Here is a 288358-nt window from a genome sequence, read left to right as displayed (position 1 = left end):
CAACAAATTATGTATTTTTAGCTTTTAAAATAATATTGAACACATAAATTCCAAGCTAATTCAAAGACAAATGCTTCTAAAAACATACTTCTGGTTCTTTTAATGTCATTCTTTTCCATCTTGTGTTTAAGAAAAAATTTAAGAATAGTACATTATTTAGCTCTTTATTTACATTTTAGCCACTATTAAGAGCCGCTGTAGGGGGTCCAAAGAGCCGTATGTGGCTCTAGAGCCGCAGGTTGCAGACCCCTGGCCTATACTATGTAAAGGAGCACAACACATTTGACATTTAGAAGATGAAAAAAAGATTTATCCTGTTTTAAAAAAGAAAAACAGTCCATCTTGCTGTTCCTTGCATGACAATGAGCTACCCCTGGAGAAGGTTTTTATAGCTAAGGAGGACACTACAAATTACCGGGGACTTATCTCAGCAATTCAAGTTTCAGGTGTCAAACCATAGCTGGTTTTGTGAAGATGTTTGTTATTCCATAAGCCATAAAATTAATTTTGGACATTGAGGACCAATGTCAAGGCCTGTTAACTTTAAACATTGATGAAGGAAGATGGAGTTTGCTCTGCTGCACCCTTCTCTCTAACTGCTGCCAATCCCACTTTTACAAGACCAGCATAAGACACTTCCAGATCGTCATGGTTTTGGTTCTGTTTAAGTTTTTTCTTTGAGTTTTCATCGGTTTTATTTCCATTTTTTGTTATTCTTGCAGTTTTTGATTGTATTTGAGCTCTTATGTACTTCTTGTTTACCCTCTATTTTCCTGTTGTGACAGTCTCCTTCCCCTTGCTCCCTTCTTGATTCTCCTTTCCACACCTGCTCCCAATCTGCTGCTAATCTGCTGAGTAGCCTAGTCTTTTTTCAGTCTTCCATTTATACTCCTCCACTTCTGTTGCTGGTTCCTCATCGTTTCTTTGCTCCTAATGTGCGTTTTTCCTGACCTCTCCTCGTTTTCTGTATTTTGTTATATTTGGATATTTTCATCAGTTGCCACATTTTTTATACTAAATCTGCAAGAAAACCACCTCAACTTCTGTCTCTGCATTTGGGTCCTCTTCAAATTTCCACTCAACCTGACACAAGCAATCCTGGCCCTCACCATGCTTGGAGACCAAACAGTTGCTTATTTTATGTCTCAACCTCAAAACAGATTCAGTTATTTGGCCCTAATATCTAGGGTTATGTCCCGAAAGTCAAGTAGAGCCTTTTCATCCAGCACGGTGGGGGTAGCTGAGGATCTGTTTTTTTCAGATTTGCCCTGCGTGGATGGGGAAAAAAATGAAAGTAGTAGAAGTATGACTTCTTTACCGTCATCCTAAATCAACAGAAAATTTGTTGAAAGTAGGACATTATTTAAAACTTCAAATCAATCAGCCAAATGAGATTGATGATAAGGATTTAACTTCTGAGCAGCACTGTAAAGATGGATCTGAAAATGAATAGATTCTTAAATTAATAAGTCAATGATTTTACTCCTTCAGTCATGGTCCTTACATAAGTAGAGACCTAAATTAAATACCGCAATGCAGACATCTAATTACAAACATGACAGTCATTATTAAAAACAACTACACCACCTTTTTCAGTTCCCTCTGCTTTAAATGACCAGTTTGATTTAATAAGCAGTAAGCAATGAATAAACAGATAATTAACAACTAGGTAACTCTGGATGACCCTGCCAACCCCCAGGAGTGCACTGAGACTGAGATTACATTAACATTGATCTAAATGAATACTCCCTGCTCTTAGTGTGCCAGACTTGGCTTGCTAAGCTTTTTTTCCCTACCATCTGATCTGCCACAGAGAGAAGGCTCAATATCAAATGTTAATTATTCCACAGGCTCAGACTCAGGTTTGATTAATCAGCAGTCCGGGGACATAGGGATGCTGTTGCTTGAGTGGCAAATGCCAATATTCACCGTGTTTGTAAAAGCAAAAGGCCGGCGCGACTGTGGATCTACGGGCCGATGCGGAAGAACTGATTCATCATCCTGTCAACCAATGGCCAGAGGGTAAACTGCAGCATTTTCTGATGGGAGGCAGCAATACAACGGTTAGGAGGGTCAACAAGCTTACACCTCTCTGATGAATGCGTAAGCATTCTAACAACTGCCACTTCCAGCTTTTTAATTACAACAGATAAGTAGAGGTGAGGGAGCTGCATTGTTACCACCATTCAAACTGCTGATGTGAATAATGTTTCTCCATAAGTAGTCAGAGGTTTATCACTCTGTAACTGTCCATTTCTTTGTCAAGTTTTTGCCAAGGCAGACTGTTAATGGGTTAATTTTTGTAAAACAAAAATAAATAAACTGTTACAAAACATAAATGCCTTCATATAATACTATATAATAATCTATTACTTTTGTTTAAATAATAAGTGAGTAAAGGTTCCCTGAGTTTTTAATCTTTAAAAGGATTGTGTACATGTTCAAAATTTTTGACTCAGTATAACAAAAAATGGCAACATTGTAGAGAGACATAAATTATAACCCTCTTTCCTCAAAACAAATGCGCTTAGTTCTATTCCAGCTTCCCACACTCCCCTTGCATAGCATTTACAGAGAGCTTTTAACAGATTGCATTATTTAAAAAGCCAACCCACAACACACAAAAGCAATTTGAGAGAATAACAATTGTAAAATATAGCTTTCAGTCATGAGCATGCAAATGGTTTGTATGCCTTTCTTTCCTCTAGCTGCTTATGTCCTCTAGTCAGACATGGCAGCCACCAACCCCCCTCCCTCTGATGGCCACCCCCGCCCGGTTATAGAGAGCATCACAAGTGTTACTGCTGCACTACAATGCAATTGATTTTCCATCAGGTACACTTCATTTTAATATTTCCACCCAATTCATACCTAGTTTGAGTCCTCTCTGAAATTAGGGACTCTTTCTTATTGTGGGATCACAGAGAAAAGATGGAGATACAGTGCTTACCGTACCTATTTACACCACTGGTAAAAATCTCATTGTGTATTCCAGGTATATCTATGAAGCCAGGAAAAGATTTTTTATAGGATGCTTAAAAGAAATAAAAGAAAAATAACAGAGGGACAATTCCTACTTGGCTGTTAATACTTTGTCAAACCCTCCATTTGCTTGCAGGATAACTCTGACAGTACTGTATACTTTTTTTTCTTTCCTATCTCTTTTCAACGTCCAGCAGGGATTTTACTAAAAATATATTTTTTTAAAGTAGGGATGAGACTTATTTTTTTCCACTTCATTTTTTCTTCATTTTTTATTTTCAGTTTTAGAATAAACCAATAAAAGATGGCTTTGTTGTAAAGCCTTTACATTTCTTAATGAGGGTGCAAAAAATTTGGGCACCCTCATGGCATTTTTATATTCAAGTTTCTGTAAATAGGAAATGGAGCTTACTACAAGTGATAGCCAAATAAAAAATAAAAAATAAAAAAAAACACTTTTATGTGGTCTAATCCATTCAGGAGGTTTAAAAAAGAAGTGGGACTCTGAAAATAATTAAAATGCTGAAGTGGTGTAACCTTCAGAGATTCCATGTGTAAGCATGACTTGCTTTGGGTCTATGAGAAAATGGAAAATTGAATCAGGTTTCAACACTGACACTGAGAGACAAGTTCAATATATATGATTTATCTACTTAGACAAATGCAATCACTGTCAGCTTATTCCTACGAAAAGGTTTCGGTGTCTCCTCCTTGTGAGCAAATACAATTTGTACTGAATTTGATTTAGTCAAAAACGTTTTTCTCTTCTCCACAGTGGCCCCAGAAAATACCTTTAAGAGGATTCAGTTTTGTTTTTGTATAGTGAATAACAAAAACTGTGGCTTACAGCAAGAGAAACATTTAAATGTGTCTTTACAAGGACAAAAATATTGGATGAGTGGTCAAAATAAGATGTGCGGCATCTACTCATCTCATTAAAGGAAAGTGTTATTTTGCCATGAATTACAGGAAGAACCTTTTTAAAATACTAAACAAGAAAAAGGCTTATGAAGAAAATCATGAAGAGCTCAGAGACATTTCGTTTGGAGCTGTAACATTCTGAAACATCAGTTAAGTCATTTATTGTAAATGTATTATTAAATTATATATCTTTTTTGCATATACATTATGACAGCCTCCACTAATATTTTCACAAATATTTCAAGTAACTCAATCTTCCTCTTTCAAATTAAACTTTTCGTAGAATGATATAAACTGAAGAAAGTTGGTTAAAATTCAAGCCTGCAATAACTTAAAGGCCTTATTACAACAAAACAGACATATTTCGAAAGCTTTCTGTGTTTTTTCTGTAAGTATAACATTTCCACCCTTGTTGCTACTTGGCAAACATCCACCTAGTCAACAGTTGGCTGTGTAGCAAAGGAAATTTAGGCCTGTTGGTAAAAAAACGCACCATAAGAGCTTCCTTTGGTAATGAAAAGGAGAATTATAGTAAAAAAAAAACTGCCAGCTTCCAGCATGTTTATCCATGTAACATTGATTTATGGCACAGCTCATAGTTATTACAAAATCCTCACTAAAAACAGTGGCATGCAGCTTTGGCATTAGGAGATCTGGCAGCTAGTTCTTGGTTCTTGTATATTTCCACCATCCTTTAAAGTTGCTGCAATACCTCAGCAGCATTTAGCAGATCACAGAAATTACCTATTGGTTAAATGCTCATTTAAAAATGATCTACATCAAATCAACCTGCCCAGGTGCTTTAGATGTTATCAGCCTTTTAAATTACTGTTAATAGCAGTTTTTAGTCCAATAATATAGCTTCACATTGTGCCTCTTACCTCCTCAAAGACTGTTCAAAGTATCAAATGTATCCTAACACAATGGTATTTCACTTTTTGCTTGCAGAATTAATTTATGTATGTAATATCTGAACATAATTTTATTAGTTCTTCATATATAGTATAAAAATTGATCCACATGTCGCTCATATTGAACAAACCAAAATAAATCAAGTCCTGTCAACTGAGTTGTTTTTAATCATCACTGATAGAAACATCTGGAATTCATTCAAATTAAAGCTTTAAACTGTTTTAACATGGCAGAAGCAGCTATTATCAACAATAAGCTGCATATTATCAGCCATAAGAGGTCTGCTAGAAGGTAGAGGAGGCAAAGTCTGATGACCTTATATGAAACTCATAACCGCTAATAACGAACATCTGATGGCTGATCACATCCAAAACAGGTGTGCTGCTAAAGCAAAGTAGGTTTTTACACTGCAGGGTTATTACCTATGTATGGGAGGAATTAAGGGTGTGCACTATGATAAAAAAAATGGCATAAATTTGTTTCTTTAATGTAAAGTATTTATTAAGATAATATTATAGCTAAATTATAAAAAATGATATCTGATAAAAAAATTAACTGATAAACGTGAGTTACTGATAATCAAGGGTGTTTTCATTGATATCTACTGTAGGTCCGAGTTAGATTCTCTCCTTATAATTGGCTGTAATATTTTTCTGATTAAAAATAGAAAAATGAATTTTTCATGTTTTTTAAATGGCTTTGGATATTTTTGAATTGATAGCCTAACTGTAATAGTTTTAAAAAAGAGCAGACGTTCTTGATTAATTGAAAACAAAAGCAGATAAATAAACAAAAGCAGGACTGTAGTCTTTGTCTCCTGCTGTCATCCAAAATACAAACGGTGCACCCCGCATCATGATCAGCTTGGACACACAATGCTATTGAAATAAAACAGAACAGGTAAAGAATTTTAATGAAATATAATGGGATCCATGTCCAAAGACAAGGAGATGCAGCAACAGTAAATATTTCGGAAAGTTTTATAACTGGGCAAGGACAGTAAAAGACAAGTCTCATGAGCTTTTTATGAAGTTTGTCAACGGTATTTTGCTATTTAAAGGGGAGCATTATTAAAAGTGAAACTGTAAAGGGGAATTACTAAAGAAACATCCCTCATAAGCATCATTCTTGTCCAACTTTTGCCTCTGATGTCCTCTGATAGCCTTTTCTTTTAGATGCAGTATAAGTTTTGGTGGCCCAGGGCCCAAAAAGTGCTACAGAGGTCCTTTCAGTTTTTTCTCTGCTGACATCTTCTGCACATATTGATCATATCTGCACCTTGCGGTTGCAAATTGCAGATGCCTTTGGGATGTGCAAAAATACTGATAAACTAGAAATGAGGGCATTCATTTGTAGGTTTAGTAGAATGCATCTTTGAAAAAAGACGGAAAGAGAGAGAAAGAGATCAGTCACAGCATTTAAAGCTGAGGATGGGCAGCCAAGGTGAGTGTCTAGTAGAACCTGATACCTTTACATTTTCAATGATTTTGTCAAACACTTAATTTTGCATAAAAGAAAAAATTGGGAATTGGACTTGCTGAAGGTGCTGAAGCTGTGCAGGAACAAAAGTTTAAAAAACAATATTTAGGCTAACTCATGCACATGTAGTTTACTGCTTTTTAAACCTATGTTTTGTCAATTAAATAAAATGTTAATGTAAAATGAATAGGGTGATATTTTCATCTCATACATGCATATAGTGCCATGTCTGATTAAGGTTTTTTAAAAGCACGTTTTATTAAAAGGTTGTTAACATTTTAATTTCACTACTTAGTTGTAGTACAGTTTCTGTTTTACATCCCATAATAATAAAATATTACAGAACTAACACATATTGAGTATATATCTCAGCAAGTACTATTTTGATGAAATGCAAGATGCAAACCAGTGGTAATCAATGAATGAGGAGTTCAGTGACTAACAGTATAGCCTGGAAGACATCACAAAAAAAGATTGCAGAATAGATTAATGATAAGAAGAATCTAATTTCATTTAGTAATGCATGACAAAAGTGTAGTTAAAAATCTGTGTTATTATTGAGACTGTAGCTTGGAAACAGTAGAGCTAATGATTTAACATGAATCATCTACACCCCTTAAAATAAAATTGGTGTTCCTGCTCCTCCAATAAAAAGGTAATAAACAGATACAATAGTCAGTGCACAGAATAAACTAATGCACATGATTGTACCATCTGTTGTCCTTTAGTAATGTGAAAAGCTCTTAAGAAAAATCACAAGAAAAGAAAATCTATGCAGAAAAGCAGAGCTTCTGCAAGAAATGCCCTATAACCAAATCAAGCATTAATTTCATATCTAAGCCTTGGAGTAGTGAATTGGAAAATCCAGTAACCACACCATTGAGGATGTGCTCCTTGAAAACAGCATGTACATTCACCACCTGTTTTTTTCATAAGGGAGTCATAGAATTCTGGCATCAGAGCTTACATTTATTCACAAAGGCCTCATCTCAATGCAGGTGAGGAAGGCATCCAAGCATTCCAAAAGTGTAACTTATATGTTTTCTTCTTCTGGAAGTTTACATTGCTTTTCCAGTTTGGAGTGAAACACATTTTCAGCCATATCCTATATGTCTGTGCTGCATTTTTCTTATTTACCTCCTTCAGTGCCTCTATTGGAACTCATTTTTATTTTTTTATTTTTATGATTGTGCTTAATGGGCTGGGGATAGTAAACCCTGCAAAAACGACCTTTTATAAACAACATCGATTTTTTTACAGTTAGGAATGCAGTATTTTCAATTAGTGTAAGTTTGTATAACACCTTCTACATTGCACAATACTTTTAAAAATTGAATATTTTGAACTTGGCTGTGGTCCTGAGTGGTGAGACCTGGATTTAATTGTTCTACTGTGTACCTTTTATGTATGTTGCATGGAAATAATTATGTTTTAATTACAGTTGCACTGTATATAAATACCAAGTTCTAAAACATCTAGTTTATTTTATTTTAAGATATATTTTACTATAAACACTGAAAATGTAAAAACTAGAGACACTGTGGACCTGAGAATTAAACCAGACACAAATGTGAGCGCTTAAAAGAGTTAAATCCTCTGGATAAAAGGACGTTCCCAGTGACAGGGACAAGAACTACATGGGAGGGAAAGGCAGGTTAGTGGCTGGGATGTGTTTAAACATTTTAAGAACACTCAGAGAACCACCAACCTTCTAAGGATTCTGATGGAGATGTGAATTCTTTGCTTTGGTTCCTTGGCGGGATCTGACAGCATGAATGCATTTAATGAATAGCCTTCACTGAATACATTAATATTTCTTGTGAATGATAAACTGAACTGATTATTACTGAAGGTGTCATAGAAACAGGACAGATGGACACAGTGTTCAAGGCGAGACAGACAGTGGGAAAGTTCAAAATGTTTAAAACAAGACATAAATATGAGAGAAGTGCGGAGCTATGGATCTGCAAACTGAAGTAGCTGCAGGGGGGAGGGAGGGAAAAACACAGGTACGTATCCAAGATCATTTGAAAGGAGATGATTAACCGTGTGAGTCACTTACCTGGTTTAACAGTTCAGTCCATCCTCTCCAAGGAAGGCAGGATCCAGCCGATGGACCACCAAACGAGCTGTGGTGCAGAGCCGCCCAGAGTGTCCCTGACACAGAAACCTCAGTGAGCAGGTAGGAATCCGATCTAGGTCAGGGATACAGATCAGGCACGAACAGATCTGGAATGCAGTAGTCCGCAGCCCGATCAGGGTTTCTGATTCACACAGGACCAGACAGATCGAGGGTTCCAGGAGTCCACAGAGCCTGAAGGCAGGTTCAGAGTTCAATGTGTCAAGCAATGAGCTCACACAGAAATGCACAGATACAGACAGGCAGGCTCAGTGGATGGGGGCCAGACACAATACATGGTACCAGGATAATTGCAGAGCTTTAAACTGGTCTCCACGTACGGGACAGGCTTAAGGAACTTAAAACTGTACTACTACCTTGGAGCCAGAACACGATCAGGAGACAAGACAAACACTAAAATCCTCTCAACCCACTGGCCACCAGTGACAGGGACACGACATGAAAAGTAACAAAACAAACATACAACAAACAATGATCTTGTTGGGATCTGGAGATCTGCCACCTGTCTCCAGCAGAGAGCGCTGTGGGTCTCCTGGGCTGGAGCCTCCAGCACACCAGAGGATCATCAGCCCATCAGCAGACCTCCTACGTAAGCAGCAGCCAGACCTGTCTTCGGCGCCGGAGTGTTGACCAGTTTTTGTTAGCGGAACCTGAGCCTCTGTTTACTTGAGAATCTCTGTCTGCTCTAGAGAGTAACTAGATTCTAACCAGCCTCTGTCTTCTCTGCTCACAGGAAAGCCCGACTGAAGTCTGTAGCTCTGGAGGAGCTTTGCTTGGAAACCTGCCTGCCTGCCCAAGGAAGCCAAACCTGAAAACTATCAGTCTGAATTCCCCAGCCAGCTCTCTAGGGAGAGCTAGGACATCAACTCAAGGTCTGAACCTCTTTAGCCTGAAGCTAGACGCTGCTGCTGCTGAGCTCTCTGCTAAACCCACGTTCTCTGGACCCAACCGGTTCCCCCTCTCCATCGATCAGTCTGAACCTCATCAAGGTACAAACCAGAATCAAACCCCTGACAAGTCATCACCGTTGCCTGGCTAACCAAACTATCCATTTCTGCAGATATCCAGTGATTCCAGTCCCGGACCAGTACCAGAACCTGCTCAATAATATCTTGTGTGCATCTTTATAATAAACTGTTAAACTTTAACTCCGTTTCCTGTGGTGTTCTGCATGTGGGTTTAAACACTAAAGACCCATCATGACAGATCTGGCCCTGAAAGCTGGTTTGAGCCGAATATAATGCAAGACACAGGTGGGTAAGGTGAATGGTAATTAGGAACCGGCAGAGTTAGGCAGGTGAATTAAGTGAATATTTAAGGTCCGCTATCAGGGCAGATCATGACAGAAGGTGAACAAGAGCGATGTTCACTATGAGAATAATGAGCGGCACACACAGCTCACGTTTGTGTTCAATTGATAGCAACACTTTTCATTCTATAACGTCAGTTTTTACGGTACTTATTACGGCCTAACAACATAACAGACCAGCATGTCTACTGCTAGTACTTGTCGGCACAATTCAGTTTTGCATATTGCATGGCATATTTTTATGAATTAACAAAGGAGGACTATGACAAAAATGGAATTATCAACTCATACTTTTTGGAGAAGTGACAAGGGACTATGAGTAGGTACTTTTTTTTTTATTTAAAGGCACAATATATAACTATTGACCACTATCACCGCTAGACCTGTAACTGCCTATATTTTGCTTTTACTAAAAACTGAAAATAATAACAAGGATATATGACTGTACACTAGAAGCAAGGTGTAGTAATGTGAATGTTGCACTGTTTTCATTCAGGCATTTTAGATAGGGCCACCAGGGGTCCTCAGGGTCAAGTATAAATAGATAGCAGGTATGCTGCCAGTGTGTGTAATGAGGGATGCAGCAATTGTTCAATAAAGTGAAACCTGCAAAGGTGGCTAAATGGCACTTTATTAAACAAGGTGTTAAAGGTATAGAGGACAATCTTTTATTTCGGTCAGGATCATCTAAATAAGTGGTCCTCCTGATTGCCAATCATTATGGTGATATGTTTACGTAAGCCTGTCCTAAATGCTTGTTCCGTTAGCTATCTTTTTCTGCGCATGCGCACATTCAGGCGTTTATCTGTGGTGAGCTACATTTTCAGACAATCATTTCAGCTCTCTTTTCTCACAGCATGTTCTTTGAAAATGGCTGAAGGTCATAAGAGAAAATGTTTCTACGAAGTGTATGAGAAGAAAAGAAAGGCATCAGAAGAGGCAGATATATCCCAGAATTCTTTGCTCGGAGAGCTCTCCAAGCAAAGCATTCTGGGATATATCCGCTGGATATAGCTGGATATATCTGCTGGATATATCTGGATATATGCTTTGCTCCTTATGGAATTTGCTGCCACAGCTGCACGCTGTCATCTTCGGCTGTCGCTACCTGACAGCAGAGACTAGTAACAAAGATGGCGCAAGTACCGCGCAGTGGAGGAGGAATGATCATCTGTCCAAACAGTAAGTTAACTGAGTTTACTATAAAGTCCACTATATAGTCCCTGCTTTATATAGTGATTGAAGGATTTAAGGGTTAGGGTGGATCCTCGGGTACAATAAGCCTGTACGAGCTATGACAACAGCAACTTTTAAACTGGGGATGCACAAGGAGAAAAGGGCTGGTGGATGCTCTCGCACGCATTTAATAGGCCTACCCTCTCGGGAGCAGGTACAGGGTTTTGAATGTGCACTGTTTTTTTTTAAAGTGGAAAGGGCAGGTCTTTTAAAAAAATTGCAAAAATTCTGGACAACACCTTTAACTAACCAAGCTAAAGTTGAGAACAGCATATAGGTTTTACAACCTTCTTCTTTGTAGCCTGTGCCTACGAAATCTTTCCAGGATCGCCTCTTGTTTTCCCTCAGGCACATTTTTCACATTTTCTCTTTTTAGCCTCCTCAGAAGGTTTAAACCTTTCCGTGCCTCAGCCATGTCCAGTAGTCAAGTAGGAAGAAAAATAGCAGAGCAAAATCCTTAACTCTATGATTATATAACAACCTGGGGCCTTGAAGCCATATGTTCTTCCAGGTCACATGACCTGGTCAACGACAGTGCGTCTTTTCCTAACCTATGTAGGTGGTATTTCAAGAGGGGAGCCCTGCTTGTAGCATTGATAGTGTCAAACACTATATTGGCTTGAGGAATCAATTAAAAGAACTTATTTCCATCAACTCTTTATTTATTTACATAACACAATTTAAAACAAGTCATCTCAAGGCCCTGTACACATACATTTCAATCAAATCAGTGTCAGATAGGTAAAACTTTGTCTAAGGAATACACCTGAGGGCATGAAGTTATTGATTTTGCAGAATTCGTTCCTCCCGTATGACCATGTGGCGTCAGTAGATATTTGTTGGCCTTGTTTTGCCGACTCTATAGAAATATCAGTAAATATATTACATGCAAGTCCAAAGGGCAGAAATAATTCATTTCTTTTGAACACTTCTGCATACATTAAGAAAACTTCTGTCTGTGTCAATGTTAGTAAACTAACTTATACCAGGGCTTTAGATTAATGTTTTACACACAGAAAAAAAAACAAAAAAATATATATTTGCACTGGAAAGAACTACATTTTTTTTGCAATAACCTTCAGCACTATAAGAACATTTTTGTTCCTTGTCAAGACTTTCATATTAAAAAACGTTATTGTTTGCATTTGAATGCAGGTATGACTTATTTTTATATAGATTTAAGAAAAAAAGAATCATTTTGCAGATGTGCTTTTTTTGAGCCTTAAAGAGAATATAATACCAGTACTGATGGGTTTTTTCCTAATCGGTCCAGTTCCTTCTTTTTCGGTGAGTAAAGTTAAATGACAAATCTAGTAACACTAAACCCCCCCCCCCCACACACACACACACACACACACTTCAAATCGTGATTAGGAAACTCTTTAGCCCACAGATAGGATTTACTTTAGATAATAATTGTAATTAGCCTCCTGTGCATGCAAAGCTGAACGTGTGTCTGGAAGCTACTGTAATACTTAATTATCTGTTAATCATTGCTAAGCATTGCACTCCTTTTCTAATATACTGATAGTTACTTCAGGAGAATTAAAAGATGAAATGTTATACCAGGTCAACACTTTACAAGGAGGATGGCTATTTATCGTAACGACCTTAAACAACTTGGAAACAAACATAGGGGTGAACCATTAACATCCACATGGATTTAATGTAATAAATACTGTATGAAGACTTACTGGTGCAACATGGTAATCAGAGCCAGACCAATTAATCGGCGGGCCAATTTATATGGCCGATTTTAACGCCAGGCTCATTAATATACATCGGCCAAAATGCATCCGAAATAAAATTCAAATTTTGCTGCAAACAGCGGAAAGAAACTTCAGCCGTGCTGATTCTGCTCCTCCCTTCCTGAGCGCTGAGTGCTCCCTTTCTAATCCCTGCATCGCCCCTCCCCACAAACACACAAACTCATAGCTGCTACTACCATAAGCATGGAGTTAAACAGAGGAGAAAGTATGCAGTTTACTCAACTGTAAGCTGAGATTTTGTAAAACTAAACTTTAGTGACCTGCAACAACAATCATCCTCATTGGAACACTATTAGCGCGCATTACGGAGAGCGGATGAATTCCATATGCCCTAGTTATTGCAAAAGTATTAGCGTTATAGCTCTGTGTAAGTTGCTCTTTGTGAAATAAACATAATTTCACAGTCGGAAAGCAGTTGAAAGCAGTCAGATAAAAAGTCATACGTAGAGATACAGAAATGTATATGACAATAAAGAAGAGAATCTCAATATATTTTTGTTTATTGTATTTTAAATAAGCATATAGGCTGACTATTTGGTAAGGTGACCAGATTTCTGAATTCCAATCTGGGGGCATTTGCAGCTCTTAGATAAAAATAGATACATATCATCAAAATTAAAATAGGAAACGGTAACAGTAATCCATTTTTACATATTTAAAAAACAAAAATAATGAAATAAAATATAATCCAGGAATGTGTCTCTACTATTTCTTAAGTCTAATAAAATTAATCAGTGGATATTGTTTATTAGTTCCGTCTGGTCCTTCAGTCTTCTTCCCTCTCCATCTTCTTTTCTTTCAAGCTCTCCTCTGCCTGCTCTTTGTTTAACCCTTCTAAGTAGATTTTTCTTCCTTCTCTTAAAATGATCCATCAGTGTTCCTATTTTAGCTTGGTTTTTGTTACTTTTCTGGTCCTCATCTTTAGTAAAACAAACACATCAAAACCCTTTCTTTTATTAACCTAGACCCGAACCAAACATTTATCACAATGAACAGCCCAATTCAAATCAAATTAACCGATTAACACAGAGTAGCTGCGCAGTTGTGATAATGAACTTCCTTGTCTGTTTTAAAAGTGCTGTGCTCTGCTCTTCATCTTTACTTAGGGTGACCAGACGTCCTATTTTTCTCGTATATGTCCTACTTTTCATACCTACAAAAACGTCAGAGGGGAATTTCAAAATCGTCCAGGATTTTGGGTGACTACAGTGCAGCAGAACTGAGCCGTCATCTCCCGGACTAGCCCGGGAACTCTGGTGGACAGGAGAGGGAGCCAGCGGGGGACGGAGCAACCAAACCCGACCCGGTGGTAGTAGCCGTGGCCCCGTGCTTCCTCACGTAAAGACGCACATAAGGCAGGTGGTTCACCTGTTCGGGTTCGGCCGCTCCATCCCTAGCTGGCTCCAGTCACACAACCCCCCGCCCAAAAAAAGTGTCCTCCAAATTTTGTCACCTTATCTTTACGTTAATGCTATGTTCAACCGCAAGTGGCTCAGGCAGCAAAAGCAGCTAGTTTACATGCAAAGCCAATGGTTGGCGCGCATCTTTGCGCAGCAAAAGGTCCCGCAATGCATAATGAGAAGCAGGAGCAGTGCGTCTGAGCAGATGAAGCAGTGCATCAGGAGATCTGAGAATCTGATGCAAGCGATGCGCTTCAAAAGCATCAGCTGCTGGAGTTGGAAAAACATTAACCAATCAAATAGGCTGATCTGGGAGCTGGCAGGGAGACAGACACAGCACTGATGTTGCAGAGCGCTATGATCACTCCTCTTAAAACTGTTTAATAACGCCTAAATTAACTTAAAATGTCAAAACCATATAAATACATAATAAAATATGTATTCTATTATTCTGGTGCCCGCAGTTTGGATTACATACGTGAAAAATGCGTTCCAGCCGCCGCGAACGGTAGCGGAAAACTGCAAACAGGCGAAAGAGCCAGAAGCTGCTATTGAACGGGATTCCCAGTGACAGAGCACCGTTGGTGTACAAGGATCTGAGTGGCTCCGACAGCGTAACAATATTTAAAGGCAGGATCATAATCTTTATGAACTTACTGCACACAGGAAGTTTTCAGGTTTACTTTCTACTATTTTTTACCCACTGATCACAGCAAATATAGCTGCCATAGTTACAGGCAACGAAAGGATAGGGCAGCTCCGCCCAACGCACATCAGACCCACTTTTCGACCACACAGTTGGAGCAGCAAAGATGCTTCAGCTGCACATCAGAACTAAACTTGTACAAGCATCATTAATGGGGCAGCACGTGCATTTTTGCTGCTCCTGTTTCAGCTCGCAGCATGCTCACACGCTCTTACTACTGTAATAACAGCCAACACCCAAAATTTACACCTTTATTAATACAACCGTAAAATCTGGGACATTTCTGGGGCGGCTTAAGGTGGTCCAAAATGGGCACTCTCCCCAGAAATCGGGGGCTTTTGGTAACCGTAGCTCTTAGGTCTTTAGTCCAAAATTACTTCCAGCTGCCCTGTTCAAGAGCATCCTTGATGCTCCTGAAGCGCATCCAGCAAAGTCTGTACAAATCCATCTGATGCTTCTGCTGCTCCTGTGTTCAATGGCATAGAGTGGCTTTGCTATATTTTCCGTGATAAGTGGGTGGAAAGTAGTTTTAATGTTTTGAAGTGAGAAAGTACATCCCAAAATATCGTATTATCAGGAATACGATCCTGCCTTAAAATATTATTTCGTCAGAGCTGCACAGACCCCCACATACCGGCGTTGCAGTGTCACTGGAAATTCCCAGCAGCAAGTGCCTCAGGCCGAGTCACCGCTTGGGGGCTTTCCCCTAATGTTCGTGGTGGCTGAAAGTAGACGTTAGCATTTTTTAGGTATGTGTTACAAACTTCAGGCGCCAGGATAATAAAAGCGAACATATTTTGCCGGCAGGTTTCAACATTTCAAGCTAATTTAAGCATTAATAAACAGTTTCAGTGGAGTGATCATAGCTCTGTGCATCAGCAGAGCCAGTTCTATCCCCCTTGCAGCTTCTAGCTCAACTTCTCTGATTGGCTGATGTTGGGCATCAAGCAGCAAAAATTCAATTTTTAACTCCTGCATCTGCTGCCTGTGAATAAACAGTTGAACACAGGGCAGATACTCAAAAGCTTCAGTTTCGTCGAGATGCGCTGCAGGATGTTGCAGGACCTTTTGATGCACCTTGATGATGAAGCCTTTCCATATAAATTGGCTGCTTCTGCTGCTCAAATCGTGTTCGGTGTGAATGTAGCTTATTTAAGAAATAAACTCATAATGCTATCATGATCACAACGTAATCAGATACAATTTTGATATGTTTGAGTTTTACTGAACATGTATTTCTGATATCTGAAAAAAAAAAAAAAATCCTTGTCAAAATGACCATTTCAAACAAAAAAAATAATCATTCTGGATGTCTTGAAATTAATTTCAGATCTCTATATTTCTTTTGTTAGTTGACAAAATTTTTATTATTTGAGGTAATGTATTTCAGATATGAAATATACATATTGAGTTAAGTTGATAAATGTCAGAACATCCACTTAAAACGTGTAAATATTTCCAGATATGAAAAACTTTTTTTCTTACTAGTATCATTTAGTTTTTTGTTTTTTTTTCTGAAATTCAGTTTCTGCTGCAAAATGTAATTAAGAAAACACATTTATACAGTTAGGTCCATGAGTGTTATTTTTTTTATCATCTTATTTCAGTGATCTACAGATGGAACAACAAAGAGGAGAGTGCTTTTAATAAATATAAGAACGGCCTGCCAAAGTACACTTCATATAAACTCACACATCAACTCGAGCAGCAATCTTCTCCTTTGCCATCCTCCTCTCCTTTGCAGCTGTAGCTGTAGATGTTCATTATTTTTCTTTTCAATCCTTTATTAAAATCTCTAGTTTCAGTGGGATGAAATAGGCACTTCCTGTTGCTTGTTCTCATGGTGTCTCATCTATTCAGGAATGACTTTTTAAAACTTGTCACACACGCGCTCAATTCTGAGTTACGGAAGTCCTGAAAGGCATTATTTTTATTTTATGCCCTGAAATTCTGTTTGTTCTTATAATTCTTTACTGACGTAGTAAGACAGACAGACAGTAACTCACAGTTGTATTCTTCAACTGTGTAGTCCAGGATATACATATACATATATACAAAAACAAACAGTAAAATGAGCTGGGGAAAAAATAAAATAAATTACTCTCTTGCAGCGCTTGAAAAAAAAAAAAAAAAGACTTAGACATTTCAACCAGGATTTTTTTACTAACGTTGGGTCTATGGAGAAAAAAAAGACTTAAATTTCATCCAAGGTTTTTTTTTTTTTGTGGAGAAAAAAACAATTTAAACAGGATATTTATTTTTTTCTGACGTCGTGTTTATGGAGAAAACAAATCTGAGTTTGTTGATCCTGAAACGGACCACCGGACAGCTTGGTCTAAAGAGTAATGGGCCAGAGTTTAAAGTAAAGTGTGCAATTCTAAAGACGGGTCCAAGTTTCCAGTTCAAACCCCACAGAGCCACACTGGATCATGGAGCAAGACCCTCAGCCCCCAGGTGCTGCAAGCTGCCCACTGCACTCTTAAGGGACGGGTTAAATGCAGTAGACAAATGTTGTTGTTATGTACTTTTACAATCATCATTAAATTGTATTATCTTCATAGAAGCCACTTTCTACTCTGACTGTCAGATCCATCTCCTTTTTTTGATGATTTAATTTGCTCTTTTATAATTAGAAAAAAGCTGCACTAATAACGTGTCAATATTAAAGCCACTCCACTGCCACGGATGTCAGTTAAAATGTTCTTTATGAGTTCAGCATACAGTCTGAGCATATTGGTTTCTGTCCACTTATATTTATGAACAAGTATTAACTGAATGTTGCCAAAAAGTCTGATCAACTTAATGAGGTAAAAAAAAAAGAGAATCTCTCTACTCTAAAGAATGACAAATTTATTCAAGACTTTGAAGGCGCCCCTCCCTTGGGTGCAAATAATTTTGGCAAACTGCATGGACCCCTCCTGTAGCCATTATCATTCCTTTAAATCTGTGAAAACTGTGTGAACGGATCAAGAAACAGAACAAGATAGACTCCAAAATCGACTTAAAATTAATATTTAACTTTAACTTTTTTGTACATTTTTACACATTTGCTCAGTTATTTAAATTCATTATCAAAGTAGTAGCAGCTGTAGATGTAACATACAGTATGTGGCATAATAGGGTGTGATAATTTTTTTTTTTTTTTACATTTTTGTTTTATTTAAAAGTTGATTCCTCATTTTTTATGATAATAAATAAAAATTTGTAAAACACTAACATTTTGAGGGATGTTTATATTGGCTTTCCAGTATCCTCTTAACTGTTTCCAATCTTAGAAGGTTGTGGTCTTAAGCTGGTATGATAATAAACTCCTACACTGCCCCCTGTTGCTGAAATATGCACATAGAAGGCACAAGGCTACTCAGAAAAGAGGAAACAGTTTTTATATGACACATTTTAAGAACAGAATGTCAGAGTGACCTTGAAATGGAGTGAAATTTATAAAAAAAAAAAATAGATGTCAAAATGGATGGACATTAGCGTGTGTAGAACTGGAGCATAAATCAAATGGTAAATGCTTAAACTTTTAAAATATGTTTGCACTACCTTTAATCTTTAAGAGAGTACTGACATATTTACATAAAAAAAAAAATTGTTTTCGATATAATTTAGAGGTATTTAAACTCAGAGCCAACAATACAGATTGAATGATGGATCCTTGTAAGCAGATATGGTTTTACTAGCTCCTCAGCACAGCCTCAGCCTGATGCCCTTCAATAAACAGTGCACTGATTAAGTAATATATACAAAAGGAGCTCTAACCAAGTATGTAATTTTTATACTTTACAGAAAAAAGTTGATATTTTGACTTACTTTAGACTTAATAAAACAAAATTTGGTGACATGGTTTCCAAAATCATATACACTGTGAATATTTTATACCCAAGCTTTTACTTTCACAATAAGATTCAGAAACTTTCTCTGCAGAAAACACACCATGCTTATAGTAATCACCTTTTCTTGCTTACCGTTTTAGTAGAGGGGGTCACTTGCTGGCTGAACAACTGTCAAGACTGGACTGTTGACCATTACTCTGTAGGTTTAACAATAAGCACAAAGATTTTTTTGTATTTTGGGTTAACATGAATTAATTATTTAGAGCGTTGTGTGCACTGTATTGTTTCACTCTGTCTGAAGAGTGAATAAGGCAAACTATTAACTTGAGAACACGACTGACCAGATGGATGGAAAAGCCCCACACACTGTAAAACACACTACAATTTCTGGTACAAAAATCCCACTTAAGAGAAAATCAGTGATGTGGCACTGCACTGTGACAGCTCCTTGTTAGTGACTTTGGCTAAAGAACTATACTACTATTGCATCTGGCTAGTCCTGTTAGGGGGTGAGCTGTGGGAAAATTAATAAAAGGAGATTTAGAATAAGTCAGCAAAGAGGATAGTTTAGGATGAGGAGGAAAGAAGGAGAGAGAGAGCTGTGTGTGTGTGTGTATGAGCTATGGATCACTGGACCTCTCTAGTTCAAGGAAAGTTCAATGGAAGTCTTGCTCAGATTCATGTCATCTGTTTAGCTGTTCATTTCTCCCTGGAGTACATCTTGCTGCCTTTACATTCTGCTCAAACTGACAAAAGGGCAGGAGGCTTATCAAACCTTCAGCAGCCGAGAACAGATTCCCAGTCCAAGTTAGAGATTTAAAATAAAAATATACAATATCAATTATGCATCTCTTGGATTGGACAAAGTGGCCCCTGGCAAATATAGGCATCTGATGGTTTAGATGCTTCTGAGAGATAAAAAAAGAAAAAACAAAAAAACAAATAGCAATTTGGCAGACAGTAATAGTGGTCTAATTGCAAACACTGCCCATGATAGTGAGCAAGTAGTTATGCAGAAAAGCATGAAAAATGACTCCCTCTGTCTTTGTCCAGATGACTGAAAAGCACAGGGGATAAAAGTGAGTCACATGTAATTGCTACACCAAATGCCAAAATGGCAAATAGTTGTTGTCAAAGGAGACAGTACTATGCATGCACAAGAAGAGGAAACTGGGCAGTAGACAGCTAAAGACAAAACATGGAGCGAAAGAGTGCCTGAAAGTTAAAGTATTAATTAGAAAGTTTCCAAAAATGGATACATAGCAAGAGCAACGAAAACTAACTTCCTCTGTTTACAGCTCGAAACCACAACAACAGACGGAGGAAAGATACCAGCATCTAATTTAGCTCATAATGGGTTTGGAAAGCAGCAGTACAAATGGATACCATTGGCTTTTATTAAGCTCCAGAATAACCTTTTTGATGGTAGTTTTCAGGAAAACTTTAAGGCAACTCATTACAAATACATCTGTAAAAAATTTAAACTAAGCAGAATAGTTATTAAAAGGTTCATTTTTTTTTGCTCTGAACAACTATACATTTTATAAAACATTTACTGATTGGTAAAGTTTGAGAAAAACAAACAGCAGAAAATTTGAGGAAAACGAATTGCTTCTTAATGTCATGAATAACACAATTACATTAAGACACAGCATTACAAACAGCAGAATAGTCCAGAATAAAAGAGTTTGAATTATGAATAAATATAATAGCTAAAGCAATCCTTCATAGTTATCTGCATTTCACTGACATGACTGCATGAAAAGTGAGATTTTCGTCCCCGTAAACCCCCGTAAACTCCCGCAGATCTGCCTGATTTTCGTCAGTTTCCGACAATTTGCAAGCCGTGCTTGTCCGCGTTTGTCGTGCCACAAATTGTCGGAAACGGACTCTGACGTATGTAGAGAGCGATCAGCTGTACTAATGGCCCTAATTAGCATATGAATGCAGCAAACCCGCGCGGCTGGCCAGGTCTGGCTTGAATAACCTACTCAGTATTGGCTGAAACCACTATTCTCAAACAAATGAAATCGCTCGTGATTGGCAGCAAAACCACACGTGGCCACGCCAGGCTTTAATTTTCTTACTGAGTATTGGACGGAACCACTTCTTTTTAAACAAGTAAAGTCGCTCGTGATTGGTTGGCATATATATATATTTACATATAAATTTACATATATATATTTATTCATATATATATATATATTTATTCATTCATATATTTATTCATTCATATGGTGTGTATTTATGTTATCCTACACTACTACACAATTATTATGCTACCATCAAGGACATGAATGAATTTATACAGGGAATGAACATTTGCCAGGAAGCTGTTTATGCTTTATTGAAACACACACACACACACAACTATATACAACGCAGTGGCGGCTGGTGAAAAATATTTTTGGTGGGGCTGATATAGCCTAGTGTATGTCTCCAACTAATCCGGAATAAGAATTCAAATAAACAATTGCAAATGAAATACAATTTAACAGTAATGATTTAATTTACTATATAATAACAATAACAGTGATGATTTGGGTCACTGTGACGGGGTTCTTTGGCCTCCAAGAATCCAGGCTCAGTCGGGTTACCGGTGTTCGTGATTTATTGTGCTCAAAAACTCAAAACAGGGTGCAAAAGAAACTAAACATGTACAAGATACTCTGGGCCTCAGCCTCCCTCCAGTTACCAGCAATGGAACAAAGAAACAGAAAACAAAAATTGCCGATTTTCTTCCCACAGCCCTCATTAAATAGTTTAAGCCCCTACAGGCTCTCTTATTTCTGATTTCTTCTCATTAATCAGTTTTGTCCATATATTACCTCCACAAACAATTGATGTACAAAAACAAATAATTTTTACAACTTAATTCTTTTACACAGATTCATTGACTTATTCAATTACACCAAACTGGGTTTGAACCCAGCAAAGACGCAGCCAGACTGAAGATGACAAGTCCCCGTAGCATAAACACGTACACACCCACACACGGCTAACCCCACTGAAATATTAAGTGTGCACCCTCAATACGCCAGCAGGTAACCAGGACAGCTTGTGTGTTTTAAGTTCATGGAGCTACCGGGCTCAGCGCGAGCGTATTGGTCCTCACTAGTGTTAATTTTTAAATTTAGTTTTAGTCTTAGTCCAGTTTCAGCATCGTTTGTTAGTTTTTATCACATTTAGTCGACATCATCGCATTTTTATTTAGTCTAGTTTTAGTCGACTATAGGTCAAGCATTTTAGTCTTTATTTTAGTCCAAGAAAACATAATTTTATTAGTTTAGTTTTAGTCAACAAAAACTGTCAACATTTTAGTCTAGTTTTAGTCAGGACATAATTTTAACCTTTTACTTTTTTGTCAGCAGATAACGTTTAAGATTTTCTAAAATTATTTCAACATTTTCTCTCATCTTTTTGATAAAAACACAATTTTAAGGAACACATGCAGACATGGAAGATGTTCTGACAATATTTGCATTTTATTTTGAACATTGTTAAGGTTCAAAGACACAAACACAAATGCTTGCATTAAAACAAATAAAACACACCTGGCAAAGGAAACAAATAAATAAAATAAAGTGTCTTATGAACTTTACACAAGTGCTGGCTGTTTAAAGCTAGTTCACATAGAATAATAAAATTAATAGATTTGAGGTCAATGTTGTTAAAAAAACAAACAAAACTCCAACTGATACAACAAAAGTGCTTTCCTTCCAGCTTTAGCTGGCCTGTCATTGTTTCTGGGTGGCTGGTAGGTTGTTGTTGTTGTTGGTGTATCTTTAATCTGGAACAGAAATTAATAAAATGTCAGGATAGATGCACAGCATAACAGGAATTCCAAGTGTATAAGTAGCATATAGGTCTGTTTTTTTCCTTAACAAAAACTAAGTCTCTGTAAAAACTACATTTGACCATCCATTTCAAACTCATACAAACAACCTAACTATCATTTTATGCAGGAATAAATTGCAGACATTTTTATGTGTGCAAGCATTTTGGTTGTATTAATATTGATGCCAATTCAAATCAAATGTCCTTGTAATAGTAATATGCAGATAAACAGAGCAGCATTTTATGTCACCAAATAAAGACATCCCTGCAGTGGTTCCCCTAGCAATGGCTATTTTGTGTATGAAAATCTAGGTTAAAGTTGTTCTGAATTATATGTGGCATATTATTTTTATTTTGTCTTATCCTGATAAATAGTTTCAGTTCTTTTTAGCATTTAGCATACATGTGTAGCTGCCGAGTTGTTATGTGTTTAACTATAGTTCACTTGCAGCTCCTAGATTACTTAAAGCGTCTGTCTGCTTTAATCAAACTTGCAATTTAACTGAAACTATAGTTGCCCGGCCAGTATAACATATCTAAGTTAGCATAAATTTAACTTCACATACAATGCTATCAACAAGTGGCTACAGTCGCTACGTGCTAACAAGCTAACGTAACGTAGCCAGCCTGGATGCTAAATGCTATGAAAGTTAGCCAACATCAGTTAGTTTATCATTGGGACATTATAGCCGTTGATTTAATGTTACATTATAAACAACCACCACCAATCTTTCTGTTAACTTACCGTAATGTCTTTGTGGTGAACTGCGACGCGTCTCTTCAGGTTTGTTGTGTTTTTTCCAGCTATCATGTGGCCACATTCCTTCCCTTCCACTGAAATCAAGCATTTGGGTTTGTTCTCCACTTAAATGAAGCGAAAATGTGTCCATAGATCACGTCTCCTCTTTCTCCCGAGCCCCAGAGTAGGCTACTCTGTGCCGCCCGCTCCAGGTTTGAAAGTGGGTGTGTGGGAGCTGACGAGGAGGAGACGGAGGAGGAGACGAGACAGGATTTGAAAAAAACATAAAATAATAATATATATTTTTCGTCTCGTCTTTGTTCGTGAACTAAAATGTCCATAGATTTTAGTCCAGTCTTTATTTACCGAACTGCATTTTCGTCTCGTCTTTATTAGTCCACGAATATTATTTCTGATTTAGTCCCAGTTATTGTTTATTAGTGGGGATTTTCGTCTCGTCTCGTCTAGTTTTCGTTAGGTGAAAAATGTGCGTTGACGAAAATATTTTCGTTTAGTTTTCGTTAACGAAATTAACACTAGTCCTCACAAGCACAGTATAACAGGAATGTGTGTGTGGCGCGCAAAGTTAGAGAGGTTGTTTTAAGCGACGAGGTGGATTCGTCACAGTCACAATAACCATGACATGAAATGTTCATATCCTACAACAGGGATGTTCTTCTGGCAAACGGGTAGATAAATAAGGATCTCACCGAATTTGGTGGAAGCTGCATCTCGTTCGTTACATTCGCCATCTTCCCTCTAACTGTCTGCACCTGCGCTTGGGTTCAGAAGCCTGTTAAAGCGCAGTATTTTCAGCGCCCCAAGACCATAAAGTTCCGAGACGCTGATTGGCCATTAAATTCACCTAGCAATAATACATGATTGACAGATTCTCTGCAAATGTGGGGCTGTCTGATCACAGCCCCCTGAACAGAGACGGTAGGAGTCTGTCTGTGGAAATCCACAAATGAATGACAGTAGATAGGGAAATGTAGTTTATATAATTTGTTTTGCTTATAGGTACACACTCTAGAGAGTAAAACTGACATTTATGAGTTAATTTCTAAAAATATATTTTACGTTTCTCTCTTCTTATCAGGGAGGGCGGTGCCCCAGCGCCCCCTATGGGCCGGCCGCCACTGATACAACGCGTATCCAAACACATGCGTTTCAAAAAATTAAAAGTCCGTGAACGGTCCGTTTGCTTCCTCGGGGTTGGAGGTAACTGGCAGCATTCCCTCCGAGGCAGGTCCGATGTGCAGACGCCTACTGTGCGTGGCCCTGTACTTCGGCATCACTTCTAACCGGGACTGCAGCTTAACACAGAGTTCAGTGAGATCCGGCCTACAAAATGGCGGCGGCCGTACAATCCATCCAGAGACACCACTGACGACGGCGGACTTCCAGAGTTCCACTTCCTCATCTGCTAGCACACTCTGCCTCGCTTTCAGCAGCTGAAAAAAAAACAATGAATCAGCGCACTGCGTATGGACACAACACATCTATCAATGCACCTGAAAAATAGTCACCAAATAAAGTCTTACCCTCTTTCTTCTGGCCCGACTCCGAGCAGAAAGCCTGGCAGCCTCCGCACGCAGCGTGTTGGCTGGCTGCGTATATCTGAAGCTCCTGCGTACCGTCTGAAAATACGTCTTACAGGCAGCTGGAAAACAATTAAATGAGAGTGGTATGAATAAAAAATCAAACGCAAGTCACAGTAACAAGGAAGGAGAAAACATTAAAACAAGTCACTTACACACAATGTCGTCTTTATCAACATCATGCAAATCTGGACTTGCTGATATGGCTCCGAGCAAATAGGAGGTCACCGCCTCATTGTGAGGCGACAGTAGTCTGTGAAAACAAAATGATGCTATGCTATGATCGGTATCTATCAGTGACGTGCGGTCAGGGGAGGCAGGTGAGGCAGTGCCTCACCAGCCATCATGGAAAGAAAGAAAATATATAATCATAAAGTAATTTAAATTGTTATATTCATCCGGTGGTTTGTACTAAAAAATATTCATTTTTCATGTAGCTTCACCAATTTCGATTTTTATTTGTTCAAAATCGCTGAATTTTCTTATTTTCCCATTCAAATGCTTGGAAGCGATGCCGGTGAGGCAGCAGCGAGCTCTGCCTCACCTTGGATTGCGCAACCCCTGGCTCTGCGCTGGCTGCAAAGCGGAGAGAGCATGTTGCTGTACGGCGTCAATAAAATGGTTTAAACAAATGTAATATGTGAACTTATTTCTAATAATTTGGCTTATGTATATAATGTACAGAGCTTTTTGTCACCAACTGTGTTTGTGTAACGTGTTTCGTGTAATGAGCGATTATAAACGGCAGAGAACAAGTTTGAGGTGAGGCAGGCAGTTCTCTTGCCTCATGGCAGGGGGTGCTCAAGAGACTGAAAACATAAGGCAGGAACAGGACGGATCAAGGAAGGCTTTCTTCCCTGGCAGTGATCTCCATTGAGACAGAGAGACTTTTAAAACTGAAGGAAGATAAGGAGGACTTCTATTCATTTATAAGTAAAGGTAAGACAGTAATAACGTTTATTTTGTTTTGTTTTTTAAGGAAATGTGTGTTTTGTGAGCTACAGTTTGTATGTGTAAGGATGCAGAAGTGAAACATAACCTGTAAACTGCTGTCAATCTATGCATCTATTTGCAAATCTGATTCTGATGACGTCAGTGCCTCACCAGCTATGAACCTCACCGCACGTCACTGGTATCTATCCGTATCCATTGCCTTTTACCGCAGAATGAAAGCATATTCTTTAAATCTTACCCTTGCTCCGGTTCATAGCGCCTGCAATTAGTCTCCGAGTTGTGAAGACGGCGTACTGCTTCCTGTGAATCACAAAAAATACACTTTAATAAAGCTTGCTCTTGCAAGGCTACTATTAGGGGTAGCTTTAGGCTAGGCTGCTATTAGCCGTAGCTTAGGCTAGGCTGCTTTTAGCCTAGCAGGCAGTAATCGAACATATATTTACCGCTAGCATCTCTTCTTTGAGTTCGTCTTGTTCGATACAGAGTCGCCATCGCGTCCAAGAGGAGTTTTACCCCGAAATCCAGACGCTCCAGACCGCCTGCACAAAGCAAAGCATACATCCTCCACTGTGGCTGCACACCGCGCCGCTCTTCTTCTTCTTCTTCTTTTTTTTTTTTAATGGCGGTTGGCAAACAACTTATAGGTGCATTACCGCCACCTTCCAGAATGGAGTATGGATCAGACAAACTATTATATTCTCCCTAAAATACCCGTTCTTCTTAGAAAATTAAAAATACTCCCAAAAACTACATCCCCAGATGACCTTTGAAACAATTCCCTTATATCTAGTTTACTTTTATTCCTGTCTAACTCTCTACACAACATTTCTCTTTCCTGAGTATATTTATTACATTCTAAAAATATGTGTTGGACAGTTTCTAATTTCCCACAAATACAACACCCTGTATTATGCTTATTCATTATTTTAAGAGTACTATTTAATCCTGTATGTCCAAACCTTATTCTAGATATAACATCTTCTTCTTTTTTAATTCTATTACATTTTCTTAATTCTCCAACCTTTTTTGAATACTATAATAAAATCTAGCATTCCCTCCTTTATCCCACTGTTCTTGCCATTTCTTCTTGAAATACATTTTTATAATATTCTTTAACTCATTTTTACTAATGTTAATGTTTAAATCAATATCCTTTTTTACAGCACTCTTAGCAAAACTGTCAGCTAACTCATTACCGATAACACAAATATGAGCAGGAATCCATACAAATTTAACAACAGAACCACCATTTTTAATCCTAAAAATTGAGTGAAGAATATCCAATATAATATGTTGTCTCGACTCTGAATTAAATTCTAGAATACTTATTAATGCACTACTTGAATCTGAACAAATTAAAACCTCCCTGTCTTTTGTTTCCTCAATCCATTCTAAAGCCATTAAGATAGCCATTAATTCACCTGTATACACTGCCAATTTATCTGTTATTCTTTTATTCCTCATAATATTTAAATCTGGGATTACAAATGCTATACCTACTTTTTCATTTAATGTTTTAGAAGCATCTGTATAAATTTGTATATACTCTGAATATTCTTTTTTAATATAATTTTCCACCGCGCCGCTCTGAGTTTCTTGGAGATCGTAAAGAGCATGCGCGAGATGAACCAGGGTTTCCGCGGATCAATAAAAATAATTAAAAAATCATTCATTTTTTTTTAAATCAAGGCCTTAATTGGCACTAAAATTATTTAAATATGTTTATCGAAGTATTTATAATTCTTTAATAAAAAATGCTTATAAAAACAATTTCGTCAGATATATTATATCGCTCCAGGCGGAGAAAAAGCTAGAGGATATATATATACGTATATGTGTGTGTGTGTGTGTTTACATACATACAGGAGTCATGGAACTGTGCTTGCAGCTCCTTCATATTTCATGTACACTAATAACTTGTGTACATGGTTCTTGTTGATGGCATTAAAATCATTTCAAATAGCATTAAATTAGAGTCACTCATTCCTGTATGAACCCTGTGAGCGCTTAATTTAATATGACATATTAAAAAAATCCCACCATCATCCAGCATATGTTCAGTTTCTGCCCAAATATATATTTATATTTTTGTAGATTTTTGTAACGGGGATAAGGATAATTCAAAACTGCTTTTTTTGAATGAACTTGTTCTCTTCTCCCAAACATCTCTTTTCATTCCTGTAATAAGAAGTTTCTTTTGAATGGATTTGATTAAAGTTTAAGTCCCTCGGTATAAAATAAATATTTTGATGGAGATGAGAAATCTGCTTCCTCGTTGGTGAATAACCAATAGTTTGGATCCAATCATTTAAATAAACGGTGTTAGTTTTTTTTTTTTTTATATAAGAATTGTGCTATAATTTCTAGTCACCGATCTGTTGCTGCTATATTTTAATTTGACGAACCGGAATTTGTCGATGTTCTTTTTCCTGTTTGGTGCGATTGCAATTGCGGATCTTGACCTAGCCGGACCTTATGACCACAGTGTACCAATCTTCTGATGGCTACTTCCAACAGGATAATGCGCCATGTTATAAAGTGAATCATCTCAGACTCATTTCTTGAAACTTTTCCACTTAAGTTATTATGAATTGAGCATATTGACATTTTTTATCTTAAATGCAATTTTTTTTTTTTTATAATTACTGCTCTAAATGTATTGCTCTGTCAGCTAAAGATCTGTTTTGGTCTCTATACTTTAATTAAATAAATCAATTCAAGCTAAAATGTAAGAGGCTATACTGAGCCTGATCTCTTTGTATCAGAGATTTTCTTACCTTTTAGAAAAATGTCACTTGGAGTAAAACCCCCCCTGCAACCCTGATTTGCATTTGTATAGCTCACAGCATGTTCATTTACATGTTAAAGCCTCCCCTAGAATTCCATGGGGGGGAGGCATGGGGGGAACACTGCCTAACAAAGTCCACGTCAATTTCTGACAATTTACGGGAGTTTTTGGCGAAGCCTGCAAATTGTCGTAAACTGCCGCTAACCTGAAGTTCCACGACAATCTACAGTGCCGCATATTGACGAAAATCCCACTTTTCATGCAGTGGAAAACACATGAGTCATTTTATATGAGGCTTCAACCTATACATCCAGCTCAAAAGACTAAATGACACACAATTTTGGGTTCAGGGGTTGTACAATAACACTAGGAAAACTAGCAATTAAATTAAACAACCAATTAGCATTTATTTACTGTTATCTGACGCTGTTTTAAAAGTCACTTAATTAATTTATTATTGATTGATTAATTGACTTTATCAAAGTGTAAGGCATCATGGTACCCAGTTTCCATGGACCTCTCCCCATACAAAACAGAACAAAACAGGATGGCCACATATAGATCATAATCAACAAAGCAACATCATTGTGATTTTTTTCTTTTAATTCAATTAGGATTCAACACTTGCTTTACTCTCTCCTTGGCTTTTCAAATAAATAAAATTTCTTATCAGACATCTACAGTATTTTAGGATTCTATCTTTGGATATCCAAGCCATCCATCTGTGTTGCCCCTATGCATACATTCAAATAAAAGGGGTCTTAAATTAGAGCATGGGACAGTAACGAACGCAGTAATACTTATTCTCCACTGCATATATAAAAAAAAAAAAAAAATATATATATATATATATATATATATATATATATATACATATATATATATGTATATATCTTCTTGAGTAACACCTTTATAACTTTCTACTTTAACTGCTAGAGATAGGCCACCTGATCTGATCTGGGCTCATAGGACCACAGTTTTCAGGATAATTTTGTTTTTGTCAGATACTTTTCCTTAAAATGATCATCATTCATAGATTACATTTTTCTACAAACCTCCTGCTTCAACTGTTTTTTTTTTTTTAGTTATTAAAAAATAAATTGCATTGCAGTTTGCTGATATAAACATAGTTTAAATCAGAAAATAATTTAACAGTTTCTTTAGCCCAGGGGTAGTTATTTACCCAATCCAAAATAGAAATCTTCTTGGTCAGCCTGTTATCTGGCAGCTGTTAGGCGGTTCCATCTCCACTCTGTTAAATAAGGCAGAGCTGCCATCCCATGCCCCTCTGATTCATCAATTTAGTAGTGAACTTGTAAATACTTAATATGCATCTGACAGCTCCATTCTGAAGAACACCATGTTTAATTTCCTCCTGTGTTGAAATAAAACAGAATGTTTCTTGGTCAATTAAAGTCAGCCTTGCAAAATGCCAGCTGACTGCTGTCAGCTGGACTTTGTCTGGAAAAATAGGACTAACATTTTAGGTTAAGCTCCATGATATAATGTAGTTTGACTTTTGGTACCGCATTGGTGTACTGGAGAGTATTACTTTGAAGTAAGGGAGACATTTTAAAACTACTGTGTTGTGCTGACAGTCAGCCACTTTTTATTGGGCTGGCTATACTCAGCTTCAAAATCTTTGGGAAAGAAGCCTCCAGCACATTTAAAGCCATTTCTGTGGAAGTGTTTAGTTAAACTGCAGACAAGAACTGAAAAAAAAAAATCTGACTACAAAAATGTATCTGAATGTAAGTAAATATTTTTTGCATTAAGTAAATTCAATTCAGTTTATTCATGTAGCCCCAATTCACAACACATGTCATCTCAAGGCACTTTACAGTTCACCAGAGCATACAGTCAAATTGATTCAAAGTTTTCTAAGGAAAACTAGTTGATTGCATCCACTTATTGACTTGAATGCAATCTCTCACACTAAGGATGCTTGTAACGATAGCGGAGAGGAAAAACTCTCTTTTAAGAGGGAGAAACCTCCAGCAGAACCAGGCTCAGTGAGAGCGGCCATCTGCCGAGTCCGACTGGGTTTCAAGTAGTGTTGCACTGATACCGATACCAGTATCGGACGGGGTCCCGATACTGCCCTAAAATGATGGTATCGGTATCGGCGAGTACCAACAAATAGGGCACCGATACCATTTTGTGAGCCATAAGTTTATTCAACTATTGCCACCCACTCCTGGTAGGCAATAAAAAGTTCTACTGGTTTCACTTTGTATTAGATTTTTTCCTGCTTCACAAAGGTAGGCAGCAGCTTGACAAAGCCATGATGGCAATTATTTTACATTATTATGGTATCGGTATCGGCTGATACTGCAAAGCCAGGTATTGGGTATCGGTATCAGGGCCAAAAAATGGCATCGGCGCAACACTAGTTTCAAGGAGACAGAAACAGAGATACTAAAAGCAACTGCAAAAGGCGGCCCGTCCAGGCAAAAAAACACAGCCATGTAGACAAGCTCTGAGCCAACTCCCATGTCAGAGGACAAAGAGAACACATCCAGCCAGTCACGGTCAGAGAAACAGGACTACACTGGAAAAACAGGCCGATCTCCAAAACCCATAAAATAAGGTGTCGATGGCAGAAGCACAGCAATTTATTTCTCTCCAGGATGGTGTCACAGTGCATAACAATAGAGATTGAACTAACAGATTCTGCAGAGTGGGAGAATAGAGATAGAATCAAGCAGAATGATAATATAGGGGTCCCTATGTCCTCTGGAAGTCTAAGCCTATAGCAGCATAACTATAGAGATAGCTCAAGTTAACCTGAGCCACTCTAACAATAAGCTTTATCAAAAATAGTGCATTTGATCATTTTAACTGTAAAACAACTGTACTAACATAGCACTAACCATTCCGTGTTTTTGCAGAGTTTTTATATTAAAAGGTTTAAATGCATACATGTTGGGGTGTGAGCTTCACTCAGCTTAGCTGAGCTTGTGGTCACTTTATTGTGCGTGTGGGATGTAGTGTAAAATGCACAAGTTCCAGTGTTATATAAGTCTGTGGTGAATAATAATAGCTCAACCTCATGCTCCCATGGAGCATAACATACGCTCATGGTTAACTTTTTTCTTAATCCTGACTCTATACAAGTCACTTTACATGGGGTAGCAGCATCAGTTCAAATGACTTGAAGTTTAACAAGGCACTAAAGAAGGCGGTCTCTGTTCTCGTACCTCATCTGAAGCCTCTGAAGATGACTTTTCATAAAATGAAGAAGAACATTATGGAAAACACTGAGTAACCTCTAAAAAAGACAAATCACTACAGAAGAAACCTTCTGTCTAGAGCAATTAACAATTTTCAACAACTCAGACAGAGTTACTGCAATATTTAATTTCCCTTTGGGATCAATAAAATACTAGGAGTAATAGAAACTGAATTACATGTATAATTATATGTGTGGGCAAGTAAGTTGCATAAATAACTCTGTTCAGACTAAGTTGAATAAGTAAGCCAGGTCGCTGAAATGACATTGTAATTTTCTATGGTACACTTTCTCTCAGACACTGTTACACCAGCTGCATTCCATTTAGGCATAATCAGGGCTTTAAAAAAGTCGGAGCAAAAGATAGATATGACCAGAATTCAAAGTCAAAATAAAATAATGCTAACTGAAACAGGAAATAGAAACAAGAAATAAGTAGGCAACAACTCAATTATATAAAAATAAGATTGTCTGAGGCGTGGAGTAGGTTTCAGAATTCCATATTGTTCAAAATTCAAATAAGTATGGGCTTTGTGTTTATAGTGATGCTTCCACTGCACACATAACAATTTTTGCATTGCATGGAAAAAGCTTGCTGTAGGGGCAAATGTTAGACTACTACTCATTGAGTGTAAGTGCAGCATGTGGTCTTATGGCTCTATTACATTTTTAACCACCTGTACATTTGTAGCTCTTCAAGATGTAGTAGTGCATTCTTTACTGAGTAAATATAATTATTTTTATTTTTAGCTATTTTTTTTTTTTTTGCTTCAAGTTTTTCAAATAAATTCCTTCAGAATGCAGTCAGACGCATCCACATATGGTTACATGCAAATGAAAAACAGACAATAGTTATATGCCTTTAGGTTTAAGAAAACGTGGAACAATTAGAATCCTTCTTTTGGGATGTTATTCAACTTAATTTATGCCCTAATGTGATTAAAATGACAGAAACCAAGCACATAATTCTCCATAGTGTCTGTGTATACTAGCTTTAATGCTTAATCTGGGGCCTAATTCAAGCAGAAAAACAATACAAGCCTTTAAAATACATATTTTGCTTATTCTTGTTTTTTGCATGAGCTATTTTCTTGAACTGAAAGCCTATACATTTTGTGGTTTGTATTTTCATCAAAAAAAAAAATCTATTAATGATATAAGTCTTTTAATTAACTTACAAAAGACTTTCAATTTTCTGTCTGTTAAAACTAATATTGTCAGCTGTAAAACACTCCAAATGCCACCTATCTTTATGTTTGTGGGGGACCAGATCTACCATTTAAAAATAAATACCAAAATAAATAAATGCTCAATAAATAAATAAGCATACAATTAATTGCCCCCAAAATACAATAAAAAAAATAAATGTAGGTAGAAATTAAATAATACAGTGAGACAAAAATGTATGTATCTCTTTTAATTTGCTTTTTTATTTATTCGGCTTTGTAATAATTGCCTTATTCATTTATTGTCAGTTATAATCTTCAACTTTATTTATTAATTACTTATTTTTTAAACTATTTATTTATGTGCATGTTATAATGTTTTTGTCTATTTTATTCTTTCTTTGTATTTTTTTTACCCTATGTATTTCTGCCTGTTGTTTTTACATTTCTGCATGCATTTCTGCCTCACTATGTAAATGAGGAGGGGCTGTGTCTTAGAGAGTCAACTTCTGCCCATTGGTTGGTTAGCATTTTAGTCCAGAGTAAGAGGAAAGCTGGAATTCATGTTGATGCCCTTATAATGGACAAGGCAGTGGAGAAAAAAAAAACTGACAATATAGTCTGTTTGGTCTGAAAATGAAATTTTTGCACGGCATGACAAGACCATGTCAAGAGGAGGAAGCATGATGTATGGACACCTGAGATGGATTCAAGACTGGTTCTTCGAAGACAAGGACTGGGACCAAGACTAAACCTTCCAAGACCAAAACTGAGGCAGGGTGTTTTTTTTATTTGTTTTTGTCAGGTATTTTGAAAGAGAACAGTGTTAGACTAGCATTGGTTTATTGGTTTTACCCAACTATTAATTAATTTTTTTATTTATCTGTTTGATGTTAAAATTGGGTGTTATTCATGTCTTTTGATTTCAGTTTTTCACAACAGATAAAACACTGCTATGGTAAATGGCCTGTACTTAAATAGCACTTTTTCAAGTAAGAAGACATGAGCATAGTGCTTTACACTACATTCAGTCATTTACTTACACTCTGATTAGTGGAAGCTATGTTGTAGCCCAGCTGCCCAGGTGTTCACTGACAGAAGCGAAGCTGTTTTACACAGGCACGACTGGGCCCTCTGACCACCATAAGTAGACAATGTAGGTGACGTGTTTTGCCCAAGGACACAACGACCCTGACAGCCAGGGCCAAGGCTTGAATCGGCAATCCTTCTGTTACAATAGGGTGACCAGATGTCCTCTTTTTTTCCTGGACATGTCCTATTTTTCATACCTAATAAAATGTCCGGGGGGAATTTTAAAATTGTCTGGGATTTTGGTCGACTACAGTGCAGCAAAACTGATCCGTCATTATCGCAGTGAAGCATCTCTCAGCTGCTCCCTCCACCCACACGCAGTGGTGCAGTTATGGACTGTCAACAAATCCTCGAACTAAGCACTCTTGAGAAACAAAAATCAATAAATTCCTTATCTTATGACCAGCTAAGATGAAACTAATATAAAATCATGCCAATAGATAACAGATGTAAGGCACACTTGCTTAAATGCAATTTTAAGCTATTTTCAATTTTTAAGATATTTTAAAGACAAACGTTGGGACTTTTCTTCAATAGCTTCCAGGTCATGTGACCTACTGACTTAAATTCTTTGTGAAATAGATTTACTTCATTATTGTGATGAGGCACACTCATTTTCATTACATTTTAAGCCTTTGTTCATTTTTGAAGATTTTTTAAAATAAACAAATGTGATATTTCTTCAATAGCTTCCAGGTCATGTGACCCACTGACTCAAATTCTTTGTGAAATCTTTTTACCACATTAGCCTGATGAGGCACACTCATTTGTATTCCATTTTAAGCCTTTGTATATTTTTCAACATTTTTTATTATAAAAATAATAGGAACCCCCCCGCATCAAACACCCTGGTGTAATCCGATTTTTTTAGCAACACAAAGTTCCCAAGCACACAGCTCTCGGTTAAATACAAACATACATTTTCCATTGACCCATCAAGGTCATGCAGGGGCTGGTGCCTATCTCCAGCGGTTTATGAGGGAAAGGTGGGAAAAAACCTTGAATACCTTGAAAGAACCCAAATATTCACTGGGAGAACATTTAAATTCCATGGAGAAAGATTGGGAATCAAACTCATGACCTTCAGCTGCAATGTAACAGTGCTACAAACTGTACAATAAGACAGAAAGCAAAAAACAAAAGAAAAAAACACAGCCAATCTTGCAGCTTCTATTTTCTCTGAGAAAATAGAAATATTGCCCATGTTAATCGCCAAAATTGAATCCAACAGAAAAGTAATCCAGACAGCTAAAAATTCTCTAGAAATAATTTTATATATTTCAATATGTTCAGCTTTATCACCAACTTCATTCATCGTAATGCCTGTGCATAATGTTTGCACAATGTCTAACACAAATAGATAAATGTCCATTAAACAAACTTTAAAAACACTGCATAGACTCCAGAACAAGAATCACTTTTTTTTTTTTTTTTTTTACTGTAGCCACAAGTTTCTTTAGTGCCCCATTCAAAACAGTCCATAAAAGTAATTACACCTATCATGGATTTTAACAAAATGCAATGATGCCATCATCACTATCAAGGGCCCAGCTGATACCCATCTCACACCAGCTCAGCCCCCTAATGTCTCTTTGGCATCCCCCTAGAAACACATGGGTCTCAGCGCAGTCTGGGAATACTGCTGAACATCATCAGGTTTTAATGAGGTGACAGCACATTGTATCAAAAGCCAGCATGGGGTCCGCTGCTGCCTTCTACTCTCCACTCATTTGAAGACTTTTAATGGACTCTAAGAAGGATCCACCCCCTATAGCTGGTAATAACTAGTTGAATTCTTGTTTAGGCTGTCAAGGAAAATTATTTAACTTGCCATTCAGTGCTGAAATATTGATTTGAGTAAAGTTCAAGGGAGTTGGTATCTGGCATTCGCCTAATGGCAATGTATCTGTAGGGCTTGTGGCTTTCACAATGTCAAAGACGATGGGAAATGCTGAGCCGATTTTTAAATTTGGATATTTTATATTTTTTAGTTGTTTAAAATAAACACTGGGAGTAGTTTAAAAATGCACTGGTGATCACCAACCAACATACAGTACTTAAAGGTATAGTGGAGGATATTATTTTCCGGGTGGATCAGCAAAATACGTGGTCCTTCTAATTGTCAATCATTCTGGTGATATGTTTACATAAGGCTGTCTATGTGCTAGTCCCCCTTTTCACTTACCTGTGGTGAGTCTGACATGGTGGAAAAACTGCAAGTCTTCTTTTGGAAAGTAAGCTTACAGTATATGACCTATTCAATTCAATTCAGTTTATTTATATAGCAGCAATTCACAACACATGTCATCTCGAGGCACTTTACAGAGACAATTCAACCAGATCACACAGTAAAATTTATTCAAAGTTTTCTATCTAAGGAAAACCAGTTTATGGCATCAGCTCATTGTCTCGAAGGCAATTCCTCACACCAAACATGCTTATAGCAAGAGTGGAGAGGAAAAACTCTCCCTCCAGCAGAACCAGGCTCAGTGTGAGCAGCCATTAGCCGAGACGGACTGGGGTTCAAGGAGACACAAGCAGACATACAGAAACAAGCAGAGATATAAAGGAAACAAAGTAGTTGATGGCATCAGCATAGCTGATATTTCTCTCCAGGATGGTCTCACAGCAAAACAGGAACAAGCCAGATGAAGCTACTATGAGAAAAAGCATATAGAGCATAATGTTAGAGACTGAACTAACAAATTGAACTAACAAATTCTGCAGAGGAAGAATAGATATAGAATGAAGCAGAATGATAAAAAAAAAGGGGTTCCTATGTCCTCCAGCAGTCTAAGCCTGTAGCAGCATAACTATAGATGTAGCTCAGGAAAACCTGAGCCTCTCTAACTATAAGCTTTATCAAAAAGGAAAGTTTTACGCCTACCCTTAAAAGTAGACAGGGTGTCTGCCTCACAGACCAAACCTTGCAGTTGGTTCCACAGGAGAGGAGTCTGATAACTAAAAGATCTGCCTCCCATTCTACGTTTAGAAATTCTAGGAACCAGAGTAAACCTGCAGATTGAGAGCAAAGTGCTAAAAATTCAGATTAAGGACAATAAAAAATTACAGAAAGAAGAGATTTTCTTGGTTTCCAGTTTGGATGAGGGAAACAAAGGTTTAAATGTTCAAAAGAGTTGTTATTATTAACTGCCTTTGGAGTAATCAGTAAGTCAGGCTGAAAGATCGTTGTTACTACTTGCCCAGAATTTCTGGGTATGTTTCTGTAAGGCAACATAAATCAATGTGATTATCAGAAATCAAGTCATTAACTAGCAGACTTTTTTAAGAAAGAGATCTTATGTTAAACAAACCACATTTAATCGTTTTAACTTTTTGCCCAATTGGAGTTATTTTAATTTTAATTATATTATCATGATTTAATCCTTCGGATATCTTTGCTTCATTATTAGATTTTGGTCGTGGACAAGACATTGTCTGGATGGACAAAAGAGTGGGTAACAGTAGAGAAGCTGCAGAGAGGTGTGTTAAACTATGACTCTGCTTCCTGGTCTGCACCCTGGGTTGTCAGTGTTTTGGGATGGATGCCGTCTCTCCTATTTAGACCAGGCTTCCCCAAAAGGATTGCCGATTATTAATGTAGCCCACATTGTTTTCAGGACACCACCTAGACAACCAGCCGATGCATGATGACATGCGGCTAAACATGTCATCACTGGTTACAGTAGATCAGGGAGGCAACCAGAGAAAATTACGGAGTCCGACATTGGTTGGGCAATTTTACACACCAAAGTAACACTAATTTTAGTAACCTCCAATCATAACCGGGTGTCATTACTGCCAGCGTGAATAACAATGTTACTGTTACTGTTACTATAGTCTCTCCAGCGTGTCCTGGGTCGTCCCCTGGGCCTCCTCCCAGTGGGACGTGCCTGGAACACCTCCCGAGGGAGGCGTCCAGGGAGCATCCGAAGAAGATGTACGAGCCACCTCAACTGACTCCTCTCGATGTGGAGGAGAACCGGCTCTACACTCAGCCTCTCCCGAATGACTGAGCTCCTCACCCTATCTCTAAGCGAGTGCCCAGCCACCCTGCGGAGAAAGCTAATTTCAGCCGCTTGTATCCGGGATCTCGTTCTTTCGGTCAGGATCCAGATTTCATGACCATAGGTGAGGGTAGGAACGTAGACTGACCAGTAAATTGAGAGCTTTGCCTTTTCGCTCAGCTCTCTCTTCACCACAACAGACAGGTAATGCGTCCGCATTATTGCAGCAGCCGCACCGATCCGTCTATCGATCTCCCGCTCCATTCTTCCCTAACTCCTGAACAGGACCCTAAGATACTTGAACTCCTCCACATGAAGCATGGACTCTCCTGCAACGTGAAGGGGACAAGCCACCTTTTTCCGGTCAAGAACCATGGCCTCGGACTTGGAGGAGCTGATTCTCATCCCGGCCGCTTCACACTCGGCTGCGAACCGCCCCAGCGCATGCTGTAGGTCTTGGCAGGAGGGAGCCAGCAGGACTACGTCATCCACAAAAAGCAGGGACGAGATCCGCTGGTCCCCAAACCAGACCCTCCGGTCCTTGGCTGTGCCTAGAAATCCTATCCATAAAAGTTATGAACAGGACCGGTGACAGAGGGCAGCCCTGTCGGAGTCCAACATGCACTGGGAACAGGTCCGACTTAATGCCTGCAATGCCAACCAGACTCCTGCTCCGCTTGTACAGATAACGGATGGCCCCTAATGAAGGGCCCCGACTCCATACTCCTGGAGCAACCCTCACAGGGCAGCATGAGGGATACCGTCGAATACCTTCTCCAAGTCCACAAAACAAATGTGGACTGGTTGGGCAAACTCCCAAGAACCCTCAAGCACCCTGCAGAGGGTGTAGAGCTGGTCCACTGTTCCACGGCCAGGACGAAAACCACACTGCTCCTCCTGCAGCCGAGGTTCGACAATCAGCCGGACTCTCCTCTCCATCACCCTGGCATAGGCCTTTCCGCGGAGGCTGAGAAGTATGATTCCCCCATAGTTGGAACACACCCTCCGGTCCCCCTTCTTATGGAGGGGAACCACCACCCCAGTAGTGTTAATTTCGTTAACGAAAACTAAACGAAAATATTTTCGTCAATGCACATTTTTCACCGAACGAAAACTAGACGAGACGAGACAAAAATCCCCACTAATAAACAATAACTGGGAGTAAATCAGAAATAATTTTCGTGGACTAATAAAGACGAGACGAAAATGCAGTTCGGTAAATAAAGACTGGACTAAAATCTATGGACATTTTAGTTCACGAACAAAGACGAGACGAAAATTATATATTATTATTTTATGTTTTTTTCAAATCCTGTCTCCTCTCCTCCTCCGCCTCCTCCTTGTCAGCTCCCACACACCCACTTTCAAACCTGGAGCGGGCGGCCCAGAGTAGCCTACTCTGGGGCTCGGGAGAAAGGAGACGTGATATATGGACACATTTTCACTTCATTGAAGTGGAGAACAAACCCAAATGCTTGATTTTAGTGGAAGGGAAGGAATATGGCCACATGATAGCTGGAAAAAACACAACAAACCTGAAGAGACACGTCGCAGTTCACCACAAAGACATTACGGTAAGTTAACAGAAAGATTGGTGGTGGTTGTTTATAATGTAACATTAAATCAACGGCTATAATGTCCCAATGATAAACTAACTGATGTTGGCTAACTTTCATAGCATTTAGTATCCAGGTTGGCTACGTTACGTTAGCTTGTTAGCACGTAGCGACCGTAGCCACTTGTTGATAGAATTGTATGTGAAGTTAAATTTATGCTAACTTAGATATGTTATACTGGCCGGGCAACTATAGTTTCAGTTAAATTGCAAGTTTGATTAAAGCAGACAGACGTGTTAGGTAATCTAGGAGCTGCAAGTGAACTATAGTTAACACAGAACAACTCGGCAGCTACACATGTATGCTAAATGCTAAAACGAACTGAAACTATTCATCAGGATAAGACAAAATAAAAATAATATGCCACACATAATTCAGAGCAACTTTAACCTAGATTTTCATATACAAAATAGTCATTGCTAGGGGAACCACTGCAGGGATGTCTTTATTTGGTGACATAAAATGCTGCTCTGTTTTATTACTATTACAAGGACATTTGATTTGAATTGGCATCAATATTAATACAACAAAAATGCTTGCACACATAAAAATGTCTGCAATTTATTCCTGCATAAAATAATAGTTAGGTTGTTGGTATGAGTTTGAAATGTTGGTGGTGATGGTCAAATGTAGTTTTTATAGAGACTTAGTGTTTGTTAAGGAAAAAAAAGAGACCTATATGCTACTTATACACTTAGAATTCCTGTTATGCTGTGCATCTATCCTGACATTGTATTAATTTCTGTTCCAGATTAAAGATACACCACCACCAACAAAAACAACCTACCAGCCACCCAGAAACAATGACAGGCCAGCTAAAGCTGGAAGGAAAGCACTTTTGTTGTATCAGTTGGAGTTTTTTTTTTTTTTTTTTTTTTTTACATTGACCTAAAATCTATTTATTTTATTATTCTATGTGAACTAGCTTTAAACAGCCAGCACTTGTGTTGAGTTCATAAGACACTTTATTTTATTTATTTGTTTCCTTTGTCAGGTGTATTTTATTTGTTTTAATGCAATCATTTGTGTTTGTGTCTTTGAACCTTAACAATGTTCAAAATAAATATGCAAATATTGTCAGAACATCTTCCATGTCTGCATGTGTTCCTTAAAATTGTGTTTTTTATCAAAAAGATGAGAGAAAATGTTGAAATAATTTTAGGAAATCTTAAACGTTATCTGCTGACAAAAAAGTAAAAGGTTAAAATTATGTCCTGACTAAAACTAGACTAAAATGTTGACAGTTTTTGTTGACTAAAACTAAACTAATAAAATTATGTTTTCTTGGACTAAAATAAAGACTAAAATGCTCTGACTTAAGTCGACTAAAACTAGACTAAATAAAAATGCGGTGATGTCGACTAAATGTGATAAAAACTAACAAACGATGCTGAAACTGGACTAAGACTAAAACTAAATTTAAAAATGGCTGCTAAAATTAACACTACACCCCAGTCTGCCATTTCAGGGCAACTGTCCCTGACCTCCACGCAATGTTGAAGAGACGTATTAACAATGACAGCCCGACAACATCCAGAGCTTTAAGATACTCAGGACGGATCTTGTCCAACCCCGAAGCCTTGCCACCGTGGAGTTTTTTGACTACCTCGGTGACTTCATTCTGGGTGATAAATGAATCCAGCCCCAAGCACCCCGTCTCTTCTTCCCCCACGGAAGGCGTATCTGTCGGGTTGAGGAGATCCTCAAAGTATTTCTTCCACTGCCCGACAATATCCTCCTTCAAGGTCGGACTCCATGTCTCCAACCACCCTCAGAACCTGAGAGAAGCTCAGAAGGTGGGAGTTGAACACGTCCCTGACCGAGGGTTCCACCAGACGTTCCCAGCAGACCCTCACTACACGTTTGGGCCTGCCGAGTCTTTCAGGTTTCCTCCTCTTCCAGCGTATCCAGCTCACCACCAGGTGGTGGTCGGTGGACAGCTCCGCCCCTCTCTTCACCCGAGTGTTCAAGACATGCAGCCGAAGATCAGAAGATACGACTACAAAGTTGATCATCGACCTTCGGCCTAGGGTGTCCTGGTGCCAGGTGTACCGATGGACATCCTTATGCCTGAACATGGTGTTCATTATGGACAATCCATGACTTGCACAGAAGTCCAATAATGAGACACCACTCGGGTTCAGAGCTGGGGCCCCGTTCCTCCCGATCACGCCCCTCCAGGTGTCACTGTCGTTTCCCATGTGGGCATTGAAGTCTCCCAGCAGAATGATGGAATCCCCGGGAGGGGCGCTTTCTAACACCCTCCCCAAGGATGCTAAGAAGGCCTGGTACTCTGTACTGCCGTTCGGCCCATAGGCCGAAACAACTGTCAGAGTCCTCCCTTCAACCCGAAGGCGAAGGGATGCAACCCTCTCCACTACCGGGGTGAACTCCAACACAAGACGGCTCAGCTGTGGGGAGACAAGCAGCCCCACCCCCGCCCTCCGCCTCTCCCCACGAGTTACTCCAGAGTAGAAGAGAGTCCAGCCTCTCTCAAGTAGCTGGGTTCCAGAGCCCTGGCTGTGCGTAGAGGCGAGCCCAACTATTTCTAGCCGGTATCGCTCCACCTCCCGCACAAGCTTGGGCTCCTTCCCCAGCAGTGAGGTGAAATTCCACGTCCCCAGAGCCAGTTTAAGCGCCCGCGGATCAGGTCGCCGAGGTCTCCGCCTCTGGCTGCCGCCCAATCCCCTATGCACCGGTCCCTCATGGTTCCCCCTACAGGTGGTGGGCCCACTGGGGGATGGCCTCGCATCGCTCCTTCGGGCTGGGCACGGTCGGGTCCCGCGAGGAAAAACCCGACCACCAGGTGCTCGCCGACAAACCCCAACCCCAGGCCTGGCTCCAGGGTGGGGTCCCGGCTCCGCCGTACCGGGAGACGTCACGTGCCTTGCTGTAGTCCTCGTCATAAGGGTTTTTGAACCGCTCTTCGTCTGACCTGTCACCCAGAGCCTGTTTGCCTTGGGAGACCCTACCAGGGGCATTTAGCCCCCGACAACATAGCCTCTGGGATCACCCAGGCACTGAAACCCCTCCACCACGTTAAGGTGGCGGTTCAAGGAGGGACTTTTGGTGTAATGTTACCCAATTGTCTGGCTGCTCAGGCACATTCGGAGGAACACAACGTGGGGGTGTCCCTGTTCTTGGTGGCTTAACAGGTGGGCCTACTTCAACAGCAAAAAGTCATGATTGTAACTCTGACATCCTCGCCCCCAAAGCTAAAAAAATACTACACTTATTACTAGGGGTGGAAATAATAATCGTTTTGTATCGATCAACAGCCGACGATCCGATGCATCCACACGTCCACAAGAGAATCGATTCATGTTTTTTTTTTCCTCTGGTCTATTTTTATCCATTTGCTCCTGGACGTAAAAGTAAGCCAAGGCGGCGATGAAGTGGGGGCGAGTTTAGTCCGACGACGGAGGGACATGAGGGCCAAAAAGGGTGGAGATCCAGGTGGAAAAAGGGTCCCATAGTTCTTGCGCACCTTGCTCTTCTAGCGGGTCAAACTTCACGAGTTGACCTCCTGTCTGCGGCACTGTTTGCGGTGAGCTACAATTTGGGAGAGGTGCAGCAGAGTGTCTGTGGAGGGGGCAGGGACTTCTGGAGCCGAGGTATTGAATTGCACTCTTTGCACTGATTAGGTGCAGTATTTTTGCAGTATTTTTTGATGCAAATTTTCTACTTCTGTTATTTGCTGTTGTTTCTAAAAAAAAAAAAAAAATGCATAACGATATTGCAGCTTTCATTGATCTATTTCAAACTTGAAACTTTGTTTAACCTGTAAGGTGTAAAAAAAAACAAAAACAAAAAAAAAAAAATATTAACCGATTAATCGAATCAAATCGTGGTGTATTCTTGAGCATCGAAAATAATCGAATCGTTGGGTCAGGAAGTCGATACTGAATCGAATCGCTATGATGGATGTGATTTACACCCCTACTTATTACACATACCATTATCACTAAAGGAGGCAGAGGAATAACTGAACATCTCTACACAGAGCAGGAAAGAGGAGCTAAGCTAGCACGAGCCTAAGCTAGCTACTTCTTACTACCAGAAATAAAACAGTGTAAAAGCAATAAGTGCTCAGTAGAAAAGTAGAAAAGTGCAGAAGGGGACACTGAGTTTTAAAGTGGTTCTGGAGAGTTTGAGTTACTAAGTTACAGAGATATCGCAGAAAGAAGTACTTAATTTAGACGGAAATAGCCTGAACAGCAATGCAGCTCAGCAGTCAAAACAGAAAGTGACCACAATACGTCTCACTAGCAGCAGCAGTAGCACCCTCTAGTGGCAAAAAGAACAAGGAACACACCAGCTATGCAAACACATCAACTTTTAAACAGAGCCTGCACAAGGAGAAATGGGCCCCTGTATGCTCTAGCACAAATTTAATAGGCAATGCCTCTTGAGAGCAGGTAAAGGCTTCTGCATGTTCGTTTTTATTTAAGTAGGCAGGGCGGGTATTTTAAAAAATTAACAAAAATCCTTCACTATAATTTTAAATCACAGCTGTGTAGAGTTTGATTAGCATGATATATTTAATTCAGCATAGATTATGTGTCTTTAAGAAAAATGGCTGCACTTACATGCAGACCGATTAATGTATTCTATAGGACCATATGCTTAAGAGGAACTCCATCAGCAACTGCACAAGCCGATTTTCATTATCTGCTTGGCACTTTTGAAGTTCAAATCTCGAACACAAGCCTGGAGTAAAAGTATATGCATATATTTTTATTTCATGTGACCGTGAGTGGAAATCTAGCATAAACAGACAGCATGTGCCCCTTATTTTTTCTTCTTTTTCTTTTTTTTTTTTAAAGCAATTATAATACCAAGCACTTACCTTTACATTTTAGAAAAGGTCAAACAACTTGTACTGTGCAAAACTCAATCTGTTAGTTTATGTCATTGCAGTGGTGAAAGAGAAGAAAGTGACTCCCTGAAAATTTAAGACAAAGCCAAAAGGTATATAAATTACTGCCACGATATGCAACAGCACATGCTTCACCTCTGTTGTATGGTGGTTTAAGACAAATTCAGTATAAGACTAAACAAAAAGTTTGCCTGTGCCTTTAAAAGCCTAATAAAGTGAATAAAAAAGTTTTAAACTTTATTGTACAACATGCATGAAAAAAAAGAAACAAAGTGTAAACGGTCAGGTCACGCAATACAGTATAAGAGTTGGCAAAGCTGAGGGGTATTATCAGGAGCATCAGTTACCTATGTTTGTTTACTGATTGAACCATTGTGCCAGTAAAATTCCCTCAGATCTGCTGAGGGGAATATGCTTTACAAACATGGCAGCTTAAAACAAAATTAACTTGTTTTGCATTTTCGGGGGTTTGTAAATTTCAATTAAACTTGAACATATGTTCTTATGGAAATCAAGTTCAGTGTTTATGACATATTAACATTTTTTCGTTTTGTTTTGTAAAACAAAACGTTATCACCAATAATAAAGGTAACATTTAGAAGCTTGCCCGCATAGAATAGTTTTTGTCAAAAAACTGCTGCTGTTCAGAGAACAGCAAAGTGACTATTGGAGAAAGAAGGAGTGAAGGATGCAGGACGATGACTGAGAGTTTGAACAGTGGTTTTGTTATAGACAGCTGCTGAAGTTTTTATGGATTAAGAGACAGCTATACCTTTATATTGCGTTGCAGCTTTTCGCTTCATCCAACATTATGATGCTGTCTTATTTGAGTCTCCTAAAAATCCTGAGCTTGTTTTCAAAGTGGGTGAGGAAGTCAGGCAAGATCAGGAGAAGTCTGAGCACTCCACGTAGTCTCTTCTGTGCTTGGAACATTTTGAGAAGGATGTTCTTTTTATTTTGTTGCCACATTGAAAGAGTTGCTTGGTTGTTCAGTAAAACACTAACATGAGAAATTCTGCAAATACTCAGTAAAGAAGTGAAGGCTGATGTGGAGCTTAAATCATAGATTGCTGTTGTCTCAGATGATCCAAGGCCAATTATTATTAGCTTTTTCAACAGTCAGAGCCGAACTTCATGATAACAATGCTGTTCTGTGTGGTTTTGCGTTCAATTCTTTCATAGGTTAATGGTTTTAACTATATGTTCCACTAAAGCATGTTCAACACTGATCACGTTAGGATTGCATCACTGGACTATAGTAGTTTATAGGCTTTAAACAGAACAATAAATCGGCAAAGTGTTATCAGTTCTCATAGCATCTCCTTTGCCTGCTATTCATTAATTCACCATACATTTTGTTTCTTCTTTTATATGTATTAATCTTTCAATTTAATGGTCAAATGGCTGTTGATTAACTGTATCAGCAAAATATGTATCAAATAACTGTCCAGGAAATGCGATCCAAAGTCTGCACATATTAGCCTAGTAAACTAGCCCCACCCACCAGCGGCCAAAATCATTTTTGCCTGCAAGTTTTGTCTAGCCTCGATCAATGCCCCAGGCCCTAGAACTGGCAGGCCAATCACAACGCAGAGATGTGTTTTGAATTTCTGGATGCAAAGCGGGTGGGGTTTTGAGGGCGTGACGACAAAGCTGAACGACGCTGAAGAAAGCACAACAAGGAAGATGGTAACAACTATTGAACAGTTCTCATTTGACTCAGCTTTGGAATCAGTTTTGGAAGGATTAGAGTTGGGGTTTCCATTGAAACGTGAGCAGGAAGAGGCTCTACTCTCTTTCATTTTTAAGAAGGACGTATTCCTCATGTACCAACAGGCTGTTTGTTTACACTCCCACCAGCTTTCTGTCGCACCTACTACATCACAGTCCGTTTCGCTTATTGGTCAGAGCGTTGGCCAATAGGCACAGACATGGTTTGAAAGACAACGGATAGTTCTCATCAACAATCTTCTGATGTCTCATTGATCGGGGTCAGACTAAATTACACATCTAATCTCACATTTAGTCTGGGGTATCAGGCTGTAGTCTTTTACTTTTAAATTCGACTAAATGTGCTATGACTTTCATCACCTGACTTCCTGCCAGAACTATCTGCTCTGTTCTAGCTCGGTTAACAAACCACTGAGGCCTTCAAAGATCAATTTTTTTTTTTCTTTTAGATAAATTCCACCCTGGTGAACTAAATAGATGGCTTCTGTGTGTTACTGGTTGTTTTTATTTAGCATTGTCAGCATAAAAATGTATAAATACAGGGCATTCCCAGAGTTCAATTTTTATTCTAAAGAAGGTTAGACAAATGCATAGAATTGCCCTCTCCTTTAAAATAAATACACACCTTTATGTCACATAAAACCCAATGAAATAAACTGAGGTGTACAATATTAATGTTACCAGCAATAAAACAACTCTAGGGTACCCTTATTTTTAGAATGTGCTGCACAAATTGCTTGGCCTCTACTCATTTTTAAAGGTAATGCTGAGAGGGAAGAAACTTTGATCAAATTTATGCTGCCATTCCTTTTCCTGTCACTCTGAAATAGAATACGTCAGAGAGGATGACCTCCATGCTTGTCATACCAGTGACAGTCAAGGACACTTCTACCTCTGCAGTGACACTAATCTTAAAAATCAAGGATGAAAAAGTGTTTTGCAGTTGCAGTTACACTGAAAGCGCTTTGTCTGAGAACAAAGTTATCAGAGTGTTTTTTGTTTGTTTGCAAGAATTAAATTCATTTATGATGTGATGCATGCAGTGAAAGTGAGAGACAAACCTAAAATCCCTGAATGATTTCAACGCAGCTGGCTTCTATTATTTTAGGTTGGAAGCCATAACTCATAAAAACAGCGGTTATCCCTGGCAATCTACAAACATATATCATCCAGTAACAAAACATTAATCACCGAAAGTGGGAAAAAAATGAAAAAAGGAGCTGAGGAAGCGACGGTTTACGTAATACCTCTGATTAAATCTGAGGAAGGCGACACAAACGTTACACCCTCCAACAAAATCATTTGTGCTTGGCAAATTAGCAGGGGCAGGTGCTATTATTCTTACATGAACCCTTCGGCTTTGGGAAAGAAATTCATTTTTCAAAAATAGGAGAAAGCAAATCACTGTGAAGTTATTCAATCTGTGCCTACTGATTCAAGTTAAATTACCTTTCTTTGCTTTACATGCAACCACGGGGCTTCGGTGACATTCAGAACAAAGGTAGTGACTGTCAAAAAGGAGTCATTTTGGTATAGAGCACCCAGTGACTGGAAAGAAGGAAAAGGAAAGGGGGAAAAACTTTTGGACTTACTGTGACTGTACATTTTCCCTTTAAAGCTTCATTTGCCATTCACATGAATAACCTATCGCTCCATCGTCTGAGTCCTTCCTTTAACTTGTTATATTTCCAGCAACCTCTGAATGTGTTTAACTGACCCTGCTCTTGCACAAACTGCGACTGAGTGCTGCTGCAATATGAATAAATAAGAAAACATGCGCTCATCTTTGTGCTACCTCACACGTCGTACAGTTCTGAACTCAATTTCACACTCCACTGCCTTCTCAGACAATTTAGACAGGCTGATGCCAACAGCAGAAAGTCAGAGACAATGCATTTATTTATCGACTTTTTGGTAGAACGTGGGGATGTGTATTGGTAGATGGGGTGGGGAGTGGGGGATTTGTCAGACGTGTGCGGGATCTCGACGTGGATGTGCCCATGCAGCTCCAGTATGTATGACAGAAAGGAAGAAGAGGAAAGCAAAACAAGAAATGTGATTCAGTCCCTGAAGAGACGCAGGGAGAGCATGGCATATCCAGGGGAATTGTTTTCTTAGTCGCTCATCCTGTTTTTGTCCCAGCAATCCTGCAACATGTCAGAGGAGGAAATAAAATGCTCCACGTCCTTAGAGAGACACAGTCCATAGTGGGAATACTGACAAATAATGATAATAAATGATAATAAGAAAAGAAAATGACTGCTATGGAATTTAAACACAGCTAGGCCAGTTGTCATGACGAGTCAAATGCAAATGTGAACAACAATATGCTTCTTCCCCATTCAAAAGATGCAATCGGTGTGTAATTTAAGCTCCACACCAGAGCCCCCTCTGAAAAATAGGGACAAATATAAAGACTTTAGTCATTCAACGAATATTGGACAATGTTGGGTTTGTTATTTCTTTTGTTATGGTTTGTTTTTGTATTCTTTGATTTTCTTAAAGAACAATTCAAAGAGTAACACAATAATTTTTTTATATGACTGAACGCCAGATCCTCTTTCCAGCTGCAGCCTTTGGACAAACTCATCCAACTAATGTTGTTGTATCGCAGATTCAGGTTACAATTGTGCATTACACTTTGCACATGATGATTGAACCATTTGCTGCCTTCCATCAATATGTTGGTCTCGCCAAACGGCATAATTGTAAATGCAGGTAATAACATTTCATCAAAATCTATACATTCTGCTTATTGGCATAAGTATTTCCCGTCTCTTTTCTTTTAATATTATCAAGCTTAAAATTTTGGACTTTATGTATAAACCATCTCGAGAGGTCCCCAATTTCATATAGATCATTTAACAGTATGATAAAATGAAATTAACAGATTTCTCTTTATTTTCATTTGCAGAAATAGATAAACTACATTTAGAAATGTGTTCAATCAAAACAAACATAAAAATTATTTTTTAATTTGTTCTCAAGCAAATTCTATCCAGCACCTTTTAAGATGAGCAAGAGGTCATTTAATTTGTTATTGTTTAGCTAATTGGCTTTGAGTTGAGAGAAATGCTACGGTCTTCTGCTCTTTTATAATGTTAAATTTGGTTATACTAAAATATAACAACAATAGGGAGTAATTCAAAGCTGAATTCTTACACTGACAAAATTGCTGATACCCCTCATTTAATGAAAGAAAAGCTACGAAATTTAGGGAATAAACTTGAATAAAAAAATAATGTAATAATAATAAATAAAAGTCTATGACAATAAACAAATCAAAATCAGACATTACCTGTTAACCATGATTCAACAGAACATTTTTGAAAAAAACAACAACAAAAAACTGAAAAAGGCCTGGACAAAAATAATGGTACCCCAAGTGAAAATAGATGTAGAATATTGTGGTAAAAGAGATGTGTTAAATCAAGGTGTACCTCTAATTAGCATCACAGGTTTCTAGAATATTGTAATCAGTCAGTGGAACTATATATATATATATATATATATATATATAGGCCGGTGTTTTTTAAATCCTGGTCCTCAAGGCACCCTGCCCTGCATGTTTTAGTTGTTTCCCAGCTTTCACACGCCTGTTATCAATTGATAGCAGATTATCAGGCTTTGCTGAACGGCAATCATCTGAATCAGGTGTGCTGAACCTCAGAAACATCCAAAACATGCAGAGCAGGGTGCCTTGAGGAGCAGAATTGAAAAACACTGGTATAGGCTACAAGTCCCTGTGCTGTTTGTTGACATGGTGTGTACCACACTCAACATGGACGACAGGAAGTGAAGGAAAGAGTTTTCACAGGAGATTAGAAATAAAATTACAGACATACATGTTAAAGCCAACGACTATAAGACATCTCCAAGCAGCTTGATGTTCCTGTGATGACAGATGCACATATTATTCAGAGTTTTAAAATCCAACCCCCTCCTGGACATGGCTGCAGTAGGAAAATTAACTCCATCTGTTGTTTTGCAATACCACACCTCAGGTATTCACAAAATAATTGAGACTGAGAGATGTTTGGCCCGCAAATTCTGTCAATTGGGTAATGCCCTAACCTGTTAAATATGATTTAATTAACAATCTTCATTAATAATTTCCCTTGGCACTTACCAATAGTTATTCATAGCCAAACCAACTAATTATTGCTGAGCAACAATAGCTTCAGAGCAAGAAAATATGGTAAAAGGTTGATTTTGAATATGTAAGGAAAAACATACATTAGATCAATTAATCGGAGTAGGTTTTATACAAACCAACTTTTAGTCCACTAGGTGGATCAATTTTTTCAATTATTTAAATATTGCAGGCCTCTAAAACATTGATTGTCCTCTGCTAGCTGGAACTACTAATTACTTTTAATTACTTCTACCACTTCTAATTTGCAAGAGTGAATGGTGAACTTCCAATGAGTATGCATAAAAAGAGAGTATTTCTGTTCAACAGTTTCACAAAAAATGGACCTGAATGTTTTATTCATTTCAAGGCCATTTCCTTTTCAACTGTAATTCCCGTAAAATATATCTATACAAATGACCAAGTAATTGAATTTTAAAATAAGGTTAAAGTTTAAGTCTTTTTAATGAAAATGATCTGTAATTACTATCACATTGTTCATATCAGCAGCAATTAATTAAATGCATATCATGATCTGCTGGTGATTTGTTTTTTATTTATTTCTCATTGCTGTAACATTTTATTTATTACATTCAGAAGGTTACGTCCCTTTTTTTCCCCTTGTCTGCACTGTTAAATCTCCCCCAGTCAGAGCCCCAAGTTAATCAGTACATCTTATTTATGTGAGTATCATCTTTTAGACCATTTCCTGCACATGTTGTCTGTTTTTTGTAAGTGCTTTAGTTAGTATTTGTTTGTCAAGGGGAATAAAAACGCATGTACATCATGAGGTAATTTACTGCACATCATCTGCTCACCTGCCATGCCTCTTGCATTGGTATCACAATTCTTGTCAGGGGACAGACAAAGCCTTTAAACAGGGAAGTTATTACTGCCTATAGTTTAGAGGCTGCAGGAGACAGACAGTTACCCCTAGAGATGGCTGGACATGGCTAAATGGTTCTGGGTCCTGGTTGAAAAAATGGGGATTCACAGATTTTTACATGTTGCCACTAGTAAGTAGCACAAACGAATGTTGAGAGAGTCCATCAAAGAACTAAAGCAGGAATCTGACATTTGGGTGCCATCATGGTGCTTGTCCAATGTGAGTGTTTAGGTGGACATGGCTAGACCTCCAGAACCAGAGTTCCAAATCACACTGAATTTCCAAGCATCTTTGACAGCCCTGTGGCTACAAAAACTCAAAGCAAATGTATACATTTTATGCCCAGCCCCATTTGTGCAAGGTCCGGCCTCAATGTCAGGAAGAATGGTTAAGTGTTTTTGTTTTTCAGTTGTTTGATATAAGTTTAGTTTTTTTAGTTGTGGTGGATGCACTTATGATAAAATCGTAGACGAGTACAAAATTGAAGTTGTAATCCATTCTTTTAAGACTAGGAGTAAAGTCTGGTACAGCAGTTCATTAGAAACACAAAGAAAGGGCACATGAAAGTGGCCATTCTGAATGATTTCTCTTGTTCACATTACAGTTTATTTTAATGTGCCCAGAGTCAGGGTGGAAGCAACTGCTTGGACAGATCATAGCAAATATGAGTTTGCTCAGCTCTGTTACACCCTGTGCCTGACCTGCTTGACACTAAGCAGGGGTGAATGAATTCCAGCGTGAATAAAAGTTGTAGTACTGCTTCTTGACTCAGTCAGTTTGTTTGGCCAGCACCACTTCACCGACTCAAGAAATATACCAGCAGGCCGAGGTCAGGTCTGCCTTGATTAAGGTTTCTATAGCGGGAGTGGCGGTCTAGGGTTTAGGGCAGTGGTCTCCAACCCTGGTCCTCAAGATCTACTGTCCTACAGATTTTAGATGCATCCCTGCTTCAACACAGCTGAATCAAATGATTGATTACCTTTTCAAGCCATTCATTTGATTCAGCTGTGTTGAAGCAGGGATGCATCTAAAATCTGTAGGACAGTAGATCTTGAGGACCAGGGTTGGAGACCACTGGTTTAGGGTATAGGGCTTGGAATCCTGAGGTTGTGAGTTCAAATCCCACTACCACCAACTGCCACTCTGGCTTTCTGAGCAAGACTTTTAACCCCACACTGCCCCCCGGGCTAAACAAATGGAGTTGCGCTGTACTTATGAGAGTGTAATTACAATAAAAAAATGCTGGAAAAAAATACTGTACTGCAGACACAACCGGTTATTTTAGAGACAAGGCCTGGCATGGTACCAAGAGTCTATTAAACCCCAAATCCTTTTTTCTTTTTTCTTTTGCAGCTCAAGTTGCCTTTCCCTCTGGACTCTAGGGGGCTGGGGACCTTCTAGGCGCTAGGGAATTGGTCTGTTGACCTGGCAGGATTAGCGTATGTACTGTATGAGGAGTAAGAATGCCTTTAGTGTCTGCTTTTGTGTGTCATGTTGTCGAGTGCCTGTATATGTCTCAGAGGGTGTAAGTGTGAGTTTCTTTGACTGTGACTGGATGCCTCTGAATATGTCTCTGTCTACTTGTCAGGTTGAATGCTTAGCTCCCCACACCTCCTGGATCATCCTAGGCCCCAAGAATTAGTGGGGCATGGCTCCCCTTCTTATGATCCTCTTCCTTAGAGAGGTGCCTCTGTCTGCTGGTGTTTTGGTGGTTCTCTATGTGGAGGGTTGGGTGCTTTGGTACTGCAGTCGCTGTTAAAGGGACACTATGCAACATTTTTCAGTTAATTAATGTGTTCCATAACGTTATGGATGACTAAATGAGTCATTTCAGGTTGAACAAAGGTATTCTCGGCCGCCCTGGTGGTCTGTGGGGGAAATACTGCACTTGCAACTGCAGGAGCACCGACCCGCACCCACAGGCTCAGAAGTCTCGTGAGAGTCAGTCTTGCTTTACGGCGAGAACTGCTACACCCCCCAGTTAAAAGCATTCTCGTTGCTAGCACAGTGGCGATCTTTGTGCAGTTATGCTACGTTCACGCAGCAAAAGCAGCAAAATCGCGTCTGCTGCTTCATTTTTACTGCTTGTACCAGTTAGTTCTGACGCGTGGCTGAAGCAGCTTTGCTGCTCTGGCTGCCCGGTGCAAAAGTGGCTCTGACGCGCGTTGGGCGGAGCTTCACTATCCTTTCTCTGCCTTGCAGCTATATTTGCTGTGATCAGTGGGAATAAAGTAGTTTTAATGTGTTTAAGTGAGAAAATACACCTGAAAACGTAATCAGTGCAGTCAGTTCATTCAGATTATTATCCTGCCTTCCATATTTTTTCTGTCGGAGCCGCTCAGACCCCCACATACCAGCGGGGCGCCGACAGTATGGATCCCTTCATCAGCAGCGGTTCACCGCGGCAGCTGGTAGGTGTTTTTCATCTAAATAATCCAAACTGCATATTCTGCCGGCAGATTTCTGCATTTTAAGTTAATTTAGGCGTCAATAAACTGTTTAAGAGGAGTGATCATCAGCGCTGTGTCTCTCTCCCTGCGTTAAACGCGCCCGATGCGCTGCTTCAGCTTCTCAGACGTGCTGCGCCTGGTGCTCAAAACGCGCCGCGGGACCTTTTGTTGCGCCTTGACGCGCGTCAACCATTGACTTTGCATGTAAACTCGTTGCTTCTGTCGCGCCAGCTACGTCTAGTGTGAACGCAGCATTAGTCATTCGCTGCTAAGCTCAAAACAACCTTGACGGAGAAACCAGGAGAACAGCTGAGCATATTTACGACAGTGCACTTTTACTTTCGCCCTCTGGAGGGAGCCTCACTGGAAAATCAACACCGGTTGCATAGTATACCTTTAACATGCTGTTGGTTTTTGGCCCCTGAGGTCGGCCCCCTGTGGGGTCTGCCATTCTCAGGTGAGTGTGGCTGTAGGAGTTGGCTCTGAAATTGAAGGGATGACTGTTTAAGCCCTGGCTTTCCGTGTTGTTGCGTCCTTGGGCAAGACCCTTCACCACCATTGTGTACTCTTGATGGTTGGAAGGACTGGTGGCGCCAGTGTACGACAGCCTTGCTTACTGTCAGAGAGCCCCAGGGCAGCTGTGGCTACAATGTAGCTCACCACCATCAGTGGCTGAGTGTGTGCGTGAATGTGTGAATGACTGAATGTAGTGTAAAACGCTTTGGTCAAGTCCTCTGACTCCTCTGACTATGTAAGTACTGGCCATTTACTATTTACCATTTACAGATATACTGTATACAACTCTGAGAAATATTATCTAATCATTAGAGGTTTTGTTCTTTTTTTTTCTTGCTGTTTTTTGTTCTGTTTTCTTTCCCTCTTGTTTCATGCAGGTGCAGAAGCAGGCTAGTATATATTTTCTGTGTTATTTGATTTGTTGTGTTTTTTTTCCCTTTTTTTTTCTCTTTTACCCTCCTTTACTTCTTATCCCCTCTCCCTGCGGGCTATCATGTAGCTCTGGGACATAAATTCCCCAGAGCTATATAAGTAAAATAACACATGAAGAAAAGCAGAAAAAATGATAAAAAAAAATAAATACTTTATCACAAATGGGTAGTTATTTCCTGAACTGGCATGGGGACCTATAGTTCCTTAGTGACACTCTGCGGTGCTTGACACGTATAAAACAGATAATAATCCATCATGATCTATCATCTGGACAGAAGGATCTCTGAAAGGACCGTCTGCAATCTTCTATAGATGATGTCCTAATAGTTTGCTTTGCTCCTGCAAATTCTAACAGCACGCAAGAAATTTGGGTATATTGCTGCTCACTTTTATGCAACTACAGATTTTTGCTGCACACATACTCTTGTCTGTGTTTCGGTCTCCCAGACCACTCACGTGTTCTTGTTCAAGCCTACTCTGTACCCAGAGAACCAAACATGGAAGTAGCATTTAGTTCCTATGCTTATCTGGACACTTATCTGGACCAAATTTCCAAGTGACAAAAACCTGAGCTCTTTTAAGTCAAATTTAAAAACTAATTTGTTTATAACTGCTTTTGACTTTTGAAGTTAAACTTTCTCTGAGGTATCATTAGTCTAAGGTTGTGGTGCAACGTATTCGTTTTACTACCTGCTTTTTATTGTGTGTTTATCTTAAGTTGCTTTTATTCTGCTTATGTTTTTCTTCTATTATATTTTTCAACTCATCTAAAGCACTTTAAATTGTCTTTGTACTGAATTGTCTTATACAAATAAACTTGCTTCCCCTTGCCTTATAGATGAGGCACCTGGTCTTTGCCAATTTAACTACTCACAACTATATCTTTGCAAGGTCTGTTCCTACATCACAATCCCCGGCCTGGACATCTTCTTTGCTAATAACACCAGCCCCCAAGGATTCAGCTCTGCTGGTCTCTGGAATTTTGTTTTCTTGGCTTCCCTTAAAGATTTCTGTTGTTGTTGTTTTTTTTTTTGTTTTTTATCATAACAAGTCATGACCTCAGATTACATAGGAATACATTTCTTTTCTATAAAGGAACAGAGAGTTTTCTTGAAACTATGAGAAAAGTAGGTTTTCCGGTGTTTAGACACAACCCTTATGAATCTCACACAATCCTAGCTATTTCTAGGCTAGAAAAGCAGCAAGCCTTTTCTTTAAAGAGTGATGTGAATGCAAAACCTTAGACCCGCAAAGTAGAAAAAAATAAAAGTGCCTTACAAAAGATAAATTTCCACTTGAAATGTATTCAAAGTACAACCTAGTAAAAAATATTCAAGCGCTCCTCAAGTAGAACTGGGGGTTCAGGCCCATTGAGCTGTTTCTTATCACAAAGACTGCGTAATTGGCTCAGACATATCAAGTCAACTTTTTACAGAATTCATAAGTAAGCAGGTATGACATTCTAATGGGCTTCCTAATTAAGTCTTCTGGCAGGGGGTAATGTCTTTGAAATTAATGTGACATTTTTAAAACCACAGAATTTTGGTTTCCCGTTACTTCTCCTGCTTTGTTGCTCACAGCGGAAGTAATTTATGCACAGTGGTGATCTAATTCAAAGCTCAGTTTCCTAAGCTGCTGGAATATGATCATCTGAAACCAAACAACATGTGTGTGGATATATCATCACAGAGAAAATAGCAATGGAATGAGCATAGAGCGCAGTCTTATGTGAACAATGGTTCTCCATGTATGAGGAGTCAGGGGGCAAATAATTTTTGTCTGTAGCGGTTTTTAATTTGTTTGTCTGAATCTGTTTATTTTTATTTTTCTTTGAAGAGGAATTTTAATTTTACATGTCTTCTCCATCCAAGGCCTGGCCGAGGGGATACCAACTTTTGCAGAAGCCCCCAGGACCTCTTTCTCAACAGCTAACTTGTGTTTTAGGTGTTGAAATTGCTTCTGGATCTGTCCCAATGCTTCATCACTATAGGACATGTCAAAAATGCCTATTTAGGAAAGTTCTTCAGTCTATGCTGGTGAAGATTCTCAGTCATCCAGGTCATAGTCATCCAAAACAGTTGTTGAGATCGACCTTGAAATTGAGTTTGATCTCGAACTCAATGCTCTTGGCATTTTGAATTGAAAACGCTTCCTGGATGGAAAAACAAAACTTCTTCGAAATTGTAAACAAAGTCCAGTGGACTGTTTTTCATTTTCTTCAATCGAATGCGGCATGTTACTTTTCATGATCGGTCAGAGCGACGTTTCATAAGTGCAATTTCTGTTTTAGGGAGAGAGATCTTTTGCCGCAGAGGCAGAACGGAAGCTGAGATACAGGCATATGATTGGCTCAGAGGATGTAAAGTGGGCAGGTGTTCAGAATGCAATGGTGACTCACACAAGAAAGACGTGAGGGGATGGCAGATCTGGAGAGTCAATGATAGCGCTTCCAACATGTTTTTTGTTGTTATTTTAGTTGTTATTTTTTTAGCAAGGTAAAGTGTGTTAATGTGCATTCATATTGAATTATATTGCACTTAAACAGCCAGTGTTCTTTATTATTCCTTAAACATAACCAATAAACATCATAATCACATCTACATATATTGTAATTGAGTGTCTTGTCTTACTTGTCGCACCACAAACACCAAAATATTAAAGATCAGTATATATTTTTATATGATGTCTTTTTGATGAAATAATGATATGTTTTGTTAATTGATATTTAACATTTAATACAATACCAGTTGTACTGAAAGTTGTGATGATGGCCATTCAAATTCATCAAGGTTTTTAAATTTTGAAAAGTAATTGCTTAGTTACTTTTCATGGTAACTAGTTACCTTGATTTAGCTAACCCAAATACTTTTATGAGAAATAACTAGTAACTTCAACTAGTTACTCTTTATATAACACTGATTGATTTATTCTCATCCAGGGGGAGCAGATCCTGCAAAGTTAATGACTCGAAGCAGTAAACTGTCTCTCTTTTATTAGAAAATATTTAACAAATCTGACTGCATGAATCGGTTAAATTGTCTCTGTAAAGTCTTGAGATAACATGTGCTGTAAACTGGCTCTATATAAATAAACTGATTTGAATTGAGGTGAATTAAAACTCTGTTAATTAGGCTATCAATACTTGAAGGGAAAAATTATTCGATTTTATATCCTGAAAATTATAGTTTTTACGACATTATAATGGCCTTATATTTACTACCAGCCACTACATATAGAAGAGGAAAATTCTTCATAATTAGCCGGCTTGTTGGAGATATCGCCAGGGATTCCCATTGAAACAACCCACCTGTATGCAGGAATCTGCTGCCTGGAAGAAATGCTATACACAATATCTTTAAAGGTACAATAATAATATTGATAAGCTGACTGCATGGTTGATGATTTGAGGTGTACTGTCTCGCTTAGGAACTCATCACAGCGTATAAAGCAAACGCCCTCTTCTGTCAAGGTACATAAAGATTGTATATACAGGTGCTGGTCATAAAATTAGAATATCATGAAAAAGTAGATTGATTTCAGTAATTCCATTTAAAAAGTGAAACTTGTATATTATATTCATACATTACATACAAACTCATATATTTCAGATGTTTATTTTGTTTAATTTTGATGATTACAAATGACAACAAATGAAAATCTCAAATTCATCATATCAGAAAATTAGAATATTGTGAAAAGGTTCAAAATTGATGGCCCCTGGTGCCACACTCTAATCAGCTAATTAACTCAAACCACCTGCAAAAGCCTTTAAATGGTCTTTCAGTCTAGTTCTATAGGCTACACAATCATGGGGAAGACTGCTGACTTGACAGTTGTCCAAAAGACGACCATCGACACCTTGCACAAGGAGGGCAAGACACAAAAGGTCATCGCTAAAGAGGCTGGCTGTTCACAGAGCTCAGTGTCCAAGCACATTAATAGAGAGGCGAAGGGAAGGAAAAGATGTGGTCGAAAAAAGTGTACAAGCAAGAGAGATAACCGCACCCTGGAGAGGATTGTGAAACAAAACCCCTTCAAAAATGTGGGGGAGATTCACAAAGAGTGGACTGCAGCTGGAGTGAGTGCTTCAAGAACCACCACACACAGACATATGAAAGACATGGGTTTCTGCTGTCGCATTCCTTGTGTCAAGCCACTCTTGAACCACAGACAGCGTCAGAAGCGTCTTGCCTGGGCTAAAGAGAAACAGGACTGGACTGCTGGTGAGTGGTCCAAAGTCATGTTCTCTGATGAAAGTAAATTTTGCATTTCCTTTGGAAATCAAGGTCCCAGAGTCTGGAGGAAAAGAAGAGAGGCACTTCATCCACGTTGCTTGAAGTCCAGTGTAAAGTTTCCACAGTCAGTGATGGTTTGGGGTGCCATGTCATCTGCTGGTGTTGGTCCATTGTGTTTTCTGAGGTCCAGGGTCAACGCAGCCACATACCAGGAAGTTTTAGAGCACTTCATGCTTCCTGCAGCTGACCAACTTTTTGGAGATGCAGATTTCATTTTCCAACAGGACTTGGCACCTGCACACAGTGCCAAAGCTACCAGTACCTGGTTGAAGGACCATGGTATCCCTGTTCTTAATTGGCCAGCAAACTCTCCTGACCTTAACCCCATAGAAAATCTATGGGGTATTGTGAAGAAGAAGATGCAATACACCAGACCCAACAATTCAGAAGAGCTAAAAGCCACTATTAGAGCAACCTGGGCTATCATAACACCTGAGCAGTGCCACAGACTGATCGACTCCATGCCACGCCGCATTGCTGCAGTAATACAGGCCAAAGGAGGCCCAACTAAATACTGAGTGCTGTACATGCTCATACTTTTCATGTTCATACTTTTCAGTTGGCCAACATTTCTATAAATCCTTTGTTTTTATTGGTCTTCAGTAATATTCAAATTTTCTGATATGATGAATTTGAGATTTTCATTTGTTGTCATTTGTAATCATCAAAATTAAACAAAATAAACATCTGAAATATATGAGTTTGTATGTAATGTATGAATATAATATACAAGTTTCACTTTTTAAATGGAATTACTGAAATCAATCTACTTTTTCATGATATTCTAATTTTATGACCAGCACCTGTATACTTTTTGTCGATGCAAGGGCATCAAAAATTTAATCTTGGTGTGCTGTGCTTGCTGTGAGAAAACACACTCTACAAACAAAACTTCTATTCCTGATTTGTATCATTATATATGGGGTCTCTGACTTTTAACTATCATCAGATAATTTTCATAATTTGCTGTGTGAACTAGCCTTTAGAGCCGTACAAAAATAACAGGACTAATATTCATAAATTGATGTTGTGGGCAACACATTTGTGTCTTTAACCCAATTTTTCTTAAATAGTTACTTAATCTCTCTGAGTAGTTACATATAGACATGATTATGCTCAGCATAGTGCTGAAGCTACTGAGCTAAAGCAGCAGAAGATGTACTCTGGCTTCTTTCTTTGCAAAACGAAGGGATTAGTTTCCCCAGTTGAGTTTTATCCAACATTCTGCTCTATTATCATCATTTCCCAGTAAGCAGAAGCTGTGCGGATACTCCCCAGAGAGCAGCACTGAGCTCTTCTAATGCCTTTTGCCATGTTCCCATGGAAACATTTCCATGGCATACCCCATTACAGAAAAAGACACTTACACATCACTTTCACATCACTTTTGGAAAAGCTTTTGGGGACAACTTCAAGACAGTCATAAAAAAAAAAAAAAAAAAAAACCCTGAAGAAATACAAAAATAAATTCACTGCCTATTGGTTTAAACTTCAGACAGGGATTTTTCAGTGCAAGGGTATGCGAAACACTTTTTTGAATTACTTTTTTGCTAAGAAAAAATCTTTTTGTAAAAATACACACTTTTTTATTTTTCATGAAAAGTATATAAAGAAAGGAAAATTATAAATGAATTAGAAAGTGCTTAGAAGCGAAAAACCCACCTAATTAAATATGCAGCTGAATAACTCATAGATAAAAAAAAAAACACCCTCTTAGCAGTTCTCCGCCTCAGAGTATGTCCTTCGTCACCTTCATGAGCTAAAGTGCGAGAGAGGCCGCTGCCCAAATGCTGCCCGCATTCCGCTGTGGGGGGAGCCAATTTTCCAGAGGTCTGCTCGACTCTGATTAAGTCACCTTTTATTATGCTGTCTCTGCACCCATGTAATGAGTCTGGTGTGAGGGTGATAAAGCTTTGATGAAACATGCAACATGGCTGTTATGACTCCTCAAATAGCTGTAATAAATAAACACGCAGCTGTGAATGCTCAGTTTTAACTCTCCAAGATAGGATGTACATCTTTCCGCCCTCCTCTGCAAAAAGCAAACCTGCTACAATCAGGTGTGTGCTTCAATAAAGTCAGCAGGTCTTCAAGCACGGTCATCATTCATACCCAAAGCCCTGATTGCACTTTTATGACATATCATTACCTCTGTGACTAATGAGTCACAGAGGGATATGTTGAGGTGAGGCTATCAATACTCTGGAGCTCTGTAATTGGTGGACCTTTGCAGTGAATAAGGGATGACTAATAATCGATCTTTCGGTTTTCAGATGTTGAAGGGACTCATCACTTCCTTGTGACCTTTAATTGCACAAAATAGTAGTCGATTCATCTTTGGAAGAAAAACTCTTCAAAAACTCAGTTGTGAAGCACTGAGGAGTTCTTCATTCACCTGCTTCTGATTAGTTTGGGTGGGACCATATTAAAATGATTGGCAAAGGTTGATTACTGCTCAAATCACTTCAAACTTACCTTGATTAACGCTTGAGAAATCATCAAGAGTGCTGAACTATTTAGCCTCTGAAAAACAAATAGTTTACCTTCTGAACCTTCTATCAAATGCATGAATATACCCACATACACATCACAAATGTTTTTTGTGAGTGCTATATTCCCTCACCCCAGAGTGATTGTGTTTTGTTTTGTTTATAATGATCACAGATACATCTTCATTTATTAGGATGCTTGAAAGATTTTTCTAAATGATTCAAAATGAAACAAAGTGTCAGATTAGATTTCTTTGTTGTTCAGGAGAACATTTGGATTGGGTACAGGCGCTGGCTACCCTTAAAACCATGTAACTTTCATACTTACATAGTGTTCTTACCTACATAAATGAGTGTCAAAATAATAATCATCATCAAACAATCATTAATACAATAAAAACAATAAAGTACAGTTAATATGTGTACTTTTACCTCTAAAATGGCAATACTAATGCTGCTTAAGGCTAATATGTGTTCAGGAATTCTCAAGAGGTGAACTGAAGGAAAAAACTGATACTCTGTATGAAGGAGGTAAATGGGGTCTGAAATTATTATTTTGGGCTTGACGGAATAATATATAACGGAATATTAACTTTATTGCTCTTTGTATGAGCCAGATAACTTGAACCTTAATTTTGGACAGACAGATTACCAAACAAGGCTTAGATGCTGTACCTGACGATGCTTCATATTATGACGTGGTAGAAAAAAGGTATCAACATCTGCCTAACCCAGGAAGCCCATCAGCCGATGAAAGAAGTGCGGCCCGGTCTGAACCCTGATCCAGACATTGCAAACATGAGCAGTGAAATTGTGATTGTTGTCTTTTTGTATTCTCAATATCTACCAGGGCAATACTTGTGATTGGGAAAGACTTCATGGTTAAATACAACTGACCTTGTCTTTTAGACTTTAAGAATCAGGAACTGTTTCTCACACCACTGGATCTGCTGACTATAGATTAATTAGGCCCAATCCCCATGATTCTCCTATTAATAACTACTAGCCCTCACAACTACCAACACGCGTTTGATTTGAAGCTAGTTAAAGGAGAAGTTCGGTTTTTTACACTTTTAGCCCATTTTCTGTAGTGTCCAGGATGAAATCGAATGATCGACACCAAAATTTTGACAATTGGTCCTGTCTCTGCTTTTTGGCTCATTTAGAATCCACCCCTGGCTGCTTTAGAATGGCTTCCATAGAGCATGTCCGATAATGTCCTTAAAACAACCTTAAACGTTCTTTTTTTTAAATATGCTACTCACCGGGTCGTCAGCGCTGTTCAATGACGTTCCAAAAAAAGTTTCGTAAAGAAAAAACGTTCCTGTAGTGTTTTATTTAGCATTTTGTAAATCCCATTGAGTTCTGTTGGAATAGTCAATATTCCCCTGCCACCGCAAATGGGGCCTGTTTACACAGTTGTAGTCTTTTCGCTTCACTCTGTGTACTCCGACGTCGAGGTGCTAACGTCTCTGTTAAACACTTTAAAAAACTCTGAAAATGGAATACGAAAGGTGGATTCTTGATTCTCGACGTCGGAGTACACAGAGTGAAGCGAAAAGACTACAACTGTGTAAACAGGCCCCATTTCCGTTTCCGGTGGCAGGGGAATATTGACTATTCCAACAGAACTCAATGGGATTTACAAAATGCTAAATAAAACACTACAGGAACGTTTTTTCTTTACGAAACTTTTTTTGGAACGTCATTGAACAGCGCTGACGACCCGGTGAGTAGCATATTTAAAAAAAAAGAACGTTTAAGGTTGTTTTAAGGACATTATCGGACATGCTCTATGGCAGCCATTATGAAGCAGCCAGGGGTGGATTCTAAATGAGCCAAAAAGCAGAGACAGGACCAATTGTCAAAATTTTGGTGTCGATCATTCGATTTCATCCTGGACACTACAGAAAATGGGCTAAAAGTGTTAAAAACCGAACTTCTCCTTTAAAGCTTCATATTTTACCCTAGAAATTCAGACAGCCCTTGCTGCATAGTTTATATTCAGGCACACACTTAACATATACACATATGTAAGATACGCCTCACCATAAGTCTGAGAAAAAGCTTTTTAAATAAAAATGGAAGATTGAGAAGATTATGTTGGCAAAGCATGAAGTGGGGAATGCTGTTAAGAGGTTTATGGATGGCTTTTAGGAAAGTATTTTAAATTTAGCCCTAGAAGGACTGTTTCTTCTTCCTACCTCCAGTGCAGACACCGGCTAGCCACCTTCTCTCCCCCGCTCTGTTGCTCTGTCTGCCCAGCATGCTTCTGTGATCTACCCCTATCCTCTTTCGATCTCCCGGAGTTAGCCTCTAGACCAGGGGTACCCAATTAAAAATCAGCGGGGTCCTAATAAAGAAAATCATCAACCAGTAAAGGTCCGGAGACATTTTTAATTATCTGTTACTTTAAACAGAATTTAACACTGAAATAAAATAAGGCGTTTATGCATTCATGTTATACATTGAATTTTTAAAATAAAAAAAAAAAAAATAGAAAAATTTTCAATTTAAAAAAATCTAAAGAGTTTTTTAAGTAGAGACCAACAATCTTTCAGTTTGGTATATATTTTTAAAACACCTGAACTGACTTTATTTTTTTTTATTTTTTATGGCTTAATGAGAGCAGTGGGCTCTACGCTGCCCCGCAAGGCTTTTAAACCTGGGTTTGAATGGCAACAAAGCCATTCTCAAGTACATATCAAAGTGGTCATTGTTGAGTCTGGATAGATATTTGTTTTTGATCGTGTTCATGGTGGAAAATCCTGCTTCACAGCAGCAGGTTGAGCCCAACATACATGTGCAGGCTCCCCTCCGATCCAGCCAGGTATGCCATCGCACCAAACAGGAAAAAGAAGGGCGAAAAGACACGGTTTGTCAAATTAAAATATAGTAACAACAGATCGGTAACTAAAAATTAGAGCATAATTCTTTTATATTTCAAAAAACTAACACTGTTTATTTAAAAGAGTGGATGCAAACTATTGGTACTTCAACATACCAGGAAGCAGATTTCTCATCTCCATCAGAAACCACACATATACTGGATGCTGCTGGGGATTTTTTTAATATGTCATATTAAATTAAGCGTTAATTTCCTACGAATTTAATGATAATATCGCACATGCTCTCCTCGAACTCCAAGGATAAGTCGGAGCGCAGCAAGAGGGAGGGAACAGCGGAGGCTGTAGGCTTTGCTTTGCGCAGGCTGTCTGCAGCACAGCGGGGCGGAGTGGAGACGGTGGATTTGGGATTTTGGGGTAAAAGGAGAAGCGCCGCAAGTGACGTTTAGACACTGCCATCAGACAACATGTGGTAATTTATAATAGTTTTAAATCAGGTTGGGTCCGGATTAGCCAGCAGGTGGGTCCGGATCGTCTAATCCGTGACCTTGACTCTAGATGCTAGCCAAGGCCAGAGCCATTTCCTCTCCCTGCTCTGTCTTCCTGGCAGGCTTCTCCGCTGTCCTCCTCCCAGCCGCCTACAGCATTCTGTTTGCCTGGCAGGCTTTTCTCATCTACAGCTGTGCTACTCAACTCTTCCTCTGAGTTAGCACTTTCACCCATTCTGGCCAAGCAAGGGTTCAAACATTGACAATACACTGCACAATTTGCATCACGGAAACATCTACATTTATGTTGTAAGCTCAAAATGCAAGGTTGGGATGACAGTCTTAAGTCTTGCTTAAAGCGGAGGCGTAAAAGGATTTGTATTTAGTGTCAGTATTTCTTTATGGTGGTAGTGCATGGAGGTGAAGCTGTAATGTAATAGCTGACCAATGTTGTAGACATTTATCTGTTATCATGAGCTGTGCATTGTCACATAAAGATAAGGAATACAAATAGGAGTAGCAACGGAAATTTTCTTTAAAAAACTGTCAACCATTTACTCTTTCAAGACAATATAAGCATTCAGGAGAGTAAGCTCCTGTTTGAAAAATAGAAATTCAACTTAAACCAAACTTAACTGAAATTCATAAAGGAGGATGGATTATTTTTTCACTAAATTGAATATAGAAAACAGAAGTATGAAGGATATTTCCTGCCAAAAATCAAGCGCACGCGTTTTCAATTTGAGAGCAATATTTCCTTTACTTGCACTTAAAACCTAAATGCTCAAATTTAAAACTTCTGCTTTCTCTAATTTTCTATTTTCTCCTCTCGTTTACATCTTTCTCCTTGCATGCAAACCAGTCTCTGCTTGAGTCAGAGATTTGCTCTGCAATGCTCAAGCAATTTTATTAATGGTAAGCAGTAACAGGCAAGCTCAGGAGTAAAAAAACAAGCACACTCTTTCTGAGGCAGTCATTCAATTGGCTGGAAAGGTTACTAGGCCACGATCCAACTCCAGTCGGAGAGATAGTTATAGAAATCCACATGCAGACCCAACGGCTTTGCCAGAATCTAAATATATATATATATACACTATATTGCCAAAAGTATTTGCTCACCTGCCTTGACTCACATATGAGCTTAAGTGACATCCCGTTCCTAATCCATAGGGTTCAATATGACGTCGGTCCACCCTTTGCAGCTAGAACAGCTTCAACTCTTCTGGGAAGGCTGTCCACAAGGTTTAGGAGTGTGTTTATGGGAATTTTTGACCATTCTTCCAGAAGCGCATTTGTGAGGTCGCACACTGATGTTGGACGAGAAGGCCTGGCTCTCAGTCTCCGCTCTAATTCATCCCAAAGGTGTTCTATCGGGTTGAGGTCAGGACTCTGTGCAGGCCAGTCAAGTTCATCCACACCAGACTCTGTCATCCATGTCTTTATGGACCTTGCTTTGTGCACTGGTGCACAGTCATGTTGGAAGAGGAAGGGGCCAGCTCCAAACTGTTCCCACAAAGTTGGGAGCATGGAATTGTCCAAAATGTCTTGGTATGCTGAAGCATTCAGAGTTCCTTTCACTGGAACTAAGGGGCCAAGCCCAGCTCCTGAAAAACAACCCCACACCATAATCCCCCCTCAACCAAACTTTACACTTGGCACAATGCAGTCAGACAAGTACCGTTCTCCTGGCAACCGCCAAACCCAGACCCGTCCATCAGATTGCCAGATGGAGAAGCGCGATTCGTCACTCCAGAGAACGCGTCTCCACTGCTCTAGAGTCCAGTGGCGGCGTGCTTTACACCACCGCATCCGACGCTTTGCATTGCACTTGGTGATGTATGGCTTGGATGCAGCTGCTCGACCATGGAAACCCATTCCATGAAGCTCTCTGCGCACTGTTCTTGAGCTAATCTGAAGGCCACATGAAGTTTGGAGGTCTGTAGTGATTGACTCTGCAGAAAGTTGGCGACCTCTTCGCACTATGCGCGTCAGCATCCGCTGACCCCGCTCTGTCAGTTTACGTGGCCTACCACTTCGTGGCTGAGTTGCTGTCGTTCCCAAACACTTCCATTTTCTTATAATACAGCTGACAGTTGACTGTGGAATATTTAGGAGCGAGGAAATTTCACGACTGGATTTGTTGCACAGGTGGCATCCTATCACAGTTCCACGCTGGAATTCACTGAGCTCCTGAGAGCGACCCATTCTTTCACAAATGTTTGTAAAAACAGTCTGCATGCCTAGGTGCTTGAATTTATACACCTGTGGCCATGGAAGTGATTGGAACACCTGATTCCAATAATTTGGATGGGTGAGCAAATACTTTTGGCAATATAGTTTATATATATACAGAAGCTTAAAATCAAAGCGATTTTGACACTTGATTGTAAATCATGACTTTTCCCAAGAAAGCAATATACTTTTTTATACTTAAAACACACATCAGGACTGCCACCCTGAGGAAAATTAATTTATGCAAGTACTGAAACGGAAACTCATAAAGCAGTCCCTTCCTGACATTCCCTTTGACAATTACTTATGTAATACAATTGCTTGCCAGCTGGTAGCGTCAGGCAATTGACAGTTTTATCACAGTATGGACAGGAGTAAATAACTCAGTAAAGTCTTGTTTTAGCAGCTACATAAAAGAAATCATCCAAATAAAACATAAGACAACACGAAGATAGCACCCATCTGGGATCTGACATTCCAAAGTTTTCAAGAACCAGCAGGGATTAAGGTTTCCTACTCTGTCGCCCAACATAACTTAGTTTAATGTCAGATAGGGATATTATACAGAGACCTTCACACTTACAGAGGTGCGCATTTCCAGGCCCTGGGGGCCAATATCCCTTTTAGATCCATCCTTGGTCTAACACACCTGAATCAGATGGCTGAGTTAGCTCCTCAGTAAACAGTCAGTTCCTCCAGAGTCCTCTCAAACATCTAATTACTTGATTCAGATGTGTTCAACCAAAGGCACATCAACCAAAGGCACATTATACTGCAGGCATTGATGCTCAATTCCAATTTTTTTGCGAAATCCAATTTTTTTGGGTTACCGTTCACATTTCCAAATATATGCGGAATGTATGTGATCTCCTGTGTAAACTTCATTCATACAGCTTAGGTGTCCCTCATGCGCAGTAGAGGACGCAATGACGTCACAAGCCAGCGTGCTTCGTGTTTACGGAAGTAAACATGGATGTTGTGCTGGAGGGCATCTCGCGATCTTTCCAAACCCTAAGACCTCAATCTTTTCAAGATGGTTAAAAAAAATACTGCTCTCTGCATCATCGTCCGCCATGGTGTTTGTTTTTCTTGCTGCTTCTGTATAGCAAGAAGCAGAATAGTGACTTACGTTTGTTAATAATGGTGTTCAGGTCGGATGAATGCGACCTGGCTGTTAAGACACAGGTCGTATTTGAAAAGATCAGATTCGTATCGGATTCAGGACCACATAGCCAAGTGGCCTGGGTTGCATTGGAAAAAATCGGATCTGTGTTGTTCAGACTGCCATGAAAAGATGTGAAGGTAGGCTAAAAGTCGGAGGATCCTGGCCCTGAGCAAGTGGAATTGTCCATCCTGATAGATACTGTGCCCTGTTAAAAACATTAAAGTTTTTAAAAGAATGAAAATACAAGATGGTACTTTCATGTCCTTATTATGCAGCTTTTTCCATTATAATTTTTTCCTCATGACAGTTCCAAAGTCAGACAATTTTAGTTTTGTTTTTTTCTGAACTGTTGGAATCACTAGACTTTTTTTGTTATCTCTACTGATTAGTTGTGTAAAAATTGAAGACTATAATAGTGGATCTATAGGTATTTTGTTTCAATTATAGCTACCTTTTTTTAATAATTTTTACAAATTTATTTTGTGCTTTGGCGACACAGATTTGAGCTTAATAATTTTCACAGTTTTTATTAAACAGAAAAAACGTACTGGTTTTTATTACTTTAAAAAGGCTCCAATGCATTCAAAATTAGTAAGCGTACTCTGAGAATGCAAATTATTGTATAATTAATGGGAGGGACTTAAGACTTGAAGCTTACATACCTCAATCCAAAAACAAGAACAGAGCCGTGCACAAAAATAAGCCCAGCTACACTATATTGCCAAAAGTATTTGCTCACCCATCCAAATTATTGGAATCAGGTGTTCCAATCACTTCCATGGCCACAGGTGTATAAATTCAAGCACCTAGGCATGCAGACTGTTTTTACAAACATTTGTGAAAGAATGGGTCGCTCTCAGGAGCTCAGTGAATTCCAGCGTGGAACTGTGATAGGATGCCACCTGTGCAACAAATCCAGTCGTGAAATTTCCTCGCTCCTAAATATTCCACAGTCAACTGTCAGCTGTATTATAAGAAAATGGAAGTGTTTGGGAACGACAGCAACTCAGCCACGAAGTGGTAGGCCACGTAAACTGACGGAGCAGGGTCAGCGGATGCTGACGCGCATAGTGCGAAGAGGTCGTCAACTTTCTGCAGAGTCAATCACTACAGACCTCCAAACTTCATGTGGCCTTCAGATTAGCTCAAGAACAGTGCGCAGAGAGCTTCATGGAATGGGTTTCCATGGTCGAGCAGCTGCATCCAAGCCATACATCACCAAGTGCAATGCAAAGCGTCGGATGCGGTGGTGTAAAGCACGCCGCCACTGGACTCTAGAGCAGTGGAGACGCGTTCTCTGGAGTGACGAATCGCGCTTCTCCATCTGGCAATCTGATGGACGGGTCTGGGTTTGGCGGTTGCCAGGAGAACGGTACTTGTCTGACTGCATTGTGCCAAGTGTAAAGTTTGGTGGAGGGGGGATTATGGTGTGAGGTTGTTTTTCAGGAGCTGGGCTTGGCCCCTTAGTTCCAGTGAAAGGAACTCTGAATGCTTCAGCATACCAAGACATTTTGGACAATTCCATGCTCCCAACTTTGTGGGAACAGTTTGGAGCTGGCCCCTTCCTCTTCCAACATGACTGTGCACCAGTGCACAAAGCAAGGTCCATAAAGACATGGATGACAGAGTCTGGTGTGGATGAACTTGACTGGCCTGCACAGAGTCCTGACCTCAACCCGATAGAACACCTTTGGGATGAATTAGAGCGGAGACTGAGAGCCAGGCCTTCTCGTCCAACATCAGTGTGCGACCTCACAAATGCGCTTCTGGAAGAATGGTCAAAAATTCCCATAAACACACTCCTAAACCTTGTGGACAGCCTTCCCAGAAGAGTTGAAGCTGTTCTAGCTGCAAAGGGTGGACCGACGTCATATTGAACCCTATGGATTAGGAACGGGATGTCACTTAAGCTCATATGTGAGTCAAGGCAGGTGAGCAAATACTTTTGGCAATATAGTGTAGCTTTGAGAATCCACCTTTCATGTAACCACTGATGTGTCTGACTTCTTGATATATTGATTAATTGGTTGACTTTATTAATCTCACTGTTGGGATCTGGAGGCTTGTCTAACTTTCTCCACCAGAGGGCGCCTGACATCTTCCTCCTGAGGGCATGGGCTGACTTCGACACCTGTTTCCCATCTGCTCATCAAGAGGCCTACTTAAGGAGGAGGAGGCTGACACTTCCCTGCCAGAGTGTTTGCCAGTAATGGTACCACCAAAACCTGAGCCAGTTCTCTGATCTGATTCTCTGATTTTGTGTACTAGTCTGACCCTGTGTTCTTCTGCCTCTCAGATCCTGACTTATCTGGATTTCAGTCAAACCCTGGAGAAGATCAATCACTGCCTGGAACCTGCCTGTCTGCCCTCCGCTTCAGCCTCCGCCTCTGCCCTCAGCCTGCCGACTAGCCTCTGGATCCACAAGGTTCCCCCCCTGCTGATGTGATTCCCCTCTGAGCAGGTATTAATCCAAGTCATCTGTAAACTGCAAGTTTCCTGGATCCACTCTAACATATCTGTCCTCCTCTAGTGGCTTCCCTCCCGTGACCAGTCTGACGAGCCAAGACCCTGTGCACATTTATTGTAAACTCTGTAAATAAACCATTTAAATTTTCCCCTGTCTCAAGAGTGATTCTGCATGTGGGTTAGACGCTTGGACCCCAACATGACACTCACAGTGGAGAAATTTACTCGTTACATCAGCTCAAATAGTCAAAAAGAGTAGAAGAAAGTACCAAAAGGAAGAGGTTTCCTACAGAGCTTTAACCATCCCTTGCAACACTCCTTTAAGATTTTAGGAATGGAATAACCAGCATTTTACTCCCTAAATGCCCCGGTAGTGTGTTTAATTTTTTTAATTAAAAACTTCTGACCACAATAAATTTATTCAAAAACTCTTTGGAAGGTTAATCATTGTTCAGAGTTTTCCCCATTTGTGGATAATTAGTTCACATTGTGCTTTGCTGCTCTTTCAAAGCCTTGAGAACAGCTTTATGACCCTTTAAGACACTATAAAGTAGGCAGACTTTATTTTTTAGGCACATGCCCTGGTAAACTGAATACTTAATTAAATTTTTATTAGATGTACTTATCCAAAATAAAATTTTCAAAAACATGAGCTTTCAGAATATTTTTGATATTAGAAATGTACCACATTTTAATGAACTGTAAAATGATTGAGGCCATCAGCCACACCAAACAAAAGAAGTAACTGGGCAGCTGCCTCTTATTGTGCAAGTTGTCTTTGCTGTGTCATACTGATTGTTTTTTATACTGGTTTGATTGGATTTTCTTATAGGTTTTCATTAGAAAACTTTGAATCCATCTGACTGTATGATCTTGTCTAATCTTGTTATGTACCTTGAGATGGCATGTAGTGAATCGGCGCTATAAAAATAAACTGAACTAAATTGAATTGTGGGAAGCAATCGTTCCTAACCGATGTGCTTGCATTTTAAATTATTGGTTGGCTGCATGGTGGCACACTTTGTTGCACTGCTGCCTTGCAGCAGGAAGGACCCATTTCATGATCTCCCTGTGCATGCATTAGTTTATCCAGGTTCTCCAACTGTTAGGTTAACTAGCATCTCTAAAAGTGTATGTGTGTGTGCATGGTTGTATGTCTCTGCCATGCACTGGACTGGCGACCTGCCCAGAGTATACCCTGTCTTTCATTCATAGAATATTGGAGATAGGCAACGTCGCCCTGTGACCCTCATGGATAAGCAAAAGGAATTGGATGGATGGCTCACTGATCCAGTTTTTTAGAAGCATCTATTCACTATTTAAATTCAAACTCTGAAACTGTGAGGGGCCGTTGTGATGGCGGGCTTTGGACCCATGAAGAGAGAAGACCTGGAATCTGAAAGTCAGATGTCAGAGGAGTCAGTGGAGAGAAGGAGTTTCCTTCAAATACTTATGCTACACTGGAGTGGAATATCAAATCTCTTTCAGCAGAATTTTAAAGTGTGACTAAAAGAAGTGAATGGTTCCCTGCCAAATGGTACAGACTTACAACAACCCACTTCACTTTTCTTTTTCCCCCAAGGCGAGCTCCTCTAGGCTCTTTTCTCTAACACCAAAGGACAAACGGTACGCCTGGAATCAGTTCATAATAATTCAAAATGTTGTAAAATAAAACAACACCTACATCCTTATGTTTTTCTCTTCCTGAAACCAAGAAACAAGAGGGCCTGAAATAAACATATTCATCAGAAAGGGAGGGGAAATAATGAGCAAAAGGAATTGTTACTGAATTAAACATTTAATCAAAACAAAGTATATTCAACATAAAACATGACTTCCACCTTGGCAAGAAAAACTGTTATGTCTGCAGCTTGAAGAAAATGAAATGTGTCTGATGAGTCATCACTTGTGGAAATCAATTCATTTAGTCATACAGAGGTGCTAAGTTATTTATTGCCTGTCAGGCTCTGCTTTTAGTTCAATTTAATTTCCCCATGCAGAAGAAAACAGTAAAGGTGCAGCATGGAAAGTTGAGGGACTTGACAATAAAATGTAAAACACAAAGCAGATATTAAGAAACTGTTTCTTTGACATAAACCTAATGTGAATATTTATCCTGAGTTATGCTGGACAGTAAAGGAATCCAAATATATTGTTTTTATTTACAAGAAAGCAACTGTGGTTTTTAGACAGCTGTATTGTTGTATTATTCACTGCATGCGACAAAATGAAAACACATTGACCGTAAATTAAAGATAAAGTGAAGATGTTATTTTAGCCCATGTTGCTGATGCTCTGCTGTAACCTTGCATTAAGATGCAACAAATTAGGAGGTACAGACTGAAGCTGAAACTACATTAATTTCAATGCTGACGGATACAGCTGCACTTCATGGGATTGCAGCATTTCTCTTTCACATTATTGTACCATTTTAAAGCTAGACATACAGGTGCTGGTCATAAAATTAGAATATCATGAAAAAGTAGATTGATTTCAGTAATTCCATTTAAAAAGTGAAACTTGTATATTATATTCATACATTACATACAAACTCATATATTTCAGATGTTTATTTTGTTTAATTTTGATGATTACAAATGACAACAAATGAAAATCTCGAATTCATCATATCAGAAAATTAGAATATTGTGAAAAGGTTCAAAATTGATGGCCCCTGGTGCCACACTCTAATCAGCTAATTAACTCAAACCACCTGCAAAAGCCTTTAAATGGTCTTTCAGTCTAGTTCTATAGGCTACACAATCATGGGGAAGACTGCTGACTTGACAGTTGTCCAAAAGACGACCATCGACACCTTGCACAAGGAGGGCAAGACACAAAAGGTCATTGCTAAAGAGGCTGGCTGTTCACAGAGCTCAGTGTCCAAGCACATTAATAGAGAGGCGAAGGGAAGGAAAAGATGTGGTCGAAAAAAGTGTACAAGCAAGAGAGATAACCGCACCCTGGAGAGGATTGTGAAACAAAACCCATTCAAAAATGTGGGGGAGATTCGCAAAGAGTGGACTGCAGCTGGAGTGAGTGCTTCAAGAACCACCACACACAGACGTATGAAAGACATGGGTTTCTGCTGTCGCATTCCTTGTGTCAAGCCACTCTTGAACCACAGACAGCGTCAGAAGCGTCTTGCCTGGGCTAAAGAGAAACAGGACTGGACTGCTGGTGAGTGGTCCAAAGTCATGTTCTCTGATGAAAGTAAATTTTGCATTTCCTTTGGAAATCAAGGTCCCAGAGTCTGGAGGAAAAGAAGAGAGGCACTTCATCCACGTTGCTTGAAGTCCAGTGTAAAGTTTCCACAGTCAGTGATGGTTTGGGGTGCCATGTCATCTGCTGGTGTTGGTCCATTGTGTTTTCTGAGGTCCAGGGTCAACGCAGCCACATACCAGGAAGTTTTAGAGCACTTCATGCTTCCTGCAGCTGACCAACTTTTTGGAGATGCAGATTTCATTTTCCAACAGGACTTGGCACCTGCACACAGTGCCAAAGCTACCAGTACCTGGTTGAAGGACCATGGTATCCCTGTTCTTAATTGGCCAGCAAACTCTCCTGACCTTAACCCCATAGAAAATCTATGGGGTATTGTGAAGAAGAAGATGCAATACACCAGACCCAACAATTCAGAAGAGCTAAAAGCCACTATTAGAGCAACCTGGGCTATCATAACACCTGAGCAGTGCCACAGACTGATCGACTCCATGCCACGCCGCATTGCTGCAGTAATACAGGCCAAAGGAGGCCCAACTAAATACTGAGTGCTGTACATGCTCATACTTTTCATGTTCATACTTTTCAGTTGGCCAACATTTCTATAAATCCTTTGTTTTTATTGGTCTTCAGTAATATTCTAATTTTCTGATATGATGAATTTGAGATTTTCATTTGTTGTCATTTGTAATCATCAAAATTAAACAAAATAAACATCTGAAATATATGAGTTTGTATGTAATGTATGAATATAATATACAAGTTTCACTTTTTAAATGGAATTACTGAAATCAATCTACTTTTTCATGATATTCTAATTTTATGACCAGCACCTGTATATGGTATTCATATTATGCGTATTCATATTCATGCAAATAATTAGAAATGCACAGAATATTTAAGTTTTACAATACTTTGCCCCTACAGCAAATACTGACGAAGGCTGCTGAATGAGTTCTTTTTACCAATTAGAACAAATAGTCATTTTCAAAAGTCTACAAATGCTTTAAACCATAAAAAGAGCTCCTTCCTTGGTGAGTCTTTGTGTCTTTACTGGATGGAGTCATTCCTGTAAAACAAATGATTTGTTTTCAGCTACACCCACATGATTGTCTAGACTAAAACTTAATTTAAAAAACTAAGAAGAGTTCAACAAATACAAGGTGTCTTTACAATGATTTAGCCCCACACAAATATAGTAAAGCACAAGGCATATGCTAACATTTAACTGTGATATTGATTCCAATAAAAACTTGAATTACATGAAATCAGAAACATCAAGGAACTCTAAAAACACTCTCATCACTGGCTAGAGAGAACAAGATAATCTGACCCCTGATAACTGGATTTAAGCTCCTTAAATAGAGGCAGGAGCAGGTGGATCAGATGAGAGGTAATGAGCAACCAGGCAGAGTTAGACAGGTGAATGGAATGAGTAATTAAGCCAGTCATCAGCAGTGATGGGACTAACGGCGTTGAAAGTAACGGCGTTACTAACGAGGTTACCTGGTTTTAGTAACGAGTAATCTAACTAATTACTTTGACTGTAACTATAACGCAGTTACCATTGCAGACACCCTGTTACTGCACGTTACTCAGGTCGCACAATGAACCTTTTTTCATGATAGGACTCGTGCGCGCCTTGTCATGAGAGAGGGGAGGATGAGAATGGCTGATGAATAGTGAGATTCCGTCTGTCAGTTGGGTGGGTGGGTGTTTCTGCTGGCGGGTGTTAACGTACAGCACACACAGAGAGATGGAGAGTGAGGAGGACTCCAGCAGAAAAACAGCGTTTTCCAGATGGAAATACCGGTGTTACGTCGAGCTGCGTTTCCCCATCACATACGGTTTCCCCTGCATCTCCGCACAGCGCAGGCGGCACGTTTCACCGCGCAAGCAACAGGAAACGTGCATGCTCGCTAAAGGCGCGTAACAGTCGCCCTGTGCTCGCGCCACAGGAGAACTATGGAGAACGTTAACGATCAAATGATTAACCTGACAACAGCCAGAAATGATAGCCTATATGGAGAAAGGGAGAAATCTGGATGGATGGATGGATGGATGGATGGATGGATGGATGGATGGATGGATGGATGATGGATGGATGGATACTCTGCCTTTTCAACCTACTGTATTTTTTATTTTAAACATCATTTGATGGCCTTTGTGGCAGGGATGGAGATCCATATTTTATGTCACGCACAGAGTATACATCTAGATAGATAAATGGATAGATAGATGTTGCAGTATCTATAACAACCCAAACACACAGGATTTCAGAATTAGACATCCCCAGTCATTAATTTCACCAGATCTGAATGCCCTGTTAAAAAACTTCACGTCGCGTTCCCCCCTGATGTCATTTATGTTGAGTTGCAATAAATGCAAAACTCTCAGCAGATACTTGTCTTTGTCGTCCGCTCTATTCAGCTTTTGAAACACACGGCGAGGAGGTGGGGGCTGGGTGGTGAGGGTTACGGGGGCGAGAAACACAAAAGTAACGCAATAGTTACTTTTACTAGTAACTAGTTACTTCTATTGTGGAGTAACTCAGTTAGTAACTCAGTTACTTTTTGGGAAAGGTAACTAGTAACTATAACTAATTACTTTTTCAAAGTAACTTGCCCACCACTGGTCATCAGTGCCAAGCTCATGACAGTGATGGGCGGTCAGGGCCTTTAAAGCCTTTACTGCTGCGCTCAACTCAATAAAAAATAAAAAACTAACCTACATTCATAAACTTAACTTTAATCTTCATCTACCAATTGTATTAATTTATTTCAAACCAATTCAATTCACCCAATTTTGGAGCATTTCTCTTGGCTGCACTCCTTCTATTATATTTATGTGGTTTCTATATATTTTTGTCCAATCAGATTTCAGCCTCATTGTGTGTTGCTTTGTTAATCAAAACTTAGACTTTCTGCACAAAGACAGAAGGATTAATTTTTTTTTTGAATAATCAGCATCTCTGATGAGTGTGATATATTTTATTTTCATGCTTCATGCGCTATTTTATCTGGTAATTAGATGCATATTGAATCTGAACAGCTACGGATGATGTAAATGTTGCAGAGCTGTGGTTATAGAGTAGAGGATTGCAGTTGTCTTAACTGGGCTTCTTGCTTATTTGATCTCTGTATTCACTCTCACACTAATCTTCCTCTCGTTTATACCTAAGCTTGTTACATTTTATATTTGAGAACTATTACTTTTTTTTTTTTTTTTTTTTTTTATGTGAAAGTTTATATAAAGTATATTGTATTGGTGGTGTGGAGGCTGTAGCGCCTCAGGCTGGAAGAACGTGAGAAGAGTTGTGTGAACAGCAGAGAGGATCATCGGGGCTCCTCTTCCCTCCATAAAAGACATTTCATCCCAGCACTGCGTGTCCCGAGCTTGTAACATCATCAATGACCCCTCACACCCCCACCATGGACTGTTCTCCCTGCTGCACTCTGGGAAGAGGCTTTGCAGCATCCGATGCAGGTCCAGCAGATTCTGCAACAGCTTCTTCCACACTGCCATCAGACTGTTGAACTGTTGAAAAAAACTCTAAATCATGTAACAAACCCTGCATCACACTGATAACACCAAACCGAAAAAAACTGCACATTTGCCCCATATATATTAATGCTGAACTCCCATCTCAATGTGTTGCGCAATATATATTAAAACTGTACTTCCATATCAATGCATTTTTTGCACCATGTTTTTTTTTTTCTCCCTCACTGTTAACGTTTGATCACTGCTGCAATTTATGGAATGGAAATTTAATTAATTTACTCTCTGAAGGCTGTACTAAAATAAATTTCGTTTTGTATACATTCTTTGTATATAAAATGACAATAAAAGTTGTTTAAGTCTAACTTGCTTCATGTAGGGGAGGAGCTTAAATCGATGACGTCCGAAGCCTCGCTACCGCTATAACAAGTGACCACTTCGAGAAGTGGTTCAGATCACCCGAAAACTTTACAGGCATTTAAACAGCCTCAGTATTCAGTCAAAATGTGGGCGCTTGGAGGAGAGTTGTGGTCAGTTGAGTGTTTGGATAGAGTTTGGATATACTCTAAGAATAGATTGGTTGAGAAAACAACCAATGTAGTTGGTTAAACAATTTTGGTTAGATCAGACAATACAATGCTCAGAAACTGACCAAGTATAGAGTTATTGATTTGAGACCCAGACTTGGCTTTTAAAAGTTGCTATAGTACCTAACTTGTAATTTGGTCAAAATGAACAATTTGTATTGGCTTGCCCTTTTTCCAATATAGATTTTGTAAAAATACTACAAAATTAGACTGGTTGGACACATAACATCCAATAAGATTAAAACCAAAAACTGAAAAAACTATTATTTTTGAATAAAAAAGACTAACACATTTTATTTTTCTCATCATTTCCCAAGTTGCACTTTCACTGTCTGCTTCAGCTTATGTCACTAAAATGAAGCAAAAACAGTTAACCTTAAAACATTATTCTTTTCTAAGAAATCATACACAGAAACGCTTACAAAATATTTCATTATACACACCTATCATGTTTTTTTTTTATGGAAACTCAAATAAGAAAAAAAAATAAATAAATAAAAAAAAGAAAAACAATTGCAAACATCCAAGATAATATTGCTGACTATAGTTATGCACTGTGCCATTAGGTGGTGACACGTTCACTTGAAGATCAATGAACTGAGTGGCTAACTGAAGCAATTTAACCAAACGATTTAATGGCTCTTGAGGCTTCATCTCACCATCACTACCAAAAAGCAATAAGCAACAACAGACGTAGAGGCGCCCAATGATGCCTTGCTAATGACAGCCAACAAGACTGAATTGGCCAAAGTCAAACTCATTAGCAAAACTGATCATTTGCAGCTGACCACTCAAAATATCCTCCAAAAACACCAGGAACACCAAGCAAAGCACATAAAATCTATCCTAACTTTACTGTTCTTTTCATTAAAAGGTATTTGCATCTGAATAAAAGTCAGTTTATGGAATATATCCAACCGATTCAGTTATTTTCAACTAAAAGTTTCTTCTCTCTGTATTAGGGTAAAGCAGCAAACCCATATTTGGAAACTTGATCTGCATATAAATCATAAAGATGTCTACTACCCTTGCCTGTGATTCGCTGGTGCTGTGTCTTATCTCAAATTGCTGCATATCTTTGGATTTTTTTAAATATGACCTTTTCAAAGGCTATGAAACTCCCTGATTGGACAAAGGGTAATTTCAATCTGCCAGTGCTTCCTCTGGCATTTTTTTTTTACTTAAAGATACAGTGGAAAATGTTCTTCGTCTGGGTGGATCATCTAAATAAGTAATCCTTCTATTTGTCAATGATTCTGGTGAAATGTTTACATAAGGCCACCCTACGTGCTCGTTGCCATTTTCAATTACCCGTTCGACATGGTGGAAAAACTGCAAATCTTCTTTTGGAAAGTTGACCTGTATGAGTGATACAAACAGCAACTTTTAAACAGAGCGTGCACGAGGAGAAATGGCCTTGTGCACGCTGTTGCACCCGTTTAATAGGCATTCCCTCCCGTGAGCGGTACAGGGTTGTGCATGTGCATTTTTTTTTTTAAGTGGAAAGGGCGGATCTTTTCGAAAATTCGTCATAATCCTCCACTATACCTTGAAGTTGCTATATAGGGTGAAATCACAGCCTGCAAGTAGAGTGCTGAAAAAAATAAAACTTTTGGTAGGAAAACTTTATTTGTATAATTATTTGTATTTTTGTATTTTCATTTTTAATTTCTCTAAAGTCACTTTGAGTGTCCAGAAATGTGCTGTTAAATAAAAGGTATTATTATTATAACCTGGTATATAATAGCATTCCAAAATTTTAATTTCAAGAATAAATTATAAGTCTCATATACTAAGCCAAACTGCTCCAAAATGGCACAGTAGGAGTTCAGCTGAATTTATTTCAAACTAAATTTCTATAAGCTGCTGGTTTGATGGACACCAAACTTGCTACATATGTAACCAAGTTGTATTTGCAGTTTATTATGTTTATTTCCGTCGTCACAGGAACAGTGAGAAGTTCTGTATGTAAAAATCTGGGATTTTTTTTTTTTTTTTTTTTTTTAGGGCAAACGTTATTTTTTGGGCATTTAAATCTTGTCATGTTTGGCTTTAGGTGCCGCGCCCACATGCAGAAACACACTCGGGAAAACAGTCACAGTCTCAGGGTCTTTATTTACACTTAGTCAAACAGATCACAGAGATTATGTCAACCAAAAACCACTAGAACTGGAGCGCTGCCAAGAAACCGGTCTCGTCTAAGGAGGATAGAGAAGAGGTTAGAACGCGGAGAATCTGGAGGAAGAAAACAACGGATCTGAGCTTACCACAGAGCGCGGACACCGGACTGGGAGGGAGTAGTGAGAACTCGGCGCTGCCTAATGGTGATGTGACAGGCGTGGCGTGACCAGAGAGCGGGGGTATGTGGAGTTGTCCGAGCAGCCTCCGGGAATCCGGGGATCAGAACCAGCGGGAGGAACCAGGGAGAAGCGGGAGGCCAGGGACCCACAGACTGGGTGACCAACCTCGATACTCCTGAGAGGACCTGGAAGGATCCGCCACGAGAGGAGGTGATGATTCACGAGAGAGAACCTGGGAGACACAAACGCAGGAGAATAAGCCAGAGAAAAGGTAGGTTAGGCGAAAGGCCGTGGCCGATCAGGCATACCGCAATGGTAACACTCTGGCGTCCTCCCGCTGTCTGTGCGCTGCTCAAATAGTGCAGGGCCGGTGCTGCTGAACCACTTGCAGGTGTGCGTGCCCCGCCCTCCAGTCAACGACAGACACCTGTGAAGGTAAACAGAAGAGGCCGAGGCCTGACACCACCCCCCCCTCAACGGTCGCCTCCTGGCGAGCGCGAGGAAGACGAGGATGGACGGGAGGACAGGAAGGAGTCGATCAGGGACTGATCCGGGATGGAAGAGCCAGGAAGCCAGGACCGATCCTCAGGACCGCAACCCACCCAGTCGACGAGGTACTGAAAACCTCTGCCTCGGGGACGGGAGGCCACGATCCGTTGGACCTGACGTCCGTGGTGATCCTGGGTTGGCGGAGGGGGTTCAGCCGGAGGGCAGAAAGAACTGGTGACAACGGGCTTGATCTGGGACACGTGGAAGGTGGGATGGACTCTGGAGTGAGATGGAAGACGGAGGCGGACGGTCGAGGGGCTAACTATGGAGATGATCTCATAGGGGCCGGCAAAACGGGGAGACAGTTTCCGACAGGCGGCACGGGAGAGGATGTCTCGTGTGGAGAGCCAGACTCGCTGACCGGGATGGTAACTGGGGGCAGGGCGCCGCCTCCGGTCGGCGAATCGGCGGTTCTGTTCGGCAGTCTGTCTGAGAGCTTGGATGGTTTGGTTCCAGAACTGCCTACAACGAAGGATGTGATGGTTAACAGTAGGGACGGCGATCTGTCTGTTATCCTCGGGGAGTAACGGGGGTTGGTAACCAAGGGAGACCTCGAAGGGGGACCTGCCAGTAGCTGTGGAGATGTGGCTATTGTGAGCGTACTCCACCCAGGGAAGGTACTTGCTCCAATCAGAGGGGTTATTGGACGTGAGACAACGGAGGGCGGTCTCCAGCTCCTGGTTCAATCGCTCTGTCTGACCGTTGGTCTGCGGGTGGTAACCGGAGGTAAGGGTGTACCGGGCCCCCAGGGCCCTGGCAAATTCCTTCCAAACCCGCGAGATGAATTGTGGACCACGGTCAGACAGTATGTCCTGCGGGATGCCGTGCAGACGAAAAACATGTTTAACCAGGAGCTGGGCCGTCTGGAGAGCTGAGGGGAGTTTTCTAAGGGGGATGAGATGGCAGGCCTTGGAAAAACGGTCTACAACAGTGAGGATGGTGGTCATACCTTGTGAAGGAGGGAGGCCGGTCACAAAATCGAGGGCTATGTCAGACCAAGGGCGCTCGGGAACAGGTAAGGGCTGGAGGAGGCCTGCGGGAGGTCTGTTGGAGGACTTGTTCTGGGCACAAACAGGACAAGATTGGACAAATTGTTTGGTGTCTTGGGAGATGGTGGGCCACCAGAAACGTCGGGAGAGAAACTTGAGGGTTCTAAGGATGCCTGGATGAGCAGAGAATTTCTCAGAGTGGGCCCACTGGATGACTCGGGCACGGACAGAGGTGGGGACATAGGTGCGGTTTACCGGGCCATTGCCTGGATCTGGGTCAGAACGTTGAGCTTGTGAGATCATGTCTTGTATCTCCCACTGGAGGGCACCGAAAACACAGGAGGGAGGTAGGATGGGAACTGGTTCCTTATCAGAGTCGGGGGGAGCATAGAGGCGAGACAGGGCGTCAGGTTTCTGGTTCTTTGAGCCAGGGCGGTAGGAGATTGTTAGGTTGAAGCGGGAGAAGAAAAGGGACCAGCGGGCCTGTCTAGGGTTCAAACGTTTGGCAGACTGGAGGTAGGCCAGATTCTTGTGGTTGGTCCAAATTAACACGGGCTGCTCGGACCCCTCTAGCCAATGGCGCCACTCTTCCAGGGCTAGCTTAATGGCCAGGAGCTCCCTGTCCCCAACATCATAGTTACGCTCTGCCGGGGTCAGACGCCGAGAGAAAAAGGCGCAGGGATGAAGCTTCTGGTCCATGTCCGAACACTGGGACAACACCGCCCCTACCCCAGAGTCAGAAGCGTCAATTTCAACGGTGAATTGTTTGGCAGGGTCAGGGTGAATGAGGATGGGTGCTTGCGAGAATCTTCTCTTAAGATCGGCGAAGGCTCTGTTAGCCTCGGGGTTCCAAACGAAGGGGACCTTGACAGAAGTAAGAGCGTGGAGGGGAGCTGCGATCTGACTGTACCCCCTGATAAAGCGCCGGTAAAAGTTAGCAAAACCAAGAAAACGTTGCAACTCCCTCCTGGTCTCAGGTACAGGCCAGCTGAGCACAGCCTTAATCTTCTCGGGGTCCGATCGGACCTGCCCCCCCTCCAGGATGAGTCCGAGAAAGGTGACGGGGTGCTTGGGAAACTCGCACTTCTCTGCCTTGACAAACAACCTGTTCTCCAGAAGCCGTTGGAGGACTAGGCAAACGTGATGTATATGTTCGGAGAGGGTGCAGGAGTAAATGAGGATGTCATCTATGTACACGAAGACAAAGATGTTTAGAAAGTCGCGGAGAACATGATTGACCAGAGCCTGGAAGACAGCAGGAGCGTTGCACAGGCCAAAGGGCATGACCTGATATTCAAAGTGACCAAGGGGTGTCTTGAAGGCCGTCTTCCACTCATCCCCCCGGCGGATCCGCACTAAGTGGTAAGCGCTACGTAAATCTAACTTAGTGAAGAAGGTGGCAGACTGGACCGGCTCGAGGGCGGAGGAGAGGAGCGGGAGAGGGTATTTATTCTTAACAGTTATCGCGTTCAGGCCGCGATAATCAATACACGGACGGAGGGAGCCGTCCTTCTTGGAAACGAAGAAAAACCCCGCACCGAGAGGCGAAGAGGACGGGCGGATAAGTCCAGCTGCGAGAGACTCCTTGATATATTTCTCTACCGCCTGACGTTCGGCCCGAGAAATATTATAGAGGCGGCTCGTCGGCAGCGGTGCACCTGGCAGAAGGTCGATGGCGCAATCGTACGGGCGATGTGGCGGAAGCGAGCAGGCCAGGGTCTTACTGAAAACCTGCTTAAGGTCATGATACTGCTCAGGCACCAGTTTCAAGTTCTCAGGATCAACCTGAGCACAGGACAGTTCAGGAGGTGGACTAGGCGGTTCAGCAGATTGCAGACATTCTGCATGACATCTGGTTGACCAAGAATTAACCCGTCGGTCGACCCAGTTTATCTGCGGGTTATGCATCTGCAACCACGGGAAACCAAGAACGATCGGAGCATGCTTAATAGGAAAAACTAAAAATGTAACTCGTTCTCTATGGTTACCAGAGACCACGAGTTCAAGGGGCTCAGTACGATGGGTTATTCTAGGAAGAACCCCACCGTCCAGGGCGGAAACCTGGAGGGGCGTGCACAAAGGGATCGTCTCGAGACGAGCGCGGAGGACAAAGGTCCGATCGATTAAATTAAAATCGCACCCTGAATCAACGAGGGCGGACAACTTAAAGGTCTGCTGAACAGAAACGATTGCAGCCTGGAGACAGAGCCGCGGAGGTGAAGACAAAAGTAACTGAGATTGGTCCGCCGGTTCCTCCGCTACGACCGACGACCAGTTCTTTTGGGCGCTCAGGGCAATCCCGAATAAAATGATCAGGTGAGGCACAATACAGGCATAATCTAGAGTTCAAGCGCTGCTGTCTTTCCTCTGGGGTGAGCCGCACCCGGCCGAGTTGCATGGGTTCCGGGGGAGAAGGCGGCACTGCAGCGGGTCTGAGGGAGCTTCGATCAGGCTGAGGCAGTAGACTAAAAGGGGCTCTCTCTGGACGACCTCGGCTCCGAGTCCGAAGCCGGTTATCTAAACGAACCGCTAGGGTGATGTAATCATTTAAGGTGGAAGGTTCCTCTAGCCGAGCTAATTCGTCCTTAAGAGACTCGTCAAGAGCCTGGAAAAACACTGACTTAAGAGCGCGTTCCTCCCAACCTGCCGCAGCCGCCAAGGTCCGGAACTCTATGGCAAAATCGGCTACGCGTCTTCCCCGCTGCCGAAGAGCTAAGAGCCGCCGTGAGTCCTGCACCGCATTAGATTCGGCTGCAAAAACCATCTTAAATTCAGACAAAAACTCTTCAAATGTGCAGCCAAAACTCTGGCAGTCGGGGAAGCAGGACTCAGCCCATCTTAGTGCTCTTCCCGTTAACAGCCGTAAAATAAAAGAAATCTTCACATGATCCTGGACATACAAACGTGGGGAACGGTTAAAAACGAGTGAGCACTGGAAAAGGAATCCCCCACAATCTCCGCTGTCACCAGAGAACCTCTCCGGACTGGGCGAGGTGGGCTCGGGGGCGGAGAATGACGTCTCCGCTGACGCGGGGCCGGGGGCGGGGCCCGGGGACGCGGAAGCGGCTGCCTGGGGGCTCGCGCTTAGCACGCTAGTCAGCTGATTGATCTGAGCTGCAAAGCCCTGTAACTGACTCTGCAGCCCTAAAACGGTGGCTTCTAGACCCCGAATCTGGTCCTGTTGAGCGGTTAACGCCCTACCGAGTGCGTTCGCTGGGTCTGTTTGGCCAGAGTGTTCTTCTGTCATGTTTGGCTTTAGGTGCCGCGCCCACATGCAGAAACACACTCGGGAAAACAGTCACAGTCTCAGGGTCTTTATTTACACTTAGTCAAACAGATCACAGAGATTATGTCAACCAAAAACCACTAGAACTGGAGCGCTGCCAAGAAACCGGTCTCGTCTAAGGAGGATAGAGAAGAGGTTAGAACGCGGAGAATCTGGAGGAAGAAAACAACGGATCTGAGCTTACCACAGAGCGCGGACACCGGACCGGGAGGGAGCAGTGAGAACTCGGCGCTGCCTAATGGTGATGTGACAGGCGTGGCGTGACCAGAGAGCGGGGGTATGTGGAGTTGTCCGAGCAGCCTCCGGGAATCCGGGGATCAGAACCAGCGGGAGGAACCAGGGAGAAGCGGGAGGCCAGGGACCCACAGACTGGGTGACCAACCTCGATACTCCTGAGAGGACCTGGAAGGATCCGCCACGAGAGGAGGTGATGATTCACGAGAGAGAATCTGGGAGACACAAACGCAGGAGAATGAGCCAGAGAAAAGGTAGGTTAGGCGAAAGGCCGTGGCCGATCAGGCATACCGCAATGGTAACACTCTGGCGTCCTCCCGCTGTCTGTGCGCTGCTCAAATAGTGCAGGGCCGGTGCTGCTAAACCACTTGCAGGTGTGCGTGCCCCGCCCTCCAGTCAACGACAGACACCTGTGAAGGTAAACAGAAGAGGCCAAGGCCTGACAAATCTAATTTACTCAAGCTCAGAATAATTTACTTAGAAATGTTCACCCTTCTTCGTCTTCATGCTCCAGATTTCTGTCAGTTAATAACAAGATTAGTAGTTTAGGTTGTGTTATTTCAGAAAAGCCATATAAATTAAGAGTATGCCTTTTTGGAATAAAGACCTGCCTTAAGAGGTGCATTCTATATTTCAGATCTGTAAAATTAAACATTTAAATATTGTTGCTGTAGGTTATTCATTCTCTCATTGGTAAAAAAAAAGATCTTCGCTGTCACATTGCTTAGGTCTGAATGCCTCTTTAAACCAAAGGTTAAAACAGATTATAACCTGACCTTGTTTTCACTTTGGAAATGTTGCAGTTCAATATTTGAACTTAGATCATGGGGTTTATTCAATTTAGAAAATATCTGAAACTTGTTTTTAGCCTGTAAGCTTGCTCTGAGGTTGACTTTAACAGATGTTTTATTCATACCAAAGGGATCATAATTGGCCCTCTAATGGTGCTAAAATGACACCAGTCGCAGACACAACAAGCATCTCAGCATCTTCACCAAAAGAGACGTTTTTTTCTTTTTTCTATCAGTAGGGAGCACTAAGACTTTGTATAAATACAGAGAAAATGACACATTAAACCCTCCTACCCTCGCCTCTACCATGAAATAAACCTTTTAAATGCAAATAGCTTGAAAGACGCATCAGGGTTCTTATTGCACATTTCATTGACTGCTGGAGGGGTGGTGGCAGGGTGCAGAGACATGCAGCTTCCCTTATGTAAACACTGAAGGACTGATATTCAAAGCAAATCTAACAAAAAGAAGAAAAAAAAAACTTTGGGATGAAAGAGTTTTTTAGAAGATTGGATTAAACTAAGAGGGGCCACATTTTTAACATATGGTCAGATTTTGGCCTTTAGGTGTTAGGGTTGATTGGTCATAAAACTCAAACTCACTCTTAGAAGACAGCAGTCTGTTTATTTAAGTGTGAAAATGTTCACCAGGGTGTAAATGCTCCAACAGACAGAGCCCTGCTTCATTTGATTCAGCCATTGTTAGTTGGAAGGGTGGCTAAATGGGAGCTGCAGTGCCACTGTAACATGAGCCAGGTAAATCTATACACTGGCAGTCCTCCACAGATCAATGCAACCATTCCTCTAGTGTTCTAGAGGAGGGTGACACTGCCATCTTGTGACCGTAAAGGGTAACATCCTTTCATGTTGATAATCCATACTTCATACTGAAATTTGAGTAATTTACAAGAACTTTTTTTTTAAGTATGAATGTGAAAGTTAACTATATATTGAATAAGAAGGAAATGGAGAAGATGGAAAGAAAGCTAGATATGAAATTATAAAACAAAGGTAAGAAGAGTGGAGAATGTTTAAAGACGGAAAGAATTAAAAATAAAAAAGCAATAGATAAGGACGGGTTAGGGAGGAAAAACTTGACAAGGAATGAGATAACTAATATAAAATAATAAAGAAACAAGCGAAAGAATGAAAGAGGAGAGGAAAGAAGGCAAAGAAAGGAAAAACAAGGAGAAAGGAAAGCAGGGAGAAAGAAGAAAATTGGATTGTATTTAGGACATAAGCTTTGATGGGTGAATTTAAAGTAGAAAAGGAGGAAGGGCTGACAAAATAATAGGAAAAATAAAAAGAATGGAAAGAGGGGGTAAGAGAGAATAAGGAAGAATGAAGCAAAGGAATAATGGCAGAACGAAGGAAATTGCTATAACGTGATGCAAAATAAACACAACAGCACGCAGGATTACAATCTTGAAATACCAGTATTATTCCATACTTAAATTGTCTTTTACCATAAAAATTCAGGCTCATAAAATCTGTGAAACTTATTTCAGACCTTTTTTTCAGGGCTCAGGAACTCTCCTCCCACAAAGTATTTAAAATCAGCACTTTAATGAGCTATAAAACATTCAAATAAGGCGATAACTGCAGTATGCAGACAAATGAAGTTTTAATTACAGTCATCCAAAATTCATCAAATACAAAAAAGAACCTAACAGTGTAGTTGTGACTCAAACATTAACAGAAATACTTAAATAGAACCAAACACTTCATAAAAAATAAGCTAAATGTTTGTCATACAAAGTTTCTTTTTGTCACCAGCCTTCATTAGAGCCTTTATGGCTCTCGCTCTCATCTCCAACTCCAGCAGCTCCAGCTGTTGAACTGATGGCGAACAAACTGTGGCTTCACCTTGAACGGCTGCATCTACACCTGCAGGCTGCATCTTCCCGTCGCTCGGCTCTACAGCTTCCTCTTTCCTTGATGTACAAGACAGGGCTAAGATTTCACTGACGCTTTTGTCTATGTCATTCTGAATGTCCTTCTTTGCATCAGGAGCTGCCAATTCGGAGTTAATGGAGGCTGCGTCAGATCGTTCTTCGCTGCCCTTGGCGGCCACCTCATCAGCTTTGACAGCCTGCTCCTCTTTTGGCCCCTCGATGTCGCTGTCATAAGTGTCTGCGTTTATGCTCAGTACGTCGCTCTCCTCGCCGGAGCCTGCACCTTCTGTTCAAGGGAATTTAAATCACTTTTACAGTTTTTATCTTTAAATGTATGGAGAATATCTTTCCCTGTTAATTCAAAGAAGTTACCTTGCTTTGCCTCATCGGTTTTAGTTGTTTCTTTCAAGCAAGACGTAGAGTCAACAATATTATCCTGTCTGTAAGATTAAAAAAAAAAAGTGGATTAACCATATGCAATGAAGAAAAAGCTCTTTACCTTTAAACTTGTGATTCAAATAGGATAAAGGGCTGCTCACTGGCTCTCTAAAGTCCCTCCATCATTGCTTCCAGCTGTTATTTCTTCCCCTGGAGGAACACAGCTTTGTGCATAATCACAAGGCACCGTACATTTTTACTAATATTTGTTTAATGGGTCTTAAATCTTACCTGCTAAAATTTGAGTGAGGTTTCTTTCTGAGATGGGCTCCAGCTGCTCCCAACAAAGTGTTTTAATTTCTTCTAAACTGCACTCCTATTTATAAAAATGGAGTACAGAATTAAGTCTTGATTTTAAAATTGTTGCATTTCTGTAAACAAAACCTTAAACAAAATCACCTTGAGCTCATCGGGCAGCATCTTCCGCACCTTCTTCTCCCCTAACACATGGAAACACTGCTCCAGCATCTCACGCTTGTTGCTGATGTAGGCCTTGATGGGCTGAAAGGGCACGCTGAGGTCCAGTCCCCCTTCCTCGATGTCACTGCCAACACGGTCCAGCTCAGGGTCAGCGAGTTCATCTTTGGAGTCCTGAAAGATTAAGAAAACTTGTAGAGGATTTACTTATTTTATTATTATTTTTTTTTGCTATGATGGGCTCCAGCTACATCCTGAAGGTTTGATTTGAGTTAGCTCTTTCCAGACATATGGCTCTAAAGGTTACTGACATTTTTATTTTATTTTTATTTTAAGGGTTTAGGTCTTGTTTTAGCAAAATCTTAAAGGGGTAAGTGGTTGGAAACATAAGACATTAGGAAACAGAACAAACAACTTTTTCATTTTATCTCTGTTTTTCTGTTTCTAAAAACTACAGACTGAAGCAAAATGATTAGGGTACTTAAAACTTAAAAAAAAAACTTTCCCTGCCCCTTTGTTTTCTTAACCTAATCCATTTCAATCATAATACTAATGTGAAATTCCCCAGCATGACCGGACATTCATTTATTTGCTATACTAGAGGTGAAACCCATTGATGGGAAAGGGCAATACAAACTCCTGCTTAATGTTTGCCAAAATCCATGTAGGGGAGAAAGCTAACATGCGGAGAACAGACCAGACAAAAATCTAACTTCTTGGCTAGTTTGACTCAAATAACTTTTGAAAAATATTTCACTTCTAGGAGTAGAATTACTGTGTTTTCTTGCTACTCTTCCAACTGTGAGTAAGTTGAGCTAATCAAAGATCAGGCAATTACAAATAAATACATAAATATACAAATTGCCAGTGTAAAGCCTGTAAAGCTTGGTTTCATGAAGTTTATGTTAGACAAAAACTAAATAAGACCAAAAAAAATATTTGGGAAAAGTCATCTTATAAATTTTCTTTCATTTCCACATTACAGTCCTTCTAATGTCATAATCAATGCATCATAACATGATCAAACAATTATTGATTACTCAAGTAGCCTTTGTACGAAATACTTTTAATTCTTACCCATGTCATTTATTTTAATGAATACTTTTACATATATTTCAGTAGTTTTACTCTCACTTGAGTATAGTTTCTTAGTACTGTGCTCACCTGTGGAAACCAAACACTGAAATCAGAAGTAACTCACAATACCCACAGCAAAAACATTGAGGGGGAGTGTTGGCCTAGTGATTATAGCAGTTCTCTTGTGCTCTGAGAAGGTTCTATGTAGATGGTTTGATCCCCACAGCCTGCACTATGGGTTCCTGAGAGAAAAAACCCTTAAACCAACACATTGGCAGCCCACTGCTCCCTAAGGGGATAGGTTACATTTCTCCAATATGACACATATATATATATATATATATATATATATATATATATATATATATATATATATATATATATATATATATAATAAAGGTTGATTATTATTATTGCAATTTAGTTGTAATAACTATACTTATTATTTCAATATGTATAAACAGGAAAGCTGAAAACCCAGGCTACATCTGGAGGCTGGAAAAGACTGACAGTGGATCAGTATTTAGCTTTACAGCTATTGTTACGGCTACTCTTGCATCAAAATAGTTTCCCAAAAAAAAATCAAAAATTGCCAGAGTAGTCTTAGGAGAAAGTTTTTTCGACTCACAAAACAAAAAGCACTCGTAGAGATTTTTCTTGTTTCAAAAAGGGGTGTTTTCTTTACTTATAAAAAATAACAGAAATATTCTCAGAGCTGACTTACAAAATATTCAAGTCTAAACGTTAAGTGATGTGTGTGAAAAAACTGTTGCACTTCTCACTCCTTCAAACAAACAATCAGACCCACCTCATCAGCTGCTTCCAATCTCAGCAGGAGGCAGACTGACAAGGAGGAGGGTCAAAGCAAAACCAATACATAAACAAATAAACAATAGCTCTACCATTCACACAACCTTAGATCTTTAACATTAATAATTTAGCAAAAACAATAAATTAATTAATCTAATTCTTAATAGGCTCCAACAGCTATTTAGCTGGAAATAAAACCTTGCAAAAAAAAAAAAAAAAAAAACACTGAAGTTTTTAGTGGGGATCTGGGCAGCTGTCCCAGGATAGATCCTTGTTTATTTCCCACTGCACTAAACCTTTCCATATTGATGCATTTTTGCACCATTATTTTTAAACTAGTTTCTTTTCTCCTACTGTTTACATTCAGATAACTGCTGCATTCTATAATGGTAAAGTTCATTTCACTGTTGCTAGCTGTAGAGAAGTGAGTTTTGTATACACTCGAACATAATGACAATAAAGTCTACTTAAAGAGGTGTTACATTCAAGACACACGTTAAAGCAGCTTCAGCAGCATTTAAACAGAAATTGATCAGTATGATGTGGATAGAAACAAAGAGACTAGCTGAGCAAACAGAATATAACATGAAACTACCAGCAGACTTTATCCATAGTTGACTGATCATCAGTTTAAGGAGCTAAGCTCAGTGGTTTACCTCTAACTGGGACTCTGAGCTACGGCGCTTGTTGTTGCTGCTCTGTCGCTCCTCAGAGTGCGAGTGTTTCCTTTTCTTCTCCGAACCACTTGCTTTCTTTTTCACCATATTAAAAAAAAAAACAACAAACTAGAGTCTGTGACTGGAAGCTTAATTCTTATGGTTTATGTTGAAAATACATCAGAATGCAGGCTTCTTCTTCTAGTTCCTTTTTAATTCTTCTTCTTCTTTTCCTTCTGGTAGTGTTACTAGTCTCTACTACCTCCTACTGGTGAGAATTGTCTTGTTGCTTTTATTGGCGGTTGGAAAACTTTTCGGTGCTCATTACCGCCATCAACTGGTGAGGAGTTTGGATCAGAATGGCCCTATTCATAAAGATACTTCTATTTATTTATCTATATATCTATATCTATAATATTACTTTAAAAATATTAAATCCTCCTTAATATCCCTGTTATAAAATATTTAAATAAATATTTATATATATATTTTTTTTACTTTTTCTCCAGAATATCTATCAATCAAATTTAACTTTCTCCTTATTTGAGTCTCTAACCAAATTTTTTCTCTCTTCTTCATTCTTCTTAAAACACATCACTACATGCTCTACTACTACTCATCTTATCCACAATATTCACATTTGTCTGACATATGTTTACCTATTTTGAATAGTGTATTTTTTAATCCTGTATGTCCTTGAAATAACTCTTTCCTCTCTTTTAACCCTTCCTTCTGCTATCCTCTGACTTTCCGTTGAATCCTATAAAACCATCTTCCTCTCCTTTCTTCTTCCCATTGTTTTTGCCACCTTTCCTTCATCTTTTGTTTAATCATACTTTTAATTTCTGTCTTACTTAAGTTAATCATCATATCAGTGTTTCTATTTTGTGATGCTTCCTTAGCAATCTTGTCTGCCATTTAATTTCCTTTGATCCCTATATGTGCTGGCACCCAAATAAATATAACACTAATACCTATCATTTGAAATTTATATAAAACTTGCTGTATTTCAATTAAAATGTCTGATCTACTTTCCAAAATCTGATTTTGTATAGTGATTAACGCTGAACTCGGATCTGAACATATAATGGATCTTAATGGTCTCACTTACTCTATCCATTGTAATGCTACCAATATTGCTTACTGGTGTACATAGTGATAATTGTTAATTAAAAAGAAAGAAATATTACAAGAAATGTTAAAAAATAATTACAATCAGTAAAGTTTTTGCCATATGTCTCATATTTAACAAAATATTTTAGTATTTCATACAGCTGACATCTGCTATTGAAGGAACATGTGTAAAATTGATGTAAAACCCCCAGTAAAAACTTAGTATTACAAAATAAAACGGTATTGCAATTTTGGCTTTTGTATATTAAATTTCTCAATTTCCATTGCTGTTTTAATAATCCAACATTTTATTTACTGTACATGTTATATAATCTTACAAACCATGTTTAATTTTTAATGCACACACTTACTAAAAAATAGATAAATAATTGCTACTTAATGACTAGTCATTAAGTAAAAAAAACTTGCTTTTGCTACCCTTTTTCTATTATTTCATCTTCCTAAAATAGCACAAGCTGAAGAACCTGTTTAATTAATCAAGCTTTCTGTTCAGATAGAGCCCAGCATTGGCAGCTCATTGTACATGCCATCATTAGCTAGATCTAAAGCAGTACTACCATATTCCTGTATGATTGATGGGTGGCACATATGAATTTGGTTCTTAGTACAAGGGGCATTCAATAAGTAATGCCCCTGACCCACTTCCAGATGTTTGATCCAGCTGAAATTTAGCATGTCAGGTTATTTAAATCTCTTTGGTTTCTGACTTCCAGGTGTTTGTACTGAGTAAAGTCTGAAATGGAAACTGTTGAGTGTCAAGCAGTGATCAGTTTTTCCTATTGGAAAGGACTCGCACCACGGGAGACTTTTGATGAAATTAAAGTAACTTATGGTGATGATGCCCGTTATATGACCTTGCAAAATGTTTTAAAAGGTTATATTTTGGGACATTAGCACTATAAGTTACTTTCATTTGATCAAAAGTCCCCTGTTGTGTTCGTCCTTTCAAATACAAAAACACAGACTTGACTCAGTTTGAGCACCTGTAAATCAGAAACCAAAATTAGTTCAGAACTGTAGTGGGTCAGGGGCATTACTTATTAAACGCCCCTCGTATTATTCAGTTTGTGATTAATAAAATCAGAAGTTTATTTTTTTCAGCTATATTTCTTCATGCAAAAAAATAGATATGGAGGGAAAGTTAAACTATAAACTATCTTTAACACTTCCTTTCCTATTTCAAGACTAAACTTTTCACAAAGTAAAACAAAAGCTTTGTACATCTATACACTTGATCTACCAGTTAAAGCTTGTTTTCACAAAAAACAAAATTTTTATATAAATATCTTAAAGATATATATATATATATATATATTTTTTTTTTTTTTTGGATTGTGTTCATCATCCTGAAATAAAACTTTATCTAGATTTAAAGCAGGTTAAACAGAATAGTATTTATATGCAATACTGACATTCAAATGCAGATGAAAGGGGATTAGTGAAAAGAGGCTATGTATATCAAAGTTGGTCCTCCAAAAATAGGGACTATATAGCAGTTGCAAGTAAACCATGCATGAATTTTAAAAACCTGCTGACATTTTGTGATCTAATCTTTAGCCTTAAATGCTTTCTTCTTATGTTTACATTTTTAAGACCAAACAGATATTTATATAAGCACATAAAGGAATATATATTCACCCAGGTCATTGATATTAAAATAACGTTTAACCGGACTGCTTCTCTTTTAAATACTAAAAAGAGGGTGAGAGCAAAGATGACCAATTCCTTCCTCAGCCACAATCCAGTTTAAGCATTATATCCATAAAGAAGAATCTTAAACTTTAGTATTTGTAACACACGTATCTGATCTTTGCAGCAGCAGGTTTTTAATTACCTTGAAGCTTTTCAGAGAGCTCCAGCATACTAATGTAAAAATTAGAATTCAGATCTATTTCTGGTTTGTCACTATAAAGTGCTGAGAGGAAAAACAGTAAGTTTCACATTTCATTATGTACTATGAATCTATTTTCATTCCTATTAGTGGATGGATTACTGCTGTTCCTCAAAGTGCCAGGTGCCATGTCCTGTGACTATCATGTACCTTACAGACGAAAGAAGAAAATACAGGACTTTTTCATACATCAGATTCACTCTCTGCTGTCGGAACAGCTAATTAAAAAAAATTTGGTCCTCAACATCTTAACATTTCCTCATATTTGCTTTACATTAGCAATTTTCGGAAATGCAGGATGTCTGATTTGTGTAAATATTTCAAGCATCTCTTGATTCACACTTTATAAAAATGACCATGTTAACAAAAATGTCAAGTACATTGATGCATATGAAAATTCAATATTTAGATTTTAAAAACATGTTTTACAAACAAACTTTAAACTAAGACACATCTCTTCTGATGATCTTCTAACTGCAGTCATATGCTCTGTCTCAAAACAAATATAGCTTTTAAAGATACTATTGTAGTCAGTAAACCTACACAGAATATTAAATAACTTTAAAATGGAAGAAATTCGATATAGGATTATAAAACCATATTAACAAATAAAAATCCCAAGTTATTTCTTTCTACATTACATTTTAAATGCAATTATATCTTTAGGTGTTTTATGGTTCATCTCTGCATTTTTTTTCTCTCACAAAAATAGTCTAAGCACAGTAAAAACGCTATTTCAGGGCTTATGAGCATCAATTTTCAACTCAGCCAGATTCTTAATTAGATTTAAATCCTGTGACCGTCTAAAACAACTTGATCCTTTTTATTTCAGCCAGCATAGGACTCCCATTATGAGACCATAAGTCTCAGTCCAGGTATCTGAGTTTAATTTCATAATTGGAAATTTTCCTGCATGTCTTTCTTCCTTCTCTTATGTCCAATTTCTTGTCTGGTATTGTCAATAAAAAAAATCTAAACTAGAACCACACAAGCAAGTAAATCAGAGTCAAGTTTATTGCCAAGTAGGTTTGCACTTACAAGGAATTTTGACCTGGTGTTCATGGTGCAGACAAATTATATATATATATATATATATATATATATATATATATATATATATATATATATATATATATATATATATATATATATATATATATATATATATATATACAGAATAACAGATGTATAGCTATATACAACATAAAACATGCAATATACTATATACAATATATATTACATAGCTATATACTATATACACAGTAGGCTGTGCCTTAATGTAACACAGGAGGTCTGGAGATGCTACGTTGGTGTATCTTCTAGATCCTGAATGGGGGAGGGAGAGAGGCAGTGTCACAGGGTTCCTCTGCCTTGCTGATAAGGCTGGTAGCGGATGGGAAGAACATGTTCTTGTGGCCTGAGGTTTTGGTAATGATGGATCACAGCCTCCAGAGGGAAGTGTCTGAAATAGTTTGTAGCTGGGTACGAGGGATAGGCCACAATCTTCCCTGCACACCTCAGAGTCCTGGTGGCGTACAGATCCTGGAGAGGTTGAAGATTGCAGCCAATCACCTCCTCTGCAGACTAAATGACACAATGCTTGGTGGTAGCACCAGCCTAGCAAATGATGATGGAGGAAGTGGGGATGGAGTCAATGATGGGAAAGTAGAAGTGCACCATCATTGTCCTTGGCAGGTTAATTTTTTCCAGCTGCCTCAGGAAGTACATCCTCTGCTGGGCTTTCTTGGTGAGGGAGTTGATGTTCAGCTCCCTACTTCTCAGCTCCCAGGTGTTGAGAGATGATAGTTCCCAGGAAGCAAAAAGACTCCACATTGTCAATTGTTTGGTCACAGAGGGTGATGGAGATAGCTGGGGCTGATTTCTTCCTGAAGTCCACAATCATCTCCACAGTTTTTAGAGTGTTGAGTTCCAGGTTGTTCTCCCTGCACCAGGTCGCCAGATGGTCAACCTCCCACCTGTAGGTGGACTTGTCACCATCAGAGATAGGTCCGATGAGAGTGGTCTTGTCTACAAATTTCAGAAGCTTGACAGACTGACGACTGGAAGTAAATGTATGGTTTTATCTAAACAAGTCCACTTTACCTCTAGTTAAATTTTTTAGGCACTTGCCTTGCTTAAAGGTGAACCTTTTCCTTGGGTTTAAGTCTCCTGCAGTCTCTAAAATCTTTTCTCCAAGGAATTACCTGATTTCCTTCCATCTTCTCAACAACTGACAAGGTCTCCAATCACTGCTTAAGAAAACCATCCCCACATCATGATGCAGCCACCAACATTTTTCATTAAATTAAATTCAAAAAAGATTTATGTAGCACCAATTCACGACATATGTCATCACCAGGCACTTTACAGGGATAGTTGAACCAGATCATACAATCAGATTGGTTCAAAGTTTTCTATCTAAGGAAAACCAGTTGATTGCATCGACTCATTGACTCGAAGGCAATCTCTCACACTAAGCATGTTTGTAGAGACAGTTGAGAGGAAAACTCCCTTTTAACAGGATGAAACCTCCAGCAGAACCAGGGTTCAAGGAGACAGAAGGAAACATACAGAAATGAACCAGAGATACAAAAGGCAACTGTCAACCAGCTCCACAGGCGGCCCCGTCCAGGGAAAACATAGCCAGGTAGTCGAACTCCGAGCCAGCTCCAATTTAAGAGGATGAGAGAGAGCACATCCAATTAGTCACAGTCAGAAAAACAGGACTAAACTGAAAAATAGGCCAAGCTCCAACTATCTATTAACAAAGGTGTTGATGGCATCAGCACAGCTGATATTTCTCTCTAGGATGATGTCACAGCCAAACAATGTGGGTGGAGGATTTTTTTACATTTTTTTTTACACATTTTATCATTCGGCATGCAGGTCAAAAAGTTCATTTGTAACCAATTTGAAATGATACTGAATGTTGAATCTAATTGTGAGGAATTGTATAACAAGCTAGAAAGATAGGATGTGGAACTCAAAGTAAAAATGTCATACAACTTTCATCAAGGGATTTTCAGCTTCTTTAAATTGAAATCATAGTTTCCGTTTTATCCTATTTAGAATGAGACAGATTTCGAGGTGCACAAGCAAAGCTGTATATCAGCATAATTGGCTTCCCCGCCTCTGCCTAAAAAAAAAGAAGCAAGGAGCCAATACGATGGCTACCTGGGCGCCATGGCGACAGCTGTCTTTTCATAATGCAGGTTGTTATCCTGATGCCATCCGCCAAATTACGCCATGGATGTGGAGCGAGGTGTGCATCGATCAGGGCCGTGCCTTAGTGTGTTTTCTTTGCAACATCTGCTCCCATGTGTCTGGATATCACCTCATTAAAGGGGCAATAATGGAGCTGGCTCTGTGGACCAGGGTGAGTTAAGGTGGTTCAGTGAGGGTAGCTGTAAAAAGAATCTGAGGTACATCCAAATCTGTGTGTCTGACTAAATCCTGATAACTCTTGCCAAGGCAATTCTCTCTTCTGTGTTGCTATGAGGCAGTTCTGACTAAATCACACATTTCCCACAGTTGCATTGCATTGTGGTCACATAAAACACCACTTTATGCCTCAGTCTCTAACTGTGTGTTCAGGACACAGTTTTAACACCTATTGTCTCGTTATTCATCAAATATTTACCAAACAAAATCACATATATTAGATTCTATTTAATTTGACACAAATAACACTGGCAAAAAGAAGCAATTTGGCTCAATATAATGTGATGGTTATATTTTGCTTGCTTGTTGAGGTAAACTGAGGAGTAAAGTGCATGATCCTTTTGGACATTTCCTACTTTGCAGCCTTTAGCTAAAGCCAGGGCTGCAGAGGCGTGTCGTGACAAAACTGACTAAAGAATCGCATTGCACAAAGTTATCAGCATTAGCAAAATATCAAAGGAAAATCATGACATTATGATTATGGAATAGGATGAGGAAGTGAAAATGAATAGAGATCCATCAGAGAAAAAGCAAGAGGATTTTTTTTAGAAAAACTGACTGCATCTACATGCAAAAAATTGTTGTGGCATATAGGGAGTAGGAAGATCAAAAAGTCTAATGGTTAAAAAAATCTAAGTGTGTAACAATAACATTCAGCGTTACAAAAAAAAACAGCATTAATCTGCAAAATGTGTTCTTGACACCATCGATCAGTGGGGTTCATTTTCTCCAAATAGAACTGAAGATTTTGTCAAAATGAATGGGTTATAAACTCATTCCAATGTCTGCCAGTTTTCACCAAAAACCTTCAGGTGTTTTTCTGAAAGATGAAGACGGACAGAACATTGATGTTTAGTATTATTGTCGAGACAAAGCAAAACCAAAAAATGAATTTAAAAAAATAAATTTAAATTAAGAAAATTACGTTTTGAAATGCCCAAACCAGAGTCCAGCAGCTTATCAGGTAAAATGAGTTTATAATCAATATGTTGGATGATGATTATTTCTGAAGAAAACAAATGCAAGCAGACTAATTTAGCCCTTTCCCAAACAAAACACTGTCACAATACCTAGTCATGTTTTACATCACACAAAGTTCTAAAGTTATGTTATCCCATCCATAATTTTTACAAGGAGGCCATTTTTTAGAAGAAAAACTTTTCTCTGGGAGACTTTTCAAACTCTTTTATTAAGTCCTCTGTTTTTCAGCCAGCCAAACACTTAGATTTGATACTTCCTCACTTCATCGCCTCACATGGTTGCACACACCCCACATGAAGCCGTATGTTGTGAACAGTAAACTTTCCAATCAACACCTGTTTTGAACAAATCAACGCTTACATCAACGGTGAGGGTAGCAAGTTGGCTTGCAGGTGAGGAAGTCCAGCTGTGTGCATGCATCACAGCTAAGATTCTGACTATTTTCTGGCTAACCAAACTCTACATCTGATGCTTAACTTTCAAACCTTTTACCAATATAACTTCTGCATGAAATTGTGATATACAACTCCTAATAATTCCAAAAGCTAAGTGTCTACACATGACTTAAAATTGGTGAAATCTGTTTTCATTAAAAACAATAGTAATGTACAATTGTATTTTGTGACTAATAAATTCAAATGATGGTTTTATACATGAGAAACTAAGAGTTTTTGAGTCCTTCCCTTTAATCTGTCATGTAAATCATTGCAATTATTTTTTATTATTCTTTACTGAAGTCAACTTTTGTATGAGATGATATTCATATATCACGCACTATTTTCAACACAATTCTGAACGTCAATGGGAGTCCTAAATGTGATTTACCGTATTTTCACGACCATAAGGCGCACCGGACTAAAAGGCGCACTCTCAGTTATGTGTCCCATTTCTGTATTTAACACACACATAAGGCGCACCGGACTATAGGGCGCGTTTTTTATATACAGGTACAAGTCCTCTACTACCTTTAAATACCTCTACTGCGTATTTAAAAATACAGCGGGGGCAAAACTGAGTATGACTGTGCTTTATTCATGTATTTATTACAAAGTATTAATCAAACCTGGCAGCTGGCCGTGAGACAGAGACATCGCAGATGACACAGCGCTGTGGTCACTCCTAAATTAACTTAAAATCCTGAAACCTGCTGACGGAATATGTTCGCTTTTATTACCGGTATCCTGGTGCCTGCAGCTAAAATTATTTAGATGAAAAACACCTGCCAGCAGCCGCGGTGAACCCCAGGCTGCCCAGCCTACAGGCTGCTGATGAAGAGATTTCTGCTGTCAGCGCACCGCTGGTATGTGGGGGTCTGAGCGCCTCCGACAGAAATAGATAATCTGGATGAACTGACTGCAATTATTAAGTTTTCAGGTGGACTTTCTCACTTAAAAACATATTAAAACTACTTTATTCCCACTGATCACAGCAAATATAGCTGCAAGATTTAGATTATTTAGATGAAAAAACACCTGCCAGCCACCGCGATGAAGAGGAGGAGACGCGCCGGGGCTGCTGTTGAATTAAGTTTTCAGGGAGAAAAATACAGCGGGAGCAAAACTGAGTATGATTGTGCTTTATTCATGTATTTATTACAAAGTATTAATCAAACCCATCAAAGTCATCATCCTCTGTTTCTGAATAAAACAGCTGCGCTAAATCAGACATGCCAGTTTCCCCTTCTTCGCTGTCAGTCACTTTCCGTGCAGCGCAGCTCCTCAGAAATAATGCCGGCTTTTGCGAAAGCCACAGAGCCAGCAGACACTTTAGTCCAAGCATCTACAATCCATCCGCAAACTGTGGCGTAATCTGCCCGGCGCTGCCTTCCACTTATCCTGAAACTGTGGTCTCCGTCGGTCATCCATCGCTCCCACGCCGCTTGCAGCCTTACTTCGAACGGCTGCTTCACACCGATGTCGAGCGGTTGAAGCTCCTTTGTCAGACCCCCCGGGATAACGGCGAGCACAGCGTTCATTTGATTCACCTTTTTTTCACATCGGCTGTGAGATGGGCACGCAGCGATGGTGATGCGTGGAAAAAACCACCTAGTCTTCTCACATACACCTGCCTCAGCCACGCATCCATCCAGCCTTTTCCATTTGCGTTAATATCATATGTCATCAGAGCGCTGTCTGTCTCGCTGGCAGCTCCCAGATCAGCTTCTCTGATTGGTTGATGCGGCGCGTCCAGCAGCAAAACTTCAATTTTTCCATCTCGAGCAGCAGAAGCGCGGCGCTTCAGATGCTTAAACGCTCCCGACGTGCTGCACCAAAATGCGCTGCGGGACCTTTTGCTGCACCTATATGCGCGTCAACCATTGACTTTGCATGTAAACTCGCTGCTTCTGCTGCACCTGCTGGGTCCGGTTCACACCGATGTCGAGCAGCGTTAATTTGTTTCCCCATGTTTTTCACATCAGCTGTGAGATGGGCACGCATGGAGTTACATATTAACAGCGATGGTGAGGGGTGGAAAAAAAACACCTGGTCTCCTTACATTCAGCCACTCTTTCATCATCTCCTCAATGAGGTGGTCTCAAAAGTCGCAGTTACAACACACATAAGGCGCACCGCACCATAGGGCGCACCGCACATTTTGAGGGAAAAAAAAGACGTTTAAGTGCGCCTTATAGTCGTGAAAATACGGTAGAAAAATTCAACATGTTTTTTTCTTCCCCAGCAAATATAGATGTAAAAAGACAGTGTGTGTAGTTAAGAGCAATTTCCTATTTTTGGAATCAATAAATTCTAATTAACTAACAAACTTGTTTTTTTGGTTTAAGATGGATGGTATGAATCCTCATGCTTAAAACATGTTTTAAGAACTTGAAATTTCAACCTTTAACACTAAAGTATCTGTTCAGATTGCTGAATCTGTGGGAATCTGTGGGAATCTGTGTGAATCTGTATTTGGAGTGAAACTCTGGGACAGTGAGTTCACAACAAAAATAATGCAAAAAAAATTCACATATTTAAAATCCTATTCAAACAGTGGATTTGGTCACAGTATGGAAAGGAGGTATGAAAGGGGGTGAGACACATGTTGCAAAGGACCACAGGTCGGATCGGAACCCCGGGTTGGCCGCTTCGATGACTTAAAGGCCTCCGTACCTGGGTCATGCACGCTAACCACTGCCCCACCTGCATGCCCCATTGTTACATATAATATGACTCCTACGTTTAAATGATGAACAAGTATTTACTTGTACGTTCCTATGTATGTATTTGCCTGAAATGAATGATAATAAACATACACACCATACAGAACTTCTTGCCTGTTAAAGAATAGTGAAAGAATATCTTTCATCACAGTTTGGTTAGTTATAACTGCATACTTAAAATTATTTTTCAAGCCACACCACTTCGCTGATGAGAATAAGTGGATATTTCTTTAAGGCCCTACAGGTGTTTGAAAACTTACCTGTTAATAAAAAGAGATATTTCCGTCACCTTTATGATTCCACTTTCTGAGCTTGGCCCACCAAGCTCGGTCTGAACTCAGAGCTCTCATTTTTGGGTGTAATTGTAATAGCAATGGCATATCTTCATCTTGCACAGTCAAATTTATCTGAAAAGCTTCTCAGACATAGTGTAAGTAGATTTGCTTGACTTGGCATTTACCACTTACTTATACCACTACCTATATTTAAGCTTTCCCTGGATATTCACATGGTTAGTCTTTTCATTGTGAACATCATCACAATTCTGATTTATTTTATTCATAAAGTGGGAGATCAAACAGATTAAAGTGTCAATGACTTCTCCCCATCTGGACTCAACATTTTAGGGACCAATTTAGAGGTGCAATGGGGAATAAAGGGGTTAAGGAGATTGCTAGAACTCAATCTGCCTGCACTCCAGCTGAGAAAGAGGGAAAAAGCAATGAACTTTGAAGTTTCTCTGGAACACAACCAGCAGCTTGCTTGCAATGTTCCCATGAGCTCCGCTTTGTGTGCGTCTGAGTTAAAGTGAGTGAAGAGCCAGGCAGATATAGCCTGTCGAGTTTTGCAGGGTAAGATGAAAACCAGGCGCAGGATGGGATTTGGCCCTCTCTTGCCTTTCATTTAGCAATTTAGGGCTAAAGCAGGAAGGGGAGCTGACAGGATCCTTCCCCCTGGAGGACCAACCCCTGAACTCGAGGAATCCTAAAGCATCAAAACTCAGGCTAGGCTGGCTCCAGACATTTTTCATTTAAAATGAATGGAAAAAGAAAATTGGAGAGCTCGTTGTTATCTGATTGTGCTGGAATTGTCTCAGCCTGTACTTTCCACCCGTTTTCCTGAAGTTAAATTTAGGACCACCTTCTTTGAACAAACCAGTTTGAGCAAGAAGCAGTATGGAGCTTTTTTATAGAAAGCATTTCTTTTTTTCTAAAAACTGTCTACTAGACACCCAAAATTACTGATGGTGGGATCTAAATAAATCACTGCATTTCTATTTTCTTTGTTAAGGTTGTTTAGACTGCATATATAGCTTATATACATGAATAATTTACAAGTTATTAGGATTTCTTATAGCCACTGCAGGCGGAATTTTCATGGTTCAAGTCATTTTAAATTTATTTCAGCAATGGCTGGTCTCAAAAGCTATTATTTAAAAGGCTCACAAACAACTGTCCTTAATAGTAGCTACATGAAAATTATGCGAAAAAAACCTTGAACAAAATCCAGTGTCACAGGTTGATTTTGGAAGCTGTAATTCATGGGATCTTCAGGCTGCTATTTCTATTTTTTATGCATTTAAAGTATTTTTTAACATTAACATTATGAGTATGTCCATGTCTCTGAAATGGGTGTCCTTACAGTACTTGTATAGAAATACTTGCTTCCTAGTAGAACCACAGTAGCTGTACTGTGATGCGGTTTCCAGCTAACCAGCTGTATTAGTTTGCTTTTTGTATCACTTTGGATCAAATGTAAAGTTTCTGCTGGTTGTTTCAAAGATATTGTGGACTTACTCTACCCTAAACATGGAGATAAAGAAAAAAGATAAATACAATATTAACAATTCACTTCCTTACTTTTAAAACATCATTATAACTGATGATGTGAGGATGGCAGGAAGGATCATGATAATTTGATATTTATTAAAAAATGGTTTGAGATATGATCAATGCACTAGAAATGTTGATGGCTGGTATAGTCACAGACAGAGTACAGTACAAAGAAACAGTACGTCTTTTGATGCGCCTATTGGATCCCAACGGGGTAGACAATGCTTATATTTCAGTAAGGGATCAAACTATGTCTGCCATATCGGTCGTATGACAAATTAAAGCTTCATGGGATATGTATTAATGGATGCATAGATGGTTTTTCGAGAAAAATTATCTCGTTAGCATTTAAGACTGATAGTGACCCTCAAATTATTGCTGGCTTTTTCATTGATGCTGTGATGGAGTATAATGGATTTCCACAAAAGATATGAAAGGATCATAGCACACACAACACTTATGTGGCAGCGATATCTCTACAACAATAAATATGAAGATGGTTTTGACTTTGGTATTCTCTGTCCAAGCATAGGAAATCAAAGAATAGTGCGATGGTGGTGCACTTGAAGAAGTTAATTTTTTGATGGACCACTTTGACTAGCTTAAAGCTGATGGCTAGTATCTCATGTATATGTATATATATATATATATATATATATATATATATATATATATATATATATATATATATATATATATATATATATATATATATATATATATTACATAATTCATGATTTTCATTGTGCCATGTTTAGAGGAAGAAATGCCACATATATAAAAAGTCTGACAACCTCTAAGTCTGAATGACAGTTGCAAAACTCTTATTTTTTTCTCAGTTGTTCTCAGTCATTTTCAACAGGAATCGTTCCTGTCATTTAAGCTCTGTGTCATTAATCAAACATTTTAGAGCAGTGTCTCCTCAATATGCTCGACTTAAGAAGAAATTAGGTCAGGTAAACATGTTAAAAAAGTAGCGTAGAATCATACTTTATAAACACACTGCACTATAACTTCACAAAATAATAACATAGAACACATTAATAAACCTATAGTATATTTGTTTGCAATGAATTCAGGCTCTTAGCATTTCTATAGATGGCACTGTTTCATTAACAAAGAAATGAGAAAGCTTTCACCAGCAAAGCTAGGTTCGGTACTAGAGTGGAGTCATGCAGGGAAAATATATTGCAAAATGAAGAAGTAGTTAGACACTTTAAGGGATTTACTTTTTTTAAAGTGTCATCTATAAAATAAATGAAGGATTTGAGCAAAGTTACAGTTTAAGCCATTTAAAATATTCCCACTTTCCTTAATGGGTCTTTGGCTTGTCCCCTACAATTCCTTTTTAAACATTAATCTTTTAACTAAAATATTTTTTTTTATCATGATTTGTGGACATTAAGATCTAAAGAGAAGCATCATCTCCTGGTCAGACCCTGTAATTCAGTGAAAGGGTGGAGTCAGCGTAAAAAAATATGGCTGAAATTTGGAGGGGATTCTGCTGTGAGTTACAGGGAAGTGGGCTACCATTCTGCTAGCATTTGACTGAGAAGGCCCATTTTGAAAGGTTGCTACGGTAACAGTAAGAATGTAAAAAAGGGGGATTTTACTGACATGTCTTGTTCTCCCAATTAAACAAATGTGGATTACAGGTTTCACTTAAATTCTAGCAGTACCAAAATGTTTATATAAAACTAAGTCTTTGTTGAATGCATTAATTTGTTGCCTATCTCTAACTGGTTTCTACAAACAATATATCTATTTTCAGTCGATGCAACTGAGAGTCAATTTGAATTTTCGAAGTGTCAGCTGAAGTTGACGAGATTCTCTGGAGGTTATTAGCATTTTTAGAATTTTAGAAACCTAATGCCTCCTTAAATCTTGAAGAGAATATTTTAAGACTTGTAATAATTCTCTTTTAACCATTTTTTTTCTTTTTTTTTTTTTTTTTTTACAGTTTTTTACAATTTTTTTCAGAGTCAGGGTGCTTTTTGAAATCACAGGTTGTTATGATTTTATAAAATGGGTACAGATTTGATAAAATTTAAAATACCTTCAGGCTTGACTTTTAGCTACACAGTCAGTCTTTAAATTCTTAAAAACAAATGTTTCCCCCTCTTTAAAGGGATAACTTCTACCCAAACTATGACAATTAGGTTTTTTTTTTTTTTCCAACCCCAGTTACTTATCTGGTTTCTACAGGATATAATTAAAAACAGCTAAAACTGAAGTTTGCTCTAGTGCTGAACAATAATAGATCGTATGGTTCTCATAGGCGCCTGCAGTGGCAGTAGTTCAGAGAATTAAACCGATTATTGGAATAGGCAGCTTTGAGACTGTATCCACAAAAAAACATCAATATACTTGGTAAAACAGTACATTTGAGGAAGATTTATGAATTTAACCTCCATACATTAGGCATGCTTTACCCACTGATGTTCTCCCGTCAGTGGTCCACTGAGTACCCTCATTATCAATCACAAGTTTCTGCCTGTCTCTTCTCTTGCTCCTTACACCTGCTCTCCTCGTAAATGAGCTCCCAGGATGGAGTTTGTCTATTCCTCCAGTATAAGCCGTTTCACTCTATTCCACAAGTGTTGTTTCACACAAAATACCTCTCTATCTAAGTCCAGAGCATGAATCGATAACTGGGAAAGAACTGAATGCAAATTTTTTTTATACCATGCTGTTGAGAAGAAAGGCTTCATTAAAGATGGTTTAAATGGAGCTGATATTTAAATATCTCTTAAAATTGCAGCCAGATGTTTGCTTCACTGCCAAATTTTAAAACAAAACGTACTTTTATTTGCTGGCTTTTAACACTGGCAGGACTTGTGTTAAAACTTGTTGTGACCTTGTTCATTTAGCTTAAACAAATTCTTCTTATTGCTTTATTTTATATCTTTATTCTGCATTTTAATATTTTATTGTGTTTTATTATTTTTAGCTATATCTAGCACTGTTTTCAGCTATAGCTGTTTTAAAGCGCTCTACAAATGAAGTTGATGATGATAAATCATCTAAAAAAAAAAAAAAATTAGTTGATCTTTTATCTCTCTTTGGCATTATATAAGACCCAACCAATACTGTCTTTAGGTTAGTCAGGGTCATTAATATGACTTGTCTTTGCTAAATGACTATATAATGAGAGGTGTTATTTTTTTAGAACTCTTTCTAAATTTATGCTAAAACTTAAAAACTGGTGAGACATGTTCACGTTCTTCAACTTTTTACTGGATGTTTGGCCCACCGCATTGGATGAAATAGCAAAACTGTGTCAGATTATAAGCCTACCTAGATCTTACAGACTTTTTCAGCTTCCCCCATAACTTGCTTTCATTTTGTGGTAGATACTCCAAAACATTTACGTTGTGATTGCCGTCAACCTTTTAAGTGATCTGGTAATATGTTAAGTTCACTGTTAATCGGAAGACCTAGCTATGCCCCAGCTCTAACATCTTGGGCATGTCTGTGTTTTGACAAATGATGCTTACTTATGAGGAGATTTGGATTAGAAAAAAAAAAAAGTATAGTTTCACTTTTGATGTTGCTTTTGAAGTAAATGCCTCCTCTTTGGTAATTTGCATTTGACAAACTTCAACTGGGAAAAACAAAAAACAAAAAAAAGGATGTTTATCCTAAAATAATTATTGGTACGTGGCACACTTAAGCATCTGGAAACGGTTTCCAGAGATGAACCAGATTTTTTGACATCCACAATTTACCTTCAAATATCTTACCCAATTTCTTTAGAAACCTATGATGACAGAAAGGGAAGCAAGGTATTAAGGCATTTCCTTAAAATACACCCACTCCACGATTGTTGTGCAGACTGCAGTATCATTCTGTAATATAACTATGCTCCTTATAGAGTAAAACCTTCTCCTGCTCTGAACATCAGAACAGATAATGACACCAGCAGCTTTCAGCTGTCCTCAGCTTTACTATGCAGAAATATGTTCATATCCGGACACAAAACCCATCTTCTGACTAAATTACATGATTGTTCTATATCCATTTAATATATGGAGTAGTTTCGTTGTCTGATGGATTTAGCAAACATTCCATTCAATAAAAGTAAATTGGTGCCTATATTCATATTTTTAATAAAATCACAACTAAGAATTTATTATATACACTATATTGCCAAAAGTATTTGCTCACCTGCCTTGACTCACATATGAGCTTAAGTGACATCCCGTTCCTAATCCATAGGGTTCAATATGACGTCGGTCCACCCTTTGCAGCTAGAACAGCTTCAACTCTTCTGGGAAGGCTGTCCACAAGGTTTAGGAGTGTGTTTATGGGAATTTTTGACCATTCTTCCAGAAGCGCATTTGTGAGGTCGCACACTGATGTTGGACGAGAAGGCCTGGCTCTCAGTCTCCGCTCTAATTCATCCCAAAGGTGTTCTATCGGGTTGAGGTCAGGACTCTGTGCAGGCCAGTCAAGTTCATCCACACCAGACTCTGTCATCCATGTCTTTATGGACCTTGCTTTGTGCACTGGTGCACAGTCATGTTGGAAGAGGAAGGGGCCAGCTCCAAACTGTTCCCACAAAGTTGGGAGCATGGAATTGTCCAAAATGTCTTGGTATGCTGAAGCATTCAGAGTTCCTTTCACTGGAACTAAGGGGCCAAGCCCAGCTCCTGAAAAACAACCTCACACCATAATCCCCCCTCCACCAAACTTTACACTTGGCACAATGCAGTCAGACAAGTACCGTTCTCCTGGCAACCGCCAAACCCAGACCCGTCCATCAGATTGCCAGATGGAGAAGCGCGATTCGTCACTCCAGAGAACGCGTCTCCACTGCTCTAGAGTCCAGTGGCGGCGTGCTTTACACCACCGCATCCGACGCTTTGCATTGCACTTGGTGATGTATGGCTTGGATGCAGCTGCTCGACCATGGAAACCCATTCCATGAAGCTCTCTGCGCACTGTTCTTGAGCTAATCTGAAGGCCACATGAAGTTTGGAGGTCTGTAGTGATTGACTCTGCAGAAAGTTGGCGACCTCTTCGCACTATGCGCGTCAGCATCCGCTGACCCCGCTCCGTCAGTTTACGTGGCCTACCTCTTCGTGGCTGAGTTGCTGTCGTTCCCAAACACTTCCATTTTCTTATAATACAGCTGACAGTTGACTGTGGAATATTTAGGAGCGAGGAAATTTCACGACTGGATTTGTTGCACAGGTGGCATCCTATCACAGTTCCACGCTGGAATTCACTGAGCTCCTGAGAGCGACCCATTCTTTCACAAATGTTTGTAAAAACAGTCTGCATGCCTAGGTGCTTGAATTTATACACCTGTGGCCATGGAAGTGATTGGAACACCTGATTCCAATAATTTGGATGGGTGAGCAAATACTTTTGGCAATATAGTGTATGTTAGTCTAATTGAAAACAAAAAATTATATTCCAGATTATCCAGCAAATCTACATTTCTGTTTTTCTTTAAGACCAAATCAACTCCTTTACTGATGTCACTGCAGTCTTTGTGTCCAGCTTCATACTGCTGGGTGTGTCTTTAGCCCACTAGCACAGCAGATCGTGACTTTGATGGAGCATACTGACCTTTGGCCCCAATCTACACCACTTGGCTCGACCTGCTCATTAACAGGTCTGTGGGTCTGGCCCCACCATCTGTCCCAGTGTCAAGGTTCACCACACACCCCCACTGTGGCCCACTGCACTCTCTGTGGCCCTTCCATGCTGATGGGGGCAAGGAGCAGAAGGTGACATTCCAACTTTCTGTCTCCTGCTTTTAACTCAAGCTCTACTCAGTCCAACATTGGGTTCATTCCAAAAGAGGTTTGATAAAAGAATAACTAGAGCACAAGGTGAGGAGACAGGGAGGTGTTTGTTTAGTTTGTTTACAATAAGAAGGTGGAGCAGGGAAGAAGGTGCCCGCTTGGGAATCTTCAATCGACAGCATCTGGCTTTGAACGATCCATGCAAACATTTGCTTGCATCCACTGGCAGTTTGTGAATGGAGCAGAGTTGAGGCGGGGGGAAGAGGCAGAACAAACAGTTATTTTTTTCCAATCTTTTCATTTTAAGTCTATTTCCAGGGGGCACTGATAGTTGATAGAGAAATGCACGTCTTGCTCAGCATGACAATGTTCACTTGCCTCCCCCGAAAGTCACTGAGAAAAAAGAAGAGGGGAATCGAGAGTGATGGGGGGGTACAACAACTCTCCTGTCAGAGCAAACAGTGTTTCCTGGTGTAGTTGCTCATTCCGTGTTTCATCTAGGCTCAAATCAAGACGGCTCTGACAGTAGAAAATCAGCCCCAGAGCCGGCGCAGCCATAAATGAATCTCTCATCATCTAATCACTTTTAATCTCTCTTTTCTGCAGGTGCATTTTTCTCAGCTGACGACACTTTATGAGAAGTGTAAGTAATGTCTCCAAAGAATAATTTGTCCTGCTCAGTCCATTAGATACACTGAGGATACCAATTTTTTTTTTTTAATCACTGTAATGAAAGATTTGAAGAATGCTCTTTGTGTAACAAAACAAAAATAAGAATCTGTTCTTGTGGTGAGTGTGGATTGTATTTCTACCTCTATAACCTACATTGCATAAATGTATGCTTTACAAAAGTATCCGTACAACTTTAATTTTTCAGTTTTTGTCATTTAAAGTGCCAAACTTTTGAGAATTTTCAGTGATTTTGTGTTGCAAACCAATGTGAACTAGCATTATTAGACCTTTGTTGTTTTCATTTGCATTCAGCTACCTCACTTGCTTAGTGAATGAGGACAAAATACAAAGTGTGGTTAAAAACAAAACAAAAACAAACTAAAAACCCCTCAATTTGAAACATGGAGGTGGCAGCATCATGCTATGGGGAGTATAGGGAGTTAAATCCTGCAGCAAAAGCAGGAAAGGTAATTAAACTTTAAAGCAGGAAAGTTTGGCTTAAGTGCTTTAGAATAGTCTTGTCAAAGCTTCCCAAAGGGACCTGAACTATTCAGATTTGATCAGTTAATTTTATTGCTGTTTTGGTCATTTTGCTTTCAAGTCACTTTGTCTCTATAGCCCTTGATCAAGTCGAAATATTCCAAAGTTCTTCACATCATTCATCCATTCATACACACATTCCCTCACTGATGGCAGTAAGCTGCACTGTAGACTCAGAAGCCATATCAAGCTGCCATACAACTAGCTCTTTATTAGCAGCCAAGGCCATTGAAATGTCTTGCCCAAGGACTCGAATGAGATCGCAGGGGCTTGAACCGGTAACCCAATGGTCGTAGGACAAACCCTTGCTACACGAGCCAGCATCCCTTCATTGATCAGATGACAGCTCCCCAAAATTCCATTTAAGTTTGTGGACAATATGAAAACTAAAAAAAAAAACTCTGGTGTTTTAAAACTCTTTGAAGGCTCTATAGACTTTAAAAACCATAACAGTAAAGCAAACATGTCTCAAGGTTCCTAGCAGAATAACAAAATAAAAAGGAGGACAGCATTTAAGTTCTTAAGCACATAATTTTACCGGCTCTCTACCCTGCAGGGCCGGGTGTTTTTGATACTATACTGTCATTCCAAGTTTGAGCCAGAAGGAGTCAGTATTGGCACATTTGTTGAAGACGTTCAAAGGTTCATGCAACAAGGTTTGTGTATGCTTCTCCAAAAAAATGACATTTCCTAAGTGTTTTTCCTAAAACACAAACAAACAATGACAGGTTGAAGTGTTCTGCTGATAGGTAATTTATTTGAATTTGTTGTCCAGTTCTGTTCATATTCTGGTTTAAAAAAAATGATGCTATTTGTAATGATATTTATTATACGCAGTTGCTGGAAGTAAAAGAAAAACCCTTCCTGATATCTGATATTCAAGACAAGCTCCAAGTAGGAATCCTGCAGGCTGGGTGCTTTAAGGAGAAAGGAAATAAGCCATGGCATTAATGTTGTGCTGCAAACGACGCGCAACCTTTGATGCCTCTCTAGCGAGCTTTCAATGCTGCCACCTCTTTGTCTCTCTATCTCTTCCTCTCCTGTTTTCTCTCTGGTGACAAACTCCAGCCCAAGTCTTATATGAGAAGTTTCTATAGCAACCCTGTTGCCAGCATGATTTCATCAGTTAATTTCCCCACAGACCGTCTGACAAAGTGAGAAAAACAAAAAAGACTTTGGGCACCAGTTTTGACTTCACGTGGGTGATGGTTTTTCTTTTTGTTTGCTTTTTTTTCTTGAGCTCCACTTACATTGTCTAATGTGCTAAATTATTGCCACTGCTGAATCATATACAGGTAGAAGAGGAAAGCTTGGTATTTATCAACCTTATTGTCTAAAATTTAGAACAAGATGGCTGAGTTGCATTTCAGAGCTCTTCTCCTTCCCCCCTGTCTTTTTTAGTCACACAAAATGATGGTTGAAAACACAGAGGAAAGAATATCTAAAAGTCTCTATGTGAGTAGTTTATAATTTTTTTATACATAAATAGATTCAATATTTAAAAGTGTAAATAGTGCATTCAGTAATTGTTGACACTCAAAGTTGTACAAAAAAGCCCTGAAAATAAATCAGAAATAGTTGCCATGGTGGGCTGCCGACCCAAGATGGCAATCTTTGCTGCAGTTCTCACTATGGATGGCTGCAGCAAAACTGCAATCGTTGTCCAGCAACACATTGACTTATAAAACCATCAAATTCTACTGAAAAAAAAAAACAACCAAACATATCTGGAAGGAAATCATAAAGAATTTGGTTGTATTCAATACTACTCTTCTGGTAAAGTTTTGTCATTCACGCTTATCAAGTTTACGTCTGTTTTACGTTTTACGTCTGTTACAGTTACAGTAAATCTGGTGCACTTTCTTATTCATCATCGGCATTTAGATCCCAACACAAAACTGCATATCAGAGGATGAAGTGTGCTGAGCTGATAAAAAGATATGAGGAAGAAACAACCAGTTTCTCATTATTTATTCTAGGGATTTGAAATGCACAAGCTCCTACAGTGAACTTCCAAAATACAGACACCATAATGAGTTTTCTACGAGTCCCACATGACAACTAAATGATAGCTTTAAGACATGTGTATTGTGCTATTACCAGGGTCACTCTAAAATTTCCTGATCAGTAGCTGTTTTATCTTACTCTTACCCACAGTCAGAAATGAAAAAAAAAAAAACTTTTAAGTCTGTGGTTAAGACTGTAAGGACATGGGCAGAGCAGTCAAAGTAAATGTTACCCATCTGCTTTGACCATACAGTTTGGGCCTTTTGCACATAAAATGACAGGGACAAACTGAGTGATCAGATCAGGCCTGCTAAGAGAAGCTACAGCAAAAAAACAGCTTGACGGGACACATTAAAAATCTCCCTTAAATGAGTAGGCTTTAATATTACTACAAAAATACACAAAATTATTTTCTTTATCTGAAAATACTTTTAGTTTTACAGCATAAACACACAAGGCAAAATTGCCTGAGTTGCTGCAGGACACACCCGTGTTACCTTGTAAGCAAAATGAATTGTTGCAAGGTTTGTGAATTCCCAAACTCCCAAAAATGCATCTTGCCAGAAGCCAACAAAGGCATTAGCCTTGATACAAAAAATGTTTTTGACCGATTAAACAAACATGGCTGCGCCGGTTATAGCTGGAATACCTTGTATTTGCTTTTTCTACAGAGCAAAAGGACACTATAGGTGGGTTTGATTTCAGAGGTTGCATCCTCCAAGGACCCAGTCCCCACACCCAAGGCTACATAGGATACACTGGACCTGTCCTTCAAAATGAACAAAAAGAAGGATGCATTAGTCAGCGACATAAGGAGGAGTCTTCCAATCCGAACAGGCACCGCGCTAGGTGATAATCGGCAGACAAATCTGGCTTTTGGAGGACGCAGCCGCTAAATTCGCACTCAGATCATTTGTGCATTTGTGGATGGTTTCTGTCACTCCCTAATCCATCCCGGAAGCACAATTATACCATCAGCTCATTAGCGCATGTGCAACCAGATGTACGTCTGGGGACCCGGACCTCGATTTTGTTTTGTCAAAATGACCTGAATTACGTTTTTCCCTCCCCAAAAATAGTAAGTGTACTAAAATATTATGTGTTAAAGGTTAATAATGTATAAAAATATATGCCTTCAAATCCTTTCTGTTTTATCACTCATCTGTGCCCGATCTGTATGAAAAATGGGATCCTACTCTACTTCCGGGATCTTACTTTTTCGGCTTTGGATTTAAACATAAATCTAGTCTTTTTGGAGTTTCATGTTTTCATTCTTCCAGAGAAAGCTGAGCCAAAAAGCAAAGCTCTCGCTTTACTGGTCAATCTACTTTACTACCCTCATCTATGGTCATGAGTTTTGGGTCATGACCGAAAGAACGAGATCCCGGATACAAGCCGCTGAAATGAGTTGTGTCTGGGCTCTCCCTTAGAGATAGGGTAAGGAGCTCAGTCATCCGGGGAGGACTCAGAATAGAGCCGCTGCTCCTCCACATCGAGAGGAGCCAGTTGATGTGGCACAGGCATCTGGTTAGGATGCCTCCGGGACGTCTCCCTGGTGAGGTGTTCCGGGCACGTCCCACCGGGAGGAGGCCCAGGGGGAGACCCAGGACACACAGTGGCTGGGGAGAGGGACGTCTGGGCCTCCCCACAGAAGCTGCTACCCCTGCGACCCGACCCCGGATAAGCGGAAGAAGATAGATGAATGGATGGATGTTTTCATTCTGTGTTAACATTATGGTATATGGTGCACAACCTAAAGAAAGAAACAACTAAAATGCAGATAAACATGGTTTAATCATATTTTGTCGAACTGCTCCGAGCATGTCCGATGATGACGTCACACAAGTAGTTTAACAGAGAAATGGAAAAAGCATCAAAATTGTATCTCAAAACTCATAAAACATTTTTAAAGATGTGTTTTAGTATTCTTTATTAAGTTAAGGATAGAAATAAGTAATTTTAGAACCACTGCATTACATATGGAAACATGGATATATATGTGGTTACGCATTAGCAAATGAGCTGATGGTACGGATGGTGCTTCCAGGATGGATCAGGTAATGACAGATGGGAAAGATGTCTGCATGTTTTATTTATCAGTGTACTCCACTTGTTGTGAAACAAATAAAAAAAAAAAAATTTATTTTTATTTTTTTTTTATTTAATGTTGTCCCATTAAGTAGTTTCCATGCGTAAAAGAGAATATAAAAGTCATAGTAGTTTTATGCACAGGTCATTTTTTCAGACTGCTCCATACACAGTTGATGATATACAGTGTATTATGACCAAAGCCTATGTCGAATGCAGAAGGAGTCCTGCAATATAAATCAGCACTTTTGTCTGAGCAGAATTATTTTCATGAGGTGGAAAAGTTTAGTCACTTTTGTTAAATTGTGCCAAAATGACAACTAGTACATGACATACCGTCCACTAAAACCTTTGTAGAATAATATGCTTCTCTTATTAAGTCCTGATTAACTGTGGTAATTGTAAAAATGATGATTCATAAATTAAATTTTAATCCAGTTTATCTATATAGCACCAATTCACAACACATATTCTAAAGACACTTTACAGAGACAATTCAATCAGGTCGTATCGTCAGAATGGTTTAAAGTTTTCTTTAAAAGGAAAACCATCTGATTGCATCTATTCTTTCATTTTAAAGGAATAGAATTTTAGGTATCTCTTTGGTATTTAAAGGATTTTCATGATGCTTTGCACTGTTTTGTTTTTCAGAACAACTTCAGGCAAGGCTAAATTGTTTTTGTATTTATTTAAAAATAAATCGAGTATGGTTAGTGTTGTTACATTTCTCCGCCGAAAACATTTTTCATCTTTCCACTCTGCTTTTTCACATAAATACTGTCTCTTAAACTCTCGGTTTTTCTGGTTATGTTGTGTCAAATAAGTCATGTAGCCTACAACAGAAATAGCTTAAGGATAATTGACCACAAGATAAACATAACAAAAACATTAAATAAGAGAATGTTTAAAAAAATTTTAGGGAGAAATTTACTGAGGCAAATATATGTTTAGATAGAGCATCTTGTGGTTTATTGCGAGAACGATTTATAGAGTCATATTCAAAAGGCCAGAAAGTGCAAGCAGTTTAACTTTCTTAACATTTAAGATCTTAAAAACTGATTCTCAGGCATGATAGCAAATGTAGGAGTAGGACTACAGCGCAGGGTCATGGAAGAGTGGGGTTTGAAAGAAAATGGTTGTGGCAACTATCACAGCATGAATAGATCATGTATGTTAGGATTTTTTAAAGGCTGCATCCATCCCCTCATCCCTGCAGGATTACAGAGAAGATAGAGCAAACAATCAACAGGAAACAAAAAGGTGTTGGAGTTCAGCAGATAGGGCAAAAGCTGCCTTGTTAATGCCTCCCTGACTGCAGGGGGTGCCTGGTCGGGTGGGACTCACACCGTCTCAGCATTGATGGGCATGCGAGGGGGCCTTGACACGGCTGGAAATCCGGCAGCTTTTAGGCTCTGGCTGTGGCCCTGGAGGTCTTTGGAAATGTCAATCGTGTGCCCTCAGACCCACATGCTGCTGCCTTGGTTTTACTTAACTTGGCCCTACTATTCTCCTTCAATCCCCCCCAAAAACGGAATTTAAAGTCAACACCCTTCATCTGACAGTTTATGATCCGATTGAGAATAAAAATAACACGCAAATAAAATGTAGAAAACCAGAAAATCTTACAAAATAGAGTTCTGGTAAGGAGTTAACATAATTCCGCATGGCCCTCATTTTGTTTTTTGTGTCTTTCCATGTTAAAATGTTGTATAAATACATGTGATTATTTTCAAACCCAGCAATGGGTGCAATAGTGTTTATTGCATTATTTACCACAGGAAGAGCTCAGAAAACATACATGCAAGTTGCATCAGCACCGCTTTTTTTTGCAATTAACAAGCTTTTATCATTACTTTGACTGGATATTTTACTATCTTCTTTAGCAGAATTTGTGGAGTTCATTTAACCAATGGTAATTTCAGTTTAGTTTTATTTGAGGTGAAATTATTTTCCTTCAGTGGATCTGTTATGTTTAGTTCAAACATTTTCATCATGTTTACCTAAATGTCATACCGTGTTAAAGGCTTTTGGATCTGCCTTTGAGGACATACAGTAGTTCGTTTCATATACCCCACTATGTCTAAGTTTGTCACACAAATCGATAGCGTCATTTTCAGCAATATAGCTAATCGTTTGTCATATGATAATTATCTTCCACTGAAATCTTTGTGATTTCAAAGTACCAAGAAATCCCAGTGTCAGTGTCAAAGAAATCCCTGGGAATTTGCTCTGAAAGCCAGGAGGAAAATGTAAATCAGCCTAATCATATATGGAGGAGCTATGAAGATAACTGCAGAAGGAAAGCCTAGTCATAAAGCTCATGTTTATTCTAAAAATGCATGATTCAGTGAATAAGTTTTGTCAATCTCTCTCTTATGTCTTCCGTTTCTTTTACCTTTTCTCCCTAGTTTTCTTCTCATTTCTCTTTCCTCTTCTACTTTTTCAATGTAGACCCACAAGACATGAATTATTCCATACATAACTCATAATCAAACTATTAACATATATAATATATAATAAAGCGATAATGCTCCATTTGTGAGAGTAAAATCTGTTGGGCTCTTTCAGGCATTAAGACAACAATTTTTAATTCCACATTGCCAGACAGGACACTAGAAAAAAAAAAAGAAAAAAAAAGGAACCGCATAATTAATTTACAAGAACTAATAAACATAGCAAAGGTATTTTTCTTTTAGTCTTATCATCAGGGTTGGGACATCTATCATTATTATATATATATATATATATACACAACCCAATTGAAAACTTCAAAAAGATTTTTGAGACACAAAAAAAACAGAAAAAAAGAAGAAGAAAACAGACAACTAGTCAACAAATTCAGGAAATACCTAAATACCCTAACAGTCTAATCACAAGCTTATAATTATATGACCTAAAAGAGGATTAGGCATAGATGCTGGGAACATTAGGAAAGTGAATCCAAATTTGTTTCTATTTCCATTTTTTATTATTTAAGAGTAATGGAATGACAATGCATTTAAACATATGGCAGTTTATAGAGGTGGTCAGGTGGTGTTACACATTCATTGTGTAACACCACCCGACAAAATGAAAAGAATGAAATAATGAAATGTGAATGTGAAAAGAGAAACCATAAAATGCAAAACAAATCAACAAAAAAATTCGATATACAATTGGACATAAGTGAACAAAGACATTTATAAACACAGTGAAGGCGTACCAGAAAATAATAACCAACGAAAGGGAACCCAAGGTATTACTAATTGCCCTTTAAATTAATCTCATAGCACACCACTGCATTGCTCCAACCACTGCATTCATTTTTATTGCACAGATCCCTATTCGACTACTTTCCATTGCACTCTTTTTTACTGCGCGCTTTCAACAACGTGCTCATGACTGCATAAAAACAGAATGCAACAATGAACCTCTTGTAGGCATTGCTTTAGGTCAGCGGTGCCTATAAGCGGTCTAACAAACATGAATCTGGTCTCACCTGCAGAATTATTGGCATAGAACAAAATAAAAAAAATAAAATACATAAAATGATAGAGTTCACGCTGCATCTAACTAAGACTGAATAAAAAGTAAATCTCTAGAAAAATGTTTATTAAAAAAATCACAACTTATATAGAGATAAAAGTAAGAGTGCTCTGTTTTATAATCAAATTTTTTTTCTGTGAAATTTCAAACATATCTGGACAATTTTTTTATATATCTTGCAGTTATAGACCCCATATATTGAGAACTCCTTCATGTATCTTACTGTCAGCCACAACAAAAAGGTGTGTAACCGGTTGAAGGAATTGTCGAAGAGAATCACCGACATCAGGCTACTGTTAGGAAAGACGTGGCTGAGCTTGCAACCACAACAACCTTTCAGCTAAAAGTTCCGCCATTTTACTTTACTTTACTTAGAAAGTGCTTCAGAACAACGATGACAGTGAAAAAGTACTTACTTAAAAAACACATTTAAACTACATTTTGTGCCAAATTAAAGCTTCTTTAGTTACAGCCGCTACCCACTAGGCCACACTCGCCTGCAAAATCTGCAATAAATACAGGAGGGTAGGTGGCTGAATTTTTTTGGTCACTTTACATGGCGTCTAAAATTTCGTCTAAACACATTTTACTTTCTGGTGAGATATATATTTTTGAGCACAGTGGGTGACCGGGAAAGACTTATTTTGTGACTCCGTGGTCACATCAGACATCTTCTGTGGATGAAGCTGCAGCCTATTTACAGCTGAGAGGAAGCACTTAAATGAGCTCATCAGGAAGGCCAGTTTGAAGTAAATCTAAATATTACGGGAAGGTTATGGATTATTAGATCCTTGCATCGTCTTATAAAATTAGACAGTATTATTTAACAGTCCACAAAGTGTTTCAGCTACAGTCAGAGTGTGCTCACTGTGTACTCTCTGCAAGTGTATGTTTGTATAAGTTGGAAATCAGAAAGTGGGAAATATATATTATCCCCAAGATATTTCCATTTGTGTTATCTAACGAAATCATCACTAATAAGCCTAAACACGGTTACGATTGGGTTCTCTCATTAAACCTAAGGCTCATTTCAACTTTAGAGACATTTGTCATATGATTACAATGACGTCATATAAAACTACCTTCAATGTTTATGACCACAACAACCCTGCCTCTATCCAAGCAAACCTTTAAAAGTCAGCGCTCTAAAAGCATTGACATAAACTCTGTCATAAACTACACTGCTAGATCAGAGAAAAGTGGTTGCCCGGTTTAAATGGACTAATAATCCAAATCCAAATGCAGCCCAGTTTTTTTTTTTACTGGGCAATTGATTCTCTGTCTTTGCTTTTATCTTTTATGAGCTCTCTTTTTCCTGTAAGTTGACGTGCCAAAGCATTCATTTAGTTTCATGCACTCACTCAAACATTTGTTTTCTCATCATATTCAGTCATCATACTGATGACTTAAAAGACTGTCCTCTTTGGATGCGAGCACCTTGGAAACAATCTGCTTAGTCAGTCAAGCAGTAAATCTGCTATGAATTTCATTGATTTGGGGCTTCTTTTTAAGCTTGGACAGTTATAAAACAAGTAACTCCTACATATGAAAAATTGCAAATTTTATTGTGCAAGCTTAAAAATACATATTTGCCAGATCTAACACCTATAGGAATACTCCATAGTAGGTGTAAAGTGCCTGACCAATATTTCAGAGGCCTCGATCCTTGACACAGCTGTCCCAAGATGGAATTGAGGACCTTTGCTGAATTTTATCCCCTCTTCTCTATTCACCCATTCCCTGTTTGTAGACTATTAAAATACAGAATTCTAAAGCCAAATAATAAATAAATAAAATGTATAGAAAGTGACATTTTGATCAGATGGTCATTGTTGCCGTTCACAAACAGTAGGAGTCATGTTGGCTGGTAATTATTTGATTTAAATGGATTGATGGTGGTACATCTGCTTTTATATTTAACAGTCCAGTCGTTTTAGGGCTGCACTCTATGCTATCCTTCAAGCTTAACAGAAACTTTCTTTACCAATTCACAAATCAGTATTGTATTGTTGTATTTGTGTACTGGAAAATGTATCCTGTCGAGTCAGAGCCAGGTCGGACAAATTTGCTAAACTCTCCTGCGATTTTAATTTTTTGCCAACTTTCTTGTCCTTCTTTCTTCTTTTGTCATTTTCTAGTGCTGATTTTAAACTGTCTAATGTTCTATGTTTGGGAAAATTTAGATCCAGCCTCTTTTTTTTTATTTTTATTTTTATTTTTTTTTATTACCAATCAAACGTTGGCTATGAGAAATACTGAAAGCTGTCTAATCACAGATAAAAAATGATGTCACTGAATTTCCAATTAAGCAATATAAATACCATTGTACTATTGGTGTTGGATAAAATCTGTTGAAAGGATCAGATCAGATGTGCTCTGTTCATATCAAAATGTTCCTATACTGTATATGGAATGAGATGCTGTCAGAAACACCAGTCTGCAGGATAAGTCACACCTGAAATTAATCTTGACATTTTATTAAGGGAATTAGAGCATAGGAGTTCAGTGAAGTCGCCGTAATCCAAGGTATCTGTCTTATATTCAAGAAAGTGCTCTCTGTCCATTGACTGCAAAAAAGGCCTAAAATAATCCTGTTTATCCATGACAGCGCTTCAAACCAAACCAAACATATGGAACCAAAGCGGGAATCAAAAATATTACACTTTGAGGGGTAACGAAAGAGACCTTTTGAGCTTTCAGAAAGACTTAATAACGATTTCATCCACAGTCTTGTTGCAGTAGGTCACTCAAGCGTCCTTGTTGTCAACAGTGCATCTTATTAGAAACAAATTTGGATGCGTATCAATTTTAGATAGAGCTTTCACTCAGCGGGCCACTACCTGTCGATCAGTCATTTCAACAACACATTAATGACCCTTATTATGTGCCTTAGCCATATGGCAGCACACTCTCTGTGGTTATGTGTATTCTGCCATCCTGAAAGCAGATTGAACAGGGGAGGAGGGCTTGCTCTTAGTCACCTCCCTTAGAATCTCATTGAGGTAAATGACAGAGGCAATATGTCCAAGAAGAATGGTGTGTGTGTCGGTTAAGACTGTTATGGACACTGCATCTGCTTGGAAATGTCATTCCAGATGTCCTATTCCTTTCCAGTCGGACAACTAGCTGCAGAGGGTTAAACGGGAGCAACACAATGGCTCAGAAGGAGCTGAACCTTTTACCTTCCAAATATTAAAAGTGTCCATCTTTAGAGCTGTCAGTTCTGTCTGAATTGGAGTAAAGCAGACTACCTAAATAAAAACAGCGCAAGGTTTAACCTCTGTGTCATCAGAAGAGATTGAAAAGCTGAAAGATATTTGGAGATGTGTCGAAATAACAGACCTTTGTGGTCTTTTGTATAAACATGCAAATTGTCAGCTCTGCAATGAAACAGAAACTTATTCCCAAACTTCACAGATTATAAGAAGCAACTAACAAAAACGTTTTTGCTGAAGAAACAAATCCAGTATATATTGTTAAGCAAATTATCATCTGCACAAACAAAACCTTATTCTAGATGAGTCATGTCATGTTGAGAGAGAAAGCCTTATGAGCAGATTAAGAATAAGCTATAAATGAAGGGTGATTAACTGGATGCAGGAATCATTGAGGTAATATTAAACATTTAAAACATGGGCCAAAAGAACCCTTTAGGTTTAGTAAATAGGATGTCATTTGCTATTGGTTAACCATTTTACACACAGTGTAGTGGTAACACTGGCGGTGTGAGGAGAAACAATTACAATAACATAGTAAATGGGTAATGACCTAATCCAGAAATATGGCTTTAACAAATCATTACCCTTTTTTCCTGTTGATGTATTACCTACCAACTAGCTTGTAGGTATTTTTGGAAAACTTTGTTGTCATAGAAAGTTGCACAAACAGTTTACAATAAAATGGAAGAAAATAAACAAGATCTTATGAATTCATACAGTGAGATAAATTTCAGCTAAAATATGTTATAGCTTTGTCTTAAAGGATGATCCATCACAACAAACCTCATAGTTATAAGGTGGAAAGTAAATTGAACGGTTTAAATTTTATGTTTTCATTGTTAAACAAATTGTCATGAAGCGCAGGTTTTACTAGCCCAAATGCAGAACTCACAGACACAGAGGGAGGATTAAAAGTCCAATATTTATTGGAACACACTGGGTTCTGCAGGTTCTTGGTTCAGACAGGCATGGTGGCACAGGAAAGACAACAATCCGGCTCAGAGTGGAGCTCTACTCCAGCTTAAATAGGGAGAGCTCTTAATGAACTGATGGAAAACAGCTGTCCATGCTGAGCCCAAGCTCCCCAGGCATGGATCCACAGTGCCCTCTGGTGGGCAAGGCCCCGGATCCTAACACAAATAGAAAGTGTTCCGATGCCCTTGAATGTCACATAAAAAGTAATTAGAATCCATTATTTTTGTGCATAGTATTAACCTTTTAACTGCCTCGTCATCCTCCCGCTTGCATTTTGCTGAACAAACGGTAAACCATTTGAATGACCGGGCAGTTAAACGGTTAATAGAAATAGAGCATCTTTATGTCAATAAAGTGATCAGATAAGCTAGTCAAGGGGCTAGGGCTTGACTCTGGGAATCGATGATTGAGTGGTACAGGTTTTAACCTTTCCATTCTCCTGGAATTGTTCAAATTTTGTTAGTTTTGATTCCTAGGTTCAATGCCAGAAATAGAAACTGCCTAATCTGTTAAAAATAATCTACAGTATGCAACAATCTGTTTGTGTTGCTGCATTCGAAAGTGTGGCTTACAGTAAAGTTAAATAAAGAAATTACCTGTTAACTACTTGCAATACTGGTGATGGGATTATATAATAATCAAAATTTAACACCACCTAACTTGTCCTTAACCTGCTGCATGGTGTTGTAAGGCACTGTAAGTTTCCTGAGGGAATAACTGTAGTTCCTCCTCTAAATTTGTAGAGCACCTTCTACAGTGAGAGCAGAGCTATCCGAGCGAGGACCATTTTTCAAATTTAACCATCAAATTGAGGACCAGTTTTTGCAAAGCGAGAAATTTTGCCGGTCCTCACATGCTATTTTGCCAACGGTTAGGTTTAGGACTAAGGTGTCAATTGGTTAGGGTTAGGTATGCATTGGTAATGGTTAGGGCATAGAAAGGGGCTGAAAATGATTGAAAATCAATGGAAGTCAATGGGAGTCAACACATGGTCCTCACAATGATGGCAGAATGAGTATGATGTGTGTGTGTGTTATTTATTATCTCAATCTTTATATTTGCCTTGCCTTAGAAATTACCATTTTTAATTACATTTGCATTACATGCGCATTTGTGGAGGCAGACATCTTTTGAGATACGGCAGCACATAGCACACAAACTAGTGACTATAGAGATTGTCATTACACACAAATGGGAATCCAGCAATTTAGGGCAATATATACACAGACTAATAAATTTGAATTTATAAAATTATCTGAGTAAACTAGACTTACACAGGGCACAACGGGCAACTGCTGATTTTAAGGATTGCCTTCTTGCACATTGTGATGGCATATGGTAGGAAGGATTTAGTATATCTTTCTCTTTGACAGTGGAGCTGGAGCAGCCTGTGAGAGAAGTGCTTCGCTGTCTGACCACTGTGTGATGGAGAGGGTGCTGATTATTGTCTATGATGGATACAAATTTTTTCAGTGTTTTCCTTTCCACCACAGTCTCAAAAGACTCCAGCATGAGTCCAAGCACAGAGCCAGCCCTCCTGATGATTTTCTTAAGTCTGTTGGTGACGCTTGCTCTGATGCTGCTGCCCCAACACACGACAGCAAAGAAAATGGTGCTGGCAACAACAGACTGGTAAAAGATCTCCAACATCTTGCTCCACACGTTGAAGAATCTCAGCTTCCTCAGGAAATAGAGTCTGCTCATCCCCTTCTTGTACATAGCCTCAGAGTTGAACCTCCAGTCCAGTCTATTGTCAATCATTACTCCAAGTATTTATAGTCCTCCAACTCTTCTACCCCCTCCCCCCAAATCCGTAGTGGCTGCGATGGCATCTTCTCAACTGGTGGGCAAGGTTGTCCACCAGTGTCCTGTAATCCCCCTCCTCTCCCTCTCTTATGCACCCAACAACAGCTTCCTGTGTTACTGAACCACCACATTAGACAGGACACTACCCAAATGAACAAACTGTGGCCTGCCTGTCAAGTAGTCAGTGATCCAGGAGATCCTTGTGTGGTCAACACCCATCACCCAAGGTTTCTCACCCAGTAGCAGAAGCTGAGTGGTGCTGAAAGCACTGGAGAACTCAAAGAAAGTGATCCTCACAGTGCTTTGTCCACCATCCAGATGCAAATAGCAGCGTTGCAGCAGGTATATGACATCATAGTACACTCCTAAATGGGCCTGGTAGGCAAACTGCAAAGGGTCCAGGAACATACTCACCTGTGGCCTCAGCTGGGCTAATAGCAGTCTTCCATGACCTTCATCACATGTGATATCAGGGCGACTGCTCGGTAGTCTGCCGGGTCGGATGGCCTCGGCTTCTTGGGGTCAGGGACCATGCAGGACATCTTCCACAGTAACGGGACTTTGTTGTGGACAGATTATAAGCCACTTTATAACAGGTAACCTGCATTAAAAAATAATTAAAAAGATGGTCACAAGAGACTAAAGAAGCCCTGCAAGGTTGTTTTGAGGCTACAGACTGGGATGCACTGTGTTACCCACTTGGAGAGGACATCAATGCAATGAGTGAGTGTGTGACTGACTACATAAACTTCTGTGTAGACAGCTTATCTCTACCAAATGGTTAAATGCTTCCCAAATAAAAAAACAATGGATCACAAGTGATCTTAAGCAGCTGCTCAAATAGAGAAAAATCAACCCTACATAATACAAAAGAACTTAAGGTCAAGATAAGAGAAAGCAAGGAGGCATACTGGAAGATGCTGGAAGATAAACACAAGCAGAAAAATATCAAAGATATGTGGCCAGGGATGAAAAAGATCACAGGCTTCAAGTAGAGAGATAATCGGACAGATGGAAGTCTGGCCAGAGCCAATGAGCTGAATACATTCTTCAACAGGTCCAGTCCAGGAACAAGCTCAGCATCCTTCTCTCTTGTCCACAGTCATATGGACATCCTGCCCTCCTCCGCCACTATTTCTCCTGCTTCTATGGGTTTGTTTTCTGCCATATCATAAGATGGTCCTGCTAGGAATCAAGTGAAGAGGATACTGGAGAGACTGAATCATAATAAGTCACCAGAATGTGAATTGGTGTCCAACCCCAGGTTTTGTATAAAGCCGTGTTTTTTGTAGTTTTCATTTTGTTTGGAAATTTACCTATTTGGAAAGAGTTACAGTTTCAGAGTCAGTGGTTTAAAAATGGCATCAGTAACTCTTTTGAAATGTGTTATATCCATGTTATCACATTTAGTGGTTCTTTTATTTTTTTACATTTGTTAACAACAGCTTTGATATCTCCCTCTTCCATTGCTGTAATAGTTTGTATTATTTATTTGAGCATCTCATTGCAGCTCTTTGTGTTCCCAGGATCAGGATTTTTTCTGACGATTTTGGGCCAACATTTTTTTTATATTAAATTTATTCTTGACTAGTACTTTTCTATAGGATTCCCGTTTAGATATACCTACATTTTTGGTTACTTTGTTCTTATATCTTATGTATCTAATGAAGTTCAGATGCAAATACAAACTGGAAGAATAATCCCAGCATCACCTGCATTCAACCACCTCATTATGAGCCTCAGCTCCAGCCAGGGTAGTCATTAGCCCTCTTGAGGCAATCATTCTTTAAGGTTCTGCTTAAAGCTCTCCAGTCAAAGAGTAACCTAGTTTTCCACTGAGCTTCAACCCACCTCCAGCCCATCTCCATCATGTTCCCAAGCTCCTTCTGGCTTCCTTCTCCTCTGGGTTTTACCCCACAACCAGTGTTCAGATCCCAGGGAAGACATCCCTAATCCTAATCTTACAATGATCATCCATACTCATCATCATTCGCAGCTTTCATGTTTTCTGTCGGGGTCTGAGCACCAAAGAACTGTCAGATTCATCAATAAATCTCTCAAATTGCCAATTTTCTTTGTAAGTCTCTCATTCTATTCGGTAAGAATTATCTGTGTAGCATTTTTTTAAAGGCATTTTTAATATATCAGAATATTTTTTTTTAGGTATACTTTATCATTGGACAATATTTGTTACATATATCTTTGAAAATGTTTAGGAATATTAAGTAAGCTGTGTATATAGGAAATTAAACCAATCTGACTGTATCTGGTTGAATTGTCTCTGTAAAGTGACTTGAGATGACATGTGTTGTGAATTGGTGCTATATAAATAGAGTTTAGATTGAAAATATATTTTCTTAGAGTATTGAGTATGTGAGTTTTGACTAAGCAGATAATTTCTAAATGCAGCAATTGACTGTTCTCATTCTTTTTTATTTTGTGTTTTTCCTAAGCAGCTCTCCTGTGACAGTTGTCATAAACCACAAACATCTGTAGATAGTCACTGCTATTATTAATAAATAATAAAGTTATTGTGTTATCTATGGGGTTGTAAATGAATTATCTATTAATGTGGCACTGTGAATTGTGATTCTACTGGACCTGGTATTTTTTTAATAAGGCTCAAGCTGTATACTGTACAAGAAGTTTTAATGTGAAAAAGTCTGATTTGGGGGTAATGACTCCTTCAAATTTGGAATTTGTCTAAATGCTATTAGTTCGATATCACACTGTGATATCATATATATGATATCATATCTGTGTGCTCCACTTTTAAGGATGCTTCCATCCTGTTTATTTTAGGATAATACAGCAAACACTCTGTTCATACGTCTTTTTGGCTCTGTGTCTTTTATTCTCCTTCCAGTGAAGCTCTGTCAGTTGAGAGAATTTCAGGCAATCAGTATATTTCAGCTACAGTATAAGACTGCATAGTGGGCTGCAGCCTGGTAATTAGAGCTGCTCCACAATAATATAAACACCTGCAAAATAGTTTAAAAAACTATTTCAAATAAAAAGTTGCCATGCACAACGTGATGTGATTAGGTAAAGTGGCTTGATTAAGTGTTTCAATAGAAAAGGTCTGTCAGGATCGCAGCCCTGTTAGCTGATCTAATTATTCCCTTCATTCACCGGCCGTGCCCTCCCCACTCTCTAATTATTATTGATCTTATTCACCTGCTCCCACTGCTATATATAGGGTTCAGCATAGCTATCGAGACCAGATCATTATTCATAGTTTTTTGTGTAGTTATTCAAGTTTGTTGGTTTTTGAGTTTAGTTAAGAATCAGAATCAGACATACATCCCAGAGGGAAATTACTTAATTAGTTAATTCCCTGGTTCATGTCCTGACACGTGAGGCCAGTGGATTGAGAGGGATTAGTGTTTGTCTCCTGTCTCCTGTCCATGTCATGGCTCTTCTCCGCTGAGCTCTCAGGGTTTTTGCTCAGAGTGCGGGGGAGCTCCATTTTAATTCCTGTGATCCTGGCTCCTGCGAGGAGTCCAGTTTAAAGTTCTGCAGTTATCCTAGTACCATGTCTTGTCTCTGTCCCTCTCAACCACTGAGCCTGCCTGTCTCCATCTGAGCTTGTCTATCTGAGCTCGCTGCTGGACACTTTGAACTCTGAACCTGCCTGTATACCTGGGACCATGGATCTGTCTGTTCCCGTTCAGATCAGAACCCCTGGTCGGGCTACGGTCTCCAGGACCTCAGAATGGTCCTGTTCTGAGCTGTTTTCCTGACGTGGATGGGTCCCCTTCTTACTCACTGGGGTATCTGCATCAGGGACACTCTTGGTGTTTTTGCGACGCAGCTTATTAGGCAGTTCATCGGCTGGATCCTGCCTTCCTCGGAGAGGATGGACTAAACTGTTAAACCAGGTAAGTGACTCACATGGATAATCATCTCCCCTTAGATGATCGTGGAGATGACTTACTTGTGTTTCTCCCTCCAGAGTGTCAGTGATTGGGTGGTGACCTGCCTCCCCCGTGCAGCCACTGCAGGTCCGCTGATCAACAGCAGCCCGCGTTCCTATTCTGTTTATTTATTTTGTCATTAAATGTATTGCGTTTGTCACCAGTGTGCTGCTGCTAATCACAGCTGAGAACACGTCCTCAACCCCAAACCTTCTGCCAGCCGCTGGGCAACAGAGGATTTTAAGCATTATATGTAGGCTGACGTGAAACTGCGGAGTGACATGAATTGAACTTTAAGACTAAGAGAGCTGTGAGGCAAATTTGTAACAGTCTGTAATGGGATTATTGATTGTATTTTTCTCAATAAAAAGGTCTAATCAAAAACAAACTGCAAAACAAAAATGGTAAATGGCAGAGAACCAAAGCGCTTTGAACTATAATCAGTCATTCACCCATTCACCCACACACTGATGGTGGCGAGCTACACTGTAACCACAGCTACACTGGGGCTCACTGACAGAAGCAAGGCTGCTATACACTGGCGGCACCAGTCCCGCAGACAACCATCAGTAGGCAACATCTTGCCCAAGGACACAACGACTCTGAAAGCCAGAGCTAAAAAGCTAAAAAGGGCTTGAACCAACAACAGTCTGGTTGCAGGACCAACTCCTGCATCCGACACCAAAGTAGCACTAAATCACCTGAGCATATTTTAAAAATGAAAAATACATAGGCTAAAAAGGTAATGGTATCAATAATACCTAGTGATGCATGAACAAGAGTGTAGCAGGGCAGAGTTGCAAAAGAAAGGAAATGATTATTATATTTTTTCCCAGGTTTGAAGACGTTTTGCTTCCCATCCAGGAAGCTTTTTCAATTCAAATGTCAGGAATAACATTGAGATCGAGGTTTTATAAAGTAGCACATAAAAACCTTGCTTTTGTTTTGAAAACATGCTAATTGAAATGGAAGAAGGTGTCCACCCCTTTGGAATGGGGTCGTTTGGCTTCTTTTTTTAGCCTGCAATTCCCCATACCAGTCTAAGTGTCTGAAATTGGGTTGTGATAGGGATCTTTTGACCTGGCTGAATAGGCGGGGTCCTCTGCTCTGCTGTACAGGGGCTGGGGCTGCGATCATAGCGGGGAGGGATTAACTCAACTGCTGCATTGTAGGTTTTTGAAAGCTGAAACCAGAGTCCAACCCTTTGTTTAAGGATGGTCTCTCTTTCTTAACATAGATGACTTCCTTCACACTCCTCTCAAACCACCTATTTCCTTTGTCCAAAATGTGAACATTCTGGTCCTCGAAAGAATGTCCTTTGTCCATAAGGTGTAGATTTACTGCAGAGTCTTATCCTGAAGAGCTCGCTCTTCTGTGTTGGGCCATGCGTCTGTGGAGAGATTTTGTCCTTAGGATGCACTGGCCTCTGTCTAAGGGTCTTGTTTTGTTTGAATTGTACTGCGATTTTTTGTTTGGAGAAAATCCTCTTGAGATTTTCAGAGACTCCAGCCACACATGGGATGGTAATGTTTCTGCTTTTAATCTTCTCACCGTTATGTTCTTCTGCGTGTCTTTTGGATTTTCTCACTGATTTGACCAATGCCCAGTTTGGGTATGTGCAGGTGTGAAGAGGATCTTTGTGTTTCTGTTCTTTGTGCTTCCCTTCTCTTTTTGTAGGGACATGCTCAGCACGATCTTGTTACGTCCTGATGACTGAAAGTTTTTGTTCCAGTGGGTGGTAGGATTAAAAAAGAAGATACTGGTCTGTGTTGGTGTTTATGGTTAGCATGTTATACAGGAACTTATCTATTATGGGATAAATACAGGTTTAATTGAGTATTTGAGTGATGTGTCCTTCCTATGACATACCAGCTCAGTTGTCAGTTTTCAACTGACTTTCAAAGCAGCAACTGCCTTAAGCACCCATTAATCATCATCTTGGGCTCTAAGCATTATTCTTAGACATTAAACACTAGGTGCTGATAATCAAAGAGGTAGGCCTACATTGCAGCAAAATCCTGAACCTCCTCTAAATCTGATGTACTTTTATACAATCAAAGAAGGTTTGTATCAGCATGTTTCGTGGTTTGAATAAAAAAAATAAGCATTGTTTGCGGGACTCATTCAGCTGCTCTAGTATCTTAAAGGTCAGCCATATTGCAAACCCTCACCAATTTTTTGCTAATTCAGTGAAGTACACTCATGTTAACAAGCTTATTATTTGGGGCCACCTGGACTTACCTCTTAGGCTATGTTGAACATTTAAATATATTTATGTTATTCAATATTAAACAATATAACTTTCAGTCTGACATATTTTGTCCCATGAAGACATGTCCAAATGGCTGTGGTGACAAAGGAGTGAAAAAAAAGCAAACTGCATACAAATAAATACATTCAAAACAATTTCCTCTTCAATTTATTTACAAAAAGGATTCAACTTGAGGTTAAACATATTAGTTAAAAAGTAGCCCTAAAGCTAATTTAGGACAACTGGAATGTGCTAAAACCAATTCCCGCGCATTAGAACATTACATATTTTTGCTAATTTCAAGTCTGAAAAATTTGGCTGTTCTTCATGACAAATAAGGTAAGGTAGTCCAATTAGGTGAAGCGTATCTGTGAAAAAAAAATTCCCCACATTGTTACACAGATTTTCAACTCATAAGTCTGCATTTAGGCTGGACCATGGCAAAACATCTGTTCTATGTCTCGACACCTTAATCTCACCTCACTACTGCTTTCTTTGACCTGTATGATGCCACTATTTGTTCGCTAACCTTTTCTAAAATTCCTGTGTGAGTTATGGAGTACAAATAGTTTTAAACTTAAAAAATGACAAATATAATGTCTATATACTAACAGGTAACTTAGAAGGTTGATGGTTGCTCAGGTTTTCGCTTAGGATAAAATGCTTTGAAAACAATAAATCAATCAGAACTCATCTCTGCTTCACTCATCTCTGCATTTGGGTCCTCAAGCAACCTCACCACCCATTGTTGACAAGAGTTTTTAATTCTGAGGCATTTTATCATTTCAATCTCAAATAAGAAAACAAAATAATTACGTTGCCTGAAAGTTAGTAAAGAAGTGAAATAAATACAAAATAAAATCATTATTATAAAGCACTTTTTCTAAAACTGGAGCTCCTCTGACTAACTACATTATAATGACAGACCTAATTTATTTTACTTCCTAAGAAATAAAATATTTTCATGTACCCCTTGCAATGGACTCATGAACCTCTAGGGGAATGCGTATCCCTGGTTGGGAATCTCTGCTCTACAGCAGGGGAGGGCAACCCGCGGCTCCAGAGCTGCATGCTGCTCTTTAATGCCTCCATTTTTCAAAAACGTGTGAAAGATGAATTGGTTTGTTTGTTCTAATGCCATATCCATGAGGTCAAACCAGCATTCATTAAGTTTGCCATTGCTGTAAAAATTAGTATAATAAATAAATTTGAATGACAAATTTTAACATTTCTGTCAACAACGATTGTCTTCATAGCCTGCAACACACATTTCAATGCGGCGTGGTGCCAGGCAGGTGGCTGTTGTAAACAAAGTGGCGGGTGTGTCTGGGGCTATGGATCCCAAAAGGAAAAAAAAAAAGAAGATAGCAGATGAGAACATAGGATTCAAAGAAGAATGGACCGAAACATGTGCTTTTATTACCAATGCGAAAGGATTGCCTGCATATCTGTTTTGTAATGAGAAGTTGTTAAATAATTGTTAGGGACCGAGCCAAAAAATCAGAGAAGCACAGGGGAGTAATTGATGAAAAAATGGTAACAAATTTATTTTGCAAAAATAAAGTTTAAAAGTTCAAACAAGACCGGGCCCTACCTAACTGACACACAAGGGAAACACATATATATATATATATATATATACTGGTTGATCAGACCATTTTGAAACAAGAGGGAAGCATAAAATACATTTTCCTAAACAAAACTACAACAAAAGACAAAACTAATCAGCATCATACTAAATTAGCAACCTATGAAGAAGAGGACTTAAATATTAAACTTTCCAAACGTTGTTATAGAAAACAAAACCAAATACAGAAACCTAAACCCTTTCTACACCCCTTCTAAAAGTAAGTGGAAGAGTCCAACTAGGCCTCCATGTCAATGAGGAGATCCTTTGCAGCTGCGGCCTCCTTTCCTTTACTGACTACACTCATGTCAGCCTCCCAGGAACTGGCAACTCAAATGAAAAATATATTAAAGCTACAGTGTGTAATTTTCAGCGACATCTAGCGGTCAGACTACAGACCGCAGCAACATGAACATCTCCCCCCCACCGCTTCTCCCCCCCAACAGTACGGCGAGCGTTACGGGACAAAATTTCTTCTACGACGTCCACATCACCTACCCTCTCAAGTGATGAGGTTTGTTTACATAGATAATTTTACAGATAGTATTTCATTAGTCTGTGTAGGGTATAGATTTCATGTAGACTTAAGATAATAAATATACCCGTTATTTTTTCTACATCGTTGTGACGTCTTGGTGAGCTGCTTTGCATGGTGATATAAACAGACGAAGTAATTGTAGTCATTAGTTTAACAGCGAGATTGTGTTCGCTGGAAGAATATATATTCCCCGTTTACAGAGTCCAAGTCATTTTGGTGGCACGGGGGTTACAACGCGAGGGAGAGGGAGAGGACGAGGGCGAAGGCAGGGAGGCCGTGCAGCTAGGGCCAGGCGAGAGAGGGGAGCCAGCGGGGTGAGAGCAGAGGAGGAAAGGCTTGAAGATCTCCAAAGGAGCCGGAGAGAAGTAACCGAGGTATATATCCAGAAAATTATTTTACAGAAAATTACTGAATCATTACCTGTGAAACGTCAGGGACGTTGCTGAATAAGTATACTGGAGAGTAACAGCATCATCACGCAGCATGTTATTGTTTTAGACAGGTCTGAGCATCCTGTACTCCAAAAACTGCAGTGATATTAGACAATTGTGTGTGTAGGATTAATTACCTGTCCAAGAGAAAACTGGCAACTTGAGCGTCACTTTGAAAACCTTTTTCCTCCATCAGTGACTTCCATCGTGTAAATGCCGTGCCAATGTTGATCCGTGTTTTTTGCCGTTTCTTGTCACGCTTGCGTTTATTCTCGTCGTGTTTCCGCTTCTTAGATGACGGGGGTTCGGTGTCCGCCGCTTTTCGTTGTGATACAGAGTAGGCATGATCCTCCATTCGTCTGATGTTTGGCCACACAGTGCCAAACAGTTTGCAAAGTCACTCACGCCTGCCGCCTTGTTCACCTTTCTTGTTACTGAGGCGCAGTATACCTGCTTCTTCTTCTTCTTTGGTTTCAGGCAGACTAAACGCTTCTCAGGCATAATACTGCCATCTACTGTTCAGTACCGTCTCAGTTAATCTCTCTCAACTTGCCGTAGTTATTTTTGAGCGTCATGGGAGATCTCGCAATCGCTAGTTTGTTGCCTCTGCGCTTGCCGTAGCGCAAAGATGTCAGCCTCCATGGCTGCGAGACCCGCTCCTATGTAATTATAAATAACGAATTCTAAGGCAACGCAAATATTATGGTTAAAAGGCTGAGCTCATAGGTGATGATAAATAACATAGTTATGTATAATATATTAAATTTCTGACTTTATATGCCTGTAATTATTACACACTGTAGCTTTAATGTACAGAAACCAAACAAGCAAGAAATGACTAAATGAGTCAACTTAATGTGTGCACCCAAATAGTTAACCAATGCCAAATCAAAGTAGAACAAAAATTAAATACAGTACAATAAAATAGAAGATTTAATGAAAGAATTACCAGACCATTTGTTGTGTGGTTGCACATGCAGCCATCACAATAATAAAAAGAGTAATTTGGAAAGACATTTCAGGGAAAGCATGCTAAATTTGCAGCTGACCACCAAGTTGGGAGTGAGAGAAAAAATGCAATTGCAGAACTTGTGGATAAATTAAAGGAGAGCAAAAACAGATTTAAGAAGTGGACTGCATCTCCAAACTCAACTACTGCTGCTTGGTAACAGGTAGCGCCCTTATGAAGGTATGTGAACTTTCTTTTTCCAAATCCTCAAAATAAAAATAACACCAACAATCTGATTTCTTTATTGTGTTTCTATAATTTCATCAATGCAACAAAAGCTAATATGGGATTCAAACTTAAGTATGGAGGATGATGTTCATTTTCCGGGGGATCATCAAAATAAGTGGTTCTCCATTTGGCAATCCTTCTGATTATATATTTATGTAAGTCCGTCCTATGTGCTCGTCCATGGCAGCTATCTTTTTCTGTGCATGAGCACATTCAGGTGAGCTACTACTTAGACAACCATTGAAGCTCACCTTTCTCAAAGCGATTCTTTGAAAATGGCAGAGGGAGAAAAAAGAAAAAAACTGTCTACCAAGTGTAAGATAAGAAAAGAAAGGCCTCAGAAGAATGAAACGAGACCAGAGTGTTTTCGGGAGACTCTTTTAAGCGATGGCGTAGACTGAAAGCACAGGTCGGGCTTCCCAGTTGCCTCAGTTGCGAAGTCTACTCGACAGGTAAAATTTTTGTTGTAAATTGGAGAGTTCTTTTCAAATATTAGGGAAAATCCTCATGTACCTTTAAAGCACCAAATATAGCAGAGTAGTCACATAATGTGACATTTGCTCCAGGATAAACAATCATGAATGCGAATTATATATTTAAGCCCACATCTTCCTTTATTATAGTGGGCTTATAAACTTAAGCTTATATAAAGCTTCAAAATTTTTGTAGCTCCAGAAATATTTTTTTGTGGTTCCAATATGGCCCTTTCAACAGTTTGGGTTGCCGACCCCTGCTCTAGAGGTTTGTGCCTCTGTTTGATAACATTTCTATAGCTAATGATTCAAGCATCTGCTAGTCCATCTAAAAAAAAAAAAAAAAAGCCTTGGTGCAGATGTTGGGTAATAAAACCTTGTCTTAGTGAATAATGAGCTGGTTTACCGGCTGGTTCACCAGGTAGGTGACGTACTGAGGGTAAAGCACGCTGGGAGACAGGCGGCTGCGATGCAGTTTGTCATCTGCTGAAGCTGGCTTGTGTGTACAGTGAAGGGTCTGAGCTGTCAGGGAACTGACACCCCCCTCCTCATGATGGCAGATAAACACCGGGAGCAGAGTGGCACACCCTGTTACCAAAACAAACTGAAAAGCACTGGGAGGCATTGGTGGGAAAGAGAGATGAGAAACAGAAGAACCCTAGCTAGTCTGAGTTGTGAACTCTTATCCAGTATTCTTCGCCGTCAGTTTCTCTCCCCTTCCTCTTCCTCCGACTGCTTGTTATAGAAAACCAATGCCTTTCAGCGAGCCATTAGACAGCAAGGTTTTAAAGTGGCAAGAGGCAGGGAGAGCCTGCTTGTTATTTCTCCTCTATTGTCAACGAGAACCCTGTCGTTTCTTTCAAGCGAGTGAATCATTTTACAGACAAGGTTATACACAAAGTTATGACCACTGTTCAGACTTCAAGGTACCCTGTAATGGTCAAAACACTAAAACAAACCTGGCAACATCATAGACCAATACTGGAAAAGAAAACAAAGGAAACATAGTCTCTAGAGGACAATGTGAAACATATTTCACACAATATCAGAAGTCCAGTGTAATTTGAATTTAAATAACAGAAAACAAATAATTTTCCCTAAACAGTTTTCATCTGTTTTTAGTTTTTGCTGTCTTGTTTTCAAATGATGAAACACATTTATGACATCAGATAATGATAATATTATAAATACAAAATGCAGGTTTCAAATGGTGATTTCAATTTGTCATGGGTAAAGCCATACATATGAACACTGCTTTAAGCAAGAAAAAAAAAAAGAAAAAGTAGTCACCATGTTTTAATCATTGTGATCAACCTCTTTTTTGGAAAGCCGAATTCATAATCTATCGAGAGGCAGGGTACACTCTGGACAGGTCGCCAGTCTATCGCAGGGCAACACAGAGACAACAACCATTCACACTCACACCTAAAGACAATTTAGAGAAGCCAATTAACTTAACTGTCATGTTTTTGGATTGTGGGAGGAAGCTGGATTACCCGGAGAGAACCCACGCATGCTCAGGGAGAACAAGCAAACTCCATGCAGAAAGAACCAAGGCCAGGAATCAAACCCAGAACCTTCTTGCTTCAAGGCAACAGTGCTACCCACTATGCCACTGTGGAGATCATGATTTCATAATCACTTGCCATAACGAAGCTTGAATATGAACAGTTATGCATGATCAATTTTTACTTTAAAATGGCTTAGATGACAGCATGAACTATGCTAAACATTGAATAACCAACGAGAAACATTTTTTTTTTTTTACATCTTTCCTTGACAAGATAAATGGGGAAGAACTTAAATGAGTATAATGACTATAGATATTGCCTATTGGTATCATGAAACCAAACTTCCTTACAAAAGATAGCATATTGAATCTGTAAAATCATTAGCTGGAAAAGTTTTAGAAAAAAAATTATATTGACTAGTCAGACTAGTCATAACTTTACATACACAAAGTCTAAATTGCAGGCCTCTTTAATTAACATTGGTGTATTGTCACATAAAGTCTTTCAATACTTACAACCTTTTTCTTGATTGAAGAAGAGTGAGATGTTGCCTTTTGAGACCTCAGTAGGTCCCATGAAACCTACTTGTTTAAGACTTTTCTCAGCTGTGTAAAGGAAACCATCTTATGTTGTATTAAAATCCTTGGTATTTGGGGGGTTTAATGTCTATAGCACAAAATAAACTGTTTTTATTTGCCTTTATTCGTCCCATGAAAGTCTCTGGGAATTATTTTTCCTTTGTAAAATGCATAGTCATATTGGAGAAACCAAACCTCTCCATAGAGGCATGGCTCAACACAGACAAGCTACCTCCTCAGAACAACCCTCTGCTGTCCACCTAAACCTTATGGAGAAAGAACATTCGTTTGAGGACCAGAATATTCACATTTTGGACTAAGAAGACAGGTGGTTTGAAAGGGATGTGAAGGAAGCCCATTTTAAGAGAGAAAAACAACCTTAAACAGAGGGGGGGTCTTTCAGCTATCAAAAACCAACAACGCAGCGATAGAGTTGATTTCTATCATCTTAATCCTCATCTCCATGCAGAGGATCAAAACATCTCACCTTGTCAGCCAGGCAAACAACGACTCTAAGTTATATATTAGTTTTGGTTTAATTTGCAGGGTTATGTTTTCTAAGGTATAACAAGGATTTGTTGGGCTACTCTATAAGCTTGGAACTCAACGCTTATATAAACATTTTGAATAGAGAAAGCTTCCTAGATAGAAAGCGAAACGTCTGAAACTTGCAAAAAAAAGTTCAGTGATTTGTTTCTTAACTTTTTTTTGGAATGACTATGGATGACCGAGAATCTTCACCAGCGTATAGTCATGTACCAATCCAATCAGTCTGTCTTCCCTGTAATAGATAATTGCCATTAATCCAAGCTAATCAACTTTAAGGGCTCATAATGTAAAAAAAAATAGATGAAAGGTTCCTCAGTGATTACAAAGGTCACCCTAAGAAAGTAGAAATATATAAATGGTCTTAATTAGCCAATGCAGAAGTCATTTTGGCTCCCACCCATCTGCAATAAAAAAGGCAGCAATGCCTTGGGTTCAGTCAAAAAATGAGAAGAAAATTGTTCAGAAGGACAGAAAACATCCCTGACTGAGAGGTGTTGCTGCATTCATCGCAGCAGGAGATCCCAAATGATCAGCAATCAAAAGAAAATGGAGGCCCACACATTGAGTTCGAACCCTCATCATCCCTCAGCAGGGAGCCTTGCTAAGGCATGGGACTATCTCTGAGTAAAAAAAAAAATCCTAAATTGCTTTGGATAACAAGTGTGACAATATGTTGTTATCGTAGGCAGTATATTGTCCTGTAAAAGATAAAGCGATTCGATTAAACTGAAACTTGTTATAGATTGCTCAGTCAAACCCTTCTAGACCTCAAAGACCACAGGTCACTTGCTCGGGTGAAAACAGTCTAGAGCTTATAGCTGACTCATATCAGAGCTGCATACTAAATCAGTATGAGCTGCATTTCAGCTGAATAGCTTTGCAGAAATACAGGGGAAAATAAATAAAAAAACTCTCAATCCAGAAAACCATAAATACCAGCAAACACTAAAAAAAAATACTTTGATTAGGAAGTAGTTTAGAAGCTGTACTTCTGTCCTTTTAGAATAGAATAATTTACAACCCTCTTCAGTGGACATAATGTCCAGCACTAAAAACAACAAAATGCTGAAGAAATGAACAGGTTGTAAAGAAAGTTAACAGTGTTATTTATTGTAATTTGAGGAGAGAATTTTTTTTTTTGTTTTTTTTTTAGTTAGAATTTTCCCCCAGCTTCCCACTGGGCTTACCAAAAAACATTGCATGATTTTGACCATTAAATGTAGGGCAACTCACAAAAGGAAGAAGTTCTCTGTCTTGGATAGAAAAAAAATAGAAAGTAATCACAAAGTCAGCAGTGTGCTGAACCACAGATTTAATGGATCTGAGTTAATCTGAATTTGATCCTTTTCACTTGAGTCATTTGACTCAGTGTTGTCAAACTGCTCCCTTAAATAATCAAAACAAAAACAATGGGCCTCATGCAACAGCATTTTTGTATTCTTGTTGTAAATTTTTCTTGCTCCTACAAGTGCTCCACATCAGATTCCACAAACATTCGTCACTTCAGTAAATGATTATAAATTATCATCGTAAATGTGGAGCAGTCTACCTGTGCATAAGTGAGCACACTTTCAAGAGAAATCTAAATCTGCATAATTACCACCCCCATAATTCCATATAAGGCTATGTCTTCCAGTGCCTGTAGATGGTGTTTTATAGAAACGGAACTGCAGAAGAGAGACTTTACCAGTTTAGACATCAAGGTTCTGTCAAGAGCAAGAGAATTAAAGGACCAGTAAAAGTCAAGTAGTGGGGAATAAATCACTACAGCATTAAAGGCAGTAGTTGCACTATTATAAAAGTAAAAATATAATAAAAATTAATAATGAAAATCAATTGATAAACTACCAAGATAAACTACTAATGAAGGCAGGGATGCAACATATAATGGAAAAGCTTAGTATGAGTTCTGCATCAACCAACACAAAACAAAATCTCCTTTTGAATGCACACACATACGTATGTACGGTACATCTGCAGCTGTAGACCACCTCTGTCATCCTGTCATCTTTCTCTTCATCTCTCTCATACGCTTCAACATAAAAATAGTAGTAACAGTAGTAATTTGACAACTTCAGACAAACATTCCACAATGTGAGAATATTTGTCTTTTTTTCCTCTTCTTTTTTTTTTTTTTTTTTTTTTACAGTGTCCTGTCTGGCGATGTGGCAATAAGAATAATTGCCTTGATGCCAAACAGAGCCCAACAGATTTTACTTTCACAAGTGGAGCAGTACGGCTATCGCCATGGTGTTCCGCTTGATTTATGCATATAAACACCTTTATTATAATTCATGCAGGGATACAGATACAGATTTTATACAGCTTTTATGGACACTGCAATGTAACTAGAAAAGGAAAGGAAAGCCTTAAAAAAAAGGAGAAAAGATGAAAGAAAGGGGAGATAAAAGGTAGATAATGATAAAACATCTTCAGTCTGCTTCTTCACCTGCAAAAAGATGTAAAAAGAACAGTGCAACAAACGGATATAGAGATACAATAAAGTAAGTACGGTATTATTTAACATGTATACTGTGGTAGCTGAAGATAAGAATATGGGCTTTCTGTATGGAAGTTAATCTATAAGTACCTAGCGCCAAGCACCTGTAGTTGTTTGTTAGAGTGTACTTGTGCATGTAAAGTTTATCCAAAGGAAAAATGCTCAATAGTGGTTGTGAAGAACCGAAGACGCGCCCGCCAGAGTCCAGAGGACCCTAAGAGCAAAGGCGCCCAGGAGGGGCCAACCCAGGAAGTCCAAACCCCCTACCAAGCGAGGAGGAGAGATGACCCCCGAGGAAATCCCCCAGCCAACGCAGCACCAGAGCCCCCAGGAGCCACGGGGATGAGTCTGTGGGGTTTTTTATATCAGTGATCTGCTGTCTTAAGTGCTAATGGCCCATTCTGTAACTTAAACCTATAGCTAATACTCATGATCAGGATCATTACCATAATCGGGATCATTATCAAATTTTGCTGAATTGTTTCATGGCATGGGGTGTACCCTTGGTAACAGTTTCCTTAAAATCCTTGCATAGGTTTATAAATAAAGCACAGCGTATGTCTGCAGCCTCTGGTGTTTTTTCTGCTCTCACCTCTTTCATTCACTCTGCTATCTTGTTTGATCGGCAGATTTCGGCCAAGGGATGGCTCCCTTTCCCGTTTTTTTGTTTTTGTTTTGAGGATAATGCTTCTGGACTTTTCTGAATCAGATGCTGAAGCTGTCAGTAACTGCTGCCACTCTCTGGTTTAGGGGGAAACTGCTTGTTCTGCCAAATAACATTGAAGAATCCTTTAAAAATATTCCTGCATCCAGATTATGGATATTTCACAAATAATGTAAGATGGTGGTTAAGTTGCTGAGATGAGCCTCCTCCTCTTGCCAGTGTAAATTCTTAGGCTCCCGGGTCATGGAAACCACAAAACAGGCCTAAATTGAAAAAGTGATTTACAATCTGGCAAAAGTTTATTTTAATGTGCAATTAGCACTAATGACTTTAAACTTTCTTGACCTTGTCTGCTTTGTAGTTTTAAAAAAAGTTGGGGACATTGGTCCACTCTTTCTGCCCCCTCTCCATCTCCCCCACTCAATGCGCTAAGAACAGCTGTGACAAGATTTAAAACTTTCAGCAGACACTGCTAGCACCACTCTCCCTGAACACAGGAAAGATGATGGTCCAGAGAAACAACACACAAACCACAAACCTGCGCTATGTTGACAAGTTTCAATTCTGTTGCTTTACTTTTGATCAACTTCTCAAAAGCAGATTAAGTCTTGTACAGGTGCTGGTAATAAAATTAGAATATCATGAAAAAGTAGATTGATTTCAGTAATTCCATTTAAAAAGTGAAACTTGTATATTATATTCATACATTACATACAAACTCAGATATTTCAGATGTTTATTTTGTTTAATTTTGATGATTACAAATGACAACAAATGAAAATCTCAAATTCATCATATCAGAAAATTAGAATATTACTGAAGACCAATAAAAACAAAGGATTTATAGAAATGTTGGCCAACTGAAAAGTATGAACATGAAAAGTATGAGCATGTACAGCACTCAGTATTTAGTTGGGCCTCCTTTGGCCTGTATTACTGCAGCAATGCGGCGTGGCATGGAGTCGATCAGTCTGTGGCACTGCTCAGGTGTTATGATAGCCCAGGTTGCTCTAATAGTGGCTTTTAGCTCTTCTGAATTGTTGGGTCTGGTGTATTGCATCTTCTTCTTCACAATACCCCATAGATTTTCTATGGGGTTAAGGTCAGGAGAGTTTGCTGGCCAATTAAGAACAGGGATACCATGGTCCTTCAACCAGGTACTGGTAGCTTTGGCACTGTGTGCAGGTGCCAAGTCCTGTTGGAAAATGAAATCTGCATCTCCAAAAAGTTGGTCAGCTGCAGGAAGCATGAAGTGCTCTAAAACTTCCTGGTATGTGGCTGCGTTGACCCTGGACCTCAGAAAACACAATGGACCAACACCAGCAGATGACATGGCACCCCAAACCATCACTGACTGTGGAAACTTTACACTGGACTTCAAGCAATGTGGATGAAGTGCCTCTCTTCTTTTCCTCCAGACTCTGGGACCTTGATTTCCAAAGGAAATGCAAAATTTACTTTCATCAGAGAACATGACTTTGGACCACTCACCAGCAGTCCAGTCCTGTTTCTCTTTAGCCCAGGCAAGACGCTTCTGACGCTGTCTGTGGTTCAAGAGTGGCTTGACACAAGGAATGCGACAGCAGAAACCCATGTCTTTCATACGTCTGTGTGTGGTGGTTCTTGAAGCACTCACTCCAGCTGCAGTCCACTCTTTGTGAATCTCCCCCACATTTTTGAATGGGTTTTGTTTCACAATCCTCTCCAGGGTGCGGTTATCTCTCTTGCTTGTACACTTTTTTCGACCACATCTTTTCCTACACCTTCGCCTCTCTATTAATGTGCTTGGACACTGAGCTCTGTGAACAGCCAGCCTCTTTAGCGATGACCTTTTGTGTCTTGCCCTCCTTGTGCAAGGTGTCGATGGTCGTCTTTTGGACAACTGTCAAGTCAGCAGTCTTCCCCATGATTGTGTAGCCTATAGAACTAGACTGAAAGACCATTTAAAGGCTTTTGCAGGTGGTTTGAGTTAATTAGCTGATTAGAGTGTGGCACCAGGGGCCATCAATTTTGAACCTTTTCACAATATTCTAATTTTCTGATATGATGAATTTGAGATTTTCATTTGTTGTCATTTGTAATCATCAAAATTAAACAAAATAAACATCTGAAATATATGAGTTTGTATGTAATGTATGAATATAATATACAAGTTTCACTTTTTAAATGGAATTACTGAAATCAATCTACTTTTTCATGATATTCTAATTTTATGACCAGCACCTGTATTTTAACATCTGTCTGTACAATTTCATCTAATTCAGCCTTATTTTAACCTAAGGACTTAGTAATCCAAATCTTGTGATTTTTCGTGTGAAATTTGACTGCTAACTACCCTAAATTCTATTCAGAAATGTGTTCGCTATGCCCCATTTACAGTACCCTTTTGAAACCATGGTGAGAGTGGTCTGAGCATGGTAACTGAGATAACTGTTGAGTTTAAATGGAACGCAACTGAAGTGGACTTTGCCAAACACAATGCACTAAATCTAGTACTAGTTCAACCCTAGGGCTCGGCACGGTTTAGTTTTGGCTTGGTTCTCTGATAACAAAGAGCTCATGAGCAGACGCGTCATCTCCTACTTATATTCAGCTGACTAATTTTGCCGGTTCCGCAAAGCCGCGAGATGAATCAGCGTTTGTTGATGCATCCTGCGTCAATAAGCACTGATTAGACTGTTGTTTGTCTCATCCACTTCCCAAAAGCCGAGTTTAGTAAAGGATGCCTTCTTCGCCTGACATTTGGGAAAATGATGAAATATCACTACTATAAACAAACATAAGTTCCTGAATATTATGGGTGTGGCCATTTTTGTTTGCATAATTCATGCCTTGAGAGCTGTAGTATCATAAACAACTGATGGGAGGCGAGAAACCGTGCTAGCGGGATGTGTAAATGGTCGTAAGATTCAAGCTCAGCACGGTTAACTGATCCAACCTCAGTCCGAACTCGTCACGGATCGATTTTAGAAGGGTAGTGCAAATGGTTTACTATCAGATAGTTCTTTCACTCAGATTATAATAATAATTTAAAAGAAAATGTTACATTTTGGGGTATTTTGGACACGTTAGCCAAACTTTTCAATTTACTAGAGAGTGCAAAAGATCCAACCTCACATCTCACAATATTTCTTTTAAAGCAATATGAAACTTTGTGAGATCTGGATTCAAAAAAACAACAACATTAAATTGACACATTTGCCTTCTTTATAATACACCTTTGTCGGGCTACAAAGTATGTTTTATACTTATGAAAGACAATGCATATAAACCTTTAGGCCTGTCTTTAATGTGGTGCATGTAGTATTAAGTGGGGCTGCTGGCAACATTACAATAGCTGATTATTGCATCTTTTAAACGCTTTAAAAACATTCACATATAAGTTACCACCTATACTTGACTTTTTACTTCAAAATATGTCATTTGACTCATCTGCTACTAATAACACAGAGACGCAGATCTGTTTGACAGTCTGAGCAAACTAGGACAACTTGTCAGTCCTGACTTAATAGAAAACCTGGATGCTGAGATGGAGGATCATTTATCGTGGAACACCAGTTCTCCTCCTGTCAAGCTGTCTGCTCTGGAGATGACTGTAGGGACTTTTGCTGAAAATACAGGCAACATTTCACTGTTCTTCACTTGAGCTTATAACTTTGTTTCCTTGTTATCATGACTTTTCTTTTGATAGGGAGAAATGTGCAACGCAGAGTCTTTTTGTAAGACTTTTTTTTAGATTTGGTTGGTGATGATGATCATTTTACTTCTACTTAAATGCAAACAAGTGTGCTAAACAGACTTTGCAAGACTAGTAGATAAAACGATGAATGACTATTCGAAGGTTAATTTCATGACTTAAAGAAATTTCTGTAAGGCTAATTAGAGCTTCCTAGCTGATTTATTATGTAAACACACAAAAAGTGTCCATAATGATGCCACCACTGTGACCTATTAGTGTATTCATAGGCATATCTTAGAGGGATAAAAATGAAACAGCTGAACAGATTTAAATCTGAAATGTCTTACGTTTAGTTTGCATTATAAGTTGGCATTTGATCAGATGGCTGTTCAAGTTTAAGCTTGCATCCTTTTAAGGCACACATACACTCACCGGCCACTTTATTAAGTACACCATGCTAGTAACGGGTTGGACCCCCTTTTGCCTTCAGAACTGCCTCAATTCTTCGTGGCATAGATTCACATGGTGCTGGAAGCATTCCTCAGGGAGTTTGGTCCATATTGACATGATGGCATCACACAGTTGCCGCAGATTTGTCGGCTGCACATCCATGATGCCAATCTCCCATTCCACCACATCCCAAAGATGCTCTATTGGATTGAGATCTGGTGACTGTGGAGGCCATTTGAGTACAGTGAACTCATTGTCATGTTTAAGAAACCAGTCTGAGATTATTCCAGCTTTATGACATGGCACAATATCCTGCTGAAAGTAGCCATCAGAAGTTTGGTACATTGTGGTCATAAAGGGATGGACATGGTCAGCAACAATACTCAGGTAGGCTGTGGCATTGCAACGATGCTCAATTGGTACCAAGGGGCCCAAAGAGTGCCAAGAAAATATTCCCCACACCATGACACCACCACCACCAGCCTGAACCGTTGATACAAGGCAGGATGGATCCATGCTTTCATGTTGTAGACTCCAAATTCTGACCCTACCATCCGAATGTTGCAGCAGAAATCGAGACTCATCAGACCAGGCAACGTTTTTCCAATCTTCTATTGTCCAATTTCGATGAGCTTGTGCAAATTGTAGCCTCAGTTTCCTGTTCTTAGCTGAAAGGAGTGGCACCCGGTGTGGTCTTCTGCTGTTGTAGCCCATCTGCCTCAAAGTTCGACGTACTGTGCATTCAGAGATGCTCTTTCGCCCACCTTGGTTGTAACGGGTGGTTATTTGAGTCACTGTTGCCCTTCTATCAGCTCGAACCAGTCTGGCCATTCTCCTCTGACCTCTGGCATCAACAAGGCATTTCCGCCCACAGAACTGCCGCTCACTGGATGTTTTTTCTTTTTCGGACTATTCTCTGTAAACCCTAGAGATGGTTGTGCGTGAAAATCCCAGTAGATCAGCAGTTTCTGAAATACTCAGACCAGCCCTTCTGGCACCAACAATCATGCCACGTTCAAAGTCACTCAAATCACCTTTCTTCCCCATACTGATGCTCGGTTTGAACTGCAGGAGATTGTCTTGACCATGTCTACATACCTAAATGCACTGAGTTGCCGCCATGTGATTGGCTGCTTAGAAATTAAGTGTTAACAAGCAGTTGGACAGTACCTAATAAAGTGGCCGATGAGTGTATAAAAAGGCATCAAAGGACACAGCATATATCTGTGCTCCTTATTAAAGAAAAAAAAAATCCATCTGCTTATCTCCTCTTCGAAGGAGTGACACTGCTTGCAGCTCTCTGGACACAAAGAACTTTATAAAGCATTCAGTGCTGTTTTTAAACATTAAACATAGAACCACTTGATGTGGGTTGAAAAAAATATCCATCATGTAAAAGTATATCAGAATTCTATATAGAAAGTAAAATGTCTCCATCTCAAATCATTTAGATCTGGGGCATTTGTGGGGGAATTGTGTGGGGCATTTGTGAAAATGTTATCCTCTTCTTTGTATCTATAGCATTAAGTAGTGTGGAGGTTTTTAGAGGACTCATATGCATAGACAGAGGCTGATGTGGTTCCTTGCAGGTTTAATCATTAGAGTGGTGGCAACAGAAGCATAAATCCAGAAATAACTAATCAAGGAACACAGGAACCAGAACAAAGGGGAACACAGAGCTTCAGGAGGAAATTATGAGAATCTAACAACTGCAGAGGAGGAATATATATGGCAGACAGAGCAATAAATGGAGTAATCAACTGATTGGGAGCAGGTGTGGACAGAAGTAATTAGAAGGAAAGGAGAGTTGCACAATGGGGCAACAGAAAGTAACCAAGGAATATAACAGGGCTTAATTATAACTAGAAAATAACTTAACTGTCACTAAATGGAAATTAAACTAATGACTTAAAAAGCACAGAATGACATAAACTGAAAACCCAAAGGAAAAATTTGAACAGAACCAAAAATCCAGATCAACAGATCATGACACATAGAGCTTTTTCAAGCAGCACATTGCTGTCACACAAGCTGGGGGGAATGCATGTGTTTTATATTTTAATTTGGTAAGGTGTAAAAATAGATTTTTTTATTGCCTGACAGGATTTTTACTGGCATTGTCAAAAGAAGTCAAGTTTGATGAGCTGTGCATCCGTCAAAAAAAAAAAAAAAGAACATCACAAAGTTAATATTAAAATCTCTGCCTGTTTAAATCCTAAATATGCGACAGCATGAGGCCTGTCGAAACATTAGCATCCCGCTGCGGACACAGACATCTAAATGGATATGTTAAATTACTTAGAGAAAAAACAGTATGTTCAAAATTTGAAAACATCAGGAGAAAGTTATCGCCTCCAAGATTCACAATAGATATATTTGTAAACTTCCAATACAACCAACTAAATTTTAATAATTGCTAGGGAGGTTATTCTTTGAGCAGCCATTTCTGATCATGCTTTTTACACTGCTGTAAGCATGGAGATGTGAAAAACACTTTGTGCAAAAATTAGGTGCTGTCAGGTATACAGATGTAGACATCAACATATCTGTGTAAATTGATACCAAACAGTGTGACAGGAGTCAGGACTTGTCAATTCACAAAATTGGAAAATGTTTAAGATGATTTAAAGCTTCCTTGTTTCTGTTTACCATTCACTAATCAAACCTGAATAAATTTTGTCAGAAAAAAGTTAAAATGATACAATTAGAAAGAGGGAAATACATCGACTGAAATAATTACTCAATCTTTTTATATCCTTTTGTGAAGATTGAACTTTTTTCCAATATTTATTGGAATCAACTCAAATTGGCTCAATTAACATCAAGCTTTGGCTCAGAATATTCATTACAGACGCTGATTGTTTTAATTTACTCAGCATCTAAATCCATGGCCAAAAGCTTAACGCTGTTACTTGTGCTAACAATCGCCAGTATTTATGGGCTTCCAACATGGATACTATCCATTATTACAAGAAGCAAAACTCTCAGAAAAATCCTGCTTATTTAAATTAGATGTTAAAAAAGAAATCCTGTCTGTCTTGCCTGTCCAAAAAAGATGATTAAAGTTTTCTGTTTTTCCCTGTCATGTAAAGTGGCTACTGCCTAGCTCACATACTCTATGACAATTAATAAAAAGGCAGATAGATAGCTTTCTGTAAAGACTAAGAAGAAATTAATATAATGTTGTTCCAATTTTAACATTTGCTTTTTCCAATGAAGGATATAGCAGGAAGTTATTGTAAACATAATGTGAGAACACAAGCTTAACCATAAAAAGTAAGATTCTTTTTTGAAAGTTTAACAAGACTAATAATTTTACAAGTATAACAGAAAGCCAGCAGTTCCTCTTATTACCTTACAATAAATACCCTCAACCAAAATAAGCAGACTTTATGAAGAGAGTAGGATTACACTGTAAAATAAGGCAGGGAGTTTCTGCAACGCTCACTTTTCGAGTGGATCACTGAATTCCATGAAATCTTTGTTAATCTTTCCATCCTGAAAGCATGCTGCATTTTATTGATTAGAAAAATGTTTTGGGTTTGGTGCAAGTGACAAAAATCTCTAATCCACGTTGTGCTCGAGCTGTACAGAAAGCATTCTACAGAGAGAAAGCCCCAGAAAACAACCTAATAGTTACCAATATGTCACCGGTCTCAGGTCTACCTGAGACAAAAAATATTAGTACTATATCTACCAAAGCTGTGTCTAAGGTGACTTAGCATTGGCTAAACAGCTATGTGTTTTGCTAGCTCCATGTCAAGTTGCCCTTTTTGTCAATTTATATCAGTCAGTTTCTTACTGTTTTTACCAATAAACAAACAGTTTAAAATAATTACCTAAAAACTGGAGACTGTTTTTTTCAGACCTTCTTAATCCAGTTCCTGACACATTTTTAAAGAGAAAAATATATTTTTTTAGTTTGCTTAACACTAACTTCTAAACCAATCAGACTTAAACATACTTGTACTGTACTTTGAATCCAAGCAAAGAACCAATGTTGTTTTAAGCATCAAATGTCAACTTAAAGAACTGAATTTAGTTGAAAATTCAACTTTTTCTTTAACAACAAATCAACAAAATGTAATAATTGACCATTTGTTCAGCTAAATTTATGAGGCATACCAAAAATAAGCCAGCTTGTAGCATTAAATGGTATTATTTCCAAAAATGTTTAGTGTTTACATTAGGAACGGTTCACAAAATCCACGGTTCGGTTCGGTTCACGGTTTCGTGGTCACAGTTTTCGATTCGATGTTGATTGTTAGCCTGACATGTTGGGTCATGTTGCTGTTAGCATAAACAAAACGTGTTGCACAATGCTTGCACACTGTTACACTTTTATCCACAACTTTCTTTCCACCGTCATCGTAGGTCACTCTAATGCTGCGTTCACACCGGACGCAGCAGGAGCAGCAAAATCGCGTCTGCTGCTTCCTTTTTGCTGCTTGTACCAGTTTAGTTCTGACGCGTGGCTGAAGCAGCTTTGCTGCTCTGGCTGCGCGGTGCAAAAGTGGGTCTGAGCTACTCTATCCTTTCTTTGCCTTGCAGCTATATTTGCTGTGATCTGTGGGAATAAAGTAGTTTTAATATGTTTTTAAGAGAGAAAATCCACCTGAAAACTTCATCTGTAAAATCAGTTCATCCAGATTACCATCCTGCCTTCCAATATTATTTCAGTCAGAGCCGCTCAGACCCCCAGGTACCGGTGGTGCGCTGTCATGAGGAATCCCATTCAACAGCAGCCTATGGCCCTGTCGCCTCCTCGCGGTTTGCCGCAGCGGCTGGAAGGTGGTTTTCATGTACATAATCCAAACTGCAGGCACCAGGATAATAAAAGCGAACACGCTTTGTCGGCAGGTTTCAGCATTTTAAGTTAATTTAGGCATTCATAAACTGTTTTAGAGGACTGATCATAGCGCTCTGTATCATCAGCGCTGTGTCTCTCTCCCTGCCAGCTCCCAGATCAGCTACTCTGATTGGTTGATGCGGCGCGTCAAGCAGCAAAAGTTCAGTTTTTTCATCTTGAGCAGCAGTGCGTTTGTGGCACGTCGCGTGCGTCAAATGCTTAAACGCTCAGACGTCTGCTGCTCAGATCGCACTGCGGGACCTTTTGCTGCGCCTTGATGCGCGTCATCCATTGACTTTGCATGTAAACTCGCATCCGCGTCCGGTGTGAACGCAGCATGAATGCAAAGTGGTCCCATACAGCAGACCTATAAAGTGCTGCTGGCGCGTCTTCCAACTCCTGTTCTTTCCCACTCGCCATACCCACACAATTCTCCACAACAACTGATTTTTTTCTGCTACACCCGGCTACGCTGCTTCGCTTCTTCTTCTTGTTTACTACTGGTGGTTGGCTTTTGTCGCAGTACCGCCACCTTCTGCTCTGGAGTGTACACGCTTCGCCTATGAGAAAAAGGAGCAGCGCATATACCGATCGCAACACACGCGAATCGAACCGAGACAGTCGAACCGAACGGCTCGGACGGTTTTCATAAACTGTTCCATCCCTAGTTTATATCTATTTTCCAATCTCTTTCACTTAATATTTAAGCACACACTTTGCATAAAATATAGGAATAGCTAGTGTCATGATTGTGCCCTTTGTGGACTTCTGTTTAAGTTTCTTTTTAAGTTCTTGGTTACACTTTGATTTATGTTATTCTGTGTTTTCTTGGTCATTGGTTTCTTTTCCATTTTATATATTTAAGCAGTGTTTACATTTTTAAGTTACTCTCTGTTGTCCCCTTGTGCTAGTCTCCTTTCCCCTAGCTCCTTCTAGTAACATCTGTCTACATTTTCTTCCTATTAGCTAATTAGTACTCCTCTTGTTTTTGTCTCCCATATATACACCTCCTGTTCAGTTACTCTTTACTTCAGTTCAGTTGCTCCTCGTCATTCTTTTGGTTTATTCCTCCAGCGTGTGTCCTAGCTTTTTGGTTATTGACTGTTCTTTGTTGATCAGTTCTGGACTTTGGATTGTGTATTTTGATGTTTTATTACATGTGCATGAAACCCACTCAGCTTCATCTCTCTATTTGAGTCCTCTAAAAACCTCCACACAACCTGTCAAACATTATAAAGGAACAGCTTAAATGTAAAGAAATCGTCACTTTAGATGATGCGACTGTTGTGTAAAAATCACAAAACCTTTGCTCTTTAGTGTGCATTGTTTTGATCATCTGTATCACTTAAAACGTTTGTTGAATTTACATTGCTTTCTTTCAAATATCTTCATATTTTCCCATAGTGTTGTTGTAAAGCCATTTTTGTATTCATGTATAAAAGGTGCTTTATGGACAAAAGTTCAATACCTTTAAATCCCACTTGGTAGGCTTAGGTTTAGAGGACTGATGTGTTTGAAGTTCATATCTCTTATCATTAAATCATCTCAAGGATTAAGCAATCTGTACTTCAAAGACAGAAAAAACAGCTGTTAAATAACAGACACAATATGGCAGCTGTGAGGCATCAGAAGCATTTCTTACTCCCTCCTATGTGGTCAACAGTGATGGGACTAACGGCGTTGAAAGTAACGGCGTTACTAACGCCGTTACCTTGTTTTAGTAACGAGTAATCTAACTAATTACTTTGACTGTAACTATAACGCAGTTACCATTGCAGACACCCCGTTACTGCGCGTTACTCAGGTCGCACAATGAACCTTTTTTCATGATAGGACTCGTGCGCAGCTGCGTGAAGCTAACACCCCACCCACGTCAAAAAACTCTGCAAATAGACTGAATGGTTAGTGCAACGTTAGTGCAGATTTGTGCAGAAAAAAAATATTGTTTGTGCTACTTTTGTTTAAGAGATATTAAAGATTATTTTTTAGGTCATCCAGAGGTGCGCGCCTTGTCATGAGAGAGGGGAGGATGAGAATGGCTGATGTATAGTGAGATTCCGTCTGTCAGTTGGGTAGGTGGGTGTTTCAGCTGGTGGGTGTTAACTTACAGCACACAGAGAGATGGAGAGTGAGGAGGATCCAGCAGCAAACAGTGTTTTCCTGATGGAAATACCGGTGTTACGTCGAACTGCGTTTCCCCATCAGATACGGTTTCCTCTGCATCTCCGCACAGCGCAGGCGGCACGAGTCACCGCGCAAGCGACAGGAAACGCGCATGCTCGCTAAAGGCGCGCACCAGTCGCCCTGTGCTCGCGCCACATGAGAACTATGGAGAGCGTGAACGATCAAATGATAGCCTATATGGAGAAAGGGAGAAATCTGGATGGATGGATGGATACTCTGCCTTCTCAACCTACTGTATTTTTTATTTTAAACATTATTTGATGGCCTTTGTGGCAGGGATGGAGATCCATATTTTATGTCACACACAGAGTATACATCTAGATAGATAGATGTATAGATAGATGTTGCAGTATCTATAACAACCCAAACACACAGGATTTCAGAATTAGACATCCCCAGTTATTAATTTCATATACTCACCAGATCTGAATGCCCTGTTAATAAACTTCACATCGCGTTCCCCCCTGATGTCATTTACATTGAGTTGCAATAAATGCAAAACTCTCTGCAGGTTCTTGTCTTTGTCGTCCGCTCTATTCATCTGGCTTTTGAATCACACCGCGAGAAGGTGGGGGCTGGGTGGTGAGGTTTACGGGGGCGAGAAACGCAAAAGTAACGCAATAGTTACTTTTACTAGTAACTAGTTACTTTTATTGTGGAGTAACTCAGTTAGTAACTCAGTTACTTTTTGAGAGAAGTAACTAGTAACTATAACTAATTACTTTTTCAAAGTAACGTGCCCAACACTGGTGGTCAACTCTTCTTCTGTAATGTAACCTTTACTCATCAATTGACCTGTCAAATTTGGGAAAAAAGGCATGGAAATAATGGTAAAAACTGACAAGTAATCTTAAGACTTGTGGTTCCCAATTGAATGTTCAAGTGGCACTGTGCCACAGAACTCAATGTCCTACATGAATAAAGAAACCGAAGACAAATGATAGGCCGACTTGGCAGAATCCAAAAGATTAACGCCAGGTTCTTAATAACTTTCCCTATCTTAAGATTGAAATATCTTCAGGAATATTCAGAATTCACGTAAAGATGTGGATCTAGTGCAAAAAATGTTCTTGCCCTTTGAACCTGTTCAAATTTTATTATATATCACCAACATTCTTCAGAGTATTTAACCAACAACAACTGTCTCTTTTGTGTGCTGGAGGGCACAAAAACAGCAGTACTGCTAACCACACTAAACTCTCTAGGCAGCTAGAATGGTGTGCAGTTAAAAGTCAGAAACTCGATGACTAGAGAGCAGAAGCTGGCAACCAATCTAGTATTTTTACAACAGCTGTTGTTGATATGAACACAAAGCCCGCCACTCCGAGTCTTACCACAGAGTTCTTACCACAGAAACACGCTGCTGTGGGACTGCGACTGCCAGTGTGGAGCGCAACCCATCACTGATTCTGTATAGAGAAACACAGGTAAGTGACCACGATCATCTGAACAGAAGATGATAATTAGAGTGAGTCACTTACCTGGTTTAACAGTACAGTCCACTCATGAACAGACAGATCTATCCAGATCTATTCCAGGGATCCATCAGAGCACAAAGGCAGGTTCAGAGTCTCGTGCATCGAGCATCCAGCTCAGACAGAAACCTGGCTTAAGAATAAACTCCTGACTGGAAAAGGGACAATAACCCTTGAGCTTACTAAGATTAACAAAACTGACTTTATCTGAGAAACAGATATCAAACAGGGAACAAACAATAAGCAAACAAACAATGATCAGCCCTGATAGGTGGAACTGAGCCCAATATAAGGGAAACTTGCAGGTGGATGAGATGAGTGATAATTGGGAGCTGGAGAGAGTTAAGCAGGTGAAAGGCATGGGTAATTTAGGTGAGCTATTAGGGCAGATCATGACACCTTAAGAGAAAGACGAAAAGTGCAAACCTAAAATTAGCCAGAAGTCTTGCAACTCTGTTTCAGAAAGGCATCTTTCGTGTCTGCTGGCGGAGAGGGAATAAAACAACGTCCCTTTATGCCAGCTGAAAACGTTGGGCTCACCAACCAGCAACTCTCTTAGTTTGCAGTATACTTTCTAAAGTCTTGTGCAAACCCTCTACGACTTTCAACCTCTATGCACACAGGCCGCATGCTTTACTTCATCAGCCATTCTACACATTCGCGAGGGGAAAATTATCCACTCTGAGCAATTTCTCTATCTTCAAATGTATAAAACTCTGCTCACTTCAGAACCAACAACACAGCAAAATGCTTCAGGCTCACCCCCGAACCCTCCTCAAAGTTCTTCCCGTATACCACAAAAAACTTTCAAAGATGAGAAATGAATATACCCATGTGTTCATGCAATATAACACACAAAAACATCTAAAATTATTTTTTGCGTATTTCTGTTAAAATAAAACTAATGAGAAGAAGTGGCTCTGAATCACAGTTAAAGAAGCATTATATAAAACTCCAGAATGCCACATGATGACATCATTATATCATACATGTTTGTAAATGAGGAGACATCCATGGCTCCAGCATTATAAAATATTACACTTTGTTCTTAGATCAAGGATACCGCTCTCATTCCATTCCCAAATCTTTGCCACCCACATATTGAAGATTACTTTTTTCCCTGACAGATGAACCCTGCCAATTAGACAAACTACTTGGGGAAAACAGTTCTGACATGCAACATGCAGGTATTATTAGTGTTAACCAGACTAAAACATCATCAATAAAATCATCCTAACAACCATAAATGCTATACTTGTAGAGTGAACAGTTTATAGCTGTGCTGACATATGCTCCAACATGAGTTGTGTATCTCCTTCAGTTATTGTGAGGCTCTTGCTTGCCTCTCTGGTAGATACCCTCCCTTCTACCAGTTTAGGTGAATAGATATGTCTTGATGATGGATTGAACTGTGCTCTGAGAAATGCTCAATACTTGGGATATTATGTTATAAAACCAAAACCCGCTCTAAGCTTTTCAGTAATCTTTATCGTTAGCGCCTGCTGTGTTCTTTAATCTTTAAGATACTCTTTGTTCACTGATGTTCTTTAACAAACCTGTAAGATCTTTACAGAACCGCCAGGTTTATACTGAGATGAAAATACACTCCAAAGGTCAACTAATTTTTTTCTCAAGTCAGTTTGTTAGACTTCATTTTATTTGGAGTAATCGGGTCAAAGGGGCCTAAACAGCAATGCATCCTACATTCAGATGTTTATTTAACAAAAGGTAAGGACTTTTAGGTATTTTCCTTTCACTTCACAATAATGCATTACTCTATGACCTAACACAGGGGTTCTGAAAATGTGGTGAGTGCACCCCCAGAGGTGCGTGAGCTGCCATTCGGGGGGTCCGCCTGAAATATGTAATAGTGATTGCATTGTTTTTCCTAACACACTAAAGACCAGTTGATAAATATCTCCATCCATCCATCCATTTTCCATCATGCTTATCTCAAGCAAGGTCGCGAGGGGTGCTGGTGCCTACCTACAGCTGTCTAAGGGCAAGAGGTAGGGTACACCTTGGACAGGTCACCAGTCCATCGCAGGTCGATAAATATTTCCCCTGAACAAATTTTTATTCAAACTGTAATTTTGATAAAGTACAATTGTATTTAAAGAAGTCTTTCTCTACACTTTATTTAAATTTGTATTATAGAGGAAGTTGTCCTTCTAGTCTGTGGCATCTACACAAAAAGTAAAGAAACATACTGGTGAAACAGTTAAACAAGAAAATGAAATCAACCTCAGACACCTGGCAGACATAAATATCTCTTCAGCTTTCGGATAAAACTACTCCACCAAAAGTGAAGTCAAATGCTGTGTGCCAATCTACTTCTGGCTATTCTGTTGATTTAGGAAGTAGACTGTACAATCCACAATAAACAGCTCCGATTGAAGGGGGGAAAAAAAATAAAAAAAATCAGGGAAGACAAGTAAATAGAACAGCATGAAGGAAATTAAACTAAATAGACTTTTCAAACTGGGAGCCAAATTAGTCTTTGGACAAATAAAGCTGTGAGCAAACATTCATTCAGAGTCATATTACAATTTGTGCAAATGTTGATTCGCTTGTCTTAGAAAGATATTCAGAAAAAAACAAGTCATTATTGTTTGCAACACAGCCACATGAGGATTCAACACAGAATGCGAGCTATGTTAAGCTCTGCATCTAAACCACAAATTATGCATGGAGGGTTTTGAAGTTTTATTAGGACTCTCAATGTTTTAAGTAAAACAAAGTATGCACAAGAATGTTGTTTAGAACTTAAGAAATGAATTGAATTAATCTTTATGTAATGTGTTGACATTGGAGAGACAGTGAAATGATAGAGAAATTAAACATTGAGCAAAGAAAACAGTGCCTGAAACTGAAAAAAAAAGAGTTATTGTAAGCCAGTATTTTTGCAACTTGAATACATGGAAGAGCATTGACTAGCATGATAGACTCACAAGGGAGCTTCTAAGTGTGTACCTAGACCAAAGGCTGACAAGTCTTTACTGCAGGGATGTCAAACTGGTTACAGAAAGGGCCGTGTGGCTGCAGGTTTTCTTTCCAACCAAGCAATAGCACACCAGTCTACAATAATCTCATCAACTGATTGCAATCTGAACATGATGACTTGATGAGATGAATGGAGACTGTTGTGCTAAAGCTTGGTTGGAAAGAAAACCTGCAGCCAGACGGCCCTTTCTGGAACCAGTTTAAGACCCCTGATCTAAAGAATGATTAAAAGTTTCATAGATACCTTTTTATCCAATCTGTTCAATGTACTTGTACATAAGAAATACTTACTTGTAATATATTACTTTAATAGTATGAGGTTTTAAGGTGAGGTGTTCTAGGATGGTTTAATATTTGCAGTGAGGTGAATATTTGCATAACTATCACCTAGATTGATACTCTGAGCCTCATATATCAGCAAACTGGTAATTATGATGGTAATATGTGTCTTACATCAATTATCTGAAGAACAAGATTAACTGACCCTAGGCTGAGATAAAGATAAAGATTTTGTTTCCATTAAGGTAAATATAAACTCTCACCTGCAGATTCCTCACTAATCTTTATAATTTGGTTTCACATCATCATAAAACTCTCATGGTTCTGCACTTTGTTTAGGTTTCTGTGATTTTGTGTCTTTGCAGTTTTCTGAAAGTGTTGTGTTTTGTGTTACTCTCTCTTGCACCCTTGTGCCAGTCTCCTTTCCCCTGGCTTCTGGCTGGTTCCATCCCCACCTGCTCCATGTCAGCTGATTAGCAGTCTTTGTTGTAGCAGGGGCGACAGTGGCATTGGATGTAGGAGTTTGCCCTGAAATCGAAGGATTGACGGTTCAAGCCCCGACTCCGACTCAGTGTCGTTGTGTCCTTGGGCAAGACACTTCAGCTGCATTGTCTACTGATGGTGGTCAGAGGGCCCGGTGGCGCCAGTGTATGGCAGCCCTGCTTCTGTCAGTGAGCCCCAGGGCAGCTGTAGCTACAATGTAGCTTGCGACCATCAGTCTGTGTGTGAATGGGTGAATGGATGTGGTGTAAAAGCGCTTTGGTCAAGTCTCCTGACCAAAGTCAGGAGACTATATAAGCCTCTGGTAATAGCAGAATTCTGAGCTATCACTGTGAGCTTTGTAGATGACAGACACCAAACACAACTAAACACACTGCTGATGGTGTAAATTATAGTTATTGTATGTTGGCGCTATATAAGTACATGCCATTTACCATTTGTTCAGTGTCCCGTGTATACTCCCCTTGTGCAGTCCCTCATTGCTGGTTTCTTGTTGTTACTTTGCTCCTCATGTGTTTTCCTCAGGTGTGGTTTTCTGTATTTTGTTTTTGGAATTTTGCTTCTGTGCCTTTGCATCTTTATTAAATCAGCAAAAGCTAATCTCCACCTCCTTCTAGTCTCTGTTTGGATCCACAACACATTCACCATCTTTGACAAAAACATGTATGCTCTGCCTATTCTTTGAGATATCATGTGCACCTTTGTTGAACAGAGGGGTTCCAAAACCCAACAATAAGTATTTGATAAAGATGTTTGATCTGCATCTTTATTAAAGGAGTGTGCAAAGCTTTAAAAAGTCAACATAAAAAATGACACGTTATATTAGTTCTAAAGTTCTTTTGGGTTCTGTTCTGAAGAAAATTGAAAACAACTTTGTCAGCAAGTAAATTCACAACATTTGATTCAAATGAGGTACACCTGGCCCTTAAAAACACTGCATTTTTTGTGTGACATCATAAAAAAAAATCAAAAGAAATCTGATGAGATATCAGGCAAAAAAATGTCTACCTCTACATGTCTGGTTCATCCTTGGGAGAAATCGATTTTTTGTCAGATTGCTGACAACTAAATCAATTCTGAAAATCAACACAAAAAAATTCAACAAACTACATCAAAGTATGAACAACATGGCGACATGTATTCATACTGTTTAGGTAGAAGCGGTGTTGTGTTTCCTAGAAATGGCTAAAGATGGAAAAAAAAAAAAAAACTTACTAAAAATCATTATAAAAGGCATAATAATATAATTTGCAGATACACCTGGAGATAAACAGCGTTTTGAGATATTTCCTGTGATCAGATTCAACATACAATAACTATAATCTTGATTTACACCATCAGCAGTGTGTTTAGTTGTGTTTGGTGTCTGTCATCTACAAAGCTCACAGTGATAGCTCAGAATACTGCTATTACCAGAGGCTTATAAAAAGGTTTTTCAATCATTTAAATCTTTGAAACCAGGGCTTGTTCTTTTTCATTGTTTTGTGTGATTACTATTGTTAAGATGGAAGCTCATTGCTGTTTTCTGTTTACATTTTTGAATTTTTTGTCCTTTATTTTGAAATGTTTTACAACCACATGGATGCTTATTTTCACCATTTGGCTTCTTTACAGGTCACTTGTTTGGGTAAGATTATTGCGCAATGCTATGAAATGCTATAAAATCTCCTAAGCATAAGTGTGATGAATGCTGATCATGCTTTTTTATTTTATAAATAAATATGATTTAGTTAAACTAAAACTGAATTATGTTTGTGATTGTATGTTTGCTGCTGTAGATGATTTGAATACAATTTCTTCGTTCGCACAAACTTTCATTTGGGGTCAATTGCCTCATATGACATTAGGCTCCTACAGAAGCTAGACTATGAAAATAAATAATCCAAGTTGATTAAGAGAGTTGGTGATCTCCTTATATTAAGTTTACACAAACCTGTCTAATTTTGAAGTTAAGCATAAAGGGAAAAATATAATTTGGCGAACAGAAGTCAGATTTAACACTAGCTTAGCAAACATTTGTGGTAGCTCCTAATGAACAAAACATTAAAGGTTTCTGTTTATTATCTCAAATAGTATGTTGGTGTAAACTAAGTATATAATGTACATTAATTATTAGTTAAGCAGCAAGTGACCTAGGCTAAAAAAGTATTACAATACAGTTTTAAAACATAGACTTTTCCTATCTATTAAAGTTCTACTTCAATTTATTTGCCAAAACATTGTTAGCCTTGTTCAAAATTGTGAAGAGATTAAAATACATACTTCAAGCATATTCTATCTACAAGAGAGAGGGATGGCTAAACCCATGAATAAAAATGTAGAGGTTCAATTTACTGTGTTATCAGCTTAAAGTCTATATTTTCTGTATTAGGATGGAAGTCAGGACAAGGATACCAAGAACAAGGGTAGAATGAGAGACAGACAGTTTAAATTTTCTGCATAACTTTTTTGTTAAGAAAATCATTGCATGTTGTTTTTCTTTTTTGACTTTTTTTCTTACAGACTCATAAAACAAAAAATCCAAGCTGATCACAGTTAGAGACAAATCAGCTTTTATTTGTACACAAAAACAAATGAGGATAATCTGTCTTACAGATTTGTAAAACTATGATGTTTAAAGCACAAATAATGACAAAATTCATTACAATATATCTCGGCACTAATGTGAAAAGGTCACTAAAGTACCAGTCAGCAAATACAGTGTAAATATAGTGCAGAGCTACAGCTGCTGTCCAGTGCATTTAGGCAATAGTCATCCATTAAAGTGTTTTTACAAAATACAAATAAATGATAATTCTATATTTCAAACTTCTACCTGATGTGCAAGATGCAAGGCATAAAGGATAATCTGGCAACCAGACCAACCCTGAGATAAATACCGATCAGCAACAAATCCTAAAACAAAACGCTGCTGTTTTTTTTTTCAGCTTGTGAACCTTTATAAGATTATATATCCATGGTAAAAAAAAAACTAAAACAAAAAATAAAACAGCAGCAAAAAAGAAAAAGGCAAAACTTCTTTGGCATTATTTAAACATTTTAAAAAAAGACATTTGCTAATTCTACCAACAACTTCTTTAAATTGGGTTAATTTTTTAGAGAGTCCTAGAAAATATTCAAAAATGTATTTGAATGGATATAAATATAAAGAAAGAAGCAGAACATTCACTGAAAGCCCAGATTACTAACCCGGATTTTTTATTTTTAAAGGGACACACTCATTCTTTTCTTTAATAGCAGTAACTGAAGCATCGTTTTGGTTTTGGAAGCAGCATGTTAGTGTGTACTGTACCTTTCAGTAGTACCATCAGCCATCAGTTACCTTTTATTTAAGTAAGTAAAGATGTTTTTTAAGTGAACTTAATTTTTCTACAGTGGAAATTAAACTGATAATACCTTCTAAACAGCCTGAAAATGTCTTTTAAAAAAGGTAACGTTGAGAAACTGTTTCTGACTTATTTTGACTTTTCTATCTAAATTGTCACCTTTAAAGGAGCTAGCAATCAATGTACTGTTAAATCTAATAACTAAATCTTGATGGATGCCCTTCTTGCAAGGTAAAAGTTGGTGAAAAAGACACTAGAGCAGTAGTCACTCTCAGGATCTATAGTGTAAGGAAATCTGTTTAGTTTTTGAGGTTTTTGCTTTTCATTGAATTGGTTCAGTGTATTCTAACTACTTAAAAGTTTGTAGATGGCATATAGTGCTTGCACCATTATAAGTTGTTTGGAAATTTGCCAGTACAGTGACACTGCATGCATCCTGAAGCCATTACACTTCAGTTCTCAAAAATAACCTTTCTCTGTTGGAGAGTTGACATGTGGGATTTCACTGAGTCTGATGGAAATATTACTGTAAAATTGTTGGAATTTAAAATTCACATGGGCCAATAAAATTATTCACACATTGAAAAGTGTTTGCAAATCTGATAAGTAAATGTGGACAAATAAGGTTAGCTTTTATATACGTAAACTGTGAAATGTAGTAAAAATAAATTTGACTTGTTCTATAATTATCTACAAATTGGTTTGATTTTACAGAATAATCTGGATAGTAGCTAAAAAGCCCATTACTGTATTGCTACCAATGAAAATCACACTCATCTAAATTTGTTTGAGATATATTGCTAATCAATACAGACATAATACATTCATTTCTCCATTAAACATTCTCTGCGCCCCGGGAGGTCTTCAGTGACTTCAGCGTCAGCTCATCCGTAATGTCGACTGGATTGTTGTAGGTCTGAGACTCGTCCTCTACATGCTGGAGCTGTGCAAAGTTCACAAAGACCTGAAATACCAAAAGACAAATCAGCAAAATCAAGATTAGTTTAAGGCCTGCAAATACTCCTTTCTCGGTTTCATTTTGCTCTCTCCCCCCTCCTGCTTTGAAAACAGCCAGAAGCAGTGATCAAGTTGGCAGCATTCATGTGATTGAGTTGCCGTACAAAGGCCATGAAGCATCAAGCAAACGTCTGGTCTCACACAGTGAATGTCAGCTTGACATCTTTGACCAGCTGAGAAAGAGAATAAAACAATCATTCTTCTCTCTGTGATGCCAATTTATTATGAGACAAAAATCAATCCTATGGCTTTCATAAAAAGCTGTGTGGATTTGATTGTGCTATAAAAACACTGGACTTGCCGCGGCCAGCTTCAGCGGTAATGGCACGCAAAAACTTTTACTCTGCAGAGCAAAAGCACCAAAGAGGATCGTATAAAATGATAAGAGCATTGCTTTTTCATTAAATGGATTTCAATGGCTGTGTGAAAGTAAAAGCATGTGATTTATGAGCCTGCATTTAAAATGATGGGGATTGGGGAACAAAAAAAAAGAGAAGAAAGCCATCTAGACCAAGTTTATCAGAAACTACTCAGAATTTATGAAATAAATGATTCTTTATCACAAAACAGGCTCTAGTAAGAGACAAATTATATCAACTAGCAGCCCTTAAATGACCAGAAGAACAAAATCAGTATTATACAGACCGAAAAATATTCTTTTATTTAATTAAACCCAGAAGACAGAGAGAGAGATCTGTTTCAGTAAACTAATTAATACAATTGGAAACCTATTGCCTCATTTTTATATTTCTAACGGTATTTGTAACTGAATAAACGTGAATTATAATGAGACATTTCTTTTCTTACAGAGACCATTTTACGAATTTACTTTGCACAAATTAGCAGGCATTTTCCTCTTACTGAGTTTAGAGTTTGTTTTTTTATGGAGAAAGTGCCAGTTCAGTTTGAAAATGTATAGATGCATGTAATGTATTTCATATGTAAATGAAAAATACAAATATTTGTAAAATGAAAGAGCAACTCCAGAAATATGCTGGTGAAGATTCTCAGTCACCCAAGTCAGTCATTCCAAAAAAGTTAAAAAACAAAAGTTGGAAACAAAGTCCAGTGTTTTTTTGTTGTTGTTGTTGTTGTTGTTGTTGTTTTTTACTTTAGTTTTTTTTTTTTACTTTTTTGAACTACAGAAATAGGTAGAGACAAGTTGAGACAAATTGTGTTTCAGTCAATTATTTTCTTGTTGCAAGATTACTTTTCGACAATCCGTTTTATACTGTTGGATAATCTGTTTATTTCTGCCCAAGTATCAACAAAGAAAATATATCAGATTCAAGTGTCTCTGCTCAGTGCTGCCAGCTCAATCTTCGACCATGTGGTATGGGTGTGTTGCATGACCTTGGCTGCTGTGGTGAAGCTGAAGCTCACTACTTCAGGGAACAGTTTGAAACATGGTGCATAGCTCAGACATATATGTTTTATTTGCTCTCTAATGCTTTGCTGAAGTGTAGAGCTCACAAGTTTTAGTTGAGAACTAAAACAAATGTCCTTATATTTTGGACAAAATAACTGGCATGTGCTCGGAAGGAGAAGTACATCAACAAGAAATGTAAGGTTATGTATACACTACTATTACCAGAAGGAGAGGAACGAAGTAGGACAGTATAAGTACAACACACAAGTATTGGATATCACTACCCTGTGTATCCTGCTTAAAAAGTGCTTCACTTTTGTTTGCTTTGTGCTCATCTCGAACCACAAAGCATAGGTAGGCCTATATTTGAACTCAGCGCTTTGCAGGCAGGCACGCTTACCGGCAGGCAGCAGTGGCCAACTCCTACAAGAGCTGTTGAACTAATTTCAAGTAGGCTCACCAAAACAGAGATACCGATACCAGTATTGGGCAAAATCGGTATCGGTGGGTATCGACAAATAGGGCACCGATACCATTTTGAGAGCCAAAAGTTTATTTAACTACTGTCCCCCATTCCAGGTAGGTAATAAAAAGTTCTACTGGATTCACTTTGTATTAGTCTTGCTCCTGCTTTACAAAGGTAGGCAGCATTATTTTACATCCAAGTCTTATGCAGCTCTTCATATATACACAGACACATCAATTTCAAACAGATGGTATCGGTATAGTATCGGCCGATACTGCACAGCCAGGTGCAACACTAGTTCTTAGTGAGGTGAAGAGCAAAAGAACTGATTGATGGCGGTAATAACGGACACATATCGTCTGGGCGGGGCCTGTCTCTTGTCTTTTTTTTTTTTTTTTTTTGTCCTGTCTGGCAATGTGGCAATAAGAATAGTTGTCAAAAAGAGCCCAACAGATTTTACTTTCACAAGTGTAGCAGTATGGCAATTGCCATACTGCTCCACTTGTTTCATGCATATAAATTGCTTTATTGTAATTATGCAGGGAGTTTTACAGTTTATATGGACACTGCAATGTAAATAGAGCAGAAAAACAGAAGAAGAAAAAGGAAAAAAAAAGAGAAAAGATGAAAGAAAGAGGAGATAGGAAGGAGACAATGACAAAACATTTTCAGTCTGCTTCATCACCTGCAACGAGATGAAAAAAGAACAGCACAACTGAAAGACATGGTACAAGATATACAATAAAGCAACACCTTGAAACTATCGCTAAAGTAGTATTATTAAGTCTGACATGTACTCTGTGTTACCTGAAGATATGAATTTGGGCTTTCTGTATGGAAGTGAATCTCTGAGTACCTGGAGCCAATCACCTGTAATTGTTTGTGAGGGTGCACTTGTGTCTTATGCAGTTCTTCATATATACACACACACATGGTACAGATGGTATCGGTATGGCATTGGCCGATACTGCACAGCCAGGTAACTGGGCCAAAAAATGGCATCGGTGCAACACTAGTTCTTAGTGAGGTGAAGAGCAAAAGAACTGATTAATGGCGGTAATGACGGACACATATCATCTGGGTGGGGCCCGTCTGGGCGGGGCCTGTCTCTTGTCATCATCATCTAAGATTACATGTGGCTTCAGCCAGGATATACAGAGGCCTTATATCCCATACTCATGTGTTGTTTTTAACTCCATGTCAGCTGTGTTGCTAAACTTTCATCAATTGAAAACAGTTTGAACCCTCCAAACTAATTTTAACATAGTAGTTTGAGAAAGTTGTCCTTCTCTTCTAACTTCTTTAAAACTAATCAATTGGTCAATCAATAATATTCACATCCCTTGATGTTTTTCATATTTTATCACATTACAAACAGTTTACATAAAGTAGTGGTTTAGCGGGGAAAACATCTATGTGGATTTTAAAATTCTTTTTTAAATATCTGCAACGGGTATCAAGGATGGGGGAGGCATATCCTGCCTTCTTATATGGAAACTGTTTAATAAAAACTAATGCAATTGAGTATTTTCAGAAGAAGCTTAGTATTGCACAAGATCTACCTCTGGATCACATGTAATGTTGCAAATATTACTATGTGTGATATAATTGCCATAAGAAAAAAGTTATATCTTATCTTCTTAAGCCTGGACTAGGACTGATAGCAAACCCCATGGCAGTATTGAACTCATCTGTCATTCAGGTTTTACAATTTCTTTATACTACTACTTTAAGGGTGCATGGTCTGCACCAGGCTATGAGAATAAGCTACATCCACAACTCAAGCACTGTTTGCACCAATAACGTCATCTCAACTGCATTGGCCATCAAGGTCAGGCTTGTCAAAGCATTTTTGTGAGATGACAATGAGTAAGACAGAAGCAACAAAGACCCTCTCTGCCCATCTCTGTGGGCATCTCTGACCCCGCTGTTGGCTGATACCGCTTTGATATGCTGAGGCACGCTCTGAATTTGATATTCACACTCAAGGCTGCCCAGTTATCCAGCAGAATATTCAAGTAGTGTTTGTGTTTAACTTTCCATCAGACCAATAGTTTGAAAGGCCTTGAACAGTGCAGCTCTTTGACTGAGCATTAAAAATAAACAAGCCAAATTCAACTTGTGCTGTAAGGAGTCAATATTGTTCCCTCATGTTCACGTTCTGTATTTAGCCAAGCATCCACGGATGGCAGGAACGTCATGCACCAGTGCTACTGAGTGGCATTTCTGTAATAACAGATGGATACAGGTATTAATTACATTACAGAGGGTAAATTCAGGTGTTGATTTGGAGACCACTGAGGCATAACAAGGAAGGAAGGACATCATTTCCACAATTAACCTCTGTTGCATAACAAAGGACATCTTGCAGTAAGACAAAGAATTATGTTAGAGATGTGTGATCACCCACATAATCTGCCTGTGATGCATTCATATAAAGTTCTAGGTAGATTATTATATGTGTTTTTGTCATATTGTGTGATTTTGTTTGCCAAAACTCTGACAAACTCTGGACAATGAAAAAAAAAACACATTTAACATGCCAGTTTATAAACATCATTGGGTTTATTTTTTATTGTCAGGTTTACCACTAAGTGAGGAAATCAATATGTCACATTAAGTCTAGAACATACACTCATCGGCACAGATATATGCTGTGTCCTTTGATGCCTTTTTATACACTCACCGGCCACTTTATTGGGTACACCCGTCCAACTGCTCGTTAACACTTAATTTCTAAGCAGCCAATCACATGGTGGCAACTCAGTGCATTTAGGCATGTAGACATGGTCAAGACAATCTCCTGCAGTTCAAACCGAGCATCAGTATGGGGAAGAAAGGTGCTTTGAGTGATTTTGAACGTGGCATGATTGTTGGTGCCAGAAGGGCTGGTCTGAGTATTTCAGAAACTGCTGATCTACTGGGATTTTCACGCACAACCATCTCTAGGGTTTACAGAGAATGGTCCGAAAAAGAAAAAACATCCAGTGAGCGGCAGTTCTGTGGGCAGAAATGCCTTGTTGATGCCAGAGGTCAGAGGAGAATGGCCAGACTGGTTCGAGCTGATAGAAGGGCAACAGTGACTCAAATAACCACCCGTTACAACCAAGGTGGGCAGAAGAGCATCTCTGAACGCACAGTACGTCGAACTTTGAGGCAGATGGGCTACAGCAGCAGAAGACCACAGCGGGTGCCACTCCTTTCAGCTAAGAACAGGAAACTGAGGCTACAATTTATACAAGCTCATCGAAATTGGACGGTAGGGTCAGAATTTGGCGTCTACAACATGAAAGCATGGATCCATCCTGCCTTGTATCAACGGTTCAGGCTGGTGGTGGTGGTGTCATGGTGTGGGGAATATTTTCTTGGCACTCTTTGGGCCCCTTGGTACCAATTGAGCATCGTTGCAATGCCACAGCCTTCCTGAGTATTGTTGCTGACCATGTCCATCCCTTTATGACCACAATGTACCCAACTTCTGATGGCTACTTTCAGCAGGATAATGCGCCATGTCATAAAGCTGGAATCCTCTCAGACTGGTTTCTTGAACATGACAATGAGTTCACTGTACTCAAATGGCCTCCACAGTCACCAGATCTCAATCCAATAGAGCATCTTTGGGATGTGGTGGAACGGGAGATTCGCATCATGGATGTGCAGCCGACAAATCTGCGGCAACTGTGTGATGCCATCATGTCAATATGGACCAAACTCCCTGAGGAATGCTTCCAGCAACTTGTTGAATCTATGCCACGAAGAATTGAGGCAGTTCTTAAGGCAAAAGGGGGTCCAACCCGTTACTAGCATGGGGTACCTAATTAAGTGGCCGGTGAGTGTATATGCAATGAAAGAAGAAAATGTCAACTTAAAATGTGATGAAATTCCAATTCAAAAACTGTATTTGTGGTTTGAAACCAATAATTTCACTTTACATGGAATTGAAAATCCCTTATCATGGAAAAAAATGAACTGAAGCAATTAGTTGCTGAGTAAAACTATATTGTCAATGGGGGTTTATCCTTTCACATGCTGTAACTCACGTGAATGTGACCTCATCACCTGACTAATTTAAAATAGGAGTGGCTGGCACTGCAATACCATTAGCAAGGTTTTCTTTACAACTAATGCAGTCTACTTAGTTTCAGAATAGAACTATGAGATATTTCAGTTTCTTTAGCATCTTAAAAATCAATAATCATGTGGTCAATAGATACAGTTGGACCAAATGTCTGTTTATTCTTTGAAATAAATAGAATTTTACATTTTTGTCACTATCATATTCGAGAGTAAATTTATATTTATATGGAATGACAGAGATTTGGTTTTTACTGTATTGAAAAAATAAGTTATGTTATATATTTGGTGTACAAAATTGCAGTCATCTTTTTTTTGGGTTGATCAAAATTATCTTTTTTTCAGTGTGTAAAACTGTTGATGAGAATCATATAATTATTTATTCTCGATTTATCCTGACCGGTGACTGGATCAGTGAAAAAAGCTTATCAAAGTTAAAAAACAAATTGTTCTGTGGGAAAGCTGCTACTGATGGCAGAAGATTTAGAACAAACTAGACATTTTAGTGTTTGTCCATAGTATGAAGTATAGGCTCAAGATCCACCTCAATTTCATTGACGTTGCAAAAGACAAAGAGCAAAACCTCAGCAGGTAACAGAAAACCCTTAGCAAAGCAAAGTGGCTCTCATATAACATTTTAAGACCTCAGCCACTCTGTCATAAAACATGCTGGATCTTTAAATGTAGGCTGGAAATCTAAGAGTTAAGATGAAGGTCTAGGAAAAAAAAAACTGTATAAGTGTTTTGTAACTAGCAGCTAGATCTGGCATTGCGCTAAAATTGGGTAATTTAGCAATTATAAATTTGTTTGTTTAAAATTAATTCGTTAACTGTTTTACAGTGACTGGCACATCACATCCCCCATTGAGTGTGGCACTGCCTCTTCTAACTACATCATATCAGCAAGTACAAGCTTACCAAACATCTAATTATTTTTCTGTATTCGACTAAATTTATAAATAATGAATCCATCATTTTAAATACAGACATATATCATTTGATATAGCTGGAACACTAAAAATTCTATATTTTTAATGTTTTCCCAAGATTAGCAGAAAATCCAGTAATGGTAAGTTCCTCAGATGAAACCACCACTATTAATCAGTCCATCCATTTGATCTTTTACTTAGCTAAGATTGGATCACTCAGATAACAAGCTTTGGAGGCAAACTCCCATCCCACACCTCAGCAAAACTATCCCTGGTTTCCATAGACAATACGTAGTTTCTGGGCCAGAACAGATTCACAGTCCCCTCAGCGATTTCTGGGTCTATCCTGGACCTTTCCCTGAAAATGGACGATGACTGGAAAACCCCAGGGGAAGCAGCCATGTTAATCAGACATCTGTATAACCTCAATTGACTGATTTGAGCTCACCCTAAAAGATCGATTAATGCCGGGACTGCAGAGAAAAGGGACTATAATTTGCATTATGATCTTGCAAAACAAACAATGTTCCTGTTTTTGGTCTCTTCTCTCTCTGTTAATAGCCCCACATTCTTATCTGTCTATGTATCTTAAGTTACAATTGTTTGAAGGTCTAAATATGACTGAAAACAGCAAACTTAGTGTTTACCAGCATTTATCTATGATGCAGATAGAAAAGATGCACTTCTGACTTTGGGGACAAATTTGAAACATTTTCCACACGTTAACATTAAGATGTTTTTAGCCATATTTTCCTTTGAAAGACCAAACAGTCACATTTCTCCTTTCAGATACGCACTGCACCATCCAGACAATCAGTATCAACACCTCAGCTGTAGGCTGTGTTGATCAATATTAATTGTAGTTCAAGATGGGTGTTACACTACAGGTCAAAGCTTTGCTATATAAATCACCAGCTGAAAGGTGACTGTCTGGGTCTCTGCAAAGCTCTCTACCTCAGGCCCCTCCGTGCTTTAATACCCCGACCTGCTAGTTTAAGTATGATTTATTTACTGCCTCTTATCTGGTAAACATTGACTGGTGCAGAAACTGGGGCGGCTGACTCAAACGTTCAGATAAATATTCAAGGTTAGAAGCTAGGCTGAAATTGAAGCGTTATTTGATTCAAACTCATACAGTTTATTAATTACTTTTTTTTTAATCAACAGGTTTAAAATATTTTACTGAGTGAACAAATTAATGCTAAAAAAAAGGGCATTCAATGGCAATAATTCTCTGAAAGATGCCATGCATCCCTAATTACAAGCATATGGGGATCATGTTAACAACACTCATATCGTTAAATCCTTAAATCCTGTATTATCCTTTATATGGTGAATATTAATTGGATTAAAATACTAAAACTTGAACAAATGACTCCCATCTGTCCCTGTTTTTGCTCCTCTCAGCAAGGTGGACTCATGACCTTTCCAGGGCCTACGAGAAGTCTCCCCTACGTTCCAGTCAGGTCATCTGCTGCGAAGCTAATAGAGGGTTTATAAGACCAAACACACCCCAACTCACCACTGACCCTCTGATTGTATTCGACCTCTAGGGGTGCATGAAAAAACACAAGGCGAAGACAGTCTTAATAAAGAAAAAGCTGTTGGGATGAAATAAGAAAAAATAATAAAGTGCACTGCCTACATTTATTGGCAACACAGGTAGTCTCTTCCTGCAGCAACATAAGCTCATGAAGAATAATTTTGAAAAATCACAAAATCAATTCTGATACATTTATTCAGAGAATAAGATTTCCTTACAAATGGCCTCATGGTGAAAATTAATTTCTCTAAGAGTTATTAGACATGACAACTGATTGTCTAGGGCCGATGACAGAAAAAACATTTTCTATGTGACCATTACAGATGTAATGTGACTCTGTACTGCTGTGCAGTTGTTTTCTTCAAAGGCTTAGGAAACCTAATGATATAGTATGGCATCTTAAACTCTTACAAATATTGTATTTCTAGAAAAGGATCCAAAACCTAAAGCCAATAAGCAAATCAATGAGACAAATGTCGTAAAGTGGACCCATGTGTGTGTAGAATCTAAAGAGAATGGGCACAGAATAATGATCAAAGGTGATAAAGTGTTATCCACTTGACCAATGGGAAAAAAAGTATTGTCATCTAGGCCCTTTTAAAACTGTGTGTTTTGTCAGATGAGAGAACAATAATGAATATGTGGGGAAGCAAACTTGGGAGATCAGTCATCCTGTGAGCATGCCTCCCCTGCAAAGAGTCGAAGAACCTTGTTAGACATGTGGCCAAATCAACAATGGAACAATGGTCAACACTGGAATAGTTCCCCAGAAATAAAATCAACCTCCTTCCATGAACAGACCTGAATCACATGGGGAACCTGCTGAGGTGAGTTCAACACAAAAATGTTGATTTGGAAAGACTCTCATAAAAATGGACAAAGATCCATGGTAAAAAAACTTTAAAATATCGCACTGCAATAACAGAGTGGCTAAGCGTATGTGTCCAGAAATTAATTGTACTAAACAAGCTTGGCCATATCTAAATAGTTAAATACCTTAAAGCTCCAAAACTGAACAAACTGGTCTACTGGTCAATTAAACTGAGCTACCATTGAGTCTTTTGGTAAATATCGGTCTATTTCATAAAAATAAACCCCAGAGTTGAAATATTTCTCCTCTGTTACAGAGAAATCAGCTCAAGATCAATATTTTGCTCTCAAGCATGCACACACAGAAAATATTTATCTGTGTTCTCTATTTCTCAACATCATTTATTTTGTCAAAGTATACTTCTTAAAAGAAAGGATAAAATAAATACTGTTATACTCATAAATCAGGGTAATTGAGTACCTTCTTAAAACAAGTTGTTTTTATCTATGCATTTATTCTTGTCTCTAATGGACAAATATGGACAACTAGTGTTTATGATTGAGAACAGAAAATGAACAAAGAAAATAAATACTAGCGTCATTTTGTTTTATCTACCTGACCCATTCAGGCTTAAAGCATGTAGACAAACTAATCAATAGTCATGTAGACAGTATTGCACCTGAGCTATTGTAACATTAAAAAAAGGTAGTAAACATTGGTAGCATACCTTCAAAGATGCATCAACACATTCTATCATTCCATTGTACTTTAACATATTGTTTTTGAAAAAATGTTCTGTGATTTTACAAAAGAGAAAACTTAATTCAAAGATAAGTTGTTTTTTCTCTTACCTGATCGAGAGTTGTTTGGGACACAGAGTAGTCCTCTACACACAACCTGTGCTGATGGCGGGTGAACTGGCTAAAGATTTTAGCCAGTGCTCCCAGTTTGTATGGGAACTGGTAATGGAGTGTATTGTGATGTTTCTCTTTGAGAATGCTGTCTGGGAACTTCTTAAGGACAAAGTCCTCAACTGGCTTTAGAGCAGGAGGGGAACCACCAACACGAATGACCACAGTGTAGCCATCACCAAATCTGGAACACAGAAGAAATTGGGCCTTTGGTATAGATCATTTCTACAATATTTTTTAGAACATGAATATCTGAAAAGTGTGTTAAGCATTTGCCTTAAGCTTCTCCAAGCTGACATTTTTGAGAGCAGGGGTCTTCAACTTAACTCCTCAGAGCCACTGTTTATGTATTCTTTTTCTCATCAATAGCTACATTTACATTCGCAAAATTTCCTTTGAACTGATCTAAACCTTGGTTGATTGGAAATTTAAAATCCATGTTAACATGGACACTAAATAAAACAATCCGATCAAAACATGTGTATACATGTACTAATCGTTTGATTAAATGAAATTGGGTTAGAATCTTCAGTCTAACACATTTGCACAAAACATTTTGATCTTATTAGGCCTTCAGTCTCATAATTTATGACCATGTAAACATAGTTGCTGTATGCAATGACCAAATTAACCAGAGTTCAAGTATTTCCTTTGTTTTAACTTTTAAAATTGTTTTAAAACGTAAAGTATTTTTATGAATGTAAATATGGCAAGTTGATATAGCAGGTATTGTCTAATTTATTTTTGATTGCAAAATCAGTATAACCCTTATTTAAATAGGGTGTTGTCTTATGTTACATTCAAACCAGAAACGGTTTCAGCAGCAAAAAAGCCACTGCTGCTACATTTTTGAAGCTTGTACACAAATGCACCTATGATGCTCCTGATGCGCGTCCAGTAAATTGTGTACAGATGCAACATGCTTTTACTGAATCTGGTCAAGTGGGTAAAAAAGAATTTAAATATATTTCTAAGCGAGTAAGTCCACCAATATTGTGCCTTGAAATATCATTTCGATGTTGGAGCGGCGCAAACCTCCACATACCGGCGGTGCACTGTCACTGGGAATCCCCAGCAGCAGCTGCCTCAGGCCGGGTCGCCTCTTGGGGGTTTCTCCTACTGTTTGTGGTGGCGGGATGTAGATGTTAGAGTTTTTCAAGTATGTGGTACAAACTGCAGGCACCAGAATAATAAAAGCAAACATATTTTGCCGGCAGCTTTCGACATTTTAAGTTAATTTAGACATTGATAAATTGTTTCAGGGGAGATCCAAGATCTGCGGATGCTCGAGTTGGCAAAAAATATAATTTTTGCTGCTGTAATTATGTCTATCTAATCAAAGGCATTAATACCACTGATAATAAAGTGTGAGTCTAAACAGTGACAGTGTTATCATTGGATGGGAAGGATATTATGAACTTTGGTAAAAAAAAAGAAAGAGCTAAATTAAACATACAAACAATTTCTTTTCATCAGCTAAAAACATAAATACACCCCATAAACTGTTTAACATTATATAAAGAAGTGGTAGACATAAATGTCATAAATGAGACTAAACCCTACACTTATTTAGAATTCAGTGTCTTTAAATGAGTGTTATATCTACTGAGCAGCAAATAAAAACTCTGGGCCTTGTTATTTTGTCATTAGTACTCCTATGACCCCTTGTTTTCTGCCTAATTAATTCCCTAACGTTGTATTTACTCTCAGAAATGTCCATTGTGACTTGCACTGAGCTTCATGTAACGAGTGATGCAGGGCCCCCTCAGTGGCAATTAGAGCTTTGCTGGATAAACCAAGCCTGCGTGAGCCCTGAGGGAGGGAAAGAGGAAGTGAAGCACCGCTGCTACTGAAAAATACAATGAGCAGAACTCATAGGTACAGTAGCTTGGATCCTTTAGTTACAATATGAAGATTTAGAGATTAAGATCCAAAATATGAAGTGATCTTGTTCATAACCTTTTCTTATACAAAGTAGCCTTGTCGTTATTCCTCCACTGAATAACACCTTTATTCCACAAACCATAAAAATAGGATTCCATATGGGAAGGTTTCTATCTACATAAAGAATTTGAAATTTTCCAAGCTCCAACTTGGCTGAACTGTTGGCTACTCTTGCCATTACTTTGTTAGTTTTATTTCTAAACGTCTGTAGCTCAAGTTTGACAGATTTCTAAAGACCAATATATCAAACTTTTAAGTAAGACCTGCACCGTCAGGACTCTTCATTGCAGACCTGCACTGTAAGATCTCCTGCTCTCTCAGAACTGTAATTTTTTTTGAAGCCTTTTAAAAGTAAAGGGGAAATAAAATAAAAGCTCTTATATCGGAAATATTTTATGATTATTTCTTGGGTTGTCATTATTCAAATATTTTTGTCTATTCATGTGTTTAATAACTTATTTATATAATCTCTTTCCAGTTCAACTGAATAAGGGTAAAAAGTGCAAGAAAATGTCAAAAGAACAAAATATACTTAGTTATTTTACACAGACATCTGTTATGTGTGTTTGCAAGGATTATATTATATATTCTTTATTTTATTTTAGTATTGTTTGTTTCCTAACTTTGCTGTTGGACCACATAGATATGCCAATGGAGGGTGTGTGATTTCAAATTAACTTAGCTTTGCATTTTCACAGGTAATTACTGAATACCTAGACACATTACCAAAATAGCCAATAACGTTAGGGTTTTTTTAATGCCACAACACTGCAGAAAACAGTAGACACAAAACAAACTTTTAAATGTCTATTTATTTTTATTTCTTGGAGGTGTTTTTTATTGTCAAAACAGCTGTTTTCACAGCATGATGTGTAGCATTTAACTTTTGGTGAAGTGCCAGTGGGAGTCACAATTGAGACATACGTCTGTAAGAGACAGATAATGCTTTAACAAGAAAATCACCCAAAAATTATGATAAAACCTGGTTTTCTTGGTCTTTAAAGGCACACCAGAGACTTTGTGACCTAAAGAGTCAATGTATGTGAGTTGTTTTAAATGATTCTTCAGGCCAATATACAGGGCTTTACGCTGTCAATGCAACAAGTGGGGCTCTCCTCTTCAAATACCACCTATGTAAGTTAGGAGAAGATGCACCATCATTGACCAGGTCCCCTGGAAGACCGTATCGCTTAACGGCCACAGGTTCTTATATAGTCATGGAGCCTAATCTTTTGTTGTACTATTTTTCTGCCTGCTCAACTACTGGTCATGGCTGAGGCAAGGAAAAAGTTTAAACCTTCTACCTGCAAACGATCGTGCCTGAGGTAAAACAAGAGTCGATCTTGGAAAGGAGTTTGTTTGTTGCCGCAGGTTGAAAGAAGAAGCCAGATGTAAAACTGATTCTCATTGCACACAGTCGAATATCTTTGTTATTTTTTTTTATGTTTAGAGGAAGCAAAATAAGGGTAGAGAAAGTTGGCAGGCTACAAACAAAACCTACTAGGGGCACTAGAAGTGAAAGCTAAAGGTCTAAAGCCCAGAGTGGCCAAAAGTTACACTGTGTGACTTTAAGTAGGGGGAAGCACATTTAAGTAAGCACTTACTGCGCAAAAAAACACGTCTTCTTCTAATAAAATCCAACAGCACATACATGCTTCTGTACTTGCTATTCCTAAAGGCCTTGAATAAAATGTCTGGAATAAACATCTGGTCCTGACAGTACAGGAGACCCTGCATTGTGCAGATCTTGAAGGTCTGCAGCCAGACGCCTCTCACTTTTTTTTTTTTGTTTTGGTTTGGATTTCAGGCACCAATTTGAGGGAAATAGTGTTTTATATGCTCATATTTAACTTTTTCTCCAAACCCACCAAAATCCAAGTTCTCTCATCCTGTACACAGTGTATTGGCTCCTTTAAAATAAATCATAGATTGGGGGAAGAAAAATGTAGATATCAGTAAATTAAGCCTGCATTGCAACACATGGTCATGAAGTCTAGTGTTTGAAACAATAAATTAGCTTTTAACCCGTGATTTAAAACTGCATAAATCAAGATCTAAGCAGCTTGGGGGTGAATTTAGCTTGAGAGGAAATAATGAATGGGTTGTATTTACAGTCATGACTGCACATATTGTCATGGCTAATCCTTTCAGAATATTTTACATTTCAGATATGATACAGCAGCTCAACACAGCATGGCAGAACAACTGTAATTTCTGCTGCATGGTCCCCCCTCCTTTCTTCATTTTCATTATTCTGCCTCAATCTTCCTCTCCACCCTGGTATGCGGGAAAGTCGTTCGTCCATGTAATTTAAAACAAACAACAGCTAGACAAAGATAAGGGCATGACAGGCTGAAAAAAATTCTGGTGCCTTCTTTCATATGGGGGTGCCTGGAAAGGTCATCCTTGCTGCTCGCCCAGTTTCAGTGTTTGTGTGCACGGGAGGGAAGGAGTAACTGAAGGGCACGGGGTCATAGTGGGGCTTGGGTGGTCTGGCACTCGATCAAGCAAGGAGTCACACAAGAGCCTCATCAGTTGCCACAGTTGGTGCTTTTAGAGTAGGGGTGTTCCAATCTCACATCATTGAATTCATAGTCATGAAAGTGTTCTATCCATGGCTAGAACCTGATACCAGTGTGGGGGGGCTACATTTTCCCTGCAGTACTCAGCAGTTCCATTTGCAAACACAGATGCTTGAGCTGTCCCCGATTTCAGCAGCTTCCTCATCTCATTGCCATTGGCCGTCAACTTCAGCGGCTTCTTACACCCCTCTTGGCTCGTCAAAACTTCGCTGGCTTCAACACACCCTTGTCTGCCTCCTTGGCAGCCCCTCCCACCTCCACACAGATGAGACATCAATCATTTTTTTCTTCTCTTTTCATTCTCGTTCATTCCCTCATTAAACTGTTCTACCATCCCACTTTATGCCCCATTCCACCCTGCCTCGATCAAATTCAGCTATTGAATTTGCTTTTCCTCACCTTTTACCTCCCCAATTTGAACAGTCAGTCAGTTCACGCAAGAGACTCATTGCCATTTTGGATCATCTCACCCAAAGAGCTTCATAATAAATTTCTATGGGCCAGACTTTCAGTAGTTTTAGCACCTATAGCATGTGACAAACTCAAGGAGGCAATGCGAGGAAGTGGTCATGCAGAGCATTGTAGTATTCTTCTTAGAGTTACAATTTGAATTGTTTTTGAACACACTCCAATCCCTCAAAATCAGTTAAAATCTAAATAGATCTCCTTCCAAACTCTTCAAGAGAAACTTTGGTTCTAGAACATAAATCCATGTCAAACTGTGATGTCATTGCAGAATTTTATTGATAATTTATTGAGTTTTTTACTAAAATATATTCTATTTGAAGTGGAATAATCTTTCTTAAGAATTATTTTTTTTGGATGGAATTTGTGAATTTATGCCATATGTGTGCAGAGTTAACTGTTTGATAAGGATTTGAGCTCAATTCACATTTTCACAGAATGTGTTAGGACAAAGTCTCTGTGTTATTTACTGCCCACCACTGGGATGGGCATTAAATATAACATTATTACATAACAGTAGTAAATTTTTTTTGTTATGATGAACAGTTATGCGGGAACATAATTTAAGCTCATATTTGATTGAATGGAGTAAATGCCTAATAGCTGAGAGAAGAGGAGATGGCATTGTTCATGCCGTAGTGACACAAAACAGCTAGAGCAGGGAGTCAGCTCCCAGACTCTCAAGGATGCTAAAAGTGGTTTGAGCGTTTCATTACTTTCTCCTGCATGTTTATTCACAACAGTTAGCTGTGACAGTGAATCTAAGACAAATGAGAATATCATAAGTATATTACTTTTTCCTTAAGAATTAGCACGGCCCTGACCTATCAAGTATACACTTCATGGTGTTGTAGGGAAATTTAACAGCAGACAGATTTATAAAGACATCATCTACCAAGCCACTCAAGCTTAAGGAGCTGTGACAACTTAATCATGTGCAGCAGTTAAACTTATGATAAAGAAGCATGAGTGTTGACTATACTGTAAAAATCTATCTAGTATGCTGTTTGCAAAATACAGGCTGCATGGATTTCCCAGAGAGATTTTTTAAATACCCTCGTAGGTCCCTAGTTTAAGTCTCTGGTGCTTATGATCTTGTATATTGTTCTGACTTTGACCTAGTCATTGCATAAATTGCAACATAAATACAAAGTTTATAAAATCTATTTAAATCAGAAACTTGGACGAGTACTAGTTTTGTCATGTGTGGAGATTAATCATGCATTAATTAAGGGCAGGTTTTGGCATTTGAAAGTCATCATATGCCAGAAATTCTTAGTTGCCTTCTTGGCTGCCTTGTTCTTGCCTTTTACTTTGAGCATTTTTTAAAGAATATTTGACCAGTTTCAGCCATTGCTTGAGTAAAACTATAGAAAAATTCAAGCCAAGTTACAATTAAAAGCTAAAGACATATATCTATGGCCTTAAATATTATCAACGGAATATAAAGATCTCTGACAACAGATCTTTAGAAAATGGTATAAACAGTAAAACAGTCAAAAAAGTTTGGGTAAGATATTTTTGGTATAATACGGATTTTTTTCAAAGGCTGGGGTCCACAAACAAAAGGAACTAGAAGTCTCTATCACTACACAAAATTTGTTAATATCTATATACAAGTCCTTTTAAAAATATTATGGTGACACAGGAAACGGGCTGCACAGCTGCACATATTGTAACACTGTTGTCTTGCAATAAGAAAGTTCTGGGTTCGATTCCCGGCCTGGATCTTTCCTGATTGAGTTAGCATTTTCTCCCTGTGCATGACTTTGTTCTCTCTGGGTACTCCATGTTCTTCCCACAGTCCAAAAACATGACTGTTAAGTTAATTGGCTTCTCTAAATTGTCCTTAGGTGTGAGGGTGTGTGCCTGGCTGTCTGTCTTTGTTTTTCTCTGTGACAGACTGATGACCTGTCCATCGTGTACCCCGCCTCTCACCAATAGACTACCGGAGATAGGCACCGGCGCCACCGCAACTCTGATGGAATAAGTGGGAAGGAGACAGGAAAGATGGGGTTTCAAAGAAGGTCCGAGGTTAAAAGCACACTGTGATTAGGTTGGATTATAAACAGATGAAAGCCCACAAATTTTTCATGTGGCATGTACTCTGTTAATTCTAAAGCTGCTTGTAGCTCTAACAGCAAACAACAATGCATTTCAGGCATTAACATTTAAAATAAATTAAAGCTTTCCTAAAGCTCTCAAAGCATAAGATGTGCATTCAAAAAGTCAACAGCCCTTGTATATACAGTACACTCGATGCACCATCTGTCTGACAGTGCTGTGTCTTAATTACACCTACGATGTTGGTGCATTGTAAACTGGAAAGAGGATTATTTTGTCATCCATCTTTGCAGTTGACAAGCACTTAAAGGCACTAAAGTATTTACTTAATGGGATACCTGCAGAGCTGACGCACAGCAAGTGGGAAGGAGTTTATTGGACTTCTTCATGTCAACTTCAGGAACTGATCCAAACTTTCAGAGACTACTCTTGTAAAAAAAAAAAAAAAAAACCTCACCAGCATTACCTTAATGCATTAAAGTCACTCTCTGCCCCACTTTCTTTCTATCGTGACGCATTTTGACCATGAAGAGTATAAGACTTCTGGCTGTTGGAAGTGCTTAACTGCAGGTGCTCTATGAAGAGGTAATACGAATGATATCAATCAGTGGAAAATCCTGCAGTTGGCTAGACGGTGTCCTTCCTAACTGACAAGATTATGGGGAAGCTTTGAAGCTGCTTTTTATTGGTTCCTCCACTTCATTTGGGTTTACTTAACACCTGGGAGCTTTCATATGAGCTCGCCACCATACTAAAAACCAATTTACAGCCTCCTGTGCATTTTTTATTTTTGCTTATTTATTCCTCACCATCACAATCCTCTTTCATAAACTCCAGAAATGTGAGTGATTTAAGAGGGCTGTATATGAGAAGGGATAAACAGATGGTTGGGGAAAAAGAAGGTGCTGCCTGCCTACTCAGAAGGGTCTGCCCAAACTTAATCTTCAGCCTTCTTCTCACATGATGACCACCTCACTAGTTGCAGAAATTGGCTCATTTGTTGTTTTACTCTCATAAAAGTTAGCTTATTAAGTAGAAGAACAACATTTCAATGCTATCCAAAAATTTGATGACAAAATAAAGGGGGCAGCACTTGCAAAAACGACTGGAAGTTCAAAAAGCAGTGAAAAGAGACAAATAGAGATGATTCAGATAAAGGTTTTTGAAGAGTGGGGATTCTGGGAGTAAGTGAAGGAATGAAGGGTTGTAAATGTTAACGGGTGAACATGTCTTACATGTTAGCCATGGGGGGTCAAAATGTGAGAGCTGCCCCCAACGGTGAGATGGTGCTCTTGGTTCCAGACTGCTTGTGATATAAAAGGATGGAGGGGCAAGTGTTGAGGGGACAAAGTGGTAACCTCCCGCTTTGCAGGTCAAGACGCTCCCACAGCGTGAAAGTCACATGAAGCCTAAGCCTTCAGCACAGTGCCTCTCCCATTTATAGCAGCTTTACCATCTGCAAACTGGTAACAGCATGTACACTACAGTACCTGTGCAAACCTGCACATTATCTTTTACATTAAGAAGAGATAGCCAGTAGCTATTAAAATATTCAGACTTTATAACTTTATATAGTTTTGTCATGTGACAACAAGCAAATTCTATATGTTTAACTAGCATTTAAAGTGAACAGAAAGGTGCAGCATGCATTTTAACCGGAGACACAAGTCTCAAATAAATACAGTCCAACATCGGTTTATGAAAGAAAATTAGTAAGGAAACAGCATAATGATTGTTTTGTAACACAGTTAACAAGTCAGGGACAAGTTTTGGAGAATTGTGAAGCAGGAATATGTTATTAAAGCTCTGATCATTTCAGTGAGAACTTTTCAATCTTCATCTGAAAATGGAAACGTGATGTCACAAATTAAAAGCACTGTAAAGAGAAATAATCAGAGAAGAAATCCTGCAGAGATCCATTCACAAGGCGGGTGAATCTGTTGGACGATTTGTTGTGTGTCTTCTCATAGCTGCCCTTTATGGTAGAGTAGCAACAAGAAAGTCATGGTTGAAATAAACCGTAGAAGACATTTGCAGTTTGCCACAAGGCATAAAGGGGACACCGTACAATGTGTGAGGAATATCCTCTGTATAAATTTTGATGAGAATGTAACTTATGGGGTAAAACGTGTTATTTGTGGGTGCGCATCCTCCTTAATGCAAGATTTTCAGGCTGAAACATAGTGGTACAGAATCATGCGGCTGAGATGGCAGGGGCAGGGGAGCTGAGGTGATAGACGGAAAAAAATACCGAGGCAACAGGTCCAACAGGGAAACAAAGCTAAAAGCTAAACATAAAGCCAGATTTACAGCACAATTGAATGATGAATAACCTAGTCAAAGTTCAGATATCCAATAGAGAATCAGTTGCAAGGCTTGAAAATTGATATTTGTAGATGCCGTCCATTCAGTCGGACAGAAATTGAACTATGTCATGGAGATGCATCCCACAAGAATTGCAAAGCTATTTTATAAAAAGGGTCCTTCTACAAAGGATTGCCTCAGATGGGCTGTGCAGAAATACATAGGTTTTTTATTTCTGTTGTTTACATAGAAAAAGGCCCCACGTGTGTGATATATATATATATATATATATATATATATATATATATATATATATATATATAAAAATATAAAACTCTCAATATTTTCTTCTACATGCACAGTTATGTACTATTTTGTATTTGGTCTATCATATAAAATCCCAATAAAAAAACATTGATGTTTGTGCAACATGTAGTAATGCAAAAGAGTTCAAGTGGCGCTTTTAACTTTTTTTCTTCTTAGTAAATTTCAGTGGTAGCAGTGTGTGTGTAGACGATGTGCGACAGCACAAACATGTGGCGAGATAGTGACAAGAAAAGAAAACAGAAAAGACATTGCTTAATTGCCTTTTCAGTCATTAACGGGGTCTCACACCTCATGAAACATTAATTACACTGAGCGCTGTGGAGATAGGGAAGCTTAATTAGAAATTATTCACTGCACAGAGAGAGCTGAGCGATAGTATTTCTGCGGCGTGTAAATTGTCCGTGTGAGATCTAAAATAAGTGCAGCGAAAATCTATGTAGACGCTAAGCTTATCTGGTTTCCTCCTCACTTGCTTGTCTTGTGGAGTGAGATTCCCCTTTTTGCCTAATGGCAAGTGGAGTGAAGTAGGACATGTGCTCACCCTCCCGCCCCTCCTCCCCCTGCATACCTTGCATTGTTCTCACCTATCTGATAACTCCCGTTTACTTCATAAATAATTTACACGATCCACCTCGCAGCCTTATACTCGGGGCATAATTGACACAGACAATTTGCCTGTTACCCTAACATCTGGGAGGGACTGATTAGTTCATCCCCTCCCACTTTAGTCCTTCACCTCAATCCTCCCCATCTTTTAATAGCACTCTCTACAGAGCAGCCCACATTTTTCTTCTCTGCGGTGATCTAAAACCTCAGTTTTTCATATGACATTAATGCTTTTGATGGGATATATACCCCTGACACTCCCACCCCCATCACGCTGTTTCACACATTTCCCATAATCCCCTGCACATCTTGACAAATGGCCTGCTCCGCCCCCTCATCTCAGGTGTATTGATCCAACTCTCCAACCAGCAATTGCCACCACGTCATCTGGTCGGGAAGTTAGTGTCTGCATGTGTGTGTGTGTTGGTGGAACACCATTCATCTTACAAGCACAAACAAAGGAAGTGGCAAAGAATGCACCTGAGGTAATAAAGATTTTTATAAATGTAGCATTAATGGATGTCACATACAAAGTTACATACCAATTCAAATTCTATACAAATTAGAAAATGCAAGTTAGTTGTCAGAGTGATGCAACAAAATGCAACATGTAATTCTATAGATGTCTCTGAGATTGAGAGCAGGAGCACCAATAATGCCATTAATTGAGACTATATAGGATTTTCCTCTTAAAAAAATGAGGAAGGAAGATGTGGGATGAGTACAGACTTACAGTAAATAACTATATCACCTCTTTGCCCGACATAGGTAATAGTTAATAGGCTGCAAGAGTAGTAAATATACATTAAATACACTCTTATGTGGGTGTTAACATAAGTATTTGTATGCTGTGTATCAAATGCAGAGCATGTTCCTGCCTAAATCCGGTATTGAATGGAATTTGCTTTTAGCCATTTATTATCATAATACAAAAATCAGGCTACTCCAGCAGAGCTGGTTAATGTGTATTTTCACGACTAGCAGGTAGTGTAATTTTACCTAAAACTGCAAATTTCCATGCTAGATATTTAAACGTATAATTGTTGTTTGAGCTGAATTTAGATGAACAATCTTTAGATGAGCAAAATACTCCTATTTTGCTCTCATCTCCATGAGAGCAAAATTATTGTTAATTTTTACACGTTAGAAAATAAAATCCAACAGCCACAGGTTAAGTGCACCTTTATTATTATTATTTTCATTTTTCTTTGGTATTTTCTGCTGTTTGTATTTATTTATTTATACATTCATACATAAAAATCGCTTGACCATCCTGGCCTGAAAGTTCAATACTCAATCTTTTATACTTTTATCTGCAGAGGTAAACATAATAAAAGCATAGTAAATGTTTGTCAAAAAACTGAAATATTATTTTCATTTCACTAAGATAATCTCAAAGTGAAAGTTTTAGCAAAGTAAAGACTTTAAGTATTTCTATCTGTTAAAAAAAGTCATATTTCAACAGACAATAGTTTTAAATCCAACCATGGTGCAATTGTTGCTTTTCCTGCTGTTAAAAATGTGTACCTATGCAGAACAAATCAGTGTACTTCGGGAATATTGTAAAGGGTCGAGGCAAACAAAGAGCTCTAAAGCCAATTCTCTTTCCACAATCCCCATAGATTATTCTAAGTTCTGATACCCTTTACTTATACTCTCTTCAGCTTCAATGATGACCATGCAGTGAGGTTAATTATGTGTCTCTTTAGTTCTGTTTCAGTCTGCCCATACTTTTCAGTCCACAGTATATTGTGCTGAACGACACAAAATTCCCAATTTTTCTACCACAGTCCTAAAGATTTTTATGTAAATTAGCCAAGTGTTACAAAATTTTCTTTATGTCACGCACAATAGCAAGGCTACTGAGGCCTATTGAGGAGAAACGATCGGTAGCGTCATGCTAACTCTATCATACTATGCAGCAAGCATGAGGTGCTTTATCATACATCTTTTATTTTATTTCAAACCACCATAAGTGGTCAATCTTTACTCCTACTCTCATCTGGCCAAAGAATACAGTCTAAGTTAAAGACCAGGTAGAGCTTAGGAAAGATGATGTGTTTACATTTCTGATGTCGTGAAATATATCTACTGTATACCGTATTTTCACGACTATAAGGCGCACTTAAACGTCTTTTTTTTCCCCTCAAAATGTGCGGTGCGCCCTTTGGTGCGGTGCGCCCTATGTGTGTTGTAACTGCGACTTTTGAGACCACCTCATTGAGGAGATGATGAAAGAGTGGCTGAATGTAAGGAGACCAGGTGTTTTTTTTTCCACTCATCACCATCGCTGTTAATATGTAACTCCATGCATGCCCATCTCACAGCTGATGTGAAAAACATGGTGAAACAAATTAGGCTGTGCTCGCTGTTCAACCGCTCGACATCGGTGTGAACCGGACCCAGCAGGTGCAGCAGAAGCAGCGAGTTTACATGCAAAGTCAATGGTTGACGCGCGTATAGGTGCAGCAAAAGGTCCCGCAGCGCGTTTTGAGCAGCAGGCGCAGCGCGTTGGCGGTGCGTCAGATGCTTAAACGCTCCCGACTGCTCGAGATGGAAAAATTTAAGTTTTGCTGCTGGACGCGCCGCATCAACCAATCAGAGAAGCTGATCTGGGAGCTGACAGCGAGACAGACACAGCGCTCTGATGACATATGATATTAACGCAAATGAAAAAGGCTGGATGGATGAGGAGATGATGAAAGCGTGGCTGAGGCAGGTGTATGTGAGGAGACCAGGTGCTTTTTTCCACGCATCACCATCGCTGCGTGCCCATCTCACAGCCGATGTGAAAAAAAAGGTGAATCAAATGAACGCTGTGCTCGCCGTTATCCCGGGGGGTCTGACAAAGGAACTTCAACCGCTCGACATTGGTGTGAAGCGGCCGTTCAAAGTAAGGCTGCGAGCGGCGTGGGAGCGATGGATGACAGACGGAGACCACAGTTTCACGATAAGTGGAAGGCAGCGCCGGGCAAGTTACGCCACCGTTTGCGGATGGATTGTTGATGCTTGGACTAACGTGTCTGCTGGCACCGTTGTTCAAGCTTTCGCAAAAGCCGGCATTGTTTCTGAGGGAAGCCGCGCTGCACGGAAAGTGACTCTGACAGCGAAGAAGGGGAAATTGGCATGTCTGATTTAGCGCATCTGTTTTATTCAGAAACAGAGGATGATGACTTTGATGGGTTTGATTAATACTTTGTAATAAATACATGAATAAAGCACAATGGTGCTTTATTCATGAAAAACTATGGTGCATTTTTCCTTACATTAACTATAAAACATACTGTAATTCACCTACTCTTAGATTTATATTCAATTTTTTCACATTCCTATGACACAGATTTGGGTTTTAAGGCAAAATAAGAATCCTCACCTATTTTTTAGATGCTGGATGCTTCCAAGGCACTTGAAGCGCCCGTTTACCATGATGGCCATACGAGTGCACAGTGCTTCACACTCCTCCATACTGTTAAAGAAAAAGAGGTGAAGGTTAGCAGGTAAAATAAATAGTATAACTTATTACTTGAGGAAAATTTTACTTTAAACAAATGCATCTAAAGAAAACAACATATTTCCCATTTGGAATGACTTTTTACAGTACATTTGTCTTTAAGCTAAAGCTTTGGTCTGATAACTTTACACATCCACTCTGACACCTTAAACGAAGAACAAATTTGGTAATTAGAGTGAACACAGAGTGCCATCTGTATCCCTATTATTTTTTGGTCCCTTTTATTGTTGGACCTCAGCTTTAGCCAAAAGTAGTTGAAGCAAAACCCGTGACTGCTTTCTGAAGAATAGCACAATTATCATTATGATTTTGTAAAACCCGATGACTTTGCCACCTAACAAAACAGAACCACCTGGTCATGACATGGACAGTTGGACGCAGCTCTGCCACATTGCCTGTGACAACAACAAATGCTTTTATTCCCCCATAAAAGGAGCACGTGTAATGAGGAGGATCTATTCCAAATGAAACAGAGCCGGAGGGAGCAAATGTTTCCATTTGGAGAATGTTGAAAAGAACGATCCAGTAAGTAAACAATTAAAATTTTAAGTTTTTTTTTTTTTTTTTTTTTCAGAAGGCAAAAACTTTGGGAATTTAAGTTTGCTTCAGGAAGTGTTAGACAATAAAAAGACTCCTGCACTGATATTGACATTTTCCCCTTTAAAGGAGGAAGAAAAAAGAAAAAGAAAAAAAAAGCTGCAGCCAGTCGATATACCCTCACGCTTCATGAAAGCTTTATAGCAGCCAGTGTGTTTTTGGCAGCCAATATTAACTACCACTCGGGAAACAATACCTCTCAACAAAAACGACGATTTCAATCAATTATAATTACAATATTTAGAGCTCCTGTTCCTGTACAGAAAACATGATTTCCGTATTTTTCTGCCTGGAGGAGAGTCTAAATATTTTCACTGGGTGAGAGGATATGAGGAGGATCGATGAGAAGAGAAGGCCCCACCTGTGTGATGTAAGAATAACTGAGCGTCCCTCTTTGATGACACTTAGGATGCAGTCCCACAGGAAGCGTCTGGCTTTGGGGTCCATTCCAGTGGTTGGCTCATCCTGCGGTACAATGAAATAAATTAAACAGATATCTTTCTATTTCTTTTGAATTCATCACATTGTTTATAGAATAACTTGCAGAGTGGAGCTGTTTGCCACAAACTGAGATAGAAATGCAATCCAATATAACCTATAAGCTTTGAACTTGGAGAACAACTTAGAATGAATATATTTTTATAAAATCCATTTCCCTATAGCGTTGTCTGTGTGTCAACAGAATGCAGATCCTATTTTATATATTTTGTAAGGTTAATTCAATTTGTGCTGCAGAGACTGACAGGGTTTTTTTCTTTCAACAGCTTCACCCTAAGAAAACTCCTTGTATTTAGCTCCATCAATGTTCCTATCAACTAGCCTTCCTAAAGGGAGAAATGGGTTCCTATGTTGTAGTTTATTATCATAGGCCTAAATTATTCAAACTGGGAGTATCCATGCAAATTTAATGACAATAACAACAGATGAGGTATATTTGCTAATTCATTAAAGCTGCAGTCTGTAACATTGAGGAGAGAGCAGACTTCGACTGAAAATTTGAAGAAAAACAGGTTTCACTCCACTCCCCCACCCTCTCTGCTTCACTCATGCCCCACCTCCAAGCTCCACCCCTCTCACAGCATCTGCGCGGCTACCGCATGCAACCAGAAGGGGGGAGGCGGGATTCAGCGTGTGTGAGCTGTGATTGACACTCCATCAGACGCTCCTCTGGCTGTGATTGGTTGTTTTGACTCGTCCCGAATTATTCTTTCCAGATTGAAATACAGGCAGTATGCGGTACCAATTGAAGCAGTTTTTTTTCACAGGTTACATATCACATGTACTGCTGTCTGGGCATAGGGACAGTTTTAGCCAATATGACAAAAAAGTGATTTTTAAAAACTTACAGACTTCAGCTTTAACTTATAATAATACTGTTAGGCTATTTATCTCTTCCCACTGTTGCTTCCATGAAAACATCAATAAATGCTGAATCTACCTTTTAACAATATTGTAATGCAATTATTAGAAATGGCCTGTAGTTATAATGGAGGAGACTTGACCAAAGCACGTTAGACTACATGCAGTCATTCATGCACAAACTAACAAACTGATGGGGGCAAGCTACATTCTCACCACAGCTGCACTGGGGCTCACTGACAGAAGTGAGGCTGCTGTACACTGGAGCCAGCAGTCCCTCTGAGCACCCTTTTGATATTTGGCACTTTTTTATTATAACTCATTATAACCCATTCCTGAACTCAGTGCAAAGAAAAAAAAATTGCGCTCCATCATAGAGCCACTACCACGTGTCACCTTTCCCAGCATTGTCAGGTTGATGTGGAGTATTAGTTTTCTCTTGAAGACCTTTATGCAAGTCAGGATGTTCCTTTTCAGCCTTGCTGACGTATCATTTTATTTCATCAGGGCTAGTTTATAGTCACAACTTATAGTTGCCCTGGCTAAAGAATCTCCTAACCAAATTGTTGATCTCTGTAGTTCATCCAAAGTTATATAGTGGAGGATGTTATTTTTTTAAGTGGATCATCAAAATAAGTGAACCTCCTAGTAAGCTTGTATGAGCGATACAAACAACAACTTTAAAACAGAGGATGCACGAGAAAAAATGGGCTTGTGCATGCTCTTTCATGCCATTTATAGGCGTTCCCTCTGGAGAGCTGGTACAGGGTTGAACATGTGCATTTTTGTGCAAGTGGAGAGGACAAGTCTTTATAAGAGTTGCAAAAATCCTCCACTATACCTTTTAACTATTTGCAAAAACAAAAGGCAAATTTTTCAGAAATATGAAAAAAATTTTTCAGCCTGGTTAATGATTTCTTTTAGCCTATGATGGCAATTTAAGAACACAAAATATTAAATAATCAGACCCTCTTTTTAGATTAAATTCTTAAATGACAAATAAAAAAAACTGTTTTTGTCTCTTACTAAGGTTTTTTTTTATGCTTTAATTGAATTTCATGGTAAATAGGACAGCAAACTTTAACATCCAAGGAAGACCTGGGGCACCCATTTAACCTTGGTCAAAATACAGCCTGACTTTTCTGATGAGAGGGGACCTGATTTCTGATTGGTCATGCAAAAAACACATTTGTTGTAAGATTGAAAAAAAAAATGAAAATGTATCCATAAAATTAAGGGAATTTTATACATTTCTTAAAAAAAAAGAGACATCTAATTTGGTTGTTTTTTTTGGGGGGGGGGGATTTTTTGCTTGTTAGCTAAAAGTAAAATAAATCTAATCTAATTTCTAATTTACAATAGTGATTTTTGTGACCAATGAGGATTGTACTTTTAACTTGCTGATTTTTTTTCTGTTTGACAAAAAGTTTGGACAGCAACCCCACTGAATTAAGTAATTAGATGATTAAGAGGGCTTTGGAGAAAGTGACTACATACTGAGGAAGTAATTCAGCCATTTGATTCAGGTGTGCTGGACCTAGGATGAATCTGAAAGCTGCATCATTGGCCCTCAGGGGGTGGAATTCCCCATCCATGCGTTAGGCACTCACAGTACCCCTAAAAATACTTGTTTTTCATGTGAAAAAATAAATAAAATGCTTAGGGGGTGTGAATATTTTTCAGATATTTTTCACAAGCACCGCAGATGGCATATGAGAAAAAAAAGAAACAGCGTACAGTAAAAAAAATACCCCACTCTTTTCTTTTGACTAAAGTATTCATACACCTTTATAAGGAATACTTTTTGGAACCATGGAGCGCCATCTGTTCAGCAAAGTCCTGTATCTGGCAAGGTGCACTGCGGTTGTACAATGCACACATAACACAAAGAATAAGAAAAAAAAAGACAGACATCTAAAAACACACAGACAACCAGTGTACAGTGAATTTTTCTTCTGACCATAACACCCCTGTGCACATAATAAGTACAGAGGCTGAAGCCTGAGCAGGCTGAGCTCAGCTCAGCACAACTCAACACCACACACACAGACTGCCGCTGCTGTTTCTTTTTTTTCCTCAGGGCCTCTCTGTTCATACACGATTAGAGTGACAATCCTCAGTCTGACTGGTTTCATTCCAGACTTCCCTCAGAAACTGAATCCTACAAATCCCAAGGGTTTGGTCTGGATGCCCAACGAGAGCCAGTACAAAAAAATAAAAAAATAAAAAAAATAAAGAAAAAGCAAAACCCTATGTGGTGCTGCCTCAAGGCTGACTGGGCTCCCTGGGCTACCACAAAATGCTGAAATTGACACAGATGCCACATTATCCCTTAGCTTCAAAGTGAAGGGTAAACTTGGCTGTGGGGACTAAATAAAGCAGTTTGGGACCGTGTGCACAATTTGATCCCGCCAAAGCTGTAAAGATTATCCTATTACATGTAATTTATTATGGATTATTCATTACTGTGCTTAAGTTATTGGAAGCATAAACTTATGAACTGCTATGCATATATTATAGTGAATGAGCGAAAAAAAAGTTGAATAATTCAGTAAACTAACAGATGTTGTATTGCTACATGAGGAAATTACATATTTGGATTATTTAGATTATTTTATTACCCCTGCTGAGGAAGTATATGGTTACAGTTCATTTTGTGCGCTTGGTAACAGGATGGGTTTATATGAAATTGTGATCATAACTGGTCCTTGGCAGAACATGGGAATGATAATTATTTGATCATAATTTACATTTGGATGTGGATCTGTTTAGTTAGTTTCATCATGGGCCTTTCATAATGTATGATAGCAACAAGAAAAAAACAGAAATACTAATAATAAAACAGCCCTCAATATTGGTTTCCAGTAATAATAAAACTCAGGATGTGGTCTATCTAATTTTTTTGCTTTTAATGTTCTTTTTGTTCATTGTTTCCTACAACAACATTTATACAGATCTAAACCACTCTCTCTTCCCTACTTAACAGAACTCTTATCAGCATACAGTATTTCAGCGTAGAGGGCCATTACGCTGAAAAAGTCCCTGTTATGCTGAAATTAGGCCAAAATGCAAATTTTTAATAATCATAAAGCCCTTTCACTGACATCTGGGCTTCCTCTTACAACATTTCAGCACAGACTTTGACAAACTTTATTGTCAATTTGTATGCACAGAGTGTATAAAAAAAACAAATTTACGTTGCATAAAACTTACAACAGTGTAATGAGATTGCAGTTGGAATAAATAAATATTCCCAATATAAAGTACAGCAGTGATCAGAATGTAACAATGTAGGAGAAAAAAATAAACCACTTTAAATATGGTGCAAAATGGAATTAATATGAAAAAAATCCAGTACAGTGCATAATAAATATGGTGTAAAAATGCAGTAAAAACATTGAGTTGTGTTCTATTTAAAAGGATTAGGAAAGTTCAGCAACATTGGTAGTGCAAAATAATGTGCGTTGGACTAGTTGAACAGTTTGATGGCAGTGGGGAAAAAGCTGTTGCAGAACCTACGGGTCCTGCAGCGGATGATGTGAAGTTTCTTCCCAGAGAGCAGTAGGGAAAACAGTCCATGGTGGGGGTGTAAGGGGTCGCTAATGGTGTTACAGGCTTGGGACACGCAGTGCTAGGAAGAAATGTCTTTAATGGAGGTAAGAGGAGCCCCAATGATCTTTTCTGCTTTTCTTACCACTCTTCTCACATTGGTTATGTTAAAACATTTAGAATTACAATGGAATTATGCTGAGATCCTTACTTTAAATGAGCGTAAGGGCCAGGAAAACACACGCAGAGCACAGCGCTGCGAAAATGTGAAACCCTCGCCATTAAGACAGTCAACTGCTTACCAAGCTAGGTGATACTCTAACCCTTAAAACAGATAACAAGCTTAGAAAAATAAATTAACTACTCCATCCTCCCGATAGGCTCAGAAAAACAAACCATGATATATTTAAACTTTCCTTCCAAAGAAGGACTTATTGGTTTTCTAGAAGGTGTTGATGATAATTCATGTTTCTTAAGGTCAGTGTTTTTATTTTTTTGCCTGCCTTTATAACTTTTTTTTTTCCACTTTACTTTTAAGGAGATAGAAAGTGTAAAACAAAATTAATTAAAAAAGGGCAACAAGGAGTGGGACTGATCTAGTCTAAAATAAGGATTTGGCATTCATTTTGTGTTAGCAGGTCACAACACATAAAAAGTTATTAATTTTGTTTTTTAAGAGTGTTTTGTTTGGATATTCATGGACGGTCTCCATGAGAACCATTGTATGTGGGAAGAGCGAGCAGCCACACAAAATCTCTGAGCCACACAAATATGGTTCAGAGTTGCTCATCTCCGCAGAATGTTCCTTTCTTCCCCCATTCTCTCTGTCTTTAGTGAAGATGTTGTGATAACTCTTCTCACCATATGTTTGGCAATGTCTTTTCTTTAAATAAATACCAGTAACATGTAAAATCACAATTTTCTCATGTAATGGAGGGGAAAAAAAGGGAATGTTAACTTCAAAAATTGGCCTACAAAATCTGTACTTTAAGGCAGTGGTCCCCAACCACCAGGCCGCGGACCGGTACCGGTCCGTGGGTCATTTGGTACCGGGCCGCACAGAAAAAAAAACAAACAAATTTTTTAATATATATATATATATAATTTGTCTAAGTGATGTTTTATTTTGAAAAATTAAAAAAATTAGGGTATTACATTAGTCGGTTAATCTGTGCCCCTTGACACAGGTCAATTCAGGTCACGTGATATGTTAATCCAGTCAAAACACCTAAAGCCAGCAAAAATGAGTAAGAAACAGACCTGTTTGGACAGCTTCTTTGGAAAGGGGAAAAGGCCCAATGAGGAGAAAGAAGAAGAGGCTACAACTACCAAGAAAATGAAAGCTGCATTTAAAAGACTATATCACGAGTCCTACTTAAAATATGGATTTATCGCCCAAGGTGATTCTCACGCGCCGAACCCACTCTGCATAATATGTGGCGACAGGCTAGCAAACGAGGCAATGAAGCCTTCAAAGCTGCTTCGGCACTTGGAGACTAAGCATCCTGCCTTAAAAGACAAACCTTTGGACTTTTTTGAAAGAAAAAAAATGAACAAGAAAGACAGAAGCAAGTACTGATGGCCACCACATCAACAAATGTGAGTGCTCTGAGAGCATCGTTCTTAGTGGCTAACCGTATTGCTAAGGCCAAGAAACCTTTTACTATTGGTGAAGAATTGATACTGCCCGCTGCAAAAGACATTTGCCGTAAACTTCTAGGAGAGGCCGCAGTTAAGAAGATAGCACAGGTTCCTCTTTCGGCTTCAACCGTCACTAGGCGAATAAATGAAAAAGCAGAGGACATTGAGACACAACTGTTGGAGAGGATTAATATATCGCCGTGGTATGCAATCCAGGTTGACGAGTCTACTGATATTGACAACAAGGCAATACTACTTGTTTATGTGCGATATATATATCAGGAGGATGTACATGAGGATATGTTATGTGCACAATGGTTGCCAACCAACACCACAGCCGCAGCACTATTTAAGTCCGTGAATGATTACATCTCAGGTAAACTGAATTGGTCCTTTTGTGTCGGCATATGCACAGATGGAGCTGCTGCTATGACTGGGCGGCTTTCTGGATTAACGGCGCTGGTTAAGGAGGTTGCGCCTGAATGTGAAGCCACGCACTGTCATTCACAGGAAAATGCGCGCTAGCCGAAAAATGTCACCTGAACTAAACAGCGTACTGAATGATGTCGTTAAAGTTATTAACCACGTCAAAGCGCATGCCCTTAACTCGCATCTGTTTGAGTAGCTTTGCGAGGAGATGGGCGCATTGTACAGACGCCTTCTCTTACACACAGAAGTAAGGTGGCTATCTAAAGGGAGGTCATTGGCCAGAGTGTTTGACTTACGGGAGCCGCTGCAGAAAAAAAGTCACCACTGGCAGCACATTTCAGTGACAAGGACTGGGTCGCAAAACTCGCTTACTTATGCGATACATTCAACCTGCTCAATGAACTCAACCTGTCACTTCAAGGGAAAATGACAACTGTATTCAATGCAGCAGATAAAGTAGCTGCATTTAAAGCCAAACTGGAATTGTGGGGACGGCGAGTGAACAGAGGGAAATTTGACATGTTTCAAATATTAGAAGGGATTTTAGAAGAGACTGAGCCTGAACCGCCATTCTCACAGCTGGTGCACAATCACCTGTCAATGCTTTTAAAAGAGTTCGAGCGGTACTTCCCAACCACAAAAGATCCCCGAACTGCAAAAGAATGGATCCGCGATCAACTGCTGGAGATTGAAAATGACGGAGGCCTTAAAACTTAGTTTCAGACAACAACTCTGCCCGCGTTCTGGATTAAAATCAAGGCAGAATATCCCGAGATCGCTACAAAAGCACTGAAAACCCTGCTTCCCTTTCCAACATCCTATCTTTGGGGAGCCGGGATTTTCTGCGGTCACAGCGACCAAAACTAAGCAACGGAGCAGACTGGACATCAGGAGCACACTACGTGTTTCATTGTCTCCGATTACACCCAGATGGGACCGGCTTGTTTCGGAGAAACAAGCTCAGGGCTCCCACTAATTCAGCATAATGGTGAGTTATGTTTTTATGCTATTTGTATTTGATTTTATGCCAGTTGTATCACTGGCATAAAATGGCATCACTATTGGTTCTTTGGACCCTCTACAACGGCTCTTCTTAATAAGGGATAAAAATAGTTTTAAAAATTAGTTGGAGAAGCTTTATTGGTTTTTATAAAGGATGCTTGAATCATTTTAATCCCAACATCATGGAATTAAATGGACCAGAAATATGTTTTAGAGCTATTAGAGCTACTTGTCTTTTTATTAGCGTGGAAATTTTGTATTTTATTTTTTCTTTGTCATCAAAAAATACTCTATTGAATAAAATCAATGCCTAATCTCTCTGAGTCTCTTTCTGAGTTTTATGTTTCTTCTTATTTTAAAAGTTAATATAAATAAGCTGCTGGTTGTTTAAGATGACAGCAGATTTCCTATGGAAAATGCTCATCTAATCTTTTCTGGCTCTAAATGCAGAGATGGCAAAAGTACTCACTTTCCGTACTTGAGTAAAAGTACAGATACTTGTGTTAAAAAATACTCTGGTAAAAGTGGAAGTACTGATTAAACTTCTTTACTCAAGTAAAAGTAACAAAGTACAGGCTTGTAAATTTACTTAAAGTCTAAAAGTAAAAGTAGAAACCACTTTTTTCATGCCGTTGCCTACATTTTAAATGAATGTCTGCCAATAGGACTAGATCTCCGTTGTGTTCATTTTCAATCATCTCGTCGTCCATACTACTATGCTAACGCCATCGCCACCAAGCTGCAATGATTTGCCGCGAATGATTACGCCGAATCTGTCGATTCATCTTGTAGTGGTGCGTCAAATGCAACGTAGATTCCCATCCAATTAGACTGAATTTGGTATTGATGACATGAAAAATAATAACGGTAACTCCATTGAAATGATTCAAAACTAAAGTAACGAGACAATTTTTTAAAATGTAAGGAGTAGAAAGTACAGATATTTCTGTAAAAATGTAAGGAGTAGAAGTAAAAAGTCGCCATAAAAATGAGTAGTAAAGTAAAGTAAAAATATCAGAAAAATCTACTTGAGTACAGTAATGAAGTATTTGTACTTCGTTACTTCCCATCTCTGTCTAAATGACTTTTATTTAGCCAGCCACAATGGCTCTAATGATTTAGGTTGCAGACCTCTGATCTAAGTGGTTCTTGTTTTAGCTCTTTTGAGGTTTTTTTTGTTGTTGTTGTAAAGACATGGCTTTCAGAGACAACACACGTTAATTTCTTTCCTACACCTAAGTAGAGACTCTATGCAATGTACTATTATTGTCACAAATTCTTTACAGCCAAGGCTAGAAATACCACCCACATCGTAGATTCTTCTTATTGTTTATTACTACTGTAAAAAGTCAACACTGTTGTTTTCAGAAACAGAAAAATGCAGGTTTTATAGCAGCGGTTTTATTCCTTAAGAGTATTAAATTCTCACTAACAGTATTTAATGCTATATTTAGTTTCCTTTCTTAACCTATTGAAAGAGATTGTTTTTTTTCTACTTTTGTCAGCTTTTATAATTCTTTTAAAGAAATGTTTTTCACTCTCAGAACCGACACAATAAAAGTTTATCTAAACTTAAGAGATGCAAGTTTTACATTTGTACTCCTTAGGGAAAAGAATCAGGATATGCAGCTTTGATCCATAGCTTTTTTTTTTTTCACCTCTTAGATATAACTTCATATTTCATTACTATTTCCATCTCCAAGTGAATAGAAAGAAAATATTGATCATACTCAATGAACAAATATTGAAATAAAATACCACACGGTAATGTTTTCATAAACATTACAGTGTGGTAATGATAACAAAACTCCATCTTACCAAGAAAACCACAGGTGGACATCCGATGAGGGCCATTGCTGTGGAAAGTTTGCGTTTGTTCCCACCGCTGTAGGTTCCAGCTGACTTGTTGGTGTATTTTACCAGCCCAAGCTTCTGAATCCCCCACTCTGCCACCTTTCAGGAGATGTAAAGTGTTAGAGTTATGGATTTAAAATTGTTAATTGTAAATCTAGGAATCAATAATATTCTGTCCGTGCAAACGCGAGCTTTGTAAGGCTTTAATCACATGCTGCTGAGCGATACCTTTGTAACCTTTCAGACATTATCATTTGCAAGCAACATAAAAGGTCAGTGGGGAACTATTTAAGGAACTCCTCTAGAAACTCTGGAGATGATTTCACAATGGTTAATTCTTCATAAAAAGGAAGAACAGTTTGGATGACTGAGCATCCTCCTCAGAAAACTCTTAAACAATAACAGAGGGTCTTAAGTCACCATTGTGCCTGCAGCTAATAACATCTACAAAACTCATAAAAAAATCCTACTATTACATCTACGTTCCCTTTGGGATCAGTATAATATTTTTTTTATTTAACTTGAGTTAAATAACAAGCAAATAAGTCTGTAACACACACACATTCAAGCGTGGTACAAGGTAAACACTTGTGTCTGAAAGCTTATATTTCCTCTATATTGATTAAATGAAAAACACTCAAGAAAAGGCCACAGTTTTAGTCCTTTTGATAAGAATCTGTGAAATGCAAAGGAAAAATAGGAGTGAGATGTTTCGTCCATAGAATAGTCCAACCCACTTTTGTGTGCTTACTCAATATTATCTGAAGTATTTTCAATATCTGGTCCTGAATTGACCTTACTTTGATAAAAAGAAAGCATCAAGAAATTATTTTCTATTCCCTATTAAGCATTTAATTCTTATTTCTTTAACATTTCATAAATTGTAGTTTATCTATTCCAGCACTGAAAAACAATGTCAAACAAATGATTAAAAGCCCAAAATAATCACATCTATGCTTGAGATCACTGTGTTTAAACGTCGGATTGCATCATACTATCCAAATATTTTTTTTTTTACACAGGTGTTACATGCTGATGATTATGTGACCAGTGGATGCAAATATTTTTACTGACTTAAGTAATTTCTTTTTGCATGTTTAGAGATAAATTTTGTTTGCAAGTTGCAAGTAAAACCCTGTTTGCCTTTAAAATAACATCTCAATGAACTGCTGCAACATTCTCAGTGCTGCTAGCTGACTATGGTCCGTTTGCACTGCAGCTAAGACATCAAAGTCTTGGCTCAGAATCTGTGGTCACTGCCGGCCCCTTTACTCTTTTGATTTTTTTCCTTCTGCTGCAGAGGCAGGCGCTGTAAGAGAAGAGCAGCCAGGGCGCCTTGGGCCTGCCACACCACTGGGCACGTGAATAATGTAGAGCCATAACCAACAGCTGCTGCTTTTGTTCCATGGGCCATTTTTTATTATGCATAGCTTCATGCATCCAGGTTATCTCTAATGTCTGCAAGGATTTTTTTGTTTCTAAACATGTATTCTTGCTGTCATGCAGCTGAGTAAGTATTCTAAACCACAATATATACAGTGCATCTGTATTAAGAGCTTTCTGGCTTAATGTCCTTAAATCTAAACAATGTTAGCAATTAGAATTAACAATTACCATGGCAACCTCTTCTTCTGGTACTCCTCTTAACCTAGCATAAAACTCCAGATGCTCTCGTCCAGTTAGAAGGTTATCAATGGCGTCAAACTGAGGACAGTAACCCATGTTCTGATGAACATGTCTCATTTCTGTTCGAATGCTGGGGAGAAAAGTAAAAAAATACTCTTTTAGTATGAATGAAAATAGTTTTAAAAATAACGACTATAGGGCTGTATGTTTATGTCTCTGGAAGAGTAGTGTTAAAGCTTAAAAAGGCAAACATTTCTGAGAGAATAATCAAATATTCACAATGATTTGAAAAGAAACTCAAAAATCAGAGATATCCCTGTAGAACCAGCAGAATGAAATGTTTTATTCTCTGCATGTTCTCTTTAATAAATGTCACTATACTGAAGCAAAATAGGGGAGAAAACTGCACACATAAGCTGTCTAAATCACTCCGAGGCATAAAGCAGTGAAGTGGATTTTCTTTCATCTCTTCCAAGCTGCTTTGTTTTTTTAAAGATAAAATTGGAAAAGTTTTTCTTTTTTTATGTTGGTTTTTGCTTTCTTTTTTTTTCTTTTTTTAAGATGAATTCTCTGCCTCAGGGAACCTTAGTGTGATTTAACGCTTCCTCGAACAAATAAATTCAAAAAAGGCTCAAGTAAACTGAAAGCATTAGTGACCTAATACCATGTTTTGGTCCGGTTTAGATGGAAACTTCTACATCTGGTTCTAAAACAGCAATTCCAGTTTGAAGAAAATATTTCTTTTCAAGAAATCTGCTAAGGAAAGTTAGCAAACTGTCTACCTGATAGAATATGACCAATAAACTTTGAAACATAATATTTCTCATTGAGTCCTACCAAAACAATCTATTCTGAGACACGGATTGGAATCTAGTTTTACTTCCAAACAGTGTACTCTGAGACTGGAGGCTAAATGGAGTGTTCATCTGCAATCAAAATATCTAATCTAATCTAATCAAAACTAACGTAATCTAATCTGCTCTAACATAATCTAATCTCATTTGATCTAATGTTGTCTGATCTAATATAACCTAATCTTACCTGATTTAATCTGATCTAATCCAACTCAATGTACAGGTGCTGGTCATAAAATTAGAATATCATGAAAAAGTAGATTGATTTCAGTAATTCCATTTAAAAAGTGAAACTTGTATATTATATTCATACATTACATACAAACTCATATATTTCAGATGTTTATTTTGTTTAATTTTGATGATTACAAATGACAACAAATGAAAATCTCAAATTCATCATATCAGAAAATTAGAATATTACTGAAGACCAATAAAAACAAAGGATTTATAGAAATGTTGGCCAACTGAAAAGTATGAACATGAAAAGTATGAGCATGTACAGCACTCAGTATTTAGTTGGGCCTCCTTTGGCCTGTATTACTGCAGCAATGCGGCGTGGCATGGAGTCGATCAGTCTGTGGCACTGCTCAGGTGTTATGATAGCCCAGGTTGCTCTAATAGTGGCTTTTAGCTCTTCTGAATTGTTGGGTCTGGTGTATTGCATCTTCTTCTTCACAATACCCCATAGATTTTCTATGGGGTTAAGGTCAGGAGAGTTTGCTGGCCAATTAAGAACAGGGATTCCATGGTCCTTCAACCAGGTACTGGTAGCTTTGGCACTGTGTGCAGGTGCCAAGTCCTGTTGGAAAATGAAATCTGCATCTCCAAAAAGTTGGTCAGCTGCAGGAAGCATGAAGTGCTCTAAAACTTCCTGGTATGTGGCTGCGTTGACCCTGGACCTCAGAAAACACAATGGACCAACACCAGCAGATGACATGGCACCCCAAACCATCACTGACTGTGGAAACTTTACACTGGACTTCAAGCAACGTGGATGAAGTGCCTCTCTTCTTTTCCTCCAGACTCTGGGACCTTGATTTCCAAAGGAAATGCAAAATTTACTTTCATCAGAGAACATGACTTTGGACCACTCACCAGCAGTCCAGTCCTTTTCTCTTTAGCCCAGGCAAGACGCTTCTGACGCTGTCTGTGGTTCAAGAGTGGCTTGACACAAGGAATGCGACAGCAGAAACCCATGTCTTTCATACGTCTGTGTGTGGTGGTTCTTGAAGCACTCACTCCAGCTGCAGTCCACTCTTTGTGAATCTCCCCCACATTTTTGAATGGGTTTTGTTTCACAATCCTCTCCAGGGTGCGGTTATCTCTCTTGCTTGTACACTTTTTTCGACCACATCTTTTCCTTCCCTTCGCCTCTCTATTAATGTGCTTGGACACTGAGCTCTGTGAACAGCCAGCCTCTTTAGCGATGACCTTTTGTGTCTTGCCCTCCTTGTGCAAGGTGTCGATGGTCGTCTTTTGGACAACTGTCAAGTCAGCAGTCTTCCCCATGATTGTGTAGCCTATAGAACTAGACTGAAAGACCATTTAAAGGCTTTTGCAGGTGGTTTGAGTTAATTAGCTGATTAGAGTGTGGCACCAGGGGCCATCAATTTTGAACCTTTTCACAATATTCTAATTTTCTGATATGATGAATTTGAGATTTTCTTTTGTTGTCATTTGTAATCATCAAAATTAAACAAAATAAACATCTGAAATATATGAGTTTGTATGTAATGTATGAATATAATATACAAGTTTCACTTTTTAAATGGAATTACTGAAATCAATCTACTTTTTCATGATATTCTAATTTTATGACCAGCACCTGTAATAGTATATCATCTGATTTGAACTGATGTAACCCAATCTAACCAAATCTGATATAATCTAAGATATATTTTAGATATATCTTAGATATAATCTAATATTACCTAAACTAATCTGATCTAATCTAGTGTAAGCTAATCTGATGTAATCTAACTGAACCTAATCTAATGTAATGATCTCATCAGATTTGATCTAATCTGACCGCTCCACAAACGCATGGCCCAGCACAGGAGAGCAACCTCCTCGGGACAAGACTCTCATCTACATTTTATGGACAAAGGACATTGTTTTGAGGACCAGAATGTTCACATTATGCAAATAAAAAAAAAAATAGGTGGTTTGAGAGGGGCATGAAGGAAGCCGTCTTTGTTAAGAAACAGAAAAACAACCTTAAACAGAGGGGGTGGACTCAGGTTTCAGTTTACTAAAACCCACAATACAGTAATTGAGTTAATCCCTTCCCGCTATCATCATAGTCTCAGCCCCTGTACAGGAGAGCGGAGGACATTACCTATTCAGCCAGGCCAATAATTCCCTTTCAGACACTTGGATGGGTATAGGGCATTGTAGGGTAAGAAAAGAGGCCAAACGACCCATTCCAAAAGGGTGGAACCCTTCAGCCGTTTCAATTTGCATGTTTTCAAAACAAAAACAAGGTTTTGATGGGCTACTGTATAAAACCTCGAACTCAACACTATTCCTGATATTTTGAATTGAAAGAGCTTCCTGGATGGGAAGCGAAACGTCTTCAAACTTGGAAACAAAGTTCAGTGGATTTTTATTTTCTTTTTTTGGAATTTTAATCAAATGGCCCCTAATCTAATCTAAGCTACTCTATCTAATCTAACCTGATTTTATCTAATCTGATCTCATCTAATCTAACCTGATTTGATCTATTCTGATCTGATCTAATCTAACCGGATGCAACTTACTGTAATCTCACCTGATCTAATTTATACTAATGAAATCTACTCTGCTCGGATCTAATCTGATCTAATATAATCTAATCTGATCTATTCTAAACTAATCTAATCTAATCTAATCTGATCTGATCTGATCTAATCTGATCTGGCAATTATTGTGTTTGTTTCATACTTCTTTAAATTATTGTGTGCACTAAACTACAAAAAATGCTCCATGATCAAAGAAATGAAAAAGAATAAATTAAATCTTCAACAACCAAGAGGCCATTAAATGATACAAATTTAGCAATGCCTCAGGCACCTAACAGCGGCAGGTGAGCTGTCTTTGAAATGTAGCAAATTAAAGTTGTAGGCCATAATTAAGCAGCAGTGCTCCTAACAGGATATTTCATAGTTGGTTAAATGTCACAGTGAAAATCTAGTTATGCTGTAAAGATAAATCACACGTGAGAGTCAGCAATGTTGTAGAAGGAGGAACGTTTCAGCCAAAGGTAGGAAAAATAGACAAAGATCATAGTAGTGATCATAGTGTCTTCAGAACCTTTATAACCGCCAAACCAAGGTGAAATACTTTTTTATTGCTTCTTTAGTTAAAACTTTAGTTTTTGCTTCTTTGGCATTTAAGATATAATGATACTGAATTTTGGCCGATGGGGTTTCCATTTGACCAGAGAGCACCGAGGCAAACCAAAGTAATCTACTTTTTTACTGCTTCCAGGGCTTTCCCAATAATCTATGGTCTCCCCAAACCGATACAAAAATTGTGCATAGGAAACAATTTAGCAGCACTCTGTAATGTTATATTTCATCTATGCTTTCATTATGTAGTCTGGATAGCGAGATTTTGACAGAAAATGCTATGCGGTTGCTAGGGGTAATAGCAGATCCATAACTGATGTATCTGGGAGGCTTATTAAATATTGTAAAACAATAATTCCATCAAATAAATAAGGTAAACATGGCCACTGTATATTCCATGTCAGCACAGGAACTACTGTATGTTATGCAATAACTTAATATTCAGAAACAAGTGCAGCACTAATGTCTGGTCGTACAGCGACATCATTCACCATACTTAAATATTTATAAACATAAAAACTAGTTTAAAACCTAAAGGTTAAAAATTTTTATTTTATTAAAGTAAGTCATGAGTTACTGTGCTTCTTTGCTTTTCTAGATCTCTAATTGGGTCCTTTGTCATTAAATCATCAGTTAATTCTGACTGTGTGGCAATGTCATTTAGTGTGAATCAGACTTAATGTCCTTTAGCTGGCACTGACACTGTGGTTGTACTGAGTTACATGAAGTAGGTGGATTTGAGCTCAGATTGAACTGGATTAGCTTCTGCATAATACTAGTTGTGAAATGAAGCTATGTAAACAAATGGAACCGAACAGAATTTGAAGATGACATTACCTTTTCATAAACTGAGAAAATGGGCTTCTTTTGGCAACAGGAAACACTGCATTTTTGTGCAGTAATGATCCAATGCAACAACAAATGAGGTAATGATTCACTAATTTTCTAATTTCCTCTTGGTCTATTAGAACAAGACATAGCAAATGAGCTAACACCCACATGGAACATGGTTTTCTTTTTCAGCGCCAAGCAGAAAAGGAAGTCGATGAAGGTAGGAATAGCTAATCTTGAATTTACAGATATGAGAGACAACTGCCGGGACAGCAGAAGCATCCATTTAGGGAACTGCTGCCATTTCCTCCTCTGCTGATCATTCCTCTTGCCGATGCACAGAAAGCGAGTATAATGAGATGAAAACAGAAGAGTGGGTGTTGTCTGCTCACATCTGTTTTTTTTCTCTCTTTTCAACTGCTTCCCCTAAAGGTCCCAGAGATTTTTCTTTGATCACTATCACCCACATTAATCAACATTACCCATGCTGTGCAAGCCCCCACTACATATTGCTCTGTTCCCTCGTTGAACATAAAGTCAATTATCAGATGTATCAATGAACTTCTACAGCAACCACTGCTCCACTGTGTGCACCCTCTCTAAGCTGAGCTTGGAGATATATGGAGAAGAATCAAAGCTATCTGTTCTGAAAAAATTAAGTGACAGTAGCCTGCTTTCTCTTAAAGCACCGGGATCAGTGCTTCACTTTTGTCAAGTTATTCTTTTTCCATATGCTGTGTACAGTTATTCTCTATGGCTGATTTTGTGGAAGAAAAAAAAAGTAGAAAATAAAAAAGTAAAGGCGGTACAGGTCAAAAGGAATATATATTTGCAAGAAAGATCACAGCATTCAGAATATAAGAAGGCAAGCCAGAGTTCAAAAGGCCAATATTCTATATTCACATTTTATGTTGCTTTTTTTTTGTAGTCAAAAGCCAAACTTCTTAAATGGATATGATATCAATAAAAATTACTAAATAAAGGGCAGAAACAAAAAGCTTAGTATATGTACAACCCTAAATATGTCGTATTTATCTAAATATATAATATTCTTGAATGGTTAATACTGAAAGAGAAGGAGAAAGAGAAGGAAATAAACTTTTAAAGGCCTACGTCAATCATTCAGTCATGTAAATGCTGGAAATATGTTGTGAATTCCAAGCCAGCTTTAAGAAAAGACAAACATCTCAGCTTTAACAAATTTTCAGCCGTTGGTGAAATAAACTAAAATTTGTCTCTCTTTCTGTGTTTTTTGCAGCACAAAATGGATTGAAAACTCTGGCAAGGTCTTTGATTTGACATAAAACATTCTTTGGATTACTACATATTAGAATATACCTTTAAATTTTATGAGCTTTTATTTTTGAAACAATTAATTAGAGTGATTAAGGAAGTCTGCTTTATGTATTGGATGACGGCCTATTTTGTAATGAAACTACTCCACTAACCAGAATTTTACAAATGGTCCCCAAAACTTCTACACAGAACGTCCTTTATGGAAGTATCAGGGTAGAGGAAATGGTAAAAAGACCATTGTAATTAAGCAACTATTTAGATTTATACAAAATAACAAGTATTTTTACCCTTATAGTATGTGGTTAAGACGCCGCCTCCATGTTAGCCAGTATGAACCTGACTTGGTATCAATAACCCTTTCAATTTTATCCATCTATTTCTATCACGTTTTACCCCTGCTGGGTCATGAGGGGTGGTGGTGGTGCCTATCCCCAGCTTTCTACGGGCGAAAGGCGGGTGCACCCTGGAAATCACCAGTCCATCGCAGGGCAACACAGAGACCACCAGGACAAACAACCATTTAGGCACACACTTACACATAAGGAGAATTTAGAGAAGCCAATTAACCTAACACCTTGTGTGTGGGGGGTATCAGAATACGTATCAGAATTTAAATGCATACTTTTTTAGATGTGTTCAGAAAACCTGGCAATAGAACAGTAATGGTAAAAGAGTGTAATAAAAAAAAAGAAAAAAGATACACAGACTACTACGATATGAAAAAGAGAAAGAGAGAGAGGAGCAGAAGAGCCCGATCCCACCTGAGCAGCTATCTTGGGTGGCTAATTGAGATAAGTTACTCTGTGCAAAAGTGGGACCTGGAGCCTCACCTGTATCCATTTAGAAAGGCCTCTCCGCCGGAGACTGGGATGTCTCCTGTCAGCATCTTGAACGTCGTAGTTTTTCCAGCACCATTGATCCCCAGTAAGCCGAAACACTAGAGCAGAGAGAGGGCCATAAGTTAGGAAAACACTGGAAGTCTCACTGGAAAACTGACAGAGCAACATTCTCACTTGCATTGCTAATAATTTGTATGTTCATTAGCAAGTACAATTTACTGCACATATGGAAAGTGTGCACGTTCATCCAAGGCAGATGATTGAAGCTGCAATTTACAGTGTCTGCATGAGTAGTTTGGTGTCTTACAAAATAACAAATAGACGTATTGTGTGCACAAAGAAAACAGACAATAAATCAACAACACTATGAGAGCCTTGCTAGTCCCTGGGCCTCTTCTCATCTCTGCACACTGCAACAACAAACACCCTCCTCTATCTTTATTTTCCTCCTGACGCTGCCGATAGCACGACTTCCGCATGAAACAAAGTTGTTTCTGCAGACCTCTCTGTTCTTGGTCATGTGACCCCTCCGCCGTTGCTCTTAGCTAGTTTGGCTTTGGCATGAATACTTAATTCCCCTTATCTATTGAGCCCTGCTTGGTTGTGACCTGTGTCCATGAACACGATGAGGAGGGCTAAGCTCCATGTAAATAATGCATGGAAGTTCAGCGTGTGATCAGCAGAGCACCAGGAATCACAATAGTCTTCTGGCATTTACACTGGGCTCTGGGTAAACACCAGCAGGGTCGATGGGGACCAGCGGGAAAGCCCCCTGAGCCCCGATGAGTGTCAGCCTTTCACGCTTTGTTTAAAAGCGTGTATGCAGCAGTTTTTAAGCCATGTGTAATGTATAACATGCTATAAAAAGATTGCTATTAAACAATTTATTTACCCAGTTCCAATTTACAAGGTTGCAACAATAAATCAGATTCACACGCCTTTGCCACTTTCTACTCTTTAATCTTTGTGTGTTTATAGTAGCACACATATATTTAACAGGCATATAAAGCTATGAAACATGAAGACTGGTTGTTCTGTTGGTTTTAATGAGCTGGAGTATTATAAGATTTAACTCAGGTGAAGGGAAGACAAAAACTATAGCTTCAAGTCTTGAAAAGCAAACGCTCTGTTCAGAAGTTCATAGTCAATTTGGCCATTACCATCACAATGATTTTTGTACTAGTTAGACGATATACACCTGATGTGTGCTGATGACTATGTGGTCTTTTGTCCACATAGTGCTGGCCAGTAGCAACTGTTAAGGCTTCACTCACAGTACAGGTTGGATTACAAAATTACATATAATGCAAAAAAGAGTAACATGATTGTCAGGAGCAAAGATGATGCTGAACTATGTTTTCCTAACTTTACTCTGTCTGGCTATATTTTCAGTCAGTACATTATATAACTGGTCATGTGTCTGATGATAGAGATGTTTACAGACAGCATTGTATACGATATGTACAAGACGTTGGAGGTTCTCTCTGTGTTCTGTAGAAAATTTAACTTTAATGGTGCACTTATTAGTTCATTGTACTCAAATGTATACTGCCCACTTGTGATGGTGTAGGTAACAGATCTTTTCGGGGCATCATTATATGGCAACACCATTTGGACAAATTGTACTACACCCGTTTCATAAGAATAAACTTTCTTCTGGAGTCTCAGCATATTACTACCTACATTTGCTATTATTTTATATTCCATTTGCATAAAGTAGCCAAAAGTAGAAAACAATTATTCTCAGTCTTGAAGGAAAGCACTGCCTTCTAAGACAGACAGCTCTACCATTTAACAAAGTGACCAAAAAAAGGATAGAAAAAAGAAAAGGATAGAAACTGAACTTTATTGATCTCACAATGGAGAAATGAACTCTCTGCATTTAATCCATTCCCTTGAGGAGCAGTGGGCTGCCATTGTGTGGCGCCCAAAGAGCAGTGTGGGGTTGAGGGTCTTTGCCCAGAGACCCAAAGTGACAGGATTCCAAGCTCTATGCCCTAACCACTAGGCCGCCACTCCACTATTTAACAAGGTGACTAAAAAAAAAGTCTCAGTCCTTCTTTTTATTCTTTTTATTAGAATCTGAGGGCAGTGGAGGACAAATGGAACATCTGAAAAAATTAAATATCATGGAGAATTTAGACAAACAGAATAACAGTTATTCTACTGAACGTTTGTTGTTGAAAAGGAGTTAAAAGAAGTGTAGCTTACAGTAATATGGCTAACTGACCGAGGTAAATAGGCTAACCTGTTAGTAAACTAGCCACAACACTACCCACCTCTCCCCCTTTATACAGTCTTGGTCTTGCAGTTACTTTGTTCACCATAAATGTGTTTTTTTTTAGCTTTGTCATCAATCAGGTAAAACTTTATCTGTCATTAGACACGTTGTTAGGGCAACTACAATGTTTTATGTTATGTGTAATGTCACTGGCAGGCGCAGGGCAAGAGTAGATCTGACCACAGTGGATCTGGTACCTACAGTGGCATTATAGACAAAGCAGCATGCACAAACTGCATGGGGTATACAATGATGTCATGAGGATGTTGCTCAAGGTGCCATGAAGGAGTACTGCAAGTGTGATGTATGTTAATATAATTGTGTCCACCTGTGCTGCTGTATCGTACTTTATAATCTTTATAATCTCATTTAGGTTATTTTCTTATCAATGACGCCTTAGTTTGTACTGTGGTTGCGCCAATGCCATTTTTTTGGCCCCGATACTTGGCTGTGCACTATTGGCCGATACTGATACCATACCGATACCATCTGTTAGAAATTGATGTGTGTGTGTGTATATGAAGAACTGCATACTACTTGGATGTAAAATAATTGCCATCATGGCTTTGTCAAGCTGCTGTCTACCTTTGTGAAGCAGGAAAAAGACTAATACAAAGTGAATCCAGTGGAATTTTTTATTACCTACATGGAATGAGTGACAATAGTTGAATAAACTTTTGGCTTTCAAAATGGTATCGGTATTTGTCGGTACCCACCAATATGGATACCACCATTTTAATGCTGGATTGGGGCCCCGCCTGATACTGGTATCGGTGTCGGTGCAACACTAATGGTGATGGAAGGATATTCTACTTGTAGTGTGTTTTTTAGTGTTATTCTTTGTTTATCATGGTCCATGTGTCTGAATAAATTTTTTTTTGGATTTATTGGTACAACCTCAATGTTACATCAACATAAAGACTTGAATGAAAATTTAACATTAAACAAAGAGGTTCAAACATAGTGTTGTTCAAAGGTATGTGCCTCTAGCTTTTTGGTCACTATTAAATGTTTTACATAATCAACACAAATTCGAGCGCCTTTTAAGGTATTTAAATGATAAACTCAACATTTACAGAGACACCCACTTAGAGGTTATATATCAAGAAAAAAAATTGTCCTGTAAAAATTGGCAGCTTCAAGCTTGATTTGCAGCTGCTAACATGGACAGGCCAAATGTAGCCATCTTTAAAATACAGTTTTGTACCAATTTTGTTTAATCAAAAGACTAATGATTTTCACTGAGTTGGATATGAAACCATTATTTAGGTAGAAAAGCTACCAGAACAGTGGTCAAAGTGAAAGAATGTTTTTTTGTTACCGTATTATAAATATATGCTGATAATAAAATACATTTGTCTCCATGTCTACTGGAGAAGCCGATACATAAACTTTTAATATGTTAAAAGACAACAAAGCTGATGTCTAATACTTTCCCCTTGCAAAGACATACATATCATGAATGACTGTGTGTACATTTTATTCTACACCTTTGCTAAACATAATCATTCTATCAATGATTTGCTTCAACACCAACCATAACTGAGATTTCTTGAGTGATAACAGAGAAATGCTTTATCCAAATTGGTCATTAAAAAAGCCTTAAGTACAAAAAAGTCCTCCTAATAGACAACAGTTCTTAAAAAACTTTACAGTTAAGTAGTTGCTTGTGTAATCTAGTAGCGTCTGGCTCACCTCTGCAGCAGGCACGCCCACACATAGTCGGTCCACAGCAGGGGTGCTCTTCCCTCGGTAAACCTGCAGCCAACAGACAATACAATGAATCAACCAACCAGCCAGAGAGAAGGCGGGAGGCGGCCTGCAATGGGGAGCAGACGGTGAGGGAGACAGAAGAGGATGGGATGAGAGAATATAACACGACAGACCATAGGAGTAGCTAGGAGAGGAAGGTGGAGAAAGCAGGTGCAAAATGGTAAAAGTCAAGGAAATTTTAAATAGAATGGATCATTTGCAACACTTTGAACATAGCAGATGGGGAAAAGCTGGAGAAATAACTTTGATACTGAGCAGAACATAAGTTGAAATTTCTTTTTTGTGTGTGTGTGTGTGTGTGTGTGTGTGTGTGTGTGTGTGTGTGTGTGTGTGTGTGTGTGTGTGTGTGTGTGTGTGTGTGGTGTGATGGAGCCTGTGAAGGTAATCTGTCCTGACTTTGAGTAGCACTTTATCAGCCTCAATAACCTTCAACACTTACTGGCTGAATGTATTTTATTAATGGGCACCTACTTCAAACACTTCTATTGCTCTCAGTGCGCTTAACTGAAAAACCAAACTGAACAAAATAAATAAACAAAAACAACATTTCAATAAGGCAGGAAAGGAAGTTCTAGGCGGCCAGAGTTAAAATGATGTGGCAGTTATCCGGAAAGTTTTTTTAAAAGGTTGCCAGGACTACACTTAATAACTTTCATATAAATGCTAAAGTATTTTTTTTCACATTTTGTATTAACTTTTGTTATTTCTACTTTGCAAAAATAACATGATATTTATGGTAACTAAATCACACACAGATAGATTCTATTTACCAATTTGTAGAATTTTTAAGACAGTCATCTTTTATATTTTATTGTAACTTTTGTTATTTGTATCATTTCATCATGTTCTGTTTTTATCGCTTTTAAATAAGACTACTTATTAGAAGTGCGCTATAAATAATATTCATATAAATTTAATATTGACAATATTATCTGTTAGATAAATATTGTCATTATTAAATTCAAATCATTGCTTAGAACCTCTTTCTTTAACGCCTCTCTTAAACATATTTTTAAATCCTAGTTTTTATTTTATTTTATTGATAGAAAATTATATATAAAAGAAGGTACCCTACCCAGTCATGTCACAGCGGGACATGTGAATTCTACTGCAATGATATACAGTATGTGTGTACTTTTCAGTGTCAGCCATCTAAAATAAAACAAAAACTTTTTTCAAATGCTAGCGTGGTGGAAAAAAGTATCAGGGTCGTTTTAAAGAGAATGCATAGCAGGGTTTGAAGACTGTCTACACACATATTCATTCATTCATTCATTCAAATTCATTCATATTACCTAAGGGCCAAATGGCCAAAACCATTGGAAAAATGAGTATACACCTATGCTTTGTCACTAAGAGTACCCGTTGATGTTCACCGCCCTTCTTTCATCTCATTTTATAATCTCAAACTGTATCCTGCTAAGGATAATATGATTATTTTCTGTGATCACTTTCTTTTGTTTTTCTTACTATAAGTGTAGCACCTTTTGTGGCAGCAAGGCCTCGGACACCGTGTCCCTCCCATGTGTAATGTTTGTGTACTGTCTTTCTGTTTGTTTTAGTGTTGTTTGACGGGCTTTCCTTTCAGCGATTAATAAAGTACAATTGAATTGAATTGAATATTTTTTTAAGAAAACCAGATAGAGCATTTTTCTAAGAATTTTGATTGGTCTAATTCAAATATGTCAGCTTTTAAAAACAAAAACAATGATTTCACAAAAATGAAAAAACATGAAATTCTACTGTTTTGAGGAAACCTTAATGGTTAACATCTAGACAGTAGTTTGTGGCACTAAATTCAAGGACACTGGAGTAAAGTATCTGAAAAATCATCCATAGAACACCAGAAAACTATCTAAGGAATTGTTCCAAAAATAACCCAAATAAAAGATTTTACAGTAAGTGGGTTTTTCAAAGCTCCAGGCTAAAATAGAGATAGATAGCAATGTAAACCGGAAAATCCTTCAGTGTGGCTGAATTAAAACAATCCTGCTGAAAAAAGCAAGCCAAAATGCCTCCACTGTTTTGTAAATTACTCATTTGCATGCATTTAAAGACCACCATCCTTACCATAGTGCTTAAAATGCTTTTATAATAGTTAAAGAAGCAAATGTGAAATGCCACTTTTTTGAATGATATAATGGTTATTTTCTATATAAGTTCTCTCCGCATGTTATGTATTTTGTGATGATGGTATGATATTTGTAATGACAATAATTATTCTTTGTATGATGCAAGGTTTTTTTAAGTCATCCGAAAAGGCAACAGAAAAGCATCCACATCCTCGGAAATTGTCGAGAGGAGCTGTTCTTGGCCACTGCCTTGGAAACGATATGTAACGATATCGTTTCATATATATATATATATATATATATATATATATATATATATATATATATATATACATACATGAAAGAAGGAAAAAAACAAACAAACAAACAACAAACAATTTAGGTAGTGAAGCATAGGAGACTATCAACATGCCACACATCTCAGCTTGTGAGGACATGTTTTATCCACAGCTTTCATCATGTTCACTTAAAGCTTCTTCGTAAAATGTATTGTGTGACTATTGTGAAACTTTATTATTCTTATTGTTCATTCATATTGAAAAAACACTGATTTTCAGTAGAATTATTTAAATTTTTTCTAAAATACTAAAAAAATCTAGACTTTTCAAGCTTTCTCAGTCATTGTAGGAACCCATTTTTTATTTTTTTTATAAGAGAGCTATGTATAGAAAAAAGAGCATTACGGTATCAGACTCCTACTTCCGCCTTTATGAAAAGATAGTGGAATGTGAGGGCAGAGATAAGACTTTAGCAATGATTCAGTAAGGAACACTTGTCTGATTCGTCCCACTGTCCAAGGGCACATTTTATCACGTTAGCCGAGCTTGAGCAAACAGAGATGCCACTCATCTGTTCATCCTCTGAACTCAAACATCTGTCACAGGGACTCCGAAAAACTTCCCTGTCAACTTAATGAGCGTCTGAGACGCTGAGCTGACAGTGGCGTCCGTAGAAGGGCTCTCAGATGGACAAGCTCCCATTAGAGTCTTAATCGATGACAGTAGAGGCACTAATGCTAAGTGGAGGCTAGCAGATGTGTCCAAACTCTGGGTGTTTGGAGCAGCCTGAAAAAGGAGAGGAAGGGATGGTGGTTTAGAAATCCGACACATGACGGATGGGCTGTCGATCGCCTCAGAGGCATTCCTGGATTTATGACAGGGTGTAGCCCATGGTGTGTGGCCACCAAAGCTGTGTGCTCATTGATCAATTTGTTATCTAAGCCCGCCCCTCAAATGGATGGGCCACAGCTGTTGTGGGAGTCAATGAGGGCACTGCATGAAGAATCCTGATGCCTTCTGCCAACATGCTGCTGTTTTCTCAATAGTGACAGAATATGTGTCATCTGACAAACCGTTATTGGTGAAGGGGTATACAAGCTACTTGCTCTCCATCAACAGCAGAAGAGTTAGGGTTAATCTGTGGCTCTGATAGGACATCATTCCCCAAAAGGTTAAACAAATCCTTCCTGAAGAGGAACAACTATACAATCCTCATTCTTTTCACCTTGAGAGATGATTTGTAATACATTACCCATCCAACTGTTTCAGCCAGCACTTGTTCAGTAATTATCCCTGAGAGCGTGACGCCAACTGTGCGAATGAGCAATAAGCGAAAGATTAAGTACGGTGAGACGGAGGGGACCAAGGGAGCGGAAAAGTAAGGGAAGGTGGTATGAAGCAAAAGGCTTTTAGATCAGCCAACTGTCGGCATCAGAGGTGCTGAGGAAGCTGCCATTGTGACACTTCCTGCTGTAACGCTGCCCGCGGGGAGGGAACATCTGCCAGTGGAGCAAACATTAATTCTGCCGTCTTGTAGATGCACAAACTAGTACTGTGATGAACTGAAGGCCAGAGTTTTAACAATAAAACCAAGATTTGTCACCTCGCTTTTTTTTAACAGCTTGCTTTGTCCCATACTCATTTTCACTTTTCATCTACATATTTTTATATTGTCTGTTGTATTTTTATATTTAATGGCATCCTGCTTTAACACTGCCATTAGCACTCTACATAAGCTGGAACCAGAATTATCCTGAAGGAGTAATCCCAAGATTTCTAAGTCTAAAGAATATCACAGTCAGTCTTTCTATTGTCGCTTACTAAAATGTTCCTATTTAGGGGTTTTTAAAGAGGACCACTGCGGGTGGAAATGAGATTTTTCTGCCATAACCTGGTACACGACATCTCTTCTTTCTTAGACTAATGTTTTTTTGTGCATTGTTCCTGATCAAATAAAGAAAATAATTAATAATAATAAAAAAAAAAAAAACGATTGTGCCATAAGGTCTATAGTTTTTTCCCAAAAAGGAATTTAGCTATTTTGTTGCTCATTTACAGTCTAGCCCAGGGATAACCAATTAAATATCAGCGGGATCCATATTAAGAAAATCATCAATCAGTAAAGGTCCGGAGACATTTTTAATTATAATCTGTTACTTTACACAGAATTTAACACAATAAAATGAGGTGTTTATGCTTCCATGTTATACAATGACTTTTTAAATAAAAAAATTGTTTTCGTGTTTTTTATGGCTTAATGAGAAAGGTGGGCTTTACACTGCCCTTCAAGGCTTCAAACCTGGGTTTGAATGGTGACAAAGCCATTCTAACGCACATATCAAGGTGCTCATTTTGAGCCTGAATCGATATTTATTTTTGATTATGTTCATGGTGGAGAATCCTGCTTCACAGCAGTAGTTTGAGCTAAAAATATTCAAAATGTGCAGGATCATCTTTGAGCACGCCATTTCACTTTTCTGTCACCAGTTCACCGCAGTTCTTCCAGCAGTTGACAAACTTTCTTTCACTTTTTCTCATAGTCTTGTCCTTCTTTCCCATCGCCCGGCTTGCCACAGGTTTGCCTGCTGTGTCTAAAGGTAGCTAGACGCAGCAGCCCTGTTAGGAATCCTGTTTGTGTGGGTTGTGTGTTTGTGTTTTTTCCCTCCATCACCAGGTGGCGCCCGGTTCTCGTTGGCCTTTCCACAAACCTGCGGATGGTTGCCTCATTATCTGAGGACTCTTAAGCTGCTGACTGCCACTACCTTGACGCCAGAGTGTTTGCCAGTTTTGGGTACTCTAGCCAAGCTGAGTTTAGCAGAGTCTAACTCAGTATTTGTCTCCCTGAGCCCTAACCTTGTTGTTTTTGTCTCTGCCTCTCGGCAGGAAGTCATCCTGCAAACTGGATGTTTTGGCCTTCTCCACCTGGAAGGATCGTTTGAGTTTCACACTGAGCAGGGGATGCAAACTGGATGTTGGACCTTCTCCCCCTGAAAGGATAGTTCGAGCTTCACACTGAGCAGGGGATTAACCTCCACACAAACCGTTCAAGTACTTCAGGAAATTTAAGTGGCAGTCAGCTCCATCGCTCCTCAGGAACCAATCAAACCCGAGTAAAACCCTGTAAGCCCTACAACGAGTTAACCAAGTTCTGGAATAACCCACACCGACTGGATTTTGGGAAGGACACCTTTTCCCTGGAAACGTGAGTCCCGTTTCAGTCTCTGTTTTTGCAAGTCGTCGCTCAAGTTTCCCACGGAGCCTGAACTAAACTCTGAACGTCCCTTCTCACTTCCAGTTCCGGTTCTGAGTAACACTGGATCCAACTCATTGTTATTTCAATAAACCTGTTAAACCTTTTCTCTGGTTTTCTGAGAGGTTTTCTGCATGTGGGTCAGATCCCCTTAGAACATCATGACAAGCCCAGACTGACAAAGCACATTGGCTAATGTGTATCACGTGTAGCCTGGTCCCGGACACTCCGGACGGCTTTACCATGTTAACAGGAGAAGCAGCGCAAGTGAAGTTAGACACTGTTGTCGGACAACATGTGGTAATTTATAAATGTTTTAAATCAGGTTGGGTCCGGATTAGCCAGCAGGTGGGTTCGGATCTGGACCACGGTCCGATAATCCGTGACCTCTGGTCTAGCCAATGACTACACTAGACAAAAAAAAAAAAAAACAATTTTATAGTTACATATTAACAGTTAGGGGTGGAAGAGACTGTACAATTAATGAGGATTTTAAAAATATCCTGAATATTTTTTCAAATTGATTAAATCTAACCAAGTAGTGTTATTTTTCTGAAAATAAGAACATAAGAAAGTTATTTTTTAATGCAAGATAATGCTAATGCTATACAAGAAACATTGATTTTAAATCTTTTACCACCTCCTTTTCCAGAGCTGCCAATAAAAGAGGTGGTTGCTGTGTGCCTCGGTGCATGTCAAACATGTAAAATACACTCATTTTTATGTAAGATGAAAAAATCTCACTCCCTGAGCAAGGGCAAACACAAAGCAACATGCAGATGTTTGATTGAAAAGACATAGCCAAGGACTCAAAAATATATATTTGATGATATTCATGAAGAAAAATTACCATACATATTCACGAAATTGTCACATTTGCAGAAAAAATAGCTACCTGGGGATCATCTGCAAGCATTATGTTTTTTCACTCATTAGAATCTTATGGTTCATACATTGACTATGAAGTACGCCAAAGTGTGTTAAAATGGTGCATGGTCTTGCAAACCAGCCCGCGGACTGAATTATCATATAAAAAGACTGAATAACCACAGATTAAAAGGGTATTTGAAAACAAGGCCACAAACCTTTGTGAGGTCACAGATCTTCAACAGGTCATTCTCAGCTTTGCCTTCATACACTCTCTGACGTTCTCGGGCAACGTCAACATCCTCCTCCACTGCAGTCATTGATTTTGCTGAAATAAGCCTAATTGGACAAAAAGTAAAAGGGTTACAATCAATATTGCCTGTCAATATTAAAATAAATTGACCAGAATAATTATTTTAAAGCTTAAATTCAATGAAATAATTCATATTTTACAATCTTTATAAAATGCAGAGGGCTATTTTAAATGAAACACTTTAAGACGGAAACTAAACAGATTTTGCAATTTGGATGGCAAAGAACTAAAATACTCATCACTTGTTAGTTTGAAAGAGCATTTCAATTATAGTGATGTTGATGTGAAATTAACCTCAAACATGTGTATATAAGAAAACCCAACATTTAAACTGAAGTCCTACTGAATGATTAAAAACGGTTGACAATTAGCTATAAAACAGTCTTATTGTAGTGGACTGTTAGCTGTAATTATAGCTTTCTACATGATCCATAACTCTTTAGCAATTGTTTATAATTTCATCCATGAAAAGTTGGAGAGCTGAATACATTTAATTTCTTCCCACATGTTTTGTATGGATATTACCATAATTGTTGCAAAGCAACCAAAGAGTCGTAAAAAAAAAAAAAAATGCTGTTAAATATTTCCTGTCTTTTTTTCATGATTCTTTTCAATAACACATGTTTGCATGCATCAACCAGAGATCATTCAAGTTAAAAAGCCCTCACAGTTTTTTTTTTTTTTTTTTTCTGTTTGTAGGTTTGGAAAATTTTGAAGCTGTCAATAAATAAATAAATAAATCCATCCATCCATCCATCCATCCATCCATCCATCCATCCATCCATCCATCCATCCATCCATCCATCCATCCATCCATCCGGAATGAAGTTTACTTAATTGCTAAATACTCTGCTTTGGTGTTCTGTCCAGTGACCCCTTTTTAAGTCGACTGCATGCTTCTCTGATAATGGCAAGACCAACTAAGAACTAAGTTGACTTTATAGAAGTGTGTAAAGAGGCCTAGGCAAAAACTCAAATTGGAAAACGTATTTTAGCCTCAACCTCTCATTTAATCTCCGGCTGATGCTCGTCTCCACCATAGTCAGTTATCATTCAGGAATCTGCGTTTAAATCCCTTTCATACGTATATAGTTCTCCCTCACTGTCTGCTTCTGTCTCCTTGAACTCCAGTAGACCTGGTTGTGCTGGAGGTTTCTTCCCGTTAAAAGGGAGTTTTTCCTCTCCACTGTCGCTACATGCATGCTCAGTGTGAGAGATTGCTGAAGAGTCAATGAGTCGATGTAGTCAGCTGGTTTTCCTTAGATAGAAAACTTTGAACCAATCTGACTTATGATCTGGTTGAATTATCTCTGTAAAGTGCCTTGAGATGACATGTGTTGTGAATTGGTGCTTTTTATATAAACTAAATTGGACTGAATTGAATTCCAACCAATCTGTAACTCTCCTCCACTCCATCTTCACCATTTTCCTTGTTTTCATCTGGTCCCTTTTTCCTCCTACCTTCATTCCACCACCAGAGTCAGACTCATACATATTCTAATTAATTTGCAAAACAACATCCTCTTTAATTTTCTATGCCTATGTCCCGAACGCCAAAGTCTATATTTTTAATGCCAATACAACTGCCTTATTATAACTCGTCTTCTGTGTGTATCTCTGCAGGTTAAAATGTTGAAACATCATTGATAAAAAGGATCATAACACTCAATTCAATTATGAGAAATTTCACTATGAAAAATACTCCGTGAGTCACCTGGGTTTGCAGAAGAACTTGTACTGGAGGAGAATGGTAAAGGTGAACATCACAATGCCCTGGATAGTCATGGCCAGAAGATTTTTTCCCACCATCCCCCAGCTCAGTGGATCTTCAAAACGATCTTCCCCTAAAAAAAAAAAGACCATCGGAACAGCAATGATCATCATTTCAGGTCAGTTTCTGGGTTACACAAACACACTTACAGAATGTTTTTAAAGTAAAAAGAAAACGGTTGTTTTCTTGTCATGGACAGCTAAATTACAGTATGTGTTTTTGGTAAATGTTGTTGGGTCGTTCAAATGTCTTTGACGTATTATTGATTATGGCCAGCAGTTAAAAAAGCCACTTTGATATCAGACAGAAAAGACAAATAATACAAAATAACCTGTGTAATTTAAGAAATTTTTTGACATCCGGTGTTTTTTTTGTTGTTGTTTTTTTTTGTCAATGGGTGGGTTTTTAATAAATGGAGGCATAAGTAAATCCACACCAACCTTCCCTGTTTCTCAGCCTAATGTGGTGTGAGGCGAGAGGTGGGGGAGCAAAACAAGAGACAAGAAAAACGAAAGGGCTTTCAGTCTCATTCTCTGGTAAATAGCCTCTCTTTACACCAGCCCTTTTAAGTTGTGATTGCTTTTCTCCGTCCCTCTCTCCAACACCACAGCAAATTATTCCTCAGACCGCTATTTCCTGCTCCATCTCTCGACAGATAAGACTCCTCTTCCTCTTTCATGTGCCTCTTTGCCTCTTGACGACCCCCTCAGCTCCAGATCCACCTTCATAGCTAACGTACCACTTGTCTCCCTTTCTCCTGTCTAAATTGAACTCAAATGCAGAGAAGAGCTTTAGTAGAGGTTTGGGAGCCGTGTTACTGGTCAAATGTTTCCCCCCTGGAGAACCAGCTATTTGAAAGAAATAGTATGGTGTCACTTTAAAATGAGGAGTGTGGTTGAATTGAGTGTTTCTCTGGCAAGGATTTGCAGGCATGTGTACTACTTCGCTTTTACTTGGTATTTTGACCACTATAGACCGAAGTCATGCTGATGTAAGCACAATCAGGTGATCTATACTTTAAGCAAAATTCTGAGGCAACCCATATATTTGAAAAAACTATTTTCAAGAATACAATATTTAAGAAAGTAAGATTACACTTTAAATCATAACTATCATTTATAAAGACACCATTTATCAATGATTAACAGATAGTTTAATACGTTTTTATTAATGTATAAGCTGCTTCTAAACCATTTATAACAGGTAGATAAATAATTCATTAAGGCGTTAGAGTAAGGGTAATCCCAATGTGGCATGGCAAGTGAAATTAAAAATAAACGCTTGGTTCTTAAATCCCCTGATGTTAGGGATAAACTACCATTGCAGGGCAATATGATCTATTTACCTTTTATAAATAGTTTGGATGCAGTTTATAAATGATTAAATGATTATCAAACATCCATTTTATTCATTAATAAATGGTCTCTTTAAACTAAAAAACTTTAAAACTAAAAGCTTTAAACTAAAAAAGAAACTTGAAAGTAAGTGATTCTTATACTGAAAAAAAACACACAAACGAAAGAACATATCCGTGCAGATGAAGTCATCCTTTTTATTTATCTTTTATGTCATTACCTTCATATTTTTGAAATAGCAACCACAGCTACCCAGACACCATTATAAATCCCCTGTTTAACAGATTATGGTCATGTGAGAAATAGTGCAACATATTCTATTCTATAAATATTCATGATCTATGAGGTTGAATTGAATAGAACTTTGACAATGCTCCTCTAAGATCTGCAGCATTCAAAACTGTTTGTCATCTTTCCATCAGTGGCTGGGAGATGGAACTGGCTGACAACTACTAAATGCCTAATGGTTTACCATTCAGCTGTTAAAACACAGTTTAAGTAATCCTGAGAATTACCCAAAACCTTCCTCTTCGAGGTAGAGGAAGGTCAAGCACTTGCCTGTAATTACCTTATAATCAGTTGATGCCATAACTCTCACAGCATTCATGCTCCTTCCTTCATGTCTCTCAAGTGATTACCAGAACACCGATCAGTGGCTTCCTTCCTCTTGCCTAATCAGTTATCACATATCTGTTCCTAATGACCCCCTATCTTTTTCCTCCACCAGCATAGATAACAGCTACTGTACAAAACAACTAAACACCTAAACCACCACTAACACCCTCTGTGTTATTTATTTAGAAAAAACATGAAAATGGTCACACCTGAATATGGCTAAGCAGGTGTGGCACAGCAAACAGGCCAAAATGACCCAGCAGAACTCCTCTACACCGCAATTTTTCAAAAATCTTCTGTCATTTTAAACACAAGTCCATCTAAAAATCTTGAAATAAACAGGAATTATCTGACCAGTGGTTTGTTCTACTTACACAATACATTCAAGATAAGTAAGACAAACTTTTTACACCAGTAACTCTCAGCGCAAGCATGTTGCCCGGTCAGTATCTCCAACCACATCTTCCAAGATTTATAGAGTTCATATCTCGAACCAGGCCCGATTTTACTGGTAATCAGTCGTGTTTTAATGTATTTTAAAAAGCTGAACTCAAAAGGAATAAAAAAAAAAAAAACTCTATTCAATAACAGGATGTTACTTTTTTGTGATCCGCTCAGTACAGTGAAATGCTTAAGGACTGAAGTGTCCTTAAAAGTGAGCCCCCCTGTGTCGGGTAGGCATTAGCTTATTTGTCTGAAAGGGTAATTCAAACTTAGAAACTCTGTGACCTCCTATATATACCGGTCCATTTCTAATCTAAGGAGAACACAACTGTCAGTGCACATTGGAAAAAAAATAAAAAAATTTCAAATGTAAAAAGAAATCTAGTAAGGTATTTGTTAGAAGAATAAAAACAGCATGCCCCTCACAAGCCTGGTCTTCATTTAATTCAGTGTTCTTGGCAGACATTGCTGAATTATCTGCTAAAATGACCCCCACCGCTAATTTGCTTGAGGTCCTCCCCTCCAAGCTTTTTGGAAATGTCTTTGACTCAGTCGGACCATGGGTCACCAGACTGTTTAATATGTCCTTGTCTTCTGGTGTGTTCCCCAGCTCCTTTAAACATGCCATAATAGAGCCAAGACTTAAGAAGCCCAGCCTGGACCAGTCAGAACTTAAAAACTATCGGCCAATATCTAAGCTCCCTTTTCTGAGCAAAATACTGGAAAAAGTGGTAGCTAACCAACTGACATCCTTCCTTCAGACCCATAACATCTACGACAAGTTTCAGTCAGGGTTTCGGAAACACCACTCTACTGAAACAGCCCTGCTGAAAGTGTCTAGTGACATCATGATGTCTGCAGACTCCGGAAGCTGTACGGTACTGGTCCTGTTAGACCTGTCTGCAGCCTTTGATACGGTCGACCATTCCATCTTGATAAACCGGCTGCGGGATTGGGTGGGAATGACAGGTCCAGTTTTGGAGTGGTTTACTTCCTACTTAGCTGGTAGGAGCTTTAGTGTGGCAGTCAATGACATGATGTCTGAGCGGGGAGATCTCCAGTATGGTGTTCCACAGGGCTCAGTCCTGGGACCACTTCTCGTCTTACTTTATCTCCTCCCTCTTGGCCAGATTATCCAGCAGCACAGTGATGTGGCATACCATCTTTTTGCTGACGACATACAGCTGTACTGCTCCTTTAAAACCTCAGAGGTCCACAAATTACACTCTCTGATAAACTGTCTGTCCCGGATTCAGCAGTGGTTAAACAACAACTATCTCGCACTGAATACCGAAAAGACTGAGATACTCATTATTGCTCCTGACAGTGCCATCCCTGACATTAAACAGCACCTGGGTGATCTATGTTCCTCAGCCAAATCCAGTCTGCGTAATCTTGGAGTGATTTTCGATGAGGGGATGTCCCTTGCGCTACACTCAAAACAACTGATCAGGAACTGTTACTTCCATCTGCGCAATATCTCCAAGGTAAGGAAAATCCTCTCTCACGATGATTTGGAGAGAATCATCCATGCCTTCGTCTCTTCAAGACTAGATTACTGTAACAGCCTGTTTACCTGTCTGAGCAAGAAGGAGCTGGGTCGCCTACAAATTGTCCAGAACTCTGCTGCAAGACTCCTGACCCGTACAAATAGGACAGCCCATGTAACTCCTCTCTTGAAGTCCCTACATTGGCTTCCTGTTGCTTCCAGGATAAAGTTTAAAATCCTGGTCCTTACTTTCAGGGCCCTTCATGGACAGGCGCCCGGCTACATGACAGGTCTGATCCAGCCGTATACGTCGGTCCGTAGTCTACGGTCTACAGGTCAAAACCTGCTTATGGTTCCTCGGACCCGTTTTAAAACCCGAGGAGACCGGTCCTTTAAAGCGGTGGCACCCCGTCTTTGGAATGAACTCCCCCTGTCCCTGCGCTCTCTGGACTCGGTGGACATCTTTAAAAAACAGCTAAAAACACACATGTTTTCACTAGCCTTCCAAAGCACATAGCCTGTTGTTTTATTCCCTTATTTATTATAGCTTTTATTGCATTTTATCTGTTTTTACTTGTGTTGTTTTTATGTTATCATGTGAAGCACTTTGTGACTTTGTCTGTGAAAAGTGCTATACAAATAAAGTTTACTTACTTACTTACTTATGCCCTCTTGAAATGTATGGATAAATTGTCCTCCAGAAAATTCCTTTTAATCTGTTCTTGTCTCCTTGTAGCTTTCAAAAGGTCTCTCTGATCTCAGCATGTTTGTTGTACTGTTCTCATCAACCTGTTCAGGGTTTGTTGTTTGATACCATTCATCTCTTCTCTCCCTCTAACTCACACTAATTAGTGTCAAGCTTTCCAACACAAAGAGTTTATTCTATTTCTGATCTTGTGAAGTTGCACACCAGGGTTATCTTTTATTGTAATCTTTGTGCTTTTCCAATGAATTAAAATTTGACAAACATCTACATCTGAATTGCAAGAAAAATGTAAATTATGATTTGCAACGAAGAGTATGAAGTAGTACTTGTAATATCTAATCAAAACAATGGTTGTTTCAAAGTAGAACATACGTTTTTACCAAGGTAACACAATGAACAATGGTGTAATTCTGATAAAAATTATGTGCCATATTAATGAGCATGGAGGCAAATATAATTTAAAACCTAATAACTTCTTTAAAATATATCAAATAAAATATTTACAATCTTTATTTGTATTTTTTTAGCCAATGAAAATTAAAAAAATTTCACATGGATATAAATGATATGCTGAAGTGTCACCAGCCACTTCACAGAGGTGGATTTTACTTTTGGATGTAAAGGTTATCAGGTAAAAATCAGGGCTTTTCTTTTACCCTGATTTTTTTCTTTTCTTTTTCATTTTTTTCCCACCTGTCAGTATAACAAAGTGGTTCCCTGTCAGTGGGGTGCACCGCTAGGCATGACAAGGAGAGCACAAGAACAGCTTTGCTGTTTTCTTATCCAGATAATAAAGTGCACATTTTTTTCAGTCCTACAAAGATAAATCCTCCAAAATAGGAAAACAAGACCATGTGCTTTTTAGTCTGTACCTGAAGTCAGTGGGATGAGTAGAGAGGGATTCTGTTTTGTCAAGGCATATGAATATACAGAAGCAGCCATTCAAATGGCCCTTCCCAATCAAATGCCAAGTCAAATGGCAGCCCACTTCCCTGCAATTCCCAGCAAAGTCCCTGCCCTCTTCCAGCCACTGGAGTGACTCCCTCTTTCTCCTGGGTGTGCATATTTTTTTTTTACTCTGACTCCACCTTTTCACAGAATTACAGGGTCTGGCCAGGAGATGACACTTCTGTTTAGATCTTGTCTATAAATTATGACAGAAAGAATATCTTAGTGCAAAGATTAATGTTTAAAAAGGAATTGTAGGGGACCAGCCAAGGGCCGATCAAGGAAAGTGGGGAAACTTTGAATACTGATAAATAATGACTATTTCAGTGACAGAATTCTCATGTGTTCAAATTTGGAGTTATAATTGTATTTTTTGTCCAAAAAAAATAAAAAAATGTCCAATGCTGTGGAAAGTTCATTAAGTCTCCAGACTTGTGCTCTACTGACTTCCTCCTACCTAATAAATAAATGTCCATATAAAATTAAAGATTAGGATAACAAATTTAAATTGTAGATTTCTTATGGCTTTTTTAGGTTTTGCTGTGTTCTCAGTTTCCTTGTGCACACTGTTTGTCTTTCAAATTTTTGAAAGAATGAAAGCAATATGATACATTAAAATGTATTTTAGCATAGCAAAATATAATTAAAGTGATAAATATCCTTCTGTGTCTCATTTTTGTTGTGTGATAAAAGTCCTTACCCAAACTGGCGTAAAGTTTCGCCATCGCCTGGTTCTTGGCCATATCAATTAGCCCTCTGCCCAAACAGAAGTGTGGGAATATCAGCAACACCTGCTTCACTATGTCATTGATTTGGGAGATGTTCTGTTGAGAAAAAGAAAACAACATGAAAAACTTTTTCCATGTTCATAAACCTGGAGAGGGTTTTTGAGCATTAATCTCTAATCAGCATGATGAAAGGATCTATAAGTTCAAGGGAGAGTGCTGATAATTAACAAACACCCTGCACTCCATTGCCATGCTGAGCGCTGTTGTGTTTCAGAGAGCTCCAAATGGCGTCCTTTGAGTGCACAGTGTATGAGGTTTCATCTACCATATCCGACACTGGGGAACATACTGTGTGATCTGTGGAAGACCCGCATACAAGCTAACGGATGAGCTGCTGTATGGGCAAACAGATGTTGATCCGCAAAATCATAACTGAGGAAAAACTGCAACATCTCAAGACCCTGGAGAGAAGGTCTCTGTTTATCTGCCTTGTTTTTAATCCTTTGACAGTGTGATATACTACAGAAACAAAACAGAAATTACAAAAAGAGAGCAAAAGTATACAAACTCACTGGGAAGAAGGGAAAAAAAGCAAAGAATGTTGTATTCTACTATTGTACCTTAAAGGAATAGTACACCCAAAACATGATTAGCCTTCATTTTCTACTCACCCCCATGCTGAACAACACTCTGGAGTACTTTTTTGATATCTCAAATGCATCTGGAGATCTGGGAGGCTTCTTGCTGTCTGCTGACATTCAAATAATGGAGGTTTATGGTGTCCGAGACAGAAAGGTCCATAAAAGTCCACAAAAAACGTGTCAATATTCCTCCATACTGCTCGTCCAATGTATTCCAAGTGTCCTGAGTGGGTAGCATCCAGAATTTACTCGAAACGAAGTCATTTAGAATGTTTTTAGAGCATAAACAGTAGTGTATAGGATTTCCTGAAAGCGCGCACATGCGCGCTCACGACGCTACGGAAGCCGGCAGACCAAACCAGCGCTTTCAGCTCGGCAAAGAACTCATGCTCTTCCTCAACACTGAAGTCCTCAGACATTTTTCTTTCGTTGTTTCTTTCTTTGCACAGGTAAACAGCACATTTCTTCTTCTACGCTTGCATTATTGGCAGAGCAGACGCTGAATGCGCACTTTCATCTGGTTTGGTCTGCCGGCTTCCGTAGCGTCGTGAGCGCGCACATGCGCGCTTTCAGGAAATCCTATACACTACTGTTTATGCTCTAAAAACATTCTAAATGACTTCGTTTCGAGTAAATTCTGGATGCTACCCACTCAGGACACTTGGAATACATTGGACGAGCAGTATGGAGGAATATTGACACGTTTTTTGTGGACTTTTATGGACCTTTCTGTCTTGGTCACCATAGACCTCCATTATTTGAATGTCAGCAGACAGCAAGAAGCCTCCCAGATCTCCAGATGCATTTGAGATATCAAAAAAGTACTCCAGAGTGTTGTTCAGCATGGGGGTGAGTAGAAAATGAAGGTTAATCATGTTTTGGGTGTACTATTCCTTTAATGCTCCCTTATTTGGGATTCCACTAAAGGACAGAACAGTAATGAGCTAAACGTCCTCAGAAAACTGAGCTTTGAAACAAACTAATGGACATAAGAAGAGACGTCCAGTATGCCACAGAGGAGGAGCAGGGTTTGGAAAAAACAAAACGCAGAGCAAGGATAAACTATAAATACACCTGGCACGGCTTGGCGTTCAAAACCAACTTCATGTATTATGTATCCTGCTTCATTGCAGCACTTTTCAAAGCTCTTGCATACGCAGCGGGAGACAGAAAATTCATCATTTCTGCTTTTGCTCGTGTAAAGATTAGGTGGTGCAGGATGTTGTAAGTTGGGGTATAGTTTTCAAGGTACAGCCTATTAATGTCCCATCCTTCATTTATGGATGTGTGAGTGTGTGTGTGTTTCTCAATGCACAGTAAGATTAGTTTGCATGAGTGAGCTTTCAATATGCAGTTAGCCAGATTGCATGGAGCATACGGGCCTGATGCCACTTTCAGAGACACTTGTTCCATTTACATTTCCGGCATATATGTCTACCTTGAAGAGGAATAGCTGATCTCAACGACTCGATTTTTAGATTCCTGGAATTATACTTTGCAAAACTAGGTGCTAACTATACATCCTTTAAGTAGTATTATATATATTTATATATACGAAATATTGGGCCAATATCATTTTAAGGTCAAAGGTATAGTTTTTATTTTGTCTCTGATACAATGTAAGATCTGATCAAAACAATAGGAAACAAAAGGAATTAGTTTACCTTAATCCTTAGACCTAACTACAAAAGTCTAAAAAATAGTTATTTGTTTTCTTTTAATATCTATTTTTGGGTGCAACTGTGGGTTCAAGAGCCTGGTGCCTGTTCACCTCTAACCTCCCCATACTTATCCTCTAATGCCATTTATGCGGATAAAAAAAAAAAAAAAAAGTTAAGTAAAACTGAATTGCCTTTAACACGTTTAAGACAAAACTCTTGATTTTTATACCTCGTTTTATACCTCTAAATCAAAATTATTAAAATCCAGCCTTCAGTGAAGAGCAGCAAGAAATATGCGTCATAAGAGACCTTTTACAAGCTTAATTACAGGTCATGTAGGAAACATAGAAAACATGGAAAATAGGTTTTCTGGTTGGATGAGATCACCAAGTTTTTTGGTCTACATGCATGTTGTCTTTTTTTAAAAAGGAAATTCAATTTGTACATATTCCTCAACAGACCATTCCCACGTTAAAACATGTTTGTCTCGCCTTAAAGTTGTAGGGATGATTTCATTTGATGCGTAGGTAAGCTGGACAGAGTTTAAAGGAAGATAGATGGAGCTTTAAACATAGAAATCCTGGAAGATTATCTGTTAGAGGCAGCAAGAAAATGGATAAAAAGACGGAGGGTCATCCTCCAGCAAAAACAGCTGTTCTGAACTTATAACCAGAGCTCTAATGGAATAGTTTGAATAAAAGATTTTAAATGAGTCAGAATGGCACGGTCAAAGTCAAGACCTAAATTCAATAACAAGAAAATGTGGGAATGCATGAGGAAAAGTATTGCAAGCCAGTTTTATTTTGTATCTGCTATAAAAGCAGCTTTTTAGTTAAGTTTCATAATTAAGCTTGTAAAGAGTTTTGAAGCAAAAACTTAAGGTCATCCATTGGTCAGTGTGCAGAGAGTTACTGCCAGTGATGAAATGCATTTATGATGTTACAGAGGTATAAATACGACCATTGATGTCCTGCTGCTGCTCAGTTGGCAGCTCACACTATAACCTTGTTACATATTTATATGCATGCAAAGCAGGTAATTGAGATCTGACTGCTCAGGACAGATTTTAGTTCAAGGTGTACATTTCATGGTAAACCCTTTCTTCTTTTTTCTGGAACAATAAGGACGGATGGCAATGCTAGATCCAAACAGGACCTTTAGAAAATGTGTTTAAGGTAATTGTTGAAGTACAATTCAGAATAATTCAAAGAAGAAATTTAATAAATAAATACAACCACTCTGTCGGATGCATATTGTTTTTCTCTTATAATGATTGTATGTATGAGAGCATGTGGGTTAATGGAAAGAAAGCAAAGCTTAATCTTCTCTCTTTGTAGAACAATAAACACAGTAATGCCTAAGATCAAAAGTGGGCTTATTACAGGTTCTTTTTTCATCTTTTCTAAGTAGGTGGTCTATTGAGTACTTTCTCTGAGGTATGCATCAGACCATGATTAGAAGCTCTAACCGATCATGATGTAAAAGCAAACCTTCAGATGTTGAGTTTAACAATTGTTGCATTGCCCTTTCTACATTTATGCATTTGCTTAAAGATTAAAAGGAGCTGTTCACCGGTCATCCTTTAAAAGAATAAATGTTGCAGAGAACAAAAGCCACAAAGGCAAATAACTAATTTTATTCCCTGCCAGAGCCTTTAAAATAAAGATCAACATATATAGTTATATCACATATTTATATGATTTCAGATAACAACAGCATATTTGGCAGACATTTCTACAGAAAGTAATACTTGATGCCCTTCTACAACAACCGACATTTAAACACTAATCAGGGTTTAACAAATTTACTGCCTATTTGTGAAACAAAAAAACAAAAACAAAAAAGAAACACTAAAAGAGATGTTTCCAATGTCTTATTTTTTGGAAGCATCATAACTGCAGCTAATAGTGCAGTTAATTACCTTTCTTTTTTTTTTTCAGGAAATTCATAAAAGTGTCTTATGTTTAAAGCACTTTTTTTTTTAGAAATCCAAAAAACATTAACTACTAAGGGACTTACAGTGAAATAGAAAAACTACAATAATAAAGATCTGGAATTACCAAAATAAGACCTGATATAAATCTGTTTGACAATAAACTGATGCTTGAAAAAATTAACATTCTTAGCTTAATGCAGTTCTGTGAAGAGGAATGGGACAAAAGTCCTGGCAGGATTAAAAAACTGGCTCAGCTAGTTTGAATATCTGCTCATATAGGTAAATTAGATTATCACTTACCGACTAGTTTTATTTAATTTTTGGGGTTTTCTTTGTACGATATTACAATTGCATTCATAGTATGAATAAAATAAATGCAACCGAAAAGCAAACAACCGGAGAAATAAATTGTCAAGGGAAAACTACTTCTTTATGCCACTGTAGCAATTAATGTAAACAGGTTGAAATATGACCAAAGAGGAAGTAGCAACAGTCTCTGTAGAATTACCCCCAAATCTATTCATGCTATTTCAGTATTTCTTCATTTCAAAGAGCTGTGAGGGCACCAATGCATTGCCTCTCTCTGTGTTTCATTGCTTTGCTGTTGGATGTAAATTTTTAAAAACATTTCTATAGTGGGATTTTATAAAGGCATGTACTGTATGTTTTTTACAATCCCCAGCAAACTTGAGCTTAGTATAGAAGGTCAAACAACTAAGAAACAGCAGTGACCTTGGTTGGAAGATGCTGGACTGTGTTGGGGGAAGAACGCAAGCAGGGCATGAATTAATTTTAGATTAAAAGAAGAATTCTCTCAGCCATTTGATTAAAAAAAGGATAGGAGCAGATGATGGAATTCTAGTGTATTTCCCCTCTTGTTTATGTTTGTTGTGTGAGATCTTTTTGTTTGTAAAGGTGGTAGAGTCTGTGCTCCTCTTAATCTAATCCATATCATTGCTTGTGTTTACATGCAACTCCATTTATAACATCAGGGAAAGCATGCAGATAAGGAAATGTATGGCTTAAACTCACAACTATCATGTTGTATATGATTGTACTTCATGGAACTGTGGAAGAACTATCACTTAGATTCTTCATGGTCATTTATGTACCTATGCTTGTGAATTTAACGTTAACATTTTGTGATGAAAGGCAGTTCTGGCCGGTATATATTATGGAGTCGATACAATCTGCTAAAGTCAAAGGTGCTGCCATACCTTTACCTACATCTCTGAAAAATCTCCACGAGTGCCTGTGGTTATCTCCAGGCAGCACGTGGTGGAGGTATTGACTCAGGCACAGCTCCAATTGTTGGGCATGCGAGGATTGATGCAATCTACGGGGAGTCGGACAGTCCTAAGGGGTAGAAAATCTCCCAGAGGTTTAAAAAAAAAAAAAAAACTAGGGCAAAGAGTTTGTGAAAGTGTTGCTCCGGTTCTTCACTCTGCTATTTTTTCCCCCCACATTTTTCTCTCATGCAAAAAAAAACTGGAGCTATGCCCAAAGGAGATCGAGATCCTCCCTCTGCTTGAAGACAGAAAACGTCCGGGAGCCTGTAGCTTTATTTTTGAGCGACACTGTTTGACTAACGCCACCGCTGAGGAGCCCAAAGACGATGAGACAAAGCTTTGTTGTAGGATTGAGCTGTCATGTGGTAAGTGTACATCTGTTTCCTGCCATGTCTTGAAAAAAGTATTCAAACTGCCGAAACCTTTCCACAATTTCTGCTAAATCCACCAACTTCAACATATGTTTTGGGAATTTCATTTGATAGGCAACACAAAGTATTGGATAATACTTTGAATGGAAGGGAAATCGTGAATTACTTTCTATTTCTTTATAAATAAAAAGGCTAAGAGACTTGTGTGTTTATATTCAGCCCCTGTGAGTAATCCTTTATACATTTTGCATTGGCTGTTCTTACAGCAGCACTTATGGGGTATGTCTCTACCAGCCTTGTACATCTATAGATTGAAATTTTTGCTCTCTCTGTGCTGCTGATAGCTCAAGTTCAGTCAGGTTGAATAGGGGGCATTTGGATTATTGATTTTTAAGTCTTGTCACAGATTCCCAGTAGGATTTAAGTGCAGACCATTTTAACACAACAATGCTTTGACCTAAACCCATGGTTCTCATAATGTACCACTGTATTGCATTCAGTGGTACTCACAACAAATGTTGGCGCTAAATATTTAATCACACATGAAGCGAATTCAAATCTGGAATTCTTATTTTAGTATTTGCTTTAAACAAAACTATTAAAAACTAAGAAAGATGACAATGAACCAGAAAAAAAGTACTGGTGTCTGGTTTTGCTGTATTGCATTTACCTTGGAAGTTGAACATTATTCTGACAAAAAAAAAAGGTTAGCAGTTATATTCCAATATATTCCTCTGAATGCACTCAATTTAAACAACATAACACATTTACTAACATAGGCTGAACAGTGTTCTCACTTGCTAGTGAATTAATGAGACACAAAGAGACAGGGGACAAGCAAACACACTTGATCAATGCAGCTTACAGTCATCCCAGATTAGTGGAAGCCATGGCAGATTTGAAGGACTAAGTTGGTGAGAAATGCATTTTAAAAGTTTGAAGGATTTAAAACAATGATTTTTTTTTTGTTCTTTCATAGTGAAACATAAATAGAGTTTAGGTGCTGTTCTAAAACTTTTTGATACAAAGACATAAGAAAAAGCAGTACACTTACTATTTCGGTAGGACTACAGTGTTTAGTGAGTTCCTAACTCACCGTTCTAAACCATTCTTCTGTAGTTCAGACTGTATGTTAAGGGTTACTGTACAGCTGGAAGGTTAACCTCTAACCTTATTCTGAAGTCTTTTTATTTTGTCTTTTGCTTCAGACCTATACTTAACTCTATCAATATCATAACTAACTCTGTAAAGTCCTCGGTTAATTGCCTACAAAAAAGAAATCCCCCAGCATGATGCTGCCATCATCCATTTAAAGTTCAATTTTAGTCTCATTTGACAAAAGCATCTTCTTCCATGTTTTTCTTATTCTCTCACATGGCTGGTTGACATATTTCTTTCAAAAATAGCTTTATTTGTCACTGTTCTTTGAAGTCCAACTTTATGGAGCACATTAGGTCCACTAAAATAAAAAAAAAAAAAAAGACAAAAGGCTTTGAATCACAGCTTCCTATTAGAGGTTTCTCGTGTTAATGTGCTCCTTTCACTGCCCGTCACTCAAGGTTGACGACATGGTCTTTCCAGGTGTGCCGCTGTGCTATGCTTAATTAAATTTCAGGTGATGGATTGAACAATGCTCTTTAAAGTCGTAGGGAAGTCATATTTAAATGTCAAATAATTATGGCTTAAACATGTATATAAATGTACTCTTTATCAGACTATATTGTGGCAAAATTTAGAAAAATTCTTTTTAACAAAATAAAACCTGTTTTAATATCTGTGTTGTTGTTTTTTCGTTATCTTATGCAGGCCAGTTAGTTAAACGTCAGCCTGTACATCTGAATTACCGTTGAGTTCCGTCCCAGTGTTCATGGGAATGGACGTCTCTTTCTTCGGCAGGCGTAGAGCTAACAGAACTGGCAGCGTTGTGAGGCAAGGGCTCAAACATATACGGCTGTAAGCCTTCTACAAAAAACTAAGCTTCTGCCACCCTGGCATCCTCTTCTACAGCATCTTCGTCTCCGCTTTCCTGCTCTAAATAAAAAATATATGACGGAGTAGACTCATTCACGACCTCCGACACAAAACTGTCCTCTTCTTATATGTTTCCTCTGTACATAGCGTTCCTTGACAGTGTCGCTGCTTAGTGCTCCTTGGTCCCAATGTAATTTCGCATTGGGTACCTACTAGCACTAAGTTGCTAATTGGTTATCAAGATGCTTCCGTCAAACCGGTCACAACCAAATTTGGTTGCGAACTTTCCGCCAAAACAATCCGGCCATCTTAATAAACGACCAATTACATTCACTTTATTCAGTCGCACAAAGTTGGGCACCACTCGGGAGAATACGGAAATACAACGGTTGGAACAACCGTTTCCCTACTACTTCAAGATTTTCATAATTTTGGGTTTACTTTTTATTTAACTAAACTGATCTCACACTGAAGAAATTTATCTCTGCATTTAACCCATCCCCTTGGAGAGCAGTGGGCTGCCATTGTGCCATTGGGCCTGTTACGCATCTCACTGCCTGTCCAAATAGCTGGATTAAAACTGTTACACATAACTGAATACATTAAGCTAATGGTTGCAATGGATTTTATTTTGGAGTACCAAAGTAGAGGGAGCAACCACAACCATGTTCATTCTTTGGGTTGGTCAGTCATAGTATCTCACTAATAAAACTTAGAGATTTTACAATGTAGTAAAATATGCTTCAATTCCCAAGTTATTCTACTTCATAGAATTTTTTCAGTCTGTCAAACAGAGAAATCAGCTTTAACTTTCTCTAATTGGTGTGGACTCATCTGTTCTCATGATAGCAGTGAAAAAAAAGAATAATTAGGAGGATTTTTACAGATCTTTGTCACTACTGACTCTCACAGAAACGCTATCAGCGTCCCCAGCGCTTTGAACAAGAGAGGCAAGCTGTAAATTCGTCCCTTCATTCTGCCTGCGGGCAACATGCTGCCCATTAAGTTGGCACCTTTTATGAGTTACATGCCCCACTGACACAGTATTAATAAATAATGAGAATGCAGATGGCAAAAAGAGAACCAAGTAAAGGAATAAATAAATAAAAATGGATGATGAATGCTGGTGATAATGAAATCACAATGCAGAGGATGCAGTGCTGTTAGGAAACGAGAAATATCCCGAGCAGAGCCAGAGGACACATCGAGTCGGATGGATCTGCATCAGTGAGGGGAAAAGCTACGTGGAGAGACAACATACAGGATCAGAGTCGCACTGTGGAAAATAGTGCGACTCTTATGAAGCATCAGATGTATGAGCAGCTTGTCAGAGTTAAGTTTTTGTGTGTGCTGACGAGGAATGAGTGATCAGCACTTAGAAAGCATGTGTGATAGATGTTAATAATATAACAAATAAGTCTATAAATATATCTTTACATGTCTGGTGCCAAGGATGAATATAAAAGAAATACAATGAAGTATATAACATCCACTGATGCACATTTCTGAGTCAGAAACTGCCTATTTCTTTTATGAAATTTCATTTGAGTACAATCAAAAATAAAAATGATTGACAGTTAGTTTTCTCATTCTGTGCTGCTTCATATCCAAACCAAAGCTCTGCATTTCTTATTTGGCTCTCTTTTGGTTTCTTTGTCTTTCTAAATCCTTTGAGACCGAGGCTGCTGCCGAAATGAACAACTCACTCAAAGATGGATGAGGGAACTTCTCAGAGGACCCCAATTCTCTGCAAACGATTAAAGTTTAAAAAGAATAGGGAAAAATTGGTTCTTTGAAAAATACTTGAAAGGATTAAAGGGGCTGCTTTAAAGCAAATACCAGGTGGAATCACACGTTCCACCCGCCCACCTATGCATACACCAGGAAAGCTCTGCTTGGAAGGCACAGAACGTTTATCGAGGATTCAAGTCAATTAGCCGGCTTCTGTTATGGCTGCTGTGCAAATAAGATTTTTAAGCAGCCGTGGGATTTTTACAGTCTGGACTTACTGATGGGAAGGAGAAGAGAGACCTCTGTTGTTGTATATACAAGTAAGACCAATATTTATTTGCATAATTAAAAAAAAATACAACTTTTTGCTCCTTGTCTAACACTAAATAAGCCTAACCTCTTGTGTTTTACATCAGTTCGGACTATAAAAGTTTGTTAAAAGCTAAAATAATAAGAGAAAAACATATTTTTCATTGTCCACAGCCATTTCCTACCTAAAAAGTTTGACTTTGGTGAAATATTTTGAGGTATCTTTCCATAGACCTCTGACAATTCTAGACAATTCCTCCTGTTGTACCTGAGCAGTGTGTCCTTATCACACCTTGTTATATCAAAATGTAGAGTTTGCCTCCCAAAATCTACTTTATCACCAGTTTGGTGGCATGCTCAGGATCTTGAGATGTTGCTTCAATATACTGAAATCAATTTCATTCCTCATTATTGGGAAATTACCCAGATCAATTTCCTCCGAATTTGGCTTTTAATATTTTCAGATCGTTGGTTTCTTTCTCTCTGAGCGGCCTTGCAGCTGATGTTGGTAAAGGGCTTGTTTCACTGTGGATATTGAATCTCTTACCAGCTTCTTTCCAGGTCTTATGCTTTTTATGAGGGGCTGATATGTATATAAGTAGGTTAGTGACACACTAAGTAACTGAAGCATGGCTAAACAGAACTGCAATTAAGAACTGTCTTAGAAAATCTTAGAAAGCAACTGAGGAACAGATATTAATGGATATATAAGAGTTTGGGTGAAGAAAATGCATAAGAAGAAATCACTACATTACAGCAGGACCTACATATATAATTTTATACAGCATAAATGGGCATGTTGACCTTGCAGGAGATTTGCATTTTTCATTGTGTTTGTCACTTACATCATCATCAAAGAGCTCCATGATGAAGGTGGCAATGCTGCCATTGATCCCAATAAAGAGGTTGATGCAAGTCAATGCCACATATACGGTGGCCGACAGGTGCAAATGCGAAGCAAAAGAGAAAACATGCAAACAAAAAAAAGACACGCTCACAAATTAAATGCGGCAAACAAAAAGCAAATAAAATGCAGCAAACAAAAAAGAAGACACCCCCGAATGAAATGCAGCAAACAAAAAGAGAGACGCAAACAAAAAAGAAGACACCCCCGAATGAAATGCAGCAAACAAAAAAGAAAACACCCCCGAATGAAATGCAGCAAACAAAAAGTGTTGAAAACGGAAGTGCTCCAGACCACTAGGGGGAGTCAAAGAAAATAGTATTCATTTCTATGGGACCAGATGCAAGATTCAGAGAAAGATATTTGAAAGAAAGTAAAGGTACGTATTACTATATTTCTTTTTAGATACGCCGTCTTTTATAATATTACAGAATAACAGAATAATTTATGGGTAGCGTGATAGACTTTGTGTCAGTCATACCGTTGATAGATAGATAGATAGATAGATAGATAGATAGATAGATAGATAGATAGATAGATAGATAGATAGATAGATAGATAGATAGATAGAGAATTCGATTTACGCTTTTAACTTTCGTATTTTTATCTTTTTTTGATTGCTCTTATTTTTTCACAGTGACTCTGTGAAGTATTATCCTCTATAATGAGGTATTTTTCGGGGAGGTTCTGTGCTTTTTTGTGCTGTTTTTATCATGCTGCTCCCACCGGGACACGCTGCCTTTGTTTACTCCAGAGAACAGCTGATCGCTCTAATGCCGGCCAGCGTTTTAGCCAGACAGCTGAAATACCACCCGAACTCTGGAGGAAAACACGCCGTGGTTGCAGAGGAGGAAAACAACATTATCACTTTACTTGGATTTATCACTTTAATTGGACTTTTCACTTTATTTGGATTTAGTTTTTACATATGCATAGATATACGTACAGATATATATACAGAAGAGCTATATGTGTATATATATTTTATCTCTGTTTATTCTTATTTTTTATCTTTATTATATTGTATAGTTGGATGTGTGTATATATCATGTAAAACTGTAACTGGAGCGTGTAACAAAAGTAATTTCCCTCTGGGATTATTAAAGTATTTCTGATTCTGATTTACCTTTTTTAGGTGGCCATGTTTTGCTGTTTCTGTGGACAAAATCTAGGAACAATTCAAGTTTTCTGTTTTTCATGTGGGAAGAATGTGCAGATCTTGGCACAAGCTCAAGACACTGGTAAGCAGTGATGGCATAGTTACTTGTAAAAATTAACTTTAATCGATTACTTATTACTACTTGAAAAAGTAGATTAGTGATTACTTTTTTTGGAAATTCACTAAGTTACATTATTTATTTTTTTTCTCCACCACTTGTGAAAAGCTTGAACGTTGCAAATAATTAATTACAAGTTATTTAATTATAGTAATATCAAGTATGTATCTCCGCTTATAAGGTTGAACTGAACGGGAGATTAATGGTTACAACAGCACCCACACACACACACACAGTGCATCAGCAATATTACCTATGCTAAATAAAAATAATAAAAATAGATTAGACATATTAATGTTCTTTGTGTTACTGAAAAATATCAGCTCTTTTGATAATAATTAAGGTGATTTCTGTTTCAAACTTTTTATAGATTCAAGGATGGCCTTTCAACACTGAACTTCCAGAATGCTTTGGAGCAGCATGCTTCCATCTTCAGGCCATTTATGCGTGCAAGAGTGGAACAGCTGACATCCAAAATATTGGAGGAAATATTTGAGGTTCAGCTCAGTGAAAAGGGTAGCAGCAGACGACATGAGGAAACAAGAGTGCTAGGATTCTGGAGAGACCTTCTCCTTGACGCAGAAGGAGGACTTTAAGATTTATTGCTATATTCTGGTGTTATTGTAATATCTGATACATAAACTCATTGCTTCTTTTCTAGAACAAAAAACGGGTTTCTTTCTCCAGGACGTCCTGATGTTTGCCACCGGCTTGAACACACTACCTCCATCTTCAATTCTGCCACCACCAAAACTGATCTTTCAGGCCACTTCTCGTTTTCCTGTCAGTAGCACCTGCTCCAACACTATCAAAATACCAATGTCCAAGACGTATCATCAGTTTAAAGAAGACATGGACTTTGGGATTCAAAACTCCCCTGGGTTTGGGCTTTATTAAGGTCAAATGCAAAACAAAACAAAATGCTATCTATTTAACTTGTCAAACCTGTTCAGTTATGACACTGTTTACTGTTTGTGTGCGACCTTCAAATTTGGATTCTTGTTTGTTTATAAGTCCACCATGTTTTTCAGTTTAATATAGTTTTCGACACATGATTCCCAACTCTGTGGATGTGCTAGGCCACACTGTCTCTGGAGGTTCTCAAAATGTGCCTGAAGGTGTTCATCTCCACATTGAATGTTGTTAGTCTCTGTCACAAACTGTCCGAATGGCTCCTGGGAAACTAGGAAACCACAGTCTGTTCCACCAAACCTAGGAATAGAAGAAATACAGGAAACATTTAGTTATATTTACATTTCTTCACTAAACTGTTACTGCTCTGACTATTGTTATAACCTGTCTAAATGATTAATTGTATTTAAATTTACATTTTAGAAATTGTCATCTGAAATTGTTAGAATAAAAAGTGACATACTGTTAACACATTGTTCATTATTTTTGTTTTGGCAAATTATTTTTTAGAGTTCCCAAAGAGGTTTTAAATTAACCAGATGTTGAAGACAAAAACAACAAAAATTACCTGTGAGGTAGATGATACATCACATCTGGTTTACCAGATGGACAGCAAGATTGTTTAACAGGTCTTATGGTATGTTTATGCCACCTGTTCTTGCATTCATCAAGATCTCTCTGTAGCATATCCATGAAGACAAACCGCACAAGGCATGTGTGCTCATGACTTCCATTGAAGAGATGTCTTTCCTTCAAATCGTTCATGAGATCCATCCAGAACTGAGATCAACAATAAACCAAAATTATAAGATAATTATATCAGCAGAAAGTAATAGGACTAGTTTCTATGTCATGAAAATAGTTAAATATATGTTGACCTACAAAGTTAAATATAAAGTAAGCAGACATCAACTGTTATACTTTAAATGTTGAGCTTCTGATTCATCCATATCAAATGTTAAACTATAAAATTAAGTTGTATATAGCACAAAAACATAATGGTCATTAAGAGATATGCAAGTACTTCATTTCTTCTGACAAAGTAGAGGTAATCGAGTAAAATGTTGCATTAAAAATTTGAAATGTTTGCTTATCCAAGAAGACTACTAAATTTATTCACCTTTTCAAGGTCTACTACTTGGTATTTATACAAAAATTACAATAAACTGTTGACAAACTCACCTTTGTTTTCTGAAATATGACCCCCAGCTTTCGATGCGTTGGTTGGCTGTTGAGGAGCCATACATATGGCTGGCAACGCTCAAGCTTTTCACAAGTGGTGGAGAAAAATAAATAATGTAACTTAGTGAATTTCCAAAAAAAGTAATCACTAATCTACTTTTTCAAGTAGTAATAAGTAATCGATTAAAGTTAATTTTTACAAGTAACTATGCCATCACTGCTTACCAGTGTCTTGAGCTTGTGCCAAGATCTGCACATTCTTCCCACATGAAAAACAGAAAACTTGAATTGTTCCTAGATTTTGTCCACAGAAACAGCAAAACATGGCCACCTAAAAAAGGTAAATCAGAATCAGAAATACTTTAATAATCCCAGAGGGAAATTACTTTTGTTACACGCTCCAGTTACAGTTTTACATGATATATACACACATCCAACTATACAATATAATAAAGATTTAAAAAAATAAGAATAAAAAGAGATAAAATATATATACACATATAGCTCTTCTGCATATATATCTGTACGTATATCTATGCATATGTAAAAACTAAATCCAAATAAAGTGAAAAGTCCAATTAAAGTGATAAATCCAAGTAAAGTGATAATGTTGTTTTCCTCCTCTGCAACCACGGCGTGTTTTCCTCCAGAGTTCGGGTGGTATTTCAGCTGTCTGGCTAAAACGCTGGCCGGCATTAGAGCGATCAGCTGTTCTCTGGAGTAAACAAAGGCAGCGTGTCCCGGTGGGAGCAGCATGATAAAAACAGCACAAAAAAGCACAGAACCTCCCCGAAAAATACCTCATTATAGAGGATAATACTTCACAGAGTCACTGTGAAAAAATAAGAGCAATCAAAAAAAGATAAAAATACGAAAGTTAAAAGCGTAAATCGAATTCACTATCTATCTATCTATCTATCTATCTATCTATCTATCTATCTATCTATCTATCTATCTATCTATCTATCTATCTATCTATCTATCTATCTATCAACGGTATGACTGACACAAAGTCTATCACGCTACCCATAAATTATTCTGTTATTCTGTAATATTATAAAAGACGGCGTATCTAAAAAGAAATATAGTAATACGTACCTTTACTTTCTTTCAAATATCTTTCTCTGAATCTTGCATCTGGTCCCATAGAAATGAATACTATTTTCTTTGACTCCCCCTAGTGGTCTGGAGCACTTCCGTTTTCAACACTTTTTGTTTGCTGCATTTCATTCGGGGGTGTTTTCTTTTTTGTTTGCTGCATTTCATTCGGGGGTGTCTTCTTTTTTGTTTGCGTCTCTCTTTTTGTTTGCTGCATTTCATTCGGGGGTGTCTTCTTTTTTGTTTGCTGCATTTTATTTGCTTTTTGTTTGCCGCATTTAATTTGTGAGCGTGTCTTTTTTTTTTTTTGCATGTTTTCTCTTTTGCTGCGCATTTGCACCTGTCGGCCACCGTACACATACGCTGTACTGGGCACACTGAAGATGAAGGAAGCAGGGTACATCATGGGTGTGATGGCCCACCTAAACACAGCAAAACAGATAGTTAGAAAGATGCCCGAAAACAAATGGTGTGTAAACTTTAAAAAAAGTGTCCAAGTTTACATTTCTGAAAGGTTATCCCCACATTGGCCCACGCTCATAGAAATAACCACCAGGGTTAATGGTTGTGGCAAATTTAAAATTAGCAGTTATTGAATCCATGCAATTTTCAATTCATGAATGTAGATTACTAGGTCAGCTATGCCGGTCCATGACACCAGCAGCCTCCACAGCATCATTAGCATTTTAAGTAAGTGACCCACAAAGACGCGGTAAAATAGATGCCGCCCACACTTGGCAGCCAGCAGATCAAGTTGAGTTATAAAAGGAGACAAAGTGTAGCTGTTTTGAAGTCGAGTGGATTATCCAGTAGAGCTGCCAGACACTTTGCAAAATCAATTACTCTTCTTGCAACTAATGCTAAATATCTCCAAGATGATATATTTACATGAACTACTTTTTACCAGAATACATTTGCTTCACAGATGCTTTCTGCAGAGTTTTTCCTCCCAAAACATTTATGCATCTGTTCAATTGGTTTACTATGATGTGCACTAAAATATATGCACTGCAATTATTATAATAGGAAATAATTAGTCACAGAGAAAAAAAACTGAACTAAAATGTTTCCGTTAATGGCCTGGGCATGAACTTTAGAGCTTCATTGAGGAGTAACATTTGATATTTGTTCAAATAATTTACTTACAGACTTTTTAAAGGTCAGCACTAAATTCTTTTTTCTTTTTTCTTTTTGCCTTTCTGTGTGTTTTTGTATGCATGCATGTGTGCTATGACTATAAAACATGGAGGAACATGCTGGGTGGTATTTATGTAACATCTAAATGACTTATTGATTATCACTGGCTGTGGAGCTCTGATCATACCGTCAAAACAACAAACTCGTCGAAAAGCAGCAAAATAGCTTTACAATATTGCAGCAGCATGATCTCACGTTATTTACATTTTTCTTAATCCAACCTTAATTTCAGAACATTATTCTATTTTTATTTTTCTACTAAAATAGCTTGTTCCTCTCTTAGCCTTCCTGAATGGTTAACTGGCTAATTTCTATAGTTCCTTTCATGTCATAGTGAGGCATAAAAGAGCTTTTTACTCTAGCTTCACATTCACAAAGCAGCTCTCACAGCACTGATCAGTAGGACGTGGGCTCAAGTGTCTCCTGAACGGTTCAACATTTAAAAGAGGAACCTAGAATCCAACTCAAAATGTAGAAATTATGACTTCTTCATGGCTTGACTTTTGTAGTCGAGAAACCAAAAATCAATTATTTATTTTCATATGATGAGAAAAAAAAGGACTCCTTAAAATGGGAAAGACAACAGGCATGCCATTAAAATAAAACAATTGTTTGTAGATATTTATAACAAAGTAAAATTAACTGGTTCATCTAAACTGGCCAATTTTTAAAGTCTGGACAATGATAATAAACAGAAAACTGCAAAGAGGGCATTTAAAATCCTAAATAAGCAAGACAACAAGCACTATGAAAAAGGTAGCCAAGGGGGGAAAAAAATCTTCAAATGAAAAAAATAAGAGGAAAAGAGAGCATGACCCACTATCTACATCCGGGCTGCAGTTTCTAGATCCCGATTAAAAGATGATAATGTTTACAATACCCTACCGGTGCCTTAAAGTGAAGCTTAATGAGCATTAATGAAGCAGTTACATACCAAACCAGGTGATATAAACATCTCCTTGGTATGACCCTTGTCTTTCATCACTTACAAATCAAGCTGGTGATTTCCTGCTGACATGGCAGCTCTTAAAAATCAAGCTGGTCGATGTGGAACCAAAACAAGTAAAATGATGGGGAAAAGCTATCTTAGTTTGCAATGCATTTAGAGCCTGATATTGAAGATTCATAATAATAGAAGGCTCTAAATTTCACATCCATTTTTTTCTTTTTACGTTTAATAAGTGGGCATTTTACAGGTGATCTACAAAGATTGCTGCGCAAGTGTTAAGACATGCAAAAGGATTTGGTTCATCCCATAAAATGAGCAGATTGCATGTTCTACCGGCAGTTTAAAAGCGGCCATAAAACACAGATGAGGTCTAAAGCCATAGAAATGATGGCAATAATGATAACTATTAAAATTAATAACAATGAATAACATTATAGTGCACCTTGTACTATGAACAAAGGAAATAAAAAAAACGAAAACACAACCATGCTTTATGTTTTGATTACGATTGTTTTATTAAATAGACAGAGAGAAAATTCTCATTCCAAAGAGATGCAGGCTCCCCCCCATGTCTTTGTTCTGATTCTTTTTTTTATAAACCTGTGTAATCAGGATAATTTGTTTTGATTTTTATTATTTATTTATTTATTATTTAAAAATAAAATCCTATTCTTAAGTATTTTACCACAAAAAAAGCCATGTATGGTCAAATGACCAGCTGCATGTCAGCATTCTAAATTGACAGCTGTAGCTTATATGGCTGATGAGTAGCAGCCCAGGTAAGAGACGCTGTCTGACGCTGATGCTGGTAGGCTTCTGACTCTTGCAAGTGTCTACAATACAGTCTTCCACTCATATGCCTCTCACATTTTAGATAAATTGTTGTGGATTAAAAACCTTCATCAGATAACAAGGTTTGATGGTAAACTGATTTGAGTATGTTTACTCACCTGGATTAAGCTTTTAATCTGAAATTATTTTGAATTGTAAAACACTATCATTGCATGCTAAAATGAAATGATTGAGAACTTGCATGAGTTTAATGGTTATAATATAAACTCATTTCACTGTAGTGATATTTTGATTGACAAAACCGCCTGTTTTATACAGACCAGGTTTAACATTTCAGGATTTTGTTCCAGGATCCCATTCCAGAATCCATCTCCAGGACCCATATAACGCACCAAAGAAAACAGCACTTCCTGTTAACTCCATCCCAACTAGGAACTGGTTGAATTGCTTGAATAAAAGAAAACACCTTAGAGTTGAGCTTAAGGATTCTCTCTGATTTAATTTGGTAATTTATTCAATCATATAAGTAATATATGTTACACATGCCACAGTATGTAAGCTCAGCGACTGTTTGTTTGTTTTAACTGTATAAAGATTGTCTGCCATCCCACTGTATTAATTGGTGGCCACCATACAGTAGATGTTTTTTTTTTTTTTTTTTTATCAAGATTATTTTACTATTGTTGTCTGCACATGTGCACAGAATCACTCTCCATCTTCTGGCATTGTACCAAGGACTGCTTTATGGCAAATATGACAACAGATATTTCTAAATATCAGTGTAAGTTTATACCTGACTTTAAGAGGTCATAAAGGACACATGAACTGCAGACGCGGTTGAGTTACAGATATGGAAAATCGCTTTGTCCCTGGTAAATATTCACATTTCCATATCTTTGCCCCTTTCTTGAAGATCTGCTCTGTGCATACAAACCCATATGCAACTGTTTCAACATAAGCAAACCTTCCGAAGAACAGGGCCTAGCAGCTTAATTCTATTTTTAAACCTTTTTTAAGACTATGCTTGGCTGAAGTGAAGGAACCCGTTCCGCCTTGTTGGGTTCACTGTGACCTGTGCAGTGTGTGTTTTTTGGAGATGGTTTGTCCAGCAAGTTAACCACACATCTGATGTCTGAGTGCTTTGAGCTAAAATCCTCAGTACTTTTACAAAACCTAAGGCATTGGCCAAAATATCTTAAAACAGCGTTTTGTCAAAGAGCCATGTTACTCATGATATTGTGAGAAACCTTTTCGCCTATTCTGAAAAGGGGACCCTGTGTGAGCGTATAGCATAATTAGCTCGTAGACATCCTATATAGAAACCTGTTGACAGTTGGTGCACATTTGAAAATAAGTCATTGCTGGGTGCTTTTCAAATGTTATACCTCTAGTAGGCTTCATTTGACAGTATGCTGAAAGGAAATGGTGTTGAGAGACAGGGGGAAGTCAAAGGGGAAATGTCCAAAGGCCCAGACAGCTGCGTTAAGGCCTGATGCATTAGAACATGGGTTGTGCACTCTGCTCCTGCACCACCTCCTTGCCCAACCGCTGGGCCCTTTAATAGAATATTGATCCAGTACATATGTCAAATAAACATAGACACGGTTCACCAGACACAAATCAAACTTCTTTTATGGCATTCTCAGTCTACAAATCAAATTAAAGCTATCTATCTATGTCTGTATCTCTATCTATCCATCCATCCATCCACCTACCCACCCATATATATATATATATATATATATATATATATATATATATATATATATATATATATATATATATACATATATATATATATATATATACACTATATTGCCAAAAGTATTTGCTCACCCATCCAAATTATTGGAATCAGGTGTTCCAATCACTTCCATGGCCACAGGTGTATAAATTCAAGCACCTAGGCATGCAGACTGTTTTTACAAACATTTGTGAAAGAATGGGTCGCTCTCAGGAGCTCAGTGAATTCCAGCGTGGAACTGTGATAGGATGCCACCTGTGCAACAAATCCAGTCGTGAAATTTCCTCGCTCCTAAATATTCCACAGTCAACTGTCAGCTGTATTATAAGAAAATGGAAGTGTTTGGGAACGACAGCAACTCAGCCACGAAGTGGTAGGCCACGTAAACTGACGGAGCGGGGTCAGCGGATGCTGACGCGCATAGTGCGAAGAGGTCGCCAACTTTCTGCAGAGTCAATCACTGCAGACCTCCAAACTTCATGTGGCCTTCAGATTAGCTCAAGAACAGTGCGCAGAGAGCTTCATGGAATGGGTTTCCATGGTCGAGCAGCTGCATCCAAGCCATACATCACCAAGTGCAATGCAAAGCGTCGGATGCGGTGGTGTAAAGCACGCCGCCACTGGACTCTAGAGCAGTGGAGACGCGTTCTCTGGAGTGACGAATCGCGCTTCTCCATCTGGCAATCTGATGGACGGGTCTGGGTTTGGCGGTTGCCAGGAGAACGGTACTTGTCTGACTGCATTGTGCCAAGTGTAAAGTTTGGTGGAGGGGGGATTATGGTGTGAGGTTGTTTTTCAGGAGCTGGGCTTGGCCCCTTAGTTCCAGTGAAAGGAACTCTGAATGCTTCAGCATACCAAGACATTTTGGACAATTCCATGCTCCCAACTTTGTGGGAACAGTTTGGAGCTGGCCCCTTCCTCTTCCAACATGACTGTGCACCAGTGCACAAAGCAAGGTCCATAAAGACATGGATGACAGAGTCTGGTGTGGATGAACTTGACTGGCCTGCACAGAGTCCTGACCTCAACCCGATAGAACACCTTTGGGATGAATTAGAGCGGAGACTGAGAGCCAGGCCTTCTCGTCCAACATCAGTGTGCGACCTCACAAATGCGCTTCTGGAAGAATGGTCAAAAATTCCCATAAACACACTCCTAAACCTTGTGGACAGCCTTCCCAGAAGAGTTGAAGCTGTTCTAGCTGCAAAGGGTGGACCGACGTCATATTGAACCCTATGGATTAGGAACGGGATGTCACTTAAGCTCATATGTGAGTCAAGGCAGGTGAGCAAATACTTTTGGCAATATAGTGTATATATAAAACTTGCAGATCACCGTGCTTAAAACTGAGTTTGTTGTCTTTATATACCGACAAATCTCTACATCTGTTTTATTTCAGTCATGTTTTATCCTGTCTGTCGTATCGGATAACGACCATTAAGGACGAAAGATTGATGAACTTCTTCAGCCTTACTTGAAATGTTTAACATAGACCTTATACAGAACAGTACCTGCTTTATCTATAGAGAAATATATATATATATATACTGTATATAATTATTTTTTGGCTTTATTTTACTTACCCATAAAAAACAAGGAGCAGTATCAAGGCAGGAAGGTTTGGAGGTGAGACGTAGGCTTTTTGTTGGAAGCAGAGGAATATCAAGATCACGATGATGCAGGGGACGATGTAGTTACACTGTCAAAAAAAATCATAAAATAAAAAAAATAAGCTATTTCAAGCTGAGGCTGAGATGTGTTTATTGTAAAAGGTGGCACCAGTTTTACAATGCTTTCTTATTTAATTTTCCTCCTGTTACTGATAATAAAATCTGTGGATAACTTTTTAATTAACACTTGTGTCTATACAGCTTTAACTTTGTAATTAATTCAGTGAAGAAAAAAATGCCTCTCTTTGAAACTAATGTTCGCTCAGTGACATATTAACTGAACGCAATCACCGTGATACTGTGCCTTTTTATATGTGTATTTAAAAATTTGAAACTCATAAGAAGATTGTACTTATTTCCTCATAAAAGCATTTCCAGTCTATAGTTAAAAGGTGTCAAACACAGTGATTAATGCATATTTAGGAGATAAGAGAGGTAGACTTGAATATTTAGACCCTAGAATCCCTGTAAAATTTTTGTTGCTCTCTCAAAATGTCCTTGCCAATTTAAATCCAACCCTTCTTTATTTACATTAGGCTACATTAGACACAGCAGAGAAACATCAAAACATCCAACATTAACAGATTTAATAGCTATTTTCAAGGGGAGGTAGTGAGAAAAATGAATTAAATAAAACAAATAGGGCTGAAACTAACGATTATTTAGCAAATCGAATAATCTGTTGATAATTTTTTCAGTCGATCAATTATCGGATAGCAAAAGTTTCATTAAAGAAGATTTTTTACAGAATAAAGGAACAGAATATAATAGAATTCAACTCTATTGTCATTACATGTCATTACACATTACACATTACATTACAATGTCAACCAAGTTAAACTAAAACTTTTCAACTTCAGGAGTTCTGGGTAGAGCATTTTAGCAGACATTTAAAAAAATCTTACATACAAAATATTTTTGTATTTTTTTCACTTTTCTATAATTACTGCTCTAAGTGGGCCAATCTGTCGGCTAAAGGCATGTTTAAGAGTCTCTTATACTCCAGCTAACTGTGAATCGATTAGTAAATGAATTGACGATTGGTTCAATATTCGATTAATCACAAATGATCCAGTTAATTGTTTAAGCCCTAGAAACAGGAAAACAAAACAAACAAATAAGTGAAATATCTGTTACACCCAGATTTCTTAACAGAGAAGAATAAAGTGACAACAGGCTTTGAACAACTTGCAACGATCCAGTCATTTTCTATCAGTCTAATAATGCACCCATATCATGTTTTTTAATGGTTGGTAATAATAGATGAGAAATTAATGTGTTATATCTTTTACCTCTTTCTTTTTTTCACTTAGATTAATACTAAATTACAGCAATCAGAGACTTCTGCAGAAGACTCTGGAGAGCCTGATAAACTCTTAATACGGTCACTGATTTATCAGTTAATAATTCTACTCTGTGATGCTTCTGATATTATAAATTTACTTCATCGTTTAATCATACATTACATTTATCACTTTCTCAAATTGATTTTTCTGCTGATCGTTAGGAAATTGTAAACATTTTGCACAAATGTTATATATATTTTAAGCCCAAATAAAGACACTGAAAATTCATGCTTTTTGCTTTATAACAGAAGTAACTCAATACACTCAATAAGTTATCCTTCTTGTACCTTCTTCATGTTACATGGAGATTTAAATGGTATAGTTGAAAACCTAAAATCTTTGGACTTATTGGTTTGGTATTGGAATACACGGACAATAAAATCCTTAGTCTTGCTCCCTCGATGCATTTGTCTTCCACTTAGACAGCATTTATTCGGTGTGATAATGTCTGCCCTGATGGTATTCTGTTACCAAAAGAGCCTGATGAAATGTTTACTTCCATGATGCCTCAGGGAAAGTACAAGTAAGCCTGTTGAGCATAACCAGCAGGGGCAGCTGCTGTCGATAATTACGCCTCAGCCTATAACAGTGTATCAGGGAAAGCCTTTCTCCCTGTGGCCGGCGCTGTCAGAGCTGCGTTATCAATTACAATTTTTTGCTCATAGCCCTCGGTGGGTATAAAATTTTTAGAACAGCGGCGAGCTAGATTATAAAACAAGAAATAATGGGGCTTTAAAACTTACCTAAATGGATTAAAGATCACATTTCAGGAACATAATGTGTAATATTAGGAGAGATTTAATTCTTTAAGAGCTGCAGCAACACTCACCATATCCCAGACGAAATTGGTAAACCAGTAGACAGCCGGGTTTACCCCGCTGACAAATTGCAGATGCTTGGCTTTGCTCACCCTCTCCTGGATGAGAAAAAGGACAAAGCTGGCAGGGATGAAGGACATGGCGAAAATAACACAGATCGACACCACCACATCTGTAGAGGTTGTGGCCCTGCGAATAAAGAGGGAACATTTTGAATTCAAAATGGAGCAGAAAGGTAAGCGTAGATCAATAAGTAAACAGCAGAATGGTAAATATACAACATAAAGTTATGGTTAAAGGTTTAAATGCTCTCATTTTAGACATTAATGTCCTCCATTGACCATTTTACTGATTATATTAATAGAGTAACTGAACTGTTATGTTCCATGTGAAAAATCATTTTAAAAACTTAGAACTATTTTAAAGCTTTAATATTTCGTCGATTTCAGTGGTGTGGATTTGTGGCTGTGGGTCGGGTCGTTTAACTGCCAATCACAACTGCAAACATGAAGAAGCTGTAAACTAATCCCTGATGTGTACTCGATCCAACCTTGAACCTTTCTCTCCGTTCTGTCTCGCTCTTCTTATACCTGTCCTGTTTCATCCCCACTTTTTTTTCCTGTCTCAGCAAACATAGAACTTCAGATACATGTGTTTGTATATGGCATTAACTTTTTAGGAAAACTTTCCCTTTAATAATTTACCTGTTTTTTACTCGACATGCTTAGATGATATTAAAGTGAGTTCTCTGTTTACTTCCAAATAAAAAATACATAATCATGCACTATCCGAAGTTGACAGATTATGTAAGTTGTGCTCTGGCTTAATTTGTTGCTTTGCAGGAAATTGTATGTGTTATATACTGTAGAGAGGACATCTTTCTTCTGTCACACCATGACAGGCTCTTGCTTATTTAAATGTTGGTACAATACTAGGGTTCTAGATGGTGCCAGGAGCTTATCCAGAAGGTGTGGTGTGTGTTCATGGCTTGGTCATTATAGGATTTGAATTAGGACAGCCCACTTTGGTGTCACATCAATCTTAACTGGGAGGTTTCCATCTGATTAATCAGAGCCTTTTGGGGGCTTGGTCACTTGTGCTTTAAGCCACTGCTTCTCTAGCTACAAACAAGAAATATTTTACCAAGCAGATCATATGGATGACATTTTTGTCAGGGTTTGGTAGAAGTTGGTTGAGAACCCAAATGCAGAGATGAGGAGGCGGAGATGAGTTCTTGCAGATTTATTCGATGTGGTAGCAACAGAAAAATTAATCAAATAAACAACAGGAAGGGAAATCCAGAACCAAAACAGGGAGACTCTCAGGAAAACCATACTACTACATATAGGAGGATTATATATGGGAGACAGAACCAAGAATGGTGTGTTCAGTTAATTGGGAGCAGGTGTAGATAGAAGTAGCTAGAAAGGGGGGAAAGGGAAAGGGGAAAGGAAAAGGGCACCGCGGGGCAACAAAGAGTAACCAGGGAAAACAGGGCTTTACTGTAACTATAAAGGAACTTAAATAATGGTAAAGGGGAATAAAACTAATGACTACAAAATAAAGAATAAGCAAGAGGAAAACTATAGGATAAGAGAAGGAACCGGAGATAACTGAAGCCATGAAAAGCATAACCTGAAGAGAAAGAATAACTAACTAGACCGAAGAATAAATACTAGCAAGAATGCTGAAAAAGACAATAACAAGTAAGAGTAAAACTAAAAATTTGAAAATAATATTAATCCTGTCAATAAATTAAGTATAAGCGAGAACCAAAGGCTACACATTAAAAAAGATGAAATTGCCCAGAGAGCTGTTCCAAACTAACTTTCTTTTTGTTTTACACTTGTGTAAACAAAATGGCAAATAAAATCTGTATAAGTCAAAGATCACTTCAAAGCAGGAAGAAGGAGAAGGGAAGTTCATTATTTCAGAAGCCTTACAGTATAGTTTAAAATACTTCCAGCAAGAAACAATACAACATAACATGTTTTAGCCTTCAGAGTTTCTGTAATATAAATGCAAGTAAGATAAATACAGAAAAAACCCTCAATGGCATTATTTATTGTTACTAATACTAGTGCTACTGGTAATTGTGGGGCTGAAACGTCCTTGTTCCACATGGAATTCTCTTGAGGCAGGTACGCTGTATAGGCAGGGGAAATTGACTGACAGAAGCCCCAGAAAAAGATTAATTTATAGACATTTTTTAAATGTCTATAAATTAATGTATTTGCACCATACATATTTAATGCTCTGATTTTCCATATCAATGCGGGGGGGTTTTTTGCATTAATTTTGCGTTTGATTACTGCTACATTTTAAGGAATGGAAATGTTCTGCAAGCTGTACAAAACGAAATTTCGGTTTGTATGCAATTCTGTGTATACAAAGTGACAATAAAAGTTGTGTAAGTCTGTCATTGCTTCTGCAGACATTCTGCATATCAAAAAAATATAAGTATCAAGAGAGTTAAAATCCAAAGGTTAAGAAAAATCCAGAAGAAAGGAATTTTATGTACAAAGAACAGAGAGAGAGCTTTGATCATTATTGCTGCACTAATTTTTTTTTTTTTTTAATAAACTATGGCCAAACAGTTTATGAGTACTCAAATTAACTAAAATTGTTAAAACCTGTCAATGAAAAATATTAAATTGTATCATCTGGTCCTTTCAGTTTTTACCACCAACCTTAAAAACTTTTTATATTCACTTAAACCCTGTTGGGATCTGGAGGTCTGTCCACCCTTCTCCAGCAGAGCGCGCCCTAGGTCTGTTGGAGCTAAGCTGACGACCACACCTGCGATCCATCAGTCATCAGGAGACCAGGATATAAGCAGCGGCAGAGCTGTTCTCCAGTGCCAGAGTGTTAAGCCAGTTATGGTTACCAAAGCCTGAGCCAGCCAGCCAGCCTGTCTGATTCTCTGACCCTCCTGAAAACCTGAATCTGAACCTAATCGGTTTTTGTCTTCTCTGCTTCATAGGAAGAAACCTGACTGAATCCTGGAACTCTGGAAGAGCTCACTGCTGAGATCTGCCTGCTGTCTCTTAGGAGCCCTTCTGAAGAACCTGCTGTCTGAACATGCCTGCCCGCCCTCAAGAAGAGGATCGGGAGAATCTCTGGATCTGAACACAATCAGTCTGAAGTAGTGCCCTGCCGTTGCTCAGCCCTCTGCCAACTCCTAGCCTCTGGACCCTCCTGGTTCCCTCCCTCTGTTGCTACGCCTGAAACCCGTCACAGGTACTAACCTGCTCAACCACTCTGACCAAGATCATCTGAACCCTGGCTAACCAAACTGTCCCTCTCTGCAGAGAGTCCTGTGTGACCAGTCCCGGATCATTGACCAACACCAGTCATCTAACAATTGTGCTTTATTTCAATAAACAGTCAAACTTTTAACCTGCCTCCGAGTTGTTCTGCATGTGGGTTAGAAACCTGAACCCAATCATGACAAAGCCGCTACGAATGGCAGCAAGAAATCCCCCACAGACTGGCCACAGCAGAGAGCTCCCATCGGGGATTTCCAGTGCTGCCTGCTGGCGGTATGCTGCAGGTCTGGCGGCGCAAACAACTGCATATTTTAGTAGTGAAGAGACTGCACAGATTATTTTTGGAGGTTGCCGTTTCGTATGTGATGGGTCAGTTAAATCCTAAAGATGTGGTGAGAGCCGCTGCTCAGTGACAAGGGCCCAAATTCCCCTGCTTGACGGTAAAAAAAATCCCATAAATGATACAATTTTTATCAGGTGTCTGGTGGGATTTAGTGACTGATTTTTTATTTATTTTTTTTTCTATGTAATGGTTCTCATTTGTACTTATTGTAAAGATTTGCTGTTGATATCTTTTACTCTAACATAGAGAAAATGCCCTTAAATTTGATTGCCATTTAAAAGCTTAAAATGTGTGCTATTTTACCCATGAACCAAGTCTGTTTATCAATGTATTTCTATCAAAATCTATCTATATATATATATATATATATATATAAAGCTTCTTTAAAATCCTTTTAGATTGCTATTTTCAATAGTTTGTAAGAAACTATGAAGACAGAATAGTATTTCCCTTTATTAATCAATAAAAATAATAATTCTAAAATTATAATAAAAAAACTGGCATGCATTATATCATTCTGACCTTCATCTAATTGTCACAGATCCTTATCCATGCTGCTCCCTTTCTGAAAGGTCCTTCAATATAGCTCCTCAATTAGCATAGGAAAAAATTGATTTTCTTTCTATTAACCCCCACATTCCAGTACTTCTGTCTTGACTCACAATTTGCATATTAAATCAGTTGCCCTTGCCATATTTATCATCGACAAACAGGCATAATTAGAACACATAAATACAAAATCATTTACACCATGTTGGTTCCGGCCCACGTTTCTGCTGGTTTCAAGGGCTGTGGGGAGGTAATATAGGGGACGAAGCACTGAATGATGTAGCTCTGAATGCTTGAAGATGGTTAATTGCTGTGAAAAGAGGACAAGCAATCTGCTAATTAACCAATAATGGAAGAACAAGTAAGATGAACGGTGGGAGGAAAGCTGGGTGGAAAGTATTGCTCTCCTTCAGGGAATTTTTATTGCTGAGGGCTGCAAACCAAAGTGTTAAATGTAACAATAAAAAGAGGGGGCAGTGAATATAGAATATAAAGCATTTTGTACACTGATCAATATTTGGATTATGTGGAACAATACAAGAAGTACAGCAAAAAAGTTTAAAGCTGTATGGATAAATCATAATGAATTAGGCATATTGGTTTATCTGCATTATTCAGACTCATTTATGGCTTTCATTTTTGAATTGCTTTTTGCAAAACAACAACAAAAAAGTTGGGGTCCAAAAATGTTTTAAAAGAAAAGCTGGCAAAGCTAGTATTTTGTAAAAGTAGCAAAAAAAAAAAAAACCCCCCAAAAAAAAAAAAAATCTTTTTGTATCAATGCAGATAAATAATAGTGAACTAAATAAATTAAGCTGTAGTTTTAGTTGATCTGATCAATATATTTTCTGAGAATTTTATTATCCAACCATCCATCCTTTTTGCGTCACGCTTAGTTTGTGAGGGGTGCTGGTGCCTATCTCCAGCTGTCAGTGGACGAGTGGCGGGCTACACCCTGGGTAGGTTGCCAGTCCATCGCAGGGCCAAATTTTATTATCTTAACGTTAAAATAAAAAAAAGAGAATCTTTTTTAACTGGCAAGTTGGTTTTTGGCTTTACAAACAGCTACAAAGCTTAGTGATGTCAGAACCAACTGCATGATACCGCTACATAATGCATATTATTACAAATTGCCTTAAGAATAGTATATTTACTGTCTGCTCATATTCTAGGCGTTACTAAGAAGTTTAGATTTTGATTCCACTGTACATATTACAGAGGCAGTGATTGCTGTTGCTTTAACATTTAGAGACAAAAAAGTCCCTTTAAATTAGAGCGAAGCATCACTGAGCAGCTGAATATTAAGGCATTTTATTATCAGGATTTTATCTAGCTCCTCATATACAAAACACAATAAAAGAGAAGCAGTGGGGATGGTGTGTGGAGAGCAATTGATTTCAGATTCATTTATGTCCTTGCATGTACAGTAAGATCTGCATTATGTCCAGGAGAAAAACACCTTTTTGACATCAATATCAACAGCTTTATTTCTAATAAAGCGTCTTACAACAACACACGCACCTACAAAGCTGCTGGTGAAAGACACTGGTCCACAAACCCAAATGACAGTTTGCCTTCTTCTAGCAAGGTCCTCAAAGAAGCAAAGCTAGATATTTCTGAACACTGAAGACAAAACTGATGACAAAGCTGATGCAAAACCCTTTGAGAGCAAAATATTTTGTTAAAAGTATATGGCACTATGCATGGTTGAAGAGGATTAATTCACACCCATTATTGCTAAAATACAGAAGAAAGCATGGGTGTGTAAGCCATGTTTACTAACCCCTTGAACCCTACGGACCCACCGGCGGGTCCAGCTGCTACATGACCTCGTAATTTTACCAAACCCCCAGTATTGATGTAAAAAACATATTTGGCACAGTTTGGTGACATTTATGGATAAATGTGCCAAAATGGCCTCTCCGCCTAAGAAATTTCTCACTAATACCATTCTAAAATAAATATGATTCATCTGATTGAGTCCAAATTTGGTATATTTTTACACAACATTTAGATTTGAAAGTCTGTACTACTTTATTGTGCTATAAATAATATTTTGGTAGTGTTTTGCAATTGCAGTTTATTTCAAAGAAAATTTTGGCGAGGTTCAAAAAATGCAAAATATTTTGTATTTTGTCCCTAATATTTCAGGCAGGGTCAAAGCTACAATGGTGCTGACACCAGAAAACCATTCTATGACATCTTACCTTTACAGACGTACCAAAAGTTTCTTCTTAAATCTAATAGCTTTGAGGCTATAAGTTATTTACTTTTGTGTGTTTTTGTCAGGCAGAAATTTATTTATACCCCCTTAGGGTGTAAGAGGCTAAGTATTTAGAGGCAGAATACATTAAAATGGGGATAGGAAGGTGATGTAATGTTTGTTGACCTTTATGACAGTTTACATGAAATTAATATATCCCACCGCACCACAGATGTGCATCACACACTACAACCCTTGTTTTATGCTTTTATGTTTTTTGATGTAGACAAATAGCAACTCTCAAGGCCAGGCATAAAAGTTCTGAACAGAAGTGCCGTCCCAAAATGAACAACTTTGTGGAATAAGGCCAGCCGTTTCACAGTAGCTGCAGAGATCATGGATAAAGTCCTCAACAGGAATCCCCTTTCCCCAGATGGAACTCTTCATGATGCCGTTCTTTGTGTCTGTGAATGACCAATCGCTGAGTAGTTTTGGCTTGAAAACTATTGCAGACCGGGACTGACTAACTGTTCCCCAGACAATTCTGCACCGCTATGAAGCCAATAACAGTAGACATTAACATCCTTTAGTGGGAGGACAATTGTTTCTAGGCATCCTCTAACCCAAACTGGACTTGAAGACTCCAAATCCTCGATGACCTTCCAGAGGCTGTTGTCAAGGTAAGAGCTTGTACATTTTCAGAATGAATTGACATATTCAAATTCCTTTTATTCAAGCTGCCTTAAAATGTTTGTTTTGATTTCATATTAGAGAATGATGAAGAACACATGTGTCATAATACAGTGTTTGCAAATGTATTCTTTTAACTGTATATGAAATCTGTATAAATCATGAATTTTGAAATCAAATTAGTAGGAAGAAGGAAAGCACAGTGCCAAGACAGGTTGCTGGCGGAGTGCAGGCTAACTGCCAAAGATGAAGAGCACCCAGCTCAGCCATAGAGGATGAACTATTATTTTCTAGTTAGAGGGGGATACCACTGCCTCTATGGAAAGTCAAATTAATGACTATTTAAAATCAGGATCACAAGGGACGGGTACTCTTAACAGATTCCCACTTGTAGAGAACATTTCTATTAAATACAATATATCCACTCCATCCAGTGAATGGAAGCTGGTCTTCCCCACAGAGAACCAGGCTGACAGACAAGTTAGAAATGCTGCTGTATGGGTTAGTCAAGTACACAAGGCATAGATGAACTGATAAGTGCTTTAAAAGGAGTAGATAGGTAGGTGAGTATAAAGAAAAGTGAAATCTTTATAAGTACACCATCTTGCTAAACTGTTCACTTTTTAATGAAGATAAAGAAATACAGTAGCTTACAGTATGTCTTCCAGACTATTTCAGATTGTTTGAAGTAGGTTTTTAGTTTAATGTGCTAGAGTTACTGCAAACACATTTTTATATGATTTAAACGTTCACTGTTTTTGTTAATTGATTTTATTTGAAGGCATTAAGCACAGAATGTCTTTTACTTTTGTTGTCAATTGTCTCATCTTGAGAAAGTTGGATTTCATTTGAGTTTAATGCACTCTATATATGGTTTAAACTGTTTAAAAAATTCTTCCAAGCATGATACTTATATTGCAATAAATTACACACATTATGTATAAACTGTTTTTATTCGTCTAATCATGAATGACTTATGAAAACTTTTTTTTTCTTGCATATTTAGCAAAAATATAACAGGGTTTTAGAGCAACTCATTTTCTAACTCAGTTACTTTTTGGGAACAGGGGTGAGTAACTACAACTGATTACTTTTTCAAATTCACTTTCCAAACAGGGGTGATTCCTGTAACGTGCGAAAGAGCACGTTTTCTATTTCTGATAGATTATACTGTATACTAAGTAATATCAGAAGTCCATGCAGAAGTCTTTCTGCATGGAGTTTGCATGTTCCCCCCATGCATACCTATGTTCTCTCCAGGTACTTCAGCTTCCTTCCACAGTCCATGACTGTTATGTTAATTATCTAAAATATCCTTAGGTGTGAGCGTGTATGTGTGCATGGTCGTGTGTCTTTGTGTGTTTCTGAGTTCCTCTGCAACAGACTGGTGACCTGTCCATGGTGTACCCTGCCTCTCGCCCATAGACTGCCGGAGGTAGGCACCGGCCCTACAATGACCTTGACAAGGACTAAGAGGGAGAAGATGGATGGAGATGTATGGATTTCAGATATATTGACTCCTTATCCAGCTTTTCACAAAATTATCTTTTAATAATGAGATGGATCAGTTTTATCTTACCATGCCTAATTAAGATACATCAAGCATAACTATTTTCCTTAATTAGCTGCTCACCTACCACCTTTCCTGTATCCCCTGAAATCTGACAGCTTTTACACATTAAGTCCCGTCATATCTGGAAATCACTGCTCTTAAATTATGTCACACTCAGCAGCGAGAAGTAGAAAAGCAAAAGGCTAAATCTATGGCAGACAGGATGTTGGAATTATCTCTGGGCACAGCCTTACTAACTCAAAGCTGTCATCAGCCCTTGGGCACTTCATAAACACCAGACTGGCTTCAGACTGGAAGCACGGATTGAAAGCCATCTGAGTGGAATGAGACGGCCCTGTATGCTGTTAGAAGTGATTGTTACCATTCACACCAGATGGTTGTAATACTACTTTCACAAACAACAAACAATAATAACAATAAAAAAACACTGGACATAGCTCTATCCATTTATTTGATTGAGAATAAAGCAATAGAATCAGAAAACGTGCCGTGACACAAATCTCGTCTATTTAATGTTGAACTTGATTTAAATAGTTTTAGATATTAAGTTTTAGATTAAAAGTAAATCTGCAACATCCTTGCTCTATAGTGTTAATTGTGGTCAACAGTGTTTCTGTCCACTGATTCCTCATTTCTTTGTGCATGATGGATTTCTACTATGTTCTGATATCTGAACTTTGTCCTTTACTCTGGCTTCCCTCTGCAAAGTATTGCTACATCTGCCTTATTGACCTTGTTTTTGCTTTCTGGTTCTGTTTGAGGAGATGCAAGTGTCTGGTTTGTCTCTAACCCTGCTACTGTAGAGGAGAGTTTGTTGGATACTCTGCCGGCGATGCACTTTTCAGGTGCCCAGGTAGTTTCCCTGCACTCCTGGCCTGCCATTCTCTCTTACGACACACTTTTAATTTTTATTGTGTGGTATTTGAGATTGTGGAAGTGGTTATTTTACTACTGTCTCCTTTCTATATGGAAAAAGTCTGCTTTTTCTCATCTGGTTTTACACTAGAGTAGGAGGTCGGTATCCCAAACTATTGAAAGAGCTATATAGGAACAAAAAAACAAACAAAAGATAAATCTACCTGTAGCTGCAAAAATGTAAAAGCCTTATATAAGCGACGTATGCAAACATGGGCTCTAGTGTATTAGCCAGCTATAAAAAAAGGACTATGTGGGCTTAAATATATAAAAAGCATTCATGATTAAATGTTTATCTTGGAGCAAATGTCACATCATGACTAATCTGCTGTGCGGTAGTTGGTGCTTTAAGTTTAAATTCAATTACAATATTAATGTATTAGGTTTTGTTGCATTGATGAAATTATAGAAACACAAAAAATAAATCAGATCATTGGGGCTGTTTTTATTTCAAGGATTTGGGGGGAAAAAACTGGAAGAAAGTTCACATACCTGCTTAAGAGCACAAGCTGTTTGATCTGTGAACGGTTTTCCATGCTTGCAATAAAACTAAAAGCTGTAGTGGAGTTTGGAGATGCAGTCCACTTATTTTAAATCTGTCTTTGCGCTACTGTAATTTATCCAGAAGTTCTGCATGAGGCTCTGGAGCCACAGGTTGCCAACCCCTGTACTAGACCATGTCCAGTCCTGAACTCTTTTTCCACCAAGGTGCAGCCTGTTCATTCTGGAGTAATCCTGAATCGCTCCAGCTGCAGCGGCATTTTAGCTCCTCCAAGAGTACAAAGCAGCAGGGAACATGACGATTTTAAGCCAGATATGTGGCCAGGTTAGAGAGCATGGACAAGTTCAATCTATGTTTACTGCTTACAATTATCACAAAACAGCTGAACAGCTCTGGTCCCAGTTTGAAAATAATCCTAACGAAGAACTGTCAGTAGAGGGATCTATTTGCAGCAGGGATTATTTTTCTCTGTCTATCAATTGAAACATTGCCATAAATGGAGCGCTTTTATGTTTTATTTTCTTTTACTTTTGTTTGAAACACTTTAAATTAGACTACGATACTATGTATCTCCTTTTTGCACCTAGGATTCATCAATCTTTCATGAAGGAGTTTAATCCAGTTCTGCAGCAATTTATGCACGGAGTGAGAGGAATTTTTAGCATGAATGTTACTTTCCAAGGTTCTTCTGCCTCCCATCATGTGTACTAGGTCAAGGTGGGACCTTAATGGAGGTTATTTTCTGCACATCTGTAGAAGCTGAAGTTCTAAAAAGGAAACAGGTTTAACATTGTAGTCTGGTTGCCAGTCAGCAATGTCTGGAGGTTATTTTACTGGACAGTGGATGAGTTAGTTTTAAGTACAGGCAATATTTGGAGTCACAGGCAATATTAACTTGCAGGGAAGCCTATGAGCTACAAGGAAAATGGATGCTACTGTCATGAGCTGCAGAGTCCTCAAGCCCTCGATCTTCCTAATGAGTTTTATTAAGATGACACTTTTTAATTAGAAATCCTTTATGCTCCCAAACAAAGAGGTAAAGAAGATGATAGTCTGAAAGGTTTCCCCTGCTTTACTCGCAGGCTAAACATTGTTTCCTTATGCATTTTAAATAAGTGTTTTTTTTTAATTATAACAATTGCACAAGAGAGAGTAGAGTATCATTGATAACATCTTTTAGAGTACAACAGCAACACCTTTTAGTTATAATATACGTTAACATATAGGGAATTAAACAGATTTTTTTCCCCCCATCACACAAACCTTGTAAGCGACTGCCTGTCTCTACCTCTCTACACCCACCTCTTTGAATGACGCAACAGTCGGAAGAGACAAAAGATCACTCATTTACCTAGTGACCAACTGAGTGTATCATAACTGAATGGACCTCATAAACCTAGCCAAGCCATGGGTAGATGAGGCACAGTCATCTAGCATTTTGTTAGCACTTCATCAGAGCAGATTCTAAACATAAAACCAGCCAATCCTCTCTAAAATAGTGTGATTGAGCTAAATTTGGTTCTATAACATTGAATACAGTAAGCATGTTTTTTAATACATGAAAATATAAACAATATAGCTATGTTGTTTTGACAGGAAAATGTTGCCATTAAAATCATCAACTATGCTTTATTTTATAATTATCAATTTGTATAAAATGTTTAATCCGGTTTGTTGCAACCACTGCCAGCACCCAACCCAAGGTTCCTCTGCCATAGTATACATTAATGATTGTATAACACAGTATTGGCAATACATGCTTAATGCAAATATTGGCTCTCCCCACCATACCAGCAAAAATTGCATCATTCAAAAGATAACTATAAACTGAGTATATCTATTACACTGACTAAAATGAAATACAGATTATGTTTTTTTACCATCTAGGGTTGTCAGTCACTAAAACCTTTAAACAAAGTGAACAACAAGAAGCATGTGAAACATGAGGCGATAATTAGTTTTAATGCATTGGCTTTAAATTGATCAGTTTTGTAGTTCCCTTTTTAACTTTATGTATATTTAACATTCTTTAAATGTGACGAAAGCTTCATTGCTAATTTTAAGAAACTTCTATTTACTTTAATAGCATTTTGTTATTCAAAACAGTGTTTTAATGAGTGTGGGGCTCCTTAAAGACTCTGCTGTTGATATTAATAACACATCATTCAATACTTATGTTTTCAAATCTTAAAAAAAACAACAAAAAAAAACACTATGGCACCAACAGTACCACTAAACACTAAGAGTATGAATGCAAAGAGTTTCCATTTACACCCAACAGTGATCCGTGATGAGGTTTTCAATGTGATCTCAGTGTACAGCACTAATTAAATCAACTGAAATGTTGTAATTTCCATGCCAGCACAGAACGCCATGCTTTTTGAAACTCTTCAATATGTGCACGCATACAAACACTTGCTGCTTAAAAAGGCATCCTAGCTAAACAAACTTTCAGAATGACAGGGACTCATGGTCTATAAAGTTATAATCCAAATTAGCGTGTATTTGAACATACAAGTATGTTTACATCTTTTCTCCAGGTTACTTCTAATTGTAAAATAAGCACTGTGGTGTTTAACTGCGCAGGATCAGTGAAGCTGTGTGCGCGCCCATTAACTCCTACTGAGTCAAACTGTGCATGTACCAGACCTTCCCAGTCAGGCATATTCTCCTTAATTCTGCAGATGACAACAAGAAACTGAAAATGTTTCCATTCCTCCACTCTGGCACTTATTTGTAAATTATCACGTTGTCATAGATATGACACTCAACTGTAGTTTGCACAAAGAGAGTACCACAACATTCTCCATACAAACCAAAACAAAATATGAATATTAACTCAATTATGATATTTCTTTAAGAAACACAGTAAATGAAGGAGATTTTAAGGAACATAAAGTCCTGTGATATCTGAAGTATGTGTGCAGCTTTAAATTCACTACTCTGACAAGTTTGTCTATAGAGGAGAGATAAATTCCCAGTGTCCTGCTACATCATTACCATGAAATGTTACTTTTCCGTAGTGTCACCATCTAATTTTGTTGTTTTATGTTTTTATAATGAGATTCAATTTACTCTTTTTAATGTTTAAATTCCAATAATCTGTTCCCCCCCAATAATCTGATAATTACCAGCTTAAATAATCAGACTGTGAAAGATTGCTTGAGTTTTATTTTTCAGTTTTTACCATGCACAAGTTAGTGAATTATCTGCATAGTGTTGTGTGAAATATAACAATGTTAGTGGGGTGTTGCTCTTATTTTTGAGTCACCAATACTTTCTGTAGCAGTTGTGCAAACAAAAGGTTCACGAGGTAGGTAAGAGTTATTATGCTCATTAGGGGTGTGGGAAATATATATATATTGTGATATTCGGCCGCTCAATATAATATCGATCTTTCACTTCTTAGTATCGATTAAAAAAAAAAAAAATGGCTACATAAAACATTGATGGGAAAATGGGCTACCTCTGCACCACCACTCTGGCAGAAAGCGCTGTGGAGCCCTTTAACTGTGCGTGCAGCACCAAATCTGTATTTGAGGCAGTCACAGTGGAAAAAAACCCCAAACAACATGGATAATAATACCTAATCAAAATTTTCTGGTGAAAATATACAGCACTTGCTGTTTTATCTCATCATTTGATTTTGATAGCTGGGGAAAATATGGCAATATATAGTGATACTGCAATATTGTGATAATATCGTATCGTGACCCAAGTATCGCGACATGTATCGAATCGCAACACTCATGCCAATACTCACCTCTAATGCTCATGTGGTGCAATTCTGTAGTGTCGAGTAGATATGGAAGGGTGAGGCATATTTTTCTATTCCAGTTTTTTCATTCATTATCCATGAAACAAAAGGCTGATCATATTGTGAGGAAAGTAGAGGAAACTCTTTGGTTTGACTTACATTGCCGCATAGGACAGCTGCTCTTTGGTGAGATTTAGGGGGTGATTAGAGACAGAGATGCCATGATGGCGTGGGTCCTCTCCCATGGGCAGATTTCCTCTCAGAATGCCGTTGTTGGCCACACTCAGAAAGGACACAATGCCGTGCCATGCTTGATTGTAGAACCACACCTACAATAAAAGAAACAGCACTGGTGAATAGGTTACTTTAGATCTAGTGTCAACTTTATTTATATAATAAGTATACAATATATTTAATTGGGTATAAAAATGTAATGACAGAGAAAACTAATTTCTCTTGGCCACTTTTTGAAATTGAAAATAAAAGCTAATGGTATTTAAGCAAGGCAAATGTGGGTTCATTGTTTTGTATTAAACCACAGCTACTCACGTTTTCACAGCCTAAAACTGATGGAACTGTGACAAAAAACATTTGTTTGTCCCATAAAAGGTGTAGAGTATGGTAACACAAGTTAAAAAGAAGAAAAAAAAACTCTTACAATTTCACTGTTAAGAGAACTGTCTCCATAACAACCATTAAACACTCTAAATATGCAAACCTGTTGTTAGGGAGAGATGCCAGGAACAAACCTTTTCACACAGCATTATAAAGTAATTACTAGTTTGCCCAGTGTGAGGCCAAAACTAAATTTTTATAGAGCTTTAGATTTTGTTAAAAGCTGTATTTTTATTTGCCATGATGGATTATTTCCCAAGTGTATGATAAAAGATTATATAGAATAGAAATGTTCATGCTTTGGTAATACTACAGCAATTAAAGCCAAACTTAAGGGGCTTATATTTTAGAAAAGAAAATCAAAATTTTAGGAGCTTATAAGTTGGTTATAAAGATATTCCTTCATCAAAATCATTGATCACCTAATATGCAAAGTCTCAGCAACTGTTCTGCATTTTGCTAGTTTCTTTGAAGACGCAAAAAAAAAAAATAATAGCTCTCCTTTTATGACAACATGTCTCACAACTTTTTATTGGGGTGAAAGATCATACAAATCCTGCTTCCTTCACTCTTTATATACAGCTAACGTATCATTTGAAGCAAACATGTCTATAATAAGAAAAAAAAAAAACTCTTTACAGCTTCTTTGCCATCTGTTCTAAAGACTTTAACCAGGTCCACACATTACTGCTTGAGTACAACTTATAATTTAGAGTTATATGTTCCATAAAAGTGAACTTGTCAGTAGTTTTACAGACTGGCTGAACAGTTGGTTATTTTTTAGAGATATGGGGGTTTGGTGGCATTGAAGTAGAGTGAAATCATAGTCATGTTCAAGACTAATTTGAGATATGATCTTTGTGACAAGGGCATTATTCTAGTTTAAGTAGCCTAGCCATCAGAAGGGTGGCCACAAAGAAATGGACATGGAAAGGAAATATATTCAGATGTGGTGTAATGTTTGATCATCTTTATTATAAAGAGGGACACAGACATGTCTCCTTCACATCATTATACTGCCACTATTGATATGATGCAGGATGGAGATTCTGATTTAACTATCAAAACAGTTGATTCTGAGATCAGTACTTTACATCAGGTAACATTCATCCAGTCATTTTCCATTTTGACTGCCTGTGTGAATTGAATTTTAAGATTGGTTGACAGGAGATACATGCTGTTCAGTCTTCTACTGCTGTCTTTTTAAAGGTTCTCCATATTCAGTTCTGGTGTTCTGTGTAACTTCCCTAACAGGCCCTAGCTGCAGTTATCAATCTTGATTCTTTGATTTCTTTTGTCTATGCAAGTTGCATTAACTGGATCTTTTTCTGAGCATTCTCTCTAAAGCACAAAATTGGCCATGTGAATAATTACAGTTGATCAGCAGTTTTTGAAATACTCAAACCAGCCCCTTTGGAACAAACAACCATGCAGCCTTTAAAAGGGACTTCAAACCCCTTTTTCCTCATACTAATGAGCACTTGACTTTAACAGCTTCAAATTCAGTAAGTTATCTTCATCAATGCCACAAACATAAGCAGATGCTGTAATTATTGGCCTCTATGTATTGGAACAGCTATACCTAAATGTACCTTCCTATTATGGCTTGAAAAAGCAGATCAAAGAGATTAAGGGCTTTGATGAAAAAAGGCAGATACTTGGTGTAGTGGAGGATGTTCTGCTTCCGGGTGGATCATCAAAATAAAGTCCTGCGAATTTTCGATTATTCTGGTCATATGTCTTCATAAGGCCTTCCTATGTGCTCGTTCCCATTTTCACTTGTGAGTCTGATACGGTGGAAAAATTGCAAATCTTCTTTTGGAAAGTAAGTTTGCATGAGCGATGCAAACAGCAACTTTTAAACAGAAAGTGCACGAGGAGAAATGGGCTCATGCACGCTCTCGCACTCGTTTAAAGGGCCTTCCCTCTCAGGAGCGGGTACAGGGTTGTACATGTGCATTTAGTTTTAAAAGTGGACAGGGCGGGTCTTTTAAAAAAATTAGCGAAAATCCTCTACTGTACCTTATTGATGCACACTTGTCTGCACTGCAAAAACCATCTAAAATTTTGTAAAATTGTATTTAAAGTGTATTTACCCTTAATTGGAGTAGGTAAATTCAATTCAATAATACTTTGTTAAACCCAAAGGGAAATTAAGTGTTGCAGTAATTCATTAGTTATTTTTAAGCATATGTGGTAGCTGTTGATAGCTGTGGGCAGGAAGGATCTACGTATCGGTCTGTCTTGCAACGGATCTGAAAAAGCCTCTTACTGTAGACACTTTGTTGTTGTTTAAATAAGATAATCTGCCATAATTTTTTACCCTTAAAATAAGATAACTAGATATATGCACTTGAACAGACTGAAGCTTTTTTGTCTTATTTTGAAATGAAAATCTCTTATTTTATTAGTAAAATTAACTCATCTGCTCAGTTCAAGAAAAAATGCATTTACTGTATATTAAGAAAAAAGCGACTTTCTTAGATTTTTATATTTGCAGTGTGATGTGCGCTGCAGTCCACGGGTAAGCCAAATTTGTTCCAAAGAAAGAAGTTCAAATGATTTTTGAGCTTGTTGGTGGAAGCATTGACTGTCAGAAATAAGCTCTTACATTTAAAAACATAACTTTTTATAAATTGGGTATAAGGCTTCTCACATCAGCAAAATCCTGATGCGACAGAGAGCACAAGCCGTGCAGCTGAAACATTTTTAACACATTCTTTTTCATGTAAGTGATTCTCTGAGCCTTTGGTTGCTGGGGAGCTCAAAAAAAAAAAAAAGGATGAAAGAAAATGGCTGTTAGAGAAGACTCCCCGCTGGTAGTTCAGCGATAATTAAGAGTGGATGGTGTCTGAGTGGTAGCCTAACATAACGCTCCATCACAAAGGAGCATGTGGAGAAATTAGCACACACAGATACACATGTGTGTATGCAGTCTGGCTGTATCTTAAGAAAAAAATACCTGCATTATAGAAGGAGACTTTTCAAAATTAGAGAGCATGAGGCTCATAAGCTAAATACATAGTTTTTGAATAATAAGTGGAAAAATCTGAGAAGAATTTCAAGTTTTTAGAGTAATTAAAGAGTTTTAAGGCTTTCAATGAAGGAAAGAAATTGCCAGTAAGACTAGCGTTTGATGTTTGAAGAGGGGATTCAACAAAAATTTAACATTGAAAAACCAAATTAATAATGGTGAATGCTTCCCTACTTTTTTAGTTCAATTCTAAATAATTTTATGGTTAAGGATGATAAAAAAAAAAATAAAAGAGAGTGATTTTAAAACAAATTACAGTGAGGTTTGTTAATTATTTTAGAACATTTTGTATCAATTACTGTTCCTTTTATGAAATTTAATCTTTAAGAATCTAGGTGGGCCTTCTGATCAAGCAAATCATTTAATACAATTTTTTAATAAATAATGTTTTACTTTACCTTGGATTTGCATTGTGAATTAGTTTGAATATTTTCCAATTGCTCTAAATGAGTTAAAAGCTGGTTTGATAACTCTTCAAATTACATGCTGAACTATGATATCATTGCAGAAGTTTTTTAGGTTTCAGCCATTTTTCATTCCTTTTTCTTTGTGTACATAGAGTACTTGAGTTCATTTTCCCTATTTTATCAAATCTTTGAAATGACATATTTTAGCCTTTTAGATTTTGAATGGAAATTATAGTGAATTTATTTCACAAGTGTGCAGAGTGATTTGAGATTATTTCACCTTTTCCTTTGTTGTCCTTACACACAGCCAGCTGGCCAAGTCTTCACAGAATAATACATGAGATTATGAAAGTTATTTGATTATATTAAATATTTGTCGACATAACATGGGCATTATAATAATAAGTTATTGCATAGGACATCTATGTCAAAGTGGCAGAGCCCTGAACTTTCAGATCGCCGTCGCTGCTAACTTAGCTTCTTTGTTGCTCTTCCTTGCAACTTGTTTCTGCAATACGATTAGTGAACAATCCACAACTTTTTTTTGCTATTGGAGAATTTGTTGAGGAAATGTGTAAGCACCTAGCAGACAATGAGTGATGTCAGCCCCCTCCTTCCTCCAAATACTGACAGGCGGTCGGACTTGGGAACAAACCGTTTCTACAGTCAGAGAGAGAAGAGCGGTTGTCCTCTAGTTTCACATTGAAAATGAGTCAAGGCCAGGCCTCCAGGCTCCAGTGTGAGGTCCTAGCTCTTCTGTTAAGGGCAGTGTCCAGAGAGGCGCTGGCATTGCCATTAAAACCCCTGACAACACAGCTTCTGGAATCATCCAAGCACTTAAACCCCTACACCACATTAATGTGGATGTTCAAGGAGGAGCTAATCCCTTTGCATACATAAACAGTATAAATAAAGAACTTGTATACATATAAAAATGCTCATAGTTTTCACTGTTTTATGCTGACAGTGCAGAGTAGACAGCATACTTTGGATGCTGTTTGTTCTGGAGATTTGTTCTGAAGTTCTACCAATTAACGACCCAATCTCCATCAACATCTACTTTTTGTAAACATTTTCTTATGATTATTATGTCAACGTATCAATTCCTTGTACAAGTGGAACGACCTCAACAAATAAGATAATTAAACAAAAAAAAATTCTGTTTGTGCTGTACATAACTGACATTAGATTTGCCTGATTTTTATTGTAATGCTATTAAGATAATCATTTTGGTAGTTATTGAAAATGAATCATGCAGTTATAAAGCAGAATCTCTGGTCAGATGTTGGATGATTGGAAATTTATTTCAGATAATTATCTGAAATTTTAATACTTAAGGATTTATTTATAGCTGGTTATTACTGGAAGTTATACCAAATTCTGTTGCTTTAAATTCCAGGTCTTTCGAAAGGAAATACGGATAATATAAAACTGTTCAAGGATAAGTCGCAAGTCTTTTCAATCTCTAATAGTTTTTATTCAATTATAGCAATGTTTTGTGACAACTTTGGTACAATGGGAAGAGTAATTATCCTGTAGTCGATGTGGAACTATGCAAAGCAATAAGCCAGTTCCTATCTGTCTATATATGGGTGTATACTGTAAATTTGTGCAATATTAGCTGGGGGAATTTTGGCTCTAGAGTAAAGCATTTGAGTGACAAGTAGGACCGAAAAAGTGTTACAAACATTTAGCTAATTTACCTTTAATTTAGCACCAGTCACGTTGCAATTAACTTTTACCAGCATCTTTCCCCTTCCTGAAAAACTATCCTTGCAGCATAGTGCTGTGACTATTGTATTTTTGCAAGGATCCATCTGTCTTTGTCTTTCTTTCTGGCATATTTAACAGAATAAGAGTATTCAGAAGAGGGGATAATTCCAGTGAGAGAAAAGTTAGCTGTTCATAGTAGGAATCCAAGATTGTTTTCCAATCAAATCATATTCACACATTTTCAGCAACATTATAATAATTGTTCCTGCTCACATTGTTTTGTGTATCATCATTTGAGCGAATTTGCTTTATTTATTTTCCTATAAATATAACATTGCAATTTATGATGAGATAATATAATAAGTAAAATTAACATTAGGGCCTAGCTGTGTATGTGCTCTATTTCCTTTTAATCACTACCGTTTGCATAAACAAACCCCAAACTGTACTCTACTAATTTTCACCTCTGTTACCATCACACCTCCATCCTCTTTAATTTGCTGCAACAGTCATGGTGTATTAGTACGATACCTTGACATTGTCCCTGGTTCCCATCTTCTTTAGCAACATCTCGGCCCTCTGCAGGGTCTGATCAGTGACATTATCCTAATAAAGACAGAGGAGAAAACAAGAGAAAAACAATCTTGAGTTGGGGACTTAATTGGATACCCTTGGAAAGGCACCACTGCTCTTTGAAATGCAAAGTGTGAAACAGAGGCAGACAAGAATTAAGACTTCTGCAGAGCATTAGGGAGGAATGTGCCACTTATTTAACTGAGACTTCATTGGAAATAAAATATGCCAACCATTTCTGACTGTTATCTTCTTTTTAAAATTTTTGACATTATATTTGTCAAAGTGAAATAATTCAAATGTGTTGGAACACAGTTTCCGGTAAATGTAGCACATACATTGAACCTTTTTATCACAAACATTTTCTATTTACTACCACAAATCTGAATGCATTTAATTGAGATTTAACACAATCGTTAAAGACGTTCTAAAGTAAAAAGGTAAAGTAGTTGTTCATTTAAAAAGTGTGAAGTGCATTTCGTGCTCAGCCCCTTTTTATATAATCGATCTATTTCTCTAATGTAACCGATTACACCGAAAAGTCAGTTTAATTAGAACAATCAATGCTGGGTGTGTAGAACATTCTCTGCATAAATCCAGATAAGAACATTATGGAGATAACCCCTGGAATTTGTGAGATAACACTGAGAAAGAAAAATGAAACTCCAGCAGAACAATATCAGACGTGTGGTCAGGAATTAAGAAGATTACAGGCTGTACGCAGAAGGAGTATACGACAGAAGAAAGTATGGAAGGAGCCAATGAAATGAAGACATTGTTCAACAGGTTAGGTTCAGGAAGCAGCTCAATCTCCTTCTCTCCTGCCCACAGCCAACTGGACAGTCTAGCCTTGTTTGACCTGAAGCTTCTCTGTCACACCTCAAATGTATCATCCACCAGCTCTTCCATGGACCCTCCTGCTTCTATGAGTTTGTTCTCAGCCAAATAAGAAGGTGGTTCCACTCCCTCTGCTTTTCACCTGACTGTTAAGTGAAGTGAAGAGGCAACTAAGGATATCGAGTCACAATAGGTCCCCGAGTCCAGATGGTTTTAGTCCCAGAGCCTGTGGGATTCTACAGCACCTCCCCAACCTTAGCCTGAGCCAGCAGACAGTTCCAGTGATGTGGAAGACCTCCTGCCTTTTTGCATTGCCAAACATAACTCAGTTATTAATTATTTCATAGACACCTTAAAAATTACCTCAATAATATCTACAAGGCTTCAACATAAACAGTAATAACTTGCATCCCTAGCAGCCCTACCAGAAAGGAAATAAAGACACCCAGATTTTAGGTGGCACATTTTGTCTCAAGAAGAACTAATATATGGAATGCAAATTAAGCCTTTTTACCATGCATGACATAAATGGGTTTATATTTGCTGAAATTGAACATATAACACATACTTTTGTTAAGTTGCTATTTTAGAAGCCTTGCTGCTCATCAATATAATAAAATTCAGTTGTATTCTGGTAACACTTAACAAGAAGTAAAATTATTTAGATAAAGCCATACTGATGAGTTGGAATGTCCCCGTTAAACCCTGCATATAAATTTCATATTAATAAGAAGATTAAGAAAGAAACAAAAAAGTGAATTTTAAGGGAGCTCCATATTTTGCAGTCTTTTGATTCTGTGTGCACATCTTCTAGAATGCCTGGCAGCTGTACTTGCAGCAAAAATTGCTTCTGCAAAGTACTTACCAGAGGCGGATGAAAACAAATACTAAACACAGTTTTTAGATATTTCTGTCTAGGATTTTTTATTTTCTTTTTTGCACGATTTAATACTGGTAGATTAATTTGTGTCTTTAATTGTAAATGTGTGTGTATGATTGTATTTTAATTCCTTTCGATAGAGTGGTAACCCATCCAAGGTTTACCCAGCTTTTTGTCCATAGATGAATAGAATCATTATTCTTTTAGATTTGTTTGCTTTAACCATGTAATTAAAACCCCAAACCCTCCAAAAACAAAAAAAAAAACATCAATGGAAAATTAACTTCAACAATTACTTTCATAATGCAAATACAGCTGTCAATTTACTTGACATAATCAATTATCCAAAAAAATAAATAAATAAATAAACGAAAAGAAACATATTGCAAAGTGATGAAGATACGCAAATGTTGAAAAGACTTGACAGGTTGCATTAAAAGCAGCTCCTCTCCACTTGCGCATTATGTGAAATGAGCCTTGAGATGAGGGCTTGAGATGACGGGCTTCCGATTTTCTGAAGTGGCATGCTGACACCACACTGTTGAGCTCAGCCGCGAGAGTGCTGAGGACATTACATGTGTGATATAAATGCAAATGGACCTCCTGTTGGACTCTGCCTTCATCAGAAGCGGACGAGAGGAGCAAGAAAAAAAAGAAAAAGGTTGTGAGTCTGAGGAAGAGTATGCAGCATCAGAGAGCTCTGAGGAGGCAAAGTGTCTGTGACAACTGGTGAGGAAGGTGGGAGGTGCAAAAAAATAAGAGGAGAGAAATCAAGAAAGACATCCCGAGAATGCAGGAGTGTGCTCAGGTGCAAATTCCTGTCTTCACTGACACGACGGGAATGGAAAGGAGAGCAACGGACAACAAAGAGACACCTCCAGTCTCTGAGACATTTACAAGGGGCTTATTTTTCTCCATTCTGCAATCGTTCAGTCACAAAAGCCAACAACACATGGTGGCATTCTCAGAAGTGGGATACTTTGTCTGTTCAGGGCAATTCTAGTCCTTTTTTTTTTAGCCATTCTTCTTGCATTGCTTGAAAAAAAATGTTTACACATCATTTTAGTAAGGCTGTATGAACTTATTTCTTCTGTATCACTGCGTTAGAAAGGAATGAGGGAAGAGCTCTAAAATCTCTGCAGACAGAAATATTTGTTGAATAACATTCTCTCTGTTCCAAGTCTATTCATGCACAGGGCCGAGAACAAGACTCCTACGCTTGTCTGTGATATATCCCACTGTAAAAACCCAAGGAAATCTTCTTTTTGTGTCTTTTTCGCATTTTCACTTCACTCCAGCACGAGCCTTGCCAAGCAGGGAATGAAGAAACCTTCAGTTGGGAGAATTCCCGAGGATTAACTGCAAATGAAACAAGATGAAAAGTGGGCCAGTAACTGTCTAATCCTAATCTTTGACAAACTCCTTCCTGCTCAACGACAATGACTGGGCTGTTACCACCCGAAGACCTCCGTCAGTACCAGGGCTCACCTACAACACACCACACCACTGAAGTGTACAGTCATTTTGGCCCAATCATCCACTTGGCAATTTCGTTGTGTGTTTAAATGGTTCCTTCATTCTTTACGTGGTACTTTCATTTTAAACTACAACCATATACTTTACTTAAAATCTATTATGTGAAATGGTAATAGTTCTAATAGTGTATTTATTATCCTCTCTAATATGCCTACAAAGTATCCAAATTAACGTTCTTCAACTGCAGTCATACAGATGTATTGTCCTGGATTACAAGACCTCTACAATTTCATAGATTTATATTACATTTATTTATATTACCTGATAAAACAGGATCTCTATACGGTGGTATAACTCCTTGCCTTCAGTGTGAGATACTCTGGAGTAAGTCCTAATTACTTCGTAAAAGTAATTTAAAGTTAAAAACTTCATGAAAAACAGGTGTGATTTTTCCCTTTTGTGTTAAAAAATTTTTTTCATCCTGGCAGCATATCTTATCAATAAAACTGGGGAGTTCTGTATTGAAAAATGAAAAACAGTAGTTTAACTCTTCCTAATTCATGTTACTTATAAAATTGAAGAATCCCTCCATCATGTAGTCCATTTTATGTGGCTTTCAGAGATGGGAAGTAACGAAGTACAAATACTTTGTTACTGTACTCAAGTAGATTTTTCTGATATTTTTACTTTACTACTTATTGTTATGGCGACTTTTTACTTCTACTCCTTACATTTTTACACAAATATCTGTACTTTCTACTCCTTACATTTTTAAAAATTGGCTCGTTACTTTAGTTTTGAATCATTTCAATGGAGTTACCGTTATTATTTTTCATGTCATCAATACCAAATTCAATCTAATTGGATGGGAATCTACGTTGCATTTGACGCACCACTACAAGATGAATCGACAGATTCAGCAGTATTCATTCGCGGCAAATCATTGCAGCTTGGTGGCGGTGGCGTTAGCATAGTAGTATGGACGACGAGATGATTGAAAATGAACACAACGGGGATCTAGTCCTAATGGCAGACATCCCTTTAAAATGTTGGCAACGGCATGAAAAAAGTGGTTTCTACTTTTACTTCTATACTTTAAGTAAATTTACAAGCCTGTACTTTGTTACTTTTACTTGAGTAAAGAAGTTTAATCAGTACTTCCACTTTTACCAGAGTATTTTTTAACACAAGTATCTGTACTTTTCTCTGGTGGCCGGTTATGAGGATGTTTTCATTCTGATGGAAAGTACACACTTCTGATGGTGCAGCAAATATGCGATTATTTTTCAGCATCTCCTACTGCATAGGAACATACCTTTAGCAGAAAATTGCAGCCAGACATAGATATGTGCAACATTAAAGGTATGTTTATGTTCTGTGCAGTGCTGACAACTATGCGCTACTACAAAATACTTGAACTGGCATGAGACAATGAAATGAAAAAATAAAAAATTCAATAAAATTACAATATATGAGTAAAACCTGGAAAGATAAAAGGTGGAAGATGATCTAAGCATTTTTTGTGGTATCCACTTTGTCTACATTGAATTTCTAAGCATTGAATAGGCCGTCAAGTCTTTAAAAGACAAAAACACCTTGCTATCCACTAAATCTATTATTCTGATTTCCAGTTAACAAGATACAGTGAATACTTGAGTATAAATTGGGTAAATTGACAGGAGAGAATATAAGATTGTTCAACAAAATGATTTAGTGAGGAAAATGACCTTCAGTTAAATACAGAAGCATTTTAGGAAACAGTCACAGTCTAACATTATCTAACTATTGTGTGCCTTTTTTTCTGCCTAATTAGGTAATTTTCAGCACTTAGGCTTTCTGCCTCTTACTATTCCAAATACATCCTGCTGTACATAACTCAATTTCTACCTGCTGGAAACAGAAAATGCAATTACACCAAAATTTCAATGCTCATATCCCAGTTGGAACTGATGGCTCAGAGTGGAAGGAACCAGTGCTGCTTCCAGTTACTGTTTCACATCATATAACAACTGAGCAGTTCCAGCAGCAGACGAGAAAGCCAGGCATTTCCCGAGGAAAATGTAGGATTATAATAGCAGGGGCAGCTTTTCTATGAGAGCTAATGCCCGGCCATTAAGGGTTACATCATTTCTGCAGCTGAAATTAAAGTCACTTTAGCACCGGAATACCAGAGACGCAGGGGGGAAAACATGGGCAATGATGATGCTGAGCTGCCTGGAGCCAGAGCAACCTGCTGATCATAGAGTTGTTAGAATGTCCACGATTTCAGATGGTAATGAGTGTGTTTGCTATAGATAGAGTGGAAGACGAAAGAAAAGACAGAAGGATGGGCTTGGCATGGGGTTGCTGATAGATTGTACCCAAGGCCATAAATGATTTAACTCACATACAAAATTATTCACATGAACAAAACTGACAGAGTTTAAGACTATTAATACAAGCAATTAAAACATTTGGATGTAAAATACCTTAAAGCTTCGATCATGGCAGTATTTTATTGTTGGGCTTCCTGAATTCCTGATTGATTTAAAATGTTACACAGGTATGGTCAGTTTCCATGGACACTCAAAAATGGATCTGAGAGATATAAACCTTTTCCCTAATTTGTTTTTTTTCTTATTGTCCTTTAATTAAGTCAATTCAAAAGACAACAAAAAAGCAGAGTCAGAGCCCCTCAGAGGCAAATAATAAAAAAAGGAAAGCTATCTGTAGAATAAATTAAGAGCTGCATGTTGATCAGTGCTGAGATCTCATTGCTTGTGGGACGTTTTTGAAGATTAAGTTCTTTTTTAAAATTGACATAAATTTTTCTTTTTCATCTATTGCTTAAAATTGCTAAGTCACCAATTATGCCTGCAGCATGAACACCAAAAGTCCCCTTCATGCTAAACATAAGCAATATAAGCCATGTGTTTGTCCTGATAGGCTTGTCCTTTTTGAGCCTGAAATGGATTTTTGCAACCGGCACAATCATCAGACCTAAACACTGTTATGCGCTTTCACCGTTAATGTGCTACTTGTGTTTTAACCATCAATCAACATTTTTTGCTGTTTTTATTCTCTTTTCTTTTCATCTATATACTTGCTGTTAAGTCTTAAATTAAAACAATAACACAACTGCAAGATAAAATACTGAATAAAAAACAACATAAAGTTTAAGCCATGTCTTCTGGATAATTAGTATTGATTATTTAAGACCTGTTTTAATAAATTATACACTGAATGACTTCCAAAAAAATAAAATATAAACAAATTTGGAATTAATGTAAAACAATGCTCAGAACTATTTCTCATTTCTTGTTTTTTGTCTTTGTTTCTAAATAAAGAAGATATTTTGACAAAATCCTGTTGGTAATCATGGGACATTAGTACTTGCATCTTGAAAATAAAGTATCAGTAAAGTGGCGAAACATCAAAATTTACAAAAATACAACAAAGCAGTTTCTCAGAGGCGTATCTTAGGGGTGGACATGTCTAAATACATGCATATAATACAAGTAAAAAAAAAAGGTCAGGATTGAAGTAAAACTGTGGAATTGTTGCTGTCTGGCATATTGTTTCAAACATAGGTGGCATAAATGCACAGAACCCAACACTATAGACAGTTTGGCACGATCAGTGCAAACATTTATGACATACCTGAGTTGAGTTAAACAGGCCTTTTAAGTCCCTGAAGACGTCCTCAATTTCTGCTTCCGTTAGACGCACTTGGGAATTGACTGCTCCCACAGAAATTCCTCCATACCTAAAATTGCAGAAACAAAACAATGAAATTCCTTGTATATTTTTGACAGTTATATTTTAAAAAATTAACAGAAACTTGTCAATAGAGTGGACGAAGCTGCTCAGACAGACTATTTCTTAATATGAAAGCTTCGTCTTACTATATACATATCTTTAAATAAATCTTAAAGGTCATTCATTAAACCCTCTTTTTATACGATCATGAGAGAGTGCAGAAAATGAACATGGAATACAGAGTAGCTAGTGGAAATGCAGACAGCTCTAGAGTAATGATTAAACAGATGTCAAAGTAATTCCTTTCAATTCCATCACTGACAGTTGGCTGAAACTGTTTCCATACAGCAGAGTGACAGGTTAAGGAAAGCAAATCAAAGAGTGGCCCACGAGGATTTGTCAAAACATTTCAACTGCAGGATCCATGGAGGAGGCAAACGACAGGAAAGCAGGCAGGAATTTGGCCATGTTTGTGAAAAAGTATTTTAAAAAATGTGGTGATTCCAAAATATAAAATAATAATTGAATTACCTTTTTCTTCCAGAGTCCTCATAAGTCTTGACTAGGAAGTCTGACATGTTCCGTCCAGTTAAATCCAGCAACGTGTCTGTCGTGTTCTGTACTCTCTGTTCAAAACAAAAATAATCCATTAAAAACTGTTAAAGAAGGTTCTTTACTTTTAAAGTGGAACCAAAAAGGCAGAGCAAGCTAGAATAAAATCCATTTTTAGGTACCGGTAGTCTAGTTTTAATTGAATTTGAATTTCTGGAAAACAACTGTAAACATCAGTTTTTGACTTTTTTCTGCTCACGCATTTTCAAAATTACCTTTAGTTATAAGGGAGCATAACGATGTACAGTAACTTTTCATTTGTTTTACTTGTAATCAGGCAGGAGGGGAAACAGATTTGTTTTTTCAGCATTTTTTATTTGTGTTAAACATAGCAACTTCAGCTGCTAGCTGGCTAAGTGAGATCCAATGACTATAAATTCACTGAAGAGTTTGGTCTTATGCAGGCTTTTTAGACTGGTCAGGTCATTCATTTCTAAAAGATATTATGTTGTTTCAGTCAGAAGTTAAACACATTCATGGCTTTATTTATTGACATAAACAGGTTCTCTTCCAGGATGGAATAATCAGTACTCGAGTTGAGGCGGGGATGAGGGGAGAATGCATCCCCCCTCATCTTGAAAATCCTCCTCCTTCGAAAATGACCATCCCCCATATCATCCCCCCGTGACATTTTATTACTGGATGTGCAAAATTTCTACTATATATATATATAGACAGTAATGGCAATAATATTGCCCTTTCAACATATAGCGGCCTGAATAGCCTGAGCAAAATAACTAAAATCAAAGAAGAGGCCTACCAGGACTATGAAGCTGATCCCAGTGGGACATTTGTACTTGCATTTGTCCCTAACTATGTAGGGCTGTCCCTCAGTTTTTTTAAGGTGTTTCAACACCTATCTAGGACTCTTTGTCAATTGTTAGCTTGCACCAGAGTAATCAGTAGTTGGAGCGCTGATGTAGTTTAATCTCTCATTCTGAGGTTATATCAAAACCATTGCTTCCTTCGATGTAACCTCTCTCCACGTTAAAGGCAGTAAACACAGTCAGGACACAATTGGAACATGATGAAACCCTGAAGGACAGAACCACTTTAACACCTAACTGATACTGGATAGGTGTTGAAACCAAAAAAACTAAGCGAAAGTCCGATTGCCTTCCAATTTAAGGCTGTTTGTGGTTGCCATGACCTTGATGACATAATTTACACAGACATGTTATGACACAAAAATGAAAGGATATCTGACGGTAAGAAGCAAAAGCACAGGTTTATGTGAGCTAACAAAATAGGGTCAAAATCTTACATATAGTGGCTGATTTGAGGTTAATTTTATGTTTGTATCTGCATCATTGCCACTAGCCTGCCAAAAGGCCCGAAGTATGATACTACAGCATCATACTCAACATGCAACATGAACAGCATTGTTTTAAAATGGATCTTAATTCCAAAAACGTTTACTTGTCAATTTGGCCAAAAAGCTCAACATTTGTTTCACTTCAATAAAATTTTCTAGGGCTGTAAGAATTAATCAGATTAATTGTGATTAGTCAATTATTTAAATATTTGCCGACTAATTTATTAAACGATTACTCGTTAAATGGATTATAGAGACTCTAAAGCATGCCTTTAGCTGAAAGAGTAACTCATTTAGAGAAGTAATTATACCAAAATTGTGAATTTTTGAAAAGAAGCGCCTCCTCCACTTAAAAAAAACAAAAAACAAAAAAAAAGGATATGCACAACCCTGAACCCGCTCCTGAGAGGGAACTCCTATTAAACGCATACGTGAGCGTGCAAAAGCCCATTTCTACTCGTGCATGCTCTGTTTAAAAGTCGCTGTTTGCACCACTCATACAAGCTTACTTTCCAAAAGAAGATTTTTCCACTACTCACCACGGGTAAGTGAAAATGGGGACGAGCATGTAGGATGGCTTTATGTAAACGTATCACCAGAATGATTGACAATTAAGAGGATCACTTTTTGTGATGAGCCACCCCAAAAAAGACCTTTAATATAAAAAAAAAACGATTTTGTCTGTCAGCATGCTCCATACACAACTCCTCAAGTGAACAAGTTTCACCTTGTTTACTTTTGTAAAAAGTATTTTTTTTTAATTAGGCAAAAAAAATGATCAACAGATTAATTGATTTCCAAAATAATCATTTGTTTCAGCTCTAAACATTTCTATGCAGGAAGCCCCAGATTTCGGGTATTTAAATGTTATAACATAAGATTCTTTATTTTGTCAATACAAAAGAAATTGGAAAACAAAATGACTCCGGTGTTCTACAAGTTTATGATCAACGTTTGCACATATTCTCGTGACCTCTGACCTGATCGACGATGCATCGTATAAAAGATAATGCTAAGCTGCCTCCATATCTTTTATGTTTTATTCGGAATAAAAATAAGTCACCTTTAGGTTCCCTGCTACATCTTGTGAAAGCCAAACACATCTGTGCTGAAATGAATCCTTTTTTACGCATTAACTCACCCAGATGATGCAAAATCAACAACAGTTAAAAGCAAGAATACTTAACAGGTGGCATGTGTTTACACTGCTGGGAAACATACTCTCACCCCTTATCATAATAGTCAATTAAGCTTGACTATGGGAAGCCCGGCTAAAATTGAGACCCCCGCCAAAACTCAGAAAGCTGTGTCTAATGTCAAAGGACCTTAATTAGATACCCCTCTGTGGATGAACAGGCACATTCAAACATCCAATTAGGAAGGGGTGCGACACTGTGCTATGAATAAACTGTACCTTGTGCAGACTGATCCTCAGTAGATGCACACCAGCTCCCCAGCTGCAGTTGCAAAGCTTATTCAGAGAGGTAACACTAATTACTAAGCAGAGATATCCTTTAAAAAGTGAAGTTTGGACCCCCAACTGTGATGCAATTTACCAACATGCCCCCCCGTTATAAACGGGTTGATCAGTGAGCTATACGTAAAAACAGCATGTTGTTTAATCGGTTACCGCTGTGCCAATTAGCCTTGAATGTATTCTCATATTTCTTACTTAGCATATAGAGCTCCATTATAGATTAGACTAGGTTGCTACATTACAATTAAAAAGAGTTAATACTCCTTGAACTTCACATCTTGTCACAATACAACCATAAAACGTCTGTGCATTTAAGATATTACTGGAACGAAAACTATTTAAGAAGCATTTAAGAACTACGGGAACGGGAAAGAATGACAACCTTGAACTTATATGAAATATTCTTTTTTTTTTTATAGATACTGTGTTTTGGAGATCATTAAAAAAAGAAAAAAATGTATATCCTAGAAGCTTTTATATCACAATTGCTAACTGCAAATAATTCTGTTTAACATATGCATCTTTCCTTTAAGGTAGAACTAAGAAAACTTTTAAAATGAATGCATTTCTGTGTTGCTGTTTTTTTGGATTAGGCTGCTGTTTCTTCTCAATATATCTTAACTAGTTTTATTTTGGAACTGCCTCTTCTTTAAAAAGAAAATAAACAATTCAGTTAGAAAATAAAGAATCTTTTCTTAATGTCTGTCAAATACAAAATAGCAAATATTTCCACTTAATTCAACCAGTAAAAAATCACATAAAATCACATTGTGATGAGTTATGTGTTATAGTTAATAATGACTTGGAGAGGAAAAAAGCACTAACTAAAAAAAAAAAAAACAGCTTTAAAGAGGAAGTTAAAGTACGATGGCTGACATGTGCAAACCACTGATCTCTATTTATTCACTTAATTGCTGATAGACCAAAAAAGACTTAAAGGAATAGTACACCCAAAACATGATTAGCCTTCATTTTCTACTCACCCCCATGCTGAACAAAACTCTGGAGTACTTTTTTGATATCTCAAATGCATCTGGAGATCTGGGAGGCTTCTTGCTGTCTGCTGACATTCAAATAATGGAGGTCTATGGCGCCCGAGGCAGAAAGGTCCATAAAAGTCCATAAAAACGTGTCAATATTCCTCCATACTGCTCGTCCAATGTATTCCAAGTGTCCTGAGTGGGTAGCGTCCATAATTTACTCGAAACGAAGTCATTTAGAACGTTTTAGAGCCTAAACAGTAGTGTATAGGATTTCCTAATAGCGCCCCCATGCGCGCTCACGACGCTACGGAAGCCGGCAGACCAAACCGGAAGGAAGTGCGCATTCAGCGTCTGCTCTGCCGATAATGCAAGCGTAGAAGAAGAAATGTGCTGTTTACCTGTGCAAAGAAAGAAACAACGAAAGAAAAATGTCTGAGGACTTCAGTGTTGAGGAAGAGCATGAGTTCTTTGCCGAGCTGAATGCGCTGGTTTGGTCTGCCGGCTTCCGTAGCGTCGTGAGCGCGCATGGGGGCGCTATTAGGAAATCCTATACACTACTGTTTAGGCTCTAAAACGTTCTAAATGACTTCGTTTCGAGTAAATTATGGACGCTACCCACTCAGGACACTTGGATTACATTGGACGAGCAGTATGGAGGAATATTGACACGTTTTTATGGACTTTTATGGACCTTTCTGTCTCGGGCGCCATAGACCTTCATTATTTGAATGTCAGCAGACAGCAAGAAGCCTCCCAGATCTCCAGATGCATTTGAGATATCAAAAAAGTACTCCAGAGTTTTGTTCAGCATGGGGGTGAGTAGAAAATGAAGGCTAATCATGTTTTGGGTGTACTATTCCTTTAAGTCATTTGCCGCCATCTTGGTACTTCCCACTTTCACACAGTTGCGCTAAAAAAATGCCTGTAATACAATTTCCATAACATAATCAATACATGTATATTACATACGTAATTTAGTACTTTTGGCACATCATCAGAAAATGTGAATGCCTAATATTCTTAATATCTGACTTAAGTATTATTATGCTCCATTAAAACACTCATTTTGTTGTGGTGAATTTAAAATATGTTATATCCATTAACTTCATGCTGAATATGACATTTTAATGTGCTTATTTTTTTTACCATAAATTACAGGAATCTACTGATGCTACAGTATGAAAAAGCAAGTATGTGTCATATCCGGCATTAAAGATTTAATTCATTTTGTTCAGAGGGTCTGGTCCAATACAGTTTGGTTTTTTTTTGTTCATCTCCCTCTAGTGGTCTGGAGCTCTTCTGTTTTGTTGAGCGAGTTTGCTGCTGGTTTTTCCTATTCGCATCATTTTCTTTCTCTGATGCAGAATTTTTTGTTTGCATTTTTTTTGTGGATTATAGAGTTTTTTCTCATTTTTATCTGTAATTACAGCATTTTTGTTTGACGCATTTCCGTTGCATTTGATTTGTCTGTGTTTGCACTTTTTGACCAGTAAGACTGCCATAAATCGAGCCTATTCTAGTTTCAAATTTGCAACACATTTGACAATTTATTTTCTGAGTTGAAAAGGAAGGAAACTAAAGTATAAAACAAAAACATTGATACCCGTGACTAACCTTATGAGGCAGACCAAAAAATCTATATAGAGAAAAAGAGCTAAGAAAGATATAAACCCTGTTGGTTCTAGGAAAGTGATCCGCTGACAGATATAAACAAAAGCACTACAGTAGCCTCTGGTTAAAAAAAAGTCCTATTCTGACACTTCTGGACTGAAGTTGGTGGACGGTCATGTCCTTGTAGGTTTTCTATTGTGTGCTGATGAAGGTTCTCAGTCATCCAGGTCATAGTCATTCCGTAAAAATTCAAAAAATATCCACTGGACTTGGTTTTCAAGATTTGAAGACGTTTCGCCACCTCTCCAGGAAGCTTTCTCAATTCAATTGTCTGGATCTGCAGTGAGTTTGAGTCTTATATAGACAACGCCTTGTATCGCTTGGAAACATGCAATGGTAACCGATGAATGGGTCGTTAGTTCCATCGTTAGCCTGTAATATCTGAACCTGTCTATGATTCTAGGGGTCGGTCGTTAAAGGGGGGATTGCCATTAAGGGGGGGGATTGTCTCCTGTAATACCTGTCAGGTATTACAGGAGACCCCTAGAATCATAGACAGGTTCAGATATTACAGGCTAACGATGGAACTAACGACCCATTCATCGGTTACCATTGCATGTTTCCAAGCGATACAAGGCGTTGTCTATATAAGACTCAAACTCACTGCGGATCCAGACAATTGAATTGAGAAAGCTTCCTGGAGAGGTGGCGAAACGTCTTCAAATCTTGAAAACCAAGTCCAGTGGATATTTTTTGAATTTTTACGGAAAGTTTTCTATTGTGCTGCACTCCATATTTTAGGAAGAATGATTGAACTGTACTCTTTAAGATTTTCAATGATTAGTATTGTTATTCTGTATTGGTTGGTAACATAGAAGCTGATTTGTAAATAATTTATAAATAGGTGTAATAATTGGTAAATAGTTTGTAAAAAGAAACATTTGTGAGGTATGGATATTTTAAAAGGCACTGTTGAGAAATTAAAAATAAAAATCCTAAATAATTTCATATAAAACTCACAGTTATAAAATCAAATTTGAATTTAACAAGAAAGGAAGTGGAAAAAATACCAAAGTAAGAACAGAAAACAGTTCAGCTGTAAACTGTAAAGTAAATTTAAATTTGTAGAAGAAAATGAGGATAGCTGAAATAAGAAAACAAAGAAGAAACAGTAAGAAAACAGAGGAAGAAGACGTCTCATCTGGCTTAGGAATCAGAGATAATGTGGATGAACGGCACGGCAACCTTGGCTTATCTATGAACAAACATGCCTCTCTTTCTGAAAGCTACAGGAATGGAAACACAAACAAAACCCCAAAGCAAGAGCTTCTACTCACCACTGTACACACAATGAGTTTAAACTTTGTGAGTCTAATTATTTTGGCCTTGGTCCACATTGCCCACGTGAAAGATTGAAAGGGGAACATAATGTGATGGTAATACCTGGGCTGCCATCAGCAAACCTCCATGTGTTCAGCTTTTTTTTTTTTTTTAAGTTTTTTGTTCTCTGTGGGGTTTGATGGAGAAGGAAGCAAGTCAGGTTGAGGGAAATATAAACCAAGAAGTAATCAAATATATTGAAGGAAACGGCTTAGTCGAGCACTTGTTTTCATCTGATTTTTGGTACCGGTTATGCCATGCTGCCTCTGATTTTAAGCTGAAATTTAACTCTTTTGTAGTCTATGTTTTTAATTTGACATGCGTTGACAAATGTGTGAGGGTCCAGAATATTTGCAAGAACCATTTCAGCTTTTAGGAGATATTTTGCACTATTATATGTTGTTATTGTGTTACTGATATGAATGTCACTGTTCCTGAAACTGCTTTGAGATTTGGTAAAGAGAAACATGTCAACAATGATCAGATCTACACAGTCATATAAAATCAAGCCCTAAGTTGCTGTCAGATAATTCCAAACCAGCAATCTGGATTACAGACATACGGTTAAAACAAAGGTAGAAAAAGAAAATCTCAGTGTAGGACAGTGTACCAATATCCTGATGTGTTTCTTGTCAAGATCGAATCTGTTATTTTAAATAAATCTGGTATAATAGTATGACCCTGCTCCCTGACAAAGTTCCGACAAATTATTAAGACTGAGAGCCAGAGCTACTGTAGGTTTGGGGATGTAGAAGAAGAACTTTAGAGTTTTATTTGACATAATTTAAGTACATAAATTAAACATTTTACTACCAATAAGCAATAAAGTACTTATCTGAAAAATGCTATTGATCGACGCTCACAATTCCAAACTCTTTACTCTGCAGGGAGGATGTGTGATGAGTGTGATGGTTTTATGTTCCATTTAAATTGTTCACAGAAGCTTGAATGCAGTACTGCATAAAGTATTGTTTTCATCAATGCAATGGTTTTAGTAGTAGACCTAGTGGCCACATATGTACAATGCAGAGTATGGATGTCCTCAGGGGAGAAGGTGGAATACCAATTAGATTTGAGATTACCTAATTCCAATAAGGGTAATTCACCCTTACCTCAGAATGTGGGTCTGTGACATACAGTAGGCATCTACAGTAGCAATCTGTACTATTTGTAACCAATGGGCTACTACAAAAATATCAGTAGTCAGCATTTAAATCATAGAGAACAGCACTATGACCATTTTAGGTAAAATACTGTCGAATAAAATACATTTACATAAAAATATAAATTTATATAGTATAATGAAAGGATTCTGAAGGCCCATTTTCTACATTTATTAACGAGCCTTCTGACCTACAGCTAACTACATCTACAAACATGTAACACAAGAAATTAGTTACTCCAATATTTAATTTACTCATATTTAAGTAAATGAAAGATGTCTAGGCCTACCTACAACTGTTTGGAGTGACTATTCTGAGAGGACCCCAAAGAATAAGCTAGAAAGTGATGCTGGGGCCAACCTGATGTCTAGTAAGCAGAAGCGGATGGATGGATGGATGGATGGATGGATGGATGGATGGATGGATGGATGGATGGATGGATGGATGGATGGATGGATGGATGGATGGATGGATGGATGGATGGATGGATGGATGGATGGATGGATGGATGGATGGATGGATGGATGGATGGATATACATAGTGCAGCAAAAAAGCTTTAAGCCCACACAAGGGAACACTGCAAATATTATCACCAAAATATTTCTTTGTGGTGCTTTATTCATCAAGCTATGGGGTCGACGTCATCATGCAGATCTACCTCCTTTACCCTTTATGAAAAGTTAATGGCTGACCCAAGCAGTCTAATAGACTAGAGTCTAGTCACTAGACCAAGCCGTTTCAGAGTCAGGCCAGTTTCTAAAAAATAAAGTAATCAATTGTAAATTAGGAAATATCCAGGCGGTGACAATTTAACCACACACGGCCACCTATTCAGCTGTGAAGGTTAAATATCACAGATGAACCAAAGTCAATACCTCAGAACTGATAGCAGGCTTACTGTTGCTTACCGTTACCATGGAAACAATGTCTTCACACTACCTTCTGTGGTGCAGTATCTAGTTTATTTTTTCTCTCTCTCTCTCTCAGTTTCTGCGGTTTCTCAAGGGCATTTTCTGAGGATTGGCAGGATAAAAGATAAAAAGGAGAAGAAAAAGGAACGTCTGTGGTGCTGGTGCTCTTCATCATGATTTATTCAACGGGAAGTATTCCAGGTCAAAGGAAGTACATCCTTATGATATGCTCTATTTTCATGGGTGGTCTTTGCCATGGAATTGAATTAATTTAGAGACCCAGATAGTTGGTCATGGTGTTCATGTTTGCAGTGCAGTGTTAGGGTTAAACCATGTTTCTATGTAAGCTGAATACCGTTATTCATATACAATAGGGTTGGATGATATTTATCAATTACAGCCATAGATAAAAGAAAAAAAAAAAGAAAAATGAAAGGTTTCAAATTCATAAATAATGCCAATCTTACCAGGTTCTATTATTATTGAAAATGAATCTCAGGTTTACCTGTCTATGGCTAACATGATAAGGGAAGTTACTAATCATTCATAAAGAAGGAAAACACAGTAAATGAAGATTACTGTTACATGGGGGAAGGACAAGAATAAAACCATAATACCAGGAAGGACAACATAAGGACATCAGCAGTGCATTGCAGGATAATCTAACAACCACAGTACATAAATTAAATTATTCAGAACTCAAAGAAGTAATGGCTGTTTTTTAAACAGGTGAGTCTAATTAGAAGATTTGGAATTGCAGAGGAGGAGCAGGGATCTGATGGCACTAAAGGAAAGTAGTATCTGAAGCCGAAACCATAACAAACAGGCTCAAAATAAGGCAGTCCTGTTCACAAAGGGAACATTCATCTATTAATGACTTCTGACAAAACAAAAATTCAGAAACAAATGAGAGAAAGACAAGTACAGACACACATTTGGGGTCAAATCAAAGTCCAACTGAATTCCAGGGATCATGATAATGGCAGTAAGACTTGTGGCATTGTTACACTATGTAGCTATTTCATGAGAGTATTCTATGATGCAGTATGTGACATAGATCTAATAAACATTGGTGCAATGCCAGGAACGATGTTTCCTCATTTTCCGAAAACCATGTACTACCAAATCTCAGGGGAGTGATGGAAGTGGATTAAATGCAAAGAGTTCATTTCATTGCTCCGTAATTTTATGGGAGTGGCAGTCTAGTGGTTAGGGCAGGGGTCGGCAACCCAAACTGCTCAAAGAGCCGTATTGGACCAAAAAACGAAATAAATCTCTCTGGAGCCACAAAAACGTAAAAGTCTTATATATGCCTCGTATGGCAACACAGGCTCTAAGTGTATTATCCCACTATAGAAAAGGACTATGTGTGCTTAAATATATAATAAGAATTCATGATCAAATGTTTATCCTGGAGCAAATGTCACCTAGCAGCATCAGATGAGGGAGGAGCAGTGAACGCTTCTCACTGCCCTTCACCGCACTGTTTAGGCTTTGTTGCATTGATAAAATTCTAGAAACACAATAAATGAATGTTTCTATGGTGGACATGTATCTCTTGGGAGGAGCTGATTGAGTCATAAGGAACCAAGTATGAACTGACATCCATCAGAGCAGAGCTCTCTAACCCCAAAAATCCCACATCCTCCGTCACCATCGTTCCTTGTTGTGATTTATATTTTTAGGTTTTGGGGAAAAAATGGAAGAAAGTTCCCATCGCTGCATCAGAGCGCTACCTGTTTGATCTGTGGATGGTTTTCCATCCTTGCAACAAAACTAGCAGCAGTAGTGGAGTTTGGAGATGCAATCCACTTCCTAAATTTATCTTTGCGCTTCTCTAATTTATCCAGAAGTTTTGCAATTGCACTTTTTCTCTCTCTCCCAACTTGGTGGTGGGCTGCATATTTAGCTTGCCTTCCCTGGAAATGCCTTTCCAAATTTTCTTTTTATTTTTTAACAACCTCTCATTACAAAGCACAAATGCAGGCAACCCTTTCCCATTGATAATGAAAGCAAATGATTCGGTCCACTTATTGAATCCTCTTTTCTCATCAGCTATCTTCCTTTTTTTCCCCTTCAGAATCCATGGTCCGAGACACACCCAACGCTTTGTCTGCCTGGCACCGCACCACACTGGTTGCTAGTTATGACCACTGATCTCTATGGCTATGACACAAATTATTGTTTAAATTTATTTATCATACAAATGTTTACAGCATTGGAAAACATTATTAATTTGACTTTGACCTCCTGCACACCATATTAAAACAAATAATAGATTTTCAAAATTTTTTGAAAAAGCTCCAGGGAGTCGCAAAGGGGACGCCAAATAACCGCATGCGACTCCAGAGCCATGGGTTGCTGACCCCTGGGTTAGGGCATAGAGCTTGGAATCCTGAGGTTCTGAGTTCGAAGCCAGAATCTTCAGAGAATAATAGTACCTCACATAATGAAACCGTGGTAAATCTGGGTCAACTGAACCCCCCTTTTGAATTTTAGACACATGTACTGTTGCCTGAGGTTATAATGGGGAAAACATGTTCAATAATATACCTTAAAACCTGGTCTCCACCTTTAAATTACTAAGGTGGATCGGATATGCTTTTTGAACTTGTTCTGGCACCAGTTAGATCAAAGCTGTTATGGAGAAAATATTAATTAAATGAACCCTTTAATATATTTATATAATATATAAATATTGATATATTTTTTATGTTTTAAGAATATTTCTCAGTAATCCCTGGCAACATCTCCAACAAAAACAAACATGGGAAAACCTAACAAGTGGCAGTATTGTTGGCCCTCTAAAATTCATGGGAAGTGTTGGCCTAGTTGGTTAGAGCAGTGCAGGTGTGCTCTGAGAAGGTTGTAAATACCTGGTTCGAATCTCACTGCCTCCTGTCTGGCTTACTAAGCAAGACCCTTCCCCCTACACTTCTTCCCGGATGCCGCACAATGGCAGCCCACTGCTTACCAAGGGGATGAAGAGTTAAATTTCTCCAATGTGAGATCAATAAAGTTATATTATTAATTCAGGTTTGAAGAACTGTGATTAGGATCAGCGTGCATCACATCAGCTTGTCCGGACTTATGGCATATAAGCCTTTTAAAACAATCTGACGGTAAGGAGAAGGAGGAGGAGAATGTGAAATGCAACCATAGCTGAAGAAAAGAGGTCAAGTTGAAATGCTAGTTTAACAGAGGCATTTGGAGGCATGTATTTATTACTCACTTTTTCCTTTCTCTTTTCTTATAGAAAATGCAGAAAGAAACAGTATGTGCAACACTACAAATAAAGCTTTGTCCAAACAGGTCTTCTACAAACAGTTTTTCTCAAATACACCTTTACAATCTAATGGGAACAGAAGCAAACTCAACATTTAACTCAACATTTAACAAAGGCCAAGTCAAAGTCCAGACTTCAACTTCATATAAAAAAATGTGTCAGAACCACAGCAGAGAATGATTGACTTATGTTGTAAAACCTAATGAATTAAAATTATATAAAGAGCAGTTCACCAAAGTGTGAGAGACTAAATCATCAAAAAAGAAAAAAGCTACAATTTAGTTAAGATACTGCTGGGGAACACATTTTGACGTCATAGTGTATGGTGTTTACTGTCTTTATTAAAGGTAATAAAAACCTACATTTTATTAGAAGCTTTTAATAAAAAGATAATATTAAAGGCAACTAGATCTTTTGGTACAATGTATAAAATCATTATTACTTAGCAATAATGCCATTCTGTCACAATGTGCAACTTATGCATTAAAGTATATTTGTCTGTATGCTAACCATGACTCATCAAGCAAGTATTAGCTGCCAACAGAAAACATTCTGGTGTTATGTAATACACCATGTTTATGACCCCATAGATCATTGTCATTCAGGGAGGAAATAGATGTGGAAATGTAAAGAGTGAGCAGCAAAGCTTCATCAACAGCCAAGAATGCATGGCTGTGCAATAAATCTATTTAATCACCAATTCATGCTGTCTCACTTTATCTCTATCATCTAAAAATCACACACTGTTACAAATCTTTTTCAATTTCAGGGGAAGAACAAAAAAAATAAGCTTGAGGGCTTGCTGGTTCATTTTAATACAAAAACTGACCTCTGACTATTAAAATACAGTATTTTTTACAAAAGAAAAGTATCAAGGGCGGAGAAAGTGACATTTTGAGCACCTTCACACACAGTGGGAGATGACTGGCAATAATCATTCTGCACGTTGGTAACTCACTGTCCTCAAGGTTGTTACCATGCAAAAGAGAGAGACTATTTAATTCTCTTTTACAGGAACACAAATGGAGGAAATAAGGTGCTATGAATAAATAGGGAATACCACAAGTGGAGGTAACAAGATAAAAGTTGTGGCCTTGATGAAAAGCTTTTTTTACTGGGGCTGAAGGCACTAAAACTACTAGCCAATAAAAGCATGATGGGATAAGGTAGTATTCCTGTTAAGTTGCAAAGAAGCAG

General features: G+C 38.4%; 3 protein-coding genes and 1 long non-coding RNA gene across 4 annotated transcripts; 1 reads left to right on the top strand and 3 right to left on the bottom strand.

Moving 5' to 3' along the window:
- Positions 1 to 87612: 87612 nt before the first annotated feature.
- Positions 87613 to 91642, bottom strand: LOC119792973 (caspase activity and apoptosis inhibitor 1). Its single transcript, XM_038299854.1, has 6 exons — positions 91481 to 91642; positions 88920 to 89111; positions 88752 to 88836; positions 88622 to 88670; positions 88455 to 88522; positions 87613 to 88368 (listed from the first exon to the last, which is right to left on the bottom strand). The coding sequence occupies exons 1-6, from the start codon at positions 91586 to 91588 to the stop codon at positions 87926 to 87928; spliced, it is 945 nt and encodes a 314-aa protein (XP_038155782.1). The 5' UTR covers positions 91589 to 91642; the 3' UTR covers positions 87613 to 87925.
- A 68663-nt stretch (positions 91643 to 160305) lies between these two features.
- On the bottom strand, positions 160306 to 275045 carry LOC119792977 (phospholipid-transporting ATPase ABCA1-like). The gene is made up of 19 exons (XM_038299861.1): positions 274954 to 275045; positions 274324 to 274429; positions 267450 to 267524; positions 261309 to 261478; positions 247360 to 247537; positions 245098 to 245213; positions 239191 to 239254; positions 234305 to 234385; positions 223523 to 223646; positions 217209 to 217338; positions 215400 to 215520; positions 208637 to 208699; positions 204652 to 204758; positions 197497 to 197638; positions 195847 to 195981; positions 186410 to 186513; positions 185314 to 185406; positions 171589 to 171832; positions 160306 to 161492 (listed from the first exon to the last, which is right to left on the bottom strand). The coding sequence occupies exons 1-19, from the start codon at positions 274998 to 275000 to the stop codon at positions 161364 to 161366; spliced, it is 2229 nt and encodes a 742-aa protein (XP_038155789.1). The 5' UTR covers positions 275001 to 275045; the 3' UTR covers positions 160306 to 161363.
- On the top strand, positions 234575 to 237021 carry LOC119792979. Its single transcript, XR_005282053.1, has 3 exons — positions 234575 to 234742; positions 235499 to 235604; positions 236011 to 237021. It is a non-coding gene; the product is annotated as an uncharacterized LOC119792979 (long non-coding RNA).
- LOC119792978 lies at positions 236327 to 239007 on the bottom strand. Its single transcript, XM_038299862.1, has 5 exons — positions 238833 to 239007; positions 237960 to 238065; positions 237735 to 237818; positions 237121 to 237339; positions 236327 to 236852 (listed from the first exon to the last, which is right to left on the bottom strand). Exons 1-5 carry the CDS (start codon positions 238879 to 238881, stop codon positions 236648 to 236650), a joined length of 663 nt encoding a protein of 220 aa, XP_038155790.1. The 5' UTR covers positions 238882 to 239007; the 3' UTR covers positions 236327 to 236647.
- Positions 275046 to 288358: the final 13313 nt, after the last annotated feature.

Source organism: Cyprinodon tularosa, unplaced genomic scaffold (genome assembly GCF_016077235.1).
Source record: "Cyprinodon tularosa strain WSP-4 unplaced genomic scaffold, ASM1607723v1 ctg438, whole genome shotgun sequence".
NCBI lineage: Eukaryota > Metazoa > Chordata > Actinopteri > Cyprinodontiformes > Cyprinodontidae > Cyprinodon > Cyprinodon tularosa.
Note: the sequence above shows the minus strand (reverse complement) of the source record. Positions and strands in the feature narration are given on the sequence as shown.

What these genes read in the sequence shown, in the direction of transcription:
- LOC119792973 (XM_038299854.1), bottom strand. Translation starts at nt 91,588, where the DNA reads ATGGTGAAAAAGAAAGCAAGTGGTTCGGAGAAGAAAAGGAAACACTCG. An exon ending in GCTCAGAGTCCCAGTTAGAG is followed by an intron (nt 89,112 to 91,480) that starts GTAAACCACTGA and finishes TTAATCTTTCAG; the next exon opens with GACTCCAAAGATGAACTCGC. An exon ending in TGCTGCCCGATGAGCTCAAG is followed by an intron (nt 88,837 to 88,919) that starts GTGATTTTGTTT and finishes TTTTATAAATAG; the next exon opens with GAGTGCAGTTTAGAAGAAAT.
- LOC119792978 (XM_038299862.1), bottom strand. Translation starts at nt 238,881, where the DNA reads ATGGGACCAGATGCAAGATTCAGAGAAAGATATTTGAAAGAAAGTAAA. An exon ending in TCATATTTCAGAAAACAAAG is followed by an intron (nt 237,340 to 237,734) that starts GTGAGTTTGTCA and finishes GGTTTATTGTTG; the next exon opens with ATCTCAGTTCTGGATGGATC. An exon ending in ATGTATCATCTACCTCACAG is followed by an intron (nt 236,853 to 237,120) that starts GTAATTTTTGTT and finishes TTCTATTCCTAG; the next exon opens with GTTTGGTGGAACAGACTGTG.
- LOC119792977 (XM_038299861.1), bottom strand. Translation starts at nt 275,000, where the DNA reads ATGTCAGACTTCCTAGTCAAGACTTATGAGGACTCTGGAAGAAAAAG. An exon ending in TGGAGCTCTTTGATGATGAT is followed by an intron (nt 223,647 to 234,304) that starts GTAAGTGACAAA and finishes TTTTCTCAACAG; the next exon opens with AACATCTCCCAAATCAATGA. An exon ending in GTTATTCTTACATCACACAG is followed by an intron (nt 185,407 to 186,409) that starts GTGGGGCCTTCT and finishes TTTCTTTAACAG; the next exon opens with TATGGAGGAGTGTGAAGCAC.